This window comes from Geotrypetes seraphini, chromosome 9, assembly GCF_902459505.1.
Source record: "Geotrypetes seraphini chromosome 9, aGeoSer1.1, whole genome shotgun sequence".
Taxonomy (NCBI): Eukaryota; Metazoa; Chordata; class Amphibia; order Gymnophiona; family Dermophiidae; genus Geotrypetes; species Geotrypetes seraphini.
This window is the reverse complement of record NC_047092.1, coordinates 43,937,891-44,226,248: the sequence shown is the minus strand read 5'-3', so window position 1 is coordinate 44,226,248 and position 288,358 is coordinate 43,937,891. Positions and strand designations below refer to the sequence as shown.

The window sequence follows — 288,358 nt, the reverse complement described above, 5'->3', positions numbered from 1 at the left end:
GGTAAATTTAAAACAGACCACCTAATCTAAGAGAAGTAAGTGCCTATTAAGGTGATATTTTATAAAGACATATGAATGGCATTTTAGAAAGAACATCCAACCAGTGCCATAGGCAGACGTCATTTTGAGTGGGTCTTACAAAACTCCCCTACCCCCTTTGTCTTGCATCTCTATCCTTCTCTTCTGACCCCAGATTCAGCATTAGCATCTCCCCTTCAGTCTACCTCAGCATCTTCACCAGCATAGCAGCAATGCACCTCTGTTGCTTGCATTACTCTTGCAGGCTTCCTTCTGCCACACCCAGGAGACAGGAAGTGACATCAATGAGGGTGAATTGCAGCGGAAGGAAACCTGGGGAGCCAATAGTGGAGGTATATCATTGATGTGCTGTGAAGATGCTGAGGTAGATCAGAGAGGAAGGGGGAGTTGCTGGGCCACAGGAAGGGAATTCAGAATCTGGGACTGGGAGATAGGAGAATGAGGTAGATGCCACTGAATTTTTTGAGTGGGCCAAACTGGGTGGCCCTGAACCTAGAATGGGTAGACTTCTGCCTACCCAGGCCCACCTGTAGCTACACCACTGTATCTAAATTAAAATAAGGACATCCATAAGAACATAAGAATTGCTATACTGGGACAGACTGAAGGTCCATCAAACCCAGCATTCTGTTTCCAACAGTGGCCAACCCAGGTCCCAAGTTTCTAGCTATATCCCAAGTAGTAAAATAGATTTTATGCTGCTTATCCTAGGAATAAGCAGTGGATTTCCCCAACTCATCTCAATAATGGTCTATGGACTTCTCTTTTAGAAAATTATCCAAACTTTTTTAAAGCCTCGCTAAGCTAACTGATTTCATCACATTTTCTAGCAAAGAATTCCAGAATTTAATTATTGGTTGCGTGAAGAAATATTTTCTCTGGTTTGTTTTAAAACTACTATTTAGTAGCTTCATCACATGTCCCTTAGTCCTAGTAGTTTTGGAAAGAGTGAACAACTGATTCACATATACCCTTTCCACTCAACTCATTATTTTATAGACCTCTGTTATATCACCCCCAAGCCGTCTTTTCTCCAAGCTGAAGAACCCTAGCCATTTTAGCCTTTTCTCATAGGGAAGCTGTCCCATCCCTTTTATCATTTTTGTCGCCCTTCTCTGTACCTTTTCTAATTCTGCTATATCTTTTTTGAGATATGGTGACCAGATCTGCATACAGAATTCGAGGTACAGCCATACCACAGAGCGATACAAGAGCATTATAACATTTTCATCTTTGTTTTCCATTCCTTTCCTGATAATGCCTAACATTCTATTTACTTTCTTAGCAGCCGCCACATATTTTGGATGTACTTTTCGAGAATGGACATTTTGCTGCTGCCAACTTTGGACAACTAGCACCCTACATCCAAATTGGATTTAGATGTTTCTTTTGATTATGCCCCTCCACGTATTCAATGCACGAACTGTCTTTATTAAAAGTCTTTACAAATTGTTTCATCAGGCCTAGCTTTATATGTAGTGGTGGCAGTATGATTCTATCTTGTGCTACCAAAGGTTCATTGATTATATTTGTCCACCAACCACCATATAGTCCCTCAGAGGATATTATGACAACCTGATTTTGCAGAACAGATCATTTAAATAGCGGTAAAAAATTAATAAATTCAACCATATCTAAGAAACTAGAGCTGATTCTGTCTATTGGTCAATTTTCTGAATCAGCACCCCAAATAACCCTTGGAACAGGTCAAAAAACCCAAGGCACTAAGACATTTTTTTGCTGTTGGCCTATACAATCATAAGAACATAAGAACATGGTGCTGCTGGGTCAGACCAGTGGTCCATTGTGCCCAGCAGTCCGCTGCCGCGGTGGCCTCTAGGTCAAAGACCAGCGCCCTAACCGAGTCCAGCCCTACCTCCATACGTTCGTCTAACTTTGTCTTGAATCTCTGAAGGGTGTTTTCCCCTATAACAGCCTCCAGAAGAGCGTTCCAGTTTTCTACCACTCTCTGGGTGAAGAAGAACTTCCTTACGTTTGTACGGAATCTATTCCCTTTTAACTTTAGAGAGTGCCCTCTCGTTCTCCCTACCTTGGAGAGGGTGAACAACCTGTCTTTATCTACTAAGTCTATTCCCTTCATTATCTGGAAGGTTTCAATCATGTCCCCTCTCAGTCTCCTCTTTTGAAGGGAGAAGAGGCTCAGTTTCTCTAATCTCTCACTGTATGACAACAACAAAGAAAAATACTTTACAGGTAGAAATATTTTATGTTTTTGCAAAATCCTCTTCCATATACCTTTATTAGAAAATAGTTAATTATAATAATTAGTAAATATTATTATATACAGTAATATAAAGTCAAACAAGAAAGCATACCAAGATATGATGGTCAACGGTATACCAGGAATAATTCTGCTTTTATCTTTCACACATTCCCTCTATGAAAAGAAAATACATTTTTCACTACTATCCACTGGATAAAGAGACAAGAATCAGTGGGGCGATACATGTTTTTTTTTAAAAACAACCTTATATTGGACTTTGTATTACATAGCATTAGTCATGGAACTACATTTCTCTTTACTAGCAGACTAAAATCACAAAGTCCAGTTCAGTTCTTATTTATCTTTCATACCCAATGATCTTGAAAATGTATTTCAAGCTGCAAGATGGATGGCCTTGAACCATAACTGATTACACTTCAGCTGTTTTGAAACCAGTTTTATTCAAAACCATTGCTGAAATGTTAAACTGTGAACGCTACCGGTGCTCATAATTGGAAGCTCACTAAAATGTTGTTATCTAATGCTACTCATTAGAATAAAATAAGTTAATGGACATTGTGCAAAGAACATTAATTACAGGCATGTCAAAAAGACACATAACAGATGAGTCCAAGGAGGTGAAAAAAGCATATAACAGATGACTCCAAGGTGATAAAAAAACAAAGGCACATAACAGATGACTCCAAGATGGTGGATGTGTTTCTCGAAGCAATTGCTCACTGGTCTAGTGACAGAAATTGCCTGGGACAACAAGTTTCTCAAAAGGAAATTTATACTGCCTGGATTAGAGAAGGGACAGATGGCAGGTTATAGTAGAAGCAAAATAGGAATTGGCAGAAAAACAGTAGGGAGACTTTTAAGTTAATTATAAATGCAATGAAGGGAGCAAAAATGCATTTTATTTAGAGTTAGCTTTCACTTTTTTTCGGTAGTAGTTCAAGGTGAGTTACACTAAAGGGTCCTTTTATTAAGCTGCAGTAAGCACTAACACAAGCTTATCGCAGGTTAAAATATAATACTTTGGGGCATGCTCAGGTGTCTCATGGTAGTTTTGCCTGTGCACATGCTACCCATGAGTATATGCTGTAAATAACTTTTTTTTAGAACTGGGGGTTTGTTTGGGAGTGGGGAGTGGGTGTGGCCATGCTAATCAGTTAGCGTGTGAACATTGCCGCGTGCTAACCAATTAGCTCAGGATTAGTACATGAGTCCATTCTGCCTACAAAATAGGTTTTAGTAAGGGCTAGGTGCTAATGGCCACGTACTATATTGACAGTGTAGCTTTTAGGTTATTAGTACAATCCTCCATCCTGTCTGTTCTGGATTATTATCTATATATATAAAATCGGAGGTATGTATGTGTGTATGTGCCGAGATCACGCAAAAACGGCTTGACCGATTTGAACGAAACTTGGTATGCAGATCCCTCACTACCTGGGATGATATGTTCTGGGGGTATCGCGGCCCACTTGCACACGTGGGCAGAGCTACAAACATAAAATCAGATTTCACCCATTCATGTCAATGGAAAAAATGTAAAAAGCTGCCATTCTCACAGTAATTCAAAAACGGCTTGACCGATTTGAACGAAACTTGGTATGCAGATCCCTCACTACCTGGGGTGATATGTTCTGGGGGTCTCGCGCCACACCTGCACACGTGGGCGGAGCTACAAACATAAAATCAGATTTCACCCATTCATGTCAATGGAAAAAATGTAAAAAGCTGCCATTCTCACAGTAATTCAAAACCGGCTTGACCGATTTTAACGAAACTTGGTATGCAGATCCCTCACTACCTGGGGTGATATGTTCTGGGGGTCTCGCTGCCCACCTGCACACGTGGGCGGAGCTACAAACAGAAAATCAGATTTCACCCATTCATGTCAATGGAAAAAATGTTAAAAGCTGCCATTCTCACTGTAATTCAAAATAGGCTTGACCGATTTGAACGAAACTTTGTATGCAGGTCCCTCACTACCTGGGCTGATATGTTCTGGGGTTCTCACGGCCCTCCTGCACACGTGGGCGGAGCTACAAACAAAAAATCAGATATCACCCATTCATGTCAATGGAAAAAATGTAAAAAGCTGCCATTCTCACAGTAATTCAAAAACGTCTTGACCGATTTGAACGAAACTTGGTATGCAGGTCCCTCACTACCTGGGCTGATATGTTCTGGGGTTCTCGCGGCCCTCCTGCACACGTGGGCGGAGCTACAAACAAAAAATCAGATATCACCCATTCATGTCAATGGAAAAAATGTAAAAAGCTGCCATTCTCACAGTAATTCAAAAACGGCTTGACCGATTTGAACGAAACTTGGTATGCAGATCCCTCACTACCAGGGGTGATATGTTCTGGGGGTCTCTCGGCCCACAACTCTATGTTGCTTGCTCAAGGGTGGGTTCCCCCATTAATTTATATGTTCTTGCTCCTGGAGGTGAAACTAAAAATTTTGTTTAAAATCACGTTTTGCGTTAGTGGTATTGTATTCATTTTGTCAAATATTTCACATTATAATTTGAATATTGTACTTTTTATTAAGCTGTAAAACAATAATTTCATTCACCACTATAAAGTATCTTTATTTGAATCCATTTACAGTGTTATTGCTATAATTAAATACCCGTGTAACGCCGGGTCATCAGCTAGTCTATATATATAAAATCGGAGCTATGTATGTGTGTGTGTGTGTATGTGCCGAGATCACGCAAAAACGGCGTGACCGATTTGAATGAAACTTGGTATGCAGATCCCTCACTACCTGTGATGATATGTTCTGGGGGTCTCGCGGCCCACCTGCACACGTGGGCGGAGCTACAAACATAAAATCAGATTTCACCCATTCATGTCAATGGAAAAAATGTAAAAAGCTGCCATTCTCACAGTAATTCAAAAACGGCTTGACCGATTTGAACGAAACTTGGTATGCAGATCCCTCACTACCTGGGGTGATATGTTCTGGGGGTCTCGCGGCCCACCTGCACACGTGGGCGGAGCTACCAACAGAAAATCAGATTTCACCCATTCATGTCAATGGAAAAAATGTAAAAAGCTGCCATTCTCACAGTAATTCAAAAAAGGCTTGAAGGATTTGAACGACACTTGGTATGCAGATCCCTCACTACCTGGGGTGATATGTTCTGGGGGTATCACGGCCCACCTGCACATGTGGGCGGAGCTACAAACAGAAAATCAGATTTCACCCATTCATGTCAATGGAAAAAATGTTAAAAGCTGCCTTTCTCCCTCTAATTCAAAAACGGCTTGACCGATTTGAACGAAACTTGGTATGCAGATCCCTCACTACCTGGGGTGATATGTTCTGGGGGTCTTGCGGCCCACCTGCACACGTGGGCGGAGCTACCAACAGAAAATCAGATTTCACCCATTCATGTCAATGGAAAAAATGTAAAAAGCTGCCATTCTCACAGTAATTCAAAAACGGCTTGACCGATTTGAACAACACTTGGTATGCAGATCCCTCACTACCTGGGGTGATATGTTCTGGGGGTCTCGCGGCTCACAACTCTATGTTGCTTGCTCAAGGGTGGGTTCACCCAAGAATTTATATGTTCTTGCTCCAGGAGGTGAAACTAAAAATGTTGTTTATAATCACGTTTTGCGTTAGTTGTATTGTATTCATTTTGTCAAATATTTAACATTATAATTTGAATATTGTACTTTTTATTAAGCTATAAAAAAATAATTTCATTCACCACTATAAAGTATCTTTATTTGAATCCATTTACAGTGTTATTGCTATAATTAAATACCCGTGCAACGCCGGGACATCAGCTAGTAACATAATATATTTGGGATCTCATTAAAAAACTCCTTAAAAGATTAAAACTTATTCAGAATTCAGCAGTTCGTTTGATTTTTGGCCTGAAAAAATACGACCATGTTACTCCATTTTACCAATAGTTACATTGGTTGCCTTTTGAGGCAAGAATACTGTTTAAGTTTGGTTGCATTAGTTTCAAGGCCTTATTTTCCCTTCCTTTTGTTTTTTCCTTTGAATGTCTTATTTACTATCTAATAATTTGTATTTCCTTTCCCTATCTTTCCTTGTATTTTAATATGTCTGTAATGTTAGTTTATAATATGTTTTGCAAGACTTAGTTTTTGTCATTTATTTTGTTGCCCCCTAAATTTTGTAATTTTATTGATATGTGCATCGCTTTGAATTCTGATTAAGTGATCAATAAAATCCTTATTAAACTTGAAACTTGATTTAGTCTGGCTCCTACTTACCTGTCTTCTCATTTTGAATGATATAAACCAAATTGAATTACTCGAGGAAATTATCAGTTTGTTTATCCAATCGTAAAATCTTCTCGATATAAGGATTTCTTGACAAACTATTTGCATTTCAGGCAGGCAAAATGAATTCATGGTTATATACCCTTATTTCTCAGGCTTATTCTTATGTGTCTTTTAGGAAGCTGTTGAAAAATGATCTGTTTGGTAAATTTGTAAATTGATGTTTTAATCTTGATTGGTAAATTTGCAAATTCATATTTTAATATGTATATTTTAATTTGATTTTAATGTATTTTTATGTCAATTGTATTTTTTTCACTGATTGTACACTTCTTCTTGATGTGAACTGCCTAAAACTATGTGGTGTGGCGATATGTAAGAATAAAATTATTATTATTATTACTAATGGGGAAATTAGCATATGGCTATTATTGGAAAAATAGAAACATCTGCCTTTTACTGGCAGTGCTAAAAATGGCCTCAGGGCCCATGAAAGATCTGTTACGGTGTTACTAAAGGCTACCTTTGAGCATTGTTTGATAAAAGGTCACCTAAGTATTTTCCTGGACCCAAAAGTCTCACAATCTAAGGGGCCCTTTTGCTAAACAGCAGAAAAAAAAGTGGCCTTAGGGCTCCTTTTACAAAGGTGCGCTAGCGTTTTTAATGCACGTACTGGATTAGCGCGCACTGTAGCGCGCACTATCCGAAAAACTACCGCCTGCTCAAGAGGAAGCGGTAGCGGATAGCGCGTGTGGCATTTTAGCGTACGCTATTCCGCGTGTTAAGGCCCTAATGCGCCTTCGTAAAAGAAGCCCTTAGTGTGCTCTTACGCAGGTCTTTCCCAATACTGATTGATTCTGCTGGAGAAAATTAGCAGAATTTCCTATATTTTGTATTAATGCCCACATGCTAATTTTGTCATTATTCTGTTAAAAAAACTGCAAAGTAAAATAAAAAATACAAAAAATCCCATTCTCATACATACAGCTCAATGCAGCAATTCAGATTTTCTTGCCATAACATGCGGTCCACATATTATTGGATTTTCAGCTTCCACTGTTTTAATTGACCTTGTCCAGTATTCAGCTGATAGAGGACTCAGTGTAAGGCAATAGAGGGATGGTTAATAGATAGCTTGGAAGCTGATTTCCACAGAGTCTTCACTTAGTAAGAGGTATAATTGTTCTGCCTCGGAAGTGCAAGTGATACACTTGGCTAGGTAAAAACTATTATAGACTTTGACAGTTACTATATTAACAAGTGCATAGCCAGCAGGTTTCCCTTGCGGGTAGATTAAAATAAAACCCTGATCCATCTTTGTTATCACCACAAAACTGCCCTTCTTAAAATGTTGATTTGTCTACGTTCACCTACAAGCACTGTTATCAAGAGGAAAGTAAAGGGGAAACAGCATCCATTATAATAACAGAGTGCTCTAGTTCTTTGGGTTTGAGTAAGTGGGCAGTGCTACAGTAATGATTCTCTTTAAGTTAGCAAAAAACAATTTTTTTTTAAAATGTTCCCCCCAAAAAAGAAAAGTAGCTAATTCTATAATGTACCATCTAGAACAGGAGTGTCAAAGTCCCTCCTCGAGGACCGCAATCCAGTCGGGTTTTCAGGATTTCTCCAATGAATATGTATGAGATCTATTTGCATGCATTGCTTTCATTGTATGCTATTAGATCTCATGCATATTCATTGGGGAAATCCTGAAAACCCGACTGGATTGTGGCCCTCGAGGAGGGACTTTGACATCCCTGATCTAGAATTACTCACTACAGACCGGTCTCTATAAATGGTGCCCAATTTCTAGGCACCAGTTGATGAGGTTGTCAATTAACTGCTAGGTGCTGCTTTTAGAATCATGTTTAGCAGTGCCTAGGTGTACTTAAGCATCCCTTTTATCATTTTTGTCGCCTTTCTCTGTACATTTTGGCAATAATTGGCAATTAGCACCTGATAATTGACACTAATTAACACTAATTAGAATTTACATGCACAACTTGGTTGGCAAATTCTATAAAATGGTGCATGTCAGCTTGAGTGTGTGAATCTCTAAATGGGTGTGGCCAGGGGAGGAGCATTAATGGATCATAGGAATTCCTACAAGTTACACGCATTGCTATAGAATATGCACGATTTGCGCGCAACTTAGGTGCAGGTATTTGGGCCTGTTTTTTTCGTGGCATAAATGAGAGCACCTAAGGCCCTCTTTTACAAATGCGCACTTTCTAAATCAACATGTGCGCTAACTACTAACAGGTCCATAGGACAACATGCACGCATTAGCATTTAGTGCGTGTTTAGTGCACGCTAATATTTAGCATGCGCTAAAAAGTGTAGCGCACCTTTGTAAAAGAGGGGGTAAGTGTTAATGACATGTACAGCCACTAAGTGTGATTCTATATATAGTACATGCTTTTTATAGAATTGTAATAAGTGCATTTATCGCTGCTGATTTAAAAAAAATGTTTTATATATATATATATACAGTAGAATCAGGCCCTTAAGTGTACTCGTATGTTATATCATAGATCAGACCTTATGATCGGCCATCAATTGAAATGCTGTTAGACTTTTTTGCCTTTGTGTATTTAAAAAGAATTACAGCGTGATATAGTGAAATGTTCTTTAATTTTTAATTAAAAAAAACTGTCAAGGCAGAATAAATGTGATGAGTCTCACAAGTAATACAGAGATACTGAGGGAGTCATTTTAAAAGGCATTTCCATGGCTAAAAGAGTTTTATGGCATAAAAAAAAATGTCCCAGACTGTACATGAGCCTATGAAGGTATGATTCTGGTGCCTTATATTTAGGCACCAGTAGACGCTTCAACCTCACCATTTTTTTTCCATTTCTATGTTCTTCAATTATCTTAGGCGCCGGTAGGTTTTAGATTTTAGAATTTCCCCCTATCTGTGCCTGCAAACTTGAAAGCTCCATAACTGGTCCATATTTCTGCTTCTCAGGTAGCCAGATACCCAGTCTGAAATAGAAAGGGTCACAATTATGCTCATAAAGAGTATGGAAGGTTTGTCATGTATATGGAGATTGGTTTTATGTATGTTATGTTGTAACTCGCCTAGGTTTTAGGCGAGAAATACATTTTAAAATAAATAAATGCTGCAGGTCTGCTGTTCATATGTTTTGTTTGCCACATAATTTTAAAGTAGCATATTTACAGGGTTTTGTGTTACTTCGCAATTCCTGGCAGTAGAAGGGTTTTCTATTGCTGCTACTGAGGTGACGCCAGAATTTGAAAGTATAGTTGTTTTTGTATAGACTTTAAAATGGATAAAAGTTTTATGATATTGACAGTAAATTTATTAATTTTCCTGTTATTCTATCCCATATGGAAAAACTGAATGCAACTTATCAGTCCAAGATTTCTAAATGATTAAGTAAGTAATGAAATTTCTTTGAAAACAAAAAGGTGCCATTCAGTTGCTATTGTTGTAAATACGTATATCCTTTTCTCAGGTCATTTTCTCAGGTCGTTTTCTGTCTTGGTCCAATCAATTACACTATCTCGGCTAGTGCGATCGATGCGGTGTTATCTTTGAGCCAGCTCCCTCTTCCTAACTGATTCAGTGCACAAAGCCACGGGCAGTGGCTCCTACAGGCATCCTGCGCCTGAACCGGAAGCCTTCTCTCTGACGTTGCAACGTCAGAGGGAAGGCTTCCAGATGAGGCACGGGACATGCAAGGTGCAATTAGTACTATTATGGGGGTGGGGTCTGGGGTAGAGATGGGCAGGGTCTGACCCACGACTTAGCCCCGTGTTCTTCAACCGCCGGTCTATAGGTGTAAAAAGGTTTAAAAACACTGGGCTAGATTACTGTAATGCTATTTATCTTGGCATCACAAAGATCCGCTTCCAAAGACTACAATTGATTCACAATACCGCTGCGAAGTTGATTTATGGAAAAAGCAAATTCAACCGCGTGACTGCTTTACTTTTGAGTCTCCATTGGCTCCTGGTTTATCTCAGACTCCAGTGTAAATGTATATGTATTATTTTAAAAATTTTATATGGTATTTTTATTCCTCTTGTTCCTCTTCTATGGAATGTTTATAGATTTTTCACTCAACAATTTAAACTTTCCCTCCCTTCTAGGAAAGGAATTAAAGGAGTCAAGAATTTCAGCCTTTCTCTGGCTTTTAAATTTCCTCAATTATGGAATGAACTTCCTTTCATTTTGAGGTGTCCCAGCTCTTTCCAATCTTTTCGTAAATCTTTAAAAACTTTTCTATTCGCTGAACATTTTGAAAAGCAATCCCCTTGTATTTTAGCATATTTCTTAACTTATTGTTAACCGCGTCAAGCTTCTTCTGGTTGAAGACCCAGTATATAAAGTTAAGTTTTAGTTTAGTTTTAGTTCATGTATTAATCCTGTGGTTTATTTTATTTTATTTTATTCATTTTATAACTTACATCAAGTACAACAGTATTGATACTAACATTGTAACATAGATAATTCACTTGAGATTTTACAATTGATCTTTATCAAATTAAATTTATCCCCCTCCCTCCCTACATTTTATATTTCATAAAATCATTGTCTTCAATAATAAAATACCCCTTCCCCCCCCTATTTTTCATTTATACTTAACAGGGAAGAAAAATATATACGTGTTATTCTTTACAATATTCTGATAATGGCCTCCACACATCCTGAAATTTATTAAAATTCCCTTTTTGAATGGCTAATGTTCTTTCCATTTTATAAATATGGCATACTGAATTCCACCAAAAACTAAAGTTCAGTCTATTCCTACTTTTCCAATTATGTGTTATTTGTTGTATGGCAACCCCTGTCAAAATGAGCAATAGTTTATTATTATTAGAGGATATTTGGCCCTTGGCCCTCATCGCCATGCCAAATAATACTGCGTCATATGTTAATGCCACATGATTTTCTAATAAGCAATTTTATCTGGCTCCAAATTGATTTCCAAAATTCCATAATAAATGGACAATAGAATAATAAATGGTCTAAAGTCCCTGCTTCGAGATGACAATGCCAGCATCTATCTGTCTGAGTTAGAAGAGTTCAAGCTGGGTTTTTTTGGTGCTGTTTAAAGCCTGTGGTTTTTTTTATAAAAAACATCACCCAAAAAACAGCTTGAACTCTTCTAACTCAGACAGCCACCACTCAATTGCCTCTCTTACTTTCCAGGCAAGGGATATTCTAATCAACGTCAAGATTTCATTAATATTAATGATGTTCTTGATCTGTTTCAACTTGATTTTGACCAATGCACAAGCTGAAAACTTTCTATTTTCCACCCTCTACAGAAGAAGGTAACTTTTATAAAATTGTGTGTAAAAGGCTTCTTTAAAATTAGGTCATGGTGGAAGCCAGCATATGCTTATACATTAGAGGAGGTAATTCTATAAGGAGCCTCCAGGTTTACATACATAAATTATAATCCGGCTACTTTCCTGATATCGGGGTCCTTTTACTAAGGTGCGCTAGCCGATTTAGCTTGTACTAAATATTAGTGCGCGCTAATTGCTAACACGTCCAGTATGTTCTATGGACATGTTAACAGTTAGCGCACGCTAATATTTAATGCACGCTAAATCGGTTAGCGTGCCTTAGTAAAAGAGGGGGATTGAGCGCTATTGAACCAGTAAGCAATGGCCACTAACAGCTTAAATTGCATTTAACCAGCTATTTGCAAAATATTCAGCGGGATATAACAGGTTAGAATTGCCCTCTATTGGTGCCCAGAGGTTACATATTTTATAAAGGAAAGTAGGTGCTTACTTTTCTTCATAGGGGTACTAGAGTAGAAGCAGGGTTGGTCCAAGTGAATCTGACACCCTAGGTCAGGGTTTCTCAACCCAGTCCTTGGAGAATTCCAAGCCAATCAGATTTTCAGGATATCCACAATGAATCTAATGAGATACATTTGCATCTAGTGTATCCACTGTCTACAAAAATATCTCATGCATGTTCATTGTGAATATCTTGAAAACCAGACTGGCTTGGGGTTCCCTGAGATGAGTAATCCTGCTCTTGGCAAACCTTCAGACATGAGCCCTCCCCCCCCACACACACACACTCTAGGGTGGCTCAAGGCAATCCACACCCCTTCATAAGCTGTATTTCCCCTTTGCTACCCATCCTCCTAGTGTCCAGCATATTTCTGCTTTCCTTTTCCCCAATGGTGTCCAACATCTTCCATCCTTCTTCCTAAGTGTTGAGCAGCTTCCCTTCCTTGCCTTTCGTCCTCTGCAGTGCACCAGCATGCCATCCAGCTTGACAACATAACACTGGTTGCATCTGGCTATCCTTCGAGGATGAACCCTCATTGTAGTACTATAAGATTCTCGCTAGGAGTAATCAACAGCCTTTTGGACCCCAGAATCAAAGGAAGATTGCTGAGGACCATCATACCACCAATGCTGATCCCCAGGTAGGTTCTTGAGGGGGGTCAGGAAGGGAGGTTAAGGATCTGGAAGTGGAGGTTTGCTGTTAGGGGCAAGGTTTGTCAGACCTTCAAGGGGGGCCTTGAAAGAGAGAATTTGTGGGCATTGAATGTGTGTGGGATGGTCAGTGGGATTGGATATGTGCAAGAGGTTTCAGTGAAAAAATGTGGATGAGAAGGGAGGATCAGGGGAGCACCATTGCAACTAGAATGATAGCAGCTGCTGGGCTACTGATAGCACAGATACACATTTACTACCTCGTCTTGAGGTAGCAATAACTGTAGCTGTTGAAACAACCATCCTTTTGCCTGCCCATGTCATACCCAGCTCCTCCCCTTTCCTACATTAAGCAGTTAATGTTAGAATTTTGCTCCTTTCATTTTTTAAAAAAAATTATTTATTTCTAATTTTACATTAAACTTCACAAGAATAAATCTTACACCATTAAACACAGGACAGGAAATCAATTCAGAACGGTACTGTGATACCTTCAAACTGTTATCTTTATCATATCGTAATTTTTCGCTGTATTTTTTGAAATGTGCGGCCTATTCCAAACAGGTCCTCTCAGACATCACTTACCAAACTGTATATCATACTTGCTCAGCAAACTGTACTTCTATAATTTTGCCTTCTTAAAGTCTCTGCACTCTGTATTTCCTCTGACTATCTGCATTTTGTAATTCGCTGAATGTCCAGCTCTCTTGATTGTAAACCGCCTAGAAGTTGCAAGATTGTGGTGGTATAGAAGAATAAAGTTATTATTATTATTAAAATTTAAGAAAATCACTTTTACAACATAAGCAAATCATAATCCCCTTCTGTATACCCATATTTTCTGTTCCCCAAACAATTTTTGAAAGTTCTTAAAGAATAATTTCAGAATCATATTAACATCCTGCCCCAAAACAAAAGATACCAAGAGAGTAGCTCTATCAGTATCAGCTGCTATCGCTTGTTCAAGAAGAGCAGTCACATTTCCAAAATCAGTCTCTAACGTTTGTTCAATAAGAGCGGTCACATTTCCAAAATCAATCTCAGAAGTTTGCTCCTTTCTTAACTATTTATCAAATTTGAAAACTAGCTACAAAGAATGTAAAATAAAAGTACCTATAGACTTTGCAGTTACATAGTCTTCTTAAAATCACCCCTTTAAGGTTTTCATTCAAAGGATGAGTTGGAGGATTTCTTGTTTAGGGTGACTATTATTAAATCTTGTGTTTTATATACAGGCAGTCCCCATGTTAAGAATGTCCAACTTACGTCAGACTCGTACTTACGAACCAGGGAAAGAGATGCTGAACTGGGGGAGGGAATAGAAAGGGAGAATTGTTGGGTATAGGTGTCTGAGTGAGAGGGAAAGAGGGAGGGAGGAGAGCATGAATTTGGGACATAGGATAGAAGAATGGAGGGAGTGATGGAAAGAGATGCTGAGGTGGAGGAAGGAGTAGAAAGAGAAAATTGATGGCGGGGCATCTGAGTGAGAGGCAAAGAGAGATGGTGCACATGGGGAAATAAAGAAAGGGAACAATTGATGGACATAGGAAGGGAGAGAGAATTATTGGATATGGTGATGGAAGAGGCGTGAGGTATAGATGCATGGGGAAGAGAGAGATGAGAGGGAGAAATGTTGGATGTGGTGATAGAGATGGAACAGTGGGACGGTTGAAGAATAAAAGTAAATGTAAACCTCCTATCTTTTTTTTTCTATTTAAACTATAGTACTTTATTTTGAGGACTGTCTCTTTAATGTTTTTATAGACTGTGTACTACTACTACTACTTATCATTTATATAGCACTGAAAAGCATACGCAGTGCTGTACATTTTGACATTTATAGATTGTCCCTGTTCAGAAGAGCTTACAATCTAACTTGGACAGACAGACATGACATATAGGGTTGGGGATGCAGAACCCAAAGTGAGAGGAATTAGGAGACAAAAGCATTCTCAAAGAGGTGGGCTTTTAACTAGGCCTTGAACACTGCCAGAGACGGAGCCCGCCATAGGGATTTGAGTAGCTTGTTCCAAGCATACGGCGTAGCAAGGTAGAAGGGACGAAGTCTAGAGTAGAAGAGAAGGGCACAGATAGGAGGGACTTACCAGCTAAGCGGAGCTCAGGGGGTAGGGTAGGGAACACAGGGGGAGATAAGTGAAGAGAGATAGTAAGGGACAGCTGAGTGAGTACATTTGTAGGTCAGTAAGAGGAATTTGAATTGTATTTTGAAATGGATGGAAAGCCAATGAAGTGACTTTAGGAGAGGGGTAACATGAGTATAGCGGTTCTCCTGGAATATGAGTTGTGCAGCCAAATTCTGGATGGATTGAAGGGAAGTGAGATGGCTAAGTGGAAGGTCTGAGAATAGCGAGTTGCAGTAGTCTATGCTCGAGATGATGAGGGTGTGGATAAGTGTACTGTACAGGATCTGAGTTACAAACAAATTCAACTTAAGAACAGTTTTAAAAATGGAACTCATTCTTAACCCAGGGACTACCTGTATTCCGTTTCTCCCTGTATTATTTCTACTGTATAAATAGCATTTATTTCTAAGATGGAAATGCTGATGTACTCTAACCTGTGCACACAACTTTCTCCAGGATGAAGCAACACCAAATATTATGCTGTAGTCAACACATTCTTAGCATGATGAATTTTGGCTTGTCCTATAAATTGAGAAGCAAAATCTTTTAAGCCCGGTTGTAATGTCTAAAAGGAAGAAAATGAAAGTTGGGCCATTGTCCCCTGCTCCCCTTTCATTGCATTTATTTTAGACAATTTTGTGAAAAGAAAAAAAAAAATTGTTCTAGCCTACTGTATTATGTAACTTTTTGTGATTTAGCATTTGCAGTGATTGTTCCAACTTGAATTAAGCTGTTATTTTGCAACAGACTGGTGTAACAGACATGGCATGTAAATTGCATGCCCTATCACGAGGATCTAGAAATAAATGCAAACCACCACTATATCACCTCACTGCACTAATTACTACTGAAATTATAGAACCTCTTTAGAAACAAATGCATGTTGCTTAAGCTTATAATTTATTGACTAACCTCACATAGAAAAGAGACTATGAAGCTCTAGGCTATCATTCCTAATAACAAATGAAGATAATTATCAAGTTGCTATTTTTAAACTTTATGTGATACTAAGGCCTGTTTTTATTTCTCTATTGATTGTTGGATGTGCTGAGGTATTCTTTTTTCTTTTCCTCTGTTCGATGTTGTCTTACCTAAAAATATGTCCTCGGCTGTGATTGATTACCCTTCTTACTTTTATTTTTTTTTTTTTGCGGCCTCACATGATTCTCAGAGGCTGAAGATTGCCAAATATTCAGTTTTAACCTTGCAGAAAAGCAAAACAGACGAGATCTCTGTGATTGAGAGTCAGGGGCAACAAGCATCCGGTGTCTTTAACACCACCAGCATCTACCGTAACGGTAATTCGATTAATGCTGCATTAGTTGGAATAAAACAAAACAGATTTGTTAAGCTGTCCAGATTCAAATAGGATTCTTTTATTTTAATTTGGCAGTTTGTCACTGACCTCGTCATTATTATTTTTATGCTACAGTTCACTGTGATTGCATAATGTTTTTAATAATATCTGATGGTTAACAAACTTAGGAGCTTTTTACTAAAGCATAGTGCACCCTACAAGAATTAGTGCATGCGGGCTTGAGTGGCTGAATAAACTAATGCATGTCTATGTTAAATGTGATAATTGTAGGGAAACAAGATTTTATGTATGTGATATGGAAACCGCATAGTTGTATGCGGTTATATAAATTTTTAAAAAAATAAATAATGTAAACCGTTCTCAGCTCCCTGGGGAGAACGGTATAGAAAACTAAGGGCTCCTTTTACAAAGGTGCGTTAGGGCTTTAACTCACAGAATAGTGCGCGCTGAATTGCCGTGCACGCTAGACCTTAACGCCGTTGAGCTGGCGTTAGTTCTAGCGCACTTTAGTAAAAGGAGCCCTAAATAAATAAATAAGGTATATAGGTCCTGATTCTATGAAAGACAAAATTAGATGGCAACTGTCATCTTGAAGCTGGGACATTAGATCATTTACTATTCTATTGTCCTTAGTTTTTGGAAATAATCTACTGGAAAATCCGGTGGCATTATCATATGACACTGTGTTATTTGGTACTTCCATGAGAGCCAAGCGTCAAATCTCTTCTAACAATAATAAACTTCTGCTTATCATGACAGGGGTTGCCATACAGCAAATTATGAAAAACTGGAAAAATTGGGATCGGTTGAATTATAATTTTTGGTGGAATTTGTTATGCCAAATCTTTAAAATGGAGCGGGCAATAGCCATACAGCAGGGGCATTTTAAGAAATTTAGGGATGTTTGGGAGCCATTAACAAAATACTGTACAGAATGAATATTATTTTTTCCCTTTTGTTCATACACGTCCAGGGTGGGGAGGGGGGCGGGAATACTTTATGATATTGTTGAGTAGAAGGGAGGGAGGATATTTGATGTGAGTTAGAATTTGATGGTATATTAAGTGATGTTTAAAGTAGAAAATGATTGTATCTTATGTTACACTTATTGAAAGTTTTAAAAATAAATAAAGATTTATTTAAAAAAAAAAGAGATAACTAGCTTTTCATGCCTAGTTGATCTAGGCACCAAACTAACCCCCCCCCCTCCTTCTTTTATGAAGCTGCGTTAGGCTTTTTTATCACCGGCTGTGGCGGTAAAAGCTTCAACGTTCATAGAATTCCTACGAGCATGGGAGCTAATACTGCCGTGGCCGGCAATAAAAAATGCCTAGTGCGGCTTCATAAAAGGGGGCCTTAATTACTTAAAAAGCTTAATCATTGCTGATAACATGCCACAAACACTTCATAACTGGCTTAAATTAAAATTAATTGGATGGTTGGCGCCTAAGTGGGAGGCGCCTACCACTTTCAAGTAGGCACCTAGTCCATGGCCCCTGCCAGAAAGTAGGCATGGTTAGGGTTCAGATCGTAGGCGGATCGTAGGCTTGTTTTGCATGTAGTCACCTAAGTGGATTTAGGCACCAGTACTTAGGCCAAGAAAACCCTGGTATGAATAGGGTACACCTAAGGTTCAGGCAGCTATCGACACCTAAGTCTACTTTAGACGCCTCTAGGCATGATTCTATAAACTGAGCAGCTTTAAAAATATAAGTGCTCATCTTTAATATAATTCAATAAGAAATACATTTTTGATATGGTTGGTAGTGGAGAGGTGGACGGATGAGGACTTACTCTTGTGTCTAGTAGGGGGAGGGGAGTGGCAGGGATGATCAAGTTACTGGTGCATGGTTGAGTGCCTGGATTCAAAATTGTGCTGTTCACTCCTACCAGTAGTTCTGAAGAACTGTCAAGATGCCAAGTAGCCAAAAAGAATATCAAAATATCTATAGAGTTTTAAATATCTATAGAGTTTTAATCCCATATACCTCATCTAGACTTTTGCGTTCAAACGAACAACATTTATTGGTCATTCCCTCTCTTAAAATTATAAATACGCGGCGGCAGTCTATTTTTTCTGTAACGGCTCCCCAATCTTGGAATGCCCTTCCAATTTATTTAAGAGAGGAAAAGAATCTTGAAAAATTTAAGAGCAAATTAAAGAGTCTTCTTTTTAAAGATGCATTCAACGATTAATTGAATTGCTTATGGCTCTGATTTTAACCTAGACCATTTTTCACTTTTGTTATTCCCTTCCCCATTATTCTTAACCCTAATTGTACTACTTTATAATTAAATTGTAATTCATTCCCAAGTTTCCTTATGTTTGTACTTGTCTGTGTAATTTAATTTTATATTTTGTTTTAGTCGTTTAGGTACTTGTCATTTAAGTCTGTCTTCCTTTATTCTGTAATTTTTATTAATTTGTACATCGCTTAGAATTCGGATTAAGCGATTAATCAAATGTGATAATAAACTTGAAACTTGAAAAGAAAAGGCAAAAAGCATTTAATGGCCTTAACAGAAGTAACTATGAGCAAATGAACATATCACTTTTCCACATAGTCCCCATGCAAGATGATGCATTTATTGTATCATTCACTAGCTTCTGCATTCCTGCAGAGAAGATGTTTTTTGGTCTGTTCCTGAAGCCAGGTGAGCACTGCTTCATTTACTTCATCATCAGAGGTTAATCTGCGACCTGGTAGCATCTCCTTCAGTCGAACGAAGGTGTGATCATCGCTAGGTGCCAGATCCAGGCTGCAAGGAGGATGTGGAAAGCGTTCACACCCAAGCTGTTGCACTGTCTCTTCTGTCGGCGCTAAAGGATGAGGACGTGCCTTGTCATGGTGCAGCAAGACTGTTTTGGACAACATTCTTCTTTTGATGCAAAATGCAGATTTAAGTTTATTTTGCAGCAGTGCACAGTAATTTTCACCTGTTCACTGTTTGCCCGTGCGCTTGGAAATGTGCCCTAATAGGCCCTTGCATGTCCCAAAAGGTTAACATGATTTTCTTGGAGGAGGGCACCTCTGCATGTTGTTCTTCGATGGTGCAATCTTTCAATAGTAAGGACAACGCAAAGGAATCCAATGAAAACTGCAGTATCACCAGCCAAAGCAAAAACAAAAAACAAACTGCAGACTCCTATGTACCAGATGCAGGCAATGTTTATTATACCAAATATTTTATGTAGTTGAAAATACCACCTTATAACAAACCAAGGGACCTGACACGGTCCGTGTTTCGGAAAACACTCCTTCCTCAGAGGTCCATGGCTGCTAAGGTATAAAGTAAACCGCAATAAAAGGTATAAAACAGCCGTCTGTATGGTATCCTTCTCCACTTAGAGTGTGCGACGCAAAACTAGTAAGTCTGAGTAAGCTTTTAGCCCTGATTCTATAAATAATGCCTAAAACATAGATGCCGAGCAAAACAGCACATAGCAGCTGTCAATCTTAAGTTAGGCGCCATTTATAGAATCACGTCTGGCGGCGCCTAAATTGGACTTAGACATGGTTGGTATCAACACCTTAGGTGCCCCCTATTTATACCATGATTTTCTTGGCCTAAATACCGCTTTTTAATTTAGGCGCCTACATGCAAAACATGCCCGAGATCCTCCCCCCCAAAAAAGATCCATGCCTAACAATGCCTAATTTCTTGTAGGTGCCTTGGTCTAGGCACCTAACTTGAAGTTGTAGGCCCCTATCATCTAATTCATTGTTTTAAATCACTATTTAAATGCAATTTTGTATTAATATCACCATTTAAGTCTAATTGAATAATTAAGTTAGATGCCTAAGGAGTTCTTTTACTAAGACACACTAACCAATTTAGTGCTAATCGATTTAACATGCTAAAGATTAGCACATGCTAAGGCGGCACCCATTATATTCTATGGGCGCCTCAGCATTTAGCATGAATTAAATCGGTTAGCGCGTGCTAAATCAGTTATCACGCCTTAATGAAAGGACCCCTAAATTAGCTATGTGTACCTATCCAGGCAACTAACTTTTATAGAATCAGGGTTTTAGTGTATGTAGCAGTGCCATTCTTACCTCTTCATAACTCTATCCTTATATCCTCCTGTACTGATGTCTGGAGAACCCTCAGTGAGTGCCCAATATACATAAGCAGTTTTGAAGGACATACTGAATAGCTCTTTGCAACAACAACAAAAATCAAAAATCAGTGATCAATTGCTTTAACAATGTGTTGTTTTATGTGGGTTTTTTTGGTTTTTTTTTAAAGGATATGTGAGATGGCTATTTCTAAGCTCTGAGTGCAGTTTTCTTTGACAGCTCAGTGATTTGAAGCAGGCAATATATCACTGCCTACAGCACATTCATCATTTTAATCTTAAGAGCATACTCATTCCTGGCAACTTAGTTGCACTGTCTGTGAAGAACCAAGACTACACACAAGTTAAAAACCTTATTGAATCTTGGGAAGCATCAATTAAGTCATGGGAATTTAATATGGCAAAATACATTCTAACGTTCTAGGGTCCACCCTGGGGGTCGGCACCCAAGAAAAAGATTTGGGTGTTGTAGATAATACGCCGAAACCTTCCACCCAATGTGCTTCAGCAGCCAAAATAGCAGACAAGATGCTTGGAATTAGAAAAGGGATGGTAAACAAGACTAAGAATGTTATAATGCTTCTATATCGCTCCATGGTGCAACCTCACCTTAAGTATTACATTCAATTCTGGTTGCCTTATCTCAAAAAAGATATAGCAGAACTAGAACTCCTCTCCTTCCAGAGCTTTACTATTCTCTGAGTAAAAAAAAAAAGTTTCCTCCTATTGGTTTCAAAAGTATTTCCCTGTAACTTCATTGAGTGTCCCATCGTCTTTGTAATTTTTACTGGATTAGAAAGTTGATCCACTTGTACCCGTTCTACACCACTCAGGATTTTGTAGCCTTCAATCATATCTCATTCCAGCTGTCTATTTTCCAAGCTGAAGAGCCATAACCTTTCTTGCCTTTCCTCATACGAGAGGAGTTCCCTCCCCTTTATCATCTTGGTCGCTCTTCTTTGAACCTTTTCTAGTACCACTATATCTTTCTTGAGAGAAGGAGACCAGATTTGAACACAATACTCCAGATGAGATTGCACCATGGAGCGATAAAGAGGCATTATAACTTTCTTAGTCATGTTCAAAGACTTACAGATGCTGCATTAAGAATAAGAATTAATATGAAGCCAAGCTGCTCAGTTTAGAAATCTTATGCAGATTTTAGATGTGTATAAACCATCTTGTTATCTTGCGTTCTTCACAATCTGAGCCTCCAGACCCGTAGCCTATGTTCCACTCGTATGGGGGATGGGGAAGGGAGGTCATTCATTTACTTTTGGTAGTTGCACTGGGTTTCCAAATGCAGGAGAGGGTGGTCCTACATTGGTATCATGTACACAGGGCATCTATTTTCATCCTCCCATTACAGGTGCCTTCCGACATACTCGGAGCCTACTCAATAGAGATTATGCCTATTAGCGATGTAGTAATGTCTAATAGAGTGAATGGTACATGTGGAGGGCATGGGATCATGTGTATGCCATAGGGGACAATGCTAGCCATTTAATAGTGCATGACTACTGTGTGAGGCTGAAGAAAGAAACAGGGGGAAAAAACAACATCACAAGCACAAATATGCAAGACGAATTGGAGGACACTTTTTTAGTGCACATCATTCTTATCTGGACAATTCCACTCTGGTTTCTGTACTATGTGAGGCTGACATTATCTCCTGTGTAGCTGCTCATCCCAGATGTGGCCATGCCAGTGTCTTGTCACTAGTGATAATTCTCTCAAGAGTACTCAGATCTTCTTCATACCATCTCAGGAACTGGGTCACAACCTCCACACACCGTTGCTTGTGCAGATCATTAAACCGTTGGGGAACCCATTGTGCACAGACTTTCCTGTATCCCAAGTCATCATGCATTATGGCAAATTCAGATCCATAGCTGATATCCAAATTTGCAGTCAACTGAGCCAGTATTATTTGTCGGTCTTCTCTAATCAAGGTATCTGCCCTGTCAATGTGCTCTTGGGTGTGCAATGTTCATGAGCGACCAAAATGACCCTCATCGGTTACACCTGTTCTTCCTGCTTTAAACCTTTTTACCCACTCATAAACCTTTTGTTGATGCATGGTGCTATGACCATACTGAGTCAATATCCGATGGTGAATTTCCACAGGTTTCACTCCCTCTGCCCAAAGAAAACGCACTACCACTTGTTGTTCTTCAATGGTGCAATCTTACAATGTAGTGTCCATGTTTCTGACCTTGCCACATGACTAAAGGCTGAGTGCTGTACTGTGCATGAACAAACTATCCATCAGGCAATGTATGAGTACATGTTACATTTCGCTAGCTGTATTCCAGTTATTGCCTAATTTAAATGCTCTAAGTATCTGCTTAGTTATAGGCAGGTAGTGTCATTCCCTAAATTAACATCTATTTATAATACATATTATAATACATATATATTTTCTTGTTATAGGTGACATCATGGCTTTCCACCATACCCTAAATTGGATGTAGATTCAGCAGAAGCATGGAGCAAGGGCTTTGACAGAGACTTCAGTAGTTGGAACCTAAGAACAGTACCGGGCAGAGCTTTGGATTCTTGCCCAGAAATAGATACAAAGAAGAAAAAAAACAAACAAATTTTTAGATTAAATCAGGTTGGGAAGACTAGATGGACTAATCGGGTCTTTATCTGCCGTCATCTACTATGTTATTCAGGGGCACACACTCCATGAGTGTGGCAGCAAATGGAGGGGCTTGGGTTGATATTTCAAGCCACATCAGACATTTTCCTAAATAAGTTATCATCCTACAATCTGATATCATCTGCTGTCAGAAGGAGCAAAAGGGGCCCTCAAGGAGGACAAGGATATAGTGACGAGCAGTGTTCCCTCTAAGCTGCGCTGGCGTGCGCTGGCGCACAAAATATTACATCCAGCGCACAAGTTTCACGTCACAGCGCACGGCGGGCAGGGCGGCGAGAGGAGAATCGGGCGAGTTGGCTCATAACTTGCTGGCGCCCGATATTTGTAGCGCACAGCGAAAAAAATTTTGCTCACAACACCCGCCCGCTTAGAGGGAGCACTGGTGACGAGTCTAAATGAATTCTTTGCTGCAGTCATTACTGAAGAGGATGTAAGAGATCTTCTTGTGCCGGAACTGGTGAGGGCGAAGATGCGAAGGAGCTAAAACATTACATTACATTACATTAGGGATTTCTATTCCGCCTGTGCCTTGCGGTTCTAGGCGGATTACAATATAGAAGATATCTGGGCATTTCCAGTAGAATTACATTACAGGATAAGAGTAAGTTACAGGAACCGTAAAGAATTATGATACTTCAATTTCACGGAAGATAATACATATCACAGAAGATAATACATATCACAGAAGATAATACATATCAACTGAAACAAGTTAAGTCAGGTGGGGTGTAAAAGAGTTACAGTAATTCTAGATCACAGACAAAGAGATACTATAGGTGGGTGCTTCCAAAGGCGTTGATTGGGAACTCATTGGATGGTGGTTAGAGTGATAGGAGATATTTTTTGAACAGTAGTGTTTTTATTTCTTTACGGAACTCTTTTATGTCTGTTGTTTTGGTCAGTAGTTTTGAGATGTCAGAGTCAATTTTAGCTGCCTGTGTCCCCAGAAGGTTGTCGTAAAGTTTCTTACGACGAGTACCGTTGAGAGGTGGGTAGGTGAAAAGGTTCTGTGTTCTCCTTCTTCTGGGTGAGAGGTAGTAGTGAAAACGGTTGTTTAGGTAGCTGGGTTCATTGAATCTGAAAGACATACTGAGATAAAATGCTAAAGAGTAGTAAACCACCTAGACTGGATTGTATACACTTCACAGTACTGTATCCTCTCACCATGCTAGTTTTTCTCAGAAATAAGTTCACATTGTGCCAAAGTTGATTGTTTTGAAATTCAGAACTTTTCTCTTTTTTTTACAATCCCTTCCTATCTTGGCCATTAAATCATAGAGTCTGATAGTGACTGGTGCCCAAGTGGCCACTTATGTGGATATTTGAAACTGGGGCTTAATTTGTGGACAACAAGGAAGTGGAACTGTAGAGCAGAGGGAGGACTGGGTGGGTTGGGATAGAAGCAACAGGAGAAGAAGGGCTGGATTTGGGAGTAGAGTGACTGTTTTCTGCTGTGCTCCAAGTTCACCCTTTCCCCCCGCCTTCCTGTTCCTTGCAGGTTACTTGGAAAGAAGGGGCTGGAGAAGAACATCCCTGTTGCTCATGGGGTGAACCTGTGTTCAAACATTTACCCCCCCCCAAAAAAAAAAAATAAATAAATAAAATAAAGCCCTGATAGGAACACTTTCTCAACTTGTAGGTATAAAATATAGTATTACCAATTACTAATGGTTTTTTTTTTTTTTAACAGTAAGGCCCTCTTTTACTAAGGTGGGCTAACCGATTAGCACGCGCTAAACGCTAACACGTTCATGTTAATTTAGGGACGCGTTAGTGTTTAGCACGTGCTAATCGGTTAGCCCACCTTAGTAAAAGAGGGGGGTAAGTTTCATATATGTAAAATTTTCTGAAAAGTTCTCACTTATAATGCCCAATGAGCTAGTCAATAAAAAAAAGTCTCACAAAAAGTCAAAGATTTATTTAACATTGCTTTGAAAAACTGAAATTTCACCAGAGAAAGGAAAATGGTAAAACCAGAGGACATAATTTGAGGTTGAGGGGTGGTAGATTCAGGGGCAATGTTAGGAAATTCTACTTTAAGGAGAGGGTGGTGGATGCCTGGAATGCGCTCCCGAGAGAGGTGGTGGACAGTAAAACTGTGACTGAGTTCAAAGAAGCGTGGATGAACACAAAGGATCTAGAATCAGAAAATAAGATTAAATATTGAACTAAGGCCAGTACTGGGCAGACTTGCATAGTCTGTGTCGGTATATGGCCGTTTGGTGGAGGATGGGCTGGGGAGGGCTTCAATGGCTGGAAGGGTGTAGATGGGCTGGAGTAAGTCTTAACAGAGATGTCGGCAGTAGGAACCCAAGCACAGTACAGGGTAAAGCTTTGGATTCTTGCCCAGAAATAGCTAAGAAGAAAAAAATTTAAATTGAATCAGGTTGGGCAGACTGGATGGACCATTCGGGTCTTTATCTGCCGTCATCTACTATGTTACTATGATTTTCAAAGCAGCTTGTCAACATGCCTGAGAAGAGTTTTGAGTGTGTACTGTACCTTTCCGACCAATGGATGCTTGGAACAATTTGCATTGATTTCTATAACTTGAAAAGACCAAGGCAGATTATCATAGGGGTGAGGTTGAATATTTTCTCCTGTTTCTCACTACAAAGTGCTTCATTAAATGAAATCAGCTTCTTACTGCTCTGAGAATGGCTGACGTCTTTCTCTATTGCTGTCATTTACTGTTCTGTAGGCTGACTGAGGTTATATTGACCTTACAATGAAGAATCATAGTGTTCCAGTAAATCTAACAGGAAATTAAACTGCAGTGTGTCAGAAATTTGGGAACTATAGTATCAAGAAATATACCAGTAAGAAATGCTGAAAGGCTAATTTAAAAAGTCAAAATCATTTGTGACATGAGGCACAGGTAATGTCACACTGTAGATGCCTTCATGAAAGCATAGAAAATTAAAAAAATATGGAGTACATAATTCTATTTCAAAATATACAGTGGTCATTATAATCTTGGAAGGAGGGTGTCTAACAAATTGGTCCACAGGTAGCACTGTTTTTCTGGGCAGTTGTATCCTTACACACACAGATATTTATAACATTGACAGACTCTTGCATAAGTGACATACATCTATTCTTGTGTATACTTATGAAGGGAATTATAAAAAATAAAGTAAAATGCTGGAATCTCTTGTGCCACACCCGGAATCTCTCTGGGGCACACTACTGCACCATGGCACATAGTTTAAGAGACACTGAGCTAGGTAGTAGAGAATGACACGGTGACAAAATTCATCACCGTTCCCGTCCCCGCGGATAACCGCGGGAAATAATCCCATGTCATTTTCTAGTGTCTATTTCAACCTCGGTCCTTCTACACCAGCATTCTTCAAAGCAAAGCTTGCGGGTCAGTGGTTGTGCCCATTCATACTCTGATTCTTATGTGAGCCAAGGATAATGAAGCCATTGTGACATCACTGATGTGATTGGCTCTTAGGCACTGGTGGAATGAGGCATTATGACATCACAAAATCTGCTCTGGATACCAGAGACTGTCATTCTGTAGTGTCTGTTTCAACTTCAATCCTTCTACACCAGCATTCTTCAAAGCAAAGCTTGTGGGTCAGTGGTTGTAGCCATTCATACTCTGATTCTTCCCTCTCTCTTTAAAGAATGACATGAAGATGGTTTCCCGCGGTTATCCACGGGGACGGGAACGGTGATGAATTTTGTCACCGTGTCATTCTCTACTAGGTAGTTCCTGAGTACTAGGTTGAAAATCACTGCTCTAGAGGGCTGTGAAATGTTCTAGCCTAAAATTCTTAACCTTTATAGGTTGGAAAAGAAACCAGGCACAAGAGTCAAGTTCTTCTATATAACAGGAACCTATGAAGGGTGGGGAGATGAGCAAGAGGACGGTGGGGTTATGAAAGGCAGAAAGCCTGAGTGAGTAAGTAGATAGGGACTACCAATGGCAAGATAGAGGGTGCTGACAGCTTGCTGGCTGAGTGGATGGATAATGGGAGTTAAGAAAATGAGTCAATCTAGAGTGGAGGTTGTGAACCCAGTTCTTGGTCCATACGGTTTTCAAGTTACCCTAAATGAATATGTATGAGATAAATTTGAATGCTCTATCTCTATTGTTCTGAAAACCTGACTGGGTTGAGAACCCCTGGTATGGAGAAAGCTGAATGATCACTACAGTGAAGTATGAGTAAGCACAAAAGTGGGAGATGATAAACATATTTGGATTCAGCCCCTCCCATATTCCTGCTCTCTCTCTCGCTCCCTCTTTTTACTATTTTTTTCTTCAAGTTTAGATCACTCATTTTCAGTAGTAGCTGAACAAGCTACATCCAAGCACAGTAGATATTTCCCTGTCCTCAGAAGGCTAATATTCTAGTTTTCTACTCGAGGCAATAAAGAGTGAATGAATTGCCTAAGGCTACACACGACATTATTTACTGGAATTTGAATCCTGGGGCTCCTTTTACGAAGCCGCGCTAGCGGGCTTAACACGTGCAACTTTTCATCATGCGCTAACCCCCGTGCTGGCCTAAAAACTACCGCCTGCTCAAGAGGAGGCGGTAGCGGCTAGCGTGGCCTGCGGTTTAGCACACGGTATTACGCGCGTTAAACCGCTACCGCGCCTTCATAAAAGGAGCCCCTGGCTTCCCTGGTTCTTGGCCAACTGCTCTAACCTCTAAAATGCTACTCTGCTTATTTTACTCCGCTGTCATCTCTACCTTCTTCTCTTACATCAGCAACCACTGCTGCATCTCTAGGGGTCCGTGCTAAATTGCCGCGCACATTAGATCTTAACGCCAGCATTGAGCTGGTGTTAGTCCTAGCCGCGTAGTGTGCGGTATAGCGGTAATATCCTGTGTGTGCTAAAAACGCTAGTGCACCTTAGTAAAAGGAGCCCTAGATCTCCTATGTCTTCTGCCACTGAGGATGAAACTGATCTGGCTCCTCCAGTATTCTGCACTCATGGCAGTGGTCCACTGTATCTATTATTGCACCACCAAAGTCCTGGAAGTTCTAGCACAGGCAGGGATGAAATCCTACACAGATGTATTGTAGGATGGTAGTAGGATGGAAAGACTGCAGGAGGAAAGAGTACAGGGTAAGGATACTTTCCAGATAATCCCTTCAGAAAGGCAGCTATTTTTATTGCATAGGATTTTCTGGACCCCAGTTCATTTACAAAAAATAGATAATTCTAAATCTAAACGATGCTGGCATTGTCATATTAATATAGGGACTTTGGATCACCTGTTGTATTTTTGTCCATTGATACTTGGTTTCTGGAAGTCAATTTGGGGGCAAATTAATCTCATTCTTGAATCATCTATCCCCTTATTATATGAGGCGATAATATGTGATACGCTACTTCATGTTAAACCTACTTTAGATAAGTATAAAAGTCACCTTTTTCTGATCTTGACAGGAATAGGGGTTCAACTGATTACTCATAATTGGAAAAACCATGATAGGATTAATTTTACTTTTTGGAAGGTAACTGTTCGTGCCACGTATAAGTATGAAAGGATGATGGCAGAATTTTGGGGGACTAATAAGTCCTTTAATGATGTATGGAGTCCATTGACTAATTTTATTGCATTATTATTAGGGTTATGTTTCTTTCTTTCTTTTTTCATTAGATTCCTTGCACATCCAGGGAGGGTGGATGGGAGGGGGGTGGGAAATGTATTTTGCAGAGTTAAATTATTTCATTATAATATTAAAATCATATCATATGTATTATTGTTTTAATAATGAAGATAAGAAGGGGAGAAAATGATTGTTTAATTGTAATAATTGTATAGTTAATAGTGTGTTTTTGTGCAGTTTTTATGATTTACCATTTGTATTGCACTATCAAAGTTTAAAAATCAATAAAGATTTACAAAAAAGAAAAAGAAAGGCAGTTTTCCAACACCACATATAAGAACAGACAATGGTCTCTCAGGCTTAGGGAACCTTTAACTTGGGGGTGACTGATGAGTTCCCCTAGGAACACAAGTGGAATAAGTTAGAGCCAGACAGGCAAAAAGGAAGGAGGTGGGAACCTTCCACTCTCTAACCTGTATGGCCAAATGGATCAGGAACAAGATACAGAGATAGAGTCTATGGGGGAATCACTCAGGGGAGAAATGAGAGATAATGAAATGGAATAACTGGAAGCAGGTAAAGAGAAGAATTAGGTGTTTCCCATTTAAAGGAAGCTTAAACAGGAGGTTTGCAAGAGAATGTATTACGAGTTATGGTGAAAAGTATAACCTTCTTGCTATGTCCTCTCCTGGTATTTAGTGGAGAGAGAGGGGGTGGGAGAGAAAAGACAACATTTAAAATCAATCTGAGGGAAAGATATATTCATGTATTTTGACAATGAAGCAAATTGTAAGAGCCTTACTCAAAATGAGAGGGGTCAAAAAAATCTTGAAGTTCCAAATTGAGACCTGCTCTCTTCTTCTTCAGGCACCTATAGGGTAGTGGGCCAACTAGATTTATTACCAAAACTCGCACTGAAATAATCCATACAGGGTGTTAAATCAGTAAATGGGAACTCAAATAAAAAGTTTTTCTTGAGTTCACCAGGGTTCAATACCGCCAGTAGTACAGGTGTGCCCAGCAGACGTTACCCACTCACATCACTTTAAACACCCTGTGGGCCAATCTAAATCTATAATTTATAATACAAAAGTTTTATGTTTTTTTCTTTTAAACTGTGTTTGTTACCAAACCTAACTAGTTAGCCCCAAAATCCTGGTGTCTATGTAATACATTTGAAGAATTTAAAGGTGATAATTCAATATCGCTTCTAGTCTTACATTATTTGAAAAGCTCCTGTAGTGCTTAACCTTATCAGTTTGTAAACCATTAAAAGCTACTAAAAACAGGAACTTATCTCATTCTGTAGACCGCTATTGTTCATACGGGGTGCCAGCCGATTGCTCTACAGAGCCTTGTTTCGTAACCTTTGTCAGGGGCAACCTCAGGGGCATCACCCGATGCAGTATAAATCCAAAAGCTGGTTCTCCGCGGTGCAGTACACTGCAGATAAAACATAAGAACAAAAGAAATGCCTGCACCAGATCAGACCATGGGTCCATCTAGTCCGGCGATCCGCACACGTGGAGGCCCAGCCAGGTCTACCCTGGCGAATATCTTAGTTACTCAATGTGTCTTTCAAGAAGAGTGCTCCCTAATCCTACAATGAAGACCTTAAGGACTTAAGGATCAAGGTCCCTTTTGAAAAGCTAGCATGTAAACTTTGTTGCTTAGAAGACTTGAATATCCAAGTACAATTACCTGGACATATACTTTTTAAATCTATTAGCAGGATATTTTTAGAGTTTTCTGTACTATGTAGTGTTTGATCAATATTGTGTCTTGCATAATTTTGCTTAGCAATGTCATGTGGATATTGTTTTATGGCTGAAGAAGGCCTAAAACAACGTCAAGATTTAGATGAAAAAGAATCAGACAAAGAAAGCACAAATAGTAATGGATCAGAAGCCAGGAGCAATAAAGAATATATTCCTAACTCTAACATTTTGGATAGTGATGACAGTGAACTATCTAACAATCTTTTGGAATGTGAGGGATATGATTCAAGGCCCTCATCGATGTAAGAGATATGATCCAAGGCCCAGTCACCCCAAGCATCTAAGAGGATAAGTCTCAGAAGATCGCTGCAAGTTCTTGGACAATCTTCATAAGGTCTCAGAGGAGCTGGAAGATCACAAAATGGACACAGGTCCTGCAGCATTCCCAATCTTTTCTTTATGCTGTGACTGCAATTTTCTTTGCTTACCAGGGGGCGGGATTGGGAGTTTGTACTTATCAATTGCCAGACGCATGCATCTGGTGACTATGATTGGTAAGTGTGACCTCCAGCTCCGGACCCTGATGCAGTTACTTTTAAAAAAAAAAATATATATAGGTACAAGCGGTGAAAGAGGAAAGTCTAGTGGGGGATGGGCAGAGATGGATTAGGCTCCAGCAGGGTTCGGCAGGGATGCGTGAAATTTCTGTCCTCGTGCAACTTTCTAGTGGAGAGCAGAGAAAAAAAATACAGCATACCCATTCATTCTAAGGGCTCATTTTACTAAGGGGCGCTAGCGTTTTTAGCGCATGCTAACCACGCGCTAAATGAAAAATATTAACGAGCACGCGTGGCATTGTAACGCGCACTAAAACCGCTAGCACACCTTAGTAAAAGGAGCCCTAAATGTTGATTTACCCCAAATTTGCCAACTGGCTATATTACTGTTTTATATATTGTACCCCCACACTAAACACATCAGTACACACACAAAGATAGATAATCCTGTAAAAGAAAAAGTCATGATTTTATTAAACTCTTTATGTCTATGAGTAGTTACAGACATATTTGAATCTCAGGGGAAATCATGTCTGGAAGATACTTTCAATCAGAAGCTTGTCTACATTCTACAACTGTCAAGTAATTATCTTCATTTCAATTTAATACTCTGCTGATACAGTACATAAATTGAGCGGGAACATTTACTCTTTTTTTTGCATTTGTGAAGAAATTCATGCTTATTAATGGCAAAGTAGACTTTTTAAATTAGCAACTGATTATCATCTTGCTAAAATGTCTCTCTCCATTTCATCTTACTGGTTGTTCTTTTAGGAATTTGGGAATACAAACAGAGACTTTGCATTTGGGAATGCAAACAAAAAGAACCATGGGTGTCTGTCTTTGACTAACCCCAAATTAATTTTTGATGATGCAGCATCAAAGCTAAAATTAGCATGCATTTGGTTTGTTAATGTACCTTAAAAGGTTTAGTGCCATCTTTTTAGTATGTAACTTGTAGTAATTTAAATATCACTGCATTAGGGCAAGGCAACCTGAGTTAGTGCCCTTTAAGTCATGTTAAGGGGCAAATAACGCAGATTAATACCTTAACACAGCTTGATAACTCCCATGCCTAAGTTTGCTAGGTTAAACCTGTCCATTACATTCCTTTATAATTACACTGCCTTGATAATACCAATGCCACAATCTCTACTCTCCTATTTTGTGCCAATTACTCTCCTTGCTAACATGTATTCCTCCATCCCAATTATCACAGGCCAGGGTAGATATGATGACCTGAGTCAGCTTCCTCGCAGCAAATCTATAGTTACAAACTCTGCTACCATAAGCCTATCTCCCCCTCCCCTCTTCACCCACACCCAAAAACCTCAAAATCACACTTGCAAATGCAAGGTCTGTAAACAACAAAGACATTATACTAAATGATCTCTAACTAAACTAAACTAAACCTTAGGTTTATATACCGCATCATCTCCACAATCGTAGAGCTCGGCACGGTTTACAGGAGTTGAGAGAGAAAGGAACTCCATGAAGGTTAAAGGGTATAGAGAAAGGGTATAGAGAAAGGGTGATTGGGGGCTTACGATGCCAAAGATGGGGTAAGTATTACCCCCTCAAAAGACATTAACTGGGGCATCTTCCTAATTACTGAAACTTGGATTAAAGACAATGACGGAGATGCCTTGAGCATGCTTTGCCCACTGGGGTATGAAGCGCTAGCTTGCTCATGCACCAACACTAGAGGTAGAGGTGTAGCCGCTATCATTAAGTCCAGCCTCAACCCAAGACTGATAGAAGCCCTCTTAGGGTCACAGAGATCTAACCTTTGCCTTGATATACTGAGCACCACACTTTCCAATGGCCATCCTAGATGACCTGTTATCCATCCTTAGCAAACTAGTCATTACATACAACCGGGTCATCATACTTGGAGACTTTAACTTTGCAAGCTACCCAAACGAGACCGGAGCCCCAGCAGACTTCATCACTTCACTCTCAGACCTAGGCTTCCAGCAAATGGACTCCTCACTAACCCACTCTAAGGGCCATATCCTAAACCTAATCATTATTCAAAAAGATACACCACTCACCACAGGAACTCCTGACTGCATCACCAAACCGGTACCCTGGTTCAATCACCATTTGATCACATTCAACCACACCTACATAACAAATCAACCGTTAACCAGGAAGCAAACCCAACACTGGTCTTTGACCTGTGCTGCTGCAGGAGCAGACTACTGGGCATGATGGACCACTTGTCTGACCCAGCAATGGCAACTTCTTAAAGAAAATATACAACAATGATGCTATCAACTTAGAGGATATGTCCACAGGCCTTTCCAACCTAGTAGAAACATTAAAACCCAACTCTGAATCTGCTGATGAGGTTGCCATGGACTAGCACACTGAGGTAAAAACCCTATATGAAGGGCTAGCGCCAGTCAAAGAGATCAAATAATATCCCCGCAAATACTCCTCCTCATGGTTTACCAACAACTTAAGAACCAAGAAAAGAGAACTAAGGAAAGCAGAAAGGAAATGGTACAAATCCAGGTTTAACAGTGACAGGTCCAAATGGAAGGAACAGCATGAAGAATATAAGAGAGTCACCCTAGAGGCTAAAAAGATATACTACTCCCAACAACTATTAAAGACCCTCAATAGATCAAAAAACCTGTTTAAACTAACAAAAAAGATACAATGTCACAAGGAGACAACCAATGCCTTAAAACAGAACTCGAAGTGAAACGCTCTCAGACTTCTTCATGGACAAAGTACATAAAATACAGTCTCATCTTGACTCTACATGTTACAGATATGATCCCCCCATAAATCATACAAGATAATTAAAACTACAACTGGGAACCTAATTCACTTCAAAACAGTCTCTCATGACGACATCACCAAAATACTAGATATTATTCGCCCTTCTGACTCCATCCTAAACCCCTGTCTGCCATGCCTCCTAGCAGCTGTGAAAGACACCTTGTAGACCCCATCCTTCCCCTCATCAACACCTCTCAATAAACAGGCTTAATGCCCACAAACTGGAAGTCAGCAGTCATAAGACCAATCTTAATAAAAACCACACTCAACCGTAATGTGCCCAGCAACTTTAGACTAGTCTCCAACCTACCCTTCGCCTCCAAAATCCTGTAAAAAACAGTTCTAAACCAATTATACTTCTTCATTGACGAACAGGGAGCCCTATCCATCTTCCAATCGGGATTCAGGAAATTCCACAGCACTGAAACCATCCTCCTCGACATGACTGCTGGAAACTTATGGATAAGGGTAATGATGTCCTTTTGGTATTACTGGATCTCAGTGCGGCATTCAAACTGGAATCCAAGGCACTGCATTACAATGGTTCACCTCCTTCCTGAATAATAGATCCCAAAGCGTACTACTCAAAAATGCGCTATTGAAACTGAAACCAATCAAATACAGTGTTCCGCAGGGGGCTCTACTATACCCCCTATTATTCAATCTCTATATTAGACCCGTCCTTGACATAGCCCACAAATACCAAATACAGATTCATTCCTTCACGGATGACATCCAAGTATATGTACCACTAGGAGAAACTCGCGACTCCCAGATCACAAAACTCTTAAACTGCCTCTCGGAAATCAAAATCTTGATGTCCCTCAACAAATTACAACTAAATGCCTCCAAAATGGAACTTCTTTGGATCCACAAAGAGCACTGCAACTGCACCTGTCCCTCCCTGCACTGGGACTCAACTATCATAACTGCAAAAGGACTATGTTTACAGCCTAGGAATAATCCTTGACTCCAACTTAGCGCTTTCCAACTATTTCTATCAAGTGATATCTTCCTCATTCTACTACCTGCAACAACTCCAAAAAATAAGGATCTACTTTTCTGAGTCTGACTTCACCAAATTACTCTATGCCCTTGTCCTCTCATGCATGGACTACAGCAACGTGCTATTCATCGGACTCATAGCGAAGAACGTATGCTTGCAGCATGTGCAAAATGTGGCAACATTGTGTCTTCAAAGGCATGGAACCAGGCCACATGATGACCAAGTTTCCTCCGTACATGCCAAACAGGTTCCTCCGTTCCCAGGATGAAATGCGCCCTCTGGTCGTGCACTTCAACTTCAAACTACCAAACTACTCCCATTTTATACCGAGCCACTGGAATCAACTTCTCCCACAGATCAGATCCCTTGAAGGACTCCTGAACTTTATGAAAGCAATAAAAACATACCTCTTCACCTAACTCCCCTGCCCACGACTGATGGATTACAATGAAATGCATACTGATACTAGATCCTCAGTATGTGTCACGTTAGGATAAAAACCAATGAAAAATCTTGCACTGTAAAAATAGCACATTGTAACCTGTAAACTATATATTATGTATATTGGTGTTAGATTCCTAGTATGTGTCAAGTTAGGATAAAAACTTGTATTGAAAATACTTGCACAAGTATGGCAAATTGTAACCTGTTAACTGTATATCATGTGTGTTAACCTGTAACCCGTTCTGAGCTCATTGGGGAGAATGGGATAGAAAACAAATTACCGTATTTTCACGCATATAACGCGCGCGTTATACGCGTTTTTACCTACCGCGCATACCCCTCGCGCGTTATATGCGTGAGCGCGGTATACAAAAGTTTTAAAACATAGTTCCCACCCCGCCCGACGCCCGATTCACCCCCCCAGCAGGACCGCTCGCACCCCCACCCCGAACGACCGCTCGCACGCGCTCCCACCCGCACCCGCATCCACGATCGGAGCAAGAGGGAGCCCAAGCCCTCTTGCCCGGCCGACTCCCCGACGTCCGATACATCCCCCCCCCCGGCAGGACCACTCGCACCCCCACCCCGAAGGACCGCCGACTTCCCGACAATATCGGGCCAGAAGGGAGCCCAAACCCTCCTGGCCACGGCGACCCCCTAACCCCACCCCGCACTACATTACGGGCAGGAGGGAACCCAGGCCCTCCTGCCCTCGACGCAAACCCCCCTCCCCCCCAACGACCGCCCCCCCCAAGAACCTCCGACCATCCCCCCAGCCGACCCGCGATCCCCCTGGCGACCCCCACGACCCCCCCCACCCCCCTGCCCCGTACCTTTGGTAGTTGGCCGGGCAGACGGGAGCCAAACCCGCCTGTCCGGCAGGCAGCCAACGAAGGAATGAGGCCGGATTGGCCCATCCATCCTAAAGCTCCGCCTACTGGTGGGGCCTAAGGCGCGTGGGCCAATCAGAATAGGCCCTGGAGCCTTAGGTCCCACCTGGGGGCGCGGCCTGAGGCACATGGGCCCAACCCGACCATGTGCCTCAGGCCGCGCCCCCAGGTGGGACCTAAGGCTCCAGGGCCTATTCTGATTGGCCCACGCGCCTTAGGCCCCACCAGTAGGCGGAGCTTTAGGATGGATGGGCCAATCCGGCCTCATTCCTTCGTTGGCTGCCTGCCGGACAGGCGGGTTTGGCTCCCGTCTGTCCGGCCAACTACCAAAGGTACGGGGAAGGGGGGTGGGGGGGTCGTGGGGGTCGCCAGGGGGGTCGCGGGTCGGTTGGGGGGGCGGTCGGAGGTTCTTGGGGGGGGCGGTCGTTGGGGGGGAGGGGGGTTTGCGTCGAGGGCAGGAGGGCCTGGGATCCCTCCTGCCCGTAATGTAGTGCGGGGTGGGGTTAGGGGGTCGCCGTGGCCAGGAGGGTTTGGGCTCCCTTCTGGCCCAACTACCAAAGGTACGGGGAAGGGGGTGGGGGGGTCGTGGAGTCGCCAGGGGGGTCGCGGGTCGGCTGGTGGGGCGGTCGGAGGTTCTTGGGGGGGGGCGGTCGTTGGGGGGAGGGGGGTTTGCGTCGAGGGCAGGAGGACCTGGGATCCCTCCTGCCCGTAATGTAGTGCGGGGTGGGGTTAGGGGGTCGCCGTGGCCAGGAGGATTTGGGCTACCTCCTGGCCCGATATTGTTGGGGAGTCGGCGGTCCTTCGGGGGGAGGGATGTATCGGACGTCGGGGGGGGCATCAGGCTTTCAGGATGGGGACAGACCTTCAAGGGGGGACAGTGCACGGAAGTCAGGGGGGGTGAACGGAGAGTCGGGACAGCGCACGGAAAGTCAGGGCGGGCGAAAGGAGCGTCGGGCAGCATGCGCGGTATACCCGTGAGTGCGGTATACCAAAGTTTTTGTGCATATCATCGTGATTTCTGCGCGCTATACCCGTGTGCGCGTTTTATACGGGTGCGCGTTATTTGCGTGAAAATACGGTAAATAAATAAAATGTAGGCGTGTAAAAGTTATGGAGGTAATATTTAGCCATTGACGTTCAACAGTTTTTCATATACTGACCTCTACTGCTGAGATTATGCCTTGATATTCAATGTTGGGCCATGTCTGGGTACCAACATTAAATATTTAGGTACATGCTAGGGGTCAAGCTGCCAATCAATGGATTAGAGGTTGGATCTGACTTTGGACTTTACACTTGCCCATCAAGAAGGAAATTGTTCATTCCTTGGGGCAGGGGTACATGCCACCAGTGGCGTACCTAGGGTATGTGGCACCCGGGGCCCATCATTTTTTGACACACACCCCCCCCCCCCCCCATGTAAAAAAAAATTTTTTTTTTTTTTTTTGCAATAACCATGAAATGGAATAAATGGTCAGAATAGAAACAGGCAGTGAAAATTTTCTTTTATTGAACCTCATATATGTAACCATTATTCCAAACATAACATAACATAAATTATGTCTAAATTGTCATGACATTAGAAGTACATATGGAGTAGTTGCAGGTGATGCTTGGGACAGTTCTGATTGTGTTAGTTCGGTTTTATGTGTTTTTTGAATAGAAGGGTTTTTATTTCTTTTTGAAGGTTTTGCAGTCTGTGGTTGATATCAATTGGTTGTAGAGTTGGGGGTCGAGTGTTGCAGCTCGAATGGCTAGGAGGTTGTCGAACAGTTTTTTTCTTTTGACGTTTTTGGTTGGAGGGTGTGTGAATGGTGCACAAGTTCTCCTATGTCTGTTTGAAGTGGATTGAATTATTTAGCTGAAGAAATTAGTTACCCCCCATTCCACACACATTAATTCTCTTCCATTTTTGTTCCCATTATAAAAAACACTGATAAGTTCCCAGAAAAAAAATACATTAAAATAAGAAGTGAAAACAAAGGCCCCTACAGATGAGAAACATAACATAAGAATAGCCTAACTGGGTCAGACCAATGGTCCATCATGCCCAGTAGCCCATTCTCATGGTAGCCAATCCAGGACACTAATACCTGGTCAAAACCCAAAGAGTAGCAACATTCCATGCTACCGATCCAGGGCAAGCAGACACTTCCCCCATGTCTTAATAACAGATTATGGACTTTTCCTCCAGGAATTTGTCCAAATCTTTCTTAAAACCAGCTACACTATCTGCTTTTACCATAACTTCTGGCCACTTCATTTTTAAGTTTAGATCTTTCCTTTCAAACAGAGACCTTGCTAGATGTCAAATACAGCACAAGGTAACTTCACATGGACTTAGCTGTGCAGGAAATGTGAATCTCCTCATACACCCACCATATAGTGCAAAAATGTGCAAAGGTCTGTTTTTTTCTTTCGATCACTACATAGCCTAATGCCACACAAGCAGCGCTGTTACAAACATATTCTGTAGGTCAATGCTAAGGATAACAAAGTTTCCTTCCTTGGACCAGAAGGAGATAAACCACTGGAAGAGATCCCAAAACAACACCCAAAGACCCACTCAGTGTGTGAATCAGTTGAGTGGAGTGGACTAACTGGGGGGTGGAAATGGGCCCGGAGTTTGCTCAGCAGAATTTCCCAGACCACCTCTTCCTCTCAACACATTGACACGCTGCCACCATCACCACTAGGAACACCTCACTGGGTAGGCCAGCTATGCTATAAACTTTATAAAACACATTATTATATTTTCTTATAAAGCACATATTTTAACTGACCTCTCTGACATCCTCAGCCTTTCCATTCACAAAAATAGAAGGAAGAAAAGTTCCCATTTCCTGCTGTCTCATGTCCCCGGCCTATACAATATTTTTTTTCTGCAGACCCTTCAAAAGTCTGACCAAATCCTCGTTTCACTTGCATTATAAAGTACTGAGGATGCCATCTCTCCCCAATCCCAGGTCCTAAAGTCTAAGACAGTAGAGCAAACTAATGCTGCCAGATACAGGAAAAAAAAATTTTGATTCGATTCAGCCCTATTGAATTGGTTTTTCAATTCGATTTTCCTGCCCAGTTGGGTGATTTTTTTCAAAACTCCTGCTGGGTTTTATAGCTTTTTCACCCCCTTTGGCTTCTCCTAACCACACTGGCGCTGTGGTGTAAATAAAATAAAGAAACAAAAAGGACTTTTCCTCTTTCTGTTAAATCCTAGCTCACGTTTGCAGTCCAACACCAGCTCTGGCAGGATACACATTTCAAATCTGACATGTTATAATCACAAAACAGAAAATAAAATTAATTTTTCTACCTTTTGTTGTCTGGTTATATTTCAAATCTTGTTGGTCCAAGGCTCTGGTTTTCTTCTGATAACTTGCTTGCCAGGGTCTCCTTCTTTCTGCATGCTAACCATCCATCTGCCAACTCTGTCCTCCCTTTCCATTTCCCTTCCCTTCCCAGGAAGTCTGGTATCTTTCCTTTTTTTCATCTCCCTCCACAGATCCACCTTTTCTTAAATACCCTTTCATCCGGCATCTCTCCCTCCTTCCCCACCATCCCAGAGTCCACCATCTCTCCGTTTCTTTTCCTAATTACCCTCCTATCCAGTATCTCTATCCCTCCTCCACACCATCCCTTGTGTCCAATTTCTCTCCCTTTCTGTTCCTTCCCTCCCTAAATCCCATGGTCCATCATCTCTCTCCCTCTCCTCTATTTTCAGACCCATTATTTCTTCCCCCCCCCCAAAGTTTGGCATATGCATGTCTCTTTGAACACCCCCTTCCCTCCGTGTACTTCTAAATCATGGTCCCCCCCCCAAAGGCCTGTCCCCCCTTAAAGGTCTGCCTGTCCCACCTTGAAGGCCTGCACCCCCCTTGAAGGCCTGTCCCTTCCCCTTGTAGGCCTGTCCCCCACTTGAAGGCCTGTCCCACCCCTTGTAGCTTCTCCCCCCCCCTTGTAGGCCTGTCCCCCCCTTGAAGGCCTGCCTGCCTGCCTTTCCCCCCTTGAAGGCCTGTCCCCCCTTGAAGGCCTGCACCCCCTTGAAGGCCTGCACCACCCCCCTCGAAGGCCTGCACTCCCTTGAAGGTCTGCACCCCCCCCCGAAGGCCTGTCCCCCACTTGAAGGCTTGTACCACCCCCTTGTAGCTTCTCCCCCCCTTGTAGGCCTGTCCCCCCCTTGAAGGCCTGCCTGCCTGCCTTTCCCCCCCTTGAAGGCCTGCACCCCCTTGAAGGACTGCACCCCCCCCCCCGAAGGCCTGCACTCCCTTGAAGGTCTGCACCCCCCCGAAGGCCTGTCCCCCCCTTGAAGGCCTGTCCCACCCCCTTGTAGGCCTGTCCCCCCCTTGTAGGCCTGTCCCCCCTTTAAGGCCTGCCTGCCTGCCTTTCCCCCCCTTGAAGGCCTGTCTCCCCCTTGAAGGCCTGCACCCCCCTTGAAGGCCTGCACCCCCCCTTGAAGGCCTGTCCCCCCCCCTTGTAGGCCTGTCCCCCCCCCTTGTAGGCCTGTCCCCCCCTTGAAGGCCTGCCTGCCTTTCACCCCTTGAAGGCCTGTTCCCCCCCTTGAAGGCCTGCACCCCCTTGAAGGTCTGCACCCCCCCAAAGGCCTACACCCCCCCCCGAAGGCCTGCACCCCCCTGAAGGCCTGCCTGCCCCCCTTGAAGGCCTGCACCCCCCCCCGAAGGCCTGTCCCCCCTTGAAGGCCTGCCTGCCTGCCTGTCACCCCCCTCCCCCTTGAAAGCCTGCTTGCCTGCCCGCCCGCCCCACCCTGAAGGCCTGATGTCCCGACCCACCCCGAAGGACCGCTCGCCCCCCTGGCCTCCCCGCACCACCTATGAACAGCCGCAGCAGGATCGCGAAGTCAGCGTCAGCGATCCCTGCGCTGCTTCCTGCGCCACGGTCCCGCCCCTCCTCTGACGTCAGAGGAGGGGCGGGATCGCGGCGCAGGAAGCAGCGCAGGGATGCTGACGCTGACTTCGCAATCCTGCTGCGGGCTGCTTCACAGGTGGTGCAGGAAGGTCAGTGGGGCGAGCGGTCCTTCGGGGGTGGCGGGGGACTGAACGGCAAGGCCGGGAACACCCCCTTAGGGCTGGTACCCGGGGCGGCCCGCCCCCCCACCCCCCCCCTAGGTACGCCACTGCATGCCACAATTAAGAATTTTTGAAAGATGGAGAATTCGTATTGACATTGTAGGCCTGCCCTAACCATTCCCTGTCCTTGTCCTTACTATGCCTCCTGGAAAATTTAACATGAGAGCCTATAATTTAAAAAAAACATAGACGTCCAAAAAGCATCCAAGTGCCGATAATAAAAACATCTGTACATCTAGTGAGGTGTTCCAGCCTCTGTACGTTCAGAGCACGAGATGGACATGGTGGAGGCATGTTATGGGCGGGCTTTGAGCAGTCTCAAGGGCGGGTTAAACATCAACGTCTTACAGCAATAATCAAACATTTTGTAAGACATCTTGGACAGAACTTATATGTTTAGAACTAGACCTGTTTTAGAAGGGTCTAAGTGCCACAAAGGTGTCCAAATTAACCAGATGATCACTGCATGCATCAAGGTAAGACACCCGCACACTCCCCTAGCGTTCACAGACCCCCTCACACCCACAAAGATCAGAATACAAACATACATACCTGTCTCCAGAACATCAGCACCTGGTATATGAAAGTAGCCTGGTAGGTGGGCTAGTGAACCACAGATAGGAGTAGCAAGTCCCATAAGCCACTCTAACCACTACATTCATGGTGAAAAATGTGAGCTCACCAATCCCCCCCCACCCGACTCTACTGCCATATAGGTGCCACCTGCAGCCATAAGGACTATTGGGGTTGTAGACAGGTGGGTATAGTGGTATTGGGGGATGTTTGGGGGAGGGGGGCTCACCATAACCTATAAGGGAGTTATGGTGAGATGCTTATATATCACCCATTTTGTGAAGTTCACAGCAGTGTCCTCTAAAGTGCCCCACTGTTCTGATGCCATGTCTGGATAGCCAGTCTATTACAGGATTGGTCCCTCCCACATCCAAATGGTCTTATTATGGTCGTTTGGGACTTAAATGAAATTTTGTTTGAAAATATGGTATAAAGATAAACATCCTGATAGTTTGGGCATGCCAATGGCCTGAACGTCTAGATAGAGGATTAAAAAAAAAATTCTAGATGTATGGTGGTTTGCCTTTTGAAAATAAGCATTTTCTTACTGTCAGCATTGGATGTCTAATGCCATACATCCAAATTGGGCTTAGACATGTGTTTTGAAAATGCCCCTCATGGTATACATCACCACACAATACAATAATACAAAACAATACAATTTTTATTTGTATACCACCAATACATCCATGAAGTTCACAGAGGTTTACATAAATATATAGCCCCTTTTCAAAAAATATATTTACATGTGTATGCCAATCTACATGTGTAAATAATATATTTACTTGTCTAAAATAACCACCTAAGGGGGAAGATATCAACTTAGCTACCGTTAAAACATGCTATTACTTGCTACACAGAATTGCCCCCTTAAGGTTAAGATACTTTTAAACTTCTGAATAGGTTCCCTATCTTTTGATATACTTTTATTTCAATGTACTTGTCCTGGAATTTTCTGAGCAAACATAAAAATGTTAAAACTTGCTGATAATAGTCATTTTTGAAGGATTTACAACTGCACAGGAGAACATGAATTTTCAATGCAAGTCTCAAGGCATTTTTTCATTAAATAATAGACCATTTTAACCATATGCAGTGAAACATTTTTAGACTTGAATGAGGCATGCATAAAGAATGTGCCCTAAAGATAAACTTGGACAGTGAATATTTGATATATTAATTTTGCATGCTGAACACACTTATATATAAACTGCATATATATTCTTTCTGAGTATCGCTCTCTTTAGGGATAAGTATTGCCAAGCATAATTTAATTATTCAGATTTCAGATAATTTTTGTCTGATCTAGGTGTTATTGATAGTTATGTGTTTTATTATATTTTTACTGAAATACAATATGTGACACTAAAAATAAACAATGGAATATAATCTATTGAGATTATGGGCTCCTTTGACTAAGGTGTGCAAGAGGTTTTAGCAAATGTAATGTAATGTAATGTAATGTAATTTATTTCTTATATACCGCTACATCCGTTAGGTTCTAAGCGGTTTACAGAAAATATACATTAAGATTAGAAATAAGAAAGGTACTTGAAAAATTCCCTTACTGTCCCGAAGGCTCACAAATGCTACATTGCTGCGCGTGCTACACGCTAATGCCTCTATAGAGCTTGCGTTAGTATTTTTCTTGTAGCGCAGGGTTAGCACGCGCTAATTTTTAGCGCGCGCTAAAACCACTAGCGCACCTTAGTTAAAGGAGCCCTATGTATTCTTCCATTTATTGCCCAATAATATATTTTAATTCTTTTTTAATAACACTCATTTATAATTGTAAAATACTTTGGCCTGGACTCTATAAATGGTGCCAGTATAAGAAACGGCTGCCGACCGAGTGGCAATCATGCAATGGCGCCGTTTGTAGAATCACAGTTGTTTTTTAAAATAGGCACCTTAAATGTAGGCCTAGATTTGAATGGCCTGCATTTAAGGTGCCAGTCTCAAGCCTAAAGAGGCACATAAGGATGCCTACTGATGCCTAAGGCCACTTCCAGTGCAAACCACACCCCCGCTGGCCTTAGATGTCTATAGGCATTAGAGAATGACACGGTGACAAAATTCATCACCGTTCCCGTCCCCGCGGATAACCGCGGGAAATAATCCCTTGTCATTTTCTAGTGTCTATTTCAACCTCAGTCCTTCTACACCAGCATTCCTCAGAACAAAGCTTAAGGGGCAGAGGTTGTGGCCATTCATACTCTGATTCTTCCCTCTCTCCTTAAAGAATGACATGAAGATGGTTTCCCGCGGTTATCCGCGGGTCGGGAACGGTGATGAATTTTGTCACCATGTCATTCTCTAATAGGCATCCCTATGCACCTCCGTAGGCACAAGATCAATGCCTTAGAATGGTGCCTTCAATTTTTTTTAGAAACGTTCCCCTTGATTGGTTGGTTAGGCAGTGGTAGAGCGTCTACCACTGCGTAACTGCAGTGCGTCTTATACAGAATTTTGGCCTATGAATATAATCAGATAGGGCTAATATTAGCATAAAACTTCCTGTTTCTGGTGGGGCAGGACACGGCAGAGGAACAGTTCCAGGTCCATCACAAGCAATCTATAAAAATTATTGCCACTGCCAGGAACTTCATAGACCAGTTTGAAGGCACTACATGGAGTAAATAGTTGGATACACTGCTAGCTGTTTTTTTAAATCACTTGTAGGCAGTGCAATGTATATTAAACTCTGGTTGTTGTAACCTCCTTTATATGTCCTTGATTTGATTTGGAAGATACATGAGACTTAACCCTGATGCAACAAATAACTGCTGAAACATGGGCCATGTCTGGTCATTTCAATAAAGATGTTCCACATTACCCTTCTGGAGGCCAATTGTACTTGGACAGTGAAGTAGAAGTATTGTAAGGTTATACTCTGGTTCAGGGTTATAAATTCTATTAGAGTTACCCAAATTTGTTGAAGACACATTTTCTTGAAAGCTGTTCTCCAATGTAATTTGAAAAGTTATCATTAGCTCTGGTAAAGCACATTCAAGTGTAAGTAGCATTTTACAGGATTATAATTGACAGTAAAATTCCTTCAAGCTCACAATCTAGACAAGACAGATAGGACAGACACACAACAGAAAGAGGCATTTTATAAGATAGTGAAGAGCCCAGCCTTCAGATAGGTAACACTTAAACTAATTGGGTAAATCTGCAAGATATCAGGACTGGGCCTCAAAAGTAATCTACAAAAGAAAAGCAGAGCCACGGTGTGCTGGTGAGAGCAAGAATGGAAGATTTCAGGTAAGTGACACTAAGCAGAAATTTCTAGATTTACTTCTCATGTTTTCAAGTCTCTCTCTAGCTCTCGTAAAGAAAATAAGTGAAATCAATCATATACTGTAAGAGGGGGGTGCTGAAAAGTTCTCATCCTAACCAAGAAAAGAATGACATATCTGTATACAAATGCCGCGGCAGTTCGGGTAGAGGAGTGATGGCATCGCGGTAGGGGAGATGAGGCATCTTTCCTGCCGTGATGGTTAGGTTGCCGGGCCGCTGAACTGATGGCGCCAGCGGCCATCAGCTCAGCGGCCCCTTTTTCGGCACTTAGACCTGGTTTTATTTCGTCTAAGTGAAAAAGGTCTAAGTGCCGACTAAACTGTATTGGTTATACCTGTTGTACAGCTAGGTGTAGGTCGGCCCACCTCCCGCCCACTGCCTGCCCTTTCCCCTCCTCTAAACACACCTCTTTTCTCTCTGTGCGTTTAGAGGCAGGGGAAAGGCCTAAGCTGGTTTTAGATATGTCTAAAAAACAGCTTTGGTTATGGGTACTTGGACGATCAGGCTTTTTGATCATCCAAGTAGCCATTTAGGACACTTTTTAGACATTTTTTTTTTTTATTATTACCCCCAGAGCTTCCACCTTTGTGATTGATGGCCTATCGCTCATGACTACACACTGAGGACACACTGCACATTATTAATATTAATTTTAGTTTGAATTAAAAATACTTTGTGCACTGTATCATAAGCTTGTTGTAAATGGAATAAATATTGCCTGCTAAAAGAGAGGAACCTTATATGCAGCATTATTATTCTCTAGTTACTGGGTTTTTGTTTAAGAACATAAGAATGTAAGAATTGCTGCTGCTGGGTCAGACCAGTGGTCAATTGTGCCGAGACTAGCTCTACCTGCGTACATTCCGGTTCAGCGGGAACTTGTCTAACTATGTTTTGATCCCTGGAGGGTGTTCTCCCCTATAACAGACTCCGGAAGAGCGTTCCAGTTTTATGCCACTCTCAGGGTGAAGAAGAACTTCCTTAGTAAAAAAAAAGGGGGGTTAGAGTACTTAACATTCTCCAGACATGATTTCCCTCATCAATTGAAACCAAGATTTAAGTCATACCTTCTATTTGTCTATCTGTCCAAATTAGATTGTAAGCTCTTCTGAGCAGGACCATCTATTGAATGTTAAATGTACAGTGCTGAGTATGACTTTCAGCGCTACAGAAATTATAAATATTAGTAGTAGTAGCAGAATTTATAAAAGTACCTTGTCATGTTAGAAATCAGGTTGAAGTTGAATACTTGGTATTGAAAAAAAAGACTTAAATACATTATACCTGAAACAATATGGAAATATACTACCAACAAAGATACAAAAGCCCAATACACACATAAGATCATTTAGGCTTCATTGGTGAACTACAGTTGATTTAGATTGATCATTGATTTAATTGCTATTTAAACACTAAGGCCTGGATTCTGTAAATGATGCCACCTTAAAAATGGCCTCTGATCATGTGAAAGGTAGGCGCCAGAAATGTAGGCCATGTTTTAAAGGCTTACATTTCCAGTGCCTGCCTTTCACGAGAAACGTGCCTACGGAGGCGCCTTATGATACCTAACACCACTTTTGATATTAACCATATCTGTAGTGGAGTTAGGTGTCATAAGGCACCTCCATAGGTGGGATAACGGCTGCCTTTTTTGGAGGCACTCTTAGGTGTTTCCAAGTTTCCAAATCTGCTTGAGTTTTCACAACTGCAACATTCATTTGGTATTTCGAACACTCAACAATATAGGTGCTTGCAGTTGAAGCAGGCTATTCAGATGGGGTTCCCTGAATGAAAAAATTTGAAAACTTATTTTAGCTTGCAAATCCTTTGCTACCAAACAGATTTAATAGGACATCAGGCTGCCCAGTGGTATAAATTGATTTCTGGATTTTTAAATAAAAAACCAAAAAATAGTCTTAGAGACATTTGGAGTATCGAGTTAAAACAGCATATTTCTGTTTCTCGTTGGTCACGAATCTGGACTTGGAGATTAAGATGTACAATGTCAGCATCTATGAGACAAACATGGTTGTTTTTATTACATAGGATTTTTTGGACTCCAGTTCGGTTGAATAAAGTAGATAGTTCTAAATCTAATAGATGTTGGCATTGTCATATTGATATTGGGACTTTGGATCATCTTTTGTTTTTTTGTCCATTGATACTTGGCTTTTGGAAGTCAATTTGGGGGCGAATTAACAATATTCTTCAATCCTCTATTCCTTTGACATATGAAGCAATAATTTCTGGAACGATTCTTCATGATAAACCCACTTTGGATAGAAATAATAGTCGCCTTTTCATGATCTTATCAGGAATAGGGGTTCAAATGATCACATCTAATTGGAAAAATTATGATAGGATTAATTTTAGTTTTTGGTGGGCAACTGTATCTGCAACATATAAATATGTAAAGATTATGGCAGAACGTTTAGGGTTTGTTAAATCCTTTAAGGGGATTTGGGGTCCATTAACTAATTTTGTCACATTATAATCAAAGTGATTCCTTTTTCTTTATGTTAGATTCCTTTGCACATCAAGGGTGGGTTGGGGGGTGGGGTGTATTATTTATTTAGAGGTATAAATTTCATAATATTATATAATATTGAGAGTATAATATACATCATTATTGTTATAGGTTAAGAAGGGATTTAAAATCTTTATTGTAATAATTCTGATGTTAATAATGTATTTTCATATAGTTTTTTTTATTTTTCAAATGTATACATTGTCAAGTTCAAAATATCAATAAAGAAAGTTAAAAGAAAAGAAAAAGTTAAAAAAAAAAAAAATTTGATTAAACGCCTATCAAATACGAAGCGCTTTATAACAATAAAAATTAGGGGGAAGACTGATTAAAACAACAAAGATTCAAAATTACAAAAACGTAGACAAACCCAAAATTATACATACCATAAACTAAAAGGAGAGGAGAAAGAACTACAATGAGTACAAGAAAGAGAACATGAATAGGAAAAACAATAGGGCAAAGGGAGTCAATGAAAAAATGAAAAGAAAAATTTAATAATCGAACACATCTGTAAATAGGAAACTTTTTAAAGCTCCTTTGCATTTATCTAAATTTTGCTCTGCCCGAAGATGAGTTGGTAAGGCATTCCAAATTATAGGTGCAGTTATTGAGAATATTGTTGAGCGACAGGTATTTATAATTTTTAAAGAGGGAACCCAGAGCAGATGTTAACTGGAGGATCTTAAGGATCTGTTAGATTCATACGAAATAAGTTTTAAGGGTTTTAAATGTTAACAGGGCAATCTTATAAGTTATTCTATATTGGAACGGAAACCAGTGGGGTTTTTTTAAAAGGGGAGTAACGTGTTCGTATTTTTTTGTGTTTGTAATGGCTTTAATGGTGCTTCTCTTCTTTTAAATTGAGTTAAAATTGCTTTTTAATTGGCACAGCCAATTAGTGTGCTGCTTAAACCAATTAAACCAATTAAACCAATGGTGGTAGGGTACCTATTACCGCTTAACTTCGGGCAACATTTTTAGAATCAGGCCCTAAATGGTTGTTTCTTTGTGATCTAGGATCCTCGCATAACCTTCTGGAGTCTTGCCAGAGGCAGTAATGTTTTAAACAAGATTGAAAATAGACATAATAGAGTACTGAGAAGACCAAAAGGGAGCTTTAGAGGAAATAAATCCAGTTTCTCCCAAAGTTAAAGGTTATAAAAATCACTTTAGAAGAAAATCACTTTAGGGTTAAATAGATTACAAAAGGAACTATTTCACAGTGAATAGGTGGTTAACCCTGTGTTTCCTTTTGAGATTTTTGTCCCACATCAACATAAATTTGTCCTCAAGTTGATGACAGCATTAGGATTAACAGGGATCAAAGCAGCTGTTTGTGCATACTGCCTGGTAAAGGAAGAGAAAGTACTCACACTGAGCTAACATATTTAGGAACGGAGAAGGATTCCTAAAGGATGCCAGCACCCTAACAACTGCTGTCAATGAGTCAGGAATAAGGTATCCTGTCAGCAACACAGCTTGTCCTGATGTATTACCCTGGAGAGGTTTACGTGACATCAACAAGAAGGTTAGCAACTGCTTTTAGAACAACAAAATAGTGTTTCACCTTGACTGAAGGTCACTTTATATCATTGGGACTACTTTTTAGATTGGCTCAAATAGGATAATTTTATAACAGGGAACTGAATTTATGAAGGCAACTCAGTGCCTTTTTAAGTACTATTTTAAAAAGATGCATGTGTGCCTTTGTAAAGTATTTTCTTAAATGGCAGAAATCACACCTACCTTACAAGTTTGGACAAGGACATTCCTTGCCAGATGCTTGCCAAATGTTCTTGATCAGATGTAGATGATTATACTATGTTCACATGAAGATTAGCATCTTTTATAAATACTGTATACCTGTGTACTTCACCCATGCCATGCCAAAACTTTGCCGTACCTCTGTAGACCTCTACCAGCAACATATGTACCATAATGTCACAGGACATACTTTTGTGCTATTTGGTATTGTCTAAGAGTACATTTTTTATCCACAAATGCACAAAATTACCACAATAAAGTAAGGATGCAAATGTAAACTAAAAATGTCAAGAACCCCCCCCCCCCCCCGAAAAAAAAATTTCTGGGTTTTTTTCCCTGTGTTGTTAAATTTCTATTTGACTTTACAGTACTATTAATAGCTGCAAGTCATAAGCCAGTCTCAAATTATTGTGCATTAGGATAAAGAGCACCTGTTTTGCAGGAAGAGTTATTCTGCTTCCTGAGATCTGGCTGTCGACATCCCATTCCTAGCTTTGTCTTGTATCTCTGGTAATCTTAGTTTTTTTTTCCTGATTGGACCTGCAGAAAATAGCCGAGGGTCCTGGATTGACTCAATCACCTAATTTAAAAAAGCTGATAGAAGAACTTAGCTACATTTGAGTGCTCACAGCAAATTAAGCAGCATTTAACTTACCCAGCTCCTGAAGTGAAACTTTTTGGACAGTCCTTGGTTTTATACTTACATTCCAAATCAAGAACATAAGAATAGCCTCACTGGGTCAGACCAATGGTCCATCAAGCCCAGTAGCCCGTTCTCATGGTGGCGAAACTGGCCAAAACCCAAGGAGTAGCAAAATTCCATGCTACCAATAAAGGGTAAGCAGTGGCTTCCCCCATATCTTTCTCAATAATAGACTATGGACTCTTCCTCTAGGAAATTGTCAAACCTTTCTTAAAACCAGCTATGCTATCCGCTATTACCACAACCTCTGGCAATGAGTTCCAGAGCTTAATTATTCTCTGAGTGAAAAATATTTCCTTCTATTGGTTTTAAAAGTACTTCCCTGTAACTTCATTGAGTGTCCTCTAGTCTTTGTAATTTTTGACGGAGTTAAAAATCGATCCACTTGTACCCGTTCTACATCACTCTAATTAGTGTAAGATTTTTAGCTTCTAACTCTGTCCATTGAAATTAACGTTTCAGGTACCATTATTCCATAGAATCAGATTGTCAGGACTGATATACAGAATCCCTCCTGGAACTGCTCCAGACTTTTCTTGTGTCATATTCCTAGCACTGTAAGTTCTGGGGAAAGTATTCTGAAACCCTTGTTAATTTTTTTTCCCCTTTCCTTGTTGATTTCCCGCAACAAGTTCGCCGTCCTCCTGCAATTCGATCTTTCTGCCGCTTTCGACATTGTTCACCATGATATTCTAATCTACCAACTCTCCAAGATCGGCATCACCTCTATAGTCCTTGAATGGTTCTCAAAATTCCTCCGCTCCCGATCCTACACTGTCAATAGGAATGGCACCTCATCTTCCCCCTGGATACCAATCTGCGGAGTCCCGCAAGGCTCACCTTTATCCCCTATCCTCTTCAACATTTATATGACCTCTCTATAACTCCTCCATCTATCCCCCCTTGAAACAATCTATACCTATGCTGATGACATCCTCGTCCTTCTCGAGACCGACTCGAACCTCACTAATCTCTCAGAGAACATATCCTCTTGTATCTCGAACCTCCAATCCTGGGCCCATACCGTCCAAATGAAATTGAATGAATCCAAAACAAAACTACTCTGGCTTGGCCCAAATTTAGCTCAGCTACCCACCTCAATCCCTCTGTCCTCTGGCTCCACTCTGCAGCTCGAATTCTCCAGCAAGGTCCTGGGCGTCATCATTGACTCTACACTGTCCTTCAATGATCACCTCAAATCCCTGGCAAAAAAATGCTACTTCAGCCTACACATGCTGAGGAAAGTAAGATCCTGTTTCCACCAAAAACATTTCACCGTTCTCGTCCAATCCATCATCCTCTCCAGACTGGACTACTGCAATTCTATCTTCATAAGCCTAACAAAGAAAAACCTCCTCATACTCCAACGGATCCAAAATGCCACGGCCAAGCTTATCTTTGCAAAAAGTAAATTTGATCACGTCTCACCGCTCCTTTCCAAGCTTCATTGGCTCCCGATAACTTCCAGAGTTCATTTCAAATGCATCTGCCTAACCTTCAAGATCCTCCACGGCATCCTTCCTCCATTAATCCCACTTTCTTGGAATTCCTCAAATCTTAATACCACCAGACCTACCCAAAAATCGAAATTATCCTTCCCCTCATTAAAAGGTATTTCCCACCCAGGAAAACTGGGGACTTCCCTCTCCTTCAGACTCATCGAGCTTTGGAACAACCTTATCTCCCCCCTTTGAAACCTGAGTGCTCTCCAACCCTTCCATAAACAGCTGAAAACCTGGCTTTTCTCTAAAACCTAACACTCCCCCCTCTTCTGACATCCTAGTCCTCTAACATTCTCCTCTCCTCTGATCATCATCTAGCCCTTCCTTGGAGTTCCTTTCTCATCACAATTCCTGTAAACCGTGCCGAGCTCCACAACTATGGAGATGGTTCGGTATACAAACCCAAGGTTTAATTTAGTTTAGTCTTACAATCCTGAATCCTTGTGTGGATTCACCATTGCTATTATACTATCAGAGACTTTTATCAAGGTTACTCCCCATCCTAGTTGCTCAATTAGTGATCCAGTTCAGAAATTCTATGATACCAGGTCTTAGAAAGCCCAAGAGTTGCAATTAACCTCTGTGCCTGGAAACCTGTGCCTGCCCCTGAAAAGTCTGATGGTACACAGAAAAATTTATGGGCACATTTTTATAGAATAGTAACTATAAAGATGTACACATAAATTCCAATTATTGCCAATTAACACTAATTATCAGTGCTAATTTGCTTGTTAAACAATTAAATTGTATGCAGAATTTGGGTACATCCCAAATTTGAACATATAATTTTGAAGGCTACACATAGAATTAGGGGTATGCATGTAAGTTTGAATCTTGCACATGCTTTACTCAAATTCTACGAGAACAAGTGGGGAGTGGGACAGAACACGTCAACCTTGAGACAAATAATCTTTTATTTTTATAAAGTCAAAAAAAATACAGGAACACATGAATAAAAACAACTGCATTAAAGTCCTATGGACGTGATGTTCTAATGTTGAAAGGATCCTGTTGATGGCCCGACACGGTCTGTGTTTCGGACTCTAGGTGGAGGCCTGCCTCAGGGGTGTGTCTTTTGGTCTGAAAAAAATAAACTTGACATGAATGAAAGTAAAAACTGCATAAATAAAACAAAAATTAAATTAAAAGTATATGAATTACATCAGATGGCAAGAAAATATAATAAAATAATAACAACATCAATAGGTAAAACAAGGGCGGATGGTAACGGTCGTTTGGCTCCTGAGGCAGGCCATATTGGCCGAAACACATTTGTGTCGAGCCACTGCACATATTCACACGATTAAAGAATAAAGTTACACACCAACATTACTAATTTCTCCACTGTGGTTTGTTTGCTTTTGCTTGGATTGTGAAGTTTTCACCTGGATTTTCTAACTTTGCATATACACACATACTGAAATGCTAATATTCTTAGTGTTTATCCCAGTATTCAGTTTTGAAATATTAGAACCTATGGCACTCAAAATTTTAAAAAATATAAATAGCCAAAAAGGTGTCCTAAATCTGCACTTGTACATCATAATCGCCAGAGTGTCCAAGTACCAATAATAGAAACCACCTTTCTCGACATCTAGTGAGGCACCCCAGCATCTGTGCATCCAGAGCTCAAGATGGATGTGTTGGAGGCATGTTATGGGCAGGCTTTGGACATACTTAAAGTTGGGTTAGACTTGGATGTCTTGCAATAATAATCAAATGTTTTGACGTCCTGGATGGAACTTAGACACTCGGAGTTAGACTTGTTTTAGACGTTTCTAAATGTTACAATGGTGCCCAAACTGACCACTGCATGCATCAAAGTAAGACACCCCCACACTCTACAAGTGCTTAGTGACCCCCCTTCCACTACACCAAAATGAGAACAAAAAGGTACATACCTGGCTCTAGAAAAGCAGCATCTGGTATGGGGAAGCCAAGTAGAACATCACATGCTTTGACATGCAGCTCTTGATTGATGAGGCCCAACTTTAGTGCAGGAAGAGGAGGTCAGAGCATACCACAAGTGATTTCCTTCACTCGCCGGCACTCCGACTGCTCTCTCCTGCCTCTCCGGCTGTCTTCTCCTGTCTCCCCCGCTAAAACACGAATTTGCGGTTTTTCAAGATTCGCGGGGGTTCCTGGAATGGAACTCCCGTGAATATCGGGGGAGTATTGTATATAATATGTTATATATGAGTCACTGCCCGCGGGTTTACTGCTGTTATTCATTTAATGCAGTTCCCCAGTACTGAGGTCTTCTTCTTCACTATATTTTAGGTAGTATTATTTTATTATATATTACCTTTTCTCTCTTCCCCCTGCTTTACATCAAGTGTATAAACTTATTGGCTTTTTCACCTCCCATCTATGTCCACTTATTTACCAATCAGTTAAGTATTCTATGAAACAAGTTTGGTAAACTTTGGGTTAGGTTTAGGCCATACTGTATAGGTGCCACCCGTAGCCATAAGGGCTATTGGGGTGGTACACAGGTGGGTATAGTAGGTTTGGGGGGCTCACCATAAATTATAAGGGGGTTCTGGTGAGAATATACTTCTAGGACTCTTTATGTGAAGTTCACAGCAGTGCCCTCTAAGGCATCTCACTGCTCTGTTGGGATGTCTATGTGGCCAGTCTATTACTATGCTGGCCCGTCCCATGTCCAAATGGTTTGCATTTGGGCAATTTCAACATGGATGTTTTTCTGATCAAAAATGGGGTATAAAAGTTAGATATCCTGGCGGCCAAGATGTCTAAGTGCATGATTTTCATAAAAATAATTTGGACATCCAGCAGTTGCCATTTGAAAATGGTCATTTCTGTTCCTCCGACTTTGGATATCCAATAGGAAACATCCAAGTTGGACTTAGACTTTTTTTTTTTTTCTCAAAAAATGCTCCTCCATGTTATAGAATTACCCATAGAGTCTTTAGTGGAAGAAATAAACTAGGTCATGTTTATGTTCATTTTATTTGATATTCCACCTGTAAGTCAGGTGAATCTAAGTGGTTTACATAATTAAAAAATAATATGACAGGGAGAAGAGAAAGACAAAGGTAATCAAAAATACTTGAGGAAACAACAGGGGTAAAGATTGGGAATGATGCAATATTATATGACAAAAAAATCTAAAGGAGAGAGAAAAATAGCAAGGCAGAGAAAATGTTTTCTACTGTAATTAATAACTATACCAAGTGGTCTAATAGGAATCAGTTCACAGTAGGTGGAAGCTTTGGAGAAGTAGTAGGCTTATGCTGAGATTTGAAGGAAGCATCCAGGCTAATCAGAGCCTTAAGCTCCTTCCCAGTACATGCAGGGAGGGGCTTGAGGTTCTGATTGGCCAAGGTTGTATATGGCTCCTCCTATGGGAGGGGCCCTAAACAACCTGGGCCAATCAGAGCCCCAGGCCCTCCCCAGTGCATCTCAGGATGCACCATGGAGGGGAAGGCCCATTTTTGAAGAAGCAGGCCAGCTGGCCGGAGGGAGTGGGCGTCCCTCTGGTCAGCTATCAAATTAAAGGTACAGAGTAGAGGGGCTGGAGATGGGGTGGGGGGCTGTTGTGATGCAGCGGGAGAGAATGAGCATCTCTCCCACTGCTGGAGGGTGGCGCTTCTCAAAACAGCTTTCCGACACTGTTTTGCCAGTGTTTTAAACAATGCTATTGCTGTACTGGCACCACTGGACCAGTCGCTGATTTTTGTCACCAAAAGCCAACGCCACTCTTGGAGAATGGTTCGGTGATTTTAAAGAATCCACCAGAGTGCTCATTTTAATGTTGAAGAGCTCATTTGCATGTCAGTATCGGAGACTGCTAGAAACCTCGCTAAAAACAGAGATAAGCCATTTTGATAATCCGCCGCTAAAATGCGTGCAGGCTAAACCTTTGGAAAACAATTTACAAATGGTGTTAAACTTTTGAAAATCTGGGCCTGAGTGTTTATCAATAGGTACACAGCTATACAGTTTCATTTTATATGGCTTAGAATTTTTTTTTTTCACTATTTTATAGGACAAAAGAGCGTGAACAGTGGCATGAATTCTATCCAAGTAGTCCCTGTAGAGAAGGGGGGAAGAAGGGCCCTTGCAGGCAACTTCTGAAATGGTCTTCTCTGCAGACCTTTATAACATTTTGTTTGCGGTTCCTATATTTGCATTTCTGCCAATAAGCCTGGGGAGGGGGAGGCGGCACAGCAGCTAAGCTAAGAAGTCTTTGTATCTTGAATACCACACGTTCTCATAAACTGAACCAGCACAAATGATTTTCCAGCTTTCTTATGTTTAGACAAAACAATTTGATCCCCCCAAAAACCTGTATTATATGTTGCACGCAGAGCATACTAGGTTTAAAACTATCTTGCCTGGATTTGGGAATTAATAACACAGATGAGTATGGGAATGGAGTATTGAGGAATTGAAGTTACGGGGTTAGGAAGTTCTTTTTCATGGAGAAGGTGGTGGATGCCTGGAATGCCCTCCCGAGGGAGGTGGTGTAGATGAAAATGGTGACGGAATTCAAAAAAGCATATTTTCACGCATATAACGCGCACGTTATACACGATTTTACAAACCGTGTATAACCATGCGCGTTATATTCGTGAGCGCGTTATCGCCTTTTTTTTTACATAGTTCCCCCCCAAAGTCCGATTCACCCCCCGCAGGACCGCTCGCATCCGCACCCCGAAGGACCGCTCGCACCCCCACAGCCTCCCCACCCCCCCATCATGTAGAAGTTTCCTACCGTCGTCCTGCTGCTTCCTCTGCCGGCGGTCCTGCTCCTTCTCTTAGCCCTGCATCTACGCTGCTTCTTCTTCCAGCGGTCCTACCCTTTCTCTGACGTCAGAGAAAGGGTGGGACCGCCGGAAGAAGAAGCAGCGTAGACGCAGGGCTAAGAGAATGGGCAGGACCGCCGGCAGAGGAAGCAGCAGGATGACGGTAGGAAACTTCTACATGATGGGGGGGTGGGGAGGCTGTGGGGGTGCGAGCGATCCTTCGGGGTGGGGGTGCGGGTGCATGTTCGAGCGCGAGCGGCCCTTCGGGGTGCGGGTGCAAGCGGTCCTGCGGGGGGGTGAATCGGACGTCGGGGGAGGGCATCAGGCTTTCAGGGTGGGGACAGGACTTCAAGGGGGAGAGGAGAGTCGGGGGGGCTAAAGGAGAGTGGGCTGGCCAGAGGAGAGTTGGGGCGGGCGAAAGGAGAGTCGGGCAGCGACGGGAGAGTCGGGGCAGCATGCGCGGTATACAGGTGTGTGCGGTATATAAAAATTTATTTACATAAATTACAGTTTCCCGCGCGCTATATCCATGTGCGTGTTTTACACGGGTGCACGGTATATGAATGAAAATACGGTAACTAATGCCGATGCTTGGCGGACTTCTATGTAGAGAATGACATGGGAACAAATTTTTCCTCGTCCCCTCAGGAACTCAATTTCTCCGTCCCTGCGAGTTTTGGCGCTGTCCCTGCCCCATTACTGTAAGCTCTGCCTTAGCCGCACAAGCCTCGAACACTTATGATTTTAAAGTGTTTGAGGCTTGTGGAGATGAGGACAGAGCTTGCAGGAATGGGGCAGGGACAAAAAAAGAATTTGCCGGGACAGGAAAATGAGTTTCCATGGGGGCAAGGAAAAATGTGTCCCTGAGTCTATTGCCCAGAAATATTAAAGGAAAGACAATCTAAACATGAATGTATAAGGAGTGTGAATATTGGGCAGACAGGAAGGACCGTTAAGGTCTCTCTATCTGCTGTCATTTACTATGTTACTATCTTTTCAGTGCTGAATATACAGTAAAACCTTAATTTGCAAGCATAATTCGTTCCAGAAGCATGCTTGTAATCCAAAGCACTCGTATATCAAAGCACATTTCCCCATAGGTAATAATGGAAACTCAGACGATTCATTCCACAACCCAAAAACTTTAACACAAAATACTATACATACTTGTATTGCAAGACCGCTCATTTAGAACAGTCACTATACTCCTTCAGCGTCAGAGAGAGAAGAACCATCGGCTCAGTTGTGATGATGTGACGCGTGTATATTGTATGTTCTCATTTTGCAAGATCTTGCTCGTTTAGAACAGTCACTACACTCCCGCAGCATCAGAGAAAGAAGAACCATCGGCTCAGTTGTGGTATGATGTGACGCGTGTATATTGTATGTACTCGTTTTGTAAGATCTCGCTCATTTAGAACAGTCACCACACTCCCGCAGCATCAGAGAGAAGAACCATTGGCTCAGTTGTGATGATGTGACACGTGTATATTGTATGTTCTCATTTTGCAAGATATCGCTCGTTTAGAACAGTCACTACACTCCCGCAGCATCAGAGAGAGAAGAACCATCGGCTCAGTTGTGATGATGTGACGCGTGTATATTGTATGTACTCGTTTTGCAAGATCTCGCTCGTTTAGAACAGTCACCACACTCCCACAGCATCAGAGAGAAGAACCATTGGCTCAGTTGTGATGATGTGACGCGTGTATATTGTATGTTCTCATTTTACAAGATATCGCTCGTTTAGAACAGTCACTACACTCCTGCAGCGTCAGAGAGAGAAGAACCATCGGCTCAGTTGTGATGATGTGAAGCGTGTATACCATATGTACTCATTTTGCAAGACTTTGCTTGTTTAGAACAGTCACTACACTCCCGCAGCGTCAGAGAGAGAAGAACCATCGGCTCAGTTGTGATGATGTGACGCGTGTATATTGTATGTACTCGTTTTGCAAGATCTCACTCGTTTAGAACAGTCACCACACTCCCGCAGCGTCAGAGAGAGAAGAACCATTGGCTCAGTTGTGATGATGTGACGCGTGTATATTGTATGTACTCGTTTTGCAAGATCTCGCTCATTTAGAACAGTCACTACACTCCCGCAGCGTCAGAGAGAGAAGAACCATTGGCTCAGTTGTGATGATGTGACGCGTGTATATTGTATGTACTCATTTTGCAAGATCTCGCTCATTTAGAACAGTCACTACAATCCCGCAGCGTCAGAGAGAGAAGAACCATTGGCTCAGTTGTGATGATGTGATGCGTGTATATTGTATGTACTCGTTTTGCAAGATCTCGCTCGTTTAGAACAGTCATTACACTCCCGCAGCTTCAAAGAGAGAAGAACCATCGGCTCAGTTGTGATGATGTGACGCGTGTATATTGTATGTACTCGTTTTGCAAGATCTCGCTCGTTTAGAACAGTCACTACAATCCCGCAGCGTCAGAGAGAGAAGAACCATCAGCTCAGTTGTGATGATGTGAAGCATTTATACTGTATGTACTCATTTTGCAAGACTTTGCTCATTTAGAACAGTCATTACACTCCCGCAGCGTCAAAGAGAGAAGAACCATCGGCTCAGTTGTGATGATGTGACGCGTGTATATTGTATGTACTCGTTTTGCAAGATCTCGCTCGTTTAGAACAGTCACCACACTCCCGCAGCGTCAGAGAGAGAAGAACCATCAGCTCAGTTGTGATGATGTGAAGCATGTATACCATATGTACTCATTTTGCAAGACTTTGCTTGTTTAGAACAGTCACCACACTCCCGCAGCATCAGAGAGAGAAGAACCATCGGCTCAATTGTAATGTGTGTATACTGTATGTACTTGTATTGCAAGACATTGCTTGTATATCAAGTTAAAATTTAATAAAATGTTTTGCTTGTCTTGCAAACCAAAGTTACTTGCAATCCAAGGTTTCATTGTATATATTTTTTCATATATCACATGGTATCTATAATAAATATAGGCTGAGCACATGTTTTCCTGCTTTCCAGCAACCATTGAAAATAACTCATTTCTTTTTTGTTTGCTTTATGTTTTGATTAAAGCACATCAGATGTATAAGATACAAGAGAAAGTTAGACATAATAGTTTGAGTGTAACCAGACCTGTTCTGTTAAATCACAATGCTGTGTTCCGTTGCATAAATAGCTTTCTCAGACGCTGTATTGTTCCAGTTTCTTTTTTTTTAATGATTTGGCTGTGAAGAAGCACATTTATACTGCAACTGTCATACTCACATACTGTGTCTCTTCTTCAACACCTGGTCCTACTAGCTGGAGAGCTGTTGCTTGTGCTGAGCTAATAGTGTGTGTGTGTGTGTGGTGGTGGTGGTGGGGGGAAGCGAACTATGACATCAAATGTAGCTCAGCCCTGAAGAGTCTGGGAATTGTGTCAAACTATAGAATGATGGTCACTCGGAGAAATTGAGAGGGGACAGGTTTAGAACAAATGCTAGGAAGTTCTTATTTACCCAGAGGGTGGTTGACACATGGAACGCGCTTCAGGAGGATGTGATAGGCCAGAGCACATTACAGGGGTTCAAGGAAGGTTTAGATAGGTTCCTAAAGGATAAGGGGATTGAGGGGTACAGATAGAAGTAGAGGTAGGTTATAGAAATGGTCAGGAAACACTTCACAGGTCATAGACCTGATGGGCCGCCGCGGGAGCGGACCGCTGGGCGCGATGGACCTCTGGTCTGACCCAGCGGAGGCAACTTCTTATGTTCTTAAGCAAAAACATGAACTAGAGATACGGATGATATTACTTTCTTGTAACAAGTGACCAACACAGTTGATGGTTCTTACCATTCTAGACAGTAGAACAGAAAGGTAAGGGGGGGTGTCCTATCAACCAATAAAAAACAAATGGGACCATTTGTTTGAATAAAGACTGTTTTATTGGCTGATAGGACGTCTCCCTTGCCTTTCTGTTGTACTGTCTGCATTTCAAGGTGAGGAGTTTCTTCTTTCTTTTGTTTGCTTCTTACCATTCTAGACCTGAACAATTCACTGCTATTCAAAGAGACAATAAATTAGGCACGCACATTACACACCCAATCAACTGTTGCTGCCATACCTCATTAACACACCTTCCTCCGTTTATGATGGCATTAGCACGGCCGCAGCTTTAATAACATTCCAACTATGAACAAACTATTACAATTCATCCAAAATCCAATTCAGTGTAAATGTCACCAACAATGTATCATAACCTGTTTCCCCAAAAGGACGCGGTAGCGGCTAGTGCGCGTGGCAATTTAGTGCGCGCTATTCCGCACGTTAAGGCTCTAGCACACCTTCATAAAAGGAGCCTTTAGGCCACGAAAACCCTGGCGTACATATGGCGCACCTAAATGTTAGGATGCCTAGTGACAGCTAAGGCTGCTTAGGTGTCGCTAAGCACAATTCTATACAGTGTGCTTAAATTTTACAAAATAGCACTTAGTTCTGCACTAGTTGGCACCAATTTTTTAGGTGACATATATAGAATTGGGGCCTTACTGCCTATACAATAAGTGGCAATAAGAGCTCGAGCACTAATGGCCACATGCAAATGAAGAAATGAGCACATGACTATTATTGGAAAAATAGAAAAATCTGCCTTTTGCTGACAGCGCTAAAAGTGGCCTTAGTATGCAGGAAATAGAAATATTGGGGATACTACAGATCGTATTTTAGTGTTGCTTTGCAAAAGAGTCCCTTAATTTCCTCACTTAACACTGCTGTCTGCAGATTATGCACAGGTCCCAATACAGTGTCTTAAGGCACTCCACTTGTGACCCTTGAACATGTGGATAAATTATTTTTTAGTCTTATTTTTTTGTTTTCTGTTTTTATCCAGTTTGTAAAATGCCATGACCTCCTATCCCATGTTTGTTTGTTTTTTAATTTCCTAATTGAGTGTCTCATGAGAGACCTTCAAATGCCTTCAGAGATCCAAATACAGTTTATAATCTGGTTCACAATTGTTTGTTTACGCTTTCTAAAAATATCTACTCCACAATATTCAGCAATATTTGTGGCAATGACCACTGCAGGCTGAATTTGACTCCGATGTTGCACCGAAACTGAATGTTCAGGTCTTTCCTGGCTATCAGAAACTATCCAGGAGTAGCCGATATTCTGTGCCTGTACCCGGATAACTGTTTCAGTGAATTAGAACGGCTATCTTTCAAGCACTGTCAGGGAATATCGAAATTGCCTGGATAACATTCGCATCTGCCCCAACTCCGCCTGTGGTAGTCCCAGCACCATTTTCATAGTACTGTGGCATTCAGGTCCTGATTCTATATGTATGTCACCTAAAAAATTGGCCTAACAGTCGTAGTAGTAGTAAGCATTCTAACATTTAGGTGCACCTTATTTATGCCAGGGTTTTCTTGACCTAAATGCCAGTGCCTGTTAGGCACCCAAATGATCTTATCTCAAAAATACGCCCACAATCCACCCCCAACATGCCTACTTTTAACTATGCACTTTGCATGAGGGCCTAGATTCTTTAAATGGTACTAGTTTTATAGGTGCTGGTAGGTGCCCAAATTCAGTAAAAAACGCCATTGAAATTACATTTTTAACTGAGTTTCAAGGGTCTAAAAAATTGGGTGCTTTAGGCCACTGTGGGTGTGACTAATGCTGGAAGTGGCATTAGGAGGTCTAAAGCAGTGGTTCCCAACCCTGTCCCGAAGTCCAGAGACTCTCATCGCTCTCCTCAGAAGCAGCTCCCTGCCTTCGGGGCTGCTCCTCTCTTCGGCCCGGTGACTTCGGGCAACGTGGGAGCCCTGCTCCGCCCCCGAATTCCTTCACTCTGGCCTCTTATCCTCCTTCTCTGCTCCCTCACAAACACTTCCCACTCCCAAAAACCTCTTCCCAAACTCTCCCGATGCTACATTCCCCAACAACATCTGTCCTGGGCTCAGAATTCCCATGCTAGTATCCTCCAGACCCCATCATTTCAAAAAACACCGAGGTGCAAACCTCTCCTCCCTAAAACCTGTTCCCCCAGCAAACCTGCCCATCCTTACCTCTGACTCTCTCACCCCAGTCCCTACTCTCTATTGTAATGCCAGGTCTGTCAGAAATAAGACCCAAATAGTAAAAGATTTACTTGAGGATTTTGATCCGGGTTTTTTGTGCATCACTGAATCATGGATCGAAAAAGATGACTTACTCACACAAAATGAACTCTGTCCCCCAGGCTACCATGGTCTTTTCTCTCCTAGATTAAATCGAAAAGGAGGAGGTCTAGCCCTTCTCTACAAATCATTCTTTAATGTTGAGCTCTTAGAAAAGGGTAGTCACCCCTCCCTGGAATTCATGCTAGCCTCAATAAACGACGAACTTCGCCCCCACCCATTAGGCATCCTGCTACTTTACCGCTCACCCAATCCCTGGAATAAATCCTCTGATTTTGTTCTTGAGACCATAACAAAGGCCTATCTAAAATTCCAAAGACTACTGATCATAGGTGACATAAACCTTCACCTAGACGACAACACCAACAATGACTCAACTGAGTTCAAAGACTTCCTCACCTCCTTAGGCTTCACTGCTTCCCCGCCCACCTCTACCCATGAAAAGGGGCACTCCATTGACATCATTAGCTTTCTTGACCTGACTGAGCATAAAACTTCCACAGATACGACCCGTTGGGAACATGTCCCCTGGTCGGATCACCTCCTAGGCTCTTTCTGCCTCCCTGTCTTCATGTCAGCCCTTGATACCCCAACCTGTGCCACAAACTCCATCACCTACTGCAAAAAGATCTCAAATGAACTATTCTTGTCCCAGTTTCTCAACAAACTCCCTCCCCTTCCCACTCACACGAACCCTGACTCAATCTGGCACAACTGGGTGACTCTTTCCGAATCCACGTACCGTGCCCTTGCCCCTCTAACCACTAAAACCATCTCCTATTCTCACAAGGCTCCCTGGTACCTCCCTTACCACAGAGAATTAAAACAGAAATGTCGGGCCCTGGAACGGAGATGGAAAAAAATCAAAATCCCCCCTAGATAAGCAATCCTGGAGAGAAAACATCAAATCCTACAACTCCGTACTAAAAAAAAGCTAGGAAGAATTACTATGGAGACAAAATCTCCAGGTCAAAAAACCAAAACAGTACACTGTTCCACATCTGGCGGAACCTAACTTCTATAAATGACTCCGCCCCCTCCCCCCTCCCATCTCCAAATGACCTAGCCAAATTTTTCAACGAGAAGATCACTACCATAAAGAGCTCGTTTCCCTCAGCTATCTCCTACAACTCTCTCCCCCCGAAAGACTCTGACGCTATCCCTGCCAACAGATCATGGACTACATTCGAACTTGTATCCGAGACCCAGATCTCTAAACTTTGCCTCAAACTTAAATCCTGCAAGTGTATCCTAGATCCCTTCCCATCCTACCTTTACAAAAAAATCCCTACAAAGGCTATCTCTTCCCTTACTAACCTCATAAACAAAGTCTTACTATCGGGCCTGTTCTCCACCGAAATGGGACACATTGCCTTATCACCTCTTCTGAAAAAACCCGATCTTGACCCTTCCTCACCATCGAACTATCGCCCCATAGCAAACATCCCTCTTTTAACAAACTTCTAGAGACCATAGTCGCCATTCAGCTCTCCTCTTACCTAGAGAGATTCTCCATTCTCCAACACTACCAATACGGATTTAGGCCCAATTTCAGCACCGAGTCCCTCCTAGTTTCCCTAATCTCAAAGGTGCAACAACTACATGCCCGAAACAAATTTGCTGTTCTCCTACAGTTTGATCTCTCCGCGGCTTTCGACGTCGTGCATCACGACATACTAATCTACCAACTTTCCGAGATTGGGATAGACTCTTCTGTCCTAAAGTGGTTCTCAAACTTCCTTCGCGATCGTTCCTACATTGTCAACACAAACGGCTCCAAATCTGCTTCATGGACACCATCCTGTGGTGTTCCACAGGGCTCTCCCCTATCCCCTATTCTCTTCAACATATATATGACCTCCCTGAAGCTCCTTAAACTATCCCCCCTTGAAACAATTTACACATATGCAGACGATATCCTCATTCTCCTCGAAACAGATCCAAACCTTACAAACCTCCAAGAGAACATCACATCATGCATAATGAAACTTCACGCCTGGTCCCTCTCAGTACAGATGAAATTAAATGAATCAAAAACAAAATTACTCTGGCTCGGCCCAAAATTAGCTCACCTGCCCGCCCTCTTCACCCTACCCACAGGCCCTGCTCTACACCTTGAGTTCTCAAGCAAGGTCCTTGGCATCACTATCGACTCCTCCCTTTCCCTCAACGATCACCTGAATTCCCTGGCAAAATCTTGTTTTTTCAGCCTCCACATGCTGAGGAAAGTTAGATCCTATTTTCATCAAAAGCATTTCACCGTCCTTGTACAATCCATCATCCTATCCAAACTCGATTATTGTAACGCCATCTACTTAGGCCTAACGAAAAAAAGTCTTTGCAGACTCCAGCTTATCCAGAACACTGCGGCTAAGCTGATTTTTGCTAAACGCAAATATGACCACGTCTCCCCTCTACTTACCAATTTTCACTGGCTCCCAGTACTTTCCAGAATTCATTTCAAATGCTCCTGCCTGGCTTTCAAGATCATTCACGGCATCCTTCCACCCCTAATCCCTCTATCCTTCCTCGCCCCGACACCAACTACCACCAGATCTGCCCACAGACATAAACTATCCTTCCCCTCTCTACAAGGCATCCTCCACGCAGGTAAACTGGGTAGATCCCTCCTCTCCAAAATCACCGGCCTCTGGAACGACCTCACTGTCCCGCTGCGGAACCTGGATTCCCTCCAACTATTCCGAAAACAACTGAAAACCTGGCTTTTCTCTTGCATATAATAATCTCTTCTCCTGATTACATCCCCTCTTTTTATGCTTTGTAAACTCTTTCTCTTCTCTCTTCCCATATTTTTTAAACTCTGTAAACCGTGTCGAGCTCCACTTCAGTGGAGAAGATGCAGTATATAAACCTAAGGCTTAGTTTAGTTTAGTTTAGTTTAGGACCACCAGGTCAGTCAGATTTTCAGGATAGTCCTAATGAATATGCATGAGAGAGATCTGCATATAATGGAGGTGCCAGGCATGCAAATCTGCTCCATGCATATTCATTAGGGCTATCCTGAAAACCCGACTGGCCTGGAGGTCCTCCAGGACAGGGTTGGGAACCACTGGTCTAAAGCATCTATGGAGGTGTGATTCGCATATAAGTAGGTGCCAGAAATGTAGGCCGGGAAAACCCTGGCTTACAGTTCCGGCATCTACCTTTGCCACTAGCGCACTTCTGTACCTTGCATTGTCACGTGATTGACACACAATCAGTGACCACTTTTAAGGCGCCGGTTACAGAATTCAGGCCTAAGTGCCTAATTGTTGTAGAATCATGCCTACCAAGTTAAGCACTTAATTTTCAATTACCTCCTATTAGTGCCAATTAAAGGTGATGAGTGTTAATTATTGGTGCCAATTTAGCCTATTAATTAAGTCTAGGCATGCCGATGTAGGCAGCTAACCTTAGGTAGACTTTATAGAATTTGGGGGTCAGTGCTAATATTCAGAAGCACTATACAGTTAATTGTTGCTGAATATTAGTGGTGTCTGTCCAGCACAACATAACTGGGCAGGAGACTGCTAGGTTAAATCATGTTAAATATTGACCCTTTAATGCAGGGGTGGGCAACTCCGTTCCTTGAGTCCTGGAATCCAGTCGGATTTTCAGGATTTCCCCAATAAATATGCATTGAAAGCAGCGCATTCAAATAGATCTCATGCATATTCATTGGGGAAATGCTGAAAACCCGACTGGATTCCAGCCTTCAAGGACCGGAGTTGCCCACCCCTGCTCTAATGCATTGGTAATGTAAGATTTGCCTTTGCTGAATCCATGTTGACTTATTTCTATTAATCTGTCTCTATAGGGTTGGCAATGTTCTTTTTTTAGGACAGCTGGAATCATTTTGCCTGGAACAACAGCAGGCTCACAGATCTGTAACTTCCAGGAGCACCACAGGAACCCCTTTTTTAAAAAAAACCTGCCTAAATTGGTATTAAACTAATCAAAACCTGCTAATGTTTGAACATTTTCAAAAAGTGCTTCTGTCTGTAGTAAAAAAAAAAAAAAAAAAAAATTACCTTTCAAAGGGAGACAGGTCTCCTATCAGACATCAATGCATAAATAGAGATAAAGAATGGTGGGTGTTTCCTGCAGACACACTGCTGATAAGTTTTCATCTGTGTGTCTGTTTTGAAATAACCTAAATCATTTCATACAGAATTTTGGAGTGATGTACAGAGGCAGTGATAAACTTCCTAAAGGCTGCCAGTGGTTGTTTGGAAACTGGACTCTTACCAAAAACATCCAATATCTAATTAGTCATTGAAGTGTGGTATATCTCCAAGTAATCATCTGCAGAAACTAGCAATGGTCAGATGCATTAAATCATTTTCAGAGCCTTAAATTAGGTTAAAACCTTAGAGCTTGCTTGCTTTTACATATTTTAACTAGGAGAATTTCCTGTTGTTTTTTTTCTCTCTCTCTCTCAATCTCTCCCTGTGTCAATCCAGTGGTAATTTTCTTTAAAAAGCTGCTCCTTCCTATTGGGAGATCTAATTCCAGTAATCAATGACCTCTCCCTCTTCCCCACAATCTGAATTCCACCCTGACTCCTAATGCTTTCTCTAATATTGATCCCTTTGTTCCTGAATCTTTCACCCAAATCTAAATTACGAAAAAAAAATCTTTAGATATACAAGGGGGTGCTGAAAAGCTCTTAGCCCAACCAAGAAGAGAAATATATGAATATGGTTCAATCAATGATCTGAAACAATGTCAAAACATAGAATTTCATTTCTGAAAATTGGCACTTAATGAAATAAGATATTTTTTTCAAGTACTGTAGCAAAATAACATTCAGAATTTAGGAAGTTGGATGGTTGGGCTGAGAACCCACAGTATAAGCACTCTCTCATAGTGGATGATGTCTGACTGGGAATTGAACAAGTAAACAAGCCATCTGAATCTCTTCAAATTTATTTGTTATTACTTTTCTCATATCTGGTTTTCATCTAATCTATTTCTATATTTCTCTTTTTCCCTAAATGTTACCGCACTATGTTATATATACAGTATATAGGTGGAGGGGCATAATCAAAAAAAATGTCAAAGTTCGTTTTGGGTCTAAATCGCAAGTCACCCAAAATCAGACAACAGTTAGACATGGGAAAAGGTCCATTTTCGAAAAATACGTCCAACATTTTTTTTTTCCGAAAATCATCTAACTGTACGTCCAGCCGTCTGATCATCCAGGCCACTAAGTTGTCCATCTTTATACCCCATTTTCGTCCATAAATTCATCCAAGTTACAAATGCCTAGAAAAAGACCTTTTGGGTGCAGGAGGGGCCAGAAAAGTAATGGACTGGTCACCCAGCCATGGCACCAGAGTAGTAAGGTACCTTACAGGGCACTGCTGCAAACTTCACAAAAAGGGTCCCACATAAACATCTCACTACAGCTCCCAGAATCTACTAGATCCACCAATCTACCACCCCAATAACCCATATGGCTGCACGAGCCACTTAAATGGCAGTACAAAAAGGTTAGGGTTTTTTTTAGGGGGGGAGGTGCACATTTTTCACCATGCTCTATTAGGCTTTCCTATGCCAGGCTACCAGGTGTTAATGTTCTGGAGGCAGATATGTAAAGTTGTTATTATGATTTTTAAGGGGGGTGGGGTCAGTGATCACTGGGGCAATGTGTGTGGGTCTTTACTATGTGTCTGCAGTGCTTAACTGGTCACTTTGGATACCTTCTTGTGACATGGATCTGGTTTTAGATGGCCTAAGTCACAACGTCCACGTTCCATCTAGGCAGTGTTGTAAAAGTTTTGATTATATATGCAGTACGATTAAATCTAGGATGGCTCACATCCCACCCAAATCCCGCCCTCGAGACTCCTCCTGACACGCCCCTTTTAGCTCTGGTCTTTCAGCAGCACTGTGAAGGCCTAGGTCATTTTTAAATACATCTAAAACCCAGTTCGATTATTGGCACTTGGATGACTTATTTTTTAGATCGTCCAAGTGCCGATTTAGGCCGGTGTTTAGACGTTTTCCTATTTCGATTTTGAGCCCCTATATGTATATATATATATTTTTATATTTGGCTAGTTCAATGATAAATAATCATTTTCTTATAGTCTCCATTTGTCTATGTTCAACTCTGTTATTGATACTGTGTGCTTCTTACTGTAGATTTTGAATTACTTTTTTTGAATTCTCTGTATCTCTCTGTCCATGTTTCCTTCTTATTAATAAGCTGTACACTACATATTTTTTATTCTTTCAAAAAGGCAAATAATAAAATTGCAATAACTAAAATATTATGGTAAACATCATTGACTAGAGAATAGAGAAGCTGAATAATACGAGTGCGGGATTGTATACCTGGGCCTGACGGCCTCTTGTTTGCAGGCATTGCAGACTGTGCAAATTCTACAGTGTGAATTTTGTATGGGTTGTTTACCTCAGAACATGTGACTCCATTCCTGAAGTTACTATTACTTGTTCATTTGGGACTTTATCATGATTCATCTTATTTGTGTGAATGTTTACAGAAATATGTACCATCTAGATCACTGTTCTTCAACCACCGGTCCATGGACCAGTGCCGGTCCACAGAAATTTCCTGCCGGTCCACAGGGCCAGCACGTGCATCAGGCCCAAAACAGTGGTACTTCAACCGCCAGTCCACGGTGAGATCAATGCGGCATTATCTTCGAGCCAGCTCCTCTTCCTAAATGATTCAGTGCACAGAGCCACGGGCAGTGGCTCCTACGGGTATCCTGCGCCTGAACCGGAAGCCTTCTCTCTGACATTGCAACGTCAGAGGGAAGGCTTCCAGATGAGGCATGGGACGTGCAAGGTGCAATTAGTACTATTATGGGGGCGGGGTCTGGGGTGGAGATGGGCGGGGTCTGGCCCATGACTTAGCCCAGTGTTCTTCAAACACCGGTCCACGGACCGATGCCGGTCCACAGAATAATTCTTTTATTTCTGCCGGTCCATAGGTGTAAAAAGGTTGAAAAACACTGATCTAGATACCTGTGTTCCATGCATACCTGTACCCTCAAGATACCTAATGTCATCTGAAACAAGGACTTACACCTTCTCGGATGTGGGCCTTAGGGAGTAGAATAATTTACCTTTGGAGTTGAGGCAGCAGAAAAATGTATCCAATTTTAAATTGATGCCGAAAAGTTACTTGCTTGCTCAAGCCTATGACTTATCATAAAGTGTCCACTGTTTTTGGACCGATGTGATCATTTCTGGTGGATTGTGATGTATGTGTTTTATTTATGTATTAGCTTTATAGCCCGTTACATTAAGGGTGCTAGAATATGTGTGTGTATGTTTGTCTTTATTTCTTTCTTTCTCTCTCTCTAGTATTTTAGCCCGTTACATTAACAGGTGCTAGAATATATGTCTGTCTGTCTGTCTTTATTTCTGTCTCTCTCTCTCTCTCTCTCTGTCCTGCTGTCTTTCTTTCTGTCTGTCTCTGTCCCTGGCCCCCTTTGACTGTCTGTCTTTCTGTGTCTCTCCCTGTCCCTGTGTCTTTCTTCTTTTCTTTCTGTCTCCCTTCCTCCCGCTGGTGGTAGAATATATGTCTGTGTTTCTTTCTGTTTCTCTCCATACCCTCACTCATCTTGTCATCTCCCTTTTGACCTCATACAAATGGCTCACCACTTTCAGAATACCCCTCCCTCTCTCCACTGGTCAGGCTATATCTCCCTGTCCCTTTCTCTTCATCCCCTAGCATCTTTTTATCCCAGCTCTCTGCCCTCCTATGGATTATTCTTTCCACCATTTTCTGTTGTTCTTCTTCCTTGCCCCCTTGATGCTGAACAATAAGATGGGTGGAAAAAAGAGATGCTGCATCTCTCTCCCCTTTCCACCCCCAGACCTAACATTTCTCCCTCCTTAGGTCCAACTTCCCTCCCCCAGGTCCACCATCTCTCCCCAATAGTCCTCCCTTCAAGTATCTCTTTCCCCAGATCCAGCTTCTCTCCCTTCAGACCATTACCTACCATCTCTCTCTCTCCTCTGTTCCTGGCCCCATAAGCTGTCCCCCATGTCCAGTCTGGCACTTCTTTTAATACTCTCTCCCTTTGTACTTTTATAAAAATAAAAAAAAAGTTAGTCCAGGGAATTTCCTCAGCCCAGCATGTTCTCCCTCTTCTCTCCATTCCATTCCAATATTGCCTTCACCTTCTGTGTTGCTGAAAAATACGCTGGTCTCAGCTGTGATTCAGGAACGTTGGCCGTGGCTCCCCTTCCTGCTTTCAATCTGCCGTGGTTCTCCCCCCTCCCCCCGGCAGAATGTTTCTGAATCGCTGCCGAGGCTGGTGGATTTTTCAACAAAACAGAAGGCGAGGGCGACATCAGACCGGTCCCTTTTTTCCTTTCTCCTTCCCTACTTCCCTATGCAGCAGTCGCAGCATTCCCTCTCCCTCCATTAACCGCGAGAGGAGCCTGCACAGACCTAACAGCCAGAGCCCCCAGCAGTGTAACTTCCCAGCGGCTCCTCTCATGATCGCCGCCTTCTCCGATGCAGGAGAGGCTCGTGAGAGGAGCCGCTGCAGCGTCTGTGAAGTTGAAAAAAACTTCAGCCTGTCTCCGTGCTCGGCCGTGGCAGGCTACAGCTGCCGCGGCCTGCAGCTGCCGACAGCCGCAGCGGCCGACATCCACCTTGGCTTTTTTTTATTGTTGTTGAAAGACGCTGCGATGGCTCCTCTCATGATCCCCACCTGCTTTGGGCTCGGGGTCTTCCGGTGTTGGAGGAGCGGAGCGGACTTCTGGAGGCAATCGGGTGGGAAGCTCAACGGGGATTGGGGGGGAGGGGCGAAGACGACAATGAAGAAGAAAGAACCATAGGTGCGCATGCACACTCCTGCAATGCCACAGACCTACAGATCAGGGATTACAGATCACGTAGGTCTTAGTGCACATGCGCTTCTAGCGTTTTATTATATAGGATGTTATCATGTTTCATGCTTTGTAATGCAATATAATGTGGGGTAAAAAAAAGATTTGAAGACATTTCTAATAAAGGTGGTGAGCAGGGGAACTAATTGATCCTTGTGGGATACCACAATTCAATTTTCAAGGATACAATTGTCAGCTACTTTGATTCTCTGCAAGCAATTTGCCAAAAAAGGATTCAAATCATATCAGTGGAAGACTACTTGCATCATTCATTCTTAGTTAAGTACTCATAACTGTTGTTCTCGGCCATACCATGGTTCCGATAGTTTATTTTTAGATGATGGGCAATGAGAAGTGATTTTAGGGGCAATAGTATTGAATAAACATTCTAACACTTGGTTGTGAAAAGGTAGTGTGGAGAATTGATCTATCTGAAGTTTTAAATTGTCTGTGATCGAGGATGTGTTGAGTTTACTTAGGTCTTTCCAGTACATGGGAGGCTGTGGACAGGAGATAATGTTTTTAGATGGTAGGAAACAAGTTAGTGTTAGGTAATGGTCAGTCAAAGGGTGAGGAGAAATATATTGGTCAGATATGTTGGATGATAGGTGTTCCAAGGTAAATATCATGTCAAATGTATGACCGGCATTATGTGGAAGGCCGGTAAAAAGAGGTAGAAGGGAGATATTAGGTAGGTAGTAGTTGTTTCTAAATGTCGACTAAAGTCTCCTAGTATCATTGAGTTATCTGATAAGATGCAAATATTTGTGATAAGTGATTGCAATAAGATGATCATTTAAGAGGTGGGTGGAGGAAGCAGACAGATAAGTAGAAAGTCTAGGGTAGTTGGAACAAACATTCTAAATGAAAGATGTTTTAATGTGTTATGGGCTGCAGAGGGAAGTAAATTAATTTGAAGATTTATCAAAAATATAATGACTAGTCCTCCTCCGTGACAACCCTGATAATTGAGATGAAGACTAAGATAACCTGGGGGCAGGCCTGATTTAAATAAATTATGCCACCTTCCATAAGCCATGTCTCTGTTAGACATAGGATCTCAAGTTTATATTGTATGACCAGATCTCTGATAATTTTTCAGAGTGTATTGAACACACATTAATGAGACCGATGGATATAAGGATAGTAGTGTGGGAGGAAAAAAGATATTGGCGAGAGGGTAAAAGTGGAATCAAGTAGCAATGTCTTTCCTGGGTAGTCCAGGTCATAGTGCGCAATTCCTACCAAAGGTTTGCCTTGGATGAGACAGAAAAAAATCCAAAGGACAACTCTCAGCCACTATTTACAGTCATGAGTCATAATATAAAGGTACTCTTCAACAGGTAAAGTCTCTCTGGTAGTCAGTCTATTGAGCTCCCTGCCTTGGATGAGAGTCATTACACAGTAGCTGTTCTCTCTCTGTCTCTCTCTATCTCTGATTCTGGTTCCAGAGTAGGGCTATAAGGTAGATGATTTCTCAGGGAGATGGGATTTTTGAGCCTGCAGGTATTCAGTCTTAGTAAAAGATCTCTTCCCCTATTAGACCATAGTACTGATGTTCTTTGTCCTGGTGATTCTCCTGGATAGATGTTTTCCACTGTTCATCTCCTTATTTCTCCTCTGAAGGCAATGCTATTGATCTGGTACCTGTTCCAATTCCACTTGGAAAGCAGTGCTACAATTGGGTAAGTTCTGCAAATTTTTCCCATATTTTTTTCCCCCAGTTCACTGGCTGTGTTAGTAAGTCACAAGCTTCCTCTTAATTAATTGTATTATGGCCAGGGGAGCAGAAAGCCAGACAAGCATCTCCTTACCGGCTTGATAGTACATAGCCCTTAGCTTTCCATCCAAAGAGATGCTGCCTCCTACCACTATCATGTAGATAGGAAGGTCAGCCCTAGCAAAAGTGAGATTAAATTTGTAGGTGACACAAAGGTTGCAAAAACACTTGAGGAATCTGAAAAATTGTAGGAAGATCTTAGGAAATTGGAAGACTGGGAATCCAAATAGTAAATGCAAAGTGATGCACATCGGGAAGAATAATCCAAATCATGGTTAACTTATGGTAGGGTCCACCTTAGGAGTCAAAGCCCAAGACAAAAATCTGGATATCACTGTTGATACTACACTGAAATCTTCTGCTCAGTGTGCAGCTGTGACAAAAAAACAAAAAACAAACAAATAAGAAGCTAGGAATTATTCAGAAAAGAAAGGTAAATAACATCAAAAATATTGTAATGCTTCCGTATTGTTCCTTGTGTGTCTTCACCTTGAACATTGCACACAGTTCTGGTCACCGTATCTCAAAAAAAGATATGGCAGAATTAGAATAGGTCAAAGAAGAGTGACCAAAATGATAAAAGGGATAGAACTCCTCTCGTATGAGAAAAGATTTAAGAGGATGGGGCTCTTCTGCTTGGAAAAAGAGATGGTTAAGGAGGTGGGGAGATATGATTGAGGTCTACAAAATCCTGAGTGGTGTAGAATGGGTAAGAGTGAATTGATTTTTCACCCTTTCAAAAAGTACAAAAGCCAGGGGACACTCAATTAAATTGCTTGGGGATACTTTTAAAACAAATAGGAGGAAATATTTTTTTTGCTTTGTTAATCTCGGGAACTCATTACCAGAGGATGTGGTTACAATGATTAGCATAGCTGGGTTTAAAAAAAGTTTGGACAAGTTCCTGGAGGAAAAGTTCATATTCTGCTATTGAGACAGATTGCTTGCCCTGGATCAATAGCATGGAATGTTGCTACTATTTGGGTTTCTGCCAGATACTGTGACCTGGATTGGCCACTGTTGGAAACAGGAAACTAGGCTAGATTGTCCATTGGTCTGATCCAAGTATGTAAATTCACATTCCTAACATTGTAGAATCAATAGAGACACTGCTAAGTTGTAAAATCTGGTGAAGCTTCTTATATGGAAGGATGCTCCCTAGTGAGAGCACTGCAAAAATATTGCTAGGGATCATCAGTACCATTTTGGATCCCCATGTTGACCTGGGTGGCAGTTGAGAGGCATCACTGCTGAAAGGCTTCACTGGACCACCAATATTGACCATCGGGTAGATTCGGGGGGGAGGGGGGAGGACTTTGGCAGGGGAATTTGTTGTCAAGGGGTCGATTTTGTTGTGATTAGGATTTGACCTTGGCAAGGGAGATTGGGAGGGGGATTAGAGCACTAGGAGGATTGGGAGGGTGTTCTTGAAAAGGATCAGAAGGCCATGATGGTGCTCTGTAACAGTTCTTTACAAATGTTAGCAATCACACTATTGGACTGCTGGTAGCTTGGCTGCACTTAGTACCTTCTATTGAGGTGGTGGTAATTGCAACTGTGCTATTGGCAGCCATGACAGCTAGCGTGGGGTACAGACCTGTGTATGGCAGGTCAGCCGATCAGTTCTCCGTTCATCTATTTCATGCCCAGCTCCTGCCTATTCCCATGTAAAACAGCTAGCTGGCTGTCATTTTAGCACAGAGGATATTAGCAGAGGCCTGCTCTAATGTCTAACCAAAACCAATATTAGATGCAGGTTAGTAAAAGGGTTTCTATATCTCACTAGCCACAAGCCTACATAAATGAAGACAAAAAAAAGAAAATGAAGATAAAAGAAACAAGAGATAAAAACCCTAACACAAGCAATTTACCACAGACATTTAATTAATTAAACCATCCCACTTTCCTATCCTTGCCTCAAAAACATTAGTTTGTTTATTTATTGGGATTTATTAACCGCCTTTAGGAAAAGATTCACCCAAGGTGATGTACAGCAAGTTGCAGTTAATAAAACCTTTTTCCCCCTTAGATAAAAATATTTCCAAATGGCAATGCTCACAAAAATGCAGAATTAAGTCCCTGGAGGCTGACCAAATATTTACATGGGAAATTCAAGAAAAGAGTTCCCTCAATTGCCACATTGGGGAAGACACCTTTGAACAAACTTTTAAGGGCTTCCGCCATGGCCCACTTTGACGACATCATGAAGGCTGACTTGCCTTTCTGGGCCCCTTCTCAAATTATAGTAGCAACATAGCTGTACTCTTCCTTCAGCCTCAGATACTCGTATCCTTCCTCTCCTCTGTCATACAATAATTCTGAGTAACTGATAGACATATGGTGATATTGATCTCCATTATTTCAAAACATTTGAAGAGCAGAGTTTCTAGCTTTCTTCCCCTTATTCCAAAAAGGCTCATTGGTAAATCTGTGGTGGGTCCCCCAATTTATAGTTATTCACCCTCCCACAGAATTACATTCAAAATTTTTTTTGTGTGTGTGTGTTATCTGCAAATATAATCACCTCACTCATCATTCCAATTTCCAGATCATTTATAAATAAGTTAAATAGTACCGGTCCCAGTACAGACCACTGTGGCACTCCACTGTTTACTCTCCTCCACTGAGAAAAATGACCAGTCCCTGCTCTGAAGAGCTTATAATCTGTTTAAATCTTTATTGATTTTCAAACTTTGATAGTGCAATACAATTGGTAAATCATAAATAACATAGTAACATAGTAACATAGTAACATAGAAAAAGCGGCAGAAAAGGGCTATTGCCCACCAAGTCTGCCCATTCCAAGTATCCCCCCCCTGAGTTTACTCCCTTAAAGATCCCACGTGAGTATCCCATTTTTTCTTAAAATCTGTTACGCTACTGGCCTTTATCACCTGGGGTGGGAGTCTGTTCCAATGGTCCACCACTCTCTCGGTGAAGAAGTACTTCCTGGGATCGCCATGAAACTTCCCTCCCCTGATTTTCAGCGGATGCCCTCTGGTGGTTGAGGGTCCCATGAGCCAGAAGATATCATCTTCTGACTCGATGCGTCCCGTGATGTACTTATATTTTCCTTGCTTTCACAGTCCAAACCAATCACACCCCTTTATTTATCGATAGACTGCTGATCCCATACAAATCTTCACGCTCTCTTCGCTCATCACAGTAGCATCTTCTAGCAGTCCCCTCGGTTCGACAAGTATTTTATGATACCATTTGCAAGACTATTTATTCTGTGGTGGCACCTACTTTGTGGAATGCCCTTCCTTTGGGCCTGAGACAGAAGAATAACCCTAGCAAGTTCAAATCATGTTAAAGATGTTTATGAGATTTATAGCTAGGACTCAGACAACGGCCATAGTTCAGATAATTCCCCTCTCCCTTTTGTTTTTCCCATCCCCCCCTCCTATTATTTTTATTTTTTAAAGGTATGTGTTTTATTTATTAAGGGTTTGATTCACTCACACCAGAGGCTCTGAATATGTTTTTGCACAGTTATTTGTCAATCTTAATGAATCTATAAAAAGCATAACATTTGCTGGTCGTTCCCTCTCTTAAATCAATTAACACACGGAGACAATATATTTTTTCAGTTGTTGCTCCACAATTGTGGAACTCCCTTCCAATTTTTATAAAATGTGTCCCACTCATTTCCCTTTTGTAGCATGTGCTATCAGTTATTTGTTGTATTTTATGTTGTCTTTTCCCTATGTTGCTTATATTTTAAAACTTTTAAAATAAATTTTGTTCAATGTGCACCGCTTTGGCAATTAAATAAACTTGAAATGACATTCAACCTGTAAACTTGGTTCACATTAAATCAGTGGTCTCAAACTCAAACCCTTTGCAGGGCCGCATTTTGGATTTGTAAGTATTTGGAGGGCCGCAGAAAAAATAGTTAATGTCCTATTAAAGAAATGACAATTTTGCATGAGGTAAAACTCCTTGTAGTTTATAAATCTTCCCCCCCCTCCCCTGAAGGCCTGCATTTCCCCACTTCTTTGCAGCGTCCTCCAGCTTCCCCCTGGCCTCCCAGTCTTAGTTTCAGCTAATTACCGCAGCCTGCAGAGAGGATCGCCGGTGCTGTAACGTTCTTTGAAGGCTGCCATCGGCCTCCGCAACACGTTCCCTCTGCCACAGACCCGCCCCTCCTCTGACGTCAGGGGCAGGACTGCAGCAGAGGGAACAAGCTGCTGAGGACCACGGCAGCCTGCAAGGATCGCTGCAGAACTGGCAATCCTCTCTGCAGGCCGCAGTAATTATCTGAAGGTAAGAGAGGGAGGCCAGGGGGAAGCCAGAGGACACTGCAAAGAGTGAGCAGCACTAGTAGAGGCCGCGGGCCGCAAAATAGTACCTGGCGGGCCGCATGTGGCCCCTGGGCTGCAAATTTGAGACTACTGCTTTAAATGTACCTGCCTAACATTCAAGATCCTACATGGCATTCTTCCTTCCCTAATTCCACTATCTTGGAATTCTTCGAGACCTGACATTACCAGATCCGCCCAAAAACTTAAACTATCTTTCCCCTCTTTAAAAGGCAGGAAAATTAGGGAAATCTCTTTTCTTCAAAATCACTGAGCTTTGGAGTAACCTTCCTGCCCTGCTGCGGAATCTGGGCTCCTTCCGATTATTCCGAAAGCATCTGAAAACTTGGCTTTTCGCAAAAACGTAAAGCTCACTACCCTCTTTATAACCACTAATTCTTATTATGTTTTTCCCTCATTAATTAAAGTACCTGTAAACCGTGCCATGCTCTATCTTTATGGAGAGGATGCGGTATATAAACTTAAGGTTTAATTTAGTTTAATGACAAGTTTATTCAGATCACTTAAAGTAAGAAAAAAAAATATTTAAAATATCTTCAGGAAAGCAAATGATAAATGTATGATTCTCAGTCACTTATAGGGCTCATTTTACTAAGGTGCGCTAGCGTTTTTAGCGTGCACTTTAGATTAGCGCGTCCAAACCACACGCTAAATGAAAATTACAATGCAATCTCTATGGAGGCGTTAGCGTTTAGTGCGCGCGGCATTGTAACGGATGCTAAGCGCGCGCTAAAACCGCTAGTGCACCTTAGTAAAAGGAGCCCATAAACTTTCCAAACATGTTGGTTGGAAAAGAGTAGTGGAAATATTCTTTGTCAATTAGATGAAAAACAATTGGAGAAGAGATTGCAGACTGTTCCCTGGAGTCTCCTGTTGTATAGTCAGTCCCCATATCCCCAAAGAACCAGTAAAGGCAAATGCTCGTTTTATAAAGCAAACACAGAAGCCCTGGTCCTTCCTGTTTTTTATAATGAGGTCACCTATAAAAAATTAACCAGATCTATCTCAGGTGTTTGTTTTTATTATGTGCTGCAGCTGTTATACAGAGAAAGGAAGAGATTCCTTTTCCTGTTATTTGGTTTGTTACAAGTTCCTGGTGCCTGGGACTTAAAGCAGCACCATGGACAAGGAAAAGCCTACGCAAACAATTTCTTCCTTATATGGGTCATCATTGATGCAGTAAGTCATTACAAGAGGAAATGGAATTCAAGATGTTATGCAAACATTTAAAATTGTTGTCAGGAACAATAACTGGCACAGAGGGATGAATAGGAAAATACTATTCAAACTCATTTCATTGGAAACGTAGTGGTGCAAATGTGATTGTTCTCTATAAATACTATATAAAAAAAACCCAACAAAAACACAAAACCTTCATGAATGGTTACCAAAACATGTTTATTAAAAGTGTGTGAATGTACAGAGTTTGTGGACATCTATCTGGGTGTGCTGAACCTAATGGAGATCACCTCTTCCTGGATACAATCAAGGAGTTTATTCAATATTGGGGGTGCTCAAGTACCCACAGCACCCACAGAGCTGGCTTTGTATAGTATATTACAATAATCAATTTGGCTAATGACTAGAGAGTGAATCAAGATACAAGAGCAGAAATTAAGGAGGGTGCCCCAAGTCTTCTACTCCTTGCCCCCTCCCCAATTTCCCCCACTTATCCAGCATCTTTCCTTTCTTCCCCCTTCCTTCCCTCCCTCCCCTTCAACTCCTGGGTCCACCATATGCCCTCCCATCCAGCATTCCTCTCTTCATTTAAAAATCAGCTGCTCCAGGGAGCCCCCATGGACTGGAATATCTTCCCTTCTTAACATAAGCAAAACAAAAACATCAGCTTTGGAGCACAAACTTGATGAATTTAATGCATGAGAGGAAAAAGGACCTCAGAGACCTTTATTCAGGCAGAATGACTGCTATAAATTGATATTGTAGGTCATGGGCTCAATCATTGGTCCACATCCTAAATGCTTAATATAAATAACCAATATGGTAAAGTGTCTTAACTAATATATTAAATATGGCTATTTTCAAGATAAAATAGCGCCAATCATTAAAGGAACACGTATCTTTAATGCCACAAGGTTTTAACAGCAGCTTTGTTTTTCCGGATGGGGCCTCAGCCTAGCTCTGGAAGGTTTGTCTCCAAACCCATTAATATAAGGTTCAGGCAAAATGCGTTAGAAAGCCTTGCACTTTCCCGGACATCCACAGGGGGAACCCAAGAGATCCTCACAACAGTGCAGGCACACAAAGAGCATGGCATGGCTCACACACTAAAAAGCCAGCAGTGTTTGTTTCACAGTTAAAGAGGACAAGGAGAAGGGATGATTCTCTCTCCACTGCTCAGAAGCCAGCCAATCTGGAACTTATGGAGGTGGATGAAATAGCTCCAAGCCAGGAAGCTGAAGCTTTACCTCAGCAGGAACGCATGGAGATTTTTGAGCAGGTATTTCCAGAATCTGAAGCTATGGGAATAGGTATTGCCTATAAGGCCTACTGCCTTTAAAACTGTGGGGGATTTTTTTTTTTTTTCAAGTTTTCAAGACAAGCTACTGCTCTGAACAGTTTTATTTGTGAATGCTGTTTTGGGTTTTTGAATGGACAATGTGTTGAATTACCAGAGCTTGTGTTACAGCCAGTGACTAAGTTTGAAAGAGTTTTTTTTTTTTTTTTTGCTGCACGGACTCACAGCGCTGCTGAGGCCCAATCCAAGGCCCCAGGCGGGGGCAGGGCACTTCCTTGTGCTTCCTAGGTGCTGTGTCTGATGCACTAAGTTTTGTTTTGGATTGAAAATGTTTTTGCTTTGTGAGATTATATTTTTTTTAATGAAGTAATTCAATGGAACTGAGAATTGTATGGGGAGAAGTTTGTCAAGATCTTGGGTGGGATTCTATAACACTTTATTAAGCAGTGAAAGGCAAGCTTGACAATTCTCCTGCCTCAGCTCAGGATCAGAGCTGCAGGGCTTCTGAACATTTTCTTTTGTAGTTGTATTTTTGAAAATCTGCTAAGGTAGCTGGACTTGTGCTCCATTTTGAGCAGGTCTCATTTGAGGGCCAGAATAAGGCAGAGGCCTAGTTTCTGTAGGCTGTGCTACATTGCTAAGGCACAGTGACTTTTTGTAAATCCTGAACTGCTGAAAACCTGGATTTGTTCTACAAGTTTTGTGTCTGGCCATATTTAACTGTTGTGGAATAAAAATAACCATAATCTTGCAAGGAGTGAAAACACAGCATTGTGTGTGTAGCTGGTTTCAAGATTCTTTTTGATTTTGTTTGATACATTTCCTTTAGGGCTGGTCTCCTTTTTGAGCAGCACGCCCCTTGCAGTAAACCTGTGGTCCACTAGGGGCGCTATCAGCCTAACCAGTGCCCGGTCACAACAATATGTTTCAGTTTGCATAAAAGAACCCTCAGGTCTATCTTAAGTCCCCAAGGGTTGTTGGATTACACATTGTTTTCAATGATTTGTTTTTCTGTCAAATGTAGTTCTTGCAGCAAACAAAAAAACTCCAAGAGGAACAAAATTCTAGCTCCACAGGTTTTCAGAGATTATTCTTGCCTATGGCATTTTTTTTTAAAGAAAAAGCTCGAATAACATAATTCCAGTTGAAAACTGTTTTTAAAGACCATATGCTTATGTTTAGAAAAAAGTAAAAATTACTAGTTGAGTGCCGAGAGCCATTTATTAACCATACATAGCATGTTGACAAATCTTTTGTTGCTTCCTTCCAGAAATACTGCTCTATTCTTCATAAATAATTGCTATATTTATTTTTTTTAAATGAACATACCCATACCTGCATTACTATATTCAAGCCTTCCTGTGTGTGTCGGTGTCACAAAAGCTGTTTTATTCTAGAGAACACTTTTAATTCTCTCAGATACTGTTAATTTTGCTTTTCTATTGTGCTCTGATTTTTGTTATATTTTTATTACTGAAAGCACGTGCAACCTTTTGTAACTCAAAGTTAGTTGGTACAAGGAGGTGCATTTCTAGAAACATAAAAATATAGAAAATGATAGCAGAAAAGGACCACATGGCTGATCTATCTACTATCCCTTCCTCTCCTTCAGAGATCCATGCGTCTATGCAGTCTTCATCTCTACCACTTCAACTAGAAAGGTCATTCCCCACATCCACCACTCTTTCCATGAATAAGTATTTCCATAGATTTCTCTTGAGTCTAACCCCTTTCACCTTCATCCTATGCTTCCTTATTCCAGAGCTTCCTCTCAATTGAAAAAATATTCTTTTCCTGTGCATCTATGCCATGGAGATATCACTCCTCTAGCACCTTTCTTCCAAAATATACATACTGAGATCTTTAAGTCTTTTCCCATATGCTTTATAACTAAGCTCAGTAACCATTATAGTAGCTGCCCTCTGAGCCAACTCCATCCTATTGATCTTTTTGGAGGTGAACTCTCCAGAATTGAAAATAGTACTCAAAATTAAGTCCACCAGAGACTTTTATAAAGGCACTATCACTTCCATTTTCCTTTGATTAGGGCAAGCTGGAGGGTTTTCCTGTGATCAGGGCAAGCTGAGAGTGTTTAGCATAGACTCTGTGCTGGGTAATACTGTATGCTAACTTATTCAATTAAGCTGTAATTAAACTAGCAGATACAAAGGTTTAACCTGATGGGACAACAATGCTTTTGAAGCCATGTACTAGCTAACAATGGAGTCTGTTTTTCTAAACACCCACAAGAAGAAGCAGGAGAAGGGGGATATAGCCCACTGAGCTGCAGCAATGCACACTGGGAGCAGGGGGCTCCAGTCCACTGACTACAGCAGTGTACACTGGAATCTTGAGTCAAATAACACTCTGTTCACATATCCAAATACAGTCAATATGCTACCATGAATGGGGGCGAAGAATAATCTGGAAATGGATTAATGGTGAATACCTTGTGGCTTATTACACTATTTAAGCACCAAAATCAAGACAAAATGTCCTAATTTGACCAAAGAGAAAGTTCTCTTCCACCAGGACAATGCACCAGCTTACACATCAACAATCTTGATGGCAAAATTGCTTGAATTGTGATTTAGATTAATTCTCTATCCACCATACTTTCCGAATTTGGCCCCATGCAACTTCTTTCTGCTTCTGAATTTTAAAAAATGGATGTCGGGGAATAAATTTTCTTCGGATTCTGTGGTCATAGATGCTATAAATAGCTATTTTTACAGTTTAGACAGTTTGTATTTTAGTGAATGCATGAAAGGTCTGGAAAAAAATTGGAACAAATGTATTGAGTTAAAAGGAGACTATGAGGTTCATTTTCAAAAAAGATAGATGTCCAAAAGACTGCATAAACCTGCTTTTGGACATCTTCCTAGACAAAACATCCAAGGGGGCATTCTCAAAGATGACTTTCTGTACGTCTTATCAGGACTTCTAACCCACTGTGCGTCCAAAGTAGAAATGGGTGTATAGGGAGGAGGGGAATGGTGGGATTTGGGCGGGCTTAGCCTTGGATGTCCTGCAGCTATAATAAAACCTTTCCCTGGCTGTCATGGATGGAACTTTAGACATTTTCACCTAGACCTGTTTGAGAAGTGTCTAAGAGCCAAAAGGGTACCCAAACTGACCAGATGACCACTGGAGGGATTAATAACCCACACACACTCCCCCAGTGGTCATTGACCCCTTCCACCTCAAATATTTTTGAATTAAACAGTACATGCCTGGTTCTTCAACAGCAGCACTTGATATGGGAAAGCCTAGAAGAGAGCATCACACAATTGTCTTAAGTAGTCAGGTGGGTGGGCTAGTCAACCATAAAGAGGAGAAGCCAGGCCCATAATCCACTCTAACTACTACATTTATGGTGGACAGTGTGAGCCCACCAAAACTCAATAGTACTACCTACAGCCATAAGGTCTATTAGGGTGGTGGACAGTTGGGTATAGTAGGTTTTAGGGAAGTTTTGTAGGACTCACCATACATTAGAAGGGGGTTATCGTGAGATATACTTCTGTCACTGTTTATGTAAAGTTCACAACAGTGTGGCCCAGTGTTCTGTTGGCATGTCTGTGTGGCCAGTCCATTAGAAGGCTGGCCCCTCCCACATCCAAATGGGCTCCATTTGGATGTTTTCAACTTAAACGGTTTTGTGGTCGAAAATGGGGTATCAAGTTAGACGTCCTGGTGGTCAAGACATCCAACTAGACGATTTTCCAAAATAAAATTTGGACATCCAGCATTTTTGAAAATGGACACTTCTGGAAGTCCAATTTTGGATGTCTAGCGAGAAACTTTCAAAGTCAGACTTGGATACACTTTTGAAAATGCCCCTCGTACTATCAGTTGTTAACTTTGCATGTGCACTTAGGCATATCATTCTACACAAGCCATTGATCTATTATAAGTGGGCACAAGATTGCATTAGTATCCTATAACAGCTCAGGTGCCCTCATATGCCATTATATGAGGGTGGTTTGAAAAGTTTGGTAAAAAAACAAACAAACAAACAAGTTAAACAACAGTCTCCATCGAGAGCTACACACTTAATCCAGTAAGTTTCCAGGTTGTTGTTTTTTTTTGTATCTTACAATAGCTTACAAAAAACGAAATTCACTGGACCGTGTATAACCCTCAATGGAGGCTATGGGCTCCTTTTACAAAGGTGCATCAGGGCCTTAACACGTGGAATAGCGCACACTAAAATGCCGCCCGTGCTAGCCACTACCGCCTCCTCTTGAGCAGGTGGTAGTTTTTCGGGTAGCGTGCGCTAATCTGGTGTGTGCGCTAAAAACGGTAGCGCACCTTTGTAAAAGGAGCCCTATGTTTAACTTGCTGTTTTTTACCAAACTTTTTAAACCACCCTAGTATAATCAGTGCTCAGCATGTCCCATTTTGGTGCTTATATTTTGAAGTCAATTTATTGAAATTCCACCTATGTGTAATGTTTGTGCTTAAAAAAAAAAATTGCATTCGGAAAAAAAGAAAAAAAATGGCAACTATAGTTGCTCATCAGTTTCAATCCTGCCTCATGTGCATACTCTATCCAACTCTTGATCTTGTATTATATATACTGTTACTTATTATTTGTACAATTACTTATTATTTGTACAATTTTTACTGTTTTTATTTAAACAAAGTTGTGATATTTACTTAAGAAACTGAATGGAACGTAGGATTAGAGAATGACACGGTGACAAAATTCATCACCGTCCCCGTCCCCGCGGATAACCGCGGGAAACCATCTTCATGTCATTCTTTAAGGAGAGAGGGAAGAATCAGAGTATGAATGGCCACAACCACTGACCCACAAGCTTTGCTTTGAAGAATGCTGGTGTAGAAGGATTGAGGTTGAAACAGACACTACAGAATGACAGTCTCTGGTATCCAGAGCAGATATTGTGATGTCATAATGCCTCATTCCAAAAGTGCCTAAGAGCCAATCACATCAGTGATGTCACAATGGCTTCATTATCCTTGGCTCACATAAGAATCAGAGTATGAATGGCCACAACCACTGACCCACAAGCTTTGCTTTGAAGAATGCTGGTGTAGAAGGATTGAGGTTGAAACAGACACTACAGAATGACAGTCTCTGGTATCCAGAGCAGATATTGTGATGTCATAATGCCTCATTCCAAAAGTGCCTAAGAGCCAATCACATCAGTGATGTCACAATGGCTTCATTATCCTTGGCTCACATAAGAATCAGAGTATTAATGGCCACAACCACTGACCCGCAAGCTTTGCTTTGAAGAATGCTGGTGTAGAAGGACCGAGGTTGAAACAGACACTACAGAATGACAGTCTCTGGTATCCAGAGCAGATATTGTGATGTCATAATGCCTCATTCCAAAAGTGCCTAAGAGCCAATCACATCAGTGATGTCACAATGGCTTCATTATCCTTGGCTCACATAAGAATCAGAGTATTAATGGCCACAACCACTGACCTGCAAGCTTTGCTTTGAAGAATGCTGGTGTAGAAGGACCGAGGTTGAAATAGACACTGGAAAATGACATGGGATTATTTCCCGCGGTTATCCGTGGGGACGGGAACGGTGATGAATTTTGTCACCGTGTCATTCTCTACGTAGGATGGAATCTTTTTTTAATTAACTGTGTTAACCGTCTTGAATATAAGAGTACCCTCTCTGTTTTTACCTAAATGCCCATATCCACTGTCTGTACCCCTTTGTTATACCTACATTCTTAGATTTAACCTTATGCAGATTGTCTTGACCTTCTTTACTATACTTTTTCACTCTGATTGTACCTTTCTCTGATTGTTCCATCTTTCGCCGATTGTACCATTTTCCCTCATTGCTCCATCTTTCGCCGATTGTACCATCTTTGCTAATTGTACCATTTCCCCTGATTGCTCCAATTTTCTCTGATTGTACCATTTTCTCCGATACCTAGTTTCTCTGATTGTACCAATGTAACATTTCGCTGATTGTCCAGTCCTTCTTCACTGTAAACCGCCTCGAACTACTATGGCTTTGGCGGTATATAAGAAATAAATTATTATTATTACTAGTCTTTAAGCCCGTTACATTAACGGGTGCTAGAATATATGTATGTCTGTCTTTCTTTCTGTCTCACTCCCTGCCCTTGTGTCTTTCTTCTTTTATTTCTGTCTCCCTCCCTCCTATTATTTGTCTTTCTTTCTATTTATCTCTCTTTCTGCCCCCTATGCAGCATTTATCTCCCCTTGTCCACCTTCCTGTACAGTAGCCATATCAGCATTCCCTCCCCCTCCATTTCCTTGTGCATCAGCATTTCCCCCCCTCCCTACTTCCCTGTGCAGCATTTTCCTCCCTCGGGCTAGAATATATGTGTGTGTGTCTGTCTTTATTTCTTTCTCTCTCTGTCTCCTTAGCCACTTTTTCCTGTCCATTCTCCCTTCTTTTTACCTCCCCTGTGTCCACGACCACCCCTTCACTGCTCCCTTTATCCAGCAGCAGCCCTTCCCCCTTTGTTTTACCTCCCCCCTGTCCATCAGTACCTCTTCCTTCTCCCCCTGTCCAACAATAGGCATCCCTTCCTTTTTCCCCCTGTCCATCATCACCTCTTCCTGCTCCCTCTGTCCAGCAATAGGCCTCCCTTTATTTTTTCCCCCTGTCCATCAGCATCTCTTCCTGCTCCCCCTGTCCAGCAGTAGGCCTCCCTTAATTTTTTTCCCCCTGTCCATCAGCACCTCTTCCTGCTCCCCCTGTCCAGCATTAGGCCTCCCTTCATTTTTCCCCCCTGTCCACCACCACCTCTTCATTGCTCCCCTTATCCAGCAGCAGCCCTTCTCCCTTTGTTTTACCTCCCCCCCTGTCCATCAGCACCTCTTCCTGTTCCCCCTGTCCAGCAGTAGGCCTCCCTTCATTTCCCCCCCTGTCCATCAGCAGGTCTCCCTTAATTTCCCCCGCTGTCCATCTGCACCTCTTCCTGCTCCCCCTGTCCAACAATAGGCCTCCCTTCCTTTCCCCCCCCTGTCCATCATCATCTCTTCCTGCTCCCCTTGTGCAGAGTTTTTTAATTACTCGGATAGAGTCCTTGCGGCCCCCCCCCCCCTCCCCTTCCCTTGTAAGTCGGCGATTCAAGAAGCCTGTGCAGCAGTCTTCACACGCTGCTTCGGGTCCTTCTACTGCGCTTATTTGCTCTGCCGCGTCTCTGATGACATCATCAGAGACGCGGCAGAGCAAATCAGGGCAGTAGAAGGGCCTGAAGCAGCGTGTGAAGACTGCTGCACAGGCTTCTTGAATCGCCGGGTAGGTATTCGGGTCAGCGACAAGGGAAGGGGTGTGAGCGGCAAAGAACTCCTCTGGTCTGTTACGGAGGGCGGCCCGGCTCGATTTATTGATTCGTTGGGGGGGGAATGCGCTGTGTTGGGGGGAAGGGTAGGCAGACGCGGGGACCGTCCAGTTCGAGAGAGGAGCCGGGGGTGAGGAAGGCCGCTGCAGCTATGGAATTTTTTTTTTATTTGAAAGCCGCCGCCGGGGCCGCGCATGCGCAATTGTTTTTTCCGCGACAGCTCACGGAACACGTTTTTTTTAGTGCGCATGCGCGGCTTACCATTTTATTATATTAGATTATATATATATATGGAAAACATTCTCATAAACACACATGTATTTCAATGAATTTTTTTTTTTTAATCTGCTGCCAATGTTTTAGCAATTTGCAGTGGAAGGGAGCCACTATCAGCTAAGACTCAAATGAATCAAAATGTAAAAAGGAAATACAATGAAACCTTGGTTTGCGAGCATAATTTGTTCCAGAAACATGCTTGTAATCCAAAACACTCGTATATCAAAGCAAATTTCCCCTTAAGAAATAATGGAAACACAGACGATTCGTTCCGCAACCCAACAACTTTAATACAAAATACTGTACGTACTTGTATTGCAAGACCTTACTCGTTTAGAACAGTCACTACACTCCTGCGGTGTCAGAGAGAGAAGAACCAACGACTCAGTTGTGATGATGTGATGTGTGTATACTGTATGTACTTTTATTGCAAGACCTTGCTTTTTTATCAAGTTAAATTTTAATAAAAAGTTTTGCTTGCCTTGCAAAACACTTGCAAACCTTGGGCTCCTTTTACTAAGCCGCGTTAGCGTTTTTAGCGCACGCTAAACCCACGCCACATGGCTAGAACTAATGCCAACTCAATGCTGGTGTTAAGGTCTAGCGTGGGCGGCAATTTAGCGTGCGCTATTCCGTGTGTTAAAGCCCTAACACGGTTTAGTAAAAGGAGCCCCAAGTTACTTGCAATCCAAGATTTTACTGTACACATTTTTTTAAATTACATTCATAAATATTTTATGTGCAATTAAAATAAAAACTGATATTGAAACACAACTATACAATCCTAAACAAAACCTATATAATAATACTAGTCTTATAGCCCGTTACATTAACAGGTGCTAGAATATATATATGTGTGTCTGTTTTTATTTTTTTTTCTCTCTCCTTAGTCGCTTTCTGTATTTCTGTCTGGCTGAGGAGGATGAATGCACAGGTGGTCTTCTCCTCGATTCTCCCTGTGAGGGGCAAGGGCAGAGCCAGAGATGATCGAATACAGAGGGCAAACGACTGGCTGCGAGAATGGTGCAAGGAGATGAACTTCGGGTTCCTGCACCATGGAGAAGCTTTGCAAGGATTACAGGGACACGACGGCTTACACCTGACCAGAAGAGGGAAGAATGTCCTTGGACACCGTCTAGCCCGCCTACTTCACAGGGCTTTAAACTAGGTAAGTCGGGGGAGGGTACAGACACAAACAACATACCTGGCGAACTAAACTGCAAATACTGTTTTGAGGATGTGGTAAGTAGTCACCGAAAGTCTGGGTCAGGGGCGAATACACACACCTTCGAGTCGGGGGTAGGTTCACATCATAAGTATGGGCCACATTGTAATTCTGGGTCTCTGGGGAGTACACATTGTAGTTCTGGGTCCAGGGGGAACATAAACAACGCAAATTATGCTGAAGGTGTTCAAGTAGCTCAAGCAGGTATATCCCCACTGATACATAACAAAAATACAACATGGAGGGCTATGTACATCAACGCACACAGTTTGGGAAACAAGATCCTGGAGTTGGAAACAGAAATAAGGAATGCCGACCTGGATGTGGTGGCAATATTTGAGACCTGGCTCACAGACTCTCACGGGTGGGACATGGTCATACCGGGTTACAACTTGCTTCGCCGGGACAGAGAAGGCAGATTGGGAGGAGGTGTAGCATTGTATACTAAAAATGACATTAAGGTCACAAGAATCTCAGATGTCCAATACACAGGGGAATCCCTTTGGGTTAATTTGGCTAGAGGGAAGGACAAATGCTTGTATCTTGGCGTAATTTACAGACCCCCAAGACAACAGGATGACTTGGATATGGAAATAATCGGGGATATAGAGAATATCACCTTACGTGGGGACACAGTATTGTTAGGTGACTTCAACATGCCTGATGTGGATTGGGATACACTAACCTCTGATTCCGGCAGAAACAGGAGGCTATTAAACTCTATGAAGGGAGCTAATCTGAAGCAACTGGTGTTGGACCCAACAAGGGATCAGGCAATACTGGACCTATTACTTACCAATGGAGATAGTGTCACAGAGGTCTCGGTAGGCGACACATTGGCCTCCAGCGACCACAACATGGTATGGTTCAATCTTAGGAAAGGTTTCACTAAATCTACCACGCTGACTAAGGTCCTCAAATTCAAGGGCACAAACTTCCAAGACAAATGGGTTCCTTTGTTCACCAGGCACTACAAAGCCAAGCAAAAACCGATAGCGTGGAAGAAATGTGGTCGACTTTGAAAGCCACCATACAAGAAGCGACAAACCGCTATGAAACCGCGAAGAAACAACAAGCCGCAATGGTTCACTGCAGAGATCTCAGACCTCATCAAGGAGAAGAAAAAAGCATTCATCTCTTACAAACAATCGGGGAAACAGGACTCTAGAGCAGACTACCTGACCAAGTCAAAAGCAGTCAAAACAGCAGTCAGGGAGGCTAAATTCCACATGGAGGAGTCTCTGGCAAAGAACATCCAGAAGAGAGATAAATCCTTCTTCAGGTATATCAGTGACAGAAGTAAAAACTCAGGCGGGATTGTACGTCTTAAGAAACCAGACGGAGACTATGTGGAAAAGGATTCCGAAAAAGCCCAACTATTAAATGAATACTTCAGCTCAGTCTTCACCCGAGAAGCGCCGGGGCTTGGCCCTCAGCTACAGACAAGGGCTGACTCAGTTGACCCGTTTAGTAACTTCGAGTTTACGCCCAGCAGTGTCTACGATGAGCTGTCAAAACTCAAGATTAACAAGGCAATGGGGCCTGACAACTTACACCCCAGGGTGCTTAGGGAGTTGAGTGATGTTTTGGCGGAGCCACTGTCAGCGCTCTTCAACCTCTCCCTTAGTACAGGCTGCGTCCCGCTGGACTGGAGGACGGCTAACGTCATTCCACTCCACAAGAAGGGCTCAAAGATGGAGACAGCAAACTACAGACCAGTGAGTCTAACATCAATAGTGAGCAAGCTAATGGAAACTCTAATCAAACACCAATTGGATAAGATCCTGGATGAGGAAAATCTACGGGACCCCCGTCAGCATGGATTACTAAGGGGAGATCATGCCAATCCAACCTGATCAGCTTCTTTGACTGGGTGACGGGGGAAGCTGGATGTTGGGGAGTCCCTGGACATCGTGTACCTGGACTTTAGCAAAGCATTCGATAGCGTACCACACCGCAGGTTGCTGAGCAAGATGGGTTCTATAGGATTAGGTGACACTTTGACGAAATGGGTTAGGAACTGGCTTGGTGGTAGGCTTCAAAGAGTAGTGGTTAACGGCACCCCCTCAGAAATGACGGAGGTGATCAGTGGAGTGCCACAGGGCTCAGTCTTAGGCCCGACCCTATTCAACATCTTTATAAGAGACTTGGCAGAAGGGCTTCGAGGTAAAATAGCATTATTCGCTGATGACGCCAAACTAAGTAATGTAGTGGGCAAATGCACAACGGACGAAGATTCAATACCCGACAACATGACGCACGACCTACTCCTATTGGAGCGCTGGTCTAGGACCTGGCAACTTAGCTTCAATGCCAAAAAATGCAAAGTCATGCACCTAGGCAACCATAATCCATACAAGACTTATACCCTTAATGGTGAGATCCTAACAAGAACGGTAGCAGAACGAGACTTGGGGGTGATCGTCAGTGAGGACATGAAGGCTGCCAGTCAGGTAGAACAGGCCTCATCCAAGGCAAGACAGATCCTAGGTTGCATACGCAGGGGTTTCGTCAGCCGGAAGCCAGAAGTCATTATGCCATTGTATAGATCCATGGTGAGGCCCCACCTGGAATACTGTGTGCAATTCTGGAGGCCACATTATCGCAAAGATGTGCTGAGATTGGAGTCGGTTCAGAGAATGGCCACCCGGATGGTCTCGGGACTCAAAGATCTCCCGTACGAAGAATGGTTAGACAAACTGCAGCTATACTCGCTCGAGGAGCGCAGAGAGAGGGGGGACATGATCGAGACGTTCAAGTATCTCACGGGCCGCATCGAAGCGGAAGAAGATATCTTCTTTTTCAAGGGACCCACGGCAACAAGAGGACATCTGTGGAAAATCAGAGGCGGGAAACTACGAGGTGACACCAGGAAATTCTTTTTCACTGAAAGGGTGGTTGATCGTTGGAATAGTCTTCCACTGCAGGTGATTGAGGCCAGCAGCATGCCTGATTTTAAGGCCAAATGGGATTGACACGTGGGTTCTATTCACTAAGCAAAGGTAGGGGAGGGTCATTAGGGTGGGCAGACTAGATGGGCCGTGGCCCTTATCTGCCGTCTATTTCTATGTTTCTATGTTTTTGTTTTTTTTTCCTTGGCTGTCCACTACCACCCCTTGCCTGCTCCCCCTGTCCATTCTCTCTTCCTTTTACCTCCCCTGTGTCCTCCACCACCCCATCACTGCTCACCTTATCCAGCAGAAGCCCTTCTCCCTTTATTTTACCTCCCCCTGTCCATCATCACCTCCGTCCTGCTCCCCCTGTCCAGCAGTAGGCCTGTCTTCAGTTTTCTGCCCCCCTCCCTGTTCATCAGCACCTCTTCCCCTGTCCATCAACCCCTTTTCTGCCCCTCCATTTCCGTGTGTTGCAGCATTTCCCTCCCACCCCACTTCCCTGTGCAGTATTTCCCCCCCCCCATACCTTCCTCCTGAACTCCATGCCCTACTTATGTTAAAATGCTTTCCGGGTTTGGCTGCTGCGGCCTGCAGCCACCGACCGCCGCCGTGGCCGACATCCGACTCGAGCCGCCGCGGTCGACATCCACCTCGGGGGGGTGAGGAAGAGAGAGAGAGAGCTTCGGGCGGCCAACAGCCGCCGCGGCCGACATCCACCTTGGGCCGCCGACAGCCGCTGCAGCCGACATCTACCTCAGGGGAGGGAGAGAGAGAGAGCTTCGCGCGCATGCGCTCTCCTATCTACGATGCCCTACAGCTCACAGAAAACCGGCGCACGCAGATGGGAGTGCGCATGTGCGGCCTAGCGTTTTATTATATTAGATAACAAGTAATTAGCAAAAGTGAAGTACAAAGTTATTATTGGCAAATCTCCATGGCTTGTACCACAAATATCAGTTTGATATTCCAATCTACAGCAAATATTGGAAAAGCCATAAAATCAGAACAAGTTTTAATTAAACATTGTTCATTTTTCATTGACATTTGTTCTGTCCACAAAAAATGTACAGAACCTTGTCCAGCCTTGCCTTGGCCTATCTAACTCAAAGTCTTCTTCCATAGATCTGCACAAGTTGGAAAGTTTCAAGTTTCAAGTTTAATAAGATTTGTTATCTACGCAGTATCATATATTTCAATGCATAAAAAATAAGAGAAAGGGTGGACAAAATATGACATTACATACAAATCATATAAGTTCTAATACAAACTGATACAAAAAGGGTAAATAGGATGGACTACAGTATTTAATTTAAAAAAATGAAACATTTAGGGAGGAACATATAGGATGGGATCACATAAAATCCATTAGGATCTGAAGATTTTATATTTGGGAGGTTAAGCTGTCTATGTATTGAATGCATCCTTATACAGAAAGCTTTTTAAGGAGCACTTGAATTTTTCTAAGGATGGTTCATTGGTTCAGTGGTACAGTGGTACAGTGGTAAGTTGTTCCATAGCTGAAGAGCTATGACTGAGAAAATGGTAGATCTCCTGGTCCCTATTATTTTTAGAGAAGGAATAGTTAGTAAATTTTGTTGTATTGATCTGAGAGCCCTAAATTGAGAGTACGGTATCAAAAATTGATCCAAAAATATCGGCGCGTGTGATTGTTGAATTTTAAAGGTAAGCAATATGATTTTAAAAGTTATTCTATGTGTAATTGGTAGCCAATGTGTAGCTTGTAAAAGTGGTGTAACGTGGTCATATTTTTTTGATCTTGTAATAATTTTTATTGCTGTATTTTGTATTATCTGTAACCTTCTTATTTCTTTATTGGTTATGCCATGGTATAAAATATTGCAATAATCTAACCTTGCTGGAAGGTTGGAAGAGTTGGGAACTGAAGCCTCTTCTGACATGAGGACTCCATCATGCATTACCTTTCTGTTTCTCAGGGACATATTCCTTTATTGAAAGGGTTCTGATCTCACAATGACCTACAGCAGTGGTCTTTGTTGCAAGGCCCGTGAGCCAATGGAGGCCTGCGGAAACCTACTGGGTGGTTCGCACTCCTTTCTGGAGTCCCCTCCCTCTCCTTCTCCCAGCGAGATCTGGTGATTGCTCACTATTCTTGTTCCCGGCTGCACTGCTCTAACTCTTCGGGCGACCAGCAGTATGAGTGAAGTAAACATATTGCCTTCGGCAACCTGGAAGCTTTTCTTCTGCTACTGTTTCCTGTCCCTGCATAGGCGAGAAGCACTAGCAGAGAGAAAGCTTCTGGGTCACTGAAGGCAGCATGTTTACGTCTCTCATGCTGTCAGCGGCCCGAAGAATTCCAGCAGTGCTGCTGGGAAGAATGGTGAGCAAGTACTGGATTCTGAAGGGAGGGGGGAATAGCATGGGGAGGGTTAGAAAGATGCTGGACCACAGGGATGGGGAGGAAAAGGAAGGAAAAATACCAGACCTCCAGGGGAAGAAAAGGAAGAGAAGGGGCATATAGAGATGCCAGACCAGGGGAAGGGGGGGGGAAGGAAGAAGAGAGATGTCAGACCATTGGATGAGGAAGTGAGGGAGAAGAGAGATGTCAGACCAGGGAAAGGAAGGAGGAGGGAAGGATTCCAGACTAAGGCAGGGGGACGGGAAGGAAAGACAGAGAGATGCCAGACCACATGGGGGGAGAAGGAAGGAGGGGAGAGAGATGTCAGACTGTTGGAAGGAGAGGATAAAGATCATAGACCATAGGAGGGGAAGGGGGAAATGGGGAAGATAGATGTTGGACCATAGGAGAGGGAAGAGATGAATGTCGTGAAGCACCCTTGGTGTCATGGCTCTAAGTAGGAAGATATTTGTTGGCTCTCCGTCAGCCCTTTTGGACCCAAAATGGCCTTCTCTTAAAAATGAATGAAGACCACTGACCTACAATATGTGATAGAAGATTCTGGTTATTATAATTTGTTTTTGTAGATATATATAGGAACGTAGTTTGTATTTAAAATCTCAAAAGGATGATTGTGCTAGTCTGTAACAGCAAAAACGACACGGGGACTGGTTGTATCTTATATATTTAATGGTTGACTCATTTAAGCATGTTAACCTTCATTATCATTTATGTATATTAATGCATGCAACTTAATGATTCAGCCCCATTATAAATAAGGGGGTTAAAGCAATTAAGGCATGTGGTCACCTACATTAATTATAGCGAAAGGATACCACAGTTAAGTGAATCAGCTCCTAATTGATTTATTGAGGCATAAGCTTTTGAGATCAGACTTCATGCATATGATTCTCATACTAAAAAGATGATGCCTCCTTAAGTTGGTTGGTTCATGAAATGCCAAAAATCCCTTTTCATTTTAGATTACATTGAAACATGTTTGCAAACATTAAGGCGGCATTATAGAAAGATGAAAATAGTGAATGAATAACTACAATTTTTTTTTATCCTATCCCAAATCTACATCAGAGTATTTTATTTCAAGCAGATATATCATCTAACAGTGATGGACCTGGGAGAAGAAAATCAATATTTTGTTCTGCCTTTTATAAAAAAAAAAAAAAAAGAAGAAAAATAACTAGGCGAAAGCTGCAAAGCATTTGTGGTCAAAACAATTTATTTTTATTAATTTGAATTTAGCGCATACCTTTTCAATAGTACTTAAGATAAGTTACATTTAGGGGCAAATTATATAAACAGTGGCCTGATTTTAACCAGATAATCAGGACATACATTTTTAGAAAAAAACCTGACGCAGGCGGCCTACACTGTAGGCATTTTCATAGGTCTAGGGAGATGTGTATAAGTACCTAAGCTTGCCCAAAGTTAGGCGTGGACATGGTTTCGACCGGAAGTGGCCTTAGGCAAATTTAAGAGGTCTTAGGCTGGCCTACATTTCAAATAGATGTGCCCATTGAGCTGACTGTGGCATGGAAATCTCCCTGCCACAATCAGCTGAGTGGCAATGGCAGGGAGCAGGAGTCGGCCGGCAGGGAGCAGGAGTCGGCCTGCAGGAGGGATGCCCACTCCCTCCAGCCGCCACCCCTGAACACCCCGACAATGTCCGAGGCAAGAGAGATGCCCAATTCCTCCAGTTGTCACCCCAACCCCCCAACACTGTCCACAGCAGGAGGAATGCCCAATTCCTCCTGCCGCCACCCCCAAACACCCTCTTGAAGTCTCCCGGCAGGAGGTATACCCAATTCCTCCTGATGGAACCTCTAAAACAACTCCCCCAACCATAATAGGCAGGAGGGATGCCCACTCCCTTCTGTCATAACCCCCCTTCGAACCCATGACCCCCCAATCTATAACCCCCCTGGCAACCCCCAAACTTCCATACCTTTTGCAGTGCGGTAGGCTGGAGGAATGCCTACTCCCTGCGGCTGCCAGACCTGCCTCTTCACAATGGTTGGCCTTCCCCTTCCTTGTGCATCCTGGGATATACCAGAAAGGGGCCTAAGATACTGATTGGCCCAGACACCTAAGGACCCTCCCATAGGAGAGGTCTTGGGCACCTGGGCCAACCGGAGTCTTAGCCTCCTTCCCAATGCATTCTAAGACTCTGGTTGGCCCAGGTGCCCAAGGCCCCTCCGAGGACACCTACCGCTGCCTTAAATCAGGACGCCGTTTATAGAATTTGCCCCTGAGTCTTTTGCCCCACTCCTTTTCTCTCTATAATGATCCTCCTCTTCCTCTTCCTCTCTTTCCTCCCTTTCCTGCTTTTCCCAAACCTGGCTCATTGTCCCCCTTTCTAGCCTGACATCACTACTTGATTTCAATCTGTAAAAAGTAAGTGCCAGTTACAGCGCACAAATTTGAAAAGGGGACATAGCCGGGGGCAGATCAGGATAGATCAAAAGTGTTCCTAAAAGTTAAGTGTATTATTATAGAATACGCCCAATGTGTACATGGCTTAGGTACAGGCATTTAAGCCCGGTTTTAGCTGGCCTAAATGCCTATGCCTAGGTTATATGTCATGTACCGGCACTAAGCGTGATTCTATAAATGATACATACATCTTGCAGAATCGTGCTTAGTGCCACACTATTCAATGCTGATTTTATTGGCGTCATATACAGAATTTGGCCCTATATGCTCAAATGCTTTGTTGATATTTCAGTGGGCATTTTCTCATAAGTATATAAATGTCTGTAATCTGAAGTTTAGTAATACAGTATGATATTAAAAATGAAAGCAAATTCCTATTATAATTTCTGCTGAAATAAAAAATGTTTAAAATATGCTTTAGTGTAACCAACTTATTTGAATTTTTAAAAATACAGTAGGATGCTTATTGATGTACTAATAACATTTCTCAATGCAATGTTATACTTTTGATACATAGGATCAATGTTGTTTCTGTAGCTTGTGAATTTTGACTAGATGAGCTGATCATTTCCTTTCTGACTGAGATATCAACAGTTACAATCAGTTCTATTCCATTTTTAAAGAGTGATGGGAAAGCTAAATTGAATAACAGTTTATCATTTTGACATGATTCATGTGAATAAAATAAAGGAGTAACTTTATCAAATTGCATTTTAATGTGACAATCCTCAACTTACTCTCATGGTGTTGGAAAGAGATGTATTTGTTGGATTCTAAGGAGGAAAATCCAAAACTTTTAGGTGCTAACAGCACACAAAATGCTAGTATGTTACTCAGTTATATGCTTGAATAGATATTGAGGGCCATATTCTGTATAGGGCGCCCAGTCTAAGAAGCTGCCTAAGTGACTTTTGAGACTCGCACATGGACATGTACTCACAGACATGGACGTGTACTCACAGAGAGACGTCTAAGCCCATCTAACACCATGATTCTCTTACCAGCATCCATGTCATAGGCACCAGTTAGAGAATCGGGTTACTGCTGAGTTGATTGCTGCAAGGAAATTTCCCTGCCACGATCAGTTTAGCGGCCACAGCAGGGAAGCCATCCACCCCAAGAAGACTACCAGCAGAAGAGATGCCCAGTCCCTCATGCTGAAACCCCTGAATGTCCGCCTCCCCCACCCCTGAATGTCTGCTGCAGGAGTGCCCAATTCCTCCTTCTGCCTTGGCAGAAGGGATGCCCACTCCTTCCTGCCAGAAATTCCCCCCCTAAGATTATCGTCAGGAAAGATGCCCAGTCCCTCCTGCTGGACCCCCCCCCCCTTGAAGGGCATGCCCCTGACCCCCTCAAGCCCTCCCAGATGCCACAGTACCTTTTTTAAGTTGGCCGGCCAGAGGAATGCTTTCTCCCTCCCGCCGGCAGGCCCTCCTCCACTGAATGGCGGGCCTTCCCCTTCCCGGTGTATTGTGGGATGCACCAGGGAGGGGCCTAAGGCCCTGATTGGCCCAGGCATTTAAGGTCCCTCCTTTATGAGGGGCTTTAAGCACCTGGGTCAACCAGAATCTTAGGCCTCTCTCCCAGTGCATTCTGGAATATGCTGGGAGTGGCTTAAGATTCTGATTGGTCTGCTCCCTTATGGGATGTGATGTCAGAAAGGAGCCAAGGTCGGTACGAGCAGAAGGTTGAAGATGCTGCTCATGCTGGTGGACATGTCAAGAAGTACTCGGAGGTAGAGGGATGCTCAAGTGAAAGGGAACAGTAGGGATGATGCACAATGCGGTGATGCTGGGTGCTACCTCCCCGAGCGCCAACCTCCCTTGCTACACCACTGCATGCATTTTATAAAATAGTTATATTTATACACCCAACTGCCATATTTAGATGCCACCATTTACACCAGCCATAACTATGCCAGAAGTGGTGGAGTCTAAAGTTTGATACATAACTACAGATGCTAGTATTTCATTTTATTTTGTTTCCTAAGCCATTTATAGGCGTTTTTGTTTTGTTTTTATGATTTTTTTTTTTAAGGGCACAACTGGACAAGAACAACACTGAAGCAAGAGGAAATTAGCCTAGAGGTAAGGCAGAAATAATCAAGCCGGCTCTCGTCCCTGCTATGCCAAGAGTACCATAAATAGAAGACCCTGCTAGGGATGGGTTGGTTATCATAGGTTTTCAAAAGACAGAATAGCTCCTCCTAGAATTTTTATTTTATTTATTTATTCAATGCTTGCTATACCACAATTCCATGAGGTCAAAACAGTTTACGATCTACGTTCCAAAAATAGACAATAACTCCAGTCATGGACAGGAAAGAACATAAATAACATATATACAGATGGAGTTCTTTTATCCCTCACCCCTCCCCCCCCCCCTTGCCGAGATCTGATGGATAATCCACAGACTAGATGAAGAAAAGACTTGTTGAAAAAAAACTTAAGTTTTCAAGGCCTTTTTAAAGCTTGAGAAAGCTTGGAGGTTTCTAATAGGTGGGGATAAATTCTGAAATTTTGGTGCTACAAAGAAGAAAGCTGTGTGTCTGATAACTTCTTAATAAATTCTCAAGGGGGAGAGAAAAACAATCAATTGGCATCCAGAGAGTGGAGGGACTTAGATGGAGTATAAGCAAGTATTAGATTGGATAGAAAGGAGAGAGTACCCTGATGAAGCGCTTTATGAGCTAAACACATCTTAAATTGGTGCCTTCCATTCCATAGATGTAAAAATCGGCTTGTGCGTAATGGAAAACATTGCTGACATTTAAAGACTCTGGAAAGGAACCTGTCCTTTTGTGGTTTTCCCCTGTCCTTTTGGGTTAGATAAAAAATTTAGCTGAGTTCTATCAACTTTTTTCATTTAGGTGTCTGAGTCAGTTTTCAGTATCTTTACTTTGGATGATTCAATTTGTCACAGAGTCCTATCAGGGACTCCTGAGTCCTGAATGCTAACTAGAATAAGACAGGAACTAGGATTGTTCAAGGTAAGTCTTAATGTCATTGTACCTCCATCAAATGCATTTAACACAAAAGGGCAAATAAGCATTACTGAAAACAAAGAGCCAATCAGGTAACAAGAATTATTATCAGAAATAGAAGATAGAGCTGGTAATGAGCTGGTAATATCAGGCTCTCTAGAGCAGTGAATCTCAAACTGTGTGCCGATTCCAGGTATGCCGCGAGAGACGTCCTGTATGCGAGTCAGCTTGCGCCGATGCCTTTATTCCTTTCCACTCCCCCACCACCACCACCACCACCAGTGTAGTAATTTCAGGGTTAGCAGATAGAGGGATTTCCAAAACCCGGCAGTTTGGGGTTTGGAAGTCCCCATGCTCAGGACCCACTTCTGGAGAGCTTCCTTGCATGCGCAGACATCAATGTGATGACATCATGCATGCATATGACATCATCGCATCGACATCCACGTGTGCACAGAAGCCCTCCAGATGCAGGCCTGAGTTTAGTTTGTGGGGGCAGAAAAAAATTTGCGAGCCACTGTTCTAGAGGTAATCTCCCTCCTCGGAAGGTGGCTGCCTTTCAGTCCAAATGTTACTGGTTCATGGTTGGCTGATGCCTGATTCCTATTAAAATGCATTTTTTTAAAAAAATGCTGAGCTTTAAAAACACTGGAAAGAAATTTGTCATTTCCAGGTTTGTTTCAGGTTATAAAAAATATGAAATATCATTTACGTCTCCCATGCCATTTCAAATGAATGCACATCCTTACTGGGCATGTGTGTCACCCTTAAGTATGATTGCTCTAAAGCAACAGCATGCAAGTGAGCATGTTCTATGCTTATGTCTTTTAAGCCTTCTTAAAGGATAAATCAGTACTTAAATGCAGACCTTGCAAGTTTAAAAAAGGGGCCCTTAGATATTTGCATCTACAGCATGGCTTCAAATATTGGGTAATGCCTTCTCCCAGCTTTGGTTTGTGGGTCATTTATTCTAGTTCCAGAAAAATCACGCTTTATCGCTGATATTAATAAATCAGACTTCTTGGGGCTCATAAGGTGCACTAACTGATTTAGCACGTGCTAAAGATTAGCACGCGCTAAATGCTAAGGCGCTCATAGAATATGATGGCACCTTCGCATTTAGCGCATGCTACATCAATCAGCACACGCTAAATTGGTTAGTGCACGTTAAATCAGTTAGCTTACCGTAGTAAAAAGACAAAAGACAGGGGGGCTGTTATTTGGACTGATTTGCTTCTTTTGTTTGAACTGATCTGCTTTTTGGTTTTGCGTGCAATACCTAGAAGTCAAACATTGGACTCATAATGGAAGGAGTCCTGGTATCAAGTATCAAGTTTATTAACTTTTTAATATACCGACCATCAACAGGTATCTGGCCGGTTCACAATAAAATTATAAGAAAGAGAAAAGAGTCATAAATATATAAGGATGATGGGTGAACATCAAAGACATAACTTGACAGACATGAAAGTGAGGGGAAGAGGAAAAGGAGGGAAAAAGTTACATGTTTTGGAGAAGAAAAGGAGAAAGTGGGAATGGGGAAAAACATATTGGGTGGGGTCGCTTTTTTAAAGCGGTTGGTTAAATAAATGAGAACCAGAGGAATGAAAGAGAGAGAAGAGAAGGAGAGGTACTGGGCTTTTGGCTAAGCATTTATTTTTAAATTCTTGCCAAAATAACCCCTCCTTTTATCAAGCTGCACTAGCGGTTTTTAGTGCGGGCCAGCGAGGTAAGTGTTCCGATGCTCATAGGAATTCTATAAGCGTTGGAGCATTTACCGTGCTGGTTAAGCTAAAAAAGGGGCCCTAACTGAGTTCAGGGAGTTGGTGGAGAACATAAGCAAACAAAATTAATTTCTAATTGGGTAGGAGCAAGAAGAAACTTTTAAGCAAAAAATAAAAATTCCCGTGTCATCATTTCTTTTACGATATCCTTTTTTTAATTTTTTAAGTACCTTCTTACTTCTCATTTATAATCTTAATGTATATTTTCTTCAAACCGCTTAGAACCTAATGGATGTAGCGGTATATAAGAAATAAATTACATTACATTACATTACATCCTTGCAAATGTATTGTAAAGTACAAATCTTGCAATTATATTTTCTTTGAACCCTCTGAGTCGTGGCGCATGGCGCGTGGCGCGTGGCTCGTGGTGGCTAGCGTGCTGTTTATGGTACGATGCAATGGATGTCAGAAGCATGATAGTGCAGTATTTTTGTAGCGCCAGTTTTTCATATGGTTCTGGGTAATTCTAGTTAGAGACAATTCTGTGTTAGTTAAGGACCACGCCCAAATAGAAGCGTACGAAAAACAGGTGAATAAAACATTTAAATATAATGTAGCTAAGGCCAGAAGAAAAAACACACTAAAGATTAATATAAGGAAAAGAATGGTGTTTTTTTGTGTATTTTGCTGTTGAGCTAAATCATAGTGGAAATCATGACTACATGAGACATGGAGTCCAGTTTAGGTTCTTTACTATAACTGTCCTGTCTTAGGCCAGCATCTTGTGCCAGTGAATAGTTTCTGTTCTTTGTTCAGCTTCCCGCCTTTAGCCTCGTGGTTCTAATTGAAAACAGATGTGCTCAGGCTAGTTAGGAAAAGCATATCAGATTCCATATTCCAAACTGAGATATAAAATGTATGAAGTATGAATGGCCAAAATATGAATGAAATTATGAATGTTTGGGGCCCATGGATGTAATATGTGATGATATGATTGTGGAAATATAAATGGTTTATGTTTATAAGCAGAAACATTAAGAAAAAATCTTAAGCATAACATCTGGAAGTGATTAGAGTCAGTCTCAAGAATAGGGAGAAGGGGGGGCATTGAAAGCCCATGCTTCAGGAAGAGGAGAGGGGGATTTAACCCCCCCTTTTTCTCCTGAGTAAGATTTCTGTGTAAGGCTGTGCAATTTGAATCTGTCAGCTTAGGAGTTTTTTTTTCCTTTAAGGCTCAGAACTTGTCAGCATGGAAGGACTGAGAATTTACCATGTTAATAATTGTGAATTCTTTTGAATGTTAATGTTAATTCAGAAATCATCTGAAACTTTGACTAACTTTTAAACATGGAGGAATGTTTCTTTGTTTAAACTTTAAGACCACCCATAGAAATGTTATTGGTCGTCAAACTTGATGATGTCACTAAACCAAAAGTTATATAATAGACTGTAATGAGATAGAAAGACGAGACCATTGTGAGAAGGCCAGTCTTTGGCCACGATGATGATCTCCCATGAGCGCAACGTAAGCAATTATGCTATTCTTTTGATCTAATAATGGGAAAATAGAACCAATAATTCAATAAATCCTGGTTATAATTTTAAAACCTTGCGCTGGTGTCATTTTGCATGTAGAATTATTTTCAAACCTGAAGCTTTCACAAATGGCGTCAATGCCCCATGCTCACCTCTCAATTGACAGGATTTCTCTCCAGGAAGCGCCTTGAAGGGGATATAGAAAATCTCAATGTATAAATTTACTCTTGGTCCATTCTCATCTGACCGCCTAATTTGTAATTTGAATCTTTCTTTTTTCTTTTAAATAGTTTCTCACTCAGGAACATCTTGGATCTTAATTTTGGGACTTTAATTTGATTGAGTAAATAGTAATTCCGTTATATAAGTATTACCTTTTTTTTGTCTTTACTATGTTGACTTAATCATATTCTGTACAAAAAGTTTATCTAATATAATAAAATGGTAGGACGCGCATGCACACTAAAAAAATCGTGTTCCCTGATCCCGTCGCAGAAACACAATTGCGCATGAGCGGGTTTTACGTCACCGCACTCTGTTCCTCCTCCACCATGCCACGCCAGCCATGCCCACCGCCGGCCTCAAGTTCCTGGGGGCCCCATGTCCGGCACTGGCCTCGAGCTCCTCGGGGCCGGTGGCGCGAGCCGCCCGGCTGGTGCTGAGGCCCCGCCTCCCGCCCTACATGCTCTTCAATTCCTCCAGGCAGTGGCAGACCAAACAGGACCCGATCGGACACCAGGGTTCTACACACTCGCGGAACCCAAACTAATGTTCACAAAGAATTAATTTTTAAGTTCAGCAGACCCCAAGGTAATGTTGTGACCGAAGTTATTTTTTAAGTTCTAAGCCGCTGTGCAACCCCCCCAACTGGAGATCGCCACTCTCCCCCCCCTCCTGGAGATCGCTCCCACCCGCTCCCACTGTGCAAACCCCCCCCCAACTGGAGATCGCCGCTCTCTCCCCCTCCCTCCCAACTGGAGATCGCCACTCTCACCCGCTCCCACTGTGCACCCCCCCCCCCCCCCATGGGAGGATGCGCCGCAGCAAAGTGCTGCACAGGTACTGGAGGGGGAGAGACATATCGCTTCTGCACCGGTACAAACATCCCTCCAGCGTTCGCCCTCGCTGCATGTTAAACAGGCTGCTTCGGGCTTTCTCCTGCAGTTGAGTCCCTTTGCTGCGTCACTGATTACGTCATCAATGACGCAACAGAGAGCCTCAATGGCAGAAGAAAGCCTGTTTAACGTGCAGCGACTGCCAACGCTGCAGGGAGGTTTGATATTAAAGTCTTGCTAGGAGGGTCGCAGAGTCAGCGGGAGTTGGGCTGGGAGGGGAGAGAAGCGTCTGCCTCGGGTGCTTCAGGCAGCAGCAGCGTTTACAATTCACTGCTGTTGCCGGCTTCAGGCCTTCCTCTCTGGCCGGTCCTGCCTACTTCCTGTTTTCAACAGCAATGAATTGTGAATGCTGCTGCTGCCCAATGAAGTAGTTAAATGAGGAAAGGGAGCAGAGGGGGAGAGAATGGCTTGGAGGGAAGGAGGAAGGTATGCCAGACCAAGGCAAAAGGAAGGAGGAGATGGAGAGAGGCCATATGGGAGAGAAAGAGAGCGATAGAAAGAGAAGAGAGGGCAGTGAAAGGAAGGGGCAACATAGAGGGTGAACAGTATTCTAGCACCCGTTAATGTAACGGGCTTAAAGACTAGTTTCTTGATAATATGTTTAAAATATAAATAAAGAATTTAAAAAAAAAAAAAAAAATTCCTATGAAACAAAACCAGTGCTGGTTATCTAATCTTGCACAAATGTATGTAAATAGATGTTTGTCATATTTGTTTTCCGTTCTTAATTTACAGATACAAAACTGGTGGATAAGAACATTTCAAACAAGAAAGTAAATCTTAGTAGATCAATAGTTTATAACATTTCTAGGTACAGTTCTATAACATTCCTTACATCTAGTAACAGCTAATTTTGGGATTCAGAAGCTCCATTTAAAAGATTTCAGTCTCATCAGCTATATCTTTTTTTTTTCTCTCTCTCTGAAGAGAATTTTTTATTATCAGCATTCCCTAGATGATATCACACTTTCATTTTTTTCCAGTGACAAGGAAAGTAAATATATCAAACCATCATCAATCATAAACTGGTATTAAGAGGAAAATGTTGGTTCCTAAAATGCAACCACAAGAGAGGCAGTTAAACATACTCCTGAGAGCGATGAGATGTAGCTGTGGAGCAATGGATTATATGCTGTTTTGGGAAATATAAATACTTCTGGCTTAGCTACAAAAAAGTATTGGTCTGTGAGAACACGGCTAGGGGCGAGTAACCTTGAAAGGGATCTGGGGGTGATGGTTGACACATCACTGAAACCATCGGCGCAATGTGCGACAGCCTCAAAGAAAGCAAACAGAATGCTGGGCATCATCAAAAAGGGTATCACAACCAGGACGAAGGAAGTCATCATGCCGCTGTATCGCGCAATGGTGCGCCCGCACCTGGAGTACTGTGTTCAATACTGGTCGCCGTACCTCAAAAAGGACATGGCGGTACTCGAGGGAGTGCAGAGGAGGGCGACTAAACTGATAAGAGGTATGGAAAATTTCTCTTACGCTGACAGGTTAAAAACGCTGGGGCTGTTCTCTCTGGAGAAGAGGAGACTTAGAGGGGACATGATAGAAACCTTCAAAATCCTAAAGGGCATAGAGAAAGTGAATAAGGACAGATTCTTCAAACTGTGGGGAGCCACAAGCACTAGGGGTCACTCGGAGAAATTGAAAGGGGACAGGTTTAGAACAAATGCTAGGAAGTTCTTTTTTACCCAGAGGGTGGTGGACACATGGAACAAGTTTCCGGAGGAGGTGATAAGCCAAACTCTGTACAGGGGTTCAAGGAAGGTTTGGATAGGTTCCTGGAGGATAAGGGGATAGAGGGGTACAGATAGAACTTGAGGTAGGTTATAGAAGTGGTCAGTAACCACTTCACAGGTCGCGGACCTGATGGGCCGCCGCGGGAGCGGACCGCTGGGCAGGATGGACCTCTGGTCTGACCCAGTGGAGGCAACTTCTTATGTTCTTAAGACTACGCACGATACCAACGAGTCTATAAATGGGCACCTCGTTATAGGCATTACAAAGAAACACGCTTAGGAGAAAATTCTCCGATTCTGTAACAAGGCGCCTCTAAAAATTTAGGCGGCCTTCAAAAAAATAGGCGCTATGCATGGCAGGCATGGGCGTGGCTATGTGTTAGGCGCCTTCTTATAGAATCACTGCTCTTAAGCGCTCAGCTAGGTGCCAGACTTTAAGAATAAATGGGATGCCCATGTGGGATCCCTACGAGGGTCAAGATAAGGAAATTGGGTCATTAGGGCATAGACAGGGGGTGGGTAAGCAGAGTGGGCAGACTTGATGAGCTGTAGCCCTTTTCTGCCGTCATCTTCTCTGTTTCTATGTGTACCTAGAGCTGGCCTATTTAATGGGCGTCTCCAAAATAGGTGCCCAAATAGGTGCCGCTCAGCGTGATTTACTAAAAAGCACCCAATTTTACTTGAATCGCACTGAACAGTGCCTATATAGGCGCCTAACTTTTGGGCGCTTCTTATAGAATTTGCCCTAAAGTGTTATACGTCACGTCCAGGGCGTGTATCTAAAAGGGGGCATGATTACGGGGCAGATCAGGAGTATGGTTTTGAGTTTTTCACCTGTGTGTCAATGTATGCACAACTTAGGTGGCGGTATTTAGGCCAAGTTTTCTTTGGCTTAAAATTGGTACACCTAAAAATTATGACGTATATTGGCGCATACTGGCACTTAGGCCTTGATTCTATAAACGGCGCCTAAAGGGTGCCTACGTTCCGCCTAATGCTGAGCAGGACTTAGGCGTCCATACTAAGTGGTTAATGAGCAATTCTACAAAGGACGCCTATCTCGGATGCCCAAACTGCACCAAACTTTAGGCGCACTTTGCAGAATCAGGGCCTTAGGGCTCCTTTTATGAAGTTGCGCTAGCGTATTTTTAGCGCACGCTACAATGCCGCGCGCGCTAACCCCGTGCTACACGGAAAATACTAACTCCAGCTCTATGGAGGCATTAGTGCGTAGCACGCGCGGCAATGTAGCGCATCTTTGTAAAAGGAGCCCTTAGTGTGTTACAGCTTAACCACAAAACATTGTGGCAGTGATCGCAATGACTGGAGTTTTGGGTTTATTGGAGGAGTTGACTTGTTATTCATTCTTAATAAATCGGTGACCAGTTTTACCACATAAGGCCCTGGTTGTTTCCGTTTTTGGGGTACATGTGAGTGAAAGAAGTGGGAGTGCAAGTGCTTATGTTTTGGAAGATATATGCTAAAATCCTTTATAAATTATTCCTTAGGCGTTTAGCAAGGCAATTAGTGTTCGATGCATAGTCATGAACAATGCATATTTATGGAGGCTGATAAAAGTGAAATACTTTGTAATCTTACAATCTAATATAATAAAAGCCTAAGCTGCGCATGCACACTCCCACCGCGTGTTCCGTTTTCCGTGCGCTGTAGGGCACCGCAGGTAGGAGTGCGCATGCATGCGAATCTATCTCTCTCTCTCTCTCTTCAAGGTGGATGTCGGCCGCCGCGGCTGTCGGCGGCTGCAGGCCGCGGCAGCTATAGACCGCGGTGGCTGTTGGTGGCTGCAGGCCGCAGCGGCCGAGCACGGAGCTGGGCCGAAGTTTCTTTTTTAACTTCAAAGACGCTGCAGCAGCTCCTCTCACGAGCCGCTCCTGTGTCGGAGAAGGCGGCGATCATGAGAGGAGCCGCCGGGAAGTTACACTGCTGGGGGCTCGGGCTGTTAGGTCCGTGCAGGCTCCTCTCGCGGTAAATGGAGGGAGAGGGAATGATGCGGCTGCTGGACAGGGAATTAGGGAAGGAGATAGGAAGAAAGACACATGGACAGGGGCAGGGAGAGAGACAGAAAGACAGACAGACAAAGGGGGCCAGGGAGGGAGAGAGACAGAAAGAAAGACAGCGGGAGGAAGAGAGACAGAAAGAAAAAGACAGGGATAGGGAGAGAAACAGAAAGAAAGACAGACATATATTCTACCACCAGCGGGAGGAAGGGAGACAGAAAGAAAAGAAGAAAGACACAGGGACAGGGAGAGACACAGAAAGACAGACAGACAAAGGGGGCCAGGGAGAGAGACAGGTACCTTCATGAGAAGTTGAGAGCAGGAGGGATGCTTAGTCCTTCCTACTTCGATGCCCATTATTCCAAAATGGTGGGCCTTCCCTTCCCTAGTGAATAATAAATATGCAAATAACCCGGGACCTAGATTACACTCTTAGGGCTCCTTTTACAATGCCGCACACACTAGCCCCGCGCTAAATGAAAAATACTAATGCCAGCTCTATGGAGGCGTTAGCATCTAGCGCGCACAGCGTTGTAGCTCACGCTAGCGTACCTTCGTAAAAGGAACCCCTAAGCATTACTCAAATTACATTATGTAACATTTTGCAAATATAATGGGAACTTTTTTTTCTTTTTCTCTTGTTCTTGTGGTCCTTTGTGATCAGTATTAACATACTGAAAAGATGAAAAATTTGAACAGCAAATATAGACAGACTAGTCACCAATTACTTCCCTAGAGAAACAGTTGCTATTGATGTCATCCTAGGATCCAAAGTTTTGTCAAAATCATTCTGCTTTTACGTATTGCACATATTTTATTACATGGAAATCCAAGGTTTTGTTGAGATCTATTAAATGACCCCAATCAGAAACTCAGAGTCAAACCATTACTTTAATGAATTTAAACAACGATTTTAAAGTGTTGGTATAAATTTCTTGAGAGCCAGACTATTTCTCAGTCAAAAAATAATTACAGTTAATGAAAGTAGCCACAATGGCAGTCATTTAAAAACATTTGACATATTTTGGCATACAGAAAGAGACTACCTGCTTTTCCCCATTTAATTAAATTAAAATAAAATCTATTTATATGGATACCGGCACCTTGGTATCATGAACTGATTCAGCAGCTGGCACTATAACTATATTCTTCATTTCAATAGTTTTCCCAAGTACTAGATCATACTATGTAGATTTTTTTTAGTTTTGAATGGTAAGCATAAAAACACTGTCAACACAAATACAAGGATATACTGTGAATCAGCCACGGTTTAGCTTTTGTTTGTTACTAAAATGGTACCTTATTAAGGGGTCATAAGAACATAAGAAGTTGCCTCCGCTGGGGCAGACCAGAGGTCCATCCTGCCCAGTGGTCCACTCTCGCGGCGGCCCATCAGGCCTAATTGCCTGAACAGTGTCCCTGACTAATTTTGAAACTGCCTCTAATCCTATCCCTAATACCTACCTCTACTTCTATCTGTACCCCTCAATCCCTTTGTCCTCCAGGTACCTGTCCAGACCCTCTTTGAAGCCCTGTAGCGTGCTCCTGCTTATCACATCCTCCGGTAGCGCGTTCCATGTATCCACCACCCTCTGAGTGAAGAACTTCCTGGCGTTTGTTCTAAACTTTTCCCCTTTCAATTTCTCTGAGTGCCCCCTTGTACTTGTGGTTCCCCGTAATTTGAAAAATCTGTCCCTGTCTACTCTTTCTATGCCCTTCATGATCTTGAAGGGTTCTATCATGTCTCCTCTAAGTCTCCGCTTTTCCAGGGAGAAAAGCCCCAGCTTCTTCAGTCTGTCATTATATGAGAGGTCTTCCATACCCTTTATTAGCTTAGTTGCTCTTCTCTGGACCTTTTACTAAGGTGTGCTAACCTCTAAATGCTAAAGATTAGCATGCGCTAAATGCTAAGGCGCCATTAGAATATAATAAATTGGTTAGCATGCCTTTAAAAGGACCCCTAAGTGAAGGGCTAAAACTTATAGGCCCTAATTATCATAGGTGAAGGGGGATTAGAGTCTGTGGGTAACATTATTTCTTTACCATTTTTTCTCAGTCATTTACCTCAAGTACCTTACCCCCAAATGTTAGAGGACACTAAGGGGTCAATATTCAACCAGCAGTGATGGGTGTTTCTTTTAAGCGCTGACTATTTCAGGCAAAGCTATACCCTGATATTCAGTGCTGGGCTATGTCTGGGCACCGCCACTGAATATGAGGATTAACCACAGTACATGGAAGTTTATTTATTTGGTACTTTCTATAATCTACATTCAACAGTTAGAAATGAACTCCATAAAATATTAGGGGATAGTAAAAAAAAAAAAAAAGAATCAGCAAACATGACAAAGTGACATGTGCTCATCTCCACAGGGATCCTGGCCAATCATCTTTTAAATAGGTGACTTGAAGGCTAGGTTGAAGAAATGGGGTTTCAATGCTTTTTTATGTGGGTATGGCTGAAATTCAGTGTCATATGTGCATAGTGTGGCACCGCCGTTGCCGCTTTACACAATGGCCCCGGTCAGCGCCCAGAACAGCCGACGTCCTACGTGCTTCCAGTAGAGGCTGGAAGTCCTGCTGGTTACTCAATCATTCAGGAAACATCAAAGAGTCAGGAACCAAGATGTTCAAACAAAAATAAAGAATTAATTTATTGACTTCACAAAACCTTGAACAGGTTTTAGTCCATTCATTCCATGAACCAAAAAAAACCAAATAGGAACAAAAACTTGGTTGCAAAAACAAACACCCCACACTTCCCATTCAGGATCACAGGTAAGTAGGCAGTGGCGTACCTAGGGGGGGGCGGGGGGGGCGGGCCGCCCCGGGTACCAGCCCTGAGGGGGTGTTCCCGGCCTTGCCGCTCAGTCCCCCCCCACGCCCGAAGGACCGCTCGCCCCACTGACCTTCCAGCACACCTATGAAGCAGCCCGCAGCAGGATCGCGACGTCAGCAATCCCTCAGCTGCTTGGGCGCTGCTTCCTGCGCCGCGGTCCCGTCCCTCCTCTGACGTCAGAGGAGGGGGCGGGACCGCGGCGCAGGAAGCAGCGCCCAAGCAGCTGAGGGATTGCTGACGTCGCGATCCTGCTGCGGGCTGCTTCATAGGTGTGCTGGAAGGTCAGTGGGGCGAGCGGTCCTTCGGGCGTGGGGGGGGGCAGTAGCTTAAGGTAGCCCGGCGCAGGAAGCAGCTCCTAAGCAGCGCAAAGATAGCTGACGTCGCGATCCTGCTGCGGCTGCTTCATAGGTAGTGCGGGGAGGCCAGGGGGGCGAATGGTCCTTCGGGGTGGGTCGGGGCATCAGGCCTTCAGGGTGGGGGCGGGCGGGCGGGCAGGCAGACTTTCAAGGGGGAGGGGGGGTGACAGGCAGGCAGGCAGGCCTTCAAGGGGGGGTGCAGGTCTTCGGGGGGGTGCAGACCTTCAAGGGGGGGCAGGCCTTCAAGGGGGGGACAGGCAGGCAGGCCTTCAAGGGGGGGACAGGCCTACAAGGGGGGGGGGACAGGCCTACAAGGGGGTGCAGGCCTACAAGGGGGGGGACAGGCCTTCAAGGGGGGACAGGCCTTCAGGGGGGGTGCATGCCTTCAGGGGGGGTGCCGACCTTCAAGGGGGTGCAGGCCTTCAAGGGGGGGACAGGCAGGCAGGCCTTCAAGTGGGGGGACAGGCCTTCGGGGGGGTGCAGGCCTTCGGGGGGGGGGTGCAGACCTTCAAGGGGGTGCAGGCCTTCAAGGGGGGGACAGGCAGGCAGGCCTTCAAGGGGGGGACAGGCCTACAAGGGGGTGGGACAGGCCTTCAAGGGGGTGCAGGCCTTTGGGGGGGTGCCAACCTTCAAGGGGGGTGCAGGCCTTCAAGGGGGGGGGACAGGCCTTCAAGGGGGGACAAGCAGGCAGGCCTTCAAGGGGGGGGACAGGCCTACAGGGGGGTGGGACAGGCCTTCAAGGGGGTGCAGGCCTTTGGGGGGGTGCCAACCTTCAAAGGGGGGACAGGCCTTCAAGGGGGGACAAGCAGGCAGGCCTTCAAGGGGGGGTCAGGCCTTCAAGGGGGGGTCAGGCCTTCAAGGGGGGGGGGGACAGGCCTTCGGGGTGGGTGCAGGCCTTCGGGGTGGGTGCAGGCATTCGGGATGGGTGCAGGCCTTCAGGGGGGGACAGACCTTCGGGGGGGGGGTAGAATCCTTCGGGGAGGGTGCAGGCCTTCAGGGGTGGGGTTTAGGCGTTCAGAGGGGGACAGACCTTCGGGTGGGAGGTAAAGTCCTTCGGGGGGTGCAGGTCTTCAGGGGTGGGGTGTAGCCCTTCTGAGGGGGGACAGACCTTCGGGGGGGGGGGGTCCTGGTGTAAAAGTACACAGAGGGAGAGAGGGAAGGGGGGGTTCAAAGATACGTGCATATGCCAGACTTTGGGGGTTAGAAATAATGGGTCTAAAAACAGAGGAGTGGGAGAGAGATGGTGCATAATGGGATTTAGGGAGGGAAGGAACAGAAAGGGAGAGAACTTGGAAACAGGGGATGGTGTGGAGGGGGGATAGAGATACTGGATAGGAGGATAGTTGGGAACAGAAAGGGAGAGATGGTGGATCCTGGGGTGGTGGGGAGTTGAGAAAAGGTGAATCTGTGGATGGAGACAAAAAAAGGGAAAGATGCCAGATCTCCGGGAGAGGGAAGGGAAACGGAAGGGGAGAACAGAGATGGCAGACGGATGGTTAGCACGGAGAAAGGAGACCCTGGCAAGCAAGACAACAAGAGCCTGGGACCAACAAGATTTGAATATTGATCAGAGAACAAAAGGTAGAAAAAATAATTTTATTTTCTGTTTTGTGATTACAATATGTTAGATTTGAAAAGTGTACATGAGACAGCTTGAAATGGGAACTTTTCTATTTTTGTGAATGGCAAGGCTGAGTTCAGTTAAAATATATGCTTTATAAGAAAATATAATAATGTGTTTTATAAAGTTTATAAGCATTGCTGGCATACTCGGTGAGGTGTTCCTAGTGTTGGTGGTGGTGGTAGCATGTCAGTGTGTTGAGAGGAAGAGGTAGTCTGGGAAATTCTGCTGAGCAAACTCTGGGCCCATTTCCACCCCCAGTTAGTCCACTCCACTCAACTGGTTCACACACTGAGTGGGTCTTTGGGTGTTATTTCTGGGTAGTTGTTTTAGAATCTCTTCCAGTGGTTTGTCAGTATCTCCTTCTGGTCCAAGGAAGGAAACTTTGTCAACCTTAGCATTGACCTTCAGAATATGTTTGTAACAGCGCTGCTTGTGTGGCATTAGGCTATGTAGTGATCGAAAGAAAAAAACAGACCTTTGCACATTTTTGCACTATATGGTGGGTGTATGAGGAGATTCATTTCCTGCACAGTTAAGTCCATGTGAAGTTACCTTGTGCTGTATTTGACATCTAGCAAGGTCTCTGTTTGGAAGGAAAGATCTAAGCTTAAAAATGAAGTGGCCAGAAGTTATGTTAAAAGTAGATAGCGTAGCTGGTTTTAAGAAAGGTTTGGACAAATTCCTGGAGGAAAAGTCCATTGTCTGTTATTAAGACATGGGGGAAGCGTCTGCTTGCCCTGGATTGGTGCACTCAGCAGCAACAAATACTAGTTTTGGCTGGCTCTTTCCCCGCATTTCTCCTCTCTTCCCCACGATTTAATATCCAGTTCAGGCAGTAAGTAAATGCATCGGCAGGGGGGGTCTGGTAAGTCTTGGGGGCTGGGGATGGAAGGTGAGAATCAGTTCTGTAGGCTATCAGAAATTTGCTTAATTATCTACTCACACAGAAAAGCAGTAAAGTCAATAGGTTCTCTGAGTGGGAACAACCTGTTTGATCTTGCACTCTTGTGATTGACCAATTGTTTATCACTGTTTAATTTATCACATTGATTAATTTGAGCACACCTGAGGTGTCCTATGATGGTGTGCACTGCAGGCAGAGGAGCCTTATTGTGTAAAGCACTGGAGAATTCTCTCCTCTCGCTTACCTCTCACGCTGAGGACACCCTGCTTCAGTATAATCATTTATATGATTTATCTTATAAACATTATTACGTGGTCTTTTCCTCAAGTGCTGAGACATCAGGTTGTTCCCACTTGGAGAACCTATTGACTTTTACTGCTTTTCTGTGTGGCTTTAACATTTTTGCTATTCAGTATACCTAAACTATTATTCAGTAGAAAAAATATGGTTTGTTCAATCAAATCCTGTGTGGACATTGGACTTCTATGAGTGAATGTTCTGCTTGATTGAACAAACTAAATTTTTTCTACTGAATAATAGTCTAGGTACAATGAAAGTAAATAGCAAAAATGTTTGAGTAGATAATTAAGGAAATCTTTTTCATATTGCTTGCTTATGGACTGGGAAAAAAGACTGTTCAAGCAAATGTCTCCAGAACTGCTTTAATGGAAAAATGTGATTTTTTTTTTTAAGTACTTTGTGAAATTTATTGTTGTTGTGAAATTTATTGTTATACTTTGTTTAAACTTAAAAAGCGGTGTCATTAACAGTGAATCTAATCAAAAAATCGATTCAACAGGGTGAATCGAATCGAATGAAATATTTTTCTCTGAATCGGGCAGCACTATTGGCTACCATGAGAATGGGCTACTGGGCATGATGGACCATTGGTGTGACCCAGTTAGGCTATTCTTATGTTATGTTCTCATCTGTAGGGGCCTTTGTTTTCACTTCTTATTTTAATGTATTTTTTTCCTGGGAACTTATCAGTGTTTTTTTATAATGGGAACAAAAATGGAAGAGAATTAATGTGTGTGGAATGGGGGGGTAACTAATTTCTTCAGCTAAATAATTCAATCCACTTCAAACAGACATAGGAGAACTCACGCACCATTCACACACCCTCCAACCAAAAACGTCAAAAGAAAAAAAACTGTTCGACAACCTCCTAGCCATTCGAGCTGCAACACTTGACCCCCAACTCTACAACCTATTGACCTCGACCACAAACTACAAAACCTTAAAAAAAGAAATAAAAACCCTTCTATTCAAAAAACACATAAAACCAAACTAACATAATCAGAACTGTCCCAAGCATCACCTGCAACTACTCCATATGTACTTCTGATGTCATGACAATTCCGACATAATTTATGTTATGTTATGTTTGGAATAATGGTTACATAAATGAGGTTCAATAAAAGAAAATTTTCACTGCCTGTTTCTATTCTGACCATTTATTCCATTTCATGGTTATTGCAAAAAAAAAAAAAAAAATTTTTCCATGAGGGGGGGGGGGGGGGTGTCAAAAAATGATGGGCCCCGGGTGCCACATACCCTAGGTACGCCACTGTAAGTAGGTCCTTAATTTGCCATGAATCAATCCTAATGTGTCTGCCTTAATAAGCAGGCAGAAATAAGGTAATGACACTTTCTTTGAAAAATGAAAGCCTTGCACCCAGGCCTTGATTGAAGCAGGCCTGGCCCCAACCAACTCAGCAGTAGTTGGTGGGGGAGGGGAGTAGCCGAATCCACTAATTTAAACTCTGTATTAAACAGAATGCCAAAAAGGCCCCACAATCCCTCCCAAGGATCTTATGTGGATTCTCCCCAGAATCTAACACCCCTTTGCACACAGTCCAAATTACTGGTTTCCCTTAATGTCCAAAGGCAACCACAAAACAAAATTATTCAGTAAAATAAACTGAGTTAAAGGTTTTCAACTTCAGGCACCTTGCACTGAGCCCAGCACTGCTCACTGGCTTCACACAGGTGCTAACCGGTTCCAAAAACCAAACTAAAAGTTCAACAACTTAAGCACAACAAACACAGCCATTGCACTTAGCTTTCTTCCATGGCACAAGGTTCTGTATCCATGCAAGAGTCCCCAAATTCCATGGACTCCGGTTCAGCTAACTGGTTGGCCTCAGAGACAGGGGCTGCTTCCAGCATTTCAACATCCAGGCAATGCTGAGGTTCTGGAGAGCTATCCTGACAACCTCCTTCCTGGGCTGACCCAGGGCAGACTGACTGCTTCCTCCTCAGTGCTACCTCAAGAGCACTGAGGCGACCACACCCTGTTCTCTGAGGGGGCAGGGCAAACTGAAGCTTCTGCCTAGGTTTCCTAGTGTTTCTCATAAAGCCCTGCAGCTGTGTGTTAGCTGAGCTAGTATAATCAGGCTGAGGCTGTCCCAGGCTGTTCCCCTCAGAATCCTCACCTCCCCAGGGTTCTGTAAACTGAGTTTCAAAGGGGAATGCAGAACTTTCCTTCTTCCTGGAGTCTAGCCTGTCACACTGGTTGGCTCTCTTTAAGGGTAGCCTAGGTTTAGGCAAAGCCTTCCCTGGCACAAGCCGAGCTTTAGGGCTAGGGTTGTGACAATAGCCTGCCAGGCACAGTTAGGACCGCTATTTTCAGGCATTGGCACTGAATATTGCTGGTAGCTGTCTAACTTCTAGAACCATCTCAATTCCACCCTCAAACCAGTTTCAATATGCCGGCTAGAGTTGGTATTCAATGGTGCTGCTGAATATCAGTGATCAGCCAACTCTGCATGGTTTAACCACACAAGAGCTTCTTGGTTAAACCATAGGTAGACTGTGATCCCACCAGGACAGATAGGGAGAAATACTTAGGCCCTCTTTTACAAAGGCGCGCTAAGCGTTTTAGCGCGGATTTAGAGCGCACTAAATCAACATGTGCGCTAACCACTAACACATCCATAGGATAACTTGCATGTGTTAGCGTTTAGCGCGTGTTTAGCACACGCTAATATTTAGCATGCGCTAAAAAGCTTAGCGCACCTTTGTAAAAGAGGGGGTAAGAGTACCTAAATGTAACAGCCGCCTTGATAGTCTTGCAAAGAGCAGTGTATAAGTACCTAAATAAATATAAGCATAAACTTACACCCCTTGGAATATTGACCCCCTTAATGAATCTATTTAGATAAGCTAACCTTCTTCATAAGAACATACCAGTTACCCTCTAATTCTACAACAAGCACCAAAAATTGCACACCCAAATTATATATGCAATTTAATTGAACAACAAGCTAAAAAGCACTGATAATTGGCATCTTAACAAGAAATTATTGGCATTAATCGGAATCAATTAAGGGTTATGTGTTTAAATTTAGGCAGGAGAACCGTACTTAAAATCTGCATGCAAGTCAAAGAAGAGGGTGCAGAAATGTGCGAGAGTCATGAGCAGATTGTGGATGTTCCTTTAAATTATGTGTGTAATTACAGAATTAGGGCCTCTGCACCTAAATTCATTGGTGCAAATAGCCATGCCTAAATTAGTCATGGATTCCAGGCGCAGGCGCTATTCTACAAACCGCGCCTAACTTTGAGAGTCTTTAATAAAGTCCTGGTACCAATGCTGCTGCAGTAAATTCACTGAAGCCCAAAGGAACCGAATGGACTTTGGTGTATTAGCCATAGAAGCATTGTTACCACCGCTTTGTAAAAGGGGCCCTTTAAGCATGGCTTTAAAAAAAAAAAAAAAAAACTTTATCTTTATTAAAATTTTAGACCCTCTTTTACAAAGGCGCGCTAAGCGTTTTAGCGCGCGCTAAATCAGTGCATGCGCTAACGCGTCAATAGGATGCGTTTTAGTGTGCGCTAAAAAGCTTAGTGCATCTGTGTAAAAGAGAGGGTTAGTGTAACAAACAAGCAAACAACTGGCATGAGAATTCAAGAATTAAGATCTTATCAAATTAAACAAATACAGGAAATAAAATACATATTATTTAGTCCACAATAACCTGATCCAAGAACAAGGAAAATATCAAGTGGAAATTAGAAAGTAAATAATATAGAATACTTAGACAGGATGGGAGACTTTGATCATACACCCAGGCTGCCGGTTCGTTAAACTGCAATAACCACCCCTCCCCCTTCTCTAGCCGTTACAAACTCAAGTAATTGTTTGGGTTCGTAAAACAGAAATTTTTTTTTCTCTCTTGAGGGACACATTTCACTGGCAATTTCAATACAAAGGATGCAACAAGAGCCAAAACTCTTGGGGTTCCTTTTATCAAGGTGCGCTAAGGGGGTTAGCGCGTCGGACATTTCATCACGCGCTAACCCCCGCGGGACTCCAAAAAACGAATGCCTCGTTAATGGAGGCATTAGCGACTAGCGCGGTAGGCAGTTGAACGTGTGGTATTCCGCACCTACCGCACCTTGATAAAAGGAGCCCTTGGTCTATAGGAAAGAAAATCTTTTCTCTTCTTTTGTGTCTCTTTAGATATATCTGGATAAATTCTTACCAACGAACCCTGAAAACTATCTTTCATGTGCCTGAAATAAGTTTGGAGGATTATCCCCCTCTTTTACTAAGATGCTTTTTAGCGTGCGGTAAATATTAGCGCATGGCTTATACTGGCTTTCTGCTTATATATACGTAGTGAATATAAAGCAACAACACTAGTAATGACTGGCCAGTAAAATATTTCCTTTATTATTGGCTTGGATAGTTGATTGTTATCAAATTATCATTAATTTCAAGGGAACACAGAGTGGCACTTTTGTAAATATGCTTTGATAATCATCACTAATCCAAAACCATCTCAATGTCCTTGATGTTCCTTTAATTTTCTTTTAAACTTTTTTTTTTTTTTACTTTTTTTAGGCCTCAGACTAGCCATTAGGTGTCATGCATTTCTATGGTCACCAAACAAACTTATGGCAATGGCATCCTCATTAGCCCCATTATATATTTTTTCACATTTTTCTTATTTAAAGTGCTCAGTGCTATTTTTCTTTAGTGACTCATATAACTTAATTCTTAAAATTATTATAACTTAATTGACTTATCTTAAGTCAGTCTTGTCTCGTACTATCATCGGGAAGGGACCTGTCATTCCGACATGTTTCGCCTTCTGGCTGTTTCAAGAAAAGTCCCCCCTTTTCAAACTTGCTCGCACCATCCCGATCTGTATAATGCTTATTGAGATGTCTTACATTTGACTGCAGGAGATACTGTTGATAATCATCACTGCACGTATTTTGCATATTAAAGAACACGATCATGCTGTCCTAATTTCACATCTGAAGATACTATACGCTTTGCAATACTTTGGTCAATAACTTTTGAATGTCTTTCATATTTAACGTGGCAAGAGTTATAAATAGACTTTGAACAAGAGGTTGTCTTTATTTTCAAAGTCATACCAGGGCATTCAACTGACAGGGTACAATAATGTTATGCCAATGACAATTTGATTATCATGTTTCCAGTCTAATTACAGAACATGACATGTGAAATTCTTGTGTAGCAATTACTTTTGAAGTAATAGCATGAAAATTGAATGTAAAAGATGGCCCCACATAAATATGCCAACGTTGTACTGCTGAAGTTTAAATGAATATATATAATTTTAAAAAAAAACCCAAGATAAATACATATTGAGAGTAGGGGGGAAATTCTAGAAATGGTGCCTATATTACCCTACCTGTGCCAAGGTTAAGTAACAAATGCCGTTTAACACAGCAAAAAAAATATCACCATTAAAGCACCTACCAATGCCTAAATAATTCACAGTGGATTCATGCCCATGTAGGCGCTTTAGGCCGTCGAATGCCACTATGGGTGTGGCTATCGCCGGACGGGATGTTAAGTGGCCTTATGCGCCAACTTAGGTGAGATTCACAACATAGATAGGTGCTGGAAATGTAGGCCTGGAAAACCCTGGCCTGAATTTCCAGCACCTATCTTTCACGGAAGCATGATTCTCTAGAGGGTGTCGTCACATAATTGACACACAATCGGGGGGTTGCATTTTAGGCAGCCTCTGATATCGGCGCCCTATAGAAAATCTGTTACTATGGCCCTCTTTTACTAAGGTGCGCTAACCGATTAGCGCGCGCTAAACACTAACACGTGCATGTTAGTCTATGGATGCGTTAGCATTTAGCATGTGCTAATTCGATTAGCGCACCTTAGTAAAAGAGGGGGGGGGTCTTTCAGTTCATCTGCATGCAGAATTGTATAATTTGCCAAACTGAATGCACTATAATTTCACTTTCTAAAAGAGGTACTTGTGGCCATGAAAGAAACTTGTGCCAGTAAGTTTCTCAAGCTCCCCCCCTCCCTCCCAGATCCATCCATGAACCACCATGGTGCTCTGAGGAAATATTCAGTAGTATAGTGCAGACAGTGTTGCCGAATATTGGGTTCACCAGTTTGAATATTGGCTCAAATGTCTTTTAAGTTCCCACAAAAGACCATTACATCTGTCTAGTCCCAATAATAATATATTCCACAAACTGGAAACAGTCAAGAATATCCACAGTGACAACCATCCATCTAATGCTATTGATTTAGCTGGGACAACTCTAACAGTCTAGTTTCCTGGGAATATAGCAATGTGGTAGAGCATGTACTACGTCAGCTTACATTTCATAGTTCAGACTAACATACATTACCTTAAAAGTACAGGTCAAAGACCTAAACAAAATACTATCTTGAGCTGAGAACCAAGGCAAGTAATTCAGGACTGTCCAGGCATAGAGGGTCCGCACAGTGGCGTAGCGAGGGAGGTTGGTACCTGGGATGGTGGCACCCGGCATCACCACACTGTGCCCCCTGCTTTTCCCCACTTCTTGAGTGCCCCCCATTTGAGCAACTTCTGTCCCCCGTGTACCTTTTGAAATGTTAGGTGATGCGAGCAACACCTTCCACCAGCTGTTTGCGCCTGCCTCGACTGCTTGCGCCTGCTTAGACTGTGAGCATTTGTGGTCATTGCTTTCCAGCTACCTTTCAAAAGTAATCTAATCTAATCTAATCTAATCCTTAGGTTTGTATACCGCATCATCTCCACGTTCGTAGAGCTCGACGCGGTTTACAGTAGGAGAAATAGGAAGGAACTACAACAGAGGGTTAGAGGTAGAAGTGTGAAGAAAAATTTAGAGGACTTGGGATGCCAAGATATAAGAGTTTCCTTGATTCCTAAGTTGGAGGGAGACTTACATTTTTTGAGAAAAGCCAGGTTTTCAGATGTTTGCGGAAAACTTGGAGAGAGCTCAAGTTCCGAAGAGGGGAGGTATGATTGTTCCAGAGCTCAGTGATTTTGAAGTGGAGGGAGGTCCCTAGCTTTCCTGTGTGGGAAATGCCTTTTAGCGAGGGGAAGGATAGTTTTAATTTGTGGGAGGATCTGGTGGTATTAGGGTTTGAGGAATTCCAAGAAATCCAATTTTTTCCATAGTTTTTTGGTTAATTTCACTTTTTGTTGCATTGCTAAGTAGTGATTTGCTATGATTGTTGTTTACATTGCTGTCTGTACTGCTGTCACATCTTGTCTTTTGCTGGGGGTAGTCACTGTAAGTGTCCTGCATACATACACCACCCTCACCTTCTAATTTAAACATCTAGAAACATATTGCTTGAATTTCTCAGCAAAGATTCTTTTGCCTGCTATAGTAAGGTGTAACCCATCATTGGAATATAGTTTCTTTTTTTTCCATGTATTGCCCCATCCTCCTCTGTACCTAAAGTCTTCTTGATGACATCAGGCTTTGAGCCACCTATTGAAGTTCTCTGTATTTTGTACTCTTTCCTCTCCCTTTCCATAATTAGGCAATATTTCTGAAAAAAGCTATAGTCTTTACAAAAAGTTTTAGGACCTCTACCAGCTCCTGAGAGGCTTTCTGCACTGAAGGTGGGGAGTTGTTGGCCAGGTCATTTGTTCCCAGGTGGATAATAACATCAGTGTTAGAATTCTTAGTTTCTTCCCTAATTATAGTTGATATTTGCCTGTTACTCATGTTGGACGAGGATCCTGGAAGGCATTTCACTATTTGGGGCTCCATGACCTGTGTTCCAAGGTTAATTCCTCTGATGATGGCATCCCGTAGGAGCAATAATTTTTTGTTTTGGGCCTTTTTATTTTTGCATAGGGTGTGCCATTCATTTCGAGGTACCTTCACAAGTTCTAGTTCCACCTCACCTCTTTTTTCTTGAGCATTGCAATGTTCTAATGCAGCAAAGGAATTGCATAGGAGTAAAAATTGTGATGGTGGATGTTTCTGTGTCACAGGTCGGAGTCTACCTGAGCCTACTGTGACCCATTTATTCCTGGGTTCTTTTATTCTTTGAGGCAGTGGTGGTAAGTTGGTATGATTCTGTGGAGTTAATGGAAGCTGCTTTAATTGTCTCCAATTCCTGCTTCAGTTTCCAGAGCTCCTCTTTAATACCAGCAATTTGAAGACAGATGGGGCAAGCCTTAAGCCTCCAAATGGTGTGCCTTGGAACTAAAGCACCACATTGATTGCACTGAATAAAAGTCATCTTGATTGGCTGGAATGGGAATTGACCGAGTAGTCTTGATTATTAGGTTGTAAGATGGGGTTCCACATCAGTTCTGCAGAGCAGTTAGCAAAACAAAGCATCCTATGTAATGCCTCCATCAGCTATTTCCAAAAACATGTTTAGCAATTCAAAATGTTATTTTTTAGATTTAGTGGTAATCAATAAAAACAATATGTTGACTAGTTGCATCAGAGGAGACTGTCGTACAAGTAGTAGTGGATAGAAAAGGGAGTTGTCTATTTCCTGCTTCTTCAAAAAAAAGTGTTTCCTAAAAGCTTTTCCTTGACTTCAGAAAATAATTTCCATTGCATTCTTCAGCCTTTCCCCTGGCTAATCTTTAATTCTGATTTGAGGTTGTCTTACAATTTTCATCTAACTTCCCCCTACATAAATTAGCTGTATAATTTGCTTTCTAGAGTCATCTTCATGGTTTGGGGAATATATTGCAAGCCTGTTGATATGTTGAAATGTGTAATTGGTTTACTGTATATTCCAAAACTCTGACAGTTTAAATATGTTAAAAAAGAAAATGGCAAATATATTTTAACAGACATTTGAAACATGTCATTTTTCCATTCAGGGTGATCTGAGGAAATAAAGAAATGGAAAATGTTGGTTAGTAATTTAGATATATGCTTTCCTGGATATTCCATTACCAAATGAGCCAACCCAACTACTATTTTTGTATATATTATATATAAACGTCATCAGTCAGTTCTGTGTAAATAACATCAATAGTGTCTGTCTGGGGAAAAATGGATAAGATATTGGAAAGAACCAGGAGAAAATGAATACATGGCTCATGTCTGTCAAATCTGAGTGATAAGTAGGAAAATACTGGAGGTATTCTTTGTTAAGTAATGTTTTACTGTGCTGCCAAAAAAAGATTTTTTTTTTTTTTTTTTTACCAGAAATGCGGGGGATATTTTATAAAGATTAGAGCAGTGAATTTGTGCTCATGAAAATGGGCTGGGGAAAAGCTCTGCTGGCACAACACTTCACTACTTCAGGGGCAGAGATTATAGACAATGTGAGAACTACAACATCTATAAATAAGCATATTTTGACTTCTGAAAAGCATGGAAAATATATCCGGAAAGAAATGTACTATTTATTTATTTAGTTGGTTAGTTTTATATCCTGTTCTCCCCAACGAGCTCAGAATGGGTTACAAGGATGAAATACATAGGTTTAATTATTTGATGGGAGTATGTGGCACAGCGGTTAGAACTACAGACTCAGCACCTTGAGGTTGTGGGTTCAAATCCCATTCTGCTCCTTATGACCCTGGGCAAGTCACGTAATCCTCCATTGCCCCAGGTACATTAGATAGAGTGTGAGCCCACCAGGACAGATAAAGGAAAATGCTTGAGTACCTGAATATAAACACCTAGGTAATAAGTAGGATATACATTTTAAAAAACATATTTCTCTATGCAAAGTATACTGCTAGAAAAGTATGGAAACTTAAAATAGCTCCATGGACAAAGAAGCTCAGCTTTTCGCTCCTTGCCCCCCCCCCCCAACCCAAACATTCTCATTCATTCTCTAGTAATCTTACATATTGACTACTGCAACTCATTATACTAAGGTATAGAAAAAAAAAATCTGTTTACAAATTTTGCAAAACAGCAGTTAAACTCATCTATAAAGCAAAAAAATTTGACCACGTCACTCCCCTCCTTTGCAACTCCCATTGGCTACCTGTCTCGCACCGCATCACCTTCAAAATTCTCCTTCTTGCCTTCAAAATGAAACACGCTAACATCCCAGCTTTTATTGATAAACATCTGATCTCTTACTCTTCATTTTTCATTTTTAAAATCTTATGATTGAAATTTTGATATGTGAAATGTGAAGATACAAAAGGAGATTATACGATACAAATGATACATATATCAACATAGATACAACAAGGAAATAAGCATCTATGTATATTGAATCTAACCTAATAGACATATGAAGCCATATAACTGGAAGTGAACCAAAAGCACCAATGGAGACCAGGTGAGTAGAGCTTAGCATAGCATAAGAACATAAGCATTGCCTCCGCCGGGTCAGACCAGGGGTCCATCGCGCCCGGCAGTCCGCTCCCGCGGCGGCCCTCCAGGTCCATGACCTGAAAATGTTCCCTACCTAACCTAAAAAGTCCATATCCTATTTGCTCAGTGTCCTGTGAGGTAAACCTCTATCTGTACCCCGTTATTCCCTTCGCTTCCAGGAAGTCATCCAGTCCCTTTTTGAACCCCAGAATTGTACTCTGGCTTATCACCTCTCCGGGAAGCGCGTTCCAGGTGTCTACCACCCGTTGAGTGAAGAAGAACTTTCTTGCATTCGTTTTGAATCTGTCTCCTCTCAGTTTTTCTGAGTGACCTCTTGTTTTAGTTGCCCCTGCTAGTTTAAAGAATCTGTCCCTCTCCACCTTCTCTATGCCTTTCATGATTTTATAAGTCTGTATCATGTCCCCTCTCAGTCTCCGCTTTTCCAGGGTAAAGAGCCCCAGCCTGTCTAACCGTTCGGCATATGAGAGGTTCTCCATACCCTTTATCATCCTCGTTGCTCTCCTCTGGACCCTCTCGAGTATTGCCATGTCCTTCTTGAGGTATGGCGACCAGTATTGGATGCAGTATTCCAGATGTGGGCGCACCATTGCTCGATACAGTGGCAGGATAACTTCCTTCGTTCTGGTAGTGATACCCTTTTTGATAATGCCCAGCATTCTGCTCGCTTTTTTTGAGGCCGCTGCACATTGCGCCTCCGGCTTCATTGTGTTATCCACCAATACCCCCAGATCTTTTTCTTGGCTGCCTTCCCCGAGTACCCTCCCTCCCATCGTATAGCTGTACCTGGAGTTCCCCTTCCCTATGTGCAAGACCTTACATTTCTCCACATTGAAGCTCATCTGCCATTTTTTTGCCCACTCACTCAGTTTGTTCAGGTCGCTCTGCAGGTCTTTGCATTCCTCAACAGTTCTGACCGTTCTGGAGAGTTTTGTGTCATCCGCGAACTTGATAACTTCGCACTTTGTCCCCGTTTCTAGATCATTAATAAATATATTGAACAACAGTGGTCCCAGCACTGACCCCTGCGGAACACCACTTGTGACCCCTATCCAGTCAGAGTAGTGCCCCTTTACTCCTACCCTCTGCTTCCTGTCCGCCAGCCAATTTTTGATCCATCTGTGCACGTCCCCTTCCACCCCGTGACTCCACAGTTTCTTCAGTAGGCGTTCGTGGGGCACCTTGTCGAAGGCTTTTTGGATATCTAGATATACGATGTCTACGGGGTCACCTTGGTCCAATTGTTTACTTATCCCCTCAAAGAAATGCAGTAGATTCGTCTGGCATGATCGGCCTTTACAGAAACCATGCTGGCTTGATCTCATCAGATTATTTTTTTCTATATGCTCATTGATACCTTCCCTGATCAGTGATTCGGCCATCTTCCCCGGAACAGAGGTTAAGCTCACCGGTCTGTAGTTTCCCGGGTCGCCTCTCGATCCTTTCTTGAAGATCGGTGTAACATTCGCTATCTTCCAGTCCTCCGGGATTACCCCTGTTCTCAAGGACAGGTTGCAAATATGCCGCAGTAACTCTGCTGTTTCATCTCTGAGCTCTTTCAGTATTCTCGGGTGGATCCCGTCTGGGCCCGGAGCTTTCTCAGTTTCTAATCTATCTATCTGCCTGAGAACGTCTTCGAGGCTTACCTCCATGCATGATAATTTCCCCTCTTGATCTCCCCTGAAGATTTTTTCTGGTTCTGGCACACTGGATGTGTCTTCTATTGTAAAGACCGACGAGAAGAACTCGTTTAGCCTACCGGCCACCTCTTTTTCCTCTTTCATCACTCCCTTCCGGTCACCCTCATCCAGGGGTCCCACCTCCTCCCTCGCTGGCTGTTTACCTTTCACATATCGGAAAATGGTTTGAAATTTCTTGCTTCGTTGGCCAGTCTCTCCTCATACTCTTTCTTGGCTTTCCTGACTACTCGGTGACATTGTTTTTGATACTGCCTGTGCTCTCTCCAATTTCCTTCGGTTTTGTCTTTTTTCCACTTCCGAAATGATTTTTTCTTGTCTCCTATCACTTTCTTTACTTCACTGGTTATCCATGCAGGGTCCTTCGTCTGATTCTTTTTGGATCCTTTCCTAAATCTTGGTATATATAGGTTTTGCGCCTTGTTTACTGTGTCCTTGAATAGGGACCAGGCTTGCTCCACAGTCCACGTTTCCTTGGAGCTGTTTCTGAGCTTCTTCCTCACCATTTGTCTCATGGCATCATAGTTCCCTTTCTTGAAGTTAAACGTTGTTGCCTTGGTTCTCTTTCCCTTAGGTAATCCTATTTGCACTTTGAACTGAATCATGTTGTGGTCACTGGTTCCTAGTGGTCCCACGACCTCCACTCCCTTTGCGGGTCCTTTCAGCCCATTGAGGATCAGATCCAGAATCGCTGATCCTCTCGTTGGTGCCACGACAAGTTGTTCCATGAAGCTGTCCTGAACAGCTTCCAGGAACTCCGTTTCCCTTGCACATTTTGAATTTCCAAGACACCAGTCTATCCCAGGGTAGTTGAAATCTCCCATAACTATGGTGTTTGGGTTTTTGCATTCCCTTCTCAGCTCGGCTACCATTTCTGTATCCTCGGCTTCGGTTTGTCCAGGTGGACGGTAGAACAGTCCCATCTTTATCTCGGATCCGTTGCTTCCTGGTACTTTGACCCACAATGACTCCAGTTGGGCATTTGTTCCTGCTGTGTCCAGAGTGGATGAGTGAATGGTGTCCCTTATGTATAGTGCTATTCCTCCTCCTTTCTGGTAAGTCCTGTCTTTTCGGTAGAGTTTGTATCCTGGCAGTACTATGTCCCATTTGTTTTCCTCGTTCCACCAAGTTTCCGTGATCCCTATGATGTCTAGTCTCTCGTTATTGGCCATGACTTCTAGTTCCCCCATTTTGTTCTTCAGGCTCCTTGCATTAGTATACATGCAGTTCAAGTCCTGGCATTTTCCCTTCCTCGCTATTTTCCCTTGCATTCCATTCTTCATTCTGTCCCCTTCCTGACCTGTCAACTCCTGAGTATTGTCTCTTATGTCTTCTCTTTGTGGTAGATTCCTATTGCCTTCCCCTTTTGTCGTGTTCCTATTGTCCTCCTCTTGTTCCTTCTCATTATCCAGTCCCATTTTGACTTCCCCTTGTAGTATGTTCATCCTGTCCCCCTCTCGCTTCGTCTGACTCCCTTGAATGTTCATAGTCAGTTGCTTGCCACTTGTGTCTTCCCCGCAATCTTCCCCCTCAGTACCTTCACTGGATACTGTTTCCCGAACCGTCGATACCAGGTCAACTGTCGGCTTTCCCCTTCTACTTAGTTTAAAGCTTGGTCTATCGCTCTTCTGATGTTATTTGCTAGTTGTCTAGTTCCCGCCTTGCTCAGGTGTAGACCATCCTTCTTGAAAAGCTTGTTCTTTCCCCAGAATGTTGTCCAGTTCCTTATGAAAAGAAAACCCTCTTCCTCACACCATCTTCTCATCCATGCATTAATTGATTGTAGCTCCGTCTGCCTCTTCGTTTCTGCCCTCGGCACTGGCAGGATCTCTGAGAAGGCTATCCTCTGGGTCCTCATTTTCAGTTTCCTTCCTAAGATCTTGAACTGTTCAGTCAGTGCATTCTTGCTGTAGTCTCTCCTGGTGACATCATTCGTTCCGACGTGGACTATCACTGCTGTCTCTTCCGTCTCTGCCCCCACCAGGATTCTTTCAATCTTGTCAACGATGTCCTTCGTTCTTGCTCCTGGGAGACAGGTCACTAGCCGATCCTCTCTCCCTCCTGCTATGTGACTGTCGACGTGCCTCAGGATTGAGTCTCCCACCAGGTTTGCAGATTTCCCTTCTTTCAGCCTACGTTTCGGTCGCAGGTCTGTGTCCTTGGTGTTCTTCTTTTCTTCCAGCAAGGTTCCTCCGTGGGTATCCTCTACCTTGATGTCAGAAGTTTCTTGTCTTCTGCTCTGTGTGTCTTCATCATTTCCGTGCACCTGTTCTTCCACTTTCCTGTAGGCATCCTCGATGAACTTCTCGAGCTCCCTGACTTGCTCCTCGATGCACCTCTCTCTCATGGGGTCTTCGGCTGTCTGGAAGGGGGCTTCTGAAATGTAGAGTCCCTCCAGCTCCTGGATCCTGAGCTTCAGACAACTGACTTCGTTCTTCAAGCTCTCCAGTTCCTGACATCGTCCGCACACATATGACTGCCGCCCGGAGGGGAGGTAGTCGTACATGTGGCAGTCCGTGCAGTACACTGGGAAGCTCATCCTTCGGGTTCCTTCCGCTTCCATATTTGTCCGCTCTCTAGGAGTCCTGTTGCTCCTTGCTAGTGTGATTACTCCTATGCCTGGCTCTTTCTTACCTTCTTCGTCTTCCGCTTCCTTTTACTTATGCGCGTGTGCTATTCACTTCTTGCTTGCCCTCTGTGGCTGCCTTCTCCTTTAGCTCATGTTCTCTCTTGAGTCCGCCTTTTCTTGTCCTGCTGAGCTTGTTACTGCTGTCTCTGTGTATGAGTGTGCGCTACCTTCTTGGCCTGCTTCTATCCTGTCTTCTGCCCTTGCTTCTGTTTTTCAGTACCTTTCTTGCCTGTCGTTCCTTCGATGTGTGGTCCTTCCTGGGCCTACTCCTTCCTTCTTTTCTGTGTTTGCTTTCCTTTTCGCTTGTGTGTGTGCGTGTATGTGTATACTTCCTTACCTTGCTGTCTTCCTTTCTTGGAGTCCTTGGATGTAGTGTCCCGGCCTGCCCTTCTTAAGGCCCTTCGCAAAGGCGCTCTCGCTAAGGCGAGCACCTTTTCCGCTCGCCTTCGCCGCGCGCCGAACGGCTGTGCGCCGTTGGCTCCCCTCCTTCAAGGGTGAGTCTGGGCGATGACGCTGCGCTGATGAGGTGGGGGTGGGCGGAGCCTCCTCTCGCCGCTACCCACTCCTCTCAGGTGCCGTAGCTGGTCTCCGAGCCCTGTCTCCTCTCTCTGGCTCCCCTGACTTGTCTCCTCCTCTCACTGTCGCTGCTTCCACGTGGCTCCGATCGCCTTCGCGCCGCGGCTCCCCTCCTTCAAGGGTGAGTCTGGGCGATGACGCTGCGCTGATGAGGTGGGGGTGGGCGGAGCCTCCTCTCGCCGCTACCCACTCTTCTCAGGTGCCGTAGCTGGTCTCCGAGCCCTGTCTCTCTCTCTGGCTCCCCTGACTTGTCTCCTCCTCTTGTCTACTAAGCTAGTAATAGGAGAAAGGTTAGGACTGAATATTATACACAATGTTCAGACCAGTAGAAATGTACCTTGAGTTTAGGAGAGAGAAGAAATATTTGTTAATGGAGACCATATTTTGTTAGTTTTAAAGCCCTTATTCGTAAGGGAATAGGCATTACATTCCCTTATTCATAATTATGAATCATCAGTACCGTAGCCACCAGAAAGAGGTATTCAGTAATTGGACAGATTTCCAATGTGAGAGAATCATTTGTAAAGTAATGACAATTAGAGCATCAAATAATTTGGAATGCCATTTATCCTGGGCATCAGGCAGCGCGAGATATTGAAAGAGAACAATATCAAAAGATAATTGAGAGGTAATAGAAAGTAAGGTACATATGGTTTTCCAGACAGATCTTCAGAATGGTTGAATGATTGGGCAATCATAAATCATATGTTTAAGATCTCCCAGTTGACAGTTACAATGCCAACATTTGTTTGAATCCATTAGGTAAATCCTATGTAGCTTGCTGGGAGTCCAATATGCTTTGTTAAAAAGGAAATATAATGACTGTATTAGATTAGTAGATAAGGTGGGATGTTGTGAGTGTTGGAAAAAATATAACAATTGGTCATCAGAGTCTGATCAAGTAGATTCAGAAGTCCAAAGACGTTTGATACAACTGGTTGTGATCAAAGACAATGATATAAAAAAAATTATAAAAAAGTGAAGTGGTATGACCACAAGTAATTCCAACTCAACAGAATTCAAAAAATCTGGATATTAGAGTGGTATTAGGGTACAAAGGCCATTTTAATTTCATTAAACAATGGTGCAATTGGAGTCATCTATAAAATTCCGTAGAAGGAAGAACATATTTGGATTGCAATTGTTGAAAAAATAATAAAGTTATTAAGAATAACTTGGTTAACATTCCAAATGTCCTTCCCTATGTAGGAGGACCAACATATTGGCTTGCCGCCTATAATAATATTGGGGCTATACCAAAAAGGAGTAGAAAGAGAGAATTTACCCTGAAAGGGAGAAACTTTTTCAAAAGCTTTTATAGCGTAGTTAGTAAACACAATTGTGTCATATGATGACAGGTGTTTGAGGTTTGATCCCTTTCTCTTTTACCAGAATGCTATGCTCCAACAATCAGAATCTGTTATCGATTCCATCCACTCACAAAATATTTTACGACTCCATCTGAAAGGTGATTTTTTTTTCAGTCACTGCTCCTACACTTTGGAACGCCCTTCCCCTTCAGATCAAACTAGAACCCTCTCTGGAAAAATTCCGATCTAAAATCAAAACTTTCCTTTTTAAAGATACATTTAATACCTGAGACCCCACCTTCCTTTTCAGTATAGGATAACATCTCAGCATAGAACAACAAAACGCTTCCTTAGAAGCGACCCCTTCCCTCTTGCATTTTCCATTCCCCACTCACCTCTTTTTGCTTTAATTTTTATCTCGATGTATTTTTTTACTCCCTTGTGTCCTTTCCTTCCTGTCATGTTAGTTTTTGTCAGTCCTTGAATCCCCTCTTGATAGTTAATTTTACTTGTCATTGTTTTATTTCATTTTATACTGTACATTTTTATATATATTACTTATTGTAAACCATTTAGCTAGTACCTGATACACAGAATATCAAATATCTAATAAACTTGGTAACAATCTTGGAATGTCATTTATCTTCTTAGCAAATTAATTACCATTTGAGAGAAGTGGCTCTTTGTGACTTCAGACATCAGTAGAAGCCAGTTCTGTCTCTGGTCTGGTTCCCTTGAGTTTCCAAAGTAGACTGTAGCAGTTACTTTTTAGCAATCCCAATGGTCTGGATTTGGAAGTTTTGAACTTGCACGTTTTTGTGGTTTAAAATGGTGAACAAAGTTGGATGTCCTGGTGGCCAAGATGTCTAAGTAGGTGATTTAAAAAAAAAAAGGATGTGTGGCGGTTTTATCAATTTTGAAAATGGCCATTTTAATGCCTGCTACTTTGGATATCTTGTGAAAAACATCCGGTGTCGGATTTAGATGTCCTATTGAAAATGCCCCTCTATGAGTAGTGTTAACCTGGGGTTCCGCAGGCAGAGAAAGCTTTATATATTTTTAGTCCCTTTCCTAGAGAGTGGAACATGCTGTAAGTAAAATAAATAATAATAGAAACATCACAAACAATAAGAACAATACATTAACCTCATATTGGGTTTGTTGTTGCAGATAATACTACAAGTGTACAGGGACTTCATCTGTTGTTTGGCTACAAACTGAACTGACTAAGAGCCAATTACACTGTATACTTAACTATTAAGGGGCCTTTTTACAATGCTGTGTTAGGCACTAATGTCCACTTAATGCAGGAAAAATGGCCTAAAGCAGGTTGTAATAAAGCTTTCTCTACTAGTTTTTTCATCTGAGTGTGCTAAGCACACAGTATTTGGGGATTTTTTAATGTGGCGGGGGCATATCAGGGCAGAGAATGGACAATATTCAACTAGTGTCGCGCTAACTGGTTATCATGTCCATAATGCGAGCCTTTAGTACCTCTTAAATAGAAGGTAGTAAGGGCCAGATTCTATAAATGGCTCCTAAATGTGTCTACATTATAGGCGCCACTCTGCACGTTTGTCAATCAACTGCTAGGCACCGCTTATAGAATCACATCTAGCAGCATGTAAGTGGACTTAGGCATCACTAGGCACCTTAGAGGTAGGTACCAGTACATTAAGCCAAGGAGTGGGCATCCCTCTGGCCAGCCTTCCAGAAAAAGGTACAGGGAGGAGTGGGGGTTTTGAGGGGTGAGAGCAGGAGGGATTGGGCATCCCTCCTGCTGGCCAACTTGTGGTGGGGTTTACGGGTTCCCTGCTATAGTCGCTCAGCTGATCGCAGCAGGGGAATTCCCCCCTCCCCATCAGATTAGCGGCAGGGACTTCCCCAAACCGCAATTCTGTAACTGACATCCTAGAATGATTGACAGGCAATCCGACTTGGGTGCCAGTTACAGAATCGCGGCTTTGGGGATTCCCTGCCACTCAGCAGATGGGGAAGGGAATTCACCTGCCTTGATCGGCTGCTGCGGTCTGGCGGTAAAGATAGGTGGCTGAAATGTAGGCCAGGGTTTTGCAGGTCTACATTACAGCCACCTATCTTGGTGTAATTCACAGCTGGGTAGCCGCTTTGGCCCGCCTAACGCCATTTCCTGTGTTGACCATGCCTACTTTGGCGTTCCGCAGCCTAAAGTGGCTACCTAGCTGTGAGTCCAGTGGCCATTTCAGCCGCCTTTTATTTAGGTGTCGGTAGACGCTTCAACACTGCCATTTCTGACTGCATTTTTCAATTACTTAGGCATCAGCAGGACGCCTACCGATCCCTAAATTTAGGCACAGGTTAAAGAATTTCCCTCTTAAGTGCTCCCATGTTTTATTTATATATAATATATAATATATATATATTATATATAATATATAATATATATATATTAATGGCTGCATGTTTACAATAGCGCAAGGCCAGAAAAAGGTATAGAAAAGGGCGAAATTTACAATTGTACTGGAAATGGGCTTTGTGCGTAGGAAAGTCCTGTTAATGGATGGTAGTAAAAGGGCCCCTATAGGAACTGGATAGAATGGCCCTGATTCTATAAACAGTGCCTAGCTCCAAGGCAGCATTAAGTGTGGTGGTAAATGATCTGGTAGGCAACATTTATAGAGCTGCGTTCTTAGGCGCCACTAGACATAAAAACCTTAGATGGACTTCCATTTAGGCCAGGGTTTTCTTGGCCTAAATGAATGCGCCTTAGTGAAACCACATCCAAAATCTGCCCCTAACCATGCTTACTTGACGGTAGGGGCTTCAGTGTAGAAGCCTATCTCAAAGTAGTAGGCGCTACACAGGTGCCTACTGATTAATTAATTTTTTTAAATGTTGTTAAAATTTATTTTACTAAATAAAATGAAGGCAATATTGTGTTCAAGAAATAAAACACTAAATCAAAAATTAAACACAAATATAAAGATAACTAAGGAGGAGAAAAGACTTCAAATGTCCCCGAGTCCAGAGCTCATGGCTTAGTTCAAGGGCACCTATGAGGGCAAGGGTATTATCACGGGTCAAAAACCCCTTCTTATTTTGTGTGTATAATATGCTATTAGTGAAAAAAAAAAATTATGTGATTTATAAATTCACCTAATGCACAAAGGCATTACCCAAACAAAATAAAGCAAAAACTTCCTATATTGTTTTATTGCCACTGGGAAGTCAAATGTGCTAAATAGCACTAATTCAAAATACTAAATATGTGATATCAAAATTATTAAAGGTCCTCAGTATTCACTTCTCTTTGATCAGGACAAGCCTGTAATAAGATCCATGAGCCAGTGTTACCCAACGAGGTACTCAAACGAGAAACATCCTCGTACCTTGCAATAACAGTGAAGAATCCAGTGAAAAATAAAACTAAGTACTCTACATTGCAACTTAAATTAGTTTTTTCTTTTTCTTAACCGTTTGCTTTTTAACAGTGACTGAATCACTCCCAATGTGCAATAATAAAATTTAAAAAACATACAATGAGATCAAAAATTTAAATACAGAAACCAAGTTTTTGTAAAAGCTCCCCTAACATCCACTGCTTCAATACAGATTGTCAAAAAGTTTGTTGAAAAAAGCACAACAGTTTGTACTTATCTGTGCATAAAGGCAGTTGTAAATGCTTATTTGTTATGAAAGTCGTTGCTCGACAGAGCTCCGTTTCAGGGAAATGATCCCCTTCTTCAGGAGCAAATGCTGGATGTTAGCAGAGAAATCGTAAAAGGAGAGCAAAACCTGATGTATCTCAAGGCAAAATACAGAGTGCTGTTCTTGTTAATTCCCTAAAGCAATCAAAAATCATACAAAAGAATCGGACGAAATTAAAAAAAAAAAACAAGCTGTTCAGTCCAGCAAAGTTCAAAATGCAAATTCAACCAGCAAAAAATGAAGGAAGGAAGGCTCTTATCTATTATTAGCACTGATTAAGCCAATTTAAAAAAAAAATATGCTAGATGCCTAGATCGCTAGGCGTGCTGATCCAGACACCTAACTTTATGTGTCTTTTATAGAATCAGGCTTTTGTTAATTCTGAACGTCTGAACTCTGTCACTCCAGGCCTTCCAGGCCGCCAAACTAAACCCATGGATAGCCCAATTAATCCTCGAGGCTCCAACCTACCTCAGCTTTAGAAAATTACTCAAAACACACCTCTTCCAACGCCACGACACTTAATTGTCCCCCTCCTCAAAGAACCCCCCTCCTTCCCCCTCCCCCTCCCCCCTTTTTTTTATCACGCCCCACCCCCACCCCCGATCCACTCTATCCTGCCCCCCAATTTCATCTACTTTGTTGCCTGCATCCCTGTTCAATTTAACACTTAACTCTATGTAAATCTGTTCAATTCATACTTAACTGCATGTAACTATGTTTAATTAATGTGAACCGCCTAGAACTCACTGGGTATGGCGGTATACAAGAATAAAGTTATTATTATTATTAGTTCAGGGGGCAAAGCTGAAAATGTAATTTTATAACATGCCTAGAAAACATAGAAATGTACATAATGTATGCCTATTTTATATTTCCTCGTGCATTTATCATTTTTAGCAATATGTTGAAGATAAAGCATAGCTCATCTTCCAGCGCTCAGGGTCTTGAAGTATGTGTGTTTGACCTAAGAGAGTCTCTTATACCTCTGTGATGTGTTTGTATTAAATCATTTGGACCTTTCCTGGAGGTTCTTTAGAACATAAGAACATAAGCATTGCCTCTGCCGAGTCAGACCATAGGTCCATCACGCCCAGCAGTCCGCTCCTGCGGCGGCCCTCCAGGTCAATGATCTGGAGTGATCTATTACTCATTATACCCCTGGATCCCCTTTCCCTTCAAGAACTCGTCCAATCCCCTTTTGAATCCCAAAGTCGTACTATGCTCTACCACCTCCTCTGGAAGCGCATTCCAAGTGTCCACCACCCTCTGGGTGAAGAAGAACTTCCTAGCATTTGTTCTAAATCTATCTCCCCTCAATTTTTTTGAGTGCCCTCTAGTTTTTGCTGCCCCCGCCAGTCTGAAGAATCTGTCTCTCTCTACCTTCACCATACCCTTCATGATCTTATAAGTTTCTATCATATCCCCTCTAAGTCTCCGCTTTTCCAGGGAAAAGAGCCCCAGCCTCTCAGCATATGAGAGGTTTTCCATGCCCTTTATCATTTTTGTTTGGGGCAGGCAGGCACGTTTGAGTTTGAAAGAATTCCACTTTGTGCACCAAAGACATCGCTGTGTCCTTACTGACGAGCTGTCATACACTTACTGGCACAAGCAATTCCCTATTTGCCTCAGCTCAGTGGATTCAGCGAAGTGATAAAAAAAAAAAAACAACAACAAAAAAACAAAGCAGGAAATCTATTTCCAGACCTCAGTACCCTGATAGACAAAGGTATCTCTGTATACAAAATAGACTTCATAAATATGTAAAGTCCTTAAATATTGCTGACAGGAAGACAAATGAAAGATGTTATGTCCCTCTGAAACCATAATGCAAACATTTGGTATTAGTCAGTTATGCAGCATGGCATAAATGTTGCTTCCTAACTTTTGTTCTTGGTTTCTTAAGCTGATGTATGCTATATAGGAGAGGTTTTTAGAGTCTAATGTCTTAGACCTTCTTTTACTAAGCCACGGTAGAGGTTTCTACTGTGGCCCAGGGCGTTAAATGCTCCGACGCTCATAGAAATTTTATGAGCATCAGAGCAGCGTAAGATCATTTAGCGCTTCAGGCTGCGATAGAAACCTCTACCAAGGGTTAGTAAAAAGGGGAGGGGGGTAATTCCCAACTGTTGTGTAGAGATCTGGGACCCCTATATTCAGTCGCTATCCCCTAAACATAGAAACATAGAATATGACGGCAGAAAAGAGCCTCTGGCACAAGTCTGCCCACTCTAAGGACCCTCCCCCCTAAGCACTTCCACGAAGTGAACCCACATGGTTATCCCACAGGGCCCACAGTGATATTTTGAACTCTGTTAAGGAAGGGTATGCTTCCCCCTTTTGAGATTCGGATTGGATGTACTGGGAGAAGGGGTGCTGGGTGAGATTGAGGAGTCTAATGTTGTTGTTTTGTTTGTTTGTTTGTTTTCTCTCTCTTTCTTCCTCTGACTTTTTTTTTGTTGTTCTTTTCTCACATAACATTTGAGGGGATCGGGGGTGTGTGTGTGGAGGGCTTGTTATATTGTCTGTGGGCTATAAGAGCCCAAGCCCACTGATTTTGGGCTAGATTCACAAAGCAAACCGATCGTGTACCGATTGGTTTGCGACCCCTTAACGACCCCGGTCCGATTCACTTACCTGCCTTCCAACCATCCTCCGATCCACACATGCAAATGAGGGCAACGGCATGCAAATGTAGGCAGGGACGCGATTCACTAAACAAAACCCTGCTCTTTCAGGTTCCCTGGCTGCGCTAATAGAAGAAGAAAAAAAAAACCAAGCCAAAAACAACTCCGACGGCCCGGAGGTCCTGCGCATGCTCAGACCATCTACAGATGGTCTGCGCATGTACGGGGATCGCTATAGCGCGATCCATGCCTGCAGATGGGGGCGTTCCTCCGATCGCCCTCATCTGCATGTTAGAGTTTCATGAATTTGTCGGACCTGCCTGGATCGGGCAGATTAGTGAATCCTGGCCTTTGTACGTTGTCTTTGGTATACAGCTCTTGGAATTTTGGGGAGTGGGGAGGTGGGGTGGGGCCACGCTGCTTTGATTGTACTGTTTTTCTAGTGCTTTGGCTATTGGAGGAGGTTTGTTTGGATGTTTTTTCTTTTCTCTTCCTTGTTTGAATTTAAAATAAAAATTGTTTCAAATTCAATTAGAGAAGATAGGGTGTGTAAAATAATGTAAATTTCTAACCTATTCGGCAAAATTCTCCAATTTTTGGCACTGATGACATTGTTTCCTTAGTAAAGCCCAGGACTAAACTAGCACACTAGAGAATCTTTAAAATAAAAGTGCCGGGGGTGCTTTTGTCGGTCTGGATTGGGCTTGAGGTCTCTGGCAAATCAGTGGTGGGGAACCTCCCACTGGTGAATATTTATATCGGCCCCATATTTGGCTCAACAATAAAGATCTGCAGTTTTCCATTATAGCTTTCACAAGATGACAGTTCATAAAAAGAAAATGGCTGTAATACAGAACTTCAGAGGATAAGTGAAGTACATGGAGCTTCCTCTCGATGTGCTTCAAATCCCTAAATCATACAAGAAAACCAGAACTATCTCTTCAAAAATCCTCCAAACCCACAACTATTTGAAAACATTTAATTATCCTCTGTGCAAAACAATACTTCTAAGTGATCCTTTTCTTAAACTTATTTCAGTAGAATTTTCCACAAGAAGCATTTAACTATTCATAATTCTGTGAAAATTTGAGTGCTCTCTAGTGTACACTTCTCCCTCTGTATTCGCTGTGATAGGGGATCAACAGACCCGTGAATACAGAAAAACCGCAAAATTTTTCATATGTTATTTGCTGTTTTCTATTAAAAACCATCGTGAATATGGTGAAACCGTGAATCACATGGTGGGAGACCTGGTCTGTTGCTGAAAGAGAGGCAAAACACGATGAAGAAAGTGCTGGGAATCAACGATTTTCTCTGTAAACACTTGGAATCATCAATTTCTCTATGTAAGCTGACGTAATTTTTTTTTTGGGGGGGAGCCACCAAGCTAAAACCCGCGAATAATCGAAACCGCAATTGCTGAAACCGCAAAGTGTAACAGATTAGAAGGACAAGATGCTTATTTCTAAGCAAGTTTTCATTAGCTTGCCAGCTCATTATTTCATGCTAGTACACTTCTCCCTCCATATTCACGGTTTCAGCAATTGCGGTTTCGATTATTCACGGTTTTTAGCTTGCTGGCTCCTCCCCCCCAGATTACATCAGCTTGCATAGAGAAATCGCTGATTCCAAGCATTTACAGAGAAAATCGTTGATTCCCAGCACATTCTTCACCATGTTTTGCCTCTCCTTCAGGAACAAGCCAGGTCTCCCACCATGTTATTCGTGGTTTCACCATATTCACGATGGTTTTTAATAGAAAACAGCAAATAACATATGAAAAAGTTATTTGCGGTTTTTCTGTGTTCATGGGTCTGTTAATCCCCTATCATAGCGAATACAGAGGGAGAAATGTATTATCACTCTTTGTCATAATAGCTGTTTTAGAACAGATATTCTCCCGCTTTCATTCAAGTTTATTTATAGCCATCACAGGTATCTGGTCGGTTTACAATAATAAAAATTTTAAATCTATAAAATAGCTTATAAAAATAAAAGGTGACGGGACAAAAGAGCGCCGGACAAAGCCGCACCGACATTTCAGTCCAAACAATTGCACACAAGACTCCAGTGTGCCACTGTAAAAGTTAATTTTAAAGAGCTCCAACGGGGTGATTGTGGGGGGGAACCCCCCACATTATACAGAAAACTTAACTTTTTCCTAAAAAATCAGGAAAAAGTTAAGCTTCCTCTATAATGGGGGGTTCCAACCCCCCCAATGGCAGCGCAAACACTATTAAGTAAACTGGGGGTTTCCCCCTCACACACCTCGTCGGAGCTCTTTAAAATTAACTTTTCCGGCAGCGCACTGGAGTCTTGCACCCAATTGTTTGGGCTCAAATGTCAGCGCGGCTTTGTCCCGCGTGCGAATGACTGTGAACCAAATAAAAATAGGGGGGATTGTGGCCTGAACAAGGACAAAATTAAATTAAGGTTGGATACGAGAGGCGCAGGGAAATTTTAATTACATTGAGTAAATAAAAATAAAAGGAAGGGAATAGGGAGAGGATAAAACAGGGGGGGGGGGGGAAAGGGGATGTCGCTTCCTGAAAGCGGTTCTCTGTTTATTTATTTTTTCCCATTATCAGATTCTTAACTGCAATTTTGGTATGCGTCTTTAAAAAGAAATGTTTTAAGATTAGTTTTTAACTTATTTAAAGAATTTTCACTGCGGAGGTGTGACGGCATTGCATTCCAAAGGGAAGGGGTGATTGCGGAGAAAATGGTGTTTCTAGTATAATATAAGTCCTTGATTAAGGGGACTGCCGGTAGAAACATAGAAACATAGAATATGACGGCAGAAAAGGGCCGATGGCCCAACAAGTCTTCCCACTCGAGAACCCTCCCTCCAACTAGTCTGCCTGCTCAAGGACCCTTCTCCCCTAAAAGGATTTGAACCCTTAACCTCCTGTTACTACCCTCTTCTCTTGAACCCTCAGCATCTTCCCTTGGAGCAGTGTCAGCCCTACTCCTTAGCTGAGGCTTGAACCCTCAGCCTCCCGTTACTAACCCAGCACTCAACCCTTGAGCCAGCCAGGCTTTCACTAGGTTCTGATTAGTGGATCTGAGGTCCCTAGCAGGGGTGTGTGGAATGAGATATTTGTCTAAGAAGGCGAGTAGGTGAGAGGTCTTAATTTTGAAGACTAGAAGGAGAATTGCATAAGTTATTCTGTGAGAGACTGGTAGCCAATGTGATTATCGAAGTAGTGAGGTAACGTGGTCGTATTTTTTGGCTTTATAGATGAGCTTGATCGCGATATTTTGAATTAGTTGCAGTCGACGGGAGTCAGAAGATCAATAACATTGTTATGTCAATAAAAATTAGGGGGTCCATTTACTAAGCTGCTGTAAGCACTAATATGTGCTTACTGTAGGGTTTTTTGGGGGGGAAAAAGCATATTTTATTGAAAAATATCACAACACAACAAAGAGAATACCACAGCAAGCACATCATAGTAGCCATGAATACACATAAGTCCACTCAGATACCAACCCAGTTTTTCAAATGTTCTTCCCCCTCTTCCCCGCCCCCACTCCCTCCCACCCTCAAAGTACGATAGCTCCAGTGAAGAAAAGCTGATCAGAAACAATTGCCAACTGGGCAGTCACAAGTTCAACAATCTATTCTGGGCAACTGGAGTTAGAGGAGTCCAAAATGGTTCCCATGTGTCCTGCAATTTTCTCCCCTTAGGAGTATCCAATTCAGGGATTCGCAGTCGTTCCATTTGCAGATGGTGAATAATCAGCGCTCACCACTGAGCCAGTGTAGGAGACTCAGAGTCCAACCAATGCAACAAAATAGATTTCACACCCAGTGCTTACTGTAGGTTAAATAGGCACTACCGCGGGATGCGCTCAGGCATCTGTGGGGATTTTGAGATTGGCATGCACTTCCCACCCGCTTAAACATAGATTTTATTTTTTAGCACAGGGGTGTGTTTGGAAGTGGAATGTAGGCATGCCCTGTGCTAATCAGTAAAGCTACAGACAGATTGTAGATAGATTAGTCCATGATTAGCACAGGAGCCCTTACCACCTAGTAAAAAAGCGGCAGTAAGGACTCACACGCTAATGACCATGCACTAGTTTGGAAATTAGTGTGTGGCCTTTAATTCAGAAAAATTGGCCATTTTACAGCCACGCTAAAAGTGGCCTCAGCAAGCCAGGGGAGTAGCTATGGGGCAGACTTTGGCAGGCCTGGCCTGCCCACTTTGGGCTCAGGCCCAGCCACCCAGCAGCCATAGGCTGCTGGCACTGGTTGCTACATGCTGCTAACTCAGAACATAAGAATAGCCTTACTGGGTCAGACCAATGGTCCATCAAGCCCGTTCTCACGGTGGGCAATCCAGGTCACTAGTACCTGGCCAAAGCCCAAAGAGTAGCAATATTCCATGCTACCAATCCAGGGCAAGCAGTGGCTTCCCCCATGTCTTTCTCAACAACAGACTATGGACTTTTCCTCCAGGAACTTGTCCAAACCTTTCTTAAAACCAGCTATGCTATCTGCTCTTACCACAACCTCTGGTAAAGCCTTCCCTCTGATGCATTTGAATTTTGTGTCAGAGGGAAGGCTTTCAGGTCAACTGCTGGCAGCGCATAGAAACTGCTGCTGGCAACCTGAAGAGAGCAGAAATGCTGCACAGGCTGTGGGGGTGGGAAGGGAGGGAAAGAGAGCGGTTGCATAGGCTGGGAGGTTGGAAGGGAGGGGAAGATAGAGGCTGCATAGGCTCAGGGTGTTTAGTAAAGGCAAAAGCCATTAAATGTGTGTTAAGCTAGAGTTACCATATGGCTCCAGAAAATGGAGGACAGTATAAGTTCACAAAATTTGGCCATTTTATAGCCAGTATAAGTTAAAAGGTTGTAATGCACATTTAAAAAAAAATGTTATTAAAATAAATGTATGAAAAAAACCCCACTTTTCTTGGCAGCACTTCCCATTCCGGAGTCCTTTTATTAAGGTGCACTAATGGATTGAACACATGTAAAAAGGGGTAAGTTTATTGTCTCTGTTAATTTTGGCAATTAACATAAGGCAACTGCAAATTCTTACCACACTTACCCCTAACTTGCACATTAATCAATCAGACCCTGAAAATGCCATCAGACTTAACCTAACCCTGAAATTTGCCTATTATAAGTGGGAAGCTGAATTTTTCACATATTTTTACACATTTACTAATAAATTATGACCTCATATTGTTCTTCAGCTTGGGGGCCTCAAAATAAAATAACATACAATTCAACAGAGAGCCAAACATGTAACTAGAGATGGGTAAGAGATCTTTTTAAAGTCATATGCATAACACTGCTAAAAATTTCATGTAAGTGGCAGTACTGACAATCTATTTATAACCAGGGGTGTAGCCAGTTCTCCAAATTTGGACTAGGAGTGGACTAGAGGAGCAACGCATTGCTCCCTCTTCCTTCCACCCCCCCCCCCCCCACGTCAAAACATACTTTGCCATGGCTCCCCTCCTCCACACATTGCTTCCTTAAGGCAGAAGTCAATGGCATGGAGAGGCCTGAGACCTGGTCCCACCCTGGCTGTGCCACTGCTAATGTTTCAAATCAATTTCTTATGCATTTAAAAGTTGTACCTGCTATTCATGTGATTTGTACAGTAGCAGAAAACTTTTAGCGCTGCCCTCGGATTACACCCTCCCACCCATTCCCTTTCTTTAGTCATTTATTTAAATACAAAAGTAATCTTTATAAGTGCCCCAGATTTTTTTTTTTTAAGGCACTTATGTGGTTGGCATCAACAACATTCCCATAAGTGCTTCTGAGCATTAACCTCAGTATTTATAACAGCTATCCACACATATAGGATTTATAAAGCATGGAAAAACCTCCTTTCACTAATGATCGGTAACTTCAATCGTTCTGACAGATTTACTATGGCAGTTTAAAGCGACCGTTAAAAAAAAAAAAGGGCTCATTCCTTGTCCTAATCTAACCCCTCACACGGTTCTGGCAATAAACCAGCCACCCACACTGGGATGCTGCTAAAGCCTGGATTGTGCCACACAGACTGCTTGTGAAGCTGCCAAGCGGAAACCAGGAGCACAGCCCAGAGCTGGAAAAGATAAAAACAACATCATTTTCTAGCTACTGTGGAAAAGAGCACAATTGATTTCTAAAATGGTGCCTTGTACAAACAGGGCTTTTCAGCAGGAAAAGAATGACTGATGCAACTGTTGCTGGAAAACATCAGCATTGTCCACTCACCTTTTTTTTTTGGATTAGTTACTATTAATAACTAGAAGGAGACTGTCTGTCTATAAATAATTTAAAAATCCTTGTGTGACACTGATTTCCTCTCATGTTTTTTTTTTCTGCATTCAGCAGGAGACCAAAGACAAATAGAAGAAGTCACAGTATTTAATGATTTAACTACTGTAAGACTGGATTTTAGTGCTCTTTGGGCTCCTTTTATTAAACCGTGGAAGAGCTTTCTTACCACGGGCCAGCGAAGTAAACGCTCTAACGCTCATTCAGTTCCTATGTACATCAGAAAATTTACCTCACCGACCCACTGTAAGAACCGCTTCCATGGTTTAGTAAAACCCAGGGCTCCCTTTATCAAGCTGCGCTAGCGGGATTAACGCATGTGACTTTTAATCGCACGCTAACCCCCACGCTGGTCAAAAAAAACTACCGCCTGCTCAAGGCAGGCGTTAGCGGCCAGCGCGGACGGTGGTTTAACGCGCAGTATTACATGCATTAAACCACTAGCGCGGCTTGATAAAAGGAGCCCCCAGTGTTTGTTTGGTGCGGTGTCAGGTCAAAAGCGCGCCGAGACAAAGGTGCGCCCAGACAATTGAACACAGCGCGGAGGCGCGTGCCACTCTAAATTACTGTTTTTAGGGCTCCGACGAGGGAGCATGGGGGAACTCCCCCACTTTACTTAATAGACATCGTGCCGCGTTGTGGGGGCGTTGTGGGGGGTGTGGGGTTGTAACCCCCCACATTTTACTGAAAACTTAACTTTTTCCCTGTTTTTAGGGAAAAAGTTCAGTTTACAATAAAATGTGGAGGGTTCCAACCCCCCAAACCCCCCCTAACGCCGGCGCGATGTCTATTAAGTAAACTGGGGGTGTTCCCCAACAAAAACCCCTGTCGGAGCCCCTAAAAACTGTAATTTTGTGCGGCGGCGCACCTCCACGCTGCGCTCAATTGTCGGCGTGTGCTTTTGTCTTTCGCGCCATTGTCTATGAACCGTTTGGTGCAGATAGGGGAGGATTTACTCATAAACAGGGTTATATTGCCCCAAAGACCTGCCTAAACTCATCTGTCCTATGAAAAGTGCTGGAGAAAAATGGTAGCTTAACTTGACTGACAGGGAAATCTATAATGCTCATGAACATCTAAGGAATGGAAAAGAAAAAAAATGAGTTTGCTACAATGCTTTTTGTATTGCTCCATGATGCGACCGCACCTTGAATAATGTGGGGCTCATTTTCAAAGTACTTAGACACACAAAATGCTTCAGTGGAGACATGGCACTGTTCTCACACACAGCTGATTAGATTACAGCACAAACGGATGATAATTAAGAGATTTTGATTGTTTCACTATAAGAGATTAAATGGAAATGTGGTGCTCTGTATTGAGGACAAGACCCCTGAGGCAGGCCTTACGACCGAAACATGTACGTGTTGGGTCTTGAGTGAATAAAAGGATTGAGCACCATAGCTCCCCTCTTTTGTTTATCTTTGTTCTACCTTGAGGGGGTAGAATCTCCTGTTTGGGTGTATAGCTTAACTTGACTGGCAGGGAAATCTATAATGCTCATGAACATCTAAGGAATGGAAAAGAAAAATGAGTTTGCTACAATGCTTTTTGTATTACTCCATGATGCGACCGCACCTTGAATACGGTGGGGCTCATTTGCAAAGTACTTAGACACACAAAATACTATAGGTTGCACTTGTACTTTATGTGCCTAAATGCTTTGAAAATGGAACCCTGTGTGTAAATCTGGTAGCCACATCTCAAAAAAGATAGAGCAGATTTAGAAAATATACAGAGAAGGGCAATGAAAATGTTAAAAGGGATGGGATGACTTCCCTATGAGGTAAGGCTAAAGCGGCTAGGGCTCTACTGTCTGAAGAGAAGGCTCAAGGGAGATATGATAGAGGTCTATAAAATACTTAGTGGAGTGGAACAGGTAGATATGAATCACTTGTTTACTCTATCCCAAAAATACTAGGATTAGGGGGCATGCAATGAAAGTACCCTTCTGGCCAACTTGGAGGTAAGTTTGAGGTGGGTTCCGGGGTGGGGGGGTTCATTGAGGGGGAAGGATTGGGGAGGATTGGATTGGGCACCCTCCTGCCGGCGATCTTTGGGGGGGCATTGAGGGGTCTGGCAGGAGGGGTTGGGCACCTTCCTGCCAGCGATCTTCGGGGAGGCCGTTGGGGAGGTCCGGGAAGGGCGGTTAGGACATTTTGTTTGGGGGGGTCATTGGGGGGGGTCCGACAGGAGGGGTTGGGTACCCTCCTGCTGGTGATCCTTGGAGGGTCGGGTTCTTTTGGCAGGAGGGGTTGGGCACCCTCCTGCCGCGAACGTCGGGGGGGGGGATTGGGGAGACTGGCGGCCGTAGTTGTGGCCGCTATACTTTATCGCGGCAGGGAGATCCCTTGCCGCGATAAAGTATAGCGGCCGCATCCTATACAGAATCCGGGCCAAAAACCCAATTCTGTAACCAGCGCCTGCAACATGGACGTCGGTTATAGAATCGGGTTTACTTTGGGCGGATTTTGTTCCGATTCTGTATAGGATGCCCGGGCCTCAATGTGTAATTGAGCAGTGGATTTTCCCAAGTCCATCTTAATAACGGCTTATGGACTTTTAAATTATCCAAAACTTTTTTTAAACCCTGCTAAGCTAACTGCTTTCACCATATTCTCTGGAAACAAATTCCAGAATTTAATTACATGTTGAGTGAAGAAATATTTTCTCTGGTTTGTTTTAAATCTACTGCTTAGTAGTTTCATGGCATGTCCCCTAGTCCCAGTTGCCCACATAAATGTCAGCACCTTTAAACCTCACCTTTGAAAGCCCCTAAGTATACATTATGGGGCTCATAATCGAAACGGAAATACATCTAAAAACCGGCCTAAATTGGCACTTTGATGATCAGTGAGACAAGTCATCCAAGTGCCGATAATTGAACCAGGTTTTAGACGTATCTAAAAATGACTTAGGCCTTCACAGTGCTGCAGTACGCCCAGAGCTAAAAGGGGCATTTTAGGAGGAGTGGTGAGGGTGGGATTTGGTTGGGATGTGGGCCATCCTAGACTTAGTCGTACTGCATGTATAACCAAAACTTTTACAACACTGCCTAGATGGAACTTGGACGTTGTGACTTAGGCCATCTAAAACTAGGTCCAAGTCACAAGAAGGTATCTAAAGTGACCAGATAACCATTGTAGGGACAAAGTACAGACCCCCACACACTGCCTCAGTGATCACTGACCACCTCCAGCCCTATAAAAATCGTAATAACAACTTTACATAGCTGCCTCCAGAACATTAGCACCTGGCAGCCTAGCATAGGAAAGCCTAGTAGAGCTGCACAGAGGTGGCTTAAGTGGTCTTGGGGTGGGTTAGTGAACCATGGAGAGGAGGACCCAGGCACATAAGCCACTCTAATCACTGCATGCATGGTAAATATGTGCACCCCCAAAAAACCCTTTTGTACTGCCATTAAGTGGCACCTGCAGCTTATAAGGACTATTGGGGTAGTAGGTGGGTATAGTCGGTTCTGGGGGTGTTTGTGGGGGCTCACCGTGACTTATAAGGTTGTTGTGGTGAGATGTGTATGTGGAATCCTTTTTGTGAAGTTCACAGCAGTGCCCTGTAAGGTACCCCACTACTCTGGCGCAGTGTTTGGGTGTCCAGTCCATCACTTTGCTGACCCCGCCCACATCCAAAATATCTTTTTCTAGGCGTTTTTGATTTGGACAGGTTTTATGGATGAAAATGGGGTATAAAGATGGACGACTTAGTGGTCTGGACTATCAGATGGCTGGATGTACAGTTAGATGATTTAAAAAAAAAAAAAAATTATGGACATATTTTTCGAAAATGGACCTTTTCCCATGCCCGACTTTGGGCGACTAGCGACTTAGGCCCAAAACGGACTTAGACGTATCTTTTTATCATGTCCCTCCACGTCATTTAAACACATAATTATAGAACAGCAACCTCCATGTATGCATGTAAGTGTATGTTTACCCACATGAATAGCAGTATCCTATAAATTTATGAGTTGATATTCAAAGCAATGAAACTGATTAGAAGCTAGCTAGTTAAATCACCTGCTCGAGCCTTACTAATCATTTTCAGTAGCGTTTATCCAGTTAGTACCACTGAAAATGTCCATTTAGCGTCTATGTCAAAACAGGCTATTTGGGGGGCATTCTGGGGGTGATGTTAGCACTTAGCCAGTTAAGTGCTCTCATCATAACATAACATCGTATTTCTATACCGCATAACCATAAGCTCAATGCGGTGTACAAAAATTACATAATCTACAAAAAAGGGCCATAGATAACTACTTGGACAAGTACTTAGGGAAAAGGTAAGACTTCAATTGTCTCCTAAAGTGTTCATAAGAGTGAGAAGTAAGTGACAGTGAACGCAGGGCTGTGACATGAAAAGCTGCTTGACATGAAAGCAGATGATCATGGTATTTCTTGCCTGTGTAGCTTAGACTATTGCAACATACTTCTCTCACTTCTTCCACTCAACCATCTGTCTCCCCTTCAGTCCATTCAAAATGCTGCTGCACGAAGAAGAAGGAAAGGGGAACGGAAAAAAGAATGCAAAACAGACCGATTTTGGAAATGTGACTGCTCTTCTTGAACAAACGATAACAGCTGACACTGATTGAGCTATTCTCTTGGTGTCATTTGTTTTTGAGCAGGACGTTAATATGATTTTGAAGGTACCTGCATACTTTAAGAACTCTCGAAAATTTTTCGGGTAACAGAAAATATGGGTATATCCCGATGTCGCTAAGACAACTCAAGAGCGAAGGAAAGACTTTCTATCTTAAGTTAGGTGCTGCATTCCTTTTGGCATATCCCTGTAAGTAAACAACTACTGTGAAATTGAAATGGATAAGAACCTCTTCAATGTAGACAACAAAACAATAAAATACAGGTTCTGCACACAATTGAATTAATTTTGAACAAGAGGAAAAGACCTCAGAAGCCTGCACCATCCAGAATATTTAATTCTATAGTGGTTACTCAGCAGGACAGGTTCTCTATCATTGGTCTCACACCCCTCTCCTAACCGGTTAGCAGTTGCAGTGTCCCTTCTTTTTTTCCTGTTTTTCAGCGGCGGAGGGCAGGAGGAGGAAGCCACGAGGAGGTAGCCAGGGGAGGAAGGAAGAGCAGGCAGGAGGAACCGGGGTCGCGGCGAGAGGTAGCTCCGCCCACCCCCACCGCGTCACAGGTCGCGTCGGCGCCCGGGCTCCCCTTTAAGAAGGGAAGCCAGGGCACGAAGCAGACCTCGGCGGTTGCAGTGTCCCTTCTTTTTTTCCTGTTTTTCAGCGGCGGAGGGCAGGAGGAGGAAGCCAGGGGAGGAAGGCAGAGCAGGCAGGAGGAACCGGGGTCGCGGCGAGAGGTAACTCCGCCCACCCCCACCACGTCACAGGTCGCGTCGGCGCCAGGGCTCCCCTTTAAGAAGAAGGGAGCCAACTGCGCCCAGCCATTCGGCGTGTGGCGAAGGCGAGCGGCAAAGGCGCTCGCCTTAGCGAGAGCGCCTTTGCGAGGGAGCCTTGCGAGGGAGCCAGAAACGCCAAGTAATTTACTTTTCTCTTCTTTTCTCTTTTTCCTTTTCTCTTTCTCTCTCTCTTAACCACAGCAGGAGCACACTAGCACTTCACAAGAGCGATGGAGGACCCAGGATCCCAGAGGTACTTTCCGGTATACTGCACAGAGTGCAATATGTACGACTACCTCCCTTTGGGAAGGCGGGAGTACATATGCAGTCGGTGTCAGGAACTGGAAAGCCTGAGGATGGAGGTCGGCAGATTGAGGGTCAGGGTCCAGGAACTAGAAGGACTGGAGGAACTGCGCACCACAGAGGAGACGAGCTGGTCTACCCAGAACACAGACGGAGCAGGCCCCATTGTGGACCAGGTGAGGGACCTCGAGAGATTCATTGAGGAGGCATATAGGACGGTGGAGGAACGGGATCAGCAGCAGCACAGACGGATGTCGGTAGACGAGACCCAGGATCCACAAGGCGATACCGGGGAAGGACCTGGCGGAGGGACAACGCAAGAGGAGGAGACCGCGACTCACCAGGACCCCGAGGGAGAGACACCACACTACACCGAGGACACGGACCTGAGGCAGAGGAGGTTGCTGAGGAAAGGGAAGTCTGCTATTGTGGTGGGAGACTCGATCTTGAGAGAGGTAGACAGTCACGTAGCTGGAGGAAGGGAGGACCGGCTAGTGACTTGTCTCCCAGGGGCCAAGACACGAGACATCACTGATAGGATCGAGAGGATCCTGGACGGAGCAGAGACAGAGGAGACTGCGGTAATAATCCACGTCGGAACAAACGATGTGAGCCGGAGGAACTTCAGCATGGACGCACTGACTGACCAGTTCAGGGTCCTGGGACGAAAGCTGAAGCGGAGCACACGGAGGATAGCATTCTCGGAGATCCTGCCTGTGCCGAGAGCTGATGCAAAGAGGCAGGCAGACCTCCAAGCTGTGAATGCATGGTTGAGGAGATGGTGCCAGGAGGAGGGCTTCCACTTTGTGAGGAACTGGACGTCCTTCTGGGGAAAGAGCAAGCTCTACCGGTGGGACGGCCTGCACCTGAGCACAGCGGGAACCAGACTACTGGCAGCCAATTTGAGGAAGGAGATCGAGAGGGCTTTAAACTGAGGAGAGGGGGAAAGCCGACAGCTGATCTGATGTTGACGCTTCGGACAACAGTATCCAGAACAGATGCTGAACGGGCTGACTGCAGGGAGGAAACAGAGGGACCGGAAGATCTCCAAATCAGACAGCGAGGGAAACATCAGGTAAAGGGAGCTTGCTGGGAGAAGACTAAGGGGCATGGGGACACAGGGGGACTGGGTGGCATAAGGGCGAAAGCCGAGGGTAATATAGAGGTACCACAAGGCGAGGGGGATCAAACAGAGGCGCAAGGGATGATAGCCCAGGAGGGGGCCGGTAGGGCTAGAAATTCCAAAGGAAAAGCGGGGAAGTGGGGTGGCAGGAATGTGGGGAAGCTGAAAGCTAAGAGGGTAAAGGCTGAGGGCAAAGCAGAAACACAGAGAGCGGGAAAACTGCCAGAAATCCAAGGGCAAGTGGCCCAGGTAAATGCAGAGGTGGAAGAAAAACGACGGGACCTGCGATGCTTAAACGCAAATGCAAGAAGCCTCACGGCCAAGATAGGTGAACTAGAAGTCGTGGCCAAGGGGGAGGACCTGGATATAATTGGAATTGTAGAAACCTGGTGGACAGAGGAAAATCAATGGGATGTAGCGCTGCCGGGGTACAAGCTCTATAGGAGGGACAGGACCCACAAAAAGGGGGGAGGCATAGCACTATATATAAAGGACTCTATCCACTCGGTCGGGATGGATATGGCAACGAAGGCGGAGGGGCTGGAATCGCTGTGGGTCAAATTACCGGGAAACAAGGGTGCGGGCATAAAACTGGGGATGTACTATCGACCACCTGGTACGCCAGAGGGAGTCGGACACGACTTGGAAGCAGAATTGAGACAGGAGTGCAGGACTGGAAGTGTAACAGTGATGGGGGACTTCAACTACCCAGGGATTGACTGGAGTACGGGTCACTCCAACTGCACTAGGGAGACAGGATTTGTAGAAGCTGTGAAGGACTGCTTCATGGAGCAACTAGTCAAATAACCGACGCGAGGGGGTACTACTCTTGACCTCATCCTAAACGGATTAGGGGGGCTTGCAAGAGGGGTAGAAGTGGGAGGACCACTAGGCAACAGTGACCACAACACGATCAGATTCACATTAGAAAGAGGGACACCCATAGTTAGGAGGACCGCAACAACTGCGCTGAACTTCAAGAAAGGGAACTATGTTGCTATGAGGGAAATGGTGGGGAGGAAGCTCAGAAAAATCTTTAGGATGGAGACTGTGGGAAGCGCCTGGACCCTATTCAGGGACACCCTGCAGGAAGCACAGAGAATGTACGTCCCCAATTTCAGGAAAGGCTGCAAGAACAAGCGTTCAAAGGACCCGGTTTGGATGTCAATAGAAGTAAAGAGGGCGATAAAGGACAAAAAAGTATCTTTCCAGAGATGGAAAAAGGACCCAAAAGAGGAAAATCACCAGGCGCACAGGAAATGCCAAAAGGAATGCCACTGGGAGGTTAGAAAAGCAAAGGGGAAGTACGAAGAGGGGCTGGCCAGGGAGGCGAAAAACTTCAAGGCATTCTTCAGTTACGTTAAGGGGAAGCGACCAGCGAGAGAGGAGGTGGGGCCGTTGGACGATGGGGACAGGAAGGGAGTGATTAAGGAGGAAAAAGAGGTAGCTGAGAGGTTGAACACGTTCTTCTCGTCGGTTTTCACGAGCGAAGACACATCTAATATACCGGACTCAGAGGAGCTCATGAGTGGGGAACAGGCTGAAAAATTAGAGCACATAGAGGTAAGTAGGGAGGATGTCCTCAAACAGATAAAATGCGACAAATCACCAGGCCCGGACGGGATCCACCCAAGGGTTCTGAAGGAACTAAGACAGGAAATAGCGGGCACAATCCAACATGTTTGCAACCTATCCTTGAAAACTGGTGAGGTACCAGAGGACTGGAAATTGGCAAATGTCACACCCATCTTCAAGAAGGGATCGAGGGGTGACCCCGGGAACTACAGACCGGTAAGCCTGACTTCAATTATAGGGAAGATGGTGGAAGCTATGATCAAGGATGACATTTGCGAGCACATCGAGAGGAATGGCCTACTGAGAACAAGCCAGCACGGATTCTGTAAGGGAAGGTCGTGCCTAACGAACCTTCTGTACTTCTTTGAGGGAATAAGCAGTCGGGTGGACAATGGGGAGCCCATAGACATCATTTACCTCGACTTTCAAAAGGCTTTCGACAAGGTGCCACATGAAAGGCTACTTAAGAAGCTGTGGAACCACGGGGTGGGAGGGGATGTGCACAGATGGATCAAGCACTGGTTGTCGGGTAGACTGCAGAGGGTTGGAGTAAAGGGTCAATATTCTGACTGGCGGGGAGTCACGAGCGGTGTGCCACAGGGATCGGTGCTGGGGCCTTTACTCTTTAACATATTCATCAATGACCTGGAAAAGGAGGCAAAATGTGAGGTTATAAAATTTGCAGACGATACCAAACTGTGCGGCAGAGTTAGGACCAGGGAGGAGTGTGAGGACATGCAAAGGGACCTGGACAAGCTGGAAGACTGGGCAAACAAATGGCAAATGCGCTTCAACGTGGACAAATGCAAGGTCATGCATATAGGGAAAAAGAACCCGTTGTTCAGCTACAAATTGGGGGGGGGTATTGTTGGGAGACAGCAGACTCGAGAGAGACTTGGGTGTGCTGGTGGATGCATCACTGAAGCCATCTGCACAGTGCGCAGCAGCCTCGAAAAAAGCCAACAGGATGCTGGGAATCATAAAGAAGGGCATAGCAACCAGAACATGGGAAGTCATCATGCCATTGTATCGAGCGATGGTGCGTCCACATCTAGAATACTGCGTTCAGTATTGGTCGCCGCACCTCAAGAAGGACATGGCGGTACTTGAGAGAGTCCAAAGGAGAGCAACGAAAATGGTAAGAGGGCTGGAACACTGCTCATACGCCGAGAGGCTGGATAGGCTGGGGCTCTTCTCTCTGGAGAAAAGGAGGCTCAGGGGAGATATGATAGAGACCTTCAAGATCATGAGGGGCATAGAGAGGGTGGATAGGGACAGATTCTTCAGACTGAAGGGGACAGCAAATACGAGGGGGCATTCTGAGAAACTGAAGGGAGACAGGTTCAAAACAAATGCAAGGAAGTTTTTTTTCACCCAAAGGGTCGTGGACACTTGGAATGCGCTACCGGAGGAAGTGATCAGGCAGAGTACGGTACAAGGATTCAAACAGGGATTGGATGGATACCTGAGGGATAAAGGGATCGTGGGATACTGAGGGAGGAGCTGGGATGTAACACAAGTATAGGAAGTTAACCAGGTAATGAGTATAAACCAACCAGGTCGTGCATGTGCAAGACCGGAGGGCTAGGACTTCGATAGGAAGGCAGGACTTAAATGGGAAACCAAGGTGGCAAGGGAGCCCCTTCTGATGATTCAGACAGGTCTTGACCTGTTTGGGCCGCCACGGGAGCGGACTGCTGGGCAGGATGGACCTGTGGTCTGACCCGGCAGAGGCACTGCTTATGTTCTTATGTTGTTATGTTCTTAATCGTGTATTCAACACTTCCCACTTTTTTAACCGGTGATATAAACAAAAATGTAATGCACTTATCTGAATTAAGGATAAGAGCCCGACGGGACCCGTTTCGCCAATTTATTGGCTTCGTCGGGGGACTTTTTGATAGCTGTAAAGCAACAAAAACAGAAAAGACAAGTGCTAAAACATTACATCAAAAATAAATATGCAACAATTGTTTCAACTTATCTGCGAAATAGTACTCACTGCATTCAGTCTGAACTCACACATCAAAAAATGGCGCCGGTGGCGCTAGAACGCCACGCATGCGTACTTAAAGGCAGTGCACAATGATGTCACCAAGCCCATTAGAAAAAAGAGTGCCAGCTGATGTTACTATTCAAACCCACAGGTTTCATAGAGTTGAGCTGAAATGTCCATCTGGCTTCTCTCTGGAGGAGTTTAATGTGCCGGTCACCTCCCCGATCGTTCTTAATTTCAGCTCAACTCTATGAAACCTGTGGGTTTGAATAGTAACATCAGCTGGCACTCTTTTTTCTAATGGGCTTGGTGACATCATTGTGCACTGCCTTTAAGTACGCATGCGTGGCGTTCTAGCGCCACCGGCGCCATTTTTTGATGTGTTAGTTCAGACTGAATGCAGTGAGTACTATTTCGCAGATAAGTTGAAACAATTGTTGCATATTTATTTTTGATGTAATGTTTTAGCACTTGTCTTTTCTGTTTTTGTTGCTTTACAGCTATCAAAAAGTCCCCCGACGAAGCCAATAAATTGGCGAAACGGGTCCCGTCGGGCTCTTATCCTTAATTCAGATAAGTGCATTACATTTTTGTTTATATCACCGGTTAAAAAAGTGGGAAGTGTTGAATACACGATTAAAAAGTTTTTTTGCTAACCGGTTAGGAGAGGGGTGTGAGACCAATGATAGAGAACCTGTCCTGCTGAGTAACCACTATAGAATTAAATATTCTGGATGGTGCAGGCTTCTGAGGTCTTTTCCTCTTGTTCAAAATTAATTCAATTGTGTGCAGAACCTGTATTTTATTGTTTTGTTATATCCCTGTAAGTGCCTGGTTAGGTATCTGGACTTGCCTTCTCTAGGTAGCTATTAATCCTTCCCTAATGTCTTTACCCATTTTATGTTACTTTCCTATCACAATTGTAGTTCTGCCCTCCTTCCTTAACTCTCCAGTAGGTGATTATTATGTATCAGTCTGGTTATGTGTTTTTGTCTTAACTTTTAATGTAAACCGCTTAGAAATTTTTATAAGCATTTTTATCGAATTTTAACTTGGAATCTGTCCTTCTCCTCCACTGCCAACTCCCGTTATCCCACTCTTTTGGAATTCCTCAAACCCCCACTCCACCAGACCCTCCCAAAAACTGAAATTATCATTCCCCTCTATAAAAGGTATATCCCGCGCAGGAAAACTTGGAACATCCCTCCCCTTTAGAACCACAGAACTCTGGAACAACCTCTCATCCCCACTCAGAAATTCAAGCTCCCTCCAATCCTTCCGCAAACACTTGAAAACTTGGCTCTTTTCAAAAATCTAATCTCCTCCCGCTCTCTGGTACCCTTGTCCCTCTCTATCTTCTTAGTTCCTCTCCTATAACCCTTCATTGCAGTTCCTTTCCTCCTAACTCTGTAAACCGTGCCGAGCTCTACGCTTGTGGAGATGGCGCGGTATACAAACCTAAGGTTTAGTTTAGTTTAGTTTAGACTCTGTGCCTTCTTTCTTTCCACGTCGTATGCCTGGAACAGGCTGCCAGAATTAATACGTCATGCTCCGTCTCTAGCAGTATTCAAATCCAAGCTAAATGACCACTTTTTTGAAGCTGCTCTCAACTCTTAACTCCCACTCATCATCGGTTATCTTTACCCTTCTGCTAGAAACACTCTAACCCTGAGATGTCCTTTCTGTCTGTCCAAATTAGATTGTAAGCTCTTCTTAGCAGGGACCGCCTATTGAACGTTAAATGTACAGTGCTGTGTATGCCTTTCAGCTCTCTAGAAATGATAAATATTGTAGTAGCAGTATGGAATGAAGGGAATGTTGTAGCAGAAATTTGAGTAGCTCCTGAATATTTGAACTACCTGTAAAGAGAGGCAATTGTTCTAATAAGTTTTGGAAACCATTAACATGGCACCTGGGTAATAGCCATGGTGATTTTTTTTTTCCCTGTATGAATTATTTTAATTGTAATGACATTTTTATAGTGATAGTTGATATCCAAGCTAAGAATTTTCATAATGTTCTGTCTAAAGAACAATATAGATTTCACTGTTTCATTCAATATAGGTTTCTCTTCTCTCGCCTTATATACCTCCCAGAGAACTCCGTTCCTCAGATAAGCTGCTCTTAGCTGTACCCTTCTCCTCCACTGCCAATTCCAGACTCTTTTTCCTTTAATTGCCCCCTATGCTGGGAATAAATGATCCAAGTTTGTCCGCCGACCCCTTCCCTTCCCTTGTTTAGAAGCAGACTGAAAACACACTTTTTTGATATAGCCTTCAATCCATAACCCTACTCCCCACCAACCCAGCCAGATGATTAACCGTTCCCCTTAACTGTATCCATGACATCCTGTTTGTCTCTCTTGTCTGTTTAGAATGTAAGCTCTTTTGAGCAGGGACTGTCTTCTTTGTGACTCTGTACAGTGCTGCGTACATCTGGTAGTGCTATAGAAATAATTAATAGTAGTAACAGTATTGTGGTATCATCTTAGCATTTTGACACAGGGCCAAAACTAGAGGTTGGAAATGACAGAAACACTATTCATTCATTCAGTAGAGGGGCTTATGGAAAACAATGAGGCAATGGCAAATAACCAGACTTTAATTGGTTTCCTGCATGGTAGACAGAGCTATCTTTCATTGTTAACCATTGGAAATAAGTCCTTGAGATGATGAAAGTACAGTAGTATTTCTGGTCTGAGAGCTGGAAAAAGAATTAATTTCTGTAGAGATAAAAACAAGGAACAGTGAAAAGCAGTGGCGTACCTAGGGTATGTGGCACCCGGGGCCCATCATTTTTTGACACCCCCCCCCCCCCCATGTAAAAAAATTTTTTTTTTTTTTTTTTTGCAATAACCATGAAATGGAATAAATGGTCAGAATAGAAACAGGCAGTGAAAATTTTCTTTTATTGAACCTCATATATGTAACCATTATTCCAAACATAACATAACATAAATTATGTCTAAATTGTCATGACATTAGAAGTACATATGGAGTAGTTGCAGGTGATGCTTGGGACAGTTCTGATTGTGTTAGTTCGGTTTTATGTGTTTTTTGAATAGAAGGGTTTTTATTTCTTTTTGAAGGTTTTGCAGTCTGTGGTTGATATCAATTGGTTGTAGAGTTGGGGGTCGAGTGTTGCAGCTCGAATGGCTAGGAGGTTGTCGAACAGTTTTTTTCTTTTGACGTTTTTGGTTGGAGGGTGTGTGAATGGTGCACAAGTTCTCCTATGTCTGTTTGAAGTGGATTGAATTATTTAGCTGAAGAAATTAGTTACCCCCCATTCCACACACATTAATTCTCTTCCATTTTTGTTCCCATTATAAAAAACACTGATAAGTTCCCAGAAAAAAAATACATTAAAATAAGAAGTGAAAACAAAGGCCCCTACAGATGAGAACATAACATAAGAATAGCCTAACTGGGTCAGACCAATGGTCCATCATGCCCAGTAGCCCATTCTCATGGTAGCCAATCCAGGACACTAATACCTGGTCAAAACCCAAAGAGTAGCAACATTCCATGCTACCGATCCAGGGCAAGCAGACACTTCCCCCATGTCTTAATAACAGATTATGGACTTTTCCTCCAGGAATTTGTCCAAATCTTTCTTAAAACCAGCTACACTATCTGCTTTTACCATAACTTCTGGCCACTTCATTTTTAAGTTTAGATCTTTCCTTTCAAACAGAGACCTTGCTAGATGTCAAATATAGCACAAGGTAACTTCACATGGACTTAGCTGTGCAGGAAATGTGAATCTCCTCATACACCCACCATATAGTGCAAAAATGTGCAAAGGTCTGTTTTTTTCTTTCGATCACTACATAGCCTAATGCCACACAAGCAGCGCTGTTACAAACATATTCTGTAGGTCAATGCTAAGGATAACAAAGTTTCCTTCCTTGGACCAGAAGGAGATAAACCACTGGAAGAGATCCCAAAACAACACCCAAAGACCCACTCAGTGTGTGAATCAGTTGAGTGGAGTGGACTAACTGGGGGGTGGAAATGGGCCCGGAGTTTGCTCAGCAGAATTTCCCAGACCACCTCTTCCTCTCAACACATTGACACGCTGCCACCATCACCACTAGGAACACCTCACTGGGTAGGCCAGCTATGCTATAAACTTTATAAAACACATTATTATATTTTCTTATAAAGCACATATTTTAACTGACCTCTCTGACATCCTCAGCCTTTCCATTCACAAAAATAGAAGGAAGAAAAGTTCCCATTTCCTGCTGTCTCATGTCCCCGGCCTATACAATATTTTTTTTCTGCAGACCCTTCAAAAGTCTGACCAAATCCTCGTTTCACTTGCATTATAAAGTACTGAGGATGCCATCTCTCCCCAATCCCAGGTCCTAAAGTCTAAGACAGTAGCGCAAACTAATGCTGCCAGATACAGGAAAAAAAAATTTTGATTCGATTCAGCCCTATTGAATTGGTTTTTCAATTCGATTTTCCTGCCCAGTTGGGTGATTTTTTTCAAAACTCCTGGTGGGTTTTATAGCTTTTTCACCCCCTTTGGCTTCTCCTAACCACACTGGCGCTGTGGTGTAAATAAAATAAAGAAACAAAAAGGACTTTTCCTCTTTCTGTTAAATCCTAGCTCACGTTTGCAGTCCAACACCAGCTCTGGCAGGATACACATTTCAAATCTGACATGTTATAATCACAAAACAGAAAATAAAATTAATTTTTCTACCTTTTGTTGTCTGGTTATATTTCAAATCTTGTTGGTCCAAGGCTCTGGTTTTCTTCTGATAACTTGCTTGCCAGGGTCTCCTTCTTTCTGCATGCTAACCATCCATCTGCCAACTCTGTCCTCCCTTTCCATTTCCCTTCCCTTCCCAGGAAGTCTGGTATCTTTCCTTTTTTTCATCTCCCTCCACAGATCCACCTTTTCTTAAATACCCTTTCATCCGGCATCTCTCCCTCCTTCCCCACCATCCCAGAGTCCACCATCTCTCCGTTTCTTTTCCTAATTACCCTCCTATCCAGTATCTCTATCCCTCCTCCACACCATCCCTTGTGTCCAATTTCTCTCCCTTTCTGTTCCTTCCCTCCCTAAATCCCATGGTCCATCATCTCTCTCCCTCTCCTCTATTTTCAGACCCATTATTTCTTCCCCCCCCAAAGTTTGGCATATGCATGTCTCTTTGAACACCCCCTTCCCTCCGTGTACTTCTAAATCATGGTCCCCCCCCAAAGGCCTGTCCCCCCTTAAAGGTCTGCCTGTCCCACCTTGAAGGCCTGCACCCCCCTTGAAGGCCTGTCCCTTCCCCTTGTAGGCCTGTCCCCCCTTGAAGGCCTGCCTGCCTGTCCCCCCCTTGAAGGTCTGCACCCCCCGAAGGCCTGCACCCCCCCCGAAGGCCTGTCCCACCCCCTTGTAGCTTCTCCCCCCCCCCTTGTAGGCCTGTCCCCCCTTGAAGGCCTGCCTGCCTGCCTTTCCCCCCTTGAAGGCCTGTCCCCCCTTGAAGGCCTGCACCCCCTTGGAGGCCTGCACCACCCCCCTCGAAGGCCTGCACTCCCTTGAAGGTCTGCACCCCCCCCCCGAAGGCCTGTCCCCCACTTGAAGGCTTGTACCACCCCCTTGTAGCTTCTCCCCCCCTTGTAGGCCTGTCCCCCCCTTGAAGGCCTGCCTGCCTGCCTTTCCCCCCCTTGAAGGCCTGCACCCCCTTGAAGGACTGCACCCCCCCCCCGAAGGCCTGCACTCCCTTGAAGGTCTGCACCCCCCCGAAGGCCTGTCCCCCCCTTGAAGGCCTGTCCCACCCCCTCTTAGGCCTGTCCCCCCCTTGTAGGCCTGTCCCCCCTTTAAGGCCTGCCTGCCTGCCTTTCCCCCCCTTGAAGGCCTGTCTCCCCCTTGAAGGCCTGCACCCCCCTTGAAGGCCTGCACCCCCCCTTGAAGGCCTGTCCCCCCCCCCCCTTGTAGGCCTGTCCCCCCCCCTTGTAGGCCTGTCCCCCCCCCCTTGTAGGCCTGTCCCCCCCTTGAAGGCCTGCCTGCCTTTCCCCCCTTGAAGGCCTGTTCCCCCCCTTGAAGGCCTGCAACCCCCTTGAAGGTCTGCACCCCCCCAAAGGCCTACACCCCCCCGAAGGCCTGCACCCCCCCGAAGGCCTGCCTGCCCCCCTTGAAGGCCTGCACCCCTTGAAGGTCTGCTCCCCCCCCCCCCCCCGAAGGCCTGTCCCCCCTTGAAGGCCTGCCTGCCTGCCTGTCACCCCCTCTCCCTTGAAAGCCTGCTTGCCTGCCCGCCCGCCCCACCCTGAAGGCCTGATGCCCCGACCCACCCCGAAGGACCGCTCGCCCCCCTGGCCTCCCCGCACCACCTATGAAGCAGCCGCAGCAGGATCGCAAAGTCAGCGTCGGCGATCCCTGCGCTGCTTCCTGCGCCACGGTCCCGCCCCTCCTCTGACGTCAGAGGAGGGGCGGGATCGCGGCGCAGGAAGCAGCGCAGGGATGCTGACGCTGACTTCGCGATCCTGCTGCGGGCTGCTTCACAGGTGGTGCAGGAAGGTCAGTGGGGCGAGCGGTCCTTCGGGGGTGGCGGGGGACTGAACGGCAAGGCCAGGAACACCCCCTTAGGGCTGGTACCCGGGGCGGCCCGCCCCCCCCTAGGTACGCCACTGGTGAAAAGAGGAGCAGCTTAGTGCTTAGACAAGCAGGTTACAAATCAGGAAAGCCAGCATTCAAATTCTGCTTCTTCCACGGCACCCTTTATGACCTTGGACAAGTCACTTCACCTTCTTTGCCTCAGGAGCGCCTTAGATTGTGAGTCCATTTCATCAGGGAAATAATTTCTGTACCTGAATCTAATGTCCCTTGAGCTCAGATTTGGGAAAAGAAGTAATAAATAAATATAAAGCCAGTTATTCATTGAAGTTGATTATCTAAGCATGGCCTTTTTAGTCCTCTAGAGTGACAAGAACTAGAAATGAAAGTCAATATAAATCTTCCAAGGAGACTAACTTGCGCTAGTTGGAGGGCCAAGCAGCGAAACCCTGCGGTGCAATGAAAGTGAGGGCTGGCACGCACTGGCTGAGGTGGGATCCTGCCGCTACCTGTAGGTTATAAATGAATCCAGGTATCAGCAAACTCTGCTTGTAGGCGATTCTGTGTACAATGCTTTTTTCAATAGTGGTGTTACGTGATCGTATTTTTTAGCATTCAATATTATTTTTACGTTTTGAATTATTTGGAGGTGCCTTATTTCTTTTTGGGTGGCTCCTTTTAACAACGAATTACAATAATCTAGTTTTGATAAGCAGAATGCCAGGCTCTCCACTATCCCCTATCCTTTTCAACATCTATATGTCCTCCCTAAAACTCCTCCACCTATCCCCCCTTGAAACAATTTACACTTATGCAGACAACATCCTCGTCCTCCTCGAGACCGATTCGAATCTCACTGACCTGTCTAAGAACATATCCTCTTGAATAATGAACCTACAATCCTGGGCCCACACTGTGCAAATGAAATTGAATGAGTCCAAACCAAGACTTCTTTGGCTCGGTCCAAAACTAGATCACCTACCCACCTCTATCCCACTACCCTCTGGCTCCTCTCTGCAGCTTGAGTTCTTGAGCAAGGTCTTGGGCATCATCATTGATTCCACATTGTCCTTCAATGACCACCTCCAATCCTTGGTAAAAAAAATGCTTTTTCAGCTTTCACATGCTGAGGAAAGTTAGATCCTGCTTCCATCAAAAACATTTTACCCTCCTTGTCCAATCCATCATCCTCTCCAGATTGGACTATTGCAACTCTATCTACTTAAGCCTAACTAAGAAAAACCTCCACAGACTCCAACGGATTCAGAATGCTGCGGCCAAGCTCATCTTCGCTAAAAGTAAATTTGACCATGTCTCCCCGCTCCTGGCCAAGCTCCACTGGCTTCCGATAATCGCCAGGGTCCACTATAAATGCGCCTGTTTAACTTTCAAAATCCTATATGGTATCCTCCCTCCCTTTATCCCTCTTTCTTGGAATTCCTCAAACCCTAATACCACCAGATCCTCCCACAAATTAAAATTATCCTTCCCCTCACTAAAAGGCATTTCCCACACAGGAAAGCTAGGGACCTCCCTCCACTTCAAAATCACTGAGCTCTGGGTACAACCTTACCTCCCCTCTTCGGAACTTGAGCTCTCTCCAAGTTTTCCGCAAACATCTGAAAACCTGGCTTTTCTCAAAAAATGTAAGTCTCCCTCCAACTTAGGAATCAAGGAAACTCTTATATCTTGGCATCCCAAGTCCTGTAAATTTTCTTCACACTTCTACCTCTAACCCTCTGTTGTAGTTCCTTCCTATTTCTCCTACTGTAAACCGCGTCGAGCTCTACGAACGTGGAAATGATGCGGTATACAAACCTAAGGATTAGATTAGATTAGATTAGAATATGGGGAGAGATAAGAGAAGAGAGATACTGATTTGCTGCAGAGCGAAGACACTTGTAAGTCAGTCAGAGGAGTTTGAACTGTATGTGGAAATGGATAGGGAGCTAATGAATTGACTTTATGAGAGAGGTAACGTGGGCATAGCAACACTGATGGAATATGAGGCGTGCAGCAGAGTTTGAAACAAATTGAAGGGGCGAGAGATGAAGAGATAGATAGCTACTGTATCTGAATGTAACCAGTAAAGGCATGAGCTAAATCCAAAAATGTGTTCACCTTCCATTTTCCGGTGGCTAGTGGGGGATAATAGGAGTGTTCCCTAGATGTTCCTGGCCCATTACTAGCCCAAGTTCAACATAATGCCTTTGAACCCTAGCTGTAGTCTCAAGGTACTATTGGCAGGGATAAAATAAGGAGCATTTGAAGATCCTGTTGCATTCTTGAGTTGGTCATGAGAACATAAGAACAAAAGAATTACTATACGGGGATAGTCCGAAAGTGCATCAAGCCCAGCATCCTGTTTCCAACAGAAGTCAACCCAAGTCCCAAGTACCTAGCTAGATCCCAAGTTGTAAAACAGAACAGGAATAAGCAGTGGATTTCCCCAGGCTATCTCAATAATGAACTACCCATCCCTTTCATCATTTTTATCGCCCTTCTCTGTGGGTTAGATAAGTTTGATGTGAAATTTTTCATGATTATGGATTGTTATATGTTGTTTAAACATAGAAACATAAGAACATAAGAAGTTGCCTCCATTGGGTCAGACCAGAGGTCCATCTCGCCCAGCGGTCTGCTCCCGCGGCGGCCCATCAGGTCTGTGACCTGTGAAGTGGTTTCTGACCACTTCTATAACCTATCTCTAGTTCTATCTGTACCCCTCAATCCCCTTATCCTCCAGGAACCTATCCAAACCATGTTGGCAGATCTGCCTATCTGCAGTAACCATTATCTCTTTCTCTCTCCGAGAGATCCCACGTGCCTATCCCCAGGCCCTTTTCAATTCAGCCACAATCTCTGTCTCCACCACCTCTTCCGGGAGACTGTTACATGCATCTACCACCCTTATAGAAAAATGATGGCAGATAAAGGCCAAATGGCCCATCTAGTCTGCCCATCAGATTGTGCATGTATTTTTATTGTAAGATATAAAATGTGAAAATAAATATATGTGGAAAGGGGGATCTTGGTAGATATATTGGGTCACTGACGGCATGGATGCACTTAATACCTCCTCTTCATGTCAGAACATAGTGCTTACGTTGCGCTAACTGCAAGTGTTGTCAATGCTTATAGCCTACCGTTGTTTTGCTACCCCCTGACTTGGCAAGCAATTTCTCTGTGAATTAGTGTGCAGTAATTTCCACAACAGTATTTTATTTGTTAGCATGGATGTACAGTAATTATTACCCCATACATAACTCGCATGGTAACTACTCACCACAGTTTGTAAATAATCCCCTCTGTTCCTTCTTTCCAGCACTCAGTTTTAACACTACCACTTCCCATACAAATTAGCACCAGCCACTTCCTTCCATCCCTCTCACCAGCCCAGTATATTTTTAAAGAATGACTGTCCATGCCCTTTATCCTCCTTCCCTTGCTGCCCCCCTCCCCCCTTTCCCCTTTGGCTCTGAACTGACACAAAATAATGACTGATACTCTGATACTGTCTTTCTCTTCCTCCCTCCATTAGCATTATAAGGGGGAAAAAAGTCCTTCCAGTGTTTTCTTTCCTTCCTCTCTCTCTTCAATTAAAAAAGTAATGTCCTATTAGTGCTCCCTTGCCCTTTCTTCCTTTGATAGCCCAATAATTAAAAAAAACAAAAAAAAAACCCTGCCTCACCAATACCCCTTTCTTCTTACCTCTCTTCCTTCATAGTGCTATAAAAATTGCTGGCACATAGATGCTCGTCCCCCTCGTGACGAACCACTGTAGCTTTTTTAAGAGCTACGGCAGTTCATTTTGAAAGACTAAGGGCTCCTTTTACTAAGCTGCGGTGGCGTTTTTAGCGCTCGCTAACCCCTGCGCTGCGTGGAAAAAACTAACACCAGCTCAATGGAGGCGTTAGCGTCTAGCGCGCACAGCAATGAAGTGTGCGCTAAAACCGCTAGCGCAGCTTAATAAGAGGAGCCCTAAGTTAATCAGCTTTTCAGACTAGCTCCGGAATTATCCCCGACCCTGATGAAGTAATGAAATGCGTCGCAGCAGAAGCAGCAATTTAAGCTAAGTTCAATTGTAGATATAACAAGTTATTACTATAAATTATGATTTAAAAAAAAAACCAACAACCAACAATGCGTAATGCTGAAAAGAAAAAGCGTTAAGAAAATCTAAAGAAAATTGTGATATCACACTGCTTTTGCAAGGATCGATGAGGAATGCTGCCACACTGAGCTATATTGCTTAGGTGGCATTCTGAGGGTCCTTCTAAGTGTGACCACTAACACTGAGAGGTTTTAGCACTAATGTATGATACATTAGGGACCTGTTGCACTTTTTTTTGTATTTTGTACATCATTTATTAACCCCAAACATTGGTTGTGACCTCTGTCAGGTGGCACTTTGGAATAATACAAGGGAACTTTTAGACAATCCAAGAACATAAAACCTTTGAAATCAAAATAATAAAATATTTTGACACCTACCTGACAAGACTTAAAGATCTGGGTTTCCTTTCCCATTATGAAGACATTTAAATCTGCTCTTCTGCCCGCCCACCCCTCCCTATTCCTATCCCTATCCCTGAAATGCTTTCATGTTTTCCTTATATATATATATACTGACATTTGTCAACATTTGCTTATTTCTGATCTGAAGAAGAAGAGTTACCTTCAAAAGATCATCAAAAAATGCATTGAGTTAGTCCTTTGTTGTTGTTTTTTTATTTCTTTATATTACCTTACTGTAGTGGAAAAATCCTTATAATAAATCTGCCCAGCTAAGTATATTACATAAAGGATGAAAGAGAACACTAAAAAAGAAAAAAAAATCTATCTAATTCAGATGAAAAGCAAGAGGCACATGCTATTACCTATACTGTATATAATAATCAAACAATACTGAGATGGAGCTTTCCACCAGTATGTAAATTGCACTTTGCTCTGTTTGTAGTGTTTATATAGTACATTACATGACCTCCTTTACCATAGTACATTTTCAACTGTAGTAGCAGCCAGCCAGCCATTTGTTCCATTGTACCATAGATTAAGGTAGCAATGAAGAGTTTCCGCTCTGAGGAACTGACTTTTAAGCTCAAAGCATAGACTACCCACTCACCATAAATCACTGAGATAACTCTGTGAATAGTAGAGAATCACTGAATGAAGACTGGGAAATAGGAAAGATTAATTGCAATATTCTCAGAGCATATGCTGTAGCTGTAACTCCCGGTATCAACAGAAAAGTAATAATAAATTACATTTACTTTTAGGAGAAAGTAAAACTTAATGATTGCCAGGGTTCCAATCATGGTAATTGGACTGTATTTATGCATTAATCATATGCTGTCCAAGCACACCAGCTCATATTTTTGCAGTCATTCTGCTTGCCTGTCTGTATTTTAGCATACCATATAGCTGCCAAGCTTAAAACTAAAGCACAGCCTATAGCTGTGTGTGTGTATGTATGTATGTAGGTCAGAGGACGTCATAATGCCACTTTACAGAGCAATGGTCAGACCGCACTTAGAATACTGTGTCCAGCACTGGTCTCCATACCTCAAGAAGGATGTGACTTTACTGGAGAGGGTGCAGAGGCGAGCCACAAAACTAGTCAAAGGTATGGAGAATTTGAGCTACCAAGAACGCCTCAGAAAACTGGGACTGTTCACCCTCAAAAAGAGAAGATTGAGAGGGGATTTGATAGAGACTTTTAAAATATTAAAAGGATTTGACAAAATAGACCAGGAAGAAGCATTACTGACATTTTCAGATGTGACACGGACAAGATGTCATAGCCTGAAACTGTGTGGCAGCAGGTTCAAGACAAATGTCAGGAAGTTCTGTTTCACACAGCGAGTGGTGAGCGCTTGGAATGCTCTCCCAGAGGAGCTTGTGGCAGAGTTCAGGGTTTCAAGTGCAAGTTGGATGCACACCTTCTTGCAAATCATATCGGGGGATACGGGAAATCCGGGTCTCCAACAGAGAGCACCTAACTGGGCCTCCGCGTGTGTGGATCGCCGGACTAGATGGACCTAAGTCTGATCCGGTGAAGGCGTTTCTTATGTTCTTATGTATATATGCCACTGCTCCTATAAACTAATGACATAAAATTTAACCAAGATATTTACCAAAAAACTAAATATATAGGGTCAGGCAAAAAAAAAAAAAAAAAAGGTAACCTCCAAGAGTTTTTGCTATTTTCTCAGGTACAGAGAAGGGATGGGACAACTTCCCAATGAGGAGCCTGAAGAAGATACGGCTCAGGCGAGATATGATAGCAGTGTATAAAATACTAAGTAGGGGAGAATGTGGCGCAGTGGTTAAAACTACCTCCTCAGCACCCTGAGATTGTGGGTTCAAACCCACACTGTTCCTTGTGACCCTGAGTAAGTCACTTAATCTCCCATTGCCCCAGGTACATTAGATAGATTGTGAGCCTGCTGGGACAGACAGTGAAAAATGACTGAGTACCTGAATAAATTCATGTAAAACCATCATTCTGAGCTCCCCTAGGAGAACGGTATAAAAAAATGAATGAATGAATGAATAAATAAATAAATAAATAAGTGGAATGGAACAGGTACTCTTTCTAAAAATACTAATACTAGGGGTGTGTGAAGAAGCTACTAAGTAGTAGGTTTAAAACAAATTGAGAAAATATTTCTTCATTCAACATGTAATTAAATTCTAGAATTTGTTGCCAAAGAATATGGTGAAAGCAGTTAGCTTAGCAGGGTTTAAAACAGGTTTGGATAATTTTCTAAAAGAGACATCCGTAAACCATTATTAAGATGTCTTGGGCAAATCCACTGCTTATTCCTAGGAGAAGCAGCATAAACTCTGTTTTTTTCTCCTTGGGTTCTTCCCAGGTTCTTGTAACCTGGGTTGGCCACTGTTGGAAATAATACTGGGCTTGATGGACTTTTGGTCTGTCCCAGTATGCAAGTCTTATGCTCTTATGAAATTAAAAAGCCACAGGATATGAGATAATGTCCTACTGTGGACTGGAAAATCATTATAAGATTGAAACAGAAAGGAAGGTAAATAGTGGAAAAAACCAAAGATCTGTACTTGGCTTGGTGCTTCCTAACATAATCCAGAGATGGGAATAATGGATGAGGTCTTGAAATTTGCAGATGACATCAAATTATTCCAAACCATTAAAGCACATGTGAATTATGATAAATTGCAGTCAGATTTTTTTAAGACTGGGAGACTAGCCATTTAAATGACGGTTTGATAACTTGAATGAGGATAGCACTTGGAGCCTTGCTTAACCACAGCCAGATAGTGGGTTGAGTAACACAAGAACTGTATTAATGTGTAGAGTAAAATGTAAGCTGTTTCTTTCGCAGGTGAAAATAAACATGCAAGAGTCAGTCCTGGATCTTAAGAAGTCTCCCTGTGGACAGCTCCTGCGCAGCCATAGCATGCACTAGACCAGTGGTCTCAAACTCGCAGCTCGGGGGCCACATGCGGTCCGCCAAGTACTATTTTGAGGCCTTCAGTATGTTTATCATAATCATAAAAGTAAAATAAAACAGTTTCTTGATCATGTTTCTTTAGCTATAAATTACAATATTATTATTAAGACAGCTAAAAGGAAAGATTTATAAACTATAAAGAGTTTTACCTCATGCAAAATTGTCATTTCTTTAATAAGACATTAACTTTTTTCTGTGGCCCTCCAAGTTCCTACAAATCCAAAATGTGGCCCTGCAAAGGGTTTGAGTTTGAGACCACTAGCTTAATTGTAACCATGACATCCTGTTTGTCTTTGGGAAGCAGAGCTGAGATTGTGATGTCATAATGCCTCATTCCACCAATAAGAGCCAACCTCATCAGTGATGTCACAATGGCTTGATTGTCCTGTTCTCCCCTCTGCCCTCCAACCCAGCCAGCGGATTAACCGTTCTCCTTAACTCAGTGGTCTCAAACTTTTTAATAAGACATTAACTATTTTTTTCTGTGGCCCTCCAAATACCTACAAATCCAAAATGTGGCCCTGCAAAGGGTTTGAGTTTGAGACCACTGCGCTAGACTGTCTCTCAAAACAGAGGAAGGATGAACAGTTTTCTCTCTGTTCTGGAGTCTCAAGCTTTCCTTCAGTACTCAGCATAATCAGGCTAGACTTGGCCCAGAGTAGGGTTACCAGACATCTGGATTTCCCCGGACGGCTTTTCAAAACCCGGCACTTTGTTCGGGTTTTGAAAAGCTTCCCCCGAAACTGTGTCGGGCAAGAGGGATTAGAGGCAGGACTGGGGCGTAACGGGGCGGGGATGGGCGTGCCTGGGGGGGCAGGTCTAGAGGGTCCGGATTTTACAACTGTAAAATCTGGCAACCCTAGCCCAGAGTCCCTAAAGCTCCAATTCACACCAAGCTGTTAGCAGTCTTGCAGTAGTCCTTTTTTGAAGCTCTCTGATCTGCTCTGTCTCAGAGCCTTTAATCTACAACCTTCCTGTGCCCCGCCCCTCTGAATAAGCAGGTTAGTTCCACTTGCCTTAAGGTGGTTCAGCTGTAGTATCAGTAAGGGAGTGTTCTTGCTGACAGGTTCCTCATAGTGTCATACAAGAATAGAAGAACATCTCATTCCCTCTTTATATTTCCGGCAGCTAAGGGCTGTAAAAGTAAGAAATATCACGAGCATACTCTTTCATATAAAGCAGCTTATTACAATAAATATTTCCGTCCACTGCTACTTCAATCCATTCATATGAACATTTTAGAAAACTATTGAAAACCTTTCTGTTTTCAAAATTTCTGACTAATAAGATCCTGTTGCATTCTTCACATTATAACGTATTTTGTTAACATAATTTTTTGTTAACCGCATCGAACTCATGGTTATACAGTATAAAAATCTGCTGTTGTGTTATGTTATATTATCTTCTAAAGGAAGTCTGCTTCCATACCACTCACTTTGTAGCCAGTCAATTGCTGAATATTACATTCAACCATATATGTTTTTTCAACAGCTTTCTATACATGGAAATTCAAAGTTGTAGTCCCATGATCCGACATTGAATTTCCAGGTGTAATGACGCTGATGGTCAGCAAAATACTGAATGCTGCCAGCTGAAAATTGGGCTCATTGATATCTTCTGCTCAGTGTGTGACAGTGCCCCAAAAAGCAGTTATTAGGAAAGGAATAGAGAAAAAAAAAACAAAAACCCAAAGAATATCATATAGTCTTTGTATCATCCCAGTATGCAATAATTTTTAGCAGCATTGTCTGGATAATGCAGCTGATAATCACTGATTGGTTCCCATCTGGGCATTTTTCCAAGTCGCGGGTGCAGCTTCCTTGACAAATGCTTTTTAAATATCAGGCCCAGAAAGTAAATTAATATAAGGAGCTGTTACAGTAAGACTAGATTGTATCTCAGAAAGGTTTCTACGTTTTCAAATTAAAGTCCCTAAATGGTAGCATTAAGCTAATGAGTTTTATAAATGAGTCACATTATTCACACCAGTAACCGGCCATCTTAGTCACCCACTTCATTATAATTTCCCTTACGTTGGAAAAAGATAATACTGCTTAACTGTAAATGTACCTTATAAAGGACAATAGTTCCTAGGAAGATTAGCAATCATTTGTTGTACTTGTAATGTCTCTTTAGGCATTGTCATGGAGTGATTTTCAATTCATGTGAGAAGCTTAGAGGTCACACCTGCAGATAACCAAGCTAATTTTCAAAAGGAAACTCTCCATGGAGCTTCCCTTTGAAAATTTAGAGGTAAATATTCAGCCGGCAGTGGTCTGAGTATTCTTTTGGCTGCTGCCGTCATTTTCCTCAGATATTCACCCCAGGTGCAGGGAGCTCAGGGTGCTGGAGCAGTCATGGGTATGTGGGTCACTGGCCCCCTACCCCCTCTGATGTCAAATTCCTGTTCTGGGGCAGGGGACCAGCAGAGCCAATGTCCACGCACAGGTAGACCACAATCCAACAACTGATCCATACACCTTCCCACTGTCTGAAGGGGGTGGAGCTTCAACCAGAGGAAGGGGTGCTCCACCATGGGTTTCTGCCCAGCCAGGTACTCTACTGAAGTGCTGAATATCAGTACTTAAATGCATAAGAGCCACTTCTACCCTTGGACCACCCACAGACCAGCTGGTTTTAGCTTAGCGCTAACCATGAATCTTAACATGGCTAAAAAGGTTGAAAAGGTGACGGTGAAAGCTAGAAGGATGCTAGGGTGCATGGGAAGAGGTATGGCCAGTAGGAAAAAGGAGGTATTGATGCCCCTGTATAATACTCTGGTGAGACCTCATTTAGAATATTGTGTAAGAACATAAGCAATGCCTCCACTGGGTCAGACCTGTGGTCCATCGTGCCCAGCAGCCCGCTCACGCAGCGGTCCAACAGCAGTAATCCTCTATCTATACCCTTCTATCCCCTTCTCCAGCAGGAAATTGTCCAATCCTTTCTTAAACCCTAGTACTGTACTCAGCAATATTACGTCCTCTGGAAGCGTATTCCATGTGTCCACCACACGTTGGGTAAAGAAGAACTTCCTGGCATTTGTTTTGAATCTGTCCCCTTTCAACTTTTCTGAATGCCTTCTTGTTTTTATATTTTTTGAAAGTTTGAAGAATCTGTCCCTCTCTACTCTCTCTATGCCCTTCATGATCTTGTGTACAATTCTGGAGACTGCATCTTCAAAATATATAAAAAGGATGTAGTTGATCCAGAGGACGGTTACTAAAATGGTACTTGGTCTTTGTTATAAGGCATATGGGGACAGACTTAAAGATCTCAATATGTATACTTTAGAGTAAAGGCGAGAGAGGGGAGATATGATAGAGGTTTAAATAACTACATGGCATAAATGTGCAAAATCTCCTCCATTATATGCAAATCTCTCTCATGCATATTCATTAGAGATATCCTGAAAACCCAACTGGCTGGGGGTCCCCTAGCAAAGGGTTGAGAACCACTGTCTTAGAGAGAGGAAGAGATAATGGTTACTGCAGATAGGATGGGCCATTTGACCTTTATCTGCCATCATATTTCCATAGAAACATAGAAATAAACGGCAGATAAGGGCCAAGGCCCATCTAGTCTGCCCACCCTAATGTCCCTCCCCTACCTTCGCCCTGTGAATAGATCCCTCCCCTACCTTCGCCCTGTGAATAGACCCCATGTGACGATCCCATTTGGCCTTAAAATCAGGCACGCTAATGGCCTCGATCACATGCAGTGGAAGACTATTCCAGCGATCAACCACCCTTTCTGTGAAAAAGAATTTCCTGGTGTCAGCTCGTAGTTTCCTTCCCCTAATTTTCCACGGATGCCCTCTTGTTATCGTGGGACCCTTGAAAAGGAAGATATCTTCCTCCGTCTCTATGCGGCCCGAGAGATACTTGAACGTCTCGATCATGTCCCCCCTCTCTCTGCGCTCCTCGAGTGAGTATAGCTGCAATTTGTTTAGCCGTTCCTCGTATGGGAGATCCTTGAGTCCTGAGACCATCTGGGTGGCCATTCTCTGAACCGACTCCAGTCTCAGCACATCCTTGCGATAATGCGGCCTCCAGAATTGCACACAGTATTCCAGATGGGGCCTCACCAAGGATCTATACAATGGCATAATGACTTCCGGTTTTTGGCTGACGAAACCCCTGTGTATGCAACCTATGACTTGTCTTGCTTTGGATGAAGTTTGCTCCACTTGATTGGCAGCCTTCATGTCCTCACTGACGATCACCCCTAGGTCACATTCTGCTTCAGTTCTTGTTAGGATCTCGCCATTTAGGGTGTAAGTCTTGCATGGATTTTGGCTGCCCAGGTGCATAACTTTGCATTTTTTGGCATTGAAGCTGAGTTGCCAGGACCTAGACCAGCACTCCAGTAGGAGTAGGTCGTGCATCATGTTGTCGGGCATTGAAACATCATCTATTGTGCATTTACCCACTACATTACTTAGTTTGGCATCATCAGCGAATAATCTTATTTTACCCCGAAGCCCTTCTGCCAAGTCCCTTATAAAGATGTTGAACAGGATTGGGCCCAAGACCGAGCCCTGTGGCACTCCACTGATCACCTCCGTCATTTCAGAGGGTGTGCCATTCACCACCACCCTTTGAAGCCTACCTCCAAGCCAGTTCCCAACCCATTTCGTCAATATGTCACCTAATCCTATAGAACTCATCTTGCTCAGCAACCTGCGCTGTGGTACGCTATCGAATGCTTTGCTAAAGTCCAGGTACACGATGTCCAGGGACTCCCCAGTATCTAGCTTCCCCGTCACCCAGTCAAAGAAGCTGATCAGGTTGGATTGGCACGATCTCCCTTTTATAAATCCATGTTGACGGGGATCCCGTAGATTCTCCTCATCCAGGATCTTATCCAATTGGTGTTTTATTAGAGTTTCCATTAGTTTGCTTACTATCAATGTTAGACTCACTGGTCTGTAGTTTGCTGTCTCCATCTTGGAGTCTTTTTTGTGGAGTGGAATGACGTTAGCCATCCTCCAGTCCGACGGGATGCTGCCTTTCCTAAGGGAGAGGTTGAAGAGCTTGGACAGTGGCTCCGCCAGGACATCACACAGCTCCCTTAGCACTCTGGGGTGTAGGTTGTCAGGCCCCATTGCCTTGTTAACCTTGAGCCTTGATAGCTCACTGTAGACACTGCTGGGCGTAAACTCGAAGTTAATGAACGGGTCCACTGAGTCAACCCTTGTCTGTAGCTGAGGGCCAAGCCCCGGCGCTTCTCGGGTGAAGACTGAGCTGAAGTATTCATTTAATAGTTGGGCTTTTTCCGAATCCTTTTCCACATAGTCTCCGTCTGGTTTCCTAAGAAACCATAGTCCCGCCTGAGTTTTTACTTCTGTCACTGATATACCTAAAGAAGATTTATCTCCCTTCTTGATGTTTTTTGCCAGAGACTCTTCCATGTGAAACTTAGCCTCCCTGACTGCCGTTTTGACGGCTTTTGATTTGGTCAAGTAGTCTGCTCTAGAGACCTGTTTCCCTGATTGTTTGTAAGAGATGAATGCTTTTTTCCTTCTCCTTGATAAGGGCCGAGATCTCCGCAGTGAACCACTTCGGCTTATTGTTCCTTCGCCATTTACTTACTAATTTAACATAGCGGTTTGTCGCTTCCTGTATGGTGGTTTTCAAAGTCGACCACATTTCTTCCACGCTATCGGTTTCTGCTTGTCCTTGTAGTGCCTGGTGAACGAAGTCTCCCATTTCTTTGAAGTTTGTGTCCTTGAATTTGAGGACCTTGGTCAGTGTGGTAGATTTAGTGAAACCTTTCCTAAGATTGAACCATACCATGTTGTGGTCACTGGAGGCCAATGTGTCACCCACCGAGACCTCTGTGACACTTTCTCCATTGGTAAGTAATAGGTCCAGTATTGCCTGATCCCTTGTTGGGTCCAACACCAGTTGCTTGAGACCAGCTCCCTTCATAGAGTTTAATAGCCTCCTGCTGCTGCCAGAAGCAGAGGTAAGTGTATCCCAATCCACATCAGGCATGTTGAAGTCACCTAACACTACTGTGTCCCCACGCAAGGTGATATTTTCTATATCACTGATTATTTCCATATCCAGGTCATCATGTTGTCTTGGGGGTCTGTAAATTACGCCAAGATACAAGCATTTGTCCTTCCCTCTGGCCAAACTAACCCAAAGGGATTCCCCAGTGTACTGGACATCTGAGATTCTTGTGACCATAATGTCATCTTTAGTATATAATGCTACACCTCCCCCTATTCTGCCCTCCCTGTCCCGGCGAAGCAAGTTGTAACCCGGTAAGACCATGTCCCACCCATGGGAGTCTATGAGCCAGGTCTCAGATATTGCCACCACATCCAGGTCGGCATTCCTTATTTCCGTTTCTAATTCCAGGATCTTGTTTCCCAAACTGTGTGCATTGACGTACATAGCCCTCCATGTTGTATTTTTGTTACGTCTCAGTGGGGATGTTCCTGCTTTAGCATTGTTTGTATTCTCCCTAGACTATGTTTCTAAGTAGCACTGAATATCCATGGTTAGCCCTGGGCAAGTGATTTAAATGGCCAGATGTCGGCTCCTAGCTGTTTAAATCGCTTTGAATATTGACCCCAGCTAAGGACTCCTACAAGATTACTAATAGTTGTCCTACAGTACCTGACGGAAGACAGTGCTCTTGAATTGCATGCTCGCTTTACAGTAATTGCCTAGTACACAATGTAAAGCACATTGGAACTTGAAATGAAAAGTTCTGTGAATACTTTTCTTGCCTTGCCTTCCCTTTCCCTAGTCATAGCTGTTTTCTTAACTGAAAAGCTTCTAAACAGTGTGCATGCTTGTGTACGTCTGGGAATTTACCCAGATAACTGTTTAGATATCATTAAAATTTGTTTGAAACTTGTCTGCCCTATATATATTCTCTCTTTTTTAAATTCTTTATTGATTTTCCAAACATCAAAAGTGCAAAACACAAATATGTATCTGCATAATAAGTCAATAAAAGCACATTCATCATACAAATATACATGAACAACCATTTCCCCCCACCCATCCAATGACTAATCAATAAAAACCCAAAAACATAGATTCTTTCGCTCACCTTTCCCTATTTAAAATAGTAATGTCATCCCACACTGGATGTATATACTCAAAGGGCTAAAATTAGGATATAAATAGCCTCCCCCCTCCCACCCTTCCATGGATTTGTATGAAAATAAACAAAAATTAAATTATAAAAAACTATAGTGAAGTAATAAAAGATTTCAACGGGCCCCAAACCAGTTTAAATAAATTACTATGCCCCAACATGTCAGCATTCATTTTTTCGTACCTATAGCTGGAGCATAGATTCACCCACCAAAAGGAAAATTGAGACGATCCTATATATATTCTGAGAATGAACTGAATGTTCTGCATTTACCACGACACAGGTGACAGAAAATAATTGCCAAATGACCCTGCTTTAGTGGTTTTCTCTATTCTTCAGTTCTTGTCTCAAGAACTCTATTTACTTCACAAAACTGATGTGCAAGGTCATGATAATGTCCTATATTCATTTTTCATCTGAAAAACCTGTACGGTTGGAGCCTGAACAGAATGTATACTATCTACGTTACATGAATAAAACTTTATTGAATATTATCTCCAGTTTCATAGACTGTACAAAACTGCTCTCTGAGATACTGTATACATAATGTGCTTCCTTCCTTGTGTGTTACATGATCTGGACCCCTATACTCAAAAGGCTGGAAAAATTTCCTTCTTCACTTTTTTTTTTACACAGTTATTAACAGGCCATTGTTTTAGGAATGGAGTTTTCTTTTAAAGACATATAATTTGTCACTTAGCCTGTAGAGATATTTTCAATCACAAATTTTTCTTTGCAGCCTCATCATTTGAAAAGATTCAGATGGTAACGCGAAATTGGAAAAATTATGATCGACTTAATATTCCCTTTTGGTGGGCAAATTTATGCTCCAGCTATAGGTATGAAGAAATGAATGCTGACATCTGGGGGCATAGTAATTTATTTAAACAGGTTTTGGGTCCGTTGACATCTTTTGTTACTTCATTATAGTTGTCATTTTTTTTATAATTTATTTTTGTTAGGTCATTTACCCACCTCCATCCCATTATCTTCCGGCTCCACTCTTCAGCTTGAGTTTTCAAGCAAAGTCCTTGGCATCATCATAGACTCCTCTCTCTCCTTCAATGACCATCTCAACTTCTTGGTAAAAAAATGCTTCTTTAGTCTTCATATGCTGAGGAAAGTGAGATCGTACTTTCATCATTCTCACTTCATCGTCCTTGTTCAATCCACCATCCTCTCTAGACTGGATTATTGCAACTCCATTTATTTAAGCCTAACTAAAAAAAAAATCCATAGACTTCAGCTAATCCAGAATGCCGCGGCCAAGCTTATTTTCGCTAAAGGCAAGTTCGACCACGTCTCCCCACTCATGTCCAAACTTCACTGGCTCCCAGTTCACTCCAGAGTCCTCTTTAAATGTGCCTGTTTAGCTTTCAAGATCCTACATGGCATCCTCCCTCCCGATATCCCACTCTTCTGGAACTCCTCTAACCCTAATTCCACTAGATCCTCCCAAAAACTGAAACTATCATTCCCCTCTGCAAAAGGTATATCCCGCGTAGGAAAACTAGGAACATCCCTCCCCTTTAGAACCACAGAACTCTGGAACAATCTCACATCCCCGCTCAGAATTTCAAGCTCCCTCCAATCCTTCCGCAAACACCTGAAAACTTGGCTCTTTTCAAAAATCTAACACCTCCCGCTCTTTGGTACCCTGTCCCTCTTTATCTTCCTAGCTCCTTTCCTATAACCCTTCATTGTAGCTCCTTTTCAATCTAACCCTGTAAACCGTGCCGAGCTCTACGCTTGTGGAGATGGCGCAGTATACAAACCTAAGGTTTAGTTTAGTTTAATTTTATACATATCCAGGGGGTTGGAAGGGGGGATATTTCTATTTTATCTTAATTTTAGGCCTTTTGAATATAGATATTCAGGGGGAGAGGAGGGGGTGGGGGTTTACATTACTACTTTAAATAGGGAAAGATTATAGAAAGAATCTATGTTTTTGTGTTTTTAATGACTAGTCATTGGGTGGGTGGGGTAAAATGGTTGTTTATGTATATTTGCAAAATTAATGTGCTTTTATTGATTTATTATATGTATACATGTTTGTGTATGGCACTATTGACATTTGGAAAATTAATAAAGAATTATTTTTTAAAAAAGAAAAAATTCAGTTGAGCTACATTACCCTTAGAATTTTTTTTTTTTTTTGGGGGGGTAGGGGGGGGCGGAGGCAGGAAACCTAAATTTATATCATTACCATTATCCTCACATCTTAGGATAAATGGCAGAGAGATCTATGACCTAAAGATGAGGAAATTTTTGGATTCATTTATGGGAATCTTTGTTGATTATAAAAATGTCCCACTATTATATGAAGAATGTGTTTACCTTGTTGCTACGTCAACATCTGTAACTCGTTCTGGGCTCTTTTGTGAGGATAGGCTAAACAATCAAATAAATAAAAAAATGTTCAATCGCCACTACTTTGTTATCTATTTCGGTATGACTTTTCCCTATGAGGGAAGGATAAAAAGGCTAGTGACAGAGGTCTATAAAATAATGAGTGGAATGGAAAGGGTAGATGTGACTTACATGTTTACTCTTTCTAAAAATACTAAGACTGGGGGGACACGCGATGAAGCTACTAAGTAGTAGATTTAAAACAAACCAGAGAAAATATTTCTTCACACAACGTGTAATTAAACTCTGGAATTCATTGCTGGAGAATGTAGTGAAATCCAATTAGCATAGCAGTGTTTAAAAAAGGCTTGGATAATTTGTTATCTATTTCGGTATGACTTTTCAGGGCTTTACTTTAAATCTTTTTTTATTAACAAGAAAGAAAACACAAAGAACGGCAACAGGACAAGTAATGTTTTGTTATATAAAAAAAGGGGGCAACCCGCCATTGAGGACTGGACTCTTATGTCCTCAATGGCTACAGAAGAAGCCCCCCCCCCATCCCGGAATGGTCCTCCCCCCCAATCCCAACCCCCAAGCCCTGCAAACCCCGCCTGCACCCTCCCCTCCCCAAACTTTTCAGGGCTTTAAATGCATGTGTAAAACCAGTTGGGCCAGAGTCCGCAACCAGTGCCGGTATCAGCTGGTGCCTCCAAAATTGGCCCAGGTCATGTGTCAATCACACACTGGCTTCGGTTGTGGCCTCAACCAATATAGGTGCCAGAAATGTAGGCCAGAGTTTTGAAGGTCTACATTTCCAGCACCTATGTTTGCTGTGAATTGCGGCTACAGAGGTACCTAAGAGCACTTAAAGTCATTTCCAGCATTAGCCATGCCTTCTTCAACCTTAGGCGCCTTTGGGCACCTTCGTAGCCACAATTATGGCTCGGGAGGTATCAGCAGGCAGCTAAATTATTTTGTTTTTGGGGCTTTTAAGGGAAGTTTGGTCACTTAGTAAGCTGGTCCCCCCTACACACACCCCTCGGAGCGCTTTAAATTTAACTTTTAATCTGGTGCGCTAACATCCTGCGTGCATTTGTCTGAGCTCCTTTGACCGTGCGTGATTGTCTGGCGCACTTTAGTCCAATTGCCAAATTATACTACTTCTCAACGATAGCCTCAGAAGCTTAACTGCAGTGTTCTGTATACGCGCCTTTAGTGGAGAAGCAAATGATAGAAAAGCAATAATGGATGTTTAAATATTCAAGACTTTTTCCTCTGTCACACACACATCCATACATTTTAAATTTAAAAGCCAGTGTTAGTAGTTCAGATATCAACATTGTATGCTCATGGTAAAGGGCCCCCAAAAAAATCCTGCACTGCTGATTTTAGGTCACCAGCACATCCTGCAGCTGGTATGAAGCAATAATTAGTGAAATTAATTGGCCTTAGGAAGCTAGATCACATGACCTGTACCTTACTACATTCGCTGGTTGCTATGGAAGCCAGAGAGGAACTCTCAAGCTGTTAGGGCTTCTGGCTGACTTTTAGAATAAAAAGCTATGGGGTGTAGATAATTTGAATCTAGCCTAAAATGAGAGAAAGAGAGAGAGACGTGTGTGTGTGCGCGCTCGGGCCCGTGCACGCACACATGCAGAGAAAGGGGACTTCAAGGAATATGGAAAACTGCAACAAATAGAAACTGAAATGATTTATTGAAAGGTTCAAGGGTTCATTTAATGCAAATAGATCCCCTGAGTCTCCCTGTTAGGCAAAGAAAAGAAAAGGTTATTTCAAACCTTGCCGTGTAATTACAGTTGTTTTCAGTTGACAATGAAGGAGGACTGAAAGAAAAACTATATTTTTCAGTTAATTAAACTGCAATTCAGGGCTCCTTTTACTAAGGTGCGCTAGTGGTTTTAGCGCGTGCTTAGCGCGATAAACGCTAACGCCTCCATAGAGGCCCTTTATGTGGTGTCGCTTATGTGATTAAGTGCTGAATATTATACTTAACCACATAAAAGAGAGCCAGACGGATAAACTTGTATAGTCAATGCCGATGCCCAGCATTGAATATCTTGGAATAATGCTGGAGGCAGCTAAAAAGACGCACTCAGCACTATCGGCTGAATATCAACTGCTATGATTTCCTGCAATATAAGGAAGAAAAAAAAAAATGCTGCTGTGTTATATCAAATTCCAAATAGCAATACTTTATTCTTTATTATATAGGCCCAGTGGCGTACCTAGGGTATGTGGCACCCGGGGCCCATCATTTTTTGATACCCCCCCCCATGTAAATTTTTTTTTTTTTTTTTTTTGCAATAACCATGAAATGGAATAAATGGTCAGAATAGAAACAGGCAGTGAAAATTTTCTTTTATTGAACCTCATATATGTAACCATTATTCCAAACATAACATAACATAAATTATGTCTAAATTGTCATGACATTAGAAGTACATATGGAGTAGTTGCAGGTGATGCTTGGGACAGTTCTGATTGTGTTAGTTCGGTTTTATGTGTTTTTTGAATAGAAGGGTTTTTATTTATTTTTTGAAAGTTTTGTAGTCTGCGGTCGAAGTCAATAGGTTATAGAGTTGGAGGTCGAGAGTTGCAGCTCGAATGGCTAGGAGGTTGTTGAACAGTTTTTGGTTGGAGGGTGTGTGAATGGTGCATGAGTTCTCCTATGTCTAGTTGAGGTGGATTTAATTAGTTGATTGTTCCAATAGGCTGGGCTGTCTCCGTTTATTGCTTTAAATAGTAGGCAGGAAAATTGGAAGTGTATTCTCGCTTGTATTGGGAGCCAATGTGAGTTGTGGTATACCTCTGTGATGTGGTCGAATTTCTTCAGTGAGTAGACCAGTATTGTTTGTAGTTGTTTTATCATGGTTGTGGAATCTTGACTGTTTTTCTTCCATTTTCTTTCTAGTTGTCTGCATTGTCTTTTCAGTAGGAGTAGTTCATTGTCGAACCATTTGTCAGATTTTCTATGGATTCTGGTTTTGGTTTGTACAAAAAAAGGGAAAATGTAATAGGATTAATACTTTTTAATCCATGTATTTTTTGAAAAATACAGGGAAAACCCATACATTCATATTGGTCTTTCACAGTAATGAATATTACAGTTTCTGTTTTCGAGTCTTAGCTTCAGCAAATTTGTCAATGATTTCATCAAAATTGATCTTCTTTGCATATTCATATTCAATGGACAGTATAGCTAGATTCGTCAATCTATCATTGCTCATAGTTGATCGAAGAACACTTTTTATTAATTTTAATTTTGAAAAGTTTCTTTCATATGAAGCAACAGATACACAAATAGTTAGGAAAAGTCTTAAACATAAGGATAAGTTTGGCACAGATTCATAAAAATCCCATTTCACAATAAATTCTAGAAATTGCAAAACTGTCCATGCCTTTGTTTCTTTGGGATTCATTCCAGCAGCTTTTAAATGTCTCCGTAGTCGAAAAATTTCCAGTATGATATCTTCACCAGAAAATTCATCATAAATTTCAGTTATATTTGGTAAAATCTTGCGAATGTTTTCTTCTTCTGCAAAAATTAGAGAGAATGGCTGAATGATAGCAAACATTGACATTATTTGATCCATTGCTTTAGAACGAGTCTCCAGTTCTTGGTGAAAACGATCAAGACATTCAAACATAGCCCTTGTGGTTTCTTCTGTCAAAGTAAGACCAGCATCTTTTGTTGTTTCTCCAGGCATTCTTCTTCGAAACTTGATTCTTTTTTCTATGCCAATGTCCATGTCCTTACATTTTGTCAGTGCTTATAGTTGACGATTCACTGTCTTCTTTCAGTTCAGGGTCATCTGAATCTTGCGTTTCTACTACAGGTATTTCGGATGTGCCAGCTTGCACTTCTTCAGAATCTTCTTCATTACCTTTATGCGATGCTGAAAGCATTACATATTTCAACATAGATCCAGATATTGATTCAATCGCCTCCCCTTTTGCTTTCTTAATTTTTCTTTGTTGAGCTCCACTAGGTCGATGTCGTTTCATGTTAATACAGAGTCTGTACGTCAGTTGCTGGCTTCACAATAATCCAAATGACTGTGACTGCAAGTTCCTGCAGTGGTGTTCAGCAGCACTGTCAAAGAAAGGGGGGAAAATCCATAATGTATGTTAAGAAGAAATCACTTAATTGACAGAGTTGGTTAACATAGTGTATGAGAAGAGATGAAGCAGTGGTGGAGAGTACAAGGATCAAATAGCCTGAACATCGCTAAATGAATTGGTAAAGGCTGAACAGGAATGGGGAGGGGCGGGGTGTGATTAAGTACAACAATAAATTTCACAACAACAATAAATTTCACAAAGTACTTAAAAAAAAAAATCACATTTTTCCACTAAAGCAGTTCTGGAGACATTTGCTTGAACAGTCTTTTTTCCCAGTCCATAAGCAAGCAATATGAAAAAGATTTCCTTAATTATCTACTCAAAAATTTTTGCTATTTACTTTCATTGTACCTAGACTATTATTCAGTAGAAAAAATTTAGTTTGTTCAATCAAGCAGAACATTCACTCATAGAAGTCCAATGTCCACACAGGATTTGATTGAACAAACCAAATTTTTCTACTGAATAATAGTTTAGGTATACTGAATAGCAAAAATGTTAAAGCCACACAGAAAAGCAGTAAAAGTCAATAGGTTCTCCAAGTGGGAACAACCTGATGTCTCAGCACTTGAGGAAAAGACCACGTAATAATTTTATAAGATAAATCATATAAATGATTATACTGAAGCAGGGTGTCCTCAGCGTGAGAGGTAAGCGAGAGGAGAGAATTCTCCAGCGCTTTACACAATAAGGCACAGGTTAATCACCCTCTGCCTGCAGTGCACACCATCATAGGACACCTCAGGTGTGCTCAAATTAATCAATGTGATAAATTAAACAGTGATAAACAATTGGTCAATCACACGAGTGCAAGATCAAACAGGTTTGTTCCCACTCAGAGAACCTATTGACTTACTGCTTTTCTGTGTGAGTAGATAATTAAGCAAATTTCTGATAGCCTACAGAACTGATTCTCACCTTCCATCCCCAGCCCCCAAGACTTACCAGACCCCCCCTGCCGATGTATTTACTTACTGCCTGAACTGGATATTAAATTGTGGGGAAGAGAGGAGAAATGCGGGGAAAGAGCCAGCCAAAACTAGTATTTGTTGCTGCTGAGTGCACCAATCCAGGGCAAGCAGACGCTTCCCCCATGTCTTAATAACAGACAATGGACTTTTCCTCCAGGAATTTGTCCAAACCTTTCTTAAAACCAGCTACACTATCTACTTTTAACATAACTTCTGGCCACTTCATTTTTAAGCTTAGATCTTTCCTTCCAAACAGAGACCTTGCTAGATGTCAAATACAGCACAAGGTAACTTCACACGGACTTAACTGTGCAGGAAATGAATCTCCTCATACACCCACCATATAGTGCAAAAATGTGCAAAGGTCTGTTTTTTTCTTTCGATCACTACATAGCCTAATGCCACACAAGCAGCGCTGTTACAAACATATTCTGAAGGTCAATGCTAAGGTTGACAAAGTTTCCTTCCTTGGACCAGAAGGAGATACTGACAAACCACTGGAAGAGATTCTAAAACAACTACCCAGAAATAACACCCAAAGACCCACTCAGTGTGTGAACCAGTTGAGTGGAGTGGACTAACTGGGGGTGGAAATGGGCCCAGAGTTTGATCAGCAGAATTTCCCAGACTACCTCTTCCTCTCAACACACTGACATGCTACCACCACCATCAACACTAGGAACACCTCACCGAGTATGCCAGCAATGCTTATAAACTTTATAAAACACATTATTATATTTTCTTATAAAGCATATATTTTAACTGAACTCAGCCTTGCCATTCACAAAATTAGAAAAGTTCCCATTTCAAGCTGTCTCATGTACACTTTTCAAATCTAACATATTGTAATCACAAAACAGAAAATAAAATTATTTTTTCTACCTTTTGTTCTCTGGTCAATATTCAAATCTTGTTGGTACTAGGCTCTTGTTGTCTTGCTTGCCAGGGTCTCCTTTCTCCGTGCTAACCATCCGTCTGCCATCTCTGTCCTCCCCTTCCGTTTCCCTTCCCTCTCCCGGAGATCTGGCATCTTTCCTTTTTTTTGTCTCCATCCACAGATTCACCTTTTCTCAACTCCCCACCACCCCAGGAACCACCATCTCTCCCTTTCTGTTCCCAACTATCCTCCTATCCAGTATCTCTATCCCCCCTCCACACCATCCCCAAGTTCTCTCCCTTTCTGTTCTTTCCCTCCCTAAATCCCATTATGCACCATCTCTCTCCCACTCCTGTTTTTAGACCCATTATTTCTAACCCCCAAAGTCTGGCATATGCACATATCTTTGAACCCACCCTTCCCTCTCTCCCTCTGTGTACTTTTACACCAGGACCCCCCCCCCCCCGAAGGTCTGTCCCCCCTCCGAAGGGCTACACCCCACCCCTGAAGGCCTGCACCCCCCCCGAAGGACTTTACCTCCCACCCGAAGGTCTGTCCCCCTCTGAAGGCCTAAACCCCACCCCTGAAGGCCTGCACCCTCCCCGAAGGATTATACCCCCCACCCGAAGGTTTGTCCCCCCCTGAAGGCCTGCACCCATCCCGAAGGCCTGCACCCACCACAAAGGCCTGCACCCACCCCGAAGGCCTGCACCCCCCCGAAGGCCTGCACCCCCCTGAAGGCCTGCATCCCCCTAAAGGCCTGCACCCCCCTGGAGGCCTGCACCCCCCCGAAGGTCTGTACCTCCTGAAGGCCTGCACCCCCCTGAAGGCCTGCACCCCCCCTGAAGGTCTGCACCCCCCCTGGAAGGCCTGCACCCCCCCGAAGGTCTGTACCTCCTGAAGGCCTGCACCCACCTGAAGGCCTGCACCCCCCCGAAGGCCTGCACCCCCCCACCCGAAGATCTGTCCCCCCCTGAAAGCCTACACCCCCCCCCAAAGGTCTTTACCTCCCCCCCAAAGGTCTGTCCCCCCCCTTAAGGCCTACACCTCCCTCTTAAGGCCTACACCCCACCCCTTAAGGCCTACACCCCCCATCTAGTACTGTCTAATGCAATTAGGTACGGGTCAGGAGGCCAGAGGGGAAGCAGGACATTGCAGCAATTCCCAACTGACCCTCCCCCCTCGCCCTCTAAAGCAGGAGCCGGCTAGCAAGAGGAAGTTGCTTATCCTGCTTTAGGGGGGGAGGGTCAGTTGATGATTCGGGAGGCCGATTTTGGGGTTTTTAAAAAATTGATTCGGGCAGAAAAAAAAATAACAATAAAACCACCGCCAAGCAGCCCAGCGATACTCACCCTCAGTTCCTGCCTTAATTGAAGTGTCCCACGCGGCTCGGGCTCCCTTTCTTGCTTCCACCCAGCCGGAAACCGGAAGTTGCTGACCAAGCTCCGACGGCGACGGGATGTGTGGCCGTGGGGGAATGGAAGTTAAAGAGAGGGCTCAGGCAGGATCACTTCGGGGACTCGCGGAAGCCTTGGAGTCGGGCCATAGCAGGGAAGTTCCCGGGCCATGACTCCAAGGCTCGAGCACCCCTAATGAGCTGGTACCCGGGGCGGCCCGCCCCCCCCGCCCCCCCCCTAGGTACGCCACTGTATAGGCCTCATACCCACCACTCCACAGCCTAGCAGGAAGAATTAAATGGCTCTTCATCATTGGCCTCAAACTACTTTTCTCATAGTCTAATCTAATCTAATAAAACCCTAGACGCGCATGCGCACTCTTTCCTGCCTGTTCCGTGATCTCTGATCCATGATCAGTAGGCCTGTGGCGGCAGGAGTGCGCATGCGCTAGTCCCCAGCCTTACAGCACCTACCTACACTCACCAGCAGGACTGGCCGCCAGCGCTGGACTCTCTGCTCTCCACAAGATCGCAGTGTCAGTTCCTCTCATGAGCCGCAACAGCGTCGGAGAAGGCTTCTGATGCTGGCGGGGATCAAGAGGAGCCGCCGTGACACCTTTAAACTTAAAAAAAAATTCACCAAGAGCAGGCCAGATTGCGGAGTGGGCAGGGAAGCGCCGACAAAAAAGACTCCAGCCGCGAACTGCTTAATGGGACCAGGCAGGCAGTCAGGCAGCCACACAAGGGAGGGCAACAGAATGCAAAAAAGGTAACGTGCAGGGAGAAGCTAGGCCTGCCTGCGAGGAACGCAATAAAGGAAGGGGGGCCCTTGGAGCAGGCTAGACCGTGGGAAGGGAAGGGGGAGGGGCCAAAAGGAGCAGGCCACATCGTGGTAAGAGTAGGGAAGGGGGGTGGGGGAAAATGCTGCTACTGCTGCACAGGGACCTGGAGGGGAAAGGAAATACTGCTGCTGCTGCTGCTGCACAGGGAAGTGGGGGTGGGAGGGAAATGCTGTTGCTGCTGCACAGGGAAATGCAGGGAAAAAATGACAGACAGACAGCAGGAGGGAGGGAGACAGAAAGAAAGGAAGAAAGACACAGGGGCAGGGAGAGGGACAGAAAGACAGAGAAAAGGGGCCAGGGAGAGAGAGAGACAGTGGGAGGGAGAGAGACAGAAAGAAAGAAAGAGAGACACATATATTCTAGCACCCATTAATGTAACGGGCTTAAAGACTAGTCATTTAATAATTTTGTAATTTCTGGTAAATTCAATAAATAATATAATAAATATTTAATAAATTTATCTTGACTTAGCTTAATATGTGTGACCCGGGAGGGAATGACCCGACATGTTTCGCACTGTTGTGCTTTATCAAGGGTTCCCCTCGGCCGCTACTGTCATCCGACTCCTAGAATATTTAAAGAGCGGTTTTATAATGAAGGGGGTGAGGTGTTAGCCTGGAAGCTCCATTTCAGAAGACTTCAATCCTCAAGGTTTATTTTTTTTAGTTCAATCTTATTAAATTTTAACATCTTTACAGAATAATGCAATTCACAAATAGATCATAGCATATGTATACATGCTTATAATCCCAAATGGCACCAGCTATACAGAGCTCAGCTGCATATTGAATTCCTCATTTGTAAATGACAGGCAGAGTTTATAGTTTAATTTATAGTGTATTATTATTTGTATTCTAAATTATGGTTCATAGATGAAAGCACGCAGGACAATCGTGCGAGGATAAAAACACTAAGATAAATGCACGCAGGACATCAGCACGCCGGATTAAAAGGTAACTTTAAAGCACTCTGAACGATGGTATGGGGGGAACCCCCCCAATTTTACTTTGAAGTGTTGGAGAGGCCATTGGGAGGTTTGGGGGGGATAAGCCCCCCCCCTTACAGAGGAAAGTGTAATTATCCCAATGTTTTAGTGAAAAATTACAGTTTCCTCTGTAAGTGGGGTAGTTTCCCCCACCCCCACCCACAACGGCAGTAACAATACTTTTAAGTAACGTGTGGGGATTCCCCCCTACGCCCCCTCGGAGCACTTTAAAGTTACCTTTTAATCCGGCGCGCTGATATCCTGCGCACATTTGTCCATGCCCGATTATCCCGTGCATTTTAGTCCTGTCACCCAACAGTACATCTATAATATAAAAATACAAGATACTTATATAATCACATTACAAAGAAAAAATACTTCAACAGGATATCATTACAAAAACTGTAAGACCACGGACCGCATGCGTCCTCAAGAAGTTTTTTGTGCCTCTTGCGGCTGACCCAGAAGTGTTCCCTCTGACGTCACGATGTCAGAGGGAATGCTTCCAGATCAGCCGGTTAGAGAATCTCGTTGTTGCTGAACTGATGGCGGCAAGGGATCTCCCTGCCGTGACCAGTTTAGCGGCCGCAGCCCATTCCCCCCTCCCCCGCACGAAAACTACCGGCAGGAGGGATGCCCAGTCAAAGCTGGTCCCTTCATTGTGGGATGTGCTGGGAGTAGCCTAAGATTCCGATTGGCCAGATCCCTTAGGGGTGGCAGCTGGAATTGGGCACTCCTCCTGCCGCGGACATTCAGGGGGGGGGGCCAGCTTTGGGGGTATTCCCTCCTGCTGGTAGTCTTCACGGAGGGGGGGGACGGGTCCCTGCCACGGCCACTAAACTGATTGCTGCAGGGAGGTTCCCTTGACGATCAGTTCAGCGGCAATGTTTACTTTAAAACACCTGAAATGTAGGCCAGCAAAATACTGGCCTACATTTCAGGCGCCTTGCTCTAGCCTAGGGAGGAATCTAGGGCCCCCTAAGTCCACTTTTGGGTGAAACCATGTTCACGCCTAACCTTAGGCAATGTTAGGTGGCCCTATGCACCTCACTAGGTTCTCGGAGGCGCCTACAATGTAGGTGGCCTGTCTCAGGAGGGTTTTTTTTTAAAAAAAAACATGTGTCCCAATTGGCTTTTAGGCAGCAATAGGCTGCCTAAAATTGGGACGCCGTTTATAGAATTTGCTCCTTACTTCCTACATCCTCCTCCCCCCCTTTTACAAAACCGCAATAGCAGTTTTTAGCACAGGCTGGCATGCTGAATGCTCTTCGTTGCTCAAAGAGTTCATATGAGCATCGGGAGCAGCACTCCAGCCTTTCCTAAAAACCACTACTGCAGTTTTGTACAGGGGGGGGGAGGGGTGTTTCTGTTCTTCAGGAATGATTCAAACCACTGCAATAATGTATTTCAAAGTCTACATTTGACAAGTCAAAATATCATGATTCAATATATTAAAAGCTGCAGCAATATTAAGTGATTTCAAATCTCTCAAGAGCCTCTTGTTTTGTGACCTTACATTACATCAAGAGGAGGAACTGTTTCGCTTTTAAAAAGTTGTCTTTTGTAAAGATTATCATATGTTGTGCCATTCACCTTGGTCTCTCAAGGGTATGGACTGATATGCATGAGTAGGAAAGGTTATGCACAAATCTCACACTTTTGCTTCAAGAATCACGAGTTCTGGGACATTTTTCTACAGAATTTAGTAAATGTTTGCTTGGGATGCTATATTCTGAACCTCACCATGGTGCTTACCAAACTTTAAATTTTTCCGTACATTACATGCTCTTGTGAACATTGTCAGCACTTGTATCGCAAAGTCTGACCTCTGTCAACATCGGAAAAAGTGATTCATGGCTTTCATTTCTGGAAATAAACATTCGTGGAGCATGCTTTTTAGAAAGATAAATCTGTCAGTTTTAATATTTTTGCCCCTTGGGCTGCTTCAGTTGTAAAAAGAAAATGCCATTTAGAAAACTGCAAATGTTAAAGTGACATAATTTAGGGGATTTTGCAAAATTAAGTTCTGCAGGTGCAACCAGAGGATTACGCGGTGTCAGGTCAAAAGCGCGCCAGGACAAAGGCGTACGCAGACAATTGAGTGCAGCGCGGAGGTGCGGGCTGCAGAAAATTACACTTTTTACAGCTACGACGGAGGGGGGCGTGGGGGGGAACCCCCACTTTACTTAATAGAGATTGTGCCGCGTTGTGGGGGCGTTGTGGGGGTGTGGGGGGTTGTAACCCCCCACATTTTACTGAAAACTTCACTTTTTCCCTGTTTTTAGGGAAAAAGTTATGTTTACAGTAAATGTGGAGGGTTACAACCCCCCAAGCCCCCCACAACACCGTCGCGATCTCTATTAAGTAAACTGGGGTGGCTCCCCAACAAAACCCCCCGTCGGAGCCCCTAAAAACTGTAATTTTCTTCGGCGCGCGCCTCCGTCTTGCGCTCAGTTGTCGGCGCGCGCCTTTGTCTTTCGCGGGGTTGTCTATGAACCGGATTACGCTGCTCATTAGAACCTGAAGAAGGGTTAGCAAATATATTTGCCAGACTAATCCCCCCCCCAAATAAACAAACAAACCCTGAAATGTCAACTTATAAGATGATGGGGTGCTTGTCAAAATAAAAGAGGCATATATAAATACACGGGGGGCTCCTTTTATCAAGGTGTGCTAAGCGTTTTAGCGCACGCACCGGATTAATGCACGCTATAGCGTGCGCTAGCTGAAAATCTACCGCCTGCTCAAAAGGAGGGGGTAGAGGCTAGCGCGCACGGCAGTTTAGCGCACGCTATTCCGCACGTTAAGGCCCTAGCGTGCCTTCGTAAAAGGAGCCCTGAATATTATGATGATTAATAGTCATTAATGTTTTTGTTATAGGTGTGTTTCTTCACTGTTGTGAGAGAGCCTGTTGGAGAGGCTTTGTCTCTATGGGCTCCTTTTACTAAGCTGCGATAGCGGTTTTAGCGTGCGCTTAGCGCATGCAGAATTGTCACGAGCGCTAGACGCTAACGCCAGCACTGAGCTGGCGTTAGTTCTAGCTGCGTAGCATGGGTTTAGCACGCACTAAAATTCTGCACGCGCTAAAAACACTATCACAGCTTAGTAAGAGGAGCCCTATGTCTGATTAACCACTCTTAGACATCTGTGAGCATGTGCAACTGTGTATTTTTCACCAGAACCAGAGGGGAGAGTGGGAGACATACTGGGGGACTGTGGTAGTAATGCAGCAGGACATAAGTAGGGGAGCTTGTCTATTTCCTATCGCCAATGCATTCCCAGGCTTAGGGCTCTTTGGTCATGCTCTCTAGTTCCCTCGGTGCCCTATAGAAGATGTTGCCCTCCCACTCTGTCAAACGGATGTTATTTATGTGACATTATTAGAAAGGCAGCCGCTTTCCTCTGTCCTCTGGTTCCTGCGCCACATAGGAGCTTGCATAGTTTTCTCAGCTGCTCATCACACCGTTATTTCCAGTTGTTATCCATAAGGTTTTCCTGTATATGATACACTTTTGGACCCCTGAGGAAGGAGTGTTTCTGCGAACACTGACCGTGTTGGGTCCAGGTTCATCAACCTTTGTGATACAAACTGTTTCATGATTACGTTATGTTTGTTCATTAAAAATATTACATTAGTGATTCCTATTCCGCCATTACCTTGTGGTTCAAGATGGATATGCCATTTCTGCAGTTTTTTCTTTTGTTGTTCGATTCGATATATCACTGCAGTTCTGTTGGATTTTTTATTTTGTTTGCCTTTATAGAATTATCCACATAATGTCATCTTTATACTACTCTGCTTAATGAGATATTAAAAATTTGTTTTCAGGCACTCAATATTTATTTTACATTATGCTCTTTTTAATATTAAAGCTGTACTGAATAACGTATTTTACTATTAGACCCAATATGAATAATTAAAAATATTATTCAGCTGAATTAAAATACCAAAAACAAATAATGCACATTGAACTTTAACACCTCTACATCCCTTCAAGGTCACTAAGGTCTTCCCAGGGAGTATCTCTAACCACATCCTCTCTGGAATGCACTCCGCACTCCGCTCTGGAATGCACTCACTGAAAGACTTGGCTTAACACAAGACTATTTCTACTCAGGAAGCTGGTGAAAGCTTGGCTCTTCAACTAGGCCTTTTTAATGGAAGAAGTACAGGCAGTCACCGTTTTATGAACATCTGACCTACGTTGGACTCGTACTTATGAACAGGGGTTCTGTTCTGCCTTCAGTGTCCCAACACATCCTTCTCCGTCCTTCCTGAGTCCCAGCGTACCCCTATTCTTCCCTCCCGAGTTCCAATGAGACCCTCTCTCTCACTCCCTCCATTCTGTGCCCCAAGTACATGGCTCCCTCCGGTGGGTGTTTACCTTCTGGCTGGCACCCTCCTCCTTCCAGCCACAGTCGTTTCTCTGCACAAAACCATGGGCTCCTATGCACGTCCTGTGGATGAGCCGGAAGCCTTCCCTCTGACATGGGAGGTAACTCCATATGCAAATCATGCACTGAGGGATGAACACTCGAACACTTGGATGAAATGTTATGCACTTTAAGATATTATCTAATGAATGGGAATAAAGATTGTGAGCTTGAATGTGGGGATGTAAGATGAACAGAGCTGAATCAGAATAACAGAAGTGGATATCTACTCCCCACAAGTTCAGAAGAGAGAAGAACTGGTGGGGATGACAGAGCCAGCATACTGAAAGAGAGTCTAGAATTTATGAGTTTGCACTGCATAGTCATATCTGTGTATTATACTCATTTGGGAGGTAGTTCCTTAGATGTGAAACTCAGTCACTGGTTGATACAGAGTTCGTATGCTGTGTACCAGCAGAGGTGTATTACTAGGGGCACTTGAAGAAATGAATCAGCAGCCCTTGAGAGCAGAGAGCTCAAGGCAGAATACCAGAAGCTCATGGGAGCTGGGCTCAAGGCAGGCGGCCTTTGGGAGATGCTCAGGGCAGAAGAAAAGGGCCTGTGGAGGCACTATTGGTGTCTGAGGACCGAGAAGAGCAGAGGTAGTCCTCTAGTGAGAGCCCTGTTACTGGTTGTTGCCAAGCCCTGTTGAGGGCCAGTAATTGGGACCCCAGCAGGGAGCTACCCCAGAGGGAAGGGAAGGGAAGGGAGGGGAGGGGAGGGGAGGGAGGGAGGGAAGGCTACCAGAGTGCAGATCAGCACTAGTAGCCCAACGCAGATGCCAGGCAGCCAGGGTGCAGTCAGCAGCAGCATTCCAACAAAGGAAAAGGCTCCCTGGAGACTAGTGGTGGAAGTGGAATGCTCTTGGGAGGGCCAGGCCTTCAGAGCTAAGGAATAACCACCAAGAGGCTACCACAGAGGCAAGCTCACCTGCTGGGAAGGGCAGCACTCACCTACCCCTAAGAGCTTCTATGGATTGGGTGAGAACTTGGGAACTGGGCGAGGATCCATTGAAAAGGGAAGGAGGGATCTAGGTACACAGCTATGCCGACCTAGTGAATAAGCTAAGAAGCTTGGTAAGAGCTCACAACTACAGTGTTGGCAGTCAGAACTGAAAGGGGCTCAAAGGTTTAAAAATGTTGGATTTGAATTGAGAGTTAAAGGTTCAAGAGAATATAAACAAAGGGTTTGAATATCTGAAGAGTATAGAAACACTGTTGAAATATGTGCAACAAAAAGGTTTAAGTGTGGAAGTATTGGAATTGTTAAGAGCTATTCCTGATAATTTGGTTATTGATTAGGCCTAGGTACATAGTTCAAGTAAATTAGTTTAATTTATTAACCAACCTTGTTCATAGAGGGATTTTTGGAATTTTAGCCTGGGGGAGAAGAAGGTGAACTCACCCGATAACACTTCTTTTCCCCAGATGGAGGCACCGAGCATTAACCGAGTGAGGGACAGACGGAGACTACCTTTGGGGGACTCCAGTCAGGTCAGTTCCTGGATCCAGAGTCACCCTGAAGGGGGCGTTACAGATATATTGTGTCAACATTGTAATGTGATGTATATGGAGGAGCAGAACACCCTGATTGACTCAGATGCCTAAGGTCCTTCTGCTTGGGAGGGGCCTAAGGACTGATGTCTGAGCAAATCAGAACCTTAGGACCATCCCTGTGCATCAATTGGGATACAGAGAGAGGAGTCTAATGCCATGATTGGCTCAGATGCCTAAGGCCCTTCCTAATCAGGGCCTTAGGCTTCTCCCCGTGCATCAGATGGTGCAACGGAGAGGGCAAGGCCCGTCACTTTCAATGGGCGGGCCTGGAGCTGGAGGGACCGTGCTTCCCTTCAGCTGCCAACATCTATAAAAGGTGTGGTGGACACCTGGAATGCACTTCCAGAGGACGTAATAGGGCAGAGTACGATACTGGGGTTTAAGAAAGGATTGGACAATTTCCGGCTGGAAAAGGGGATAGAGGGGTATAGATAGAAGATTAATGCACAGGTCCTGAACCTGTTGGGCCGCCACGTGAGCGGACTGTTAGGCATGATGGACCTCAGGTCTAACCCAGCGGAGGCATTGCTTATGTTCTTATGTTTGGGGGGGGGAGGAGTTGGGGAGTGGGGTTCAGGGGATCATCTGGTGGTAGGAGGGAATGAGCATCTCTCCTGCCCCTTTTTTTGGGGGGAGGAAGGGGGATGGTTCAGTGGGAGCCTCCATTGGCAGAAGGGAGTGAGTATCCCTGCTGCCAATTTTCTTTTGTGGAGAGGAGGGGGGGGATTCCCGGTGCTACGTTCATCGTGGAGGGCCGTCATCGGTGGTGGGAGACTTTTTTCTTTTTTTTAATGGGACAGATATTTTGCCTGTGTAACGTGCAAAATATCTCTGCCATTGGAAAAAAAAGAAAAAAAAAAAAAAGAAAAACCCAGGCAGACCTGCCATTTTTTTCCAATCACTAAAACCCTGTTTTTTTTTTTTTTTTTTTGCATAGCCAAGCATTATTAGTGCATTAATCGCTTGGCTATTTACATGGGGTTCTAGTTACTGTAATTTGCATGACCGGATCGTAAAATGGTCAATTGAGGGGGAAAACACGCAGTAAGACGTTTTGTGAATCGAGTCGTTAAAAGCAATCATCGCCCAAGCTGCGAAAACAGATGTAGCGACGATCGCTGACTTTAGTGCATCTAGCAGTTGGTAGGCACCTACCACTTTGAGGTAGGCACCTAGTCCAAGGTGCTTAACATAGAGTGGGTGTGGGCTTGTTCTGCATTAAGGCGCCTGGTTTGGACTTAGGCTCATGCATTTAAGCCAAGAAAACCCTGGCATAAATAGGCTATGGCTAAAGTTAAGATACCTTTTGAAGCCTAAGGCCGCTTAGGCAGCACTAAGCATGATTCTATAAAGTGTGCCTCATTATTCTAGAATTGTGCTTAGTGCTGCACTAGCTGGCAGCAAAGTTTTAGGTGCCATATATAAAATTGGGTTCGGTACTAAGTGTAATGGCATTGGGGCTTCTAAATCTCGGTGCCAATTACATAATTTCTACCATTGTGCTTCTGATTCTATATCAATAATAATAAAACGCTAGAGCACGCATGCGCTCTTGAAAATTTGTGCGGTGTGGCGCCGTGAGGTGTGCTTCTGTAGCAACAATCTAACCTCACGGCGCATGCGGGGGCAGAAGGCACGCAACTGTGGAGCGTCATTTAGCGCGGTCGTCTTCGGCCGCATTTGGCGGTTTGTCGACCGGGAGGAGAGTGGCTGTGGTGGTTACAGAGTGGCAGCGCCGGCATTTTCTCTCCTGTTAGTGGAGAGTGTCGGTTCTGTGTGCAGCCGCTGTTACAAGGTAAAAAAAAACCAACAACAAAAAAACACCAAATGGCTCAGGGAAGTGATGGGGAAGAGGAAAAGGGGGCTTCTTTGGAGGGAGGGGTGTGTTGGGAGGCCGACAGAAAGAAGGGGACCAGAAGAGACAGAGAAATACAGGCAGGGGGCCAAGGACAGAGACAGGGGGCCAGGCAGAAAGAAAGACAGCCATCCATACAAGGAAAGAGAGAGAGACAGAATAAAGGCAGGGGTCAGGCAGAAAGACAGAGAGAAAGAAAAACAGGGGGCCAGGCAGAGAGACAATACCGGGAGCCAGGGGGAGAGGGAAAGGGAAAGGGGGTTGCTTTGTGGGGAGGGGTGTGCCTGGGGGAGACAGAAGGGGCCATGGAGAGGGAGAGGGAAAGGGGGCTGCTTTTGGGGGGAGGCGTGCTGGGGCCAGATTTGCTCTGGGAGGAGACAGAAGGGGCCATGGAGAGAGAGGGATAGGGAAAGGGGGCTACTTTGGGGGGAGGTGTGCTGGGGACAGACAGTTTTGCTCTGGGGGGGAAGACAGAAGGGGCCATGGAGAGACAGGGAGAGGGAAAGGGGGCTGTTTTGGGGGGAAGGGGTGTGCTGGGGGAGACAGAAGGGGCCATGGAGAGATAGGGAGAGGTGTGCTGGGGACAGACAGCTTTGCTCGGGGGGGGGGAAGACAGAAGAGGGCCATGGAGAGACAGTTAGGGAGAGGGAAAGGGGGCTGCTTTGGGGCGGAGGTGTGTCCTGGGGGCAGACAGCTGTGCTCGGGGGAGGGGGGGGGAGACAGAAGGATACAGACAGCGGCCAAGGAGAGAGAGATAAAGAAACACAGACAGACAGACAAATCTATTCTAGCACCCGTTAATGTAACGGGCTTAAAGACTAGTGTTAATATAAAATACTTGAGGCAAACAGAGGCTGAGACCGAGAGACCATTCTTTATACACCCTGCATTTTTTTTTCATATTTTCTTAAGCCTTGTAAATTGATTAAAATAATGAAAAGTGGCTGTTTGGAAAAGTGTCTGACAAGCCCATTTATGAATCTCAAAATATATTTTGTGGTAACAGCTACCAATGTGGTTTGCAACCGAAATGCACTGGAAAATCTGATTTGATTTACATTTCTAAAAAAGGCTGGCAAATGACATTTATCAAAACATAAAGAGCCCACTTAGATGTACTTAGATGTACAGCCTTTGTAGAGTTAGAGTTCTGTTTAGATCTGTGTCCTACTTAGGACTCGCATGATTTCCTTTTCCTAATTTCTCTTTACAATACATCATAGACTATTAAGCAAGTAGGATAAAATCATGCTATAAACTTCATTCAAATACATACACACAGTGGCATAGTAAGGAGGAGGTGGACCACCCCGGGCGCTGTCTTGTTAGGGGCACTGGAACCTCTCCTCCTCTCTGCCCCCCCCCCCAATTACTTCCCACACCTCATCTGCCACACGTGCACTCTCACTTCCCCCCTACCTTTAGCTCATAGCCTCCATGAGTAGAGCTCCAACTTGCTGCTCGCAGTGGCCTTGTTCTCCCTCTTACATCACTTCCTGGTCTTGCAACCAGGAAGTGACATCAGAGGGAGAGTCGAGGTTGGCGCGGGCAGCAAGTTGGAGATGCTGGTCACACTGAGGAAGTTAAAGAGATATGGGGGAAGGGAAGAGACATGTGTGTGTGGCGTGGGTAGGGAAGGATCAGGGGGCAGAAAAGAAGGAGGCACCATTACCCTGGGTGCCACTGCATACATATCTAGAGTTATCAGACGTTCGGATATCCCCGGACATGTCCTCCTTTTGAGGACTTATCCAGGGGTACGGACGGCTTTTCAAAACCTCCTTAGATCACGTCGGCCAATGTTACTGCCTTATGATTTTTGCACAATGGTACAATCGTTAATATTAGGCAGATTGGACTACTGTAATGCCCTGTATTTAGGGGTGATAAAAGCTAAAAGTAAGGCATTCATTCAATTTAATTCATACTCTTTAAATTTCCCTTTCCATTCTAAAAAAAATTCTCCTCTTCCTCCATCTCATACCATTTTTTCTCCAACCTTCTATATGCTCTCCTAGAAACTCATCAAACAAAAGAGAGATCTTTTTCCTCCCAATTTTCATCTCTTTAATTGATGCAATCCTATCTAAAGCAGTTACAACTGAGTTATTCCAATCATCTATTATAGTACTAACACTAATACTTCCTGTCATCTCTGCTAAACTCTCCATTACATTTTGCCAAAATTGTTCTCTATCAATTTTCCCACAGCCCATTTTATTTTCAAAAATGATTATTATTTTTCAACAATTTAGGAACTTTTAGAAAGTCTAATAAATAATTATCTGACCATGCCATTTGCTCCCAACAGACATGGTCTGCCAATGGACTCCTCTCTTCATTAGACATATATCCCACAAAATCTAAAGCATGACCCTAAGTATGGGTAACAGGAATAGGTCCCATTCTAAAATTTAAAGACTCTAAGAACTGCATAAAATGTAATGAGCTCATTTCATCCATTTTATCTAAATGCAAATTTAAATCTCCCAATAAAATCAAATTAGTAAAAATTTTAGAATAATATGTTATTATATCATATACTTTCTGATAAACAGTTGACTAAGCACCTGGTGACCTATAGATCAGAATTAGACCCAAATTATTGGAGAAGTTTATATTGCCAAGTTGACAAATCATTATTTCTAATTGTGATTGCATTATTGTCTCTAGTAATGTAACTGAATAAAATTCTTTAAAGATTAAAGCCAAATCTTCACGTCTGATATCTTGATTCAGACTATGAATCATTATGTAATCCAAAAGACAGATTTCTAGCACTTTTGGGAAGTTTTGATCTCTAATCCATGTCTCAACTATAAATGTAAAGCCTATTTGAGAATCTGCAATTAAATCTTGAACTAATAATGCCTTATTGAAAACTGACTGTGAATTGAAATAATAACACTGTATAGGTACCGTATATATTGAATATAAACCAAGATTTTGGGGCCCAAAAATGGGGACTTGGTTTAAATTCGAGTCTACACTTAAGTACTTCTCTAACTACTGTAGTTAAAAAAATATATATATCTCAAAATTTAAACCTACCGGGGGTCTTGCTGTGGGGAATAGAGTCACAGGGCAGGGGAGGCCTGACATGCAGGCAGGCAGCTGATTTCTCTCAGCAGTGGAAGAATCTGTAGCGGCTGCTGCAGCTGTGGTGGTCCTCCATGTTGTTTGCTGGCCATCGGGAGGTGGGGATATTGAGGAGTCAGTGGCAAATCTGGATTGTGAGTAGCTGTGCCTTTGGTCCTAGTCCCACTAAACTGTCTGGCAATAATGAAGCCAGATGCCATGGGGGCCTTCCTTTTTACCAAATCACAATAGGTTCTGCTGGTCTCGATCCCACCCCCCTCTGAAGTTACTTCCTGATTTTGAAGGGCAAGATTGAGACCAACAGAACCTATAGCAATTTGGCATTTGGCTTCATTATTGCTAGACAGTTTAGTGGAATTGGGACCAAAGGCAGGGTTGCTCGCAATCCGGATGCACCATTGACTCCTCACTCTCCCTTCCTCCCGGTGGCTGACAAACACCATGGTCCATGGAGGACCACTGTGGCCACCGCTGGGAGGAATCAGCTGCCTGCCTGCCTGCCTGCATGTCGGTCCTGCCCCTGACCTGTTACTCCATTTCTCAGATCCCCAGGTAGGTAGTGTTGGAAGAAGCAAATGATTAAAGGTGATGGGGAGAGATTTTAGATGGAGGTGGGGGATAGAGAGAAGAATGAAGTGTTGGAGAAAAGAGGGGAGAGGATATGCTGGATAGAAGGGGCAAGACTGTAGATACTGGTTCTAAAAATGAAAATAAAGGTGGAAAGAGAGAAAGAGAATATGCTGGCAGGGGGAAGAGAGAGGAAAGAGTTGGCAAAAAAACAACAACTGCAGAATAATAGGATGAGGGAGATGGAAAGCTGTAAACAGAAGCAGAGAGAGATGCAGAAAAATGAATGGAGGAATACTGAAAGGAAAAGGTTAAAGTCAGAGATGGATGTAAGAGCATAAGTGAAGACAGGAAGGAGAGAAGAGGCAGATAGACTGCAGACCCTGGAGAAAAAAAATTAAGATAACACAGAAGAAAGCAAAAACTGGGATAAACATGAATAAAATGTCCAAACAATAAAGGTAGAAAGAAAATTTTATTTTTAATTTTATGAACAGACAACGCAGTTTCACTGTAAATTTTATATTTTTTTATATTATCTTTTTATATTCCAAAGTGTAGAGTGCTGTTTCTCTTTCTCTGGTGTTGAATTGCATATCGTACCAATCTTGAGGTTTAAGCTTGATTTTTGTCTACATTTATTTAATTTTGTGGTTGCTTATCGTTGCATTTTCCTATGTAGGTGCCTTGTGATATATGCATCACAGATATTTGTATTATGTTTAGTGACTTATGAGAGAGCTGATGGAGAGGGAGGGTGAACAGTTTTTATAAATTGGCTCACCATGATAACTCAAATTTCTAATCTCGGTTTATATACTAGTCAAACTTTTTTTCCCTTTTTGGAGGGAAAAAAGATACCTCGATTTATATTTGGATCGATTTATATTCAAGTATATACAGTATATAATCCTCTACTTTTAACTGTTCCTATCTCTGGCACAATTGCAAATAAATTCTCTACTTTACTATTTCTAGTATTCCTATCTTTAACTTTCCATTCCATTATCATACATTGTACAGTTGTAGATTTCAATTGACAGTCTATCAAATTGGTCATATTTCTCCTCTAGCAAAGGTCTACATTTTACATATTTCTTATTTGTTATCAACACAGGTATAGTTGAAATTACCTGTGTCTCTCCCAAGGAATTCCCTTCCCCAAAACCTACTAATAAAAAACATATAGACCAAAAAGCCACCTCATTTTCAAACCTTACTTAACCTACCAATAACAAACCAAACCTCACTTAAAAACCAGTATCTAACAATCAACCCTGATTACCTAGGCAACAGACATATTTGTTTCCTAGGCCACTCCCTGCATTATTTATTTAGTTTTCTAGCCCGTTGTCCCCAAAGAGCCCAGAATGGGTTACAGGTTAGAAAGGGAACATATCACCTTAAAGGAGGATTGAGAGGAGCTCTAGTTTCCATAAAGCCATTGAAATCTGCCTCCAACCACTAGGGGTGCTGCTTTCCACTGGCAGGCACTAAGAACAGTGTGGTTACTGAGGAGGATGAACCAGAGGCAATGGAGACAGGACTAGATTTCTTGGAACCCCAAGAAGGGGAAGAAAGGAGGGTGCTAGAGAACTGGCAGAGTATATAGCCTAAGCTGTTAGATTTATCTTAATCAAATCCAGGTGATCTTTTTCTTTTCCACAGCATTGTGGCAGAGGATAATAAAATTATTCTGAACTGGAAGCTATCCTGAGGGTAGGGCTATGACAGACTGAGCTAGCCAACTGTAGAACTGGTAGTTTAAAGCTGGTCAGTATGAAGAACTGGGAGGGGAAAGGGAACTAAATGGGCCATTCAAAGACTATTGAATTATAGTATATGGTCCATTCATGAGAGTTAGGAAGTTGATATACTATTGAACTAAGAGAATTAAAGATTTTTGGGAATACATTGGGTATGATTTGTTTGGGATAGAAATATAAAAGAGAAACCACTGGAGGACGTATGGGAGCTCATCTACATAATTAATTGCATCTTTATGTGGGGATTGTTTTACTCTGAATCTATTTCCTTTTTGAACTAGAAGCAAGGATATACTCCTAAGAAGACTTGTTCGAGTCCTTCCCTGGTGTATTTTGTGACAAGACTGATTCATTATTTGGACATTTCAATCTGAGTGTGCTAGTAAGAACAAAAATGGATCACTGCTAATCTAGAGTTCCCTTAATAGGAAGGACACTTCTGAATGCAAATTTTTTTCCTGGTCATCTTGAGAACAGCTTGTCTAGACACCATACAGTTAGCACATGTTAGTGATGCTAGCTGTAGCTTTAGAAACTGCATTATACTCCAGTTTAAAAAAAAATGTATTTCTATGTGACTTGAACAAGATATGCATGATATATTTCAGGTAATATAGCCAGATAGTCCCAGATAGTCTCAAACCAGGTACACTGAAAAACTCCCAGAGAAAGTAAAATATATTATGAGGTTGAATTTCATTATAAGAAAGCAAAGAGGCCAAGAATTTAAAGGCCCAGGAAATAGGATAACTGTGATTTTAGGCCCTCTTTGAATACTACAACAAAGATTAAGGAAGGTTTGAGTATAGACATATATGAGAGGTGGGGGGGGGGGGGGGAGAAATGAGAGCAGTTGTGGCAGAGAGGAAGTTTGTATAGCTCCACTGAAAGGTAAGAGCTTACTGAAGATTTCAACTGATTTGTGTGAATGCTCACATTTGGCATCTTAAAAAATGCAGTGCATGCCAAATCAGTTTAATTCAAGTTAACCAACAAATTAACCACATTAAGTATTCCTTTGACTAAGGTGTATTAATTAGCACATGCTAAATGCTAAGAAGCCCACAGGAATAAAATGGACTTCTTAACATTTTGCATGCACTAATCATGTGTGCTAAATCCATTAGCGTACCTTAATAAAAGGAACCCTAAGTTGATTGGCACTCTTTAAAAAGTTCTAAGCTATGTTTAAAAATTGTATTAAAAGGAAGAAAACCCTTCCAACCCTAGGCATTTTTAGTTTAATGGACTTAGCCTTGCCCTAAGGCAGTGAGAGAACTAAGGGCAAGACTCACAAAGGCAAATGCAAATGAGGGCGATCGGAATCACGCCCCCAACCGACCACACAGATCGCTCTCCAGCAATCCCGATGCATGCAAAGACCATCTGTGCTCACTACGGGTACAGGGACAAGGCCATCCACCACCCCATAGAGCGGTGAATGGCTTTGTCCCCGCAGTTAAGGGAGGAAATGTGCGTGGTCACTGATCGCGCATGGCCTCCTCCCTCCTTCCTACCTACCGGCCAAATCTATCTATCTCCCTCTCCCTTACCTTTGTGGCGCGTTTTAAGTTTACAGAGTAACTTGTTCAAGCCGCCGAAGCCTGCTTGCAGTCGCATGGGTCTGTGGGCGGAAGCTTCTCCTCTGATGCAACTTCTGCTTGCGTCAGAGGAGAAGGTTCCGCCCACAGACGCACATGACTGCAGGCAGGCTCCGGTGGCTTGAGCAAGTTATTCTTTATACTTAAAACGCACCGCGAAGATAAGGGGGAGGGAGGAAGATGCTCGGACCATGTGAGGGGTGCTGAAGGACGGTGAGGTGGTGAGAGGGAAGAGTGGTGGTGGAAAGGAAAGTAACAGACGCTGAAGGGGTGGAGAGGAACAGACGCTGAAAGGAAATGGGGAACAGAGAGTGGGGAGAAGACACTGAAGGGAAATGGGGAACAGAGAATGGGGAGAAGACGCTGGAAGGGAAGAAGACAGAGATGCCAGACTATGGGGGAGCGGAGGGAAGAAGATGGGTGCCAGACCAATGGGGGGGGGGGGGGTTGAAGGGAGAGGCACAGTAATAGAGCAAATGGAAGATGCAGAGAGAAGATAGACAGTGGATGGAAGGAATTGAATGAGAAGATGAGGAAAGCAGAAACCAGACAACAAAGGTAGAAAAAAAATAGTATTTTCTTTTTTTTTGCTTTAGGATAAAGTAGTATATTAGTTGTGTTGTTAAAAATTTATACACAAAGCCCTGCCAGCTGAACATCTCTTTCTCTCGTTCAACAGCCAGAACTTTGATTTATAAGGAAGGAATAAGCTAAATATTGCAGTACTGAGGCTTGTAAGGATGCTTCGGGGATAGTAGTCGCAGGGATGGGGACAGGGACGGGGCAGCGACAGTGGTCGCAGAGACAGGGCGAGGACAGGGACGGGGACAAATTTTTTTCCCTGTGTCATTTTCTAATGCTGGCTTCTATCTAACTCCTAGTCACCCAGTACTGACCAATGCAAACAGGGGATCTGGCGCAGTAGAGGAGCTGTCCAGTGCTGACAGGGGGCACGGTGCAGCAGCAAGAGGGAGAGAGGGACCCTGCCCTGTATTAAGCCTACCTGGTAGAGCTTGGAGAGACTAGAGATCCCTCAAGCTGATGGCAAGGGGAAGTCCAGTGAGAGGGCATCTGAGTGACCTGGAGAGTGCTCGGAGAAAGAGAATGCCTGAGGAACCAGGGAGAGTCCTCTGTGGAGTGCCTGAAGGACCGGGGGAGTTTTCAAGGAATGGCCAGTGACCAGAGGATCTGTAGAGTGACCAATGTACTGGGGAAGTTTAGGCTGACAGTGGTTGGTGGAGAGACACGTGGTGACCAGCGGAGGAATCTGAGGGACTGGCTGGAGCCATGAGGCCAGCAACCAGAGTGACCGGTAGGGCCCAGAGTGAGTAACTGGTGGTGACCAGAGGAACTGGTTACCAGAATGTTTAGAGATGACCAAAGTGAATGACCATTGGCAACCAGAGGGACAACAATGGATTGAACAATCTTTGGCAGCCTGAGAGACCAGGAACGTCGTGTGATGTAGGTGTAAGAACAGTGCCTGGAAGAACAGAAGCATCTGGGAGTGGAGAGGTGAAGGGCGATGACCGCTTGGCCCATTCACACTTAGTTCACAAAGCATGGCAAAAAACATAATATGGCAAACATGGCGTGGTGAAACGTAGCATGGTGAGCATAGTATTGCAGAACATAGATGGCAGAAACATGGTATCATGACAGCACATTGCACATCCCTCCCCCCCCCCCATCCCATTCAGTGTTCAGCTGAACTCAGTATCCCGGAACTGCAAAGAGCCTTAACACAGCTACCTAGAAAATTTGACAGAGGCAGGGATAACAGAGAAGCAAAGATTGCTAAAATGTATTTCTGTGATTGAGAATGGCCTATTGGATGATGTAGAATGTATTTCCCTTGAAATGCCTCTCCTAAAATATTTCACATCAGTAATTAAGCAACAGCTGGAACATTGTTTTGGGAATGAAACAAAATTATTCGGTGGAAAATAAACAAAGTTCATTTTAATTCAACATGTAAATTCATTTCCTGGAATTTGTTCTTTTTACTGAATTATTGTGACAGAGAGAGGATGGCCTTCGCCTAATGTACTGTTTTGTGGGGGTGTTTTTTTTTTTTAATTCATGGACACTTTATAGGCCTGATTCATAGCTTTTTCACCATAGATATGAGGGACCAGAGCAGTAAGCTGTGTGGCTTTTTAGGATAGTAGTTAACTCTTGTTTTTCTCAGACTAATATTACTCCCCGGACAGGAAGAAAGATTGGCATGGAAATTAGTATAAAAACATTGTGCTAAAGAATAGTATAGCAGACATGCAAAATGCATGCAAATGGCTGCAAAACATGTTCTAAGTATAGCTCTATTTTATTTTTTTGGTATGGGAGCATGGGAGCAAAATGAACATCTGAGATGGGGTAGCATTTCATCTCAGATGACCTAAGATTTCTGGCAAACCTAGGACCCCAGCTACTCATTCCAAAGAACTCCATGATGTCCCAAGTGTTCTTTGGTAACCAACCCCCCCCCTCCCAGTCTTCACTCAGAAGATATCCATGGTGACTCCGTTTTACTGTCTTCCTGACTGAAAAAAAAGCTCTAGTGGCCAAAGTGGACCTGCTGATATTCCAACAAACTCCCTCCCCCCAAAAAAATAAAAAAATCTATCAACAGTTTGGAGGCAGGAGTAATAGTCACTCATGGGGGAAGGGGGAGATATCAGATGCTACCATTTTGTAAGATGGCATATGGAGAATAGAGTGTATAGATATCATTCTACCTTTTAGATAGGCTTGGATGCTCCTGGAAGGGGGGGAGGGGGTTGTCATCAAGAGTCCAATTAGACCTCCAGTGAATATTTGGTAGGGTAAGGGGAGGCATTGGGAGGTCCGAAGGGGCACTTATGACCACTAGGGACAACAGTGGATTTAAGAGGGAGAGAGGATATTGGATGTATCAGGGGGATTGGAGCTTCTGGAAGGATCAAAAGTCCAGGGGAAGTGGGAACAGTGAACTCTTGCAGGGTTCGGTTAGAAGGATGAACTAGTCCCTGTTCACATTGATAGGAATGGAGATATTAATTCACAATGCAGCAAATGGCTGCATATTACCACAGTTGTGCATCTGGGGTTTTTCCAGACAGTAAATGCTTTTTAATGCTATGATTATCTGCATTTACTGAAAAACAGTAATGGAAAAAGTATAAAGTGACCAAATAAGAATAGAAACTGACAAAAAAATATATAGGAACACTTGTAATATATAATGTGTATGTTTATAAACAAGGGAAAAAAGACCTCAAAATACCCCTAGAATGTGATCAATGAGTCACAACTTTTTCGGGGTGGGTATCATCACTGGTCAAAAACCCTTGATTATTTTATATTATTTTAAATATTTTAAATGCAATTATTATTGATGTGATAAAATGCAAATCTTTGTGTCAAAATGGCGACCGTATTTGATTTGAACGCTGAGGTTTTTCTGGCCAATCATATCTTATATCAATGAAAATAAGCCCTAAATTTTTTTGAAATTCTGGACACATAGGTCTGCTTTATTATATTAACGGAGCAAACATTTGAACAACAGTAGTTTAAATCGACGCCAGTAGTTCTTGAAGTACGTCATTCATATTGACGTCATCTAAGATATGATTGGCCAGAAAAACCTCAGCGTTCAAATCAAATACGGTCGCCATTTTGACACAAAGGTTTGCATTTTATCACATCAATAATAATCAATTAAAAGAAGTCCTAAATCAAGTTAGAAACAAACATACTGACGCTGGTGAATTTTGCAATATATTTCTTCGAATTTTTGACACATAGGTTTGCTTTATTACATCAACGTAGCAAACACATGAATAACAGCAGTCTAAATCGACGCTAGCAGTTTTTGAGTACGTCATCTATATTGACGTCATCTCAGATGATTGGCTAGAAAAATCTCAGCGTTCAATTCAAATAGAAGCGCCATTTTAGTCACAAGTTTGTGTCGATAAAGTCAGCAGCAGCTTTCAGTAATGGCAAGTATTATTTTATTTTCAAATGCCTTTAAGGCAAAATGTTAACTAGAGATTTCTGGTTCAAACCATTTATATATTACTGGTTAAAAATGTAACAGTAGTTGGTCTGAATCACGCTAGCTTTTTGGACGTTATTCAGACACTGTTGGCTGGTAAAAACTTTAGCGTTTTATTTGAACACTAGTGCTATTTTAGTCGTCAGTTTCATGTCGACTTAATTAATAATAAATTTATGAATGGGATTGTATTTACCTTGCCAAGTATTTTTGAAAGCATCAAACATAGTTACCAAAGTTAGTCTTTTGATTCATTTAAATATTTGGGTAAGACATGTAATTCACATATCTTTGATATGTTTGGTTGTAAAAACTTTAGCGTGCAATCTGAACACGAGTACCATTTTAGTTACCAGTTTACGTTGGTAAAATTAATATTGGTTTCTTGGAAGGCCATTAGTGTTCAAATTTGGTTAAATATATTGAGTGCTTTTCTTGGCAAAATATTATTTTAACCCTGTTATAAATGTGTCCAAATGAATAAACATTTCAACATTCTAAAATCTGTTTTGAAACCATGTAAAGATTTTAGGTGCTTTTTGCAGTCATTCTTTAAATATTTAACATTGTTTTATAAAAAAAATCCAATGATTTGTCAAATATAATATAAATATAATGTGTTTTTTCTTTCTTTTCTTCTTTTGTTTAAGAGTTTTGAGCAACATTGAACACCACACTAGCACTATCCTAAGCTTTATCATTACCCTTGAAGAAGCCCCATCAGTGCGAAACGGGCTGGGCCTCCGTCGGGTTGTTGAGATAAGTGCTTTTTCAGTATCTCACATTCATGTGAATACTTGACACATAAGATGCTAGTTTCATACATGCTCATTCAGAAGAAGAAAGAAAATATTGTCATTTTTTGACTTATGGTTAAAATAAAAAAGATAAAAGCATATACAAAAAATTGCATTTAAAATATTTAAAATAATATAAAATAATCAAGGGTTTTTGACCAGTGATGATACCCACCCCGAAAAAGTTGTGACTCATTGATCACATTCTAGGGGTATTTTGAGGTCTTTTTTCCCTTGTTTATAAACATACACATTATATATTACAAGTGTTCCTATATATTTTTTTGTCAGTTATGATTATCTGCATGCCAATAGTTTACCGCATCAAAAATAAAATGTTTTTAGTACATGCATTAGAACACTGGACGTAGGAAGTCTTGAGGCGGTCTAGAGGAGGGCGACGAAAATGATAGGAGGCTTGCGCCAGAAGACGTATGAGGAGAGACTGGAAGCCCTGAATATGTATATCCTAGAGAAAAAGAGAGACAGGGGTGATATGATTCAGATGTTCAAATACTTAAAGGGTATTAACGTAGAACAAAATCTTTTTCAGAGAAAGGAAAATGGTAAAACCAGAGGACATAATTTGAGGTTGAGGGGTGGTAGATTCAAAGGCAATGTTAGGATATTCTACTTTACGGAGAGGGTGGTGGATGCCTGGAATGCGTTCCCGAGAGAGGTAGTGGAGAGTAAAACTGTGACTGAGTTCAAAGAAGCGTGGATGAACACAAAGGATCTAGAATCAGAAAATAAGATTAAATATTGAACTAAGGCCAATACTGGGCAGACTTGCACAGTCTGTGTCTGTATATGGCCGTTTGGTGGAGGATGGGCTGGGGAGGGCTTCAATGGCTGGGAGGGTGTAGATGGGCTGGAGTAAGTCTTAATAATAGGGAAAAATGGAATTGTCCAATAAGAAAAGGTGCAAACAATAAAAAAGTCTTTCAACTCATCTGAACAATCAGGTAATCCTTTATTCTTCCAAAAATACTCGACCCGACATGTACATGTTTCGGCCCTACGGCCTGCGTCAGGAGTCTATAGGCAATGTATAAAATCATATAAAGATATATGAAAACATATAAACATATTCAAATATTATAAAATGTATTATAAAAGAAACAGCAATATTAATTAACCAATGCACACAATCATATATTTTAATACACCAATCATAAATATTAATCCACAAATATAAATGTATAAACAGTATCATATAAAAGTATCATATAAAAATCATATATAACTTTAGAATAAACCATAAACAACATATAGATTTAAAACAGAGCATAAATTAGATATATCAAACAATGAAAGCATAATCCCTAAAAAATTAAAATAATCAATATATTTTCACTAAAAAGTAAAAGTAAAACATGCTTGATTATGTGGAGAGAAAAGAGCTTTATTTAAAAACAGAGCAATAAAAAGCCAAATAATGTGTCTAAACACTATATACTCAGTAACCATACAGTAATAAGAGTGTATCTAAATACTAGAAATAAATATATAAAGAATATATGTAAAAACACTAAAAGAGCAAATATCAATGTTAAAAAAGCAAATAACAATGTTAAAATGGAAAATAATTAAACCAAAGAACACTAAACCAGCAGACGTCAATATAAAAAGGATATAAATAACAACAAGAACACTGCAGTACCTTAGAGATCTTTGGGTATATAAAAAACTTTGTACAAGGACCACTCTAGAGGGCTGTATTTATCTAAAAAGGAAAAATACAACTACTGAAAAGTAGAACAAAAAAGTAAAAAATATATGCCAATATAAAGTGCCACAATGCAATGTACATAAATTAAGAGAAACCAAAATATCGTTGTCTGAGTGCTGGCACAGACATTGGAAACATGCAAAGAAAAGTGCAGCAGCTCAAAAAGTATTGCAAAAGGAAAAATATACATATAGCAGGCAAATAGAAAGTAACACAGCTCAATTGGTGTTGTGAAGGAAAAATGTATAGCAACATAGTGTCCCAAACGCTACTGAAAAAGTATAGCAACATAGTGTCCCAAATGCTACTGAAAAAGAAACTAAAAGAACAAGTTTCAGACGAAACCAAACATCAAAGACAAAGTAGAAAATTAGAAAAGAAGATAAAAAGATAAAAAGAGAAACGCTTACCACGACGCCGTCATACAGATGCTGGCTGTAAAGTGATATTGAGAATGAACAGGTCGCAAAAAAGCAGTGAATAAAAACGGAAAAAAACGTGATGACGTTAGAAACGTGATGACGTCATCACTATCTATGGAGAAACATATCATGAAGCCAAAAGATGCTGTAAAGTCCTCAACAAGAGGAGAAAAAACATTAAAAAAGGGGGCAAAATCTTAACAGAGATTTCAGCAGTTGAAACCCAAGCACAGTACTGGATAAAGCTAGGAAGAAAAAATTAAAAAATTTAAATTGAATCAGGTTGGGCAGACTGGATGGACCATTCGGGTCTTTATCTGCCGTCATCTACTATGTTACTATGTTACTATGTCACTGTGCATTCAAACTTAGCACAGGATTTTAAGAAAGCATTTACTGCTTTGGTGCCTAAATGGGAGAAAAGCATGAAATTAGGTGCCTTAATTGATTTTTGTGTATTTTTCATTTGGACTTTTTTTTTTTCTTCAAAACTAGCTCGAAAAGATAAACACACTGAGGTCAAACATATCTAAGAAATGGCCATTTTTTAAACTAAAAGACGTTTTCCTGTTTTGAAAATGGTAATTTTTCCTTCTGGATTTCTGGTCGTTTTCTGCAAAACATCTGGACTGGATGGTATACATCCCAGGGTATTAAAAAAAATTCAGACATGAAATTGCTGACCTCCTGTTAGTGACCTGTCGCTAAAATCGTCTGTAGTACCTGAAGATTGGAGGATGGCCAATGTTATGCCGATTTTTAAAAAGGGTTCCAGGGGAGATCCAGGAAATTACAGACCGGTAAGCCTGACTTAAGTGCTGGGCAAACTGGTGGAAACAATTATAAAAAAATAAAATTGTGGAACACGTAGACAAACATGATTTAATGAGACGGAGTCAGCATGGGTTCAGTCAAGGGAGATCTTGCCTCACCAATTTGCATGACTTCTTTGAAGGTGTGAATAAACATGTCAAAAAAGATATAGCAGCGCTAGAAAAGGTTCAAAGAAGAGCAACCAAGATGATAAAGGGGATGGAACTCCTCTCTTTTGAGAAAAGACTTAAAAGATTAGGGTTTTTCAGCTTGGAAAACAGACAGCTGAGGGGAGATATGAATGAAGTCTACAAAATCCTGAGAGGAGTAGAACGGGTGCAAGTGGATCGATTTTTCATTCCATCAAAAATTACAAAGACTAGGGGGACACTCAATGAAGTTACAGGGAAATACTTTTAAAACCAATAGGAGGACATTTTTTTTCCATTCGGAGAATAGTTAAGCTCTAGAACGCATTGTCAGAGGTTGTGGTAAGAGCGGATAGCGTAGCTGGTTTTAAGAAAGGTTTGGACAATTCCTGGAGGAAAAGTCTATAGTCTGTTATTGAGAAAGACATGGGGAAAGCCACTGCTTGCCCTGGATTGGTAACATGGAATGTTGCTACTCTTTGGTTTTGGCCAGGTACTAGGGACCTGGATTGGTCACCATGAGAATAGGCTACTGGGCTTGATGGTCCATTGGTCTGTCTCAGTAAGTCTATTCTTATGTTCTTATGAATTCAGATGTCATATCCAAAATGTCTCTCCATATAACTTTTTTAGTCTATGTGCTGTGAAAATGAGCACCAATATATACTACCGTATTTGCCGGCGTATAAGACGACTGGGCGTATAAGACGACCCCCCAACTTTTACAGTTAAAATATAGAGTTTGTTATATACTTGCCGTATAAGACTACCCCTTCTTCCGCACACCTCTCCTTCTAACTCCCTTCAAGTCCAGTAACAGATCTCCCTTTTCCAGCACCTTCCCTGCCTCCTACAGTGGCTTCCTCCCCTTCCAGCAGCTCTCCGTACTTGCCTGCAGGAAATTGCCGGTAAATCACTGCCCTGGCAAATTGGAGAGCTGGTGGGAGGGGAGACAGCCACTGTGAAGGCTCCCCAGGATCTTGTTCACACACGCTGACCATCTCCCTCCACCTGCACCTGAATCTGCAGCTCTCTCCGGTCTAATCGCAACTTCCCCGCGGCCCTCTTCAGCAACTTGTTTCAACTTCCTGTTTCCGAACAGGCGAGACTCAGAGAGGGAAGGCCCCGACGTTGGCAGCCTATCTTGATCGCCTGAGGCTGGGAGGAACATTAATCAACAGGAACCGCAGTCGGCAGGAAATTTAACTGCCGACTTGATCTCGCCGGTCCTGTGCGGACTGGCAGAAATTTTCTGCGGACCGGCGGTTGAAGAACTGTGTGTTAGGGCATGTAAAGTAAGGGCATGTAAACAGTACCCGGCGTATAAGACGACCCCCGACTTTGGGGAGGATTTTAAGGTACTGAAAAGTCGTCTTATACGCCGGAAAATACGGTAATCCCAAGTGTGTCTAGCCTGTTTAAAAAAAAAGCTACCTCTTGACTCAGGTAAAATGGAATATTTGGAAAATAATAGAACAAGCAGTAGTTCTCAGCTATAGGATTCTTAACAAGAAACAAATCCCTTTGACCTACTGCATTTTGCCTTCAGGACAGGTCATGGGACAGAGACAGACCTATTATCCTTGATAGATGATGTCTCTAGAAATGTAGACAAGGAAAATAACTCTTTGGTTATTTTATGATTTAACAATAATCTTAGATACCAAAAACCACACTACATAGTAAATGACAGCAGATAAAGGGTTAGATTCACTAAGGACACCGATCATGTTCCAACCACTTTGTGACAACTTGGTGACCCAATTCACAAACCTTCTGGCCGAGCCTGTCCGCACCTGATCCGATTCACACATGCAAATGTAGGAAGGCAGCAATTCACTAAACAATTTAAGGAACATCAACTGGGCTGGCTGATCAAAAATGAAGCGACTGCTGAAGACCAGTCGCTCATGTCTTTTCCTGCTCTCTGCCATCCTAAAATCTCTGCCCTGCAGCAAAAACCCTGCTCTCTGCTGCCCTGTCTGCATCTCTGCCGCTCTGCTCTCACACCCAAAAGGAATCAGCAACCGACTCTCCTGCTCTGCCTTGAAAGGAATCAGCGTCCCAACTTTCCTGCTCTTGCCGCCCCAACTCTCCTGTTCTAATCTGATCTAATCTTCCATTTGTGTGTTGCACTAACCTAAGCAGGCTCAAGGCGACTTACAGAGAAAAGGAGGGAGAGGGCATGGAAGGGACATGGGAAAAGACAGGAGAGGTCCTAAAGTGGGAGAATAAATAGGCAAAAGTATCAGTTGTCAAAAATAAGACTTTTCAGTTTCTTGCAAAATAATGTGTAGCTGGTTTCCATCCTGATTGCTACTGGGAGGTCGTTCCAAGTTTTCACTCCTAGATAGGTCAGCATGGAGTTGAAAATTTGTCTATAGTGGAGGTTTTTTATGGATGGCATGTTTAGTTGAATTCTGTTAAAGATTCTTCTGGAGGTGGACCAGACCACTGAAAATAGTTGGATAAGGGGAGTAGCTGAGTTTCTGTGGAGAATGTTCTGTAGGATGCAAGATATTTTGAAATTTATCCACGATGGAATGGGAAGCTAGTGTAATTGTTTGATGAATGCTCAGATCAAGTCATATTTCTTTAGGTTGAAGATCAGTCTTGTGGCTATGTTCTGGATGAGTTGCAGTCTGTGGATTAGAGTGGTATTGATGCCCGAGTAAGTGGAGTTGCAATAATCCAGTTGAGGCAAAACCATCATCAGGACGATTAGAGCAAAATGGTGTGGGTGAAAGTATGGCCTAATGAGTCTCAGTTGACGCATGGTGTAGATGGTCTTTTTCCAAAGATTAGAGATTTGTGGTTCCAAGGTGAGAGTGTCATCTAGGATGTAGCCTAGTGCTTTAGAGGATGTCTCCATTGTGAGTGTGATGCCAGATTGAAGGGTGATGCTTGTCAGAGTGTTTTGTTGTGCAATGTAGAAGCATATGGCCTTGGTTTTGGTGGCATTTAGCTTTAGTTTGTTTATGGTTGCCCAATTTTGGATGTTTGTTATATTGTTTGATATTTTTTCAGTGGTGTCTGGCTCATTATAGGTTATGGTAATGAGGAGTAAAATGTCATTGGCATAGGACAGTATGGTTTCATCTTCTAGCTTGATGTATCCTAGAGAGCTCATGAATAAGTAAATAGGATGGGGGATAGAGGGGAACCTTGTAGAATGTCACCGTATGCCTTCCAGGGGTTGGATAATTCTTCATCCTTTTTGACCATGTATTCCCGGTTTCGTAGGAAGTTGGCGAACCATTTCAGAACTGTCCCTGTTAATCTGATTTCTGCGAGCCTGGTTAGAAGCAGTTGGCGGTCCATGGAGTCAAAGACCGTAGAAATATTAAACTGAAGGAGTAGCGCTTGTCAGCTTGAGTTTAGTAGTTGTTTGATTTTAGTAAGTAGGGTGATGATGAGGAGCTCAGTACTGTGCTGTTTTCTGAATCCATACTGGGATAGATGGAGACAGGAATGTTGTTCTATATATGAGGCTAGTTGTTTGCTAAATGAGTTTCAAGGATTTTTGTTAGTACCGGGATGCCAGCAATGGGTCTGTAGTTTGAGGCTAGGGAGAGGTCTACTTGTGATGCTTTCAGTATAGGTGTTAAGACTATTTTTCCCATTTCTTTGGGTAAATGGCCTTAATTTAAGGAGTTATTTAGAAGGTTAGTGAGCCATGCGATGATATGGTGTGGAACAGCCAACAGGAGGTATGGAGGGCAGTTGTCTATGGGGCTGCTGCGTGGGGATAGTTTAGCTAACAGTCTTTTGATGGAGGTGGATTTGGAGTTGGGGGGCCTGTAGAGCAGGAGAATTCCTATGTCCCTGTGTGTGGTGTTTTCCTTGCTTTCAAGTTTGCATGTGATGAATTCCAGATCAGATTCAGAACCTGAGTCTACTTCAGTGATGGTGTATAAGTTTTTGTAGATGATTGCTAGACCGCCTCCTCACTTATGTTTTCTGGGGAGTTGAAGTATATTGTAGCCCCGAGGGCAAAGGTGGGGAAACTCAGGGCTGTCAAGGACTTTTAGCCATGTTTCCATGATGAATGATAGTTTCAATTCAATTCAAGTTTATTCATTTGTTTGATTAAACGCTTAACCAAAGGTACAAAGCGTTGTACAAATAATAAAAGTAACATAATATAAATAATTCTTTACAAGACATATGAGGGGAACTACTTTTTTAAAGTCACAGGAAACAATAGGGAAGATGGGGAGAAATACAATTTTGAAGAAAAAGAACATAAAAAAGGAAGTACACAAAGGGATAAGAAGAAAGAGTTTGGTGGCAAAGATAGGGTCGAAGTAGAGAACTGCTAAAATTATATTTTAGTTAAACATTGTGTTTTCAGTTAAAAGCATCTTTAAAAAGAAAGCTCTTTAAACTGCTTTTGAATTTCTGCAAATCTCGTTCCACTCTTAGATATAGGGGAAGAGAATTCCATGTCATTGGAGCAGTTACAGAAAAAATAAGAGCAGGGCAAGTTCCAATTATTTTCAAGGAGGGAACATGAAGAGTAGACTGTGAGGTTGATCTAAGAACTCTCGGAGAGTCATACGAAATCAGGAGCCTGTCTATAAATGCTGGGGCGTTAGTTTGTATAGTCTTGAAAACTAGAAGAGCAATTTTATATGTTATCCTATGCGTAATAGACAACCAGTGTGCTTTTTGCAATAATGGAGTAACATGGTCAAATTTTTTTGAGCCTGAAATTATCTTTATCGCTGTATTTTGTATGAGTTGAAGACGCTTTATATCTTTTAAGCATGCACCCTTTAATAGAGAATTACAATAATCTAGTTTAGATATTATTAGAGAATGAATTAGTATATCAAGGGAATTTTTATCAAGAAGGGGGACCAATGATCGTATCATCCTTCAACTTATAGAAGCAATTTTTAACTAACGCGCTAATGTGTGAACGAAACGTAAGTTTGTTATCTATAAACACTCCTAAAATTTTTGTAAAGTTAGTAAGTTTGAGTGACATATTATCGATTAAGACAGGGGCAATGAGTTGTACTCCTTCTTTTTACCACAGATCTAACAGTAATGTACATGCAGAGGATAGGGGCAAAGACTTTGTTTTTGGTATGGTAATTGGCTTAATGGGTAATAGGTTGTTGTGAGGTTTAAGGAATGTTTGATTTCCTTGTCTGCGGTTGTGGTTGCGCTTGCTCTAGAGTATGGGGATGATGTGTCTGTTGTTTCCATTGCGTCCCATTAGCTGGTTGTGGGGTTCTGGTTGTCGATGTCTATGTTGCTTGGAATTCCATGAGGAGTTGGAGTTGTTGTTGGGTGACATGTTGTGCAGTGCCGTGAGGGTGGTGAGACATAGTGGAGGTTTCATTTTGCAATTTGGGGGTTAGAGAATGACACGGTGACAAAATTCATCACCGTTCCCGTCCCCGCGGATAACCATGGGAAATAATCCCATGTCATTTTCTAGTGTCTATTTCAATCTCGGTCCTTCTACACCAGAATTCTTCAAAGCAAAGCTTGCGGGTCAGTGGTTGTGCCCAATTATACTCTGATTCTTCCCTCTCTCCTTAAAGAATGACATGAAGATGGTTTCCCCCGGTTATCCGCGGGGACGGGAACGGTGATGAATTTTGTCACCGTGTCATTCTCTATTTGGGATAATGTCTGGAGGTTGGATTGGGCAGTGAGTGCACTTCTTTCCTGTGCAGGTAGCTTGTATGTTGTATGTTAAGCTGATGGCATTGTTTGTCTGTCTTTGAGGCCAATGGTATCGTTGAGTCTATTTTCTCTGTGAGATTGATGGCGTCATTGAATCTGATTTCGTTGTGGCTTTGTTTGTCTGTTCTCTCTGCCCAGTGTTGCACTCTATCGCTGCTCTCAGTCACTGCACTAAGGAGCGCGCCATAGGTGTTACGCCTTAGGTGTTAAGCGTGTCACCCTATATGGTGGCGCATTGCGCCACAAGGGATGTTGGGAGGTGCTGCTCATCTCCCACGTCCTCACCCACTTCCTCCCTTGCAGCCAATTTCTGGGTTTCTGCTGGGGCGGCTCCTGACCAACGGAGCTGCCCTGAAGATGAAGCACTGTTCCAAAAGTTGTGCTGCCGTTCCCCGCAGTACGAGCCCATGGTTTTAACTCGCAGGTTTAAAGCGGGGCTGCCCTGTGTGGAAGGGCGGCAGAGAGCGGGAGAGTCAAGGCGGCACAGACTTCGTTTTGGTCTCCTTTATAGCCTGAAAATTCCACCTCAGGAAGTGTGGGGAGATCAGCCAATGAGCAGCTCTACGGAGGGCCAGCACAGGCGCGGACCATCTAGAGGCAAAGAAGATGGCCTACATAATACATCAGAATCGCTCTCCCTGATCGCTCTGGGGTCGGGATGGGGCGTGCCTCCAATCAGGCCCATTTGCATGGAGACTAATGATGAATTGGTCGGCCAGCCAGTGATCGGATAAGATCGGACATGGACCGGAAAGGTAAGCTGGGCTTAGTGAATGCAGCCCAAAGACCTGAATAGTCCATCCAGTCTGCCCAACAGTTACACTCATTACTGTAAAAATTTATGCTTAAATTTAATCATATTTTTCTTTGTTATTACTGGGTGCTAGACCATAGAAGTCTGCCCAGAAATACTGGAGTTACTGTCAAAGTTTTTATACATTGGGTTTCAACTACTAAGGCTGCCTCGAAGCTCAAGCCAGCCTATCCAAACCATTTCATCACTTGTAGGATGCAGACTGTAAAAGTCCACCCAGCATCTTCCTCATGTTCTAAATTACTGGAGTTTTCACTGAATCCCTCCCCAGTTCATCACAAACCAAATGGCCATATACAGGGCACAGGCAAGTCTGCCTAGTACAGGCCCTTGTTCTTCAATTTATGCCATTCATTTTCTAATTAGAGATCCACTATGTTCATCCCACACTTTTTTGAATTCTGTCACTGTTTTCCTCTCTACCACCTCTCTCGGGAGGGCATTCCAGGTACCAACCACTCTCTCAGCGAAAAATAATTTCTTAACATTACTCCTCAATCTACCACCTCGCAACCTCAATTTATGGCCTCTAGTTTTACCATTTTCCCTTTTCTGAAAAAAAATTGGTTCTATATGCATTCATGATATAAATTAAATTGTCTATTTTCTTAAATATTTCTGGGCCAGAGCCCTAGCAGTCTGCCCAGTTCTGTGGGGGGGACTTTTACTAACCATTGGCACATGTTATCTGCAACAGGGCTCACAGAAATAAAATGACCACCTATCATATATACGAGTGTTGGAGCAGTGCAGAGCACTCAGCATGCCAGCCAGCACTAAAAACCTCTTGCATGGCTTTGTAAAAAGGGGTGGGGGGTTTTTTTTGTTCAAAATTTTTATTAAATTTTTATTAAATTTTGAAAATACAAAATACAAAAAGTGATGAAAATAAGATACAAAATGAAACAAGGAAATGTTTTGTTTTTTTAAATTAGCTAATCAGCGCTGATAATTGAAAGCACCATTAAAAACCAATTAAGGTGAATATTTATCTTTATTTTCTTTATTATTCATTATACTCAGTGAAATCTCTAATATTGTGGCCTTAAGTGAGCCTAAACTACCTGCTTGGTTTTTGGGTTTTTTTTAAAATACATTTTTCTTTTCTTTATAATACTTGGTATATTGTCTGTTTTAAATAGGCTCCATTGCTTTATATGCATTTTCATAAAAAAAAAAAATCTGTACTGTATATATTAACAGAAAACTTTGAAATGAACCAATAAATTGTCCAAAAGTCTAAAACGAAGCTATATTTTTAGCATGCATATCCCTAAAACATATCCCTATATAAAAGTTTGTTTGTAAGCTTAAGACGTTTTTATAGCAAACTTAAATGGTGGTAATAAAGTTTATTTAGGTGTGGAAAGTGAAAATGTTTGATCGCCTACTTCGAGAATTGCCTAGTAAGTATCACTTAATCATGTTGCTTAAGGATCTTCACTGCACCATGGTAACAGCGCTAGCATGATCACAGCAAAGGTTTCATATACTCCCAGAGCAATTCAGCATGAGCGAGCAATTGCAGAGTGGACTGAAACTGCATCCAGAAATAAATTATCGGGTTTCATAGCCTCATGTGATTTCCTTCAACAAGGATCATCAGCCCCTTTTCACATGACTACATTTCATTGTCACATGCTGCATTTTTCGCATTCTTTACATTCTCTCAGAAGAAATAAGGATACAATGTGGCCTATTATTTTCCTTGCCGCTGTTCATGGTAATTGCAATTTGATAACGCAAGCCACTTAGAAAAAAAAAAAAAGAAACCTAAAATAACACATTTAAAAAATGGACCATACTATCTCCAAAAGAAAGATATGTGGAATAAAAATATTCATCCATGCAACATTTAAAGGGCCACTGAAAAGTTTTCTGCCCAACCAACAAAGTTAAGGCAGTCTCATTGAGGGCTCTATGTTTAGACCCGGATTCTCAAAATGATGCTGTTTGGAAGATGCCAGTAGGTGCCCAAACTGTGTCAAAAGTTAAGAGTTTTAATGAGCAATTAATGGTGTGGTATCCAAGTTTATTAATATTTTGATGTACCGACCATCAATAAATCTACAGAACTAAATGGTTAATTAAATAGTTGAATATAAAACAACATTAAATATGAAAATGATAAATAAATAAACAAACAAATAAATAAAAAAAAACAACAAAACCATTGAATGAACAACCTAAATTGTAGAGAACATTTTTCTTAATTTTCTTAAATCAAATTATACTAACAGGAACAAGCCTCAGAAAACAGAGTAATTTATACCCTCAACATGTATCTGGTCGGTTTACAATGCTAAAAATATAAAGTATAAAATTTTAAAAATAAATGAATAAAAGAAAAAGAGGGGGAGAATGGGTTTAAGACCACTACATTGACATAAATGATACAAGAGGAGATAGAGGTGGGGAAGAATAATAATTACAAAAAAAAATAAAATAAGGGGAGGTACGGGGGATGGGAAGGAACATCAAGGAAGGGGGTGGGGGTTTGCTTCGTAGAAGCGGTTCTCATGAGAGGAAGGAAGAAAATGCTGCGGTCAGAGAAGTGATGTTATCTTATAGTTTGGAATGAGTCCAGAAACAAAAAGGTTTTAAGATTGGCTTTGAATTTATTGAGAGAATTTTCGTGGCGGAGGTGGAATGGCATGGCATTCTAGAGTGTGGGAGCTATGGCAGATAAATTTGTGTTTCTAGTATAGTAAAGATCTTTAATCAGAGGAACGGCTAGCAGGTTCTGGTCAGCGGATCTGAGGGCCCTGGATGAGGAGTAAGGAATGATGTGTTTATCGAGAGAAGCAGGAGAGCGGGTAAGTTTTATTTTGAAACCAAGCAAAATAATTTTATATGTAATGCGATGTGAGATTGGTAGCCAATGTGCTTCTCGAAGGAGAGGAGTGACTTGATTGAACTTTCTTGCTTTATGGATTAGTTTGATGGCGGTATTTTGGAAAAAATGTAGGTGCCTGGATCACAGCTATGCGGACACTTATCGTGCCAAATGTCAAGAAGTGTAGCTATGGGCTAAGTTGAAGACAGGCGCCGGAAATGTAGGTCTGTAATACCCTGTCCTACATTTCTGGCACCTATCTTTGTCGCAGACCACGATTCTCAAAAGAGGCTCCGGCCAATTCTGATGCCATTTTGAGAATCCACCCTTAATTCCAATGTTTTTCTACTTTTTTTGTTCTGTCGGAAAAATACGGAACAAAAAAAAGTGAAAAATTGCTGGACTAAAGGCTCCTTTTACGACGGTGCGCTAGCGTTTTTAGCGCACGCACCGGATTAGTGCGCACTATAGTGCGCGCTAGCTGAAAAACTACCGCCTGCTCAAGAGGAGGCGGTAGCGGCTAGTGCGTGCGGCATTTTAGCGTACGCTATTCCGCGCGTTAAGGCCCTAACGTGCCTTTGTAAAAGGAGCCCTAAGTGTCCTTGATGGAGACAGTCCCAGCTTTGTTGCTTGGGCTGAGAACGTTTCAGGAACTCATATATCTGAGTGAAGAAAGATTTGCAATCGCTAACCTCCCTTATATCGAGTTGTGCTGCCAAGCAGTGCAAGGTAAATGATGAATTTCCCATAGGATTAGAATGTGTTGGCATTTAGCTTGCACTACTTGGCAGTGCGGCTTGATAAAAGGTGGTTAAATTTCAACTGTAGCAGCAAAATTAAAAAAAAAAAAAAAAAATCACACCACTGTAAAAAAGAAAGGAAGGCAAACAACACTTTTTACTGTCTCAGTTAATTTTAAACCCAATACAGCTTGATAGCCATTAGAGAATGACACGATGACAGAATTCATCACCGTTCCCGTTCCCGCGGATAACCGCGGGAAATAATCTCATGTCATTTTCTAGTGTCTATTTCAACCTCAGGCCTTCTACACCAGCATTCTTCAAAGCAAAGCTTGCGGGTCAGTGGTTGTGGCCATTCTACTCTGATTCTTATGTGAGCCAAGGATAATGAAGCCATTGTGACATGATGTGATTGGCTCTTAGGCACTGGTTGAATGAGGCATTATGACATCACAATATCTGCTCTGGATACCAGAGACTGTCATTCTGTAGTGTCTATCTCAACTTCAATCCTTCTACACCAGCATTCTTCAAAGCAAAACTTGCGGGTTAGTGGTTGTGCCCAATTATACTCTGATTCTTTCCTCTCTCCTTAAAGGATGACATGAAGATGGTTTCCTGCGGTTGGGACGGGAACGGTGATGAATTTTGTCACTGTGTCATTCTCTAATAGCCATCAACTAACAGGAGTGCTCTTAGGGTCCTGAGCCACTGGAGACCTTCATGTTAAGGGAAAAATTCAATAAATGGCACTTAAAATTCAGCATCACGAAAAATCAGTGCTGAATAGTATTCTATAACACAGTGTCTCACAAACTTTGCAAAGCTGCAGCACACTAAACTGTTGGCCGTGGCTCAATGGCATCCGGAATTGTATGGATGTTGATGAGATGATGTCATGCACATGTGTGACATCATCATGTCAAAGTCCACGCATACACGAAGGCCCTGAGCCACCAATGAGGGTGCTGGAAGAGAAGAGGCACAGGGGGAGAAGGACAGACTCATGCGCCGGCTGACTGCCTCCAGGATGTGCCTCTCACCGCAAGAGGCATGTCCTGTAGGCAGTCAGCCAGTATCTCTCCTCTCTGGCGTCTCGCAACACACTTGGAAACTCGGGCGGCAAACTAGTGTGCCGCGGCACACAGTTTGTGATACACTGCTATAATAGGTGTTCTGGGATTGGCACTCTTTAAAAAATAGTGCATAGTGACATGATTCACGCTCAGCTGTGGGCATGTGGAGTTACACCAACGGTCAAAGCCAGGAATATGCTTGGGTGCATGAGGAGAGGAATGACCAGTAGGAAAACTGAGGTGATAATGCCATTTTATAAGTCTCTGGTGAGTCCCCATTTGCAATGCTGTGTACAATTTTGGAGACTGCATCTTCAAAAGCTATAAATAGGATGGAGTCGGTCTAGAGGGATGCTGAAAAATTGGTTAGTGGTCTATGTCATAAAGCGTATGGGGACAGACTTTGTTGTTAAGTGCCATCGACTCATTTTCAACCCTAGCGACTTGGTGAATTACAGATCTAAAAATAAATTGGTTTTGTGCTAATCTGGTAAAGTTCTCCAGCGTCAACCCCATGGTTGTTTTCAATGTGTTCAGCCATCTGGTTGCAGGTCACCCTCTTCGCCTGCTTCCTGGATATGATAGAGACATTTAAATACCTCCTTGGTGTTAATGTACAGGAGGTGATTCTTTTTCAAGTTAAGGAAAACTCCGGAAGGAGAGGGCATATGATGAAGTTAAGAGGTGATAGGCTCAGGAGTAATCTAAGGAAATTCTTTTTTACAGAAAGGGTGGTAGATGTGTGGAACAGTCTCCCGGAAGAAATGGTGGAGACAGAGACTGTGTCTGAATTCAAGAAATCATGGGATTTCTTAGGAAGAGGAGGAGATGCAGATGGGCAAACTGGATGGGCCATTTGGCCTTTATTTGCCATCATGTTTCTATTTCCAATCTCTGCAAATCAATGGACGTTTAAAAATCCATCTGCATCATTAATGAATGCATAAATAGATTAGAAAATATTAAAGCCTTGCAAAAAAAAAAAAAAACCAAAAATTGCAGAAGCTGTAAATTGCTTTTAGATCCGATTTGCTTGAAAACAACGAGTAAACTTGGTAATGCAGTATTAACAGCCCTTCGCTTTTTCTCAGAAATGCCAAACTGATTTCTCCCTTGTGACAGGCTTTAAACTTAATTTATTATGAATATTGATCAAAATGAAAGCACTGAAACTGTTGAACATACATACTTCTCAGCTGTATTGTTTAATCCACTCTGACATTTATGAAGTCACTGAGGAGAAGACATTGGGGTTTGTTCCCAGTCAGAACTCTGTAAGATGGATGAGACCAACAATACAGCATAAACCTAGAGATGGCACTCTGTGTAAGCAAACAAGAGGACAAAATGTGGCAAAGAGTTCAAAAACAAAATAAGACAAAAGGTGTCAAATTGAAGACCTCCTTATTTTATAAAGGGTTCCCAAATTTGGGTGCGATCTTGAGAATCGTGTGTAACTTAATTAACAAGCCAATAATGATCAATAATTGAATAGTAACAATCAGTTATTGATGTTAGTTGGCACCAACTAGAGTTCGTGTGCACATCTTGCTAGGGCCTGATTCTTGAAGCGGTGCCAGAAGAGAGGGGGTGGAAGGCAACCTACCACCGCCTAATTTAATTGGTTTAATTGCCTTTAAGCAATGTGGTAATTGACTGTGTCATTTAAAAGCAGTTAAAATCAGTGCTATAGAAATTATAAGTAGTAGTCATAGTAAAATCACGTTTATAAAAAAGATGGCGCCTACTGATGCCTACCTTGCCTGCACTGGAATCTCATCTACAGAGGTGCCTAAGGTCGATGGAGACATGTTTAATGCCAGAAATGACCTCAGGCCCCAGTAGACGCCCCCGTAGATGTGATTCACGTCAAACATTGGTGCCGGAAATGTAGGCCTTCAAAACCCTGGCTGGACATTGGTCTGACTCAGTATGTTTATTCTTATATTCTTATAATGTAGAAATTTCAGATCTGGTAGCTACAAACAAAAGGTTAGGATACCGGATTCTACTGCTGGTTCTGACTGAGTTGAAAACCTAAAACAACAAGAGGAAACTGAGAGGCCAGAATTAAATGAAAAGAATTGCTGACCTGCTGTTAGTGATCTGTAACCTGTCGCTAAAATCATCTGTAGTACCTGAAGACTGGAGGGTGGCCAATATTATGTTAATTTTTTTAAAAGGGCTCCAGGGGAGATCCGGAAAATTACAGACCGGTAAGCCTCACTTCGGTACCGGGCAAAATGATAGAAATGATTATAAAAAATAAAATTATGGAACACGTAGACAAACATGATTTAATGAGATGGAGTCAGCATGGGTTCAGCCGAGGAAGATCTTGCCTCACAAATTTGCTTGACTTCTTTGAAGGTGTGAATAAACATGTGGATAAAGGTGAGCTGGTTGATATAGTATAGTGTATCTAGATTTTCAGAAAACTTTTAATAAAGTTCCTCACAAGAGGTTCCTGAGAAAATTAAAGAGCCATGGGATAGGTGGCAAAGTTCAGTTGTGGATTAGGAATTGGTTATCAGATAGAAAACAGAGGGTAGGGTTAAATGGTCATTTTTCTCAATGGAGGAGAGTAAACATTGGTGTGCCGCAGGGGTCTGTACTGGGATCGGTGCTATTTAACTTATTTATAAATGATCTGGAAATTAGAATGATGAGTGAGGTGAATAAATTTGCAGATGACACTAAACTGTTCAAAGTTATTAAAACATATGCGGATTGTGGAAAAATTGTAGGCAGACCTTAGGAAATTGGAAGACTGGGTGTCCAAGTGGCAGATGAAATTTAATGAGGACAAATGCAAAGTGATGCATATTGGGAAGAATAACCTGAATCACAGTTGCCGGATGCTAGAGTTCACCTTGGGGATTAGCGCCTAAGAAAAGGATCTGGGTGTCATTGTAGACAATACGATGAAACCTTCCGCCCAAATTGCGGCTAAATCTAAAAAAGCAAACAGGATGGTTAACAAGACTAAGAATGTTATAATGCCCCTGTATCACTGCATGGTGAGACCTCATTTGGAGTATTGCATTCAATTCTGGTCTCCATATCTCAAGAAAGATATAGTGGCGCTAGAAAAGGTTCAAAGAAGAGCGACCAAGATGGTAAAGGGGATGGAACTCCTCCCGTATGAGGAAAGACTAAAACGGTTAGGGCTCTTCAGCTTGGAAAAGAAACGGCTGAGGGGAAATATGATTGAAGTCTACAAAATCCTGAGTGGAATAAAACGGGTACAAGTGGATCGATTTTTCACTCCATCAAAAATTACAAAGACTAGGGAACACTCGATGAAGTTACAGGGAAGTGCTCTTAAAACCAATAGGAGGAATTTTTTTTTTTAACTCATTCAATAGTTAAGCTCTGGAACGCGTTGCCAGAGGATATGGTAAGAGCGGATAGAGTAGCTGGTTTTAAGAAAGGTTTGAACAAATTCCTGGAGGGAAAGTCCATAGTCTGTTATTGAGAAAGACATGGGGAAGCCACTGCTTGCCCTGTATTGGTAGCATGGAATGTTGCTACACCTTGGGTTTTGGCCAGATATTAGTGACCTGGATTGGCCACTGTGAGAACGGGCTACTGGGCTTGATGGACCATTGGTCTGACCTAGTAAGGCTATTCTTATGTTCTAATTGTTTTCTTAGAAGAATCAATTAGTATTGATTCATGTCCTATCCAACTTGACAATAAAATCAAACTCCTAGGAGTTATTCATGAAGATCTCAACTTTCATCATCAAATCAGCAATGTCACTCAGAAATGTTTTTGCAAACTAAGGCTCATCCACTCCATCATTTCTCTATTAGACATCCCCCCCTTCAACATTCTGATTTATTCCATTATTAGCTCCAATATCAACTACTGCAATGCCTTGTATCAAAGTATTACACAAAAGGAAACTCGCCGGCTAAAACACAGCAATCAAACTTATTTATAAAGCTAATAAATTCAATCATGTGACCTCCCCCCCCCCTCTTTTCAAAGCCCACTGGCTACCCATACTTCATCGCATCACTTATAAAATACTTCTGTTAACATTTAACCAAGCAGTCCAATTCTCCTGCATTTATCAATAAACTCCTCATCCCACATGCCCCCACCCGGAATCTGCGTTTCACTACTCAAAATCTACTTTCTGTCCTCTCTATTCACAAATTATTTCTTGACTCTACCCGCAAAACCATTTTATGTCACAGCCCCCCACTCTATGGACTTCCCTTCCGTCAGATCTAAGACAAGAAACTACTCTTGAAAAATTCAAATCTAAATTAAAACATTCCTTTTTAAAGATGCCTACTCATTTTGACATGCTTTATTCAATATGAGCCCTAACAGCTTCTATGCAGGTGGCAGTACCGAATTGAAATGCTTCTTTTGAAGCGATCCATACCCTACCCCAGTGTCTAAACCCCTCTCTCTCTTCCATCCCTTTTATGATTTTATTTTCTTATTGTACTTATATTCTCACCTTTTCCCACTTCTCCCTTTTGTACCAGTAAGTCAATTTGTTTTGTTGCCCGTCCATTTTTTATTTTTAAGTTTTTATTTCATTTTAACAATATTTTGATAATTGTAAACTGTTTTGGTATGTTTTTGATAAACAGTATATCAAAGATTAAATAAACTTGAAACTTGAATCAGCAACTGTTTTGTTAGAAGAAACTAAGTTTATATGCATGTATGTATGTGTAAATATATATAATAAAATTAATGTATAAATGTTAATGATGTTCAAAACCAGTATTCTATTATTTCATAGTTAAATAAGGAATCCCATGCTACAGTACACTTACTTAAAATGATGAAAATGTATAGATTGCTTCCTGATTGGCTGGCAAATATTGCGGGCCATTACCTATTCCTGGCATAAGATCAACCATCATGTTCTGAAAGCTTATCATTTCTGATATACTAAAGCACCATCCTCTTCTATTTATTCAACCAAAACACTGAATTTCCAAATACTATCTCACAACACCAGAAAAATATATTAATCATTTCTCAACTCCCATCAAGTTTCAAGTTTCAAGTTTATTTAATTCTTGATATATCGCCTATTTAAATATTCTAAGCGATGTACATAATATCGTAAAACATAGAAACATTAATAAACATTTAAAAACAGTGAATTTCAATTTTCAATAATGACTAACAGGAAAGCGAGGGAAAGGGGGCAAAGTTACAATAAGGGTTTAAGAAAAAAGGGAAAAAACGAAAGGTTGGGTAATTTGTTACAAGGCACTCAAAGAGAAAATTAATTTTAACAAAGTAAATCCATTAGGGCTTTAAAGATCGTAGGCATCCCTAAACAAATAGGATTTTAAAAGTTTTTTAAAAGCTGAGATGTCGTGTTCCATTCTGATGTACTGAGGGAGGGAGTTCCACGCTTGTGGACCTGCTACAGTAAAGATGTCTGCTCTCCGTGTTCCGATGATTTTTAGAGATGGGATAGTTAGTAAGTTTGATTCTGATGAACGTAAGGATCGTTGTGGTTTGTAAGGAATCAGAGATTTTGAAATGAATTGTGGCTCGCTAGATGTTAAAGTCTTAAAAATTAGAAATATAATTTTATACATTATCCTATGATTTATTGGTAGCCAGTGTGCGTCAATCATCATATGCCATATTTTGAATATACAAGAGTTCTTGAATTCTTTTTTTTTTGTTTGTTTACTGCTGAGTTTTCAAATATTAGCATTTTATACAGCAATTTTATTAAAACTGTATCAAAATACAGTAGTTTAATTCACTATTTCAAGCTATGCATTAGTCAATTTTTCTTGTACAGGGTGCAATGTGCAAGTTTTCTGTTCCTTTGAGCTTCTGAGTGTAAAGGTTGTTCATATTTTTAAATGGATTTACATAAGATGATTTAAAAAGAAAACAAAAACGTGAAACTGGATATACAATTTCTTGTACTAGCATAGCGATAGCGGCAATGTAGAGAAATGCATGGAAAAAGCTCTAGATAAAGATTAGATTCTGAAATCCTTTAGATCAGGGGTCTCAAAGTCACTCCTTGAGGGCCACAATCCAGCCGGGTTTTCAGGATTTCCACAATGAATATGCATGAGATCTATGTGCATGCACTGCTTTCAATGCATATTTATTGGGGAAATCCTGAAAACCTGACTGGATTGCGGCCCTCAAGGAGGGACTTTGAGATCCCTGCTTTAGATCTATATAGTGCCTGATGGATAACAATGTGTGAAGAAGTATAAATCCACACAAAGTATACTCACTGAGCAGGGTGTGTAATTCAAACCTCAGTTTGTCTAACTTCAAAAATTAGCCAAATAAACTCTTTGAATATCAACCTAAAAAGAATAAAATGCATCCCTTCACTCTTAGATTAGAGCACTGCTCCACTCAACACATCCTTATGATTCTTCTGCCATGTTTAATAATTAATTTGTTATTTATAGGCAGCAACATGTCTTTTTTATGAACATGTTCAAATTGATTCACTAATGTTAACTAGAAACAATAACTGTGTTTCAATAGTTGGTGGATTTGTGTTAGAGATCAGGGTTGGAAACATGAAATATAGAGACATTATGGCAGATAAAGGCCAAATATCGAGTCTGCCCATCTACAGCATCCACTATCTCCTCCTCTCCCTAAGAGATTCTATATGCCTATCCCACACCTTCTTGAATTCAGACACAGTCTCTGTCTCCACCACTTCTTCTGGGAGACTGCTCCACACATCTACCACCCTTTCTGTTAAAAAGTATTTCCTTAGATTACTCCTGAGCCTATCACTTCTTAACTTCATTCTATCCCTGGAGTTTCCTTTCAACTGAAAGAGACTCGCTTCATGTGTATTTATGTCACATAGGTCTCTATTATATCTTCCCTCTCCTACCTTTCCTTCAAAGAATACATATTGAGATCTTTAAGTTTGTCCCCGTACGCCTTATGAAGTAGACCATCAACCATTTTAGGTGCCTTCTTCTTGACCAACTCCATCCTGTTTATATCTTTTTGAAAGTGCAGTCTCCAGAAATGTACAATATTCTAAATGAGGTCTCACCAGAGTCTTATTCAGGGGCATTTCTACTGGCCATTCCTCTCCCTAAGCACCCAAACATTCTTATAGCATTTATTGTCATCTTTTCAACCTGTTTGGCTACCTTAAGATCATCATATGCTATCATACCCAAGTCTCGCTCCTCTTTCATGCACAAAAGTTCTTCACCACTAAACTGTATTGTTCTCTTGGGTTTCTGTTCTTCCAATCTACTCACTATAGCTACTAGGGTATTATATTAAAATCTCTGAAGAAAATAATTTTGGGTCTGTTATACAGCTGAATTGTTCTGATAAGAATTTTCAAGTTGAAATCCCTGATTTAATGATGTTTAATAGAACTTATATACTGCCCCTCACTTTAACATCAAACAGTTTACAAAATAGAACAAGTGAAAAGAATACTATTTCTTAGGAGAGTAAAGGAGAGAAAAAGGAAAGGGGAAAACAAATCACTCATCAAGCAAACAGACTGACATACAGTAAAGAATCCATCAAACACTCATTTCATCCAATTATTACACCAGTCATGGATATCCAGTAATGCTATGTCTCTTCAGGAAACATCTGACGGAATAGATAGAATTTCAAAAGAGTGCAAAATCTTGGGTAAAAGAGTTCAGATCAGACTTCTACAGGAAGAGTATTCCTTTAAGTTGGAACAGATTCAAAGAAAACTGAATGTCAGGTAGATGCTAATCTTGCCATATAAACTGGTGGCAATGCAAGTTGATGAACCGTAAAAGAATGTAAGGTCCAGGGAGTTCTATAAGGGACCAGGGGATTGGCCAAGTAACCAGGTAAACCTGAATGTAAACCCTTAAAAGTCAAGGTTAAAGCTTTATGGTCTACTTCCAAATGAGGTGACGAAGAGAAGACTATGCAAAAGGAAAAAGTCCCAACAGTATATTGTAAGGTCTGGACAAGAACAGCCCTTATATACATAGTAAATGACAGCAGATGAAGATCTGAACAGTACATCCAGTCTGCCCATAAGTGATTCTCATTTAAAAAAATACATGATTTGATTAACTTGTCTCTTCTTTGATATTTCTGGGCCGTAGACTGTAAAGTCTGGTATTGACCTAGGTTCCAAATGCTGAAGTTGCCGTCCAAGCTCACTCCAGCCTATCTGACCATCCCGTTGTTTGCAGGATATCTACAGTAAAGTCTGACCAGTAACATCCTCATGTCTATTTTAGTGGAGTTCAACAGGCCTCTGATTGCAGTTACAATAAGGAATCCAGTTTTGCGTGATATCTTTGTTTTTGAAGACCTATATAGTCCCTTATTAAAGAAAAGAAAACCACAGTTTTGAACATAATCTTCTTTGTATGGATCTGATGTGTTGTAGCCACGTACAAAGAGAATCAAAAGACACAAAACAAAACACACAGTGTGAAAGAACTGTGCTGTGTTCAGAGATTCTGCAACCCTAATCCTCTCAGGCAACTTCGTAGTAATAAAAATTCCCATGCCATAGTTCATCTTCACTTTTTCCTCTATGTCACACAAGGCTCTTCCTTCTGTGTGTGCATTGGTGTAAAGTCCACATGTTCTTTCACTGGGCAGACTGCAAACTTCAAAGGGAAAATACCTGGGCACTTTTACTGAAAATTATTCCATGAAAAGTACTCTCTTTCAATTTTACCTGCTATTTTGTGCAAATCATTTGTCTGAGTAAAAATAGAATCATAGTTTTGAAAATTCAAAAGTAAGCTCAAAACCCTATTCCAACCCTGTGTGCCCCAGCATGTTTTTCCCTGCTGAGAAGAAAATTACATGTGAAATAGCACCACACATGTACTTTAATCTGTATGGAGGGTAAGCAATTTAATAAAAAGCCCAGTTTTACTAGAAAAAACACTTTCAGAGCATTTTCAAAAAACTACAACGTCCACATACCAGCATAAATCATCACTTGGATGTCCTAATTGCCAGGACGTCCACATTCTGATTTTCAAAGCTCTTTTTCTGGACATCTTGCGAGTGATTCTATCCACTGTACATCCAAGACTAAATGGAGGTATGTTGGAAACATGTTCTGGGTGGACTTAGACTTGGATGTCTTGCGATAATCAAACCTTTCCCAAGACATGTAGGATGGAACTTAGACGTTGTGAGCTAGACCTGTTTTTAAAGTGTCTAAGTGCCAAAAAGGTACCCAAACTGACCAGCTGACAACTGGAAGGATTAAGTAATGACCCACCCCCCCACTCCCCCAGTAATCACTGACCCCCCTCCCATCCCCCCAAATCTGGATGAAACAGTACATACCTGTCTCAAGAACAGCAACACTTAGTATGGGAAATCCTAGTAGAACATTACACAGATGTCTTAAGTAGCCTAGTGAGTGGGCTAGTGAGCCATAGAGAGGAGGACCTAGGCCCATAAGCCACTCTAACCATTATATTTATGGTGGAAAATGTGAGCCCCCCCTACTCAAAACCAAACAAATTCCTACTGTATTGCCATATAGGTGCCACCTGCAGTCATAAGCATAAATTATAAGGGGGTTATGGTGAGATGCACACCTGGCACCCTTTATGTGAAGTTCACAGCAATTCCATCTAAGGTTCCCCACTGCGCTGTTGGAATATCTGTGTGGCCAATTCATTAAAATGCTGGACCCTCTGATGTCCAAATAGTATGGATTTGGACATTTTACACTTGGACATTTCTATGGTCAAAAATGGTAAATAAAATTGGATGTCTTAAGATTCTATATTTGCAGGCCGGCTCTGCCCCTAACCCCCGCAAATATGGAGGGAGGAGTGTAGATGCATGGAACAGTTTCCTGGAAGAGGTGGTGGAAACAGAGACTGTGTCTGAATTCAAGAGTGCCTGGGATAGGCACGTGGGATCTCTCAGAGAGAGAAAGAGATAATGGTTACTGTGGATGGGCAGACTAGATGGGCCATTTGGCCTTTATCTACTGTCATGTTTCTATGTTTCTATGAGTTGAATAGTTGCTCAACTCACCAGTGGAGAAGCCTAAGGACGCAAATGTAAGGGAAGCTGAGTCAATGGGGTATTTGCATGGAAAATCCCCAGAGGTGGAGCCCACAGGTATACTGGGAAAAAGAATCATCATCATCCTCTGACTGTGCACCCTCTCAACCCCCGTCTTTTTTTCTTCTCTTTCTCTTTATGCGATTTCAGTTTTAGGTAGAGTTACCATATAACTCCAGAAAAAGGAGGACGGATTGAGACATCTGGGTTTTACTTCCATTGCTTTAAATAGAAGTAAAGCCCAGATGTCTCTATATGTCCTCCTTACTTCCATTGCTTTCAGTAGAAGTAACACCCAGATGTCTCATTCTGTCCTCCTTTTTCTGGAGCCATATGATAACCCTAGTTTTTAGGTCATAACACTTTCACATTCATGGCAGCTAGTCAGTTGCAACAAAATCGGATTTTACCCCGAGGCCCGAGTACAGAGCACAGATGAGCAGACGAAAGGCTTCCTTTGGTTTTGGTGCATATTTGTGTGTAAATGTTTTGTGGTACATTCTAATAAAGGATCAAGGCATAATTTGCTAGTCACTAGGTTTTATGGCTAGTGAAGGCAAATAGACTGGACGGAACTCAAAAGACATCTTCTGGCCCAGACTTCAATGGGATGGATCACATTGTTTAAGTGTCATATGTTCATGTTTATTAATTCATTTTTGTGTTTTGTAAAAAAATTTTCAATAAAAAACTTTTTGAACTGAAAAAAAAAAAAAAAGAATGCAAAGTAGGAGTAATGCTTCAATGGCAGTATGTCAAGGAAGAACTTCAAACAATAGGAATGCTGGTTACTGTACAATGGGCTTAGGTAACAGTCAATTAATGATTAAGTGCTCCTTCTACAAAGCTGTGGGAGCAATGCTGCTGTGATAATGGCCCAGATTCTCAAAGGGCACAGATCGGATCGGATCCCGGTCCGGGGGGCTGATTCACAAATCGCCCTCTTACAAATCACGCCCTCAACCAAGTGCCTGGATCGATATATAGCGATCCCATGCTTAAAGAGCAGCAACCTTTTTTTTTTTTTACTCTAAATTTAATTTTTTAAACTTTTTAGCAAGCCCGTGGTTTTAACCCGCTTTAAACCTGAAGGTTAAAACCACAGGCTCCCACTGCGGGGGGAAGGCCGGGGAAGAAGCAGGACAGCACTCGGGGCAGAGAGAGCAGGAGAGTCGGGGGCAGAGAGCGCAGGAGAGTCGCAGCAGAAGCAGGGCAGTGCTTGGGGCAGAGAGAGCAGGAGAGTCGGGGCAGAGAGCGCAGGAGAGTCGCGGCAGAAGCAGGGCAGTGCTTGGGGCAGAGAGAGCAGGAGAGTCGGGGGCAGAGAGCGCAGGAGAGTTGCGGCAGAAGCAGAGCAGTGCTTGAGGCAGAAAGAGCAGGAGAGTCGGGGGGCAGAGAGCTGGAAAGTCGGGGCAAAGAGCAGGAGATGCAGTCGGAAAGCAGTGAACGGCTGGTCCCCAGTAGTCGCTTGTTTGCTGATCGGCCAACTCAGTTGATTTTGCAGATTTTGGTTAGTGAATTGCTGCCTGCTTACATTTGAATGCCATTCCCCCTCATTTGCATGCGTGGATCGGAGGATAATCGGGACAGAAATTAGTGAATCGGGTCAGAGGGAAATCAGGTCGCAAACCGATCGGTACATGATTGGTTTGCTTAGTGAATCTAGCCCTATGTTGCTTAGATGGTGTATATTTGAATTTATTTTTAATATTTATATACCACATAACCTAAGTGGTGTACATTCAGGTACTCAAGCATCTGTCTTGGCAGGCTCACACTCTATCTAATGTACCTGGGGCAATGGGGGGATTAAGTGACTTGTCCAGGGTCACAAGGAGCAGCATGGGATTTGAACCCAAAACCTCAGGGTGCTAAGGCTGTAGCTCTACTGGCAGAATTGTTGTTAAGTCATGCTGCAGCCATAAATAAAATGAATGATTTAGCCAAAGGGTCAAGTCTTCCTGGTCATGTATGGGGGATAGGAGTAGTGTGTGAGTGAGTGACTGTGTACCAAGGGCTGGGTTTGAGGAAGGAAGCTATTGAAAACCATTGAAATTTATTTTAAGTTCCCAAACATTGATTTCAGTCATCTGCTGGTATGCAATCAGAGAATGGCACATTTGGTCTTTATCTGCCATCATGTTTCTATTGATTTCAAGAAAGCCTGAGATAGGCAAGTGGGATCTCTTAAAGAGAGAAAGAGATAATGGTTAATACAGATAGGCAGACTGGATGGACCATTTGGCCTTTATCTGCCATCATGTTACAATGTTTCTATATACTCTTAAATTACATCCAGGTATTTACCCAGCACTACGGACATTCGTGCATAAAAAATGGAGAAAAGACCTCAGTGTCTAAAAGGGTGCAAAACCCACTGCCCAAATAGACAAGCTGCTCTCAAAATACCAACTTTGAGGTAGGCAGACACATCATCGGTCAAAAACTCCAAGATAAGTGGAAAAATATATTGCTAAACTTCAATTGCTTCTATAGTGCAACAAAATAACATCACACTTATCTTTGCACACATGGTGTTCATAGTAGTCTTCATCATAATACTGGGATGTAGAAGCAGGAAAGAATCCGCATAGCGGAGTCTGAGCCAGGCACAGCGGCTAAAAACTCCTCACCGCTTGCTGTTTATCTCCACAATCTCCAACAGGGTTCCCTGTTTCACAACCGAGCTTCATCAGGGAATTGAGCGTAAGTTAATCAGCTTCACCTCCTATTGTTTCTATAACCATAAAGTTCTATGCCATCACAATGCAGGTGCAAAGAGCTGTTAACCAATAGGAAGAGGAGGAGATAGTGGATGCTGTGGATGGGCAGTCTGGCCTTTATCTGCCATCATGTTACAATGTTTCTATACACTAAATTGAAATACCCTAGTGGGAACTTCACAAAATCATATAAATCACACACTTCCCACTTATATTTGAGTGCAAAATCTATTCTACATACAGGAGTCGGCCTCAGTAATGGAGACTGCTGCCGAACTATACAGAATACGGCTTGATTCCCATATATCTTGGCCCTGATGCAGTGGGTTTGAACGGTTACCCATGAAACGTTGGCCACGTTGGCTCTTCTTGAAATACAAGCGCTGACTAAAAAGCTAAGTAACTTTCTAACAGCACTGAATATAATTTGCTGTAAACAATTGAAAAAAGATATAGATTAAACAAGGTAGTCTTCTGATAGATGAAGTAGTGCAAACATACCCAGTAAAAGAGTAAGATATAAAAGTGTGATATGATAAAAAGTAAAAAATTTTAGTGAGATATGATAAAAGAGAAAATTTTCTGAAAAATAAATTATTGAATAAATTATTAGTAAATTTTTTAATAAGTTGAATGGTTGAGTTTGAAATAAAAAATACGGGAGTATGGCCAATGATTGGAGAAAAAGGAGCTAAAACAACTACGCTGAATACCCCAGTCATTGACTACGACTACGCGTAGGCTCCATTACTGAGGCCGACTCCTGTATGTAGAATAGATTTTGCACTCAAATATAAGTGGGAAGTGTGTGATTTATATGACAATGTTTCTATAACCATAAAGTTCTATGACATCACAATGCAGGTGCAAAGAGCTGTTAGCCAATAGGAAGAGGATGGGATTGTGGATGGGCCATTTGGCCTTTATCTGCCATCATGTTTCAATGTTTGTATGAGTAGATGCATTTCCTACACATTAAATGCTAAAGATGAACTAGCAAACAGTTCATTCTAAGCTTTATTTCTCAAGAAAAATCTTTTGACCCTTAATTTCAATTAGCTTCTATAAGAATGAGGTGTGTCACATAATTTTACTCTTCTGCTCACACCATGTTCACTTGCTATAGGTATGGGCATAACCCAATAAAGCACAAAGTTCATGAAGTTCAGATTTCTAGTTCTATCTATGACAAATTCATTGCTCCAGCATTGTAGTATACAATTTTGTAAGTACTGTAATTTACTGATCCCCTTTTTTTCTTTTGTCATGCTCTTTACTTCTGAACAGCCGCATCAGGGTACTCGGTGCAGAACAGTTCCATACGAGGCATGCCATACGAGGCTGGTCTTTCTTAAACCTTTGAATAGAAATGAGTGTTATGCATTCGAACCCTGCTTGCAGGGAAGTCTGACCATGTTTTATGCAGGGCCCATGCTGGAGGAGTACCACTGGAGATGGAGAGATATTCTTTAAAGAAATTGCTTAGTAATGAAAACTCTCTTCAATTATTATTGAATACAGTAGATTTGTGTGTTATTAAACAACCCAAACACAGCAGATCCTCCCCAGACCTTTCAGCCCTCTTCTGTTTGGTAATTATTCTTTCTTGATTACTATGTTGTAAATCATTTGCCCTCTTCATTGACAACTCACCTTAAATCTTTAAAGTGTCTTGAAATGTCAGCTTCTCACATGCTATCCCTGATACAGACTGCTTTTCTGGAGAGAGTATACTTAGTATTCCTTACTGAAAACTATATATCAGGCTGGAATTAGTCTGGGAGATTCCGGTTTGCATGCATTGAATATAATGAGGATACAACATTTTAAAGCAAGTGTATGCTAGATTGTAAGTGTTTTGTCAAACAGGTTAACAAGTCCAGGAACCATCATTATTATTATTTGTATAGCCCTGCCAGAAGTACTAACACATAGGCTCGGATTCTCTAACGTGCCAATTTTTAGGCGCCGATAAGCGCCCAAACTCAGTAAAAAATGCTGTTGAAAAGACATTTTAACTAACTTTCAAGGCGCCTACTGGCACCTAAAAAATCAGTGCCGGAATTGTGACTCCTTAAATGTTTTAGGTCAGCTAATGCCACTGTGGGCTTGGCTAATGCCGGAAGTGGCATTAGGCAGCCTAAAGCGCCTACAGAAGTGTGATTCACATCGTAGGTAGGCACCAGAAATGTAGGCCAAGTAAACCATGGCCTACATTTCTGGCTCCTACCTTTGCCAGAAGCATGATTCTGTACCCAGCGCCGTCATGTGATTGACATGTGATTGGCGGCCGCTTTTAAGGCGGCCGCCAACAATGGCACCAGTTATAGAATCTGACCCACACTGGCCAATATTCAGCTGTGGTGGCAAGCAGTTTCTTTTTATGCAAGCTTTGACATTTAATAGACATATTGTATGTTCAGTGATATAATGGAAAATAAGAAAATACCATTTTATTGGACTAATCCATTTTTCAATTAGCTTTCAGAAGCCAAATCCTCCTCCTTCAGGTCAGTACAGTATATTGCTGTTAAGGTGTCCTGTCCTGACCTGAGGAAGGGGGTTTAGTACAATAAAAAGATTGCCTTATTTCCATTTCCTGTTTATAAACTTTTATCAATACGACTACAGTATTACTTTATTCTAAAGCAACAACAAAAAAAATATTTTTTCTACCTTTTCTTGTTTCTGCTTTAATCATCTTCTCTTTGCTCTCTTCTTTTCATACAGCATACGGTCTCTGACCCTTTCATGAATGCTCTCTTTCTATGCCCCTTCCATCCACTGTCTGCCCTCTCTTCCCTCTTTATATGCCCTTCCATGAACTGTCTATTCTGTGCCCCTTTTCTCCTTTATACATGATTCATTTCAGCTCCACCACCTCTTCATTTTTTTCTCTCTGTCTCCACCCCCTACCCTATGCTCTAGCATCACTCTTTTCTCCTTTCCTTCCTTCCTTTCTATTCTATCCCATGGTCTGGCATCTCTATCTGCTTTCCTTCCCTTCCCCATGCCCTGGCATCTCTCTCTTCTCCTTCTCTTCCATCTCTTCCTCCCCTCCATGATATGGCATCTCCTCTCCTTCCTTTCCCTTGGTCTGGTATCTCTGTCTCCTTCCTTTCCTTCCCCCCATGCCCTGGAATTTCTCCCTCCCCCTCCGTGGTCTGGTATCTCCTTTCTTTCTTTCTTTCCTTCTTTCCTTCCTTCCCTCACTCCATCTCCCTAATTGGGTGCAGCATTTCTCTCCCACTCCCACTCCCCTCTCTTTCTCTCTCTTTCTTTGTCATCCCTTCCCCCTCCATCAGCAGCCCGGCCTTCACAACTCATGGCTTTTCCTGGCTTCGGTCCTTCCTTTCTGCCAGGCAGGACCTGGCAGAGAGGAAGGCCTGATGCCAGCAGAGCAGCAAATTTTAATGTTGCCATATCCAGAAGAAGATCATGACACTGGACCTCAGAGCACCCCCTTATGGGCCGTACCCGGGACAGAAAGCACAATATTCCCCTTCCTGTTGGTATGCCACCGCCCCCAAGTCCAATATCAGACACTGTTGAGGGAGCAGCATCTTACTGCTGGCCAGCTTACCTGTTGGTTGGCTCTCTCTGCTGCTCCCTTCTTGGCATCTAATCTTTTCACTCTCTTCCTCTGATCGGCATTTTTTTCCATCCTCCACCCTACAACTACCTTTAGATTTGTCATTGGTGGTAGTGATTCGCAGAGTGGCCCTACTGACCTTGGTGCTTCTCTACACTGCGGCCTACCCTCTCTGACAACTTCCTTTTTCTGCTGGGGCAGGCCGCAGTAGAAAGAAGTGCCAGGACTGGCATGGCTGCTCTGTGAATCACTGACGCCACCAACAAATCTAAAAATAGACGGGGGGGAAGGAGAAAAAAATGTCTTTCGGGGGAGACAGCGTGAAAGGATTAGATACATAGAAGGTGAGTGGCAGAGAGAGCCGACCAGTAGGTAGGTTGGCCAGTAGCAAGATGCCACTCTCTCAAGAGTGCCATCTGAGGCCGCCACCTCAGTTGGCCTAATTATAGGGCCACCTCTGCCCCCACACCAAGCAAATCTCCCTCCATTGCCCTCCCTTCAAAGTATCCTCCCAACCAGATCCCACCCCAATATCAGTAGCCCCCACTAATGGTGATCATCTTCTACTGGAAGCCCCTTTAACATGACACCCCTTCTCTAAAGCCCCCTGAATGAAGACTAATGTTTTATACTACCTAGTTAAACATAACACAACTCAGGCTATAGATAACTTATCTATGTATCCAGTTTTATTCAGTAGATCTGACTTAGGAGCTCATTTTCAAAAAAAGAAAACCAAAAATGGCATAAAGGCGCAGACAGATTTTCTTACCAAACTCTTCCAATATGCTATTTTCGAAACAGATTTCCATAGTGATCATCTGTAGTTTATCTAAATGTCAAGGGGGGCATGATAAAGGTGTAGTGTAGGCGGGACTAGGGCAGGCTTATGACATGGACATTTTTCTGCCATAATCGAACACTTACGAATACGTCCAGGACACAATTTGAATATCAAAAGGTGACCAGATGATCACTGGAGTGATGTAAGAATGCCTCCCCACACTCTGCCAGTGGTCACCAACCCCCTTCCACACCCTCCCCACCCAAAGATGTGAATGAAACAATACTGTACATACTTGTCTGTATGATAGCTTCGGATATTATGGCCAATCCTAGTAGAGCAGCAAGTAGGTTCCTGGAGTAGCCTGGTGGATGGTATAGTGTTGGGAACTCAGGCCCTCTACTCCACTCTAACCACTACACTTAAGGTGGAATTTGTGAGCCTTCCAAACCCCATTCAATTCCTACTGCATCCACATATAGGTGTTACAGTCATGTATTGTACAGTTTGGGTGCATTAGGTTTTGGGAGGGTTGTGGAGGGCTCACCATACAATATAAGGGGGCTATGGTGAGTTGTGTACCTGGGACTTTTTATGTGAGGTCCACTGCAGTACTCCACTGCTCTGCTGGGATGTCTGTGTGGACAGTTTACTAAGAATGCTGTCCCCTGTTACATCCCATCTTGTTCTGTGTGTTTTTGTTTTGGACATGCTTTGTTCAAAATGGTTCAAAAAGATAGTTGCACCGAGCACAAACACTTCCATTTTCGAGAAAACAAGATAGACGTTTTACAATTCTAAAAATGGACATGTTTGGGCCTGGATTTTTGTGTGTGTTCTGCAAAACATCTAAACTGGGATTTAACCATCATATCGCAAATGCCCCTCCCCATAGTTAATCAGATAAGTTATTTAGTTTTCTTTAACTAGCTAAGGGAACACTAACCCCCTCTTTTACTAAGGTGCGCTAATCAAATTAGCTCACACTAAACGCTAACACATCTGTAAACAAAGAGGGCCAAAATATTAATGTCTGTTTCTGTGTCTCTGTTTATTGTCTGAAGAAATACAAATCAATACAATTTTTATTTGTATACCGCCAGTACCTCCATGAAGTTCACAGTGGTTTACAATTCTCCCTCCATATCCACGGGGGTTAGGGGCAGAGCCGGCTCATGAATATTAAAAAACTGCAAATAATATTCGGGCCAGTTCTGCCCCTAACCCCCACTTCCCCCCCCTGGTTATTTTAAGCCCTGTAAGCCCCCCCCCCTTAAGCCTTACCTGGTGGTCTAGCGGGTTTTCGGGGCAGGAGCGATCTTCCCATGTTCTTGCCCCGTGCAGATCATTCACAGGAAATGGCTGTCTTGAGCTCCCGTAGTCTCTTGAGCCATTTCCTGTGAGAGATCTGCACGGGGCAGGAGCGTGGGAAGATCGCTCCTGTCCCAAAAACCTGCTGGATCACCAGGTAAGGCTTAAGGGGGGCTTACAGGGCTTAAAATAGCCCAAAAAATTTAAATGGGTTTAAAACCACAAATAACCAAATCCGCGGATGCTGAAACCGTGGATTCGGAGGGGGAAGTGTACATAAGTAATTGTGGTGATGCAAATTAAAAACTAGTGTTGCAATATTTAGGAATTATTAGTAACAAATTCATGAAATAGATAGGTCTGTAGGTCTTTTTTGAAACATTTAGGGCTCCTTTTACGAAGGTGCGCTTGGGTTTTTAGCGCACGCACATAATTACCGTATGCTATAGCACGCAGTAGCTGGCTAGCGTGCTTGGGACTTTAAAGCGCTATTGTGCGCGTTAAGGCCCTAGCGCACCTTTGTAAAAGTCCTTAAAATTAGATTGCTGGTTAATATTAGTTGATAATGCTTTCTGCAGTTTTGCTGCTTGATATGCTCATGTGGAGTTAAGTTCTATTGTATCTAATGTTCCTAATGGCTGAATACCGAAAAGTATCATTGTTTCTTAGGTTCAATGATGGATTATTAGAAAATTTAACGAGATGTGATATATAATCAGGAGTGTCTCCAAACCGTATTTTAAATAGAATACACTAGAATTTATAAAGTATTCTCGCTTGTATAGCTAACCAGTGTAATTCACTAAAATAAGAAACCCATAAGAATGCTTTTCCAATTCTTCACTTGGGGCTCCTTTTACTAAGCTATGCTAGCGGTTTTAAAGCACGCTTAGCGCACGCTACAATGCCACGCGCGCTAGACGCTAACACCTCAGTTGAGCTGGCGTTAGTTTTTCCGCATAGTGCGGGGATTAGCGCGTGCTAATCTGCAGTGTGCGCTAAAAACGCTATCGCAGCTTAGTAAAAGGAGCCCATGGTGTTCCTTAAATATTTTCTATCATTTGTGATCACTGTACCTAGAATTTCTATTCTTTGATATGTTCCACTTTCATTCCTTCAGCAAGTATTTCCTTAGCATTGATATTTTTAGCATAACCTTCACATAGATATGCTTGGTTATCCAAAGCAGTGAATCAGGATAATTCAGTGTGACCCAAATGGCAAGGAAAGAAATGGTGGCCTATTCGCCACAGAAAATCTTAGAGCTCCTTTTATCAAGGCGCGCTACGGGGGTTAGCGTGTCGGACATTTCATCACGCGCTAACCCCCGCGGCAGCCTAAAATCCTAACGCCTCGTCAATGGAGGCGTTAGGTACTAGTGCGGCAGGCGGTTTAACCCGCAGTATTCCGCGCGTTAAACCGCTACTGTGCCTTTGTAAAAGGACCCCTTAATGTGTCTGCTCTTATTTTTATCTCGTTGACTCCTGAGCAGAAAACTCAGAGAACATCTAGCTATAGTCATTATCATTTTTCTACATTATTGTAAAAAAAAAAAAACCTACAAGATACCTTTATTAAATCATATGATATTCCATGTAATTATTCGGATGATGCCAATCATTTTTCTATACACACCTATTCATACTGATCTTAAAAGGGCCTTAAGGCAATGATATTCACTCCCAGTTTTTGAGAACTAAAAATGGCTCACATTTTCAGAATGAAAGTAGTTAGTATGCAAATTTCTCTCATGCATATTCATTAGGGCTATTCTGAAAATCTTAGCCATTGGCAGTTATGACTCTTAAAATAGAAAAATTAGATTGTAAGGGCTTTTAGTTATCTTTGTTATTTTTGATTATTAAAAGCTAACATGCCTCATATTATTATGACAAGAAAATAAAACAGATAGGGGTCCTTTTACTAAGGTGCACTAAATGCTAATGTATCCATTATATTCTATGGATGCGTTGCGCGTTAGAATTTAGCACGCGCTAAATTGGCTACCGCACCTTTGTAAAAGGACTACATAGTACTTGAGAAAAAGAGAAATGTATATACCAGAGGTTCTCAACATGTGGTGCACGTACCCCAGGGGTACATGTACCAGTGTCAGGGGGTATGTGGTACAGTATGTCTTCTAGTCCTCCTTTTGCTGTCACATATCTCCCGCATTTCTCATCTTCTTTCCTCAGTCCTCCCCTTGCACTAGCAGTTGCAGCTCACTGTGTGCCTTTAACTTCCCCACACAGCTGCCACTAGCTTTAGTTTAGCTGGCAGCCTTGGGGCCTTTGCTAGCCTGGCCCGCCTCTGATGAAAGGGGAAGTTACATCATTGGAAGCGGGCCAGCCCCGAAGCTGCCTGATGGAACTGCAGTTAAACTAACACTAGCGGCAGCTGTGTGGGGAAGTTAAAAGCACAGCGAGCTGCTGCTAGGGGGAAGAGAAGTATTGCTGGGCAAGGAGCAGGGAGAGGGAGAGCTGCTGATTTACAGGAGATGAGGGAAAGGAAAGGGATGCTTACTATTCTAATATCTGGGTCTCTTTGCTAAACATCATTTAAACAAATGCTCTCCAAGATTTTAAGAACACTAGACCTTGATTTCAAGGTAACCAACATATGAAAGAAACCCGGCTCTTACATCAAATATGTTCATCTCTCTCTCATGAATATTCATTAGCCATATTCTGAAAACCAGATCTATTGATGATTTTAAGGAAATCACTGAGCTAAACTCTTTAAAGTGCTGTTCTACCAAAAGAGGTCACTCTTGCCACCTTAATGACCCAGTACTTCACTTCTATGATATACCCAATCAATATTTATAATACTAGTCTTATCATATCTGGCACAATCCTAGATGGTAGTATGAGGTACCACTGCTAAATCACAGGACAAATCCAGTAGTACAAAGTCTTCAGTAGGTGATTTGTGAGGGAAAACATGTCAAGTTGTCTACTGAGAATCTCACCCTGAAATACCATCATTTGATGCCAAGCATGTATTACTGTATATACTTGAATATAAACCGATCCGAATATAAACCGAGATAACATTTTTTCCCCTTCAAAAACATTTTATCCTCCTTGTCCAATCCATTATCCTCTCCAGATTGGACTATTGCAACTCTATCTACTTAAGCCTAACTAAGAAAACCCTCCACAGACTCCAACGGATTCAGAATGCCGCGGCCAAGCTCATCTTCGCTAAAAGTAAATATGACCATGTCTCCCCACTCCTGGCCAAGCTCCACTGGCTTCCAATAATCGCCAGGGTCCACTATAAATGCGCCTGTTTAACTTTCAAAATCCTATATGGTATCCTCCCTCCCTTTATCCTTCTTTCTTGGAATTCCTCAAACCCTAATACCACCAGATCCTCCCACAAATTAAAACTATCCTTCCCCTCGCTAAAAGGCATTTCCCACACAGGAAAGCTAGGGACCTCCCTCCACTTCAAAATCACTGAGCTCTGGAACAACCTTACCTCCCTTCTTCGGAACTTGAGCTCTCTCCAAGTTTTCCGCAAACATCTGAAAATCTGGCTTTTTTCAAAAAATGTAAGTCTCCCTCCAACTTAGGAATCAAGGAAACTCTTATATCTTGGCATCCCAAGTCCTCTAAATTTTCTTCACACTTCTACCTTTAACCCTCTGTTGTAGTTCCTTCCTATTTCTCCTACTGTAAACTGCATCGAGCTCTACGAACGTGGAGATGATGCAGTATACAAACCTAAGGATTAGATTAGGAAAAAAGATTGACTCGAATATAAACCGAGGTTAGAAATCTGGGTACATGAGTGTCATAAGTAATCACTAATTTTTCCAGTTGGGGCTGTTTCAAGTCCAAAAAAGCTGAAGGAGAGCCGACAAATATTTTCTGACTTGGGGCCTCAACACCAACCAGAGATTCTGGATTTCTGTCCCCACCAGAACACCTGGGCTCAGTCAAAGATGCACAAAACAGAAAAAAAGAAAACAAAACACCTTTTCAAATAGAAGTCCACAAACTAAAATTACTATTGTAAACAAAGGAAACCCTAATATGCCAGACTCTGTATACAGTACATCACAAGAGAACTAAAAAGAAATGAATTTCTTCCTGAACAGTCCAAATATAAAAACAACATATCAGTTTTCTACATCCTTCTTTGACACTGATTTCACTGCACAACAAAGTTTTTGCTTCCTGAACACTGCTGGGTGTTTCTTATAGAATTTTGGGTGCTGATCATGAATATTACATCAAAAATTACCCATCACGTACCATTTCAGAGAAATCTTCAATTTTGTCGTGATTTTTTCTTATATTTGGATGTAAACAATTTTTTCTCCCATAAGTGTCTTATCAACAACGGTTTGTGCCGCCTGGGTATGTCCATGCATAAAATCTAGCCAGGTTGGAAGCTGTTTTATGGAAGATGACATCCTGGGCATGTCTGGGCAGGTCTGAACGAGCTTGCGCTGTCTCACCATGCTATAATGGTGGCTTCCATACACCGATCCTGCTCATTTGGTTAATATAGATAGTCCGTGTGTGTATATAGTATCAGTATAGTAAAGTATAGTAGTATAGTAGCTGTAGCAATATAACAGTAAGTAAGCTTGATGCTATAGACATTTTGGTGTCGGGCAATATGTCTCGTCGGTGTCGTAACAGCCGCGACACATTCTGCTATATCTGTGGGGAATATACACTTACGCCTCAGAGACGTTCGATGACTGCCCTTGTAAAGAAAGCCTATCATCTGTATTTTGGCTGCAAAATAGGTGATCAAGACAAGCAATGGGCGCCTCACATTTGCTGTGCGACATGTGCTGTTAGTCTGAGAGCCTGGCTCAGAGGTACTCGAAAGACGATGCCATTTGCTGTTCCGATGATATGGCGAGAACAGAAAGACCATGTGACGGACTGTTATTTCTGTTTGACTAATGTGTCTGGTTTCTCTGCCAAAAACAAGAAGTCAATTGAATATCCTAATCTGCCTTCAGCAATGAGACCCATGCCACATGATGACAGTCTTCCAGTTCCGAAACCACCAGAGGATTGGACCTTAGACGAACCAGATGAAGAAACTGCAGTGCAGGGTTCTAACAGTGACATTGACCCGGATTTTGAACCATCCTCATCAGGCGATCCACATCTGATAACACAGTCCGAATTGAACGATTTGGTCAGAGATTTGGGTCTGTCAAAAGCAAAAGCTGAGCTGCTAGGTTCGAGACTGCAGGAATGGTGTTTGCTATCACCAGGTACGAAAATTTCTGTGTTTCGAGACCGGCATCATGATATAACCAAATTTTTTGCACAAGTCGACAGTCTCTGTTTCTGTTGTGACATTGAAGGATTGTTCTCGGTCTTTGGTTGTGATCACAACCCGGAAGAGTGGCGTCTTTTCATTGATTCGTCAATGTTAAGCCTGAAAGCTGTTCTGTTGCACAATGGCAACGTTTATCCTTCAGTACCTGTTGGCTATGCAGCACATATGAAAGAAACATATGAGAATATGGAAATGTTACTAAAGTATGTCCAGTATACCAGGTATAACTGGAATATCTGTGGAGACCTCAAAGTCGTTGCTCTGTTACTAGGACTGCAGCTTGGCTATACAAAGTACTGCTGTTTCATCTGCGAATGGGACAGCCGAGACAGAGAGTCGCACTATTCTAGAAAGAACTGGCCACTCCGTAAAAAGTTAGTTCCAGGACAGAAAAATGTAGCACATGAATCGCTTGTTGACCCGACAAAGATATTTTTGCCTCCTCTTCACATTAAACTGGGACTCATGAAGAATTTTGTGAAAGCAATGAACAAGGAAGGGGAAGGTTTTCGTTATTTAAGACAGATGTTCCCAAGAATAACTGATGCCAAGATCAAAGAGGGTATTTTTGTTGGCCCCCAGATCAGACATGTTATGAGTGACAAGCGATTTGAAGATCTGTTAGTTGGGCCGGAAAAAATTGGCTGGAAAGCCTTGAAAGACGTTGTTGACAATTTTCTGGGCAATTACAGAGCCCCAAACTACATTCAGCTGGTAGACAAACTTCTCAAAGCATACAAGAGAATGAAGTGCAATATGTCACTCAAGATTCATTTCCTCCATTCACACTTGGACTTCTTCCCCGCAAATCTCGGTGCTGTGAGTGACGAGCACGGTGAAAGGTTTCATCAAGACATAGCTACGATGGAGAAACGATACCAGGGCAATTGGAATCCGTCAATGCTTGCCGACTATTGTTGGATGCTACAACGTGATGCACCAGACACTGAATATAAAAGAAACTCGGGAGCAAAACACTTTTAATTCTGTTTCATTTAGTCGCTTGTGCGAAACGTAAACTTGACTATATATTTTATTGTCAGTAAACATAAAAATGTCTATTTCTCATAGTTCTTACGTGATGCAGTAAAACCAAAACCATATTTGAGCATACCAAGTTGGTACCTGTCATAATCACCAAAAACTTTTCAGGAATCAAGACTTAACCAAAAAATTGTTGTGCAGTGTTTTCATGTTCAGTTTTCTTCCATTTTTCTGCTTCTATCTCACCATCTCTTCCCCTTCCCTCCATCCATGTGGCCCATCTTTTTCCTTCTTTTCCACTTTTCTATCCTTGTGCCCCATCTCTTCCCCTTCCCTCCATCCATGTGCCACCATCTCCTTCCTCTCCCCTCCATCCATGTGCCCCCATTCCTCTTCTCTCTTTTAAAATGGCGCAGTCAGTTAAGTTAGGTGGCAGTAGGATGCCTACAACCACCTAACTTGTGGCACTGTTTTTTAGTATCTGGACTTAAGGGCTCATGCACTAATCCTGCATTAATCAGCTCGCATGCAATAATATACCTACATTGATTATTGAAGAAATGACCACTATCTGTCACCAGACACACCCCCTTTCCAATAAAAGATATCTTATATTATGAGGTTTGAGCATGAAAATCAGGAACTTACCCAAGGATGTTTGAATTAAAATATTTATATTGGATTGTGTGTTGGCATCCAGGTAGTGTTAGAATTCTCTGGTATATAAATCTCATTTTTGCAAAGTTGTCCAACGTGATTTACAAAATGTAACTGACTCCTGTGAGTATATTGGATATGAGCTGAAGAGTATGAGAATAATGTAGAGGTAACAGGTGAAGGCAAGAAAAGAGATCAAGCGAATGGGTCTCAGTTGAGATCTGTAAACAATAATGGCTTTTCTATACATCCTCCATGGCCTCCATGCACCTGTTTTAAACAGCACTTTTTTTTTAGACTGAAACCTGCAAAGAAATTGCTAACTTGCAGGCTAAAGATATTGGTGAACTGTGTGATGCCAAAGAATAAGACTTTCTTCTCATGTACTTGACCACGCCCTCCTTATTAGTGCTTCATTATAGGATTTCCCACTGACTTGACAGAATCACTCAGCTGATAGCAATTAGTCCTACAACATGTTCATAATCAGAGTATTGAATCCCACAGAGGCCACTTCTCTAAAAGCTGTATTTAACATGTCTATCCTAGTTAATAGGCCTAGTTCATGTGTTGCCATGGCTACTTTCCAATGTGTATATGCATTTAATATTAATAATCAGAATTTAGGAATGCATACCCATTAACAGAAAAAGTAAAAATGTAATAAAATGTACCTTTTTATTATAAACATGAAAAAAAGAAAAACAACACCCCAGAATGTTCATAGTTTTCTGCTCATATTATTTTCAAAATAAGCTAGCTCTGGACCTTGCTGATAAAAAAAAACTCTGGACTTTGCATATTTTAGATAAAGTCCCTCCCACCAAGCTAGTGAAGTTCCCTGGCTTCCTGGTTCCTTTCCTTACATCAGCTGCCATCTTCAGCGATAGGAGTGATCTTGAGTTTCTATTGCCATGCTGATCCTGCCTTTCAAAGTGGTGCTGGTCAAACTAAAGCTGATGCCATTGCAAAGTATGGCCATAAATAAAAAATGGGGTTTGCCTCATGGTCAGTCAACACTTTTCTTGCTTGGCCAGCCTCAGATTATCTGGTGTCACGTAAGGATTGGAGATCATTCCTGCCCCTGAATACTGAATAAAAATTTGGAGGGGGTGGCCACAGGCTTGGATCTGCTTTCTTAAACTTTCCAGTTGAGACTAGACCTCCCCCCCAACAAAAGAACCCCCCAAAAACAAAATAAAGTTTTTGCTAAATTTGTTAAGGCATGCTAACAAACACACATCCCTAGTGTAGACACTTTAGCGAGATCTCTCAGATCAATTTTTAGCCTATGGTGGGCTTTAACCGTGCTATCTGCCACTTATACTGAACCCAAGATATTCAATGCTGGGCCATTTTCAGTGACTGGCATTGAATATCCAGTTTCACAGTTGGTCACTAGCCTATAAGCAGTAAAGTCAATGATTAGCACTAACCAGCCATCGGCTAGTACTTAAAGATAGGACAGCTATATATGTGGTTCTATTTATGCACTAACCATGCCTGAATAGCCCTGAATACCAGGTCCTAAGTGTGATCTGCCCTTGAGTTAGCCGGTTCCTGGTTAGGCGCTAACCACGACTATTCAGTGGGGATAACTAGTTAACTCCCACTGAATATTCATGGATAGCCAGTTATTTGTCATTTAATCTGTTAGTGGCTATTGCTGACTGGTTAAATTGCCTAGAATATCAGGCCATCTGTTTTTATGAATCTATATCCTGTAAATAGCAAAAAAATGAAAGATGATTTGCCAAATCCAGCATGGGGAAACTAAGGTCAACGCTGGACAAATTTCTACGGTCTGTGTTCTCCAACTGGCAAAAGACTAAAGAAGATTCTGCAACTTCAGCATTGGGGGGAACTAAGATTGATGTCCCGCAAATGGCAAAAGACAAGTGAAGCTTCAGCAACGCCAGTATTATAGATCGCTTTATTGTCATGTACTGCAAAAAGGGTGATGTGCTGCTCAGGGCAGAAGGGAAGACATCTTGAATGAAAAGTTGAATTCTGTCATCAATACTTGGAGATGATATATAGTTATAACAAGGTCTCTATCATTTTTGGTTGTCTCTATGATTGGCATGGTAGAGACTTGACAACCAGTCAGTGGCATTCCAAGAGTAGGGCGGAAGGAGGTCTGCCCTGGGTGCAGGGTGCTCAGGGGTGCTGGAGCCCTCACGGGTCTGCAGTCTGCCTGTTTGTGGCCATCAGCTCTCTCGGCCCCACCCCATCAAATGTCAACATCCTGCTTCAGGGTCGGAGACTGGCACAGTGACGGCCATATATCTGCTGTCATTTACTGTGTTACTATTATTTTATTTAATATATAGAAGGAGCAAAAACTTTAACAGTGATTCTGTGGAACTTATTAAATTTGAACTGAAAGAGCAGGCAGATGTCCTATGAATTCAGTTAAACCTACCATTGTGTGCAGATGGTAAAAGCAATAAAGGCTAGTAATTCACCTCATGATTAAGTAAATTGAATAGCACAGCTTGCTGTGAGCACCACAAGCTGCGCTATTCTATGAAATTTAATAATTTTTATTTTCTACTTTTCCATAGTGGTCTAATGAACCTTGCCCTCCCCCAGGACCTATACAAAATCCCACCCTGTTTACAAGGTACTCTGGTGGGTGGGAAGTAAGAGAATATTGTTTGCTCTGTGTGCCATGGAGTATGTGGTTGTGACGTTAATGGGCTCTACAATGTATTGCAGGGGTGTCCAATGTCGGTCCTCGAGGGCCGCATTCCAGTCGGATTTTCAGGATTTCCCCAATGAATATACATGAGGTCTATTTGCATGCACTGCTTTCATTGTATGCTAATAGATCTCATGCATATTCATTGGGGAAATCCTGAAAACCCGACTGGATTGCGGCCCTCGAGGACCGACATTGGACACCCCTGATGTACTGCAAGGCTGAAGTTTGTGTGTGTGTGTGTGGGGGGGGGGGGGTTTGAGAGGGGTCAAACTACAGAATCTATTCTAAGGTATATGTTAGGACAGTGTCTCTTAAACTGTGTGCCATGGCACAGTAGTATGTCCCGAAGAGATTCCAGAATTTTACTTTATTTTTAAAAATTCCCTTCATAAGTATTGTGACAGGGAGAGTCCTGTCATACTGGAAGAAACCCTGCAGTGCTCTAAAACTATCCCTAAACCTGTTCCTAGAAGCAGACAGGTTAGGGTAGGGGTAGGGAACTCCAGTCCTCAAGAGCCATATTCCAGTCGGGTTTTCAGGATTTCCCCCAATGAATATGCATTGAAAGCAGTGCATGCAAATAGATCTCATGCATATTCATTGGGGAAATCCCAAAAACCCGACTGGAATACGGCTCTTGAGGACCGGAGTTCCCTACCCCTGGGTTAGGAAACTGCCCTGCAGAATTAATCTCCAGTGAAAGGCAGACCAAAAGTGATCCCGATTATCCTTGCCTAGTTCAAGCGTAGGGAATGCTAAAGGCAAAGAACTATAAGCACCAGCAGCACCAGGCCAATGATAGTAAAACCCACAAAGGGATTAACTCAGACATGGGCAACTCCAGTCCTCGAGGGCTGGAATCCAATTGGGTTTTCAGGATTTCCCCAATGAATATGCATGAGATCCAGGACTGTGATACAGAAAATTTGATTTTTCTTTGTTTGAAATACAAACTGGCAGAGCAAAGTTTGTTGCAAGCACATGTTCTGATTGTGGAACTGTACAATTGTTGAAACCTGGCTGGGCTAACAGGCTGTTTAGTTACCAGGGCAAGTTGTGTGTTTTTGTTTCACCAAAGTACAAGCAAGAAAATAAAGAAATAATAATTCACACTAAACACTTTTGCTGGACCTTTTTATTTGATGCAGACACCCCTCTACCCTCCATGCCTCACTCAACCGCAAGGCTGAGGCTTGGATGACCCAGGTCAGGACTCGGGCTAATCCAGTCCAGGTCTTACCCGGTCACAGTATACACTAGACTAGATGACATGTAAGTTGCGTACGCAAGAGTCTGTCAATGTTATGAATGTCTGTGTGCGTAAGGATACAACTGCCTAGACAAGCATCATTCTTTGACATGGTTGGTCCTTGAAAACTAATGGCAAGTGATTTGGGGTCTTTTACTAAGGCGTGCTAGCCGATTTAGTGCGCGCTAAATGCTAACGCACCCATTATATTTTATGACGCATTAGCATTTAGTGCACACTATTATTTAACGTGCGCTAAATCGTCTAGCATGCCTTAGTAAAAGACCGCCCTTATTTTTTATGCAGTAGTTATCCTAACTTGAGCAGCAAAGCAATAAAGGCTTTGTTACTGTTTGGATCTTCTTATCTTTGCGCACTTGGATTTTCGGCTCTGGCAGAAATGAAATCGATAAAAAGAGAATGACTGTAGATGGTAGATGATGAAATGTGTGTTTGCTTGTCGACTATTGAGCCATGCTTTGAGTTAATTTGCACTCAAAAACAAGCACATCCATCACACTGATTAGCAATTTTATTCTGTCTACTTTACCCCCTCCCACACACACACACACTTTTATGAAACCACATTAGACTTTTTTTTATCACCAGCCATAGTGGTAAAAGCTCCAACACTCATATAATTCCTATGAACATCGGAGCCAATACCATCATGGCCAGCAATAAAAAAGCCTGACGTGGCTTCATAAAAGGAGACCTTAGTTTCACTGTTGTTACAATTATCCATCCATAGATTAAAGAACTTTAAATAAGTAACTCTTAAATTTATCACCCCATTTATAAAACCACGCAGACAGTTTTTAGCGCTGGCCGGCGCGGTGATTGCTCTGCACTGCTCTGATACTCATATAGTTTCTATGAGCGTTGGCGCCGGCCGGTGCTAAAAACCGCTTGCACATTTTTGTAAAAGGGAGGGTTAATTTTTTCTTGGTGTTGCTATTTTATAATTTCAATTATAATGTGCTGTGAAAAACATTTGCTGTTTAATCTAATTAAATCTAATCTAATTCTTAGTCTTATATACCGAATTATCTCCTAAAAACAGGAGCTCAATACGGTTTATATAATTAGATCATAAAGAAAGATCCATTAACATTCATTGGAGCTATAGCCTAAAAAGAGATGAAACATAGTGGTTTTTAAGGTGTTGTGAAAGATCTGAAGAGATAAACACAATCTAATTTGAGAAGGTAGGCCATTCCATATCACCTCCCCTGGAGCAGCACCTGCCTGGAGCCCCTCCTTACCTTCAAAGTACATTACATTACATTAGTGATTTCTATTCTGCCAATACCTTGCGGTTCAAGGCGGATTACAAAAGAAGTTATCTGGCCATTTCCAAAGGAATTGAAGAGCGGGTTGCTTCAGAGAAATTGGGATGAGTCTTGCAGTGTTAGTGTGTCTTCCAGGATTTCTTGAATAGCATGGTTTTTTATTTCTTTTCTAAACAATTTGTAGTCTGGGGTCGTTATCAGGAAATTGGAGAGTTGGTAGTCCAGTTTTGCTGCTTGTGTGGCTAGAAGGCCAGCGTATAGTTTTTTTTCATTTGACGTCTCTGATTGAGGGATGCGTGAATGGTTTGTGGGTTCTCCTATGTCTTGTTGAGGTAGTTTGAATTAGGCGGTTGTTTAGGTAGGTTGGGCTGTCTCCATTTAAGGTTTTAAATAGTAGGCAGTAGAATTTGAATTGTACTCTTGCTTGTATTGGGAGCCAGTGTGAGTCAAGGTATGCCGCCGTGATGTGGCCATGTTTCCTCAGTAAATAGATAAGTCTTAGTGCTGTGTTTTGAACTGTTTGTAGTTGTTTTATCATGGTTGTGGGGCAGGGGAGAAAGAGTATGTTGCAATAGGTTAAGCCTAAATTTTCCAGGCAGGTGCCGAGGGATGCAATGTAGAGATTGAAGAGAGTTGGGGATAGTGGAGATCCTTGGGGTACGCCACAGGGGTTGGACCATGGTTCTGAATTTTCTTTGTTCAACTTTACTCTGTAAATTCTGGATTGTAGGAATCCTTGAAACCATGTGTGTACCTTGTCTGTGATTCCTCTTGTATCTAGTATTTGTAGTAACTTGCACTGCTAGAGATCCTTCTGTAAGACCACTGTGCCCTCCCCCCAGAAGCCAGAGAAGATGCAGCAGAGGAGAACCAGCCACCCCAGCCGTTCAATATCAACCCACAATTTAGGGGACTGGGCTTGCCACTCCAGCACATCTCGAAGAGGTGTAGCCTGGTATAGAAGACAAGGTCTGGATCCGCTAAACCACCCACTGACTTACTATAGCACATCACCCGATGATTGATCTAAGGCCTACGCCGTCCCCAGATAAAAGCCATGAGCTGATGCTGCAGTTTGAGTAAGACACATTTGTCCACCCAAATGGGGAGCATATGAAAAAGAAAAGGCAATTGAGGCCGAATCATCATCTTCACAACCTCTATGTGCCAATCCAAGAAAAACAGAGGTGCTGCCAAACATCCAAGGACCTATATATCTTCCGCAGGGCAGGTACATCATTCAAATCATACAACGACACCCCCGGAGCCTCCAAATATATTCCCAAATATTACAGAGGTTTAACAACCCACCGGAAGGGAAAGACGGCCTTCAATGCACTCATAGCAGCAGAGGCAGCTTCACATTCAATATCTACAACTTGAGCATATTAACTTTAAACCTCGAAACTCTGCAATAACGGGTCAATTCCTCAGTAACCGCCAATAGCTTCAGATAAGTCAAAATAAAGAGCAAGTCATCTACGAAGAGGCTCAATTTGTAAGCCCAGAGATTTGCCAATAGGCATAGATTTCAAAGTTTGCCAGGCCTCGATGAGCGTAATCGGCCGGTCCAAAAACTGAGACTTTGAGTCAAGAAGCGTCCCCAACCAAGCATCAACCAGATACTCCTCAATCTCTTCCTCTCCCACCCTACTCTCCACCGAGTACAACTCCCTATAAAATCGCACAAAACAATCTTTTATCTCAGGACTCTTGCGAAGAGTGCTCCCAACAGGAGAAAGCAAAGACAAACTGGGACTGACAAACTTTCAACTGATGAGCAACTAGATGACTGGCTTTATTATTAAATTCAAAAGATTTCTGCTGCAAAAGCTGTAGTTAAACTGCATTTGTTCTGCCTCATACACCCTCAAATCCCTCCATGCCTCCTGCAGACTAGCCCAAAGCTGATGTTTCTGTGTAGTTTCCAGACACACAATAACATGATAAAGCCATTGCAACTCCTGTACCCTCTGACTCTTTTTGTAAGTGGCCACAGAAATAAGATGGCCCCACAGAGTCGCCTTTAACCTCTCCTACACAGCCACCAATGAAGCCTTACCGTTATCATTGATATCTAGATATTCCTGAATACACCAGTGAGCCATGTCCACCACCTCCGGCTCGTCAATCTCCAGTTAGTGAGCCTGGGATCCTACCCCCACTGTGCAAATACCAACTATATTAGGGCGTGATCCGACCAAGAAATCTGGTCAATACCCACTGCAGCCACCCTTGGAGCAAATCCACTTCCACAAAGAGATAATCGATCCTTGAGTAATACCCATATAGGGAAGCAAGATGGGAGTAATCCTACCCCTGAGGATTCAGCCATCGCCAACCTTCAACCACATTAAGTGCCTTGAAAAAAGTTTGCAGCTCCTTCCTGTCCTGAGCCCCATAAGCCACTGACCCTCCTGAATTATCCAGGCATGGTGTGAGGGTGAGGTTAAAGTCACCTCCTAGAATCAACACTCCCTCTTTCCGTTGAAAGATCACTAGCATTCAACTACAAGAAAATGCCCCTTGACTTTCATTGGGTGCATTAAAAATTCACTAAGGTGTACCTAGCACCATTAAGTGTTACAATCACAAGGAGGTATCTACCCAAGGGCTCACAATAAGTGCTATGAATTTCTGCCTTTACCCCCTTGGCAAATAAAATACCCACCCACAGCACTTAGCCCAAACTGTAACAGGGAACCTAGGGTCCCGGGCCAAGCCTTCATGGCATTTCAATAAATGTGTTTCCTGCAAGAAACAGATGGAGGCCTGACTACAGACCAGCTCCCGAAAAAGGACTCTACGTTTATGCTGAGTATTAAGACCTCAGACATTGTAAGAAAGGAATTCAAGCCCACCAGGTAGCATTACAGAAATCCCATGTAGAAACTATCTTCCCAAAACCAACTCCCCCCCCAATAATACCCCCTCCCATCCACCCCTCACCTGGCACAGATCTGGAGTCCTCAGTGTCCCTACGTCCTCCAGCATAGATAGCAAGCCCTCCTTTTGAAGCAAGGTTTGAGCTTCTGCCAATATGGTGACCCAATGGTTCACTCTATTGATCGTCAGAAGGAGCCAAAAGGAAAGGTCCATCTGTAGTGAATATGGATCTTAGTTAGGGCCCCAGTGAGTTCTTTAAAAGCCCTTCGCTTTAGTAAGATGCTCTTCGCTAGATCTTGATACAACTCTATTGCACATCCGTTCCAGGAGAGAGGAACTCTCTTGCGCGCCACACGCAACAAGCACTTCTTGAGAGCAAAGCTCTGTAAGCAGACTACGATGTCCCTGGGATGCTCTCCAGTGTGGGGACCCAGTGCAAAATGAGTGTGCTCAACTCCCACCACCAGAGTATCTTCAGCCATGAGCCAGCGAGCAAAATTAGTAAAGACCTCCCAAGGTTCCCTGTAGGCTTGTGTCTCAGGGATACCCCACACCCGAACGCTGTTGAATTAGGTGTGATTTTCGAAGTCCTACACTTTATCTAACAACAGCTGCAACTCCTCCCGGACCTCCTCCACCCCTCTCTGGGCCCCCACCACCGTTTCCATGCAGTTATCCACATGGGTTTCTATTATGTCAATTTGTGCTCCCATTTTAGTCAGGTCACTTTTGAGCTCCCACACTTTTGAGCATCACACACCTGGACTGCCACTGCTGAAATCAGAGCCTTCATCTCCTCCATCCAAGCAGCCAGGTCCACTTTAGTAAGTGGCTCTGGAAATGCAGCCAGTGGAAGCATTTGGCCCCAAAATGCCCGTCTGCTCAGGCGTGGCACCGCCAGAAGCTGCCGGCATCTCTACTGCACATGGCAGCCACACAAACATTCCATCCAGGCAACGGCCCGATGGACATTGTGCCTCTATCTTTTTCCGGATGTCATTTAGTAGAACCCCTATTCTTCCCTCAGAGAGCAAAAGCAGCCACTGGAGTTCATCGTAAAAGCACAAATAATAGGGATTAATCAGGCTATCGACGGAGCCCCAAACTCAGGTGTCCATCTTTGTTGGTGATGTCACTTCCTCTGTCAATACATTCCAATCTTTTGATCCACATTATTAGGGCTGCCTTGCTCCTTGGTAGGCCAAAGGAAAAAAAAAATCTCAAGAAATTATCTATTTACTTCAACAAATAGGTTAAATATCTATCTAAGATCACTTATTATCACCAACCTCTGTATTAGTTTCTGAAATATTCTCAAGCAAAGGCTTATCCTGAAGAAAAGATTCCAATTGAGATGGCTCCACAATACAAATTTATTATTTCCATATGATATTAAACATTTACATGGGAATTTAAGAAAAAAAAAAAGTAGCTCCCACAGCCAAGACTTTAGGCTTAAACTGTAGAAATTGTTGCCATTTATAGAATACGGGCCTTAATCAAATAATGCTACTGAAAATGCCCAGTTAGCCCTGGACAAATGATTTAAACAGCCAGGAGCCATTTCTGGCCTTTAAAATTGCTTTAAATATCGACCCCATAGCTTATCCATCACCCATCCCTCTGCCCTAAACTGCATTCCTTTTCTAAATGTCCAGCTTTGGTCAAAGTGATTCCTGCAATCACCTGGACATTTTTTTGAAAGCACTTATGATATGAGCAGTGCCGTCACCCACCCCATAGGGTTTACATAATGTTAAGAACAGATAGACGATATACAGGGTTCAATTGATTTCTGATATCCAGCAGCTCAGTTTGCAAGTTAGTGTTTTTGAGATGAAGAGCTGAAATTCATTTCATTTTCCTATTCTTTGTGAAACATAGCCTCATATGGAGCTGTGGCTCTTAAAATAATCCATCCTTCTAGCAGAATGTCACAGTGTTCTTTGCTTAGTTCTTAAGAAAGAGATCAAAGCTAACATTTCAGGTCTCGATGCTCCTGTTCACATTATGTTCTTTGTGTTCTGTCTTCACAATGCCAAACGCAAGTAACTTTGGAAAGTGAGTGACTAGAAAACATACAGTATTTGCACTACGTTTTTGTCTTATAAAAGTATAATGTTAGTGATGTGCACCAGAAGAGGTCTAGCTGTACTTGAAGTTCTGAGTTTTAAGTATCATTTTAGTACGATGAATTGTCATCCAGCATAAGTAGCTCATTATTGATATTATTTTTAAAACTAATACTGAATTCATTATAACTTGCAATACCTTTCATTGGACCACAGTAGGATTATTCCAAACTGGTACATGAACTGTATTATGTGGTTTCATAAAACTATGTAGTACATTTTCTTTAGATTATTGGTATCAAAACTACCAAGAATATAGTTTTCTCCCAGGTGATTGTGACCATTAGAACTCAATTCTACAGAAAATTGTAGTTTAATACACGAGAAGGATAATTTTGAAAGCCATTTATCCCACTAAATAGCAAGATACATAGGTACTGTAAATCAGAACTGCCAAATTACCCAGTTACAGCAGGGAAAATTTAGTTCAGTCCTGGATTTCTGACAACCTTATCAAAAATCAGTAGTGGTCAAAAAGACTCCGTCCTGGAACTGGGTAATTTAACAGCTTTGGTTATATTCACTGTCTGAAAGTTGCCTTCAGTAAATCATTCTCAAGTACATATTAAAGACGGGGCTCCCTAAATATTTTTGTGTTTGCTTTTTTCCCATTGTCAAACAAATGTCATTGTGACTGCACACTACAGGGGAAATTCTAAAACCAGGGCCTAAATTTAGGCACCTAAGTTAATTGCAAGGTTGAAGCGCCTACCAGTGCCTAAATAAAAGGTACCAGAATCACACCTATGTAATAATAATAATAATAATTTTATTTCTTATATACCGCTATACCATAAGTTCAAAGCGGTTTACAATGAGAATCGTGCAGTGAGAGAATGCAGTGCTTTAGGCTGTCGAACGTCAAAATAGGCATGGCATTAGTGGCATTAGACGGCCTAAAATGCCTAAGTAGATGCCAGAAATGTAGGCCTGGAAAATCCTGACCTACTTTTCCAGTGCCTATCTTTCCCATAGGCGCATTTCTGAAAATGGCACCGAAGCGTGATTGGCAGTCACCGATATCAGCGTCGGTTACAGAAACCAGCCCTATGGGTCACATTAGCACTAAAAAAAGAACAATGCTTAGTTTTGGACTAAAGTTTTTTAAAAAAGTTGCTGCTCTTCAACGCACGTGCAGACCATCTACAGATGCATCGGAAATTCTACGAGCATTGGAACAGTGTTGGAGCATTTAACCTCTGCTGCAACTTAGTAAAAGGGTTCTTTTTTTTTTTCTATAATTCTTTATTCATTTTCAAAATTACAATAAGTGTTATATATGTTCAATCAAAATAACAATAAATACATCACTTAAAAACTATCATTGGTACAATACATAAACTCTTATCCCTCCCCCCTTCCCACCCCTCCCTACCATGTATTCCATTATCTTATACAATATGTAATAATAAAATATCCCCCCTTCACTATTAAACTTATAAATTTAAGGGAAACAATGTCAACTAATCCGTACAATATTTTGTTAATATTTAATAAAAGGGTTCTATGAATTATGCTCAGAAAGGGGTGCCAGGAAAGATTGCCACTAAGAACTATTCTATACAGGGCCCACACACCCTTTGTAGCAGTATCTCTCAAAGTTTATAGCAGTATCTCTCAAACAGTAGTGTGCCCTAAAGAGATTCCGGGTGTGCCATGAGAGATTCCAGAATTTAACTTTAATTTAAAAAAATTCCCTTCATAAGTATACTGTACACTAGAATAGGTGACATGTACGTTGCGTACGCAAGGGTCTGTCGATGTTATGAGCATCTGTGTGCGTAAGGATACAACCGCCCAGACAAGCATCATTCTTTGACGTGATTGGTCCTTGAAAACTAAGAGCAAGTGATTTAAGTTTTATTTTTTATGTAGTAGTTATCCTAACTTGAGCAGCAACGCAATCAAGGCTTTGTTACCATTTGGATCTTCTTATCTTTGCAAACTTGGACTTTCAGCTCTGCCAAAAATTAATATCGGAAAAAAAGGGAAACGAGTGGAGATGGTGTATCGAGCCGCGTTTTCAGTTAATTGCCCCTCAAAAACAAGCACATCCATCGCATCACCATTGTTACAATTACCCATACATAATTTAAAGAACTTTAAATAAATAATTCTCAAATTTTAATTATATTGTTGGCTCTGCAATCTTATAGTTTCAATTGCAACGTGCCACGAAAAGCGTTTGCTCTGTTTAGTGTGCCGGAGCTCAAAAAAAAATTTGAGAGACACTGCTTTATAGAATAATACTTGGTGCCAGTTCCTGCATCAGGCTCTGGGTGCCAGACTTACACCTTCTGAAACCTGGTGTAAATGCTGATACCCAAGCTGAGTGTAAAAACCTATAAGCACATAAGCATTGCCTCTGCCGAGTCAGACCATAGGTCCATCATGCCCAGCAGTCCGTTCCCGCGGCGGCCCCCCCAGGTCAATGACCTGTAGTGATCTATTACTCTACCACTCTATTACTTCACAGCCTTTTGTACGGAATAGTACCCCTCAAGTTGTACCCCTGGATCCCCTTTTCCTTCAGGAACTCGTCCAATCCCCTTTTGAACCCCAAAGTCGTACTCTGCTCTACCACCTCCTCTGGAAGCGCATTCCAGGAGTCCACCACCCTCTGTGTGAAGAAGAACTTCCTAGCATTTGTTTTGAACCTATCTCCCTTCAATTTTTTTGAGTGCCCTCTAGTTTTTGTTGCCCCTGCCACTCTGAAGAATCTGTCCCTCTCTACCTTCTCCATACCCTTCATGATCTTATAAGTTTCTATCATGTCCCCTCTAAGTCTCCGCTTTTCCAGGGAAAAGAGCCCCAGCCTCTCCAGCCTCTCAGCATATGAGAGGTTTTCCATGCCCCATATTGTTTAACACGGTGCACAACATTTTGGAGGACTCATGACCCACCTATGCCCCTCCCATGGCCACGCCTTTCTGGGTGTAACGCTATGAGAGTTAGGTGCCAATAGCAAGCAGCCAGATGCAAATCCTAAAGGGAGCCAATTAATGCCAATAATTGGCTGTTAGCAGTTAGAAATGAGAAAAGAGATTGATGTTTATTGTTACTTTTCTCCACATAGCAGGTATCAGTTTCCATCCCTAGCAATACTGCTTTCCAAGAATATGATATACTGTGGCCATCTGTAAAATCTATTGTGGAAAATTGCTTATGCATGTCACAATGACAACTGGATTGCCAATTGCCTCTTCATAGTATTGCAAAGTATGCTTTCCAACAACACATAAAACAACCGTTAATTCACATGTGCAGTCAGTTGCATTATTATACCAGGGTGGCTTACAGATATTATGCTTTAAAGTTACTGCTATTAAAAAGAATTAGACTAAAGCAAATAGTTCAGCTTGAAAACAAAAGAACGTCCTCATGTCTATTAAGATAAGGGAGCTTGCTTTTAAACTTTTGCTTAAAAATGTAAGATAACGAAGCTTTGAACTTGCTAAGCGACTAATGACTTGGATTTATGTGCATTCTGATATTAGCAGAGCTATGCCATTGAGTAGAAGTTAAATGGTGTGGCTAGCATAATAATTATCTACAGAGGAGAAAGCTAGATAAGTTAAATATAAAGGTAGGACTGACTCTCATTTAAAAAAAAATGCTAGCCCCCCCCCAATAGTAGGGTTGTCAGATTTTCCTTTCAGAAAATCCGGACTCCATAGCCCTGCCCCCAGGCCCGCTTAGTTCTGTCCACCCCCGCCTTAATTCTGATATTTCATATTTTCGCAGGAAATGGTTGAGGTGGGAGATGCTGTGTCATTAAGAGGATAGTAGGATACTGGGAAATATGTATTGCAAAATAGGGTGATTATGTGGAAAAGTGATGTAATTTGCTTTTGAGATATTTAATAAAGTGTTTATGTTTTCTTGTATTTCAAAACAATAAGTATATTTTTTATGACCCAGATCAATTGCGTTTCTTTTTAGGAGGGAAAGGAGTTTCGTTCGCACCCCAGTGATTTCTGGAATAATTCAAGTCCGATATTGATGCCAATGGTTTCACTTTAATTTCCTTTTATCATGATGATATGATCTCTTTCCTGGAAGAGTTTCTTTTTTTTTTTTTCTCCTCCTCCTTAATTTGAGGATTATGTTTAAGTTAATTATTGCTTTTTGGCATATTTATGTTTAACCCAATAGATGATTGGATGTGCTAATATTGTTTTATTTCCTGCTAAGCACAATTTTGTACTTAATTAAAAAATCAAATTAATTTAAAAAAAATAGAAAAAAATAGTGTTTAAAAAAAATAAAAGTATGGAAACATTTTGAAGATCCCTCATATAAAAAAAACATTCAGGCCTGGATTCTATAAACGACGTCCCGATAGTAGGCGGTGGTAGGCGTCCTACCACTGTCTAACCAGCCAATCAGGTACAAAAATAAGTACTGTACCTGTATATATAGTACTCCCATGAAATTTGTGGGGGTTCCATTCCAGGACCTCTCATGAATTTTGAAAAACTGCAAATGTGGTTTTTAGGCAGGAGAGACAGGAGAAGACAGCAGCTGAAGAGGCAGGAGAGGGCAGCTGGAGCGCCGGCAGGTGAAGAAAATCACTCACGGTTTGCTCTGACCGCCTCTTCCTGTAGTAAAGTCAGGCTACACCAATCAGGAGCTGCATGTCAAAGCAGCTCCTGATTGGTTTAGCCCGACTTTACTACAGGAAGAGGCGGTCGGAGCAGACCGCGAATGACCGGGTCCACAATTTGCGAACCACAAATTTACGTGGGAACACTGTAATATGTAAACTGCTTTGATGATACCCATAGAAAGGCAGCATATAAAGTCCCATTCCCTTTCCCTTTAAAAGTATTGCCAGATGTTTTGTATTTATTGAGTAAAGTGTTTTTTTATTGTGATATGCTTAGTTATAGGTGGAATATAAATAGATAAGAACATAAGAATTGCCGCTGCTGGGTCAGATCAGTGGTCCATCGTGCCCAGCAGTCCGCTCAAGCGGCGGCCCCTAGGTCAAAGACCAGTGCTCTAAATGAACCCAGCCTCACCTGTGTACTTTCCAGTTGAACAGGAACTTATCTAACTTTTGTCTTGAATCCCTGGAGGGTATTTTCCCCTACGACAAACTCCGGAAGAGCGTTCCAGTTTTCTACCACTCTCTGGGTGAAAAAGAACTTCCTTATGTTCGTATGAAATCTATCCCCTTTCAACTTTAGAGAATGCCCTCTCGTTCTCCCTTCCTTGGAGAGGGTGAACAACCTGTCTTTATCTACTAAGTCTATTCCCTTCAGTATCTTGAATGTTTTGATCATGTCCCCTCTCAATCTCCTCTTTTCAAGGGAGAAGAGGCCCAATTTCTCTAATCTTTCGCTGTACGGCAACTCCTCCAGCTCCTTTACCATTTTAGTCGCTCTTCTCTGGACCCTTTTGAATAGTACCATGTCCTTCTTCATGTACGGTGACCAGTGCTGGACGCAGTACTCCAGGTGAGGGCGCACCATGGCCCAGTACAGCGGCATGATAACCTTCTCGGATCAGTTCGTGATCCCCTTCTTTATCATTCCTAGCATTCTGTCTGCCTTTTCCGCCGCCACTGCGCATTGCGCGGACGGCTTCATCGACTTGTCGATCAGAACTCCCAAGTCTCTTTCCTAGGAGGTGTCTCCAAGTACCGCCCCAGACATCCTGTATTCGTGCATGAGATTTTTGTTACCGACATGCATCAGTGAGTGGGAATTAAGAGATGAAAACAGATTCAAAAAAGTGGGCTTTTAGCTTGGATTTGAATACTGCTTGCAATGGAACATGACGTATTAAGTGCCGGTATTAAGGCCAAGAAAACCCTGGCATAAATAGGGTACACCTAAGGTTCAGATGCCTACTGAAGCCTAAGTTCACTTTTGGTGCCACTAGGCGTGATTCTATAAATGGCGCTTAACTTGAGATTGACATGTGCGCTGTGCCGTGTAGCTCGCCACCATTTAAACTAAGGTGCGCTAGCGTTTTTAGCGCGAGCTGCATTGCCGTGTGCACTAACCCAGCACTACGTGCCAAGTACTTAAATCAGCTCAATGCTGACGTTAGCGTCTAGCACATGCGTTATAACCGCTAGCGCAGCTTAGTAAAAGGAGCCCGTAGTGTGCACTTTCCCGGCAGCAATGCAGTTGGAGGACTCCTGTTCTGCTTAGACCCCCAAGAAAATAAAGCAGCATTGCAGAACAGCCATGGTAGCAGGCTTATGATGGTCAATTGGATAGACATAATTGACAATTTCCTATCGGAAAGTATAAGAAAGAGGTCACTGATTTTAAGAAGCATTATATAAATTTGATAGCATCAGGAGGTAATATATCTGAGGGATTATTCCAAATTATAAATAAATTGTTCAAGATTCCTGAGGCGAAACAGGACACCTCTATTTTAGCTCCTGCTGAAAATACCTTGGCATCAGTTTTTCATTGCCAGATTAATTTGTTTCACTCCTCTTTAATTAAAACAGTGCCAACTCATAGAACAGGAGGCACATAATCATTTTCAGTTAAGGGTTTATGCTATTTTATTTTGGTATTGAAATGTCTCATGACATATGTCATTTCATTTTGTTTGTTGATTGCAATTCACTTTGGACAAATATAGTTTTGGATTAGCTAAGGGATACTTTTACTAAGCTGTTGTAAAAAGTGGCCTTAGCACGCCCCTGTGTGGGTTTTTCCCGCACATTAAGGCCATTTTTCTACAGCTGTAAAAATGGCCTTTTTCTATTAAGAATAACAATTTACATCCAAGGTGGACTACAAAAGTTAGAACTATGGGCTCCTTTTATGAAGCCGCGTTAGCGGTTTAACGCACGTAATAGCACGCACTAATTTGCCGGCCGCGCTAGCCGCTACCGCCTCCTCTTGAGCAGGCGGTAATTTTTCGGCTAGCGCGGGGGTTAACGCACGCTAAAAAGAAGCTCTACAGTTCAGTTCTTGAAAAAGATTAATTTCTTCTAAAAATTTTCTGACAGGTCTGAGCTGTCAATCAGCGCTCAGTCACTGATCAGAAAGTATGAAAACGACAGCTCAGACCTGTCAGCAAATTTTGGCCACAAATGTGGCACAACGAGGTTAGAGAATCACTCGGCAATTATAGAGAATCGCTCAGAGTGCTCATTTTAATATTAATGACCTCGTTGTACTACATTTGCATGGCAGTACCGGAGACTGCTACAAAACTCGGAAAAGACCACGGTAAGCCGTTTTAATAATCCGCCGCTAAAATACATGCGCACTGTGCAGGCTGGGACCGGTTTAGCAAGCATGCTAAATGCAGATTTTAGGTTTGAAAATCTGCTCCAGAGTGGCTAAAACAATGATTCAGATAAAGAATGCTCTTGAAAGTATTTAGATCAGTGATCTCAAACTCAAACCCTTTGAAGGGCCACGTTTTGGAATTGTAGGTACTTGGAGGGTCGCAGAAAAAAGAGTCAATGTCTTATTAAAGAAATGACAATTTTGCATGAGGTAAAACTCCTTATAGTTTATAAATCTTCCCCAACCCCCAAAGGTCTGCATGTTCCCCCCCCCCTTTCTTTGCAGTGTCCTCCAGCTTCCCCCTGGCCTCCCGGTCTTAGTTTCAGCTAATTACCGCAGCCTGCAGAGAGGATCGCTGGTGCTGTAGCATTCCTTGCAGGCTGCCATCGACTTCCATAGCACATTTCCTCTGCCGCGGTCCCGCCCCTCCTCTGACATCAGGGGCAGGATCGCGGCAGAGAGAACGTGCTGTTGAGGACGACGGCAGCCTGCAAGGATCGCTATAGCACTGGCAATCCTCTCTGCAGGCTGCGGTAATTATCTGAAGGTAAGAGTGGGAGGCCAGGAGAGAAGCCGTAGGATGCTGCAAAGAGTGGGCAGCACTAGAACAGACCGCGGACCGCAAAATAGTACCTGGCGGGCCGCATGTGGTCCCTGGGCCGCGAGTTTGAGACCACTGATTTAGATGGAACTAGCTGAATATGAGACAAACAAGTGGCACACTTTAGTAACTTTAGCTACAGCTTAGGTATAATTGGTTCCTTTGTAGTTTACCGTATTTTCACGCATATAACGCGCGCGTTATACGCGTTTTTACCTACCGCGCATACCCCTCGCGCGTTATATGCGTGAGCGCGGTATACAAAAGTTTTAAAACATAGATCCCACCCCGCCCGACGCCCGATTCACCCCCCCAGCAGGACCGCTCGCACCCCCACCCCGAACGACCGCTCGCACGCGATCCCACCCGCACCCGCATCCACGATCGGAGCAAGAGGGAGCCCAAGCCCTCTTGCCCGGTCGACTCCCCGACGTCTGATACATCCCCCCCCCCCCGGCAGGACCGCCGACTTCCCGACAATATCGGGCCAGAAGGGAGCCCAAACCCTCCTGGCCACGGCGACCCCCTAACCCCACCCCGCACTACATTACGGGCAGGAGGGATCCCAGGCCCTCCTGCCCTCGACGCAAACCCCTCTCCCCCCCAACGACCGCCCCCCCCCAAGAACCTCCGACCGCCCCCCAGCCGACCCGCGATCCCCCTGGCGACCCCCACGACCCCCCCACCCCCCTTCCCCGTACCTTTGGTAGTTGGCCGGACAGACGGGAGCCAAACCCGCCTGTCCGGCAGGCAGCCAACGAAGGAATGAGGCCGGATTGGCCCATCCATCCTAAAGCTCCGCCTACTGGTGGGGCCTAAGGCGCGTGGGCCAATCAGAATAGGCCCTGGAGCCTTAGGTCCCACCTGGGGGCGCGGCCTGAGGCACATGGTCGGGTTGGGCCCATGTGCCTCAGGCCGCGCCCCCAGGTGGGACCTAAGGCTCCAGGGCCTATTCTGATTGGCCCACGCGCCTTAGGCCCCACCAGTAGGCGGAGCTTTAGGATGGATGAGCCAATCCGGCCTCATTCCTTCGTTGGCTGCCTGCCGGACAGGCGGGTTTGGCTCCCGTCTGTCCGGCCAACTACCAAAGGTACGGGGAAGGGGGGTGGGGGGGTCGTGGGGGTCGCCAGGGGGGTCGCGGGTCGGCTGGGGGGGCGGTCGGAGGTTCTTGGGGGGGGCGGTCGTTGGGGGGGAGGGGGGTTTGCGTCGAGGGCAGGAGGGCCTGGGATCCCTCCTGCCCGTAATGTAGTGCGGGGTGGGGTTAGGGGGTCGCCGTGGCCAGGAAGGTTTGGCTCCCTTCTGGCCCAACTACCAAAGGTACGGGGAAGGGGGGTGGGGGGGTCGTGGGGGTCGCCAGGGGGGTCGCGGGTCGGCTGGGGGGGCGGTCGGAGGTTCTTGGGGGGGGGGCGGTCGTTGGGGGGGGGGGGGTTTGCGTCGAGGGCAGGAGGGCCTGGGATCCCTCCTGCCCGTAATGTAGTGCGGGGTGGGGGTAGGGGGTCGCCGTGGCCAGGAGGATTTGGGCTCCCTCCTGGCCCGATATTGTTGGGGAGTCGGCGGTCCTTCGGGGGGAGGGATGTATCGGACGTCGGGGGGGGGCATCAGGCTTTCAGGATGGGGACAGACCTTCAAGGGGGGACAGTGCACGGAAGTCAGGGGGGGGTGAACGGAGAGTCGGGACAGCGCACGGAAAGTCAGGGCGGGCGAAAGGAGCGTCGGGCAGCATGCGCGGTATACCCGTGAGCGCGGTATACCAAAGTTTTTGTACATATCATCGTGATTTCTGCGCGCTATACCCGTGTGCGCGTTTTATACGGGTGCGCGTTATTTGCGTGAAAATACGGTAGTTCTTTGACCAACACCTTTTAAAAAAAAAACAACAAACTTCTAGGGCCTGTTTTACAAAGCCGTGTTTGCGGCTGCTGTGCGGCAACAGCTCCGAAGCCCTTTAAATCTGTACGGGCTTTGGGGCAGCAGCAGCCGCTAGCACGGCTTTGTAAAACAGACCTCTAGTCTTTTCAATAGGAGTTCAAAGCGAGTTACATTCAAGCACAGTAGGTATTGATTTTGCTGAAGGACTATCCAGGTTTTTATTCTCAATGTAATGGATAAATGTTCAGACTTGTTTATATCCATGAACAGTTTAATAGTATTATCTCAAATTTGGTTCAACCTTTACTGTAGCTCTATAAACAAGAGAAAGAACCCATAAGTTTTAGAAGGTAGGAGGCGGTGAATGCAGACAGAAGTAAATAAATGTAGATATGCATAGTTAGAATACACTTCTCCCTCTGTATTCGCGGTTTCTGCATTCGTGGTTTCGATTATTCATAGTTTTTAGCTTGCTGGCTCCTCCCCTCCCCCCCCCCCAATTACATCAGCTTGCATAGAGAAATCGCTGATTCCAAGTGTTTACAGAGAAAATAGCTGATTCCCAGCACTTTCTTCACCATTTTTTTACCTCTCCTTCAGGAACAGGCCAGGTCTCCTACTTATTTGCGGTTTCACCATATTCACGATGGTTTTTAATAGAAAACAGCAAATAACATATGAAAAAGTTATTCATGGTTTTTCTGTATTCGCAGGTCTGTTAATCCCCTATCACAGTGAATATGGAGGGAGAAGTTATTGACTAGTCTATGTATTAGGATTAGGGCTTTCTACTGTGATAGGTTTCAGTGCTGTACTATATTAAACAGTAATGGAGACAATAGGCATCCTTGGCATGCCCTTCTATAGAGGTTAGAAGTTTTGGATACCCTGCTGCTGATTTTAATCTAGCTCTAGGAGCTGCTAGAGTAAAATAAGTATCACCAATTTAATCTGTAGAATGTGCTTTTTTAAGCAGATCTTTTTTTGACCGAGTTATATTATGTAATCTGGCATAATATGAGCAGGTCTATTTCCTATGGATGATTGACTCAATTCAACATTAGGGCTATGATTATTGAATTACATTTTAAAAACCATATTATTGAAGGATATTAGCCTATGATTTTATGGCTCGCCAATGCCAGTATCACAGCTTCTGCAAAAGAACCAGCCATTTTCCTTTCACTAATAGTCATGCTATGTGAGAGGTACAGGAATCATATATTTTATATATTTTGTACACCGTGCTGTTGATAAATTGAAGTGCGGTTAAAACTTTTAATAAACATAAAACATATGATCTAGAACAGGGTTGGCCAACATTGCTCCTTGAAGGCTGCAATCCAGTTGGGTTTTAGGATTCAACCAATGAATTTGCATGAGATCTATTTGCATGCATTGCTTACATTGTATGCAAATAGATCTTATGCATATTCATTTGGGAAATCCTGAAAACCCGAAAAGGTGAGGGCCGAGGTTGAATACCCCTGGTATAGAAAATCTGAAAGAACTTTACTGTGTATCCATCAGATACAGGTGATTTCCATTGGGATAAGGCTGATATAGTTTGGTTAATTTTGGTTTCTTTGATATCTTTGTTCAATCATTTAAAAAAAAATCTTATGATGACAATTTATGGCATTCCAAGCTATTTAGTATAATTCTCTGTGCAGGTTACATTTGAAGAATATAATTGGAATGAAACATTCTAAAGAGCTCTAACATTTCATAATCCTTAATCAAATAGCTATATCTACTGTTTACATACCTTGTATCCTGCTTTCTAACTATTGAGCCAATATGTGTTAATTTATATTAGTGTCAGTATACTATCTCACTTTTTATAAGACTATTAAAGCATCTATTGCTGGCTTAGTATTGCATTGTATTTGTACTTCAAGCCATCATTGTTTGTAGTACAGAGTAGTCTTGTTTCTTAATGTATTCTAATTCAAGATTTTTAATCTCTGTGATGAAATCCAATAACTCTTTTAATGTTTTCTTATTCTTTTTGGCTGAGTATGCTATAATTGCACCCCAGAGAGTTGATCTATAAGCATCCCATTTAACAGCTGTAGATACTTCACACTGATCATTGAAATATAAATATTCAGTATTAGCCTTACTAATTAGATTTTTAAACCCTGTGTCCTCTAGCAGACCCATGTGAAATCTACATAAGAAGACAGGAGGTGAGTCATTATTATAATTAATGACTAGTGAGATTCCTGCATGGTCAGAAACTATGATATAAATTTGAGTACCACAACCTAAGGCATTAAAGATTTTAAGATTAAGAAATAATCAATTCTTGAATATGATTGATGAGATGAAAAGTAGGTATACTCCTGACCTTCTGGATCTAATAGTCCCCACAGGTTCACCATCCCTTCATCAGAAATCACTGAGTGCAGAATTTTAAGAGCTATAAGAGGTCATTTGAGAAGGATTATATGACATTTTCATATATAGAGGGTTTATGTGTATAAATGCTACATAGCCATGCATATTCATGGCAAACACAATTTGTAAGATGCTATCTTCTGAGCATAAAATAAGTCTGAAAAATAGGCCTGTATTTTGCAGTGGCAATGCATGCATTTATACCTATTCTAGGCCATGTATACATGCCTATTTATTATTTGGATTTTGCTCATACCTTTTTTTAGTAGTAGCTTAAGGTGGATTACATTCAGGTATGCCCCTGTCCCTAGAGGGCTCACAGTCTAATACGTGACGCAATGGTGGGTTAAGAGACTTATCCAAGATCACAAGGACCAGCAATGAGATTTGATCCAGATACCTTTAGATGTTGAGCCCAATGATCTGATCATCAGGCCACTCATTATTTGAGTTTGGTCTTAAGCTTTGAGAGAGTAATTAAGTAGGTGATGGTGGTCACCTTTCTGGAGTGTAAGACCACCTCAGAAACCTGAAACATTACTGTTTTGGGGATTGTTTTTTTATTTGGCATTCCTTGGAAGTCTAGTTTTGTAAAATCTGACACTTAAACGTATAGGTGGCAGCAATTACATACAAAAGGGACATGACCAAGGTAGATTTGGGGTAGATTTAATTTAATTTTATTTTATTTCTTGTGTACCGCTATACCGTGAGGTTCAAAGCGGTTTACAGTAAAGATGCATTAAAGATACAAATGAAATAAAAATAGGTACTTGGAAGTTCTCTAACTGTCCCGGAGGCTCACAATCCAGCTAAAGTACTTGCAGTTTACATGCATACTCCTACAGGAAAGTCTCTGTTGATACAATTTATACTAATGCTTTCTCTGTCATTATTCCCACTTTGTGGAATTCTTCATCATTATACCGTATATTAGATCAGAACCTACTTTTATTAAATTTAAGGGTACTTAAAAACCTTTTTTTGAAGTGGCTTTTGGATAGAAGATGCATTAATGACTTATATTTTCTTGCTGCAGCTGGCTGATAACATGACTTGCTTCATGGTTTTTTGCGTTACTCCTGCTCTATTGTTTAACATCTATTCTGTTGTATTCTGAATATGTATAAATTTATGTAATTATCTTACTTTTGTAGTACTTATTTATAAATTGTAATCATAATGTGTTTGTCCTGTTTTTCGGACTCTTGCTCTATCTTTTTGTTCCCTTTATTTGAATTCTACAACTACTATTGTTTTATTAAAAAAAATTATATACTGCATACAACTATGAGGTTTACATATCACATACATAAAATATTATTTCTCTACGATTTCCACATATAACATAGACGTAACTAGACAATATCATTAATATCCCCAAATATAAAATGTCAATATACCAAATCAAATCAGATTTCAACAATTAAGGAAGCAAAAAGGCATTAGATCAAACGATCCATTTCAGGGTAGCTGACAAAACCGATCCACATATACAGACAAAACAAGTCAAATTCCAACAATTCAAGAAAGCAAACAAGCATCAAATCATACATTACTGTCAACGTATTCTGAAGAAGATATTTTCAGATGGAATAAGCATTAGCATTGAAAGGCATTGGCAAATAATTGCCTTTTCAGCATTTTCTTAAAATTTATCCTCCCAATTCAGAATCGTAGGATACCAGACAGGGCATTCCATAGTTCTACACCAGCTACAGATATCATTGATGCTCCAATCCTAACATGCATAATCAATATTCTTCCCTCCAAACTTAATTTCATTCCATTTACAAATCTAAGCTCTCTTCTCGGTTTATAAATTTCAAAGAATTCTTGTAAAATCTTTGGAGAAGCATGATATGGGGCTCCTTTTATGAAGGAGCGTTTGCGGTTTAACGCGCGTAATAGCATGCGCTAAACCACTGGACGCGCTAGCCGCTACCGCCTCCTCTTGAGCAGGTGGTAGTTTTTCAGCTAGCGCGGGGGTAGCGCGTGATGAAAAGTCGCACGCAGCTTCGTAAAAGGAGCCCATAATGTCTGATAGATAATCGCAAGAATCTCAGACCGCACTCTTTGTTCTATGGGTAACCAGTGCAATTTTTTCAACACAGGAGTTATATGAGTACTCCTTGAAACCCCTGTGATTAATCTTGCAGCAGAGTTGATAAGCATCTGCAAAGCTCTCAACTTCCCTTTCGCAACTCCCAAGTATAGTGAATTGTAATAATCCACTCTACTCAGGATTAAGAACATAAGAACATAAGAACATAAGAAGTTGCCTCCGCTGAGGCAGACCCTAGGTCCATCCTGCTCAGCGGTCCGCTCCCGCGGCGGCCCATCAGGCCCATTTCCTGAGCAATGGTCTATACCTATCTATACCCCTCAATCCCTTTTTCTTCTAGGAATCTATCCAAACCTTCTTTGAAACCATTTAATGTTTTCTTGTCTACAACAGCCTCTGGAAGCGCGTTCCACGTATCCACCACCCTCTGAGTGAAAAAGAACTTCCTAGCGTTTGTTCTAAACCTGTCCCCTTTCAATTTCTCCGAGTGCCCCCTTGTACTTGTGGCGCCCCTTAATTTGAAAAATCTGTCCCTGTCTACTTTTTCTATGCCCTTCAGGATCTTGAAGGTTTCTATCATGTCTCCTCTAAGTCTTCGCTTCTCCAGGGAGAAAAGTCCCAACTGCTTCAATCTTTCGGTATATGGAAGTTTTTCCATTCCCTTTATCAGTCTAGTTGCTCTTCTTTGTACTTTATATCAAATAAACTGAAACTTTGAACCCTTGTAGACTTGATAAAATATGTGGGTTTACATGTCTTTATGTTTATTAAAAATTTATATCCCGCCTATACTACCCAAAGGAACTTCAAAGCGGTTTACAATAATTCATAATAGAAATCAGTTACTTCAAACAGCAATTTCACATTTTTAAAAGTATACTCCTCCCTCAATATTTGCAGGGGTTAGGGGCAGAGCCGGTCCGCGAATATTGATAATTCACGAATAACTTTTGCGCTGATTCTGACCCACCCGCCTCCCTCCCACCTTCCCTACGATGGGAACTCACAGTAGCCATTTTGGATGAGTGATCAACACAGGGCAGGGGCATAGGAAGATCGCTTCTGCCCCGAAAGACCGTTAGACTACCCAGGTAAGGTCCAGGGAGGTATGGGAGGCGGGAGGGAGGTGGGGTGATGTCCACTTTTAGGAAATCACAAATAATCAAAATCACGAGTCCTAAAACTGTGAATTGGAAGGGGGAAGTGTAAATGTAAATTCATATCATCCCAGTTTTCCTTTTAATAAGCCTTCATCCAATATCAATGTCAATAAAAATATTCCTGAAAAAGCAATGCTTTCAACTTCCTTTTAAATTGATATACATCAGATTCTAATCTTAATTCTCTAGGTAGAGCATTCCACCACATAGCTATCACAGGGAACATCCATGAACTAATATGTTCTTATTTAATTTTTCTAACCGAGAGAATTTCCAGTGGTCTTGACCAGATTGTAGTTCCCTATTTGGCACATATTTGCTCAATCTATTCTAACATGTAGGTAGTGTGGTTCAAAAGTACGGAAAACCTTACAAGTCAATAATATTATCTTAAACTTTACCTGACAACTAATTGGGAGCCAGTGCAGCTCTTTCAGCATTGGAACCACACTTATACCTCCTCCCCCCCCCTTTTATAGAAAGGTTGGCAGATGCATGGAACAGTCTCCCGGAAGAGGTGGTGGAGACAGAGACTGTGTCTGAATTCATGAAGGCATGGGATAGGCACCTGGGATCTTTTAGAGAGAGGAAAATATAATGGTTACTGTGGATGGGCAGACTAGATGGGCCATTTGGCCTTTATCTGCCATCATGTTTGTATGTTTCTATCTGCCATGTTTCTTTGTTTCTATAACCATAAAGCTCTGTGACCTCACAATGCAGGTGTAAAGAGCCCTAGCCTATAGTGGACGCTGCAGATGGGCAGACTGGATGGGCCATTTGGTCTTTATCTGCCGTCATGTTTCTAAAAGCGTGCGCATGTTTTTTAGTGCCGGTCATGGCGGTAACAGCTCCGACACTCATAGAATTCCTATGAGCCTCGAAGCTGTTACCACCACGGCTGACGCTAAAACTCGCGCTACAATTTTGTAAAAGGGGGGATTAATTGCCTATGTTTGCCCAACAATAGCATTACACCATCTAGATTTGTCTAATCAGATACAGTGGTACCTCGGTTTATGAGTGCACCGGTTTGCGAGTGTTTTGCAAGACGAGCAAAACATTTGCAATATCGGTGCCTCCGAAACCGAACATGGCTCGATTTACGACCCCTCCGCAATCTGGCACCCCCCCTGTGATCCGGCAACCCCCCCCCATGCCTCGAACCGGCACCCCCGCCATGATCCGACCCCCCCTGCCACGATTGGGCACCCCCCGCCATGATCCGACCCCCCCGACACGATCCGACCCCCCCCCGACACAATTGGGCACCCCCCCGCCGCTTCTTACATCTGGGCACTCTTGAAGATCGGCCCTCGTCTGCTGGGCCTTGAGCATGCTCAGATGCTCAAGGCCCAGCAGACGAGGAGTCCGATCTTCTAGAGTGCCCAGATGAGGGTAAGAAGCGGCGGGGGGTGCCCAATTGTGTCGGGGGGGATGTCGGATCGTGTCAGGGGGGTGCCCAATCGTGTCGGGGGGGGTGCCGGTTTGAGGCAGGGGGTTGCCGGATCGTGGGGGGGGGGTGCCGGATCGCAGGGGTGGGCCTTCGAGGGGAGCAATGCCGGTTCTCTGGGGGGGGGAACGCATCAAAGCGAGTTTCCATTATTTCCTATGGGGAAACTCGCTTTGATAAACGAGCATTTTGGATTACGAGCATGCTCCTGGAACGGATTATGCTCGTAATCCAAGGTACTACTGTATTTTGGCAGACTCAGCAAAACTGCATTACAGTAATAAAAAAACTGACAAAATAGGAGACACAGTCATAGCCTGAAATAACAAATAAAGTTTCAAACCCTTTAATAAAGTTTTCAAAAGGCATGTTCAACCACCCAATGTGACTGTGACGTCGTATCAAAACTTGAGCTAAATCAGACTCCCAGATCTCTCATACTACCCAACACTGATTCTAATTGTATTCCATTCAATGTTAGTTGAAATCTGGTTGCCAGCCCTCCTGATTTATTAATATGCAGTAACTCTGTTTTGTCTTTATTAACACAAGAAAGACAGAAAAGGTGACCTGTTGTACTGCTATTATTCTTAGGGTAATGCTATATCCCACTTTCCCTTCCCCTCACCAGCTCTCTGACTGGGAAAATTAATAGCATACACAGATGACTGAAAGCATAATATAGGTTTATTCATACAATTTTATAATAATGAAATCATGCAGTAAGGAATCAATAATTTGTTACCATATATTGCATCATCACTCCGGTATCGGGGGACCAGCGAAACATCGGAGGCAGCGCATTCATCTCATATCAGCATCACACGGCTCTTCAGCAGTGGAGAAGTCCCGATTCCACTGAGTTCTGCCTGTCTTTTTATGCCCAGATTATGGTCAGGATCCGGTTTGTATACGTGTTCAAACATGAACATATCACAAACCATTTCCTGCTTTTCCCCCCTTCTCTTGATTAATTCATCCATATCCTGTTTTGACTAAATCTGGCTCGCCAGGTGCAAGTTATCTTTCTGAACTCTAGTTCCCCTTTTAAAAAAAGAAAGTTGTTATTTGGTATTAGGATCCTTTTAGTAGAAGATGGTTTCTTAAACAGCCATTGTTACTAAAAACAACTCTCATATCATATCCAGGTATATCCCATACGTATCACACCTGTGATGCTCAATTTCTATATTATGATAAAGTCTCGACATGTACATGATTTGGTCACTAAGGCCTGCCTCAGAAGTCTGAATCTTTTTAAATGAATTTGTATCAACTATATATTAAGCCTTATTACTGTAGTTCTTGAAGTAAAAAAATATGTATCAAATGAAAAATGGATCATTAAAAATGTCATCTGGCCGAGACGAAGTGACAGCTTCTAAAGTCGCTGACATATTTTATGATCCACTTTTTCATTTGATACATATTTTCTATTTCAAGAACTACAATAATAAGGTTTAATATATAGCTGATATTAATTTTATTATATAGATTCAGACTCCTACTATTAATCACTTTATAGATTAGTGCTGAGGGTTTTTTTTTTTTTTTACAACGTCAATTTTTTAGGCGCTATATACAATTTACCGCCTTACGCATTCGACTTGGGATGTCTGTGATTATATATCTTTGAGGGTTCTTGAAAAAGTTTCTGCACTTTCACATTTTCACGGGAAAAGTATAGGGTGGGAGAAGTGGTAAGAGGGCGTGTCATAGAATGTCATGTGACTACCGTGTTTCCCCGAAAATAAGACACTGTCATATTAATTATGGGCTCAAAAAAGGCACTAGGTCTTATTTTCGGGATAGGTCTTATTTTTTTTCATGTACAATGATAATCTCTCCCTTCCTCTCCTCCCTTCCCAATTCTTCCTATTTCCTTTCTCTCCCCCACATGTGCAGCATCTTTCCTCCCTTCTCAACCATCCCCTTGTGCAGTATCTTTCTATCCATCCCTCCCCATCCATCAGCAATGCAACACACAGAATGATCGAGAGAAGGCCGTGAAGCAGCCTGTCTGGATTGCTGCCAACGTTGACATTTCGCGGTTGGCGGGGAAGAGATGGAAGGGTCAGCGGGGGGGGGGGGGGGGGGGGGCAGGGGAAGCGCTGCTGTTGGCAACTAGGGCTTATTTTTTGGGGTAGGGCTTATATTAAAACCTACCCCGAAAATCATGCTAGGGCTTATTTTCTGAGTAGGTATTATTTTAGGGGAAACACGGTAGTCAATCAGGCAAGCTGGTTCACTTTACAGGTAGTAGTGTAATTTGCTTTTGAGATATTTAATAAATAGTGTTTAAAAAAATAAAAGTGCAGAAACCTTTTGAGAATCGCTATACACTGGAGGTATCTAATGCATATTCATTGTAAATATCCTGACAGCTTGACTGGCTGGGGCATCCACAGCTCAGGGGAAGCCCAATTTTCTAAATCCAAATGTTCTTGTAGTTATCTGCAGATTGTCTTCCCAATAAGCTTATTCATTTAAAAAAGATTTGAGGCCAGACTACATTTATTGTTCTCAGAAACATTTGAATTCATTTTTTGATTATTGGCCAAAGTACAGCACATTTCAAGAAAGCCATCAGATAACCTTCCTTTAATGAGGCATTAATGACTGATTTAATTCCTTTGTTAAGGGAAAGCTGCTTTAATTTAATTTAATTTCTCATTTATATTCTGCATGTCTCCCAAACAGCATGGGCAAGGCAGGTGACAGATGAATAAACACAGGTCAAAGAAGTGGAAAATGAATCTTACAGAGGTCAATGCAGAATTGTGTGGCAATCTCTACAAAGAGCTGAGCACCAGGTTCTGTGCACTTTATTCAGCAGAGTCCACTGAATGGTAGGAGTTTTGCACACAAGCAATTTGCACATAAAAGTCAGTGCAGAAAGCATACTCCTCATTTCGGTTCATAGACAACCCCGCGAAAGACAAAGGCGCGCGCCGACAACTGAGCACAAGACGGAGGCGCGCGCCAAAGAAAATTACAGTTTTTAGGGGCTCCGACGGGGGGTTTTGTTGGGGAGCCCCCCCAGTTTACTTAATAGAGATCGTGCCGGCGTTGTGGGGGGTTTGGGGGGTTGTAACCCTCCACATTTTACTGTAAACTTAACTTTTTCCCTAAAAACAGGGAAAAAGTGAAGTTTTCAGTAAAATGTGGGGGGTTACAAACCCCCACACCCCCCACAACGCCCCCAGAAAGCGGCGCGATCTCTATTAAGTAAAGTGGGGGGGTTCCCCCCCACATCCCCCCCCCCCCCGTCAGAGCTGTAAAAACTACTTTTCTGCGGCGAGCACCTCCGCGCTGCGCTCAATTGTCTGGGCACACCTTTGTTCCGGCGCGCTTTTGACCTGACACCCCTCATTTCAGTCTTACGGTAACAATAGCATTCGCTATCAGTCTTGAGTGCACAAGCCTCAATAGTTTATCACAGTGGTCTCCAACCTTTTTTCATGTAAAGAGCTGTGATGTGAATACAGTTGTTGTCGTTAGGCACCATCGATTCATGCGACTTGATGAATTGCAGATCTGAAAAGAAATTGGATTTATGCTAGTCCGGAAATGTCATCCCCACGGTTGTTTTCAATATGTCCAGCCATTCTGATTGCAGGTCACCCTCCTTGCCTGGTTCCTGCGATCTTCCCAAACATGATGTCCGTCTCCAGTAATCTCTCTCTTCTGGTGGTGTGACCAAAATAAGACATAACTTCATTATTTGGGCTTCAAGTGACATAGGCGGTTTGATCTCTTCCAAAATCGATTTGTTAGTTCTTCTGGCAGCCCACGGCATGCCTAAAATCCTTCTCCAGCACCAAAACTCCAATGAGTCAATCTTCTTTCTGTCGTTTCCTTGGGGACCAGCTTCTGAATCCATAACTGACCACTGAGAAAATGAGTGTGTGGATAAGTCTGATCTTTGGGTAACATGTATCCTCCCACAGCTTTTGCTCATACTATACTAGAATTGGTGAAGTTACTCAGTACCTCACTTGTCTTTATTTATTTATTTATTTCTTCCATTTGTGTGTCACACATAGCTATGCAAGCTCTAGGCAACATTACAGAGGAAGGAGTTAGAAGAGGGTAGGGGGTACTATGGAGGGCAGGGAGGAGTGGAGAGGAGGGGAGAGAAGCATGTAGAATATTTCATAGACATTCCTAACTTTACAGATAGGAGCATCATCTATATAAATAAGAACATAAGAAGTTGCCTCCACTGGGTCAGACCAGAGGTCCATCCCGCCCAGTGGTCCGCTCCAGCGGTGGCCCACCAGGTCCTTTGACCTGTGAAGTGATTTGACAATTTTTATATCCTACCTCTGCTTCTATCTGTACCCCTCAATCCCTTTATCCTTTAGGAACCTATCCAAACCTTCCTTGAACCCCTGTACTGTGGTCTGGCCTATCACAACCTCTGGAAGAGCGTTCCATGCGTCTACCACCCTCTGGGTAAAAAATAACTTCCTAGCATTTGTTCTGAACCTGTCCCCTTTCAATTTCTCCGAGTGACCCCTAGTGCTTGATATCTAAATGAATTAAAGTAATATGTAAAAAGGAATAGAAGGGAGGAACTGTTACACAATAGAATTCAGTTAATAAAATAAAAAGAATAGGGGTAAAAATAATGGAATAAAATTTAAAATAATTCATAAACTGGAAGAAAAAATTGAAAAACAAAATCAAATAAGTCTGGCAGAAGTCCAGTTTTCTGAAGCAGCTCTGTTGCCTCAGCATATTTTAAATAATCACAACGGCAAAAGTCCAGATGAGGCAGATATCAGCTCGGGCTTTTCAGCTGCTGCAGCCCTGACTCATCGCTTCCAGGCCGAAGACTCACAAAGATAGAACAATCCAGCGCCAGGCTGCACTGCTCTCGGTGGGCGGCGGATGCTCATGGGCAGCTCCCGAAGAATACAGCACTCTGCCTCCATCGGACAACCGTGAGGAGGAGTCCACGGCACTGTCCTACTCCACGGATCCGTAGACACCACCAGCCCCTCCCCAATGAGAGAGAGAGACTCCGCCCTATCCTAGGCAACCACCAGCAGCGATCAACCATGCCTCCACTGGTCCCGCCTCCAGCAACGATCTCCCTGCAGCGATCTCCAGTCACCACACGCAGATAGGAAGGGCCTCTGCTGAAAATGAACCGTTCCAGGCCTTTAGGTTAGTAGACAGTTATGCTGTGATTCTATAACTGTCAAACTCCTACTATCCAAGATGTTTTCTGAATTGCCCAAGTGAAAATTAAAAGAAAAAAAATACGGAACCTTGTAAAACTATGAATAAGGTAGATGAGAGGAACAAAATTAAGTGGAAAGCAACAAAATAAAACTAAATAGAATTAAAAACTTAAAAATATAACAGAGAGACACAGAAGCTGAAGCCCAGATCTTACTCAGGCAACATTCTAGAACAGTTTTTACTCAGCACTGAACACTTGTCTTAATGAACAGATGATTTATAAAAGGAATTATAGGGGCTTGGAACAGGTATTCTGTTCTTATCTGCCATCCTTTCTCAGTTCTGCCCTGCCTGTCTGATCTTAGCACTGGGAACAGAGTTAATGGGCAGGTACTTTGGCTTAAGAATAGGAACATTTTCTTTAGTGGCAGGGTTTAAAGCAGGTTTTAAGCCCATGACAGGAGCTGGACAAATGTTATGTATTGAAATGAGGAGGTTAGGGGGTGCATCTATTTCACTTATATGAAAAGTGTTACCACTGATGGCTCACATTGTGGTAAATTAAAAACTTCAAAATTTTAAATATTAAAAAAATGTTTTCTTAATATAAACTGAATATTAAAAATCGTGAATATCAGATTGGAACTGGGATATATATTGTTTGATATTTAATCAGGCCTATGGTTGAAAAGATGATGGCGTAAGTTAGAAGGATGCTAGGCTGCATGGGAAGAGGTATGGCCAGTAGGAAAAAGGAGGTATTGATACCCTTGTATAAGACTATAGTGAGACCTTATTTAGAATATTGTGTATAATTCTGGAGGCTACACCTTCTAAAAGATATAAAAAGGATGGAGTCGGTCCAGAGGAAGGCTACTAAAATGGTGTGTGGTCTTCGTCATAAGGCATATGGGGACAGACTTAAAGATCTCAATCTGCATACTTTGGAGGAAAGATGAGAGAGGGGAGATATGATAACAGACGTTTAAATACCTACATGGCGTAGATGCACATGAATCGAGTCTCTTTCATTTGAAAGGTAGCTCTGGAATGAGAGGGTATAGGATGAAGTTAAGAGGTGATAGACTCAGGAGTAATCAAAGGAAATACTTTTTTACAGAAAGGGCGGTAGATGCGTAGAACAGTCTCCCGGTAGAGGTGATGGAGACAGAGACTGTGTCTGATTTCAAAAAAGCCTCAGATACGTGGAATATCTTAGAGAGAGGAAGAATTAATGGTTACTGCGGATGAGCAGACTGGATGTTTCTTTGTATGATGGTAAATATTTCAGCATCTTTCTACCATATTTTCTTGGTTCCTGTTCACATTTTTCAATATTTGCGGATCTTCTTCCTCTCCAAAGAATTCATAGACACACATTATCAATCCTTCTTCTCATTGTTTGTTTGTGGTTTTTTTCACCAGTATGTCCATGTTTCTTGCATCCTACTTTTTATTCGTCAGAATGGGAAAGTCTCAGGTGATCATTGATCATAACCTTTTTGTTCTCCATAATTCATTTGGACATATGACCTCACTGCTTTTCAGGTACTGTGATTGCAAAGCTTCCATTGCTCATCAGCATAATAGTATGCAGTTATGCCCAGATCTTTTGACTTAGCACTGTGAAAGGACTCAGAACGATGTTAAAGCAGAGTGGGGTGATAACTGAGCCTTAGGGAACCCAGCTGGACTGAGGGGCAGATGAAGAAGGTAAAACAACTGCAAAAAAAAATATGTGCTTTGAATATTGACATCTTTACATTTGGCATGCAAGGTAAAGTTTAATAAATTGTTTTAAAAGTATCCAAGTGTGCACTTAATTGCAGCAAAACATAAGGCAATAAGAATAGCCATACTGGGTCAGACCAATGGTCCATCCAGTAGTCTGTTTCCAACAGAGGCCAATTCAGGTCACAAGTACCTGGCAGAAACCCAAATAGTAGCAAGATTCCATGCTGAAAAATTTGCTGCCGCCAGCTGCAAAATCGGTGAGAGGTCAAAAGCGCGCGAAGACAAAGGCGCGCCGACAACCCAGCGCAGACAACTGAGCGCAAGGCGGAAGCGCGCCGAAGAAAAACAGTGGGCTCCGACGGGGGGTGTTAGTGGGGAACCCCCCACACTTTACTTAACAGAGATCGCACCGGTGTTGGGGGGGGGTTTGGGGGGTTATAACCCCCCACATTATACTGAAAACTTTACTTTTTCCCTAAAAAAGAGGGAAAAAGTTAAGTTTCCAGTAAATGAGGGGGGTTACAATCCCCCCAAACCACCCCCAACGCCGGCGCAATCTCTATTAAGTAAAGTGGGAGGGTTCCCCACTAACACCCCCCGTCGGAGCCCACTGTTTTTCTTCGGCGCGCTTCCGCCTTGCGCTCAGTTGTCTGCGCTGGGTTGTCGGCGCGCCTTTGTCATCGCGCGCTTTTGTCTATGAACCTTAAAATCAGCTAATGAAGTACAGCAGGAATCTGGGGTGTCTGGTTATTAAGAGCACAAAGACTCATGCATACATAGTAACATAGTAACATAGTAGATGACGGCAGATAAAGACCCGAATGGTCCATCCAGTCTGCCCAACCTGATTCAATTTAAATTTTTTTTTTTTTTTCTTCTTAGCTATTTCTGGGCGAGAATCCAAAGCTTTACCCAGTACTATGCTTGGGTTCCAACTGCCGAAATCTCTGTTAAGACTTACTCCAGCCCATCTACACCCTCCCAGCCATTGAAGCCCTCCCCTGCCCATCCTCCACCAAACGGCCAGACACAGACACAGACCATGCAAGTCTGCCCAGTAACTGGCCTAGTTCAATCTTTAATATTATTTTCTGATTCTAAATCTTCACTTAGCAATCTCAAGTCTTTCTTTTTTCTTTCAGAACCTAGGCTAATAAAATCTGAATAGTCTCTTTCTTTAGGGTATAGTTATTTCCAAGCAGCAAATGAAGCCCAAACATAGAAATCATATTTGCCGGATGTCCAGTATAAATATTAGCATCTATAATAGATTTATCATTAAGAATTTCACTAATATGGACAATATCCACCTTCAAAATCCTGTTTGACATTTTCTACTAAAATATCTCTTTGTTTAATAAGAAACCAATTCAACTGTTTTTCCTGACTCTCTGAGGTTAGATATATCTGACCATCTTTTCTCCCTCGAAAGACTCGTATTTCTTTTACTCCATTCTTAGAATTACCATTATAGTTGATCTTAAAGATGTCTCATCTGCTCTTTGATGATTTATTAAATTCAATAAATCTCCTGTACAATGTCTATTTATTACTACCATCTGCTATTGTCCATTTCTTCCTCATTAACCACTAAGGCAACTATCTCTAGCAACTTTATATGGGCCCATTTATTAAAGTACATAAGAGCATAAAAACAGCTTTACTAGGCCAAACCAATAGCCCCATCTTTCCCAGTATCCTGTTTCCACAGTGGCCAATACAGATCATACGTACCTGGCAGAAACCTTAACAGTAGCACAATTCATGCCACCAATCCCAGGACAAGTAGTGGCTTACCCCATGTCTGTCTCAATAACTGGGAACTTGTTCAAACCTTTTTTTTTTTTTTTTTTTTAGCCCAGCTACACTAATTGATATTACCACATACTCTGGCAATGAGTTCCAGAGCTTTACTGTTCTTTGAGTGGAAAAAAAAAAAACACATTTCCTCCTATTTGTAACTTCATTGAGTGTTCCCATGCATTCAGAATTTTTGAAAGAATACTTTGTATGGTTTGGTTAGCAGGCCACTACACACTCACCTAAGGATCAGGGTCTGTGAATTCTACTTATATACTCAAATCAATACCCTATATGGAACTGACAAAAGACCCCATACTCTTTCAACATCTTGTTTACAATATCTTTGAGAACAACCCTCAGCCATATATTATAATTTGAGAATCTTACACTGGTCAACAACGAAAAAAGGTTTTCTTTGCTACTGAGAACTTAAGGTGTGTTCTTAGTTAATTTAATGACACTGATTTCAGATCTGTAATTGAAATTCAGCTAGCACATCAGGTTTCTGAAATACACATTACTGATTTTTTAGACAGTTTACCATATCGGCACAATATTGCGAGTATGAACTTGTGTTAAGGAGTTTCCTCTGAAAAAAACCACGAAGACAATAAAGAGATATGTTACAGTATATATTTACCCTTTCTCTTAACTCACACAAAAGTGATGTCAGCATGTCCAGAAATGTTTGAGACATTTGTACTGTACATTGGTCTCTCTTTGCAAGAACCAACAATAGTCTCCCATCCAGGGCAGGATTAATTCATAGATGGCCCCTATGCACACAAGTACACTGGGGCCCCTGCCGCACCCCACCATGCGCCCAAGCGGAAACAGGAAGCTGCGTCAGAGGGAAGCTTTGGGCAAGCAGCACCGCTTGCACAATTACAGTTCCCGTTGCCTTTCTTACCCACGTTGCTTGCTTGTCTTACTTTCCATCGATGGGGGGGGGGGGGCTGCATTACCAATTGGGGTGGGGCCCGCATTGCCGATTGGGGGGCCCATGTTGCCGATCGATGCTGGAGGGGCCCATCGCTGTTTGGAAAAAAAACAATGTTGATGCCCTCCTTCATCGGGCCCCCTTGACAATTTCAGGCCCTAGGCACGTTCCTACTTGGCCTATTGGTTAATCCTGCCCTGCTTCCATCATACTGAGACTGAACTTTCCCTGATATCTGCTTTCCATCACCTTGATATCTTGACAAAATCTTTCCCCATGCTCATCGCTGATGTCACCAAGATTGGGTGGGAAGAAGTCGAGGTGAGAGTGTAAGGAGTGCATTTTAAGTGAAATTCTGGCACCCATTAGCTGATACACTGTCAGCATGTTCTCCACAAGTTCAATGAGTTCCCAAGGGGACGGGGGAAAATGTGTCCCTTTGGCATTCCCTATGTTAGAGCATTTACCTCAATGGCTCACGCTAAAAACCTCTAGCACAGCTTGATAAAAGTGGCCCCTAGATAGTAATTCTCATAGGCAGCAGAACGCTGCTTGGTTTGGGGGGCCCAGGGGCTCTGCCCTAGCCTCAGTGGAGTCCTACGATGTGGCCCCTCCCGAACTCCCCCCTCCCAGCGCTGTACTTTTAAATCTTCAGTCAGCCGCTCCACCGCGTCAGCGAGTAAGTTTGCCCCCAAAAGTAGAATGAAGAGTTCCGGGGCAGGCTTGCTTAGTAACAGTGCATGGCAGCTGCCTGACGTTTTAAAGTACACAATGCTGGGAAACGGATGGGAGGGTGGGCACCAAATAGAGACCAGCAGCGTGCCAGATTTTAAGAAAGATGGGATTGGCATGTGGGATCTCTTCATGGAGGTAGTTAGGGGGTGGGCCATTCGTGTGGGCAGACTAGATGGGCCGTGGCCCTTTTCTGCCATCATGTTCTATGTTTCTATGTAATCTTCGGGGAGGCCATGGCTCCTGTGGCCTCCTCCATTCCGATGCCTATGATTCTGATTTAAATATCCCGAGTCAAATATTCAAAATATCTTATGTACCCCTTTCCCACTGCTGACCACATAAGGGTTTTTCTTAAAGAATTGTTTGCACTTGTAAGAAAAACCTTTGGCCATACGTCAATATGGTGCTTAGTTTGGAAACATCATTTGCATTTTGGATATCTATAAACTGGTACTTAGATGTCTATCATGCATAGTTGTCTGTTTTGATTTTACAAAGCCCAGATATGGGCATCTAAAACTAAAGAATATCCAAATGGTAAGGGGTATGTTTTGGGAGGCATTGGAATTATTGGAGGGGGTTACACTTTGATGATATTTAATAAAATATACACACATACATTTTAAAATAAACTGGACAATCGATGCAGCAGGTGTCTGTGTAGTTTTGTAGGCAATTTTAATAGAGCATTTATTCAAATATTTTCCATTTTTAAAATCAGTGTAACATGCATACACTGGTCACATATGTTAGGCAACCCGTTATAAAAATGAACATACCTGATATTTAAAAAAAAAAAAAAATTTATTGAAATTTTAATATAATTTCAAAAGAGATCTCTTGTACAAGTAAATCAAAATGAAACCTTCATATAAAAACTTAAGAAATTTAAAGAGAAAAAATATTAAATCTTTCTTAGACCACAATATCACAGCAGAGGAGGAGTATTAAAAGTGAGGAGCAACTCAAATGAGGAATATAGAAATAAAAAAGAAATTGGTTTAACAGTATTCAGTTCTCATATTTCCATAGTCATGACTACCATTAAGATCTTATTAAACTGTCCCGGTTGATATTTTCTTTAAATCCAGGAATGATCTAAGTTCTGGAATAAAAAAGGTATACATAACACCTAAGAATTTAATTGAACATTTGCATGGGAATGCCAAAAGAAACGTTGCTCCAAGTGCTAATGTTTCTGTCCTCATTGCTAAGAACAACTTTCTCCGTTCCTGTGTAGTTCTTGTAACATCAGGGAAAATCCAAATTTTCTTTCCATAAAATAACATCTGGGAATTGCAAAAAAAAAAACAAAAAAAAAAAACAGGCTCATTACTGAATTCAAGTCTTGTTCAAAAACAAAGGAAACCAACAAAGTGGCTCTCTCTGTTTCGACGGACACCGAGGATTCCAAAATCTCTGTAAGGTTTAGTGGCTCTACAGCTTCCAAACCTACACCTTCTATAGAGGCAATTGGTTATTTTTTTTTTTTTTTTGAGGTAGATAATATATACGGTTAATTGGTGGAATAAACTCAGGGGAAAATTTTAAATATTAAATATTTCTTGAACATTTCATGAGAAGATACTCCAAAGGGTTTTGGAAAATTCAATAAACGTAAATTTAACCTTCAATTGTAATTCTCTAATTGTTCAATTTTTCTATTTAAAATAATTCTTTCTTTCAGAATCTCCTCTGTTACATGTTGTAATTTGCCTGTTTTTTTCTTTAAGCTTGCTGATATCACTTTTATACACAACAGAAAACGCAGGAGAAATAGGAAACATCTCACTTATGCTGCACACATAGCAAATCAGACATACAAGAGTAAAGTTATAAACAAAAAGAGCAGATCCTATGGGGCCCTTTTACAAAGCTGAAATAAAAAGTGGCCTTAGTGCACTCTTACATGGGTTGGATTTGATTTCATTTATTTATTTGATGTACTGACTTATACCAAGGTTTTAAAGCAGTTTACAATTTTTAAAAAATGATTTGTGCACAAATAATCACCCTACACGCATTTACATAATAATATTAATCAGCAAACCATAACACAGAACGAATCATTGAAAAGCATTTTGAAAAATCCAGGTTTTGAGAAATTTGTGAAAATCATAATAACTGGTTATACCGGTTATACCAGGGGTCTCCAAAGTCCCTCCTTGAGGGCCGAATCCAGTCGGGTTTTCAGGATTTCCCCAATGAATATGCATGAGATCTATGTGCATGCACTGCTTTCAATGCATATTCATTGGGGAAATTCTGAAAACTCGACTGATTTGGCCCTTAAGGAGGGATTTTGGAGACCCCTGGGTTATACCAATGTTACTAGGTAGTGAATTCCACAAAGATGATCCTATTTACAGTATCTAAGGGCTCTTTTTACTAAACGGCAGTAGAGGCTTCTACCACAGGCTGGCGAGTTAAATGTTCTGATACTCATAGGAATTCTATGAGGGTCAAAGCATTTAACTCACCGACCCATGGTAGAAACCTCTACTTCTGTTTAGTAGAACCCAGCGTAAATATGCTGGGGCAAATTCTGTAAATTGTGTCTCAATTGTAGGTGGCGGTAGGCGTCCTACCACTGTCTAGCCAGCCAATCGGGATGCACGTTAAAAAAAAAAGCCCCGAGAAGGGTTGCCTGCATTGTTCGCGTTTTCGAAAGCCTAGGGAGGCACATAGGGCCGCCTAAGGCTAGGCGTAGACATGGTTTTGCCTGGAAGAGGCCTTAGGTGAGCTTAGACGCCCTTAGGCATCTCCCTAGGCCATGATAGGTGCCTGACATGTAGGCCAGAAAAATGCTGGTCTACATTTTAGATAGACACAGCCACTGATCCGATCACATCAAGGGAATCTCCCTGCTGCAATCAGATTAGTGGCCGCGGCAGGGAACCCATTGCCCTCCCGCAAAGACTACCAGCAAGAGAGATGCCCAGTCCCTCTTGTCAGAACCCCTGAAGCCACCCCCAACCACCACCACCGAATGTCCACAGCAGGAGGAGTGCCCAATTCCTCCTGCCGCCACCACCCCAAGACATCCTCTGGCAGGAAAGATCATGGTGAATCGTGGTGTTATGCGGGTTTAGGCATCTGTCTGTGAGGACAGACGCAATTTTATATTGGTTGCCCATGTATGATTCTCAAAAGTCGCTTAGGTGGCTTCTGAGACCGTGTGTCTCATGGTGGTTAATTTAATCATCTTCACTGAAGGAAGCAGTTATAAGCAAAGCTGTAAAGAACACAAAGTTCATTGAAGATCTTGTTTGACTATCAAATCGGAAAGGTACTTTGGTATATCCAGAAAAAAGGCTTTAAAAACTAGTCACAGAACTGTAAAAGTAATTGTGGTTAATATAGGCAACCAGTGTAAGTCCATTAAAGCTGGCTATACATGATCTGTTTTTTTTACCATCAGCCATTAAACAAGCATTCGTATTTTGGACTAACTGGAATCTCCTCTAATCTAGTTTTAGTGAGTCCCTGGTACACTGAATTGCAGTAATCAAACCTCTTTGTAACAAATGCATGCACCGGTTTTACTAAGGGCTCCTTTTACTAAACCATTGAAGAGCTTCTTACCGACAAGGTAGAAGCTCCATCACTCATTTGATTTCTATTAGCGTTGGAGCATTTACCTCAGTGGCCTGCAGTAAGAAGCTCTTCCACTGTTTAGTACACTTCCCCCTCTGAATCTGCGGTTTCAGCATCCGTGGATTCGGTTATTCCTGATTTTAAAACAAAAAACATTTACATTTTTTGGGCTATTTTAAGCCCCCCATTAACCCTTATCTAGTGGTCTAGTGGTTTTCATGGCAGGAGCAATCTTCCCATGCTCCTGCCCCGAAAACCCGCTAGACCACCAGGTAAGGCTTAAGGGGGGGGGGGGGGGCTTACAGAGCTTAAACTAGCTGGGGGGAAGTGGGGGTTAGGGGCAGAACCAGCCCGAATATTATTCGCATTTTTTTTTAACATTCGCGGGCTGGCTCTGCCCCTAACCCCTGTGGATACGGAGGGAGAAATGTAAAATCCAGCGTAAATTAGCCTGAGTCTGAAGAGGGTCTTTCCTGCACACTTAAGACCATTTTTTCTACAGCAATAAAAAGGCCAATTTTATATTTTCAGAATTAGTGGCCATGCGCTATGGGGCTCATAATAAAAAAAAAATGTCTTAAAAAGTGGCCTAAATGGCTACTTGGATGATCAAAAAGCCTGATCGTCCAAGTACCCATAATCAAAGCTGGTTTTAGACATATCTAAAAACAGCTTAGGCCTTTCCCCTGTCTCTAAATGCACAGAGAGAAAAGAGGCATTTTTAAAGAGGGGAAAGGGCGGGCGGTGGGCGGGAGGTAGGCCGACCTACACCTAGGCGTACAACACGTATAACCAAAACATTTGACAGGTTGCCTAGTCTGCACTTATACGTTTTGAATTAAACCAAGTCAAAACAGGTATAAGTGCCGAAATGGGGCCGCTGAGCTGATCGTGGCTGCTGCGATCAGCTCAGCAGCCCCAGCAACCTGCCTACCCCCTACAGCAATGATTGCGGCAAGAGAGATGGCTCATCTCCCCTGCCGCGATCCACCCTTCCCCCCACCCAAATGATCAGGGCAGGAGGGAGCCCAAGCCCTCCTGCCCCGCGGCACACCGACTATGTTCGTGGCGAAAGGGCAGAAGTCCAGAGGACCTGCCTTTTCCTAGATATTGAAGCACCCTCCACTGGCAACAGGGTGGTTGAATTACTGTTGCATAGCTTAGAGGGAACATTGCCCTGAATATGTTGCTTAGCATGAACTCAGTAAACCATATATTATACAGTGCTCCCCCAGTCATTCACGGTCGGCGATTTGCGGTCCCGTGTCAAAGCCCTCTTGCCCCAGTGGCATCACGACGACATTCGGGGCAAGAGGGAGCCCAAGCCCTCTTTCCCCACAGCATCCCCAACCTCCCCGACACTATCGGGGCAGGAGAGAACCCAAGCCCTCCTGCCCCACAATCCCCAAACTCCCCCGGGCTGAATCCGTTGGGGCCAGGAGGGAGCCCAAGCTCTCCGGGCCCGGCGATCTCCCCCTCCCCCTAACCACACAATCTGGCCAGGAGGGAGCCCAAGACCTCCTGGCCCACGACCCCTTCTAACCCCCACCCCCCACTAAAATACGGACAGGAGGGATCCCAGGCCCTCCTGCTCTCGACGCAACCTCCCCCAATGACTGCCCCCGAACCCCTGATCAGCCTCCTGCCGACCCACAAACCCCCGCTGACCCCATGACCCCCCACCCCCATCCCCCTTCCCCGTACCTCAAAAAATGTTGTACGGACAGACGGGTGCCAAGCCCACCCGTCCAGCAGGCCAGCCAGCGCAGGAATGGGGCCGGATTGGCCCAGGCGGCTCAAACCCCGCCCACAGGTGGGGCCTGAGGCACCTGGGCCAACCAGAATAGGCCTGGGAGCATTAGGCCCCTCCTGTGGGCGGGGCCTTAAGCACATGGGCCAG

At 42.6% G+C, this 288,358-nt stretch overlaps 1 long non-coding RNA gene across 1 annotated transcript; it reads left to right on the top strand.

Annotated features, from left to right (window-relative positions):
* The first annotated feature begins 79,769 nt into the window (after positions 1–79,769).
* LOC117367167 lies at positions 79,770–205,645 on the top strand. Its single transcript, XR_004540706.1, has 3 exons — positions 79,770–80,005; positions 191,802–191,867; positions 205,511–205,645. It is a non-coding gene; the product is annotated as an uncharacterized LOC117367167 (long non-coding RNA).
* The last annotated feature ends 82,713 nt before the right edge of the window (positions 205,646–288,358 follow it).